The sequence below is a fragment of the Cryptomeria japonica genome, chromosome 7 (assembly GCF_030272615.1).
Source record: "Cryptomeria japonica chromosome 7, Sugi_1.0, whole genome shotgun sequence".
In the NCBI taxonomy this organism is placed as follows: domain Eukaryota; kingdom Viridiplantae; phylum Streptophyta; class Pinopsida; order Cupressales; family Cupressaceae; genus Cryptomeria; species Cryptomeria japonica.
The window spans coordinates 101,524,648-101,813,005 of NC_081411.1; the positions used below are offsets into that span (position 1 = coordinate 101,524,648).

Sequence of the window (288,358 nt, forward strand, 5' to 3'; positions counted from 1 at the left end):
AAACCTAGAAATTAGAAATAGAGAAATGCAGAAATGTTAAAACTTGGGAGAATTTGAGAATACAAATTTACAAGGCTTAAGGTTTGCATTGTGCATCATAGGCTGGACTAACAATAGCAAGTGATGGTTTTTTCTTATTCATAAAACGGAGTTGTTTCAAGTGATGCCAAATTCCAAACAGAAAAAACATAAAACCTTGAAATTAAGAGTAAAAGTAGAAAATTGTGCAATACATACTATGATTCTTTAGATTTTTGTGCTAGTTTTTATAGGGTGCTCCACTCTTAGCATGATGGAAGTCCAATATTCTTTAAACTATGGTAAGTCACTTGCAACTTTGTCAACAATCCATATTTAGAAGAGTGACTTGACATTAGTGTTTCACCCAATACCACATTCAAAGTTGTAAATGGTTTTATGAATTCTAGAAAGCTTTGGGGAGTTGTGTTCTTAGGAAGCAAGTCTAAATCAAACTTCATTTTTTCCTCCATGCTTTTTTTGTAAGCTTATTTTCCAATGAATTTATTTGATGGGTCAAAAAACTTTGGCAAACCAATATTAATCAAAGTGGTTGTCTTTCTTGCAGCTTCAATTTCATTTTGCCACCTTTTTCCATAATTTTTTATGTTTCCCTTAGTTTCTAGCATTTTTGAAGGATAGATGATGTCTTAACTGTGGCATCAATGCGGCTATTAATTCCCTTGGATGCCAAATAGATGTCACTAGTAATGTAGGCTATTTGCAAAATGTATTTTTCCATATCCTCTTTTGAATAACCATGTATGCTCTTCTCAATGTGCCCTTTGATCTTCCAATAAATTAATCTCAGACTTTTATTCAATTCAAACCATTCACACAACTTATCACTCCTCTGCATTATTTGCCTCCAAATGTTTTCTTGTATATACTTCGTTGTATTTTTCATATTATCTTTCAATCTATTCTTCGAAGTTTTAATTTTATCATTTGCATTCTGCAGGTCTTCTTTCATTTGTGCGCATTTTTTCTTTCTTCCTCTACTTCCTCTTCCAAATGTTTTTCTTTTTCCTTCTCATGATCTAATAGGTCCTGTATTTTTTTTTATTTTGGCAGCAACAAACTCATAACTTTTGTATAATTTTTGTGAACTGGCTCTTTCATCATCAATTTTTTTATTGCTTTTAGCTAGTTTTTCCCTTAGGTCCTTCAATTTTGCCTCCATATTTTCTTGCTTTGTAATTTCTACTATAGAGCCCCAATTTTTTATCCTTTTTTTTAAATCATTGCACTAGTTATCTATTACTTTCCTCTTTGATTTTTCATTTTCCAGGTTTGCCTATAACTTTTCTATTTGTTTCTCTAGCTTATTTTTTTCTCTCTCCACCTTTAGCAGTGAAGTGTAGACCAGTTCGTTAGTCTTTTTTGACACACTAATTTTGTCCATATTTTGTACTTTGTGTAGACACCTAAAAGTTTCATAATTAATTATGTGAATTTATTCATTTAATTATCCCTAATTCTTCCAATTAATTGAATTAAGATTTCATTAATATCCCTATTCTTCTAATTGAGAATTTAATAAAATTAAATATTTGATTAAATCTCTTTCTTCTAGCCTAACCTATTAATTAAACTAAGTTTTGATTAAGTGCTCTTAGCTATTTTATTGAATAAATCTCATTTATTTGATCAAAATTCTTTTTTCCCCTTTTGATTAGATTTAGATTTAATTGAAAATCCCTTTTGCAAATAAATAAATCATTATTTATTTGTGAATAGTCCCCCCACTTGCAAAATTCTACAAATGCAAGTTGCATCCCTTTTGGCTAAATTAAATCATTTTAATTTGCTAAAATAGATCTATTTTCCTCACCCACTTGCAAAATCTTACATTTTTCATTATCCCCCTAATCATCCTTCTAGAAAACTCCTAATCCCATCCTAATCATGTTTAATCTCCTAATCACATCCTTTCCCTAAATTTGGGGGCTCCAGTCACTTATCCAAATTTGGAAGAAAGTCTTCAAAAAGTATTTAAGACTTTATCTATTTCAACAAGTTAACTTGTTGAGTCTTCCAAACTTATAAGGCTCTTACATGAGACTCAAGGGTAATATACCCTCTAGCAAGTTAACCTCTAAAGTCTTCAAAAGGCATTTAATACCTCTTAAAAGCCCACACCTCTTAGCCATGATGGTTGTCCCTTTAACCATTTTCCTATGTTGCACAAGAGTGTACCTCTTGGGTAATAGCATGCCTCCCTATTTAATGACATTATCCAATGATGCCACTCGTTGAGGTTATCCCTAATTTCTTTCTTAGCATCTAATGCTTGTTTAGCATCCTCTCAAGCCCTCTCATGGTGACATTTGTCAACTTGGGATTGGATTGAATCTTTCCCATTGATTGATAAATTTCAATCCTAGCCCTTGTTGAGATTACTCAATCTCAACCATCCATTTAACTATTTTTCCTATAAATAGAGCTCATTTATTCAATTCAAGGATCCCAATCTTGTGCATCCAAATTATAGTCATTTTGCAGATTATCAAGGAGCTCATTTGTCATTTTCAAGCATCTAAGTCTTCTAGCTTTAACATCATAGTATTTAGCTTAATTACATTATGTTTAAGATCATTTAGCCTAAATTGCATATCAATTACATACTTTTTCATCTTCATCCATCTTAATTAGCTCATCATAATCTTCAATTTGGAATTAACTTAGCCTCATATCATCTCCACCATCTTGATCATAACTAGCTTTTCATCTTGCATTTCGTCCATATCATCATCTTAGCATTCACTAGGATCTTAGTTGCATTCATTTTGATCCTAGAATCACCATTTCATTCTTGTTCTCTAGGTTGACATCCAAGAGATCAAGTGCTCTTCCAAGTGAGGGCCACCTTGAATCTTAAGGAACTTTTAGGGATAGAGGAGCATGGAACGATTTTAAGTGTTTTTGGTTCACTAACATGTTTTTGTGATTACTAACTCTAATGCAATGTTTCATGTGTGTGTTTGAGGTGTTTTCTTACATTGAAGGATGATCCCAAAACTTCGAGCACACGTTTTTGGCTCCCACCATGGGGCTAGACCCCTAAAATTTCAAAAAATTTAATATTTCTCCACAAGATTCACACTCAGAAATTGCAACAGAAGTTTAGCGTATATAAACTTTGTTTTGGTACATATGTGTCTTCTTGTAATGCATCTGACAGTTCTTCTAGCAAAACTGATCACTCTTGAAGCATATTTGACAGTTATTTTAGTGCATTTTTAGGTTTCTTTAGTGCGTATGATCAATTGCGCAGCCCATTTGCTCTAGTTTTTAGCATATTTACTCTGTATTGTGGCACATATAGATTAGCGCATATGATCTTTGTTTTTGCATATCTGAGACAGAGGTAGAAAATTGTAACCTGGGTTTAGATTTAGGCTTGCATAAGCCCACCACAAGATTTTATTTTTCACTAACTCTTGTTTTTGCAAGTTTCCCTAATAGTTTCTTGTAGATTTGGAGGGGTTAGATTAGGAATTTTGGATTTCTTTCTCTCTTTTCAAGTTGGATTTAAAAATAATTCATCTTTCCTTTGGGTTAAAAAGAATCTCATCTTTCATTTGGGCTTAAAATCAGCTACATTTTTATTTGGTCCTTAATGAGAACTTCATTTGCAAGGTTAAAAAGAACCACAAATCAAACACTTTGTTTTCTTGGAAGATTAGGGAAAAACACTTCAAATTTGGTGCTCTTAAAAAGTACAAAACAAATTTTCAATTTTCTTGCAAAGAGTATAAAAAACAAGCCACAATTTCCACTTTTGCAAAGCGATTTACTTTCAAGCAACTTGCTTTCATCTCATTGACCAGGATTTCCATTTCCTATTTAGAAAACAGATTTCTATGTGGGACGAAAATAAACACCATGTTTGATTGGAACAACATCTCCAATTAGGATCTAGAAAATCATTTCTTTGAAGGTTAAAAAGAATTTTGTTTGCCTTGTCTTGAGTGGTAGGTATATGCTCTCCCCTTAATTGGGTGACAAAAAACCAAACCCAGTCTTTTTCATGCTTTCTTTACTTTCAAGCAAATTAAATCCTTTAGAGGTCATGTCTTCCTGAACGCCTTGAGGGGGATAGTGAGAAGAAAATGACCCAAGTGGGAAATATCTTTATCGCCAAGTTTTCCAACCCACTATAATCAAATGTGGAGGTTGATGAAAATCCCCTCCAACGGAAGTGTGTATTTGATAGCCTTCCCCTAGTATACTTGTGATGCGAAAATCATTTGTTCTAAAGGTTGGGAAGCCTCTTAATTTAGTTTATCATGTGTCACATTGAACGAAATCTTTACTATGAACCATAGAAGTAGAAGCTTTGAGGCGAGTCAGTTACCATACATTGGAAATATCATAGTGTAAGGGTGTGGAAGAATCCACCCCCAAGATTACTCACCATATATCTCCCAATATAATTACTCAATTAAGGAGCAATTGTCTTTGGGTTAATTTTTGGAAAAAGGAAAAAAATGGGCGCCCTCTAGGGGGTGATAAGGTTGTTTGAGCTAACAGAGTATTGAGACTAGTGGGCTATGATATTGTCAATGACCCTTGAATAAAGAGTCTACTTGGTGTGTCTTATTTGTATCCAAACTAGTGAAAACATTGGGGATTTGAACACATCCTCAAAGCAACATACACTCAATGTTTAGCATTAGGATGGCCATTGTCTTCATGCATGCTATGTATTCTTCTCATAAATAATAAAATATCTTGCAAAAATATCCCACAATAAAACTCAAAAAATAGTTCAAAAACAAGGAGGATCATAAGTGAAAGAAATTTTCAAGTCCAACAAAGCACCTTTGGAGGTGGTTATCAACATTTCAACTATATTAGGCAATATTCTCATCCAACCAATTTAGAGGAGTATCAAAACCAAGTGATTAAGAGTTATCATCCAAGCATCTCAACAAAAATACCTAGCTAGGTATTAAAGATAGTCAAATCAAGTTTCCATATCAGGAGACTTTATCCATGTCATTTTACATACTTTGTTATAGGGGCCTATCAAACAAACCCTCTATTCGACTTAGTAAGCTTGAGTATTCAAAATAAAGTATTCATATCAACCATCAACATCAACACTTTGTGATAATTTGTATGGCCACTCCTTGTATTTTGAGAAGAACTCTTCATCAAAACACTAAGTTGAAGAAGAGACAACCTAGTTCTAGGGCACTTATCTAGAGGAGAAAATTTCTCTACATCAATCATCAACTCTTTGTGTCAAATTGTATCTTCTTGTGTATTAATATGCAATTATAGCTTCAAGGAAAATCTAACAAATTTGAGGAAGAGCCTTTGAGAAGTAGGGCTTATACTCAAAAGGCAACATCTCAACAAAGGGGGAAAAATTAATTCTAATTTCTTTTCATAAATTTGCATCACCTACAACGAAGCTCGACTTGAGCCACCAACTCCACCAAGAACCCTGCTAGAAAAGGAGGAATTCACTATTGTAGAAATATATTGATGCCCGCTAGAATTCGATATCAAAAGGCAAAGAATTGGATCCACAACCAAAATCTAGCAGAGTCATAGGGAATCCAATCCTTTTGAAAAAATGCAAATATAGAAGAAGAGGAGATCATCAAGGAACTCATCCAAAAATGCCAACAAAGCACCGCCTTCCAAAAGCTCATGGAAAGGCTTATAGAAGCAGACAAACAAAAGTACCTCCTCATGCTAAATAGAAAAGGAGTCAGGATTCCTAAGGATTTTGAAATAGAAAATTCAAGGAATGCAAGAATCCCAAGAACAAGGCCAAGGGCCTACACATTCGCTCAAAATCAAGAATACTTAAGAGAAAATGACACTGAAGATAACACCCGCAACCAAGACAATACCTATGATCATGACGACATTACTGAATAAGGGGATGTTGAACATCGAAAGTCTAATGAAGGAAATGTGCCCCTAGCTATTATTACACAACAACTCCAAGCACTCCAATGAAAAATGCAAGATATACAACAAGGTTCTACGATGAGGTATTCTTTGGAGGACATTTGTCCTTACCCTTTTGATAAGAGGCTAAACATGATACCTTTCCTACCAAATTTGGATATACCAAAGTATGATAGATACAATGGTAAGAGTGATCCCTGTGAATACGTCAGGAGATTTTGTACTATGAGATTGGTGTTTTCTCATAATGATACATACATGATGAGGCTATTCCCAAGAAGTTTGGGAGGGAAAACAATGGTGTGGTTGTAAAAAATCACACCTCCCATCAGATCACTCTATGAATTGGTGAATAAATTCATTACACAATACTCCTACAATATCCAACATGAGATCACCATGCTTGACATATGCAATATGAAGCAAAAGAACAATGAAACATTCATGGTGTTCTTACAACGATGGAAATGTATGGTCTCAAGGTACCCACAAGATGTACCTGAAAAAGGAAAAAATGGAAATCTTCATAGACAATTTAAATGGTGAAATGAGTTATCAACTCAAACTACAATGTCTACCTACTTTTGCAAAGCTGATCAAGAAGGGAATCCAAGTAGAGGAAGACTCATTCAAGAAAGGGACCTTGAAGTTCTCCAAGGAAGGTGTTAGTTCATCAACAAATAACACCTATAGAAATAAATATAATAACAACTCAAACAAGTCTAGTTTTTGGACTAGAAACAAAAATGTTGTTAATGATGGTATAGTAGATGCCAACAATGTGAAGTATAAGAAACCAGTGCTGACTATATCATGTAACACACCATCCAACAATAATCAAAGTGCTAATCAGGGCACTACCAATTATCATAGCACTACCAACCAAGGGAACAACAACAACTACTGAGGGAACAACAACAACAATCAGGGGAACAATAATAATCAAGGGGGTAATGCTAACACTCCACCTCCCCCACATCGAAGAACATATACACCATTAGGACAAACCTTGGAATCTACATTTCAAGAACTATTGGCAAACAAGATCATCACATTGCTATTCATAAACAAATTTTAACCACAAGTCAAACCACCATGGCAGAATGACTCACATTATTGTAATTAACATTGAAACAAGGGGCATAGAAAAAATGATTGCATGAGGTTAAAAAACTTAGTTCAAGATATGATAGACAAGGGAGACATAACAGTCAATGGACATAAAACCAATGATTATCATGAGGCTTTCAAAAATACTCTTCCTAATTATGTTAAGGGAGGATCATCAATGTCAAACAACAACAAAGGAGCCTGCATCAACCACATATATTGAAACGTCATAAATCATATATCAACATGTGTCAATCAAGTAAATGTCATAAAAAATAAAAAATAAACAAGAACATGCACCGGTAAATGTGGCAATGAGGGCTCAAAAATATTTCTTGAATGGGAGTAAATCTAAAGCAACAACCCTCCCTAAGACTCAATATAACTTGGTTGACCAATTGCAAAGGACACCCACTCAAATATCCATACTAGAATTACTTAGGCTCTCACCAAAACACAAGGATATCTTGGAGAAAGCTCTTGTAGAAACAATGATTCCAAACAATCTAGATATCAATCAGTTCCAAGCCATGGTGGCGCCACATAACATATCTTTCTTAGAACACGATGACATCTCCTTGAGTCATCCACGCAACACCCCACTTCATATCGAAGTCCTAGTCTACAAACACCAGGTGAAAAGAGTACCAATAGATGGAGGAGTCAGTCTCAATATATGTACCTTAAAGCTTATTCATGCATTGGGCTTCTCTGAGCAAGCTATAGACCCTAAAAAGAAGATCACTATCAAAGCCAATGATGACAAAGAAAGGTCATCCAAAGGAACAGTGGTACTAGCCATTCAGGTAGGACCTATGCAAAGAGACACAATATGCCAAGTCTTAGACATAGACTTGACATACAACATACACTTGGATCATCCTTGGATCCCTGAAATGAAAGCGGTACCTTCCACATACCATCAATGTCTTAAGTTCCCCTACAATAGACAAGAGATCTCAATATCAGTAGACACTAATCCATTTCAATATTGCAATGCTATGGGGGCAATTCAAAATATCCTGGTTCCACACAACAAGGTGGCCCAAGCTTCCTCATCATCCAACCATCAAGAAAGAATCAAGTCTTTGTCCATATACTTTCAGCAAAAGATGAAGATAAAAGACCAAGGTATGGGGGAATACTCTTTTGAACCCCTATGTTTATCCAAGTTGCCAACATCACCAAGGTCTCATTGACAACCTTCCACATCGAGGAACCAAGTGGCACAACCCATCAAGAATTTTGATTGTAAATTTATCCAAATTGGCACACTGGCTGAAGAATGAAAAGATAAGGATATTCTCAACTGACTATACAAAGATGAGGAGGAAATAAGAGTTTTTTCCCTAGAAGTGGTCGTTCCCATAGAACAGTATGGAAATGGGTTCAAAATCATGCAACAAATGGGATACAAAGGAAAAGGACCTATTGGCAAGCATCAAGAGGTCATCATAGAACCCATACAACCTCATTCAAAACTTGCAAAAGACAAATCAGGACTTGGGTATGCCCAGCATATTCTACCTATGCAAAAGCAAGATCACCATCCAAAACCCTAAAGGAGAGAAAGGGTAGCACATAACGAGGACTCATGGCAAGATGTGATATACCAAGCAACCCAAAAGACAAGAAACAAAAAAGAGTATGAAGAAAATGAGAAGCGGAAAGAAGAGCTTACTATCCAAAGAGAGGAGGATTTGTATAAGCAAGTACATCATGTACAAGCACATAATCAAATCCAATTCAAGCCACAACATGAGGAGATTGCTACTCAAAGAAGGTAAACTATGTATGAGAAAATCCAAAGAGTACAAACAAGCACAGATGTTGAATCAACACAAGACACCCAACTTGTATCGATTATCAATAAGCTCTTTTCACCATACAAGATTACTGTTTGATTCAGTGGGGTAACCTTGGACAACAATTCTAAAACAGATTCCAATGAGTATGAATGGGATACTTGTTTTGATATCACTGAGGATATTGAGGTGGATACAATCCACACCTATATATCCATGTCTTATGAGGGAAAAGGCTCGAGATCTAGATCATTTGAATTTGGACCACAACATATCTATGAGGCTAGTGAAAACGAGCAAGATAAATACGAAAGAGACAATATCGACAAGAGTACCATTGAAAACCTTGAGACTATTATAGACCTCACCCATGCTACTAACAACTATGACAATATCTCTATCATGACTCTTATAGCGGTAGACCTCGAGCCACCAAATGATTCTCTATCTCTCACACATCCTAACCTTATAGACTAGAAAGAACCTGTTGGCATTCTACACTCTTATGAGAATAGTTGATTTTGTCATTGATGGCAACCAACTGGAAACCAACTAGCAATCAACTGAAAATAGGTTTCTTCATACACTGGCACTAGTATCCAGATTACATCAGCAACAAGTATACTGACACTCAAGTTGACATGGGAATGAACTTTTGTTTATTGTAATATAATTATCTTTTGTAAAGCTGACTTGGTATATTGTAAAAGACTCATATATGTATGAGATTTTATATGTCATTTTGTAATAAGTAACTAATGGTATGTATGCAAAAGTGATAGAAGAATTTTTGTATAAGATGATATAGTGTACAATGAAGGTTTTGGTTGATGATAGAGCTTAAACCATTACTGAACCTGGCATAGTAGATGTTGATTTGAGTAATACATTGTTTTGGATTTAACCATGCATTTTGTAAGTTAGTGAGACTTCCATTTTGTAATTGAGCAGTGAGCTCTAGGCTATTAGCCTCCCTGCATGTGCAGACCCCTATTGTAAGTAGTATTTATTCATTGGCAAGTGAGTAAATATTGTGGGTTACAAATCCCACCGAGGTTTTTCCCACAACGAGTTTCCTTGCCAAAATATCTTGTGTTATGGTGTGTTTCTATACTGTCTTTGCTATTTCTGTTTACTGCATTAATTTGGGTTTACCGGTACACTATTTTGAGTTGCAAAGTTATAAATAAGTTTAAATATTCTGCTAATCGGTTAGACACTGATTCCCCCCTCCCTCTCAATGTCTATGGGACTTTCATTGAATCTAACAATTGGTATCAGAGCCTGGTCCTCTATTTGCAAAAGCCTAACAGCTTGAGGAAGATTCTTAAACCGATATAGATGGAGAACTTAAGACAACAATTGGAAGGAGCTCTTGTAGACTATGATGCAAAGAAATTGAAGAATATCAAATTGGAAGATGGACTTAAAACTACTCGAGAATTCATTCAAGAACTTCAAGATAACCTGGTTATTGCAAAGAATAAGAGAAAAGAACTTCATATGCAATTGCAGAATCAAGATGATGAAGAAAAAGAAACTCTCAGAGATATTGCAAACAAATTAAAGGTAGAGAACAATAACATGAGGAATAAAATGTAACATTTAACCATGAGGTTATGTAAGGATATTGAAGATAGAAAGAAGAATGAAGAAGACTTGACTAGAAGACTTAATGATGCAGGAAATGAAAATCGGAGACTTTGTCATGAGAATGATATGCTAAAGACAGATCCGATTCACATGCAACATGACAAGGAGGAGTTTGCAAGACAAGTTGGAATTCTGGAAAATGAGTTGAACACTGCAAATAAATACAAAGACAAATTCATGAAAAGTTCTGAAAGGCTTGATGATATGCTAAAAAGTCAGAAACCTATGGAGATACAAATGGACTTGGATTTCAGATTGGAGAAAGTTCTGGCACTACAAATAATCATGATCACAATAAACCCGAAAGACAACCTAATCTTATAAATTCAATGGGAAATGTTTTAATTGCAACAAATTTGGTCATAGAGAAAATTGGTGCAGATTTAGAAATAATCAGAATACAAATGTACCCATCGGTTAATGTTTCAAATGCAACAAAGTTGGTCATAATTCAGAAAATTGCAGAATGAATATGAAATGCTATGTTTGTGGTTGATTTGGGCATTTATCTAATCAACGCAGAACATAAACCAGCATAGGATATGGAATGGCTATTCAGAGGAATAATGTAACTTTTTATGCATGTAAAAAGATTGGACATATTGCAAAATTTTGTAGAAGCAATACTTCACTGGCAAATAATAAAGGATCTAGTTTGAAAGAAAAAGAAAAGGTAGATGAAGTAAAGAAAGAATTTTCAAAACAATGGATTAAGAAGAGAGATCAAAGAGTTGATGAAACTGTCTCTACACGGGCAGAATAGAGTAATCCTCCACCGATAGGAGATTCTTCATCTAACTGAGTAATAATCCTTAGGGGGTATTGCAGCAAGTTGAAAATCATGCAGACTACCCTTGCTTCATGGTGAGAAGATACATTTCTTCTTTACCGGAAGATGTATTAAGTTTTCACTTAACCGACAAGCATTTAATGTGGTTCATGAAAGATATTTCATTATATAACACCAAGAATCCCTCATTTTTGACTCACCGAGCATTCAAACATTCAGAGAGCGTGAAACTGAGAAAGGGCATTCAAAGGCAAAGGTGCAAAGTGATTTTTTAGGCATTCAGAGTATTTTTAGCTAAAGAGGTATTTATCAAATGGCTTCTTCTTCTATTCCCAAGTTTATTGCAAACCCTACCATTGTTGAAAACATCCAACACCCTAGACATGTGTTTAAAATTATCCCAGAGATTGCAAAGCACGATAATTCTATAGGATCTCTTTCAAAAAATTCGAAGGGTGTTGTATTTGCTGAAGACCCTAGAATCTACATACATTGCAACATAGATGACCCAGGGACTAAGGATTTGAAGAAAATTTTTAATGAGGTTATTACCAATGAACAAGGTGTGATTAAACTTGATCATAAGATTGTGGAAGACTTAGGTTTTGTCGAAATTGTAGCATCCTAAAATTGTGACACTTGCAATTTCGACTGCATTTGGGTCTTCACGATGGCGATGCAACACTAAACCTGAATGGAGACCCTGAAACTTGTCCATGACACCAAAAACTGCATTTTTCAGTACCTTGGCCTGATCCTCCTTGCACCCTGCTGTCCCTCGAGGTGGGACCATGGCGCCCAGCGCCCTGGTCCTTCAAGACTAGGGCGCCCAGCACCCTGGTCCCCCAAGACCATGGCACCCAGCGCCCTGGTCCCCCAGGACCATGGCGCCAAGCGCCCTGGTCCCTAGCCCTATTTTTCGGCCCGATCTCTTTTGGGTCTCGGGTCTTTATGTTTGCAAATTGGAAAATAATCTTCCCAGGTCGGCCTAAGGTCAGAAAAATCAGTCTATCAACCCTAATTGGCAAGTATATAAACTACATTTCCTCTCCCATTTTGGTAGGATGGAAAAAAGGCGGAAACGATAATCAACAATTCAAGCATTCAAGCATTCTTTCAAGCAATTGATCATTCTAAGTCTCCATTCAAGGCTAAGTGTTGCATTCAAGACAAGGATTCAACCATTGGAGAGGAGATCACATACCACATACAACATACAACAACATTTACACCTTCGCATGTAAGAATACAAACATTCTTACAACAAGGTATTGGTACTTTATTACATTACAATCATTTACATTTACAGCATTTCTCATTTCTTGGTTAATTCCAAAACTGGGGTTTGACCTAAGGGCAAACCCCTAATCCCTAACCCCCCAATCATCCTCTCTTTTTTGTGTGTAGGTTGCAGGTACGCGGCTGTAATTGAAGATCTGAAATCCTTGTGCAGAGACAAACAGATCCCCCTTCGTTTCGCGGATTTTTCAGAGGACTGTGTGCACGCCGGGCGCCATCGTCCCGTCAACTTTCGCTCAAATTTGCAGGAAAGCACCGTCTCAACATTTTACTGCTAATTCCAGGTCCGCAGCTTCATCCTATATTCCTATCTCCATTTATAAGTGAATCTTTCTCACTTTTCATGCATTCCTAGCTTAATCCTTCTATCTACATTCTTTACAAAAGAGGGTAGCCTTGCTGTCTTAACCCTTGAAACTCATTTAGAATCCAATCTTGCATTGTGTGGGATTGGATCTTGTGGATTTCAACCCCTCTTTTGAATGTAAAGTCTCTCCTAAGTGAAAATCGTCAACCCTAGTGACCCCGTTTCTCTCTCCTTAGAGTGGTGGGGGAACACTTAGGGTTCGCTCACAATTTTCTGCTTTACATTTTGGTGAATCTGATGTGAACATCCTTTCTAATTATTCATGGCTAGATTTGAAAATTGGATGCCTTGATCACATTTCCATGTTTGATCTTTTGCAAATTTTAGAGGTTAATTGCATAAAAACCCTAAATTTTCTTTTTAGTAATTGAGCTTGCGAAATGTTTAATGGTTAATGCTTTTTTCAGATCTACCCTTCTATTACAAATTGTCAATTCACATTTGTGCTTTAATTCTAAAAATTAAGTGGTTAAGTGTCAAAACCCTAATTTTTAAAACCCTCTTGATTCAACCTTTGACTGATAATTTCACTGATCAAAACATCTCCAAATCAGCTGTAACTTTGGATTCCGCAACAAAATCATAATATCTTTCATCCCTGAAAATTTGGAAAAAAGTTGCGAGGACCGTGTGCACCCCGAGCGCCATCATCCCCGACATTTTTTCTAAAATTTCGGGAGCTACATCTTACTGTATTTTTCTACTAAAGTCCAGAATTTTGGCTGATTTTATCAATTCTAACACTTTCAAAATTAAAGTCAAAGTTGGTCTAAGGATTGCTTGGACTAAGGCTTCTAATCATTCAAAAATTGTTGAAATTGAAATTTTGTGTCAAAATTGTGCTTCTTACAATCCTAAATCTGAAAAGTGTGTTGGCATTCATTCGAAATTTCAGTGCTTTATTCAAATTCTTCCAATTTGTGACTTTTGAAATTAAGTGTTTAGTTACACCAACTTTGATTTCCACTTTCAAAATTGAATTTTGCGTGAAATTGAGTCAACTTTTAAATTTCAAAGCTTGCATTGCTTTTGGTATTCCCTCTAAAATCATAAAATTCAAAATTTCAGTTTCCCTCTCTTTTTCAAAATTCAAATTTTACATTTTTCAACAATCTTGGTAGGGTTCAATTTTGAGATTGCAACTTTAATTTGGCCTATCTACAGATCGTAAAATCACTCAATTTTTTTAGATTAGCTTTAAAATCATCATAACTTTCATCCTTGCAAATTTCAAAAAAAGTTGTGAGGACCGTGTGCACTCCGAGCGCCACGGTCCCTGACATTTTTTCCGAAATTTCAGGAGATTGTCGCGATTGCATTTAACATCTTAAATCTAGGAGATTGGCTGATTTTATTGAAATTTGCTACCTCTAAAATTCAAAATATTCTCTCTCTCTTTAGTGCATGAGTTTTACAATAATAAGCCCTACTTACACTATTCCCGTTAGACGAAGGCTTAGAATTAAGTCTTTCCAAGGTTTAATTACCGAGGAGATGGAACCTAATTTGAATGGCCTTTTTAATGAGGACACGGGTAATTCCTCTAATCCTCCTAATGATGAAGAAGCTCTCCATGAGGTTTCTGTAGAACAACTTTCGAAATTGGATAACCAATTTGATGATTTTCAGCAATGGATGTCTCAAGAGTATCCCGATAGTCAAGCTCTTTCATTAATTGAGGGTCTAAAACGTATGGTTCAAAGTGATAAGAATGGAATTGATATTTTGTGTGGTATTGCACACATTGTGGATTCGAATGTGATTCCTATGAAGAGTTGTGCTAAAACTTTAGGTTATACACAACCTCCTACTCAAGTCAATCATTCTATTGCTTTGACAACTTCTATTGCTAGCATACCTACCTTTACATCAAACATAATGGCTACTTCTATACAAGACATTCCACCTATGATCACCAGTCATGGGGGCAATCCTTCCTCTTCAATCAACCCTTTGCCTTCATTCAATCCGACTTCTTCATTCATTCCTTCAATGAGTGTTCCTATTACATCTCCACAAATGAACATGATGCAAGGGGGCAATTCATTCAACCATTCCATTCCTCCTTGTAGTGTTCCTTGTTTCCAATCATCTCCTATGACTAACTATCATAGTGTCCCACCACCGTACTCTCAATCAATACCTTCTTTCAATAACATAATACCTCCATCCCAATCTAACACGTCTAATATGAACTCTTCGACTGAAGCGACCATTAACAATCTTGCACAAACTGTCTCTTCTTTACAACAACAAATTGCCTCTATGAATCAATCTAAGTTTAGTGTGCCCACATTTGATGTTGCGAGCCCACTTTCTCTTAACATTGTTCGAGCTATTCCTCCTAAACATGTTGAAATCCCGCATTTGGAGCTTTATAATGGTAAAGGTGATCCTCTAACACATGTTAAGACTTTTCAAACAATATGTACCAATTTTGCTTATGACCAAAGGTTGCTTGCAAAACTGTTTACTATAACATTAAGAGATAAAGCCTTACAATGGTATTGCTCGTTGCCTTCTTATTCTATTACTTCTTTTGAACAACTTGCGAATGCTTTCATTCAACAATTTCAAAACAATATAAGTCCTAAAGTTACTTTGATTGATTTAATGCATTGTAAACAAGGTGTTAAAGAAAAAGTGACTGATTTCATTGGTAGATATAAGCATTTGTACGCTCAAATCTCTTTTCCAGTGCCTGACAATGATATTCAAAGAATTTTTATTTCTAATTTACAAAAAGATATTCGAGACAAACTTTGGATTTCTGAGTTTACTTCTTTCCAACAGTTGTGTGCAACTCTTCACAATTATCAACTGACTGTGAGTCAAATGGAACAAGTAAATCCCATGGCTCCGAGTGATAAGGGTGATAGTAGTCAACAACCATTTGGGAAGTCTAAACTGAACAGAGAGTCCATTAAATTCAATGAAAACACCATCAACAACAATGTGAATGCAGCATCAGGTGTGCCTCCTATTTCTAAATTTTTCAAGAAAGAAAGAAAGTTTACTCCTTTGAATGAATCATTGCATAGTATTATTAATAAGTTATTGGAACAAAATGTGCTTACTCTCCCTCCTATAAAGCAATTAGATCCTGCAAAGATTAATTCACCCTATTTTGATAACAAATCTTTTTGTCAATTCCATCGTCAACCTGGGCATGATACTGAAAAATGTTTTGCTTTAAAGGGTAAAATTCAAGATTTGATTGATAATAATACATCTCTGTTTTAGGAGTGAATGATAAAGGCAACACATCTGTAGCTCCTCCTAACCAAAATCTTAAGATTTTTACTGATCCATTACCTTCTCATACCTCTAATGTGATTGAGACTAATGATTCCTCTTTCTCATCTGATGGTCTTGTGTCTATGACTCCGAATGTGATTAACTTTGTAGAGCAGCAAGAAAACCCTAAAGAAACTTCCATCACATTTGATTGTAATGAAACTATCAGGGTACCTGATGGTCCTTTATACATAGTTGCAAAAGTCAAGAATACACCTTGCCGTGGAGTGCTTATTGATTCTTCTTGCATGGTTAATGTTATTACTGAAGAATTTCTCTTTACTTTACAATTGAATCAAGTGATCTATGACAAAATAGATGTGATTGTGAAATTATTTGATGCATTTTCTTCTCCTGCAATTGGTTCTATTACATTACCTATTGAGGTCCATAACAAATCCCTTGATGAGAACTTTGCTATTATTCCTTCATCTGAACAATTTCGTGTGAAGCTAGGCTATCCTTGGCTATTTTCCATGAAAGCTATTGCTTCTCCTATTCATAAATGTTTGAAATTTCCCCATAATGGTGAAGTTGTTACTGTCAATCATAGTCTCTTTAAACCAGCTGAAAGAACTTCTAGCGTTCCTATTGATTATTTTTGGCCTAAACAATTCCAATCTCTTCCTCCACGAAGTGATCATCTTTTCAAATCTTATCAAAAGTGGAAAACAGATATGATCCTATCTCTAAGTGAACCTAGAACACCCAAACTTGATATTCCTATCATTCTTGAGAAGGAAGTTCTTCCTTTGAAAGATAAAACTAATGTCTTTCCTCAAGAAGATTCCCAATCCATTCCTATGGATGTGACTATGTCTATGTCTAATAAACTTTCTAAAAGCAGACCTATACCTCCTCATCATTGTGGACTTGGTCTCCTTCCTAAACCAAATATTCCTCCTTTATACGGAGTAGTTCCTCCTCCTTCCTCTTATGGAGAGAAGAGACCTTCCTCTTCTCCTATTATCCAGCCTAAGAGACCACAACCTAAACACCCAAGTGATAAGGATGAGAACATTCCTCCTCCTCAATCTTCTCCACTTCCTACTAAGACTAGATGAAATTGTTCTGCACGTGAACGTCGATGAAAGCATCGTCTTAGAGCTCAGGCAGCTGCTTCTCAAACTTTGCAATCTCCAAAAACACCTTCAACAAGCATTATTCCATTTTCTCCAAAATCTCCTAAACATAACATGCATGATGGTTTTGATCCTGTGTGAGTTAAAGATCCTATTTTTATAAATCTTGATGATGATATAGATGAAAATGTTATTCATGATGAAAATGTTACTTCTCTTGCTTCTGATAGTGAATATGAATATGTTGATGTTGATAACCATCTATCTAACGAATTTTCTAAAGCACTTATCCTACCTCCTAGACAAGAACAACGTGGCTTGGAACATGAACATAGCCCTTGTTTGGATCTTGTGATAGCTCCATCTGCTGTGTTGGATGTTCCTTCTCTAGCGTGTTTCCTGCCTTCCCGAAATATTGATCAGCAAGATCGGGGGGTAGATGATGTGCTAGACTAGTTCATTAGCATAGCAGATTCTTTCCTCCTCCCTATTGTTACTTCATCTATGTGTTATTCTCATTCTTCTATTTGTTGTCCTTATTGTTGTCTACTTGAGGATGATGCAAAGCATTGAGGTCTCTTTTGGTCTCTCTCATGTTGACTCAAAAGACACATGTGTTCCCTTCTTCTAGGTGACCTTCCTTGATTGGGGAATGAAGAACAATTATGCATACATACATATGATATACATGAATTATCATACAGCATACTGACCCCAAGGAAAGCGAAGTCACCTCGTGCTTTGTGTTTTGTGTCTATTATCCTTGGGTTTATCTCACACTTGGGGGCTAAATCTTTGTGATAACGCACTCCTTTCCCTTCTCATTTCTTATGTGTATCACTACCTTAAAGCAATCATCCCCGTTGAGGCGTGTGCGATTGCTTTAATGTAGGGGGGCATACACCTCGTTCATATCTCTTCAGGATACTTGAAAATTTCTTGGCGAACTTAGCTTTGCCTTGAAAATTTTTGGTATTTTTCTTGCATGACTCATAGTGAGGGAACCTTACTACTGACAGTCATGGTTCTCCCTCGTGATCTTCCCTTTTACTTTGTCAATCGAAGTCGTAAGATCCTTAGTCCACTAGGGGCTTGGTGTATCTTGCCTCCTTGACATGGTGAAAGTCTTTCAATGTTGTTTCCTTGTACTTTACCGGATGTATGAGCGTACGCTTATACTCCCGCGAAAGTGGGGGATAAATGTAGCATCCTAAAATTGTGACACTTGTAATTTTGACTGCATTTGGGTCTTCATGATGGCGATGCAACACTGAACCTGAATGGAGACCCCGAAACTTGTCCATGACACCAAAAACTGCATTTTTCAGTACCCTGGCCTGATCCTCCTTGCACCCTGCTGTCCCTGGAGGTGGGACCATGGCGCTCAGTGCCCTGGTCCTTTAGGACTAGGGCACCCAGTGCCCTGGTCCTCCAGGACCAGGACGCCCAGCGCCCTGGTCCCTGGCCCTATTTTTGGGCCCGGTCTCTTTTGGGTCTCGGGTCTTTATGTTTGCAAATTGGAAAATAATCTTCCCAGGTCAGCCTAAGGTTGGAAAAATCAGTCTATCAACCCTAATTGGAAAGTATATAAACTACATTTCCTCTCCCATTTTGGTAGGATGGAAAAAAGGCGGAAATGATACTCAAGCATTCAAGCATTCAAGCATTACTTTAAGTAATTGATCATTCTAAGTCTCCATTCAAGGCTAAGTGTTGCATTCAAGACACGGATTCAACCATTGGAGAGGAGATCACATACCACATACAACATATAACATACAACAACATTTACACCTTCGCATGTAAGAATACAAACATTCTTACAACAATGTATTGGTACTTTATTACATTACAATCATTTACATTTACAGCATTTCTCATTTCTTGGTTAATTCCAAAACTGAGGTTTGACCTAAGGGCAAACCCCTAATCCCTAACCCCCCAATCATCCTCTCTTTTCTATGTGTAGGTTGCAGGTACGCGGTTGTAATTGAAGATCTGAAATCCTTGTGCAGAGACAAACAGATCCCCATTCGTTTCGCGGATTTTTCGGAGGACCGTGTGCACGCTGAGTGCCATCGTCTAGTCAACTTTCGCTCAAATTTGTAGGACAGCACCGTCTCAACATTTTACTACTAATTCCAGGTCCGCAGCTTCATCCTATATTCCTATCTCCATTTATAAGTGAATCTTTCTCACTTTTCATGCATTCCTAGCTTAATCCTTCTATCTACATTCTTTACAAAAGAGGGTAGCCTTGTTGTCTTAACCCTTGAAACTCATTTAGAATCCAATCTTGCATTGTGTGGGATTGGATCTTGTGGGTTTCAACCCCTCTTTTGAATGTAAAGTCTCTCCTAAGTGAAAACCGTCAACCCTAGTGACCTCCTTCCCCTCTCCTCAGAGTGGTGGGGGGAACACTTAGGGTTCGATCACGATTTTCCGCTTTACAGAAATACTGAACATCCTTGTATTTTTGAAGGAAGTGATAAGACTTGTGTTAAGAAGAGTCCATGGATAATTCATGTGGTTAGAGTTAGCTTGCATGATAACTAAGGAAGCAATTAAGGCAGTGACTGGCTTACCTTCAATCGGCAGCAGACCCCATAAAACCAAGAAAATCCCTAACAAAGGAGTCATGGAGTTAACCGGAGCCACATCTGATAGTAGATCACTTAGAGTCAATGATGTTAAGGATATAAATGTGAGATTTGTGAGTATGGTACTAGGATACAAAGCTACACATGCAAATAGACTGAGTTATATTTCTAGCCTCTGTATTCAGAGTGCATATGAAATTGTAAACAATAATGCTAAGATTGATGTTTGTGAATGGCTCAAAGATGAACTAATTGACAACTTGAAGAAGATTAAGAGAGATAAGAAAGGTACTTTCTATTTTGGAAACTTGTTAGTATGTCTGAAGTTATACTTTACCAAAGAGATACCCGACATAGGTCACAAGGATTTTGGTTATGACATCATGGTAGGAAAGCAGATTCAAGAAGCTTTCACCGGTATGGGCACTAACTATGAAAAGAACATTACAGAGTACTTTAAAACATTCAAGGCTAAGATGAGAGCAAGAGAAATACTACCGTAGAGCATAGTGGATAAGTATGACAAAGAAATATGTTTTGTCATTAAGCGAGATGAGACATGGATGGAAGCAATAATCCCTAGAACTATTTGGGTTATTGAGATGGGGTATGAGGTAGACCTAACTATTTTGGAAACATATGAAAAAGCCCTACTTTATGCACCAAGGGATCCATCTAAGAAATTATTTGGTAGTGCAGAAACAATTGAGAGTGATGTCAATTTGTTGAAGAAAAGAAAGAAAAGAGACAAATTTATTAGGGATGCATCTAAGAAGGTCAGTGAAATCAAAGAAAATGTCATGAATATGAGTGGTATATCAGCTAGTGAGCTTGAAGGACTACAACTAGAAGCACATGTTTCACTGGTTAGGACATCTTCTAATACTGATAATGGGAAGGTTGCTGAGTTTAAAAGAGTTGAAAGGAGGAAGAGAAAACCCTCACCGGTACCCTCTCCTTCACCCAAAAGGACTAGGACATTAGGGAAGAAACAAAAGGAAGTTAGGGAACCGCCAAAGAAACTTACTCCAAAGAAGAACCCTCTCATTGGATGATTTATTGAATGCGATAACACAGGAAGGAAATTTAGCTAATGTAAACAAACTGTATAATTCTTTTAAATATTCTGACAGAGAAACCATTGAAGAAAGCATTATTTTACATTTGGATATCTACAAGAAAGTTTTGATTGACATTGTGGATGATTTACCAAATGATCTTTATAGAAGACTTGAGGGTAAAAGGATAGTTGTGATGGAATTGGACAAGAAATTGAAAATTGAGGCACTTTTGGCTGTACATCCGATAAATTCCAAGGAAGAAATAGATGAGATTATATCTAAACAAAATTGGTTTGTATTTGTTAGTGGGCACTGACAAGTAAGCATGATGGCTGGAAGGGTTAAGGAAATTGCAGATGAGACTGCAGATCAATGGGACATATTTTTTGTTGAGAAAGAAAAGCAAGAGGAAAGAAATAGGCAGAAAGTGGAAAAGACATTCAAGGTATATCAGAAGGATAAAGGAAAAGATAAAGTAGGCGGTGTACCTTCTATAAAGATAATAGAAAACATCCCTCCATTGGCTCAGGACATCCCTCCATTAACTTCAAAATCATTGGTACATGAAGCCAATCCACCGGATATAGCTATTGAAGATATGACTCATGATAATACTAACCTAAAGTCAGAGATACTTTTCACAATGAATGTGGATGCACAAGATGTAAACATTGTAGTGGATAAAGAGACTATAGAGGTACAACCAGATAATGTTAAGGCAGATAATAAGGACATCAAGGAAACAGAGACCCTGGTACACACTATTGACTCTCAGGAAACTGAGAAACCGACACATGTTGAGCAACCAGAGATTGAGAAACAATCTGAGGTAGAGGTTCATGTTGAGTCTGAGCAACTAGTAGTAATACAGATTGAGAAACTATTGAAAGAAAAAGTACAGACACAGACAGATCCACCAAAAGGAAATGTAAGTAAAAAGGTAGCATCTATTGGAAATCAAGAGGATATAGTAAAGGAAATTGGTCAAAAATCTATTGAGAAACCAAGCACATCCACAGGTGAATTCAGACCTACAAACATAACAGAGGTTCTATTGGATTCCATTAAGAGGATAACTGACTATAATGCATTGGAAATTAAGGCAATTGATAACACTCTACCTATCTTGAAGATGATTGCACCTAATTTTCAAGTAGACCACATTAATGATTCTATAAGTAAATTGGACACATTGTCCAAATTCATTGTTGATAATGTTATAACTATAGAAAAGGTGAATGGGGATACTATTAAGGAAAGAGTTGATAAAGAGAAAAATGCATTCCTTGAGAACACTATAAAGAATTATACCGATCACTTGGATACATTATTATCGATACTCAATTTTACTATTCTGGAGTACAAGGAATTATATAGGGAAGCATGTAAACCTCACTGTTTGACAAAGGACAATGATAAGGAAATTGAACGAACACAAAAAGAGATTGATGATATTGTGGACAACATGATAGGTTCATCTGGACTTATATCAGTTTTTGAGCAGGAAATGACAGTTTTTGAGGAGAAGTTAGAGAAACTTGAGAAAGAGAAGGCAAGGATAGGTCCCAGGAGCTCAAAAGTAAACTTGGTCCAAAAGTGGACAGTCTAATTACTCAAAGGGCTAAATTATCTAAGGCAACAATACAAGGAGAATGATCACTGGAGCATCAAATGCACTATCTCACCGGTATGATCTAGTAGACTGAGGCAACTCTAACTGACAACAACAAGTTTATGCAAAGTCTGAATCTAGTTTTGGCAAACATTTTTCAGATTGTAACCAACTGGTTACAGACTTTGAGGTAGCATTTTTGTACTCTTTTGATTATTTATGACATCCTTTGTCATTGATGTCAAAGGGGGAGTAGTGGAAAGAAAAATGCATGTACAGAGGAGATCACTTGCTTAGAGGGAGCACATCTTTTTGAATTTCAGTTTTGGATAACAATTTTAATTTTTCCCATGAGTGTTGCCATCAATGCCAAAGAGGGAGATTGTTGGCATTCTACAGTCTTATGAGAATAGTTGATGTTGTCATTGATGGAAACCAACTAGCAACCAACTAGCAACCAAATGGCAATCAATCGGCAATAGGTTTCTTCATACATTGGCAGACACCGACATCGACAGGCACTTACACCAGCATCCAAATTACATCGGCAACAAGTATACCATCACTCAGGCTGACATGGGAATGAACTTTTGTTTATTGTAATATAATTATCTTTTGTAAAGCCGACTTGGTGTATTGTAAAAGACTCATATATGTATGAGATCTTATAGGTCATTTTGTAATAAGTAAGTAATGGTATGTATACGAAAGCGATAGAAGAATTTTTGTAGAAGGTGATATAGTGGATAGTGAAGGTTTTGGTTGATGAGAGAGCTTAAACTAGTACTGAACCTGGCATAGTAGATGCTGACTTGAGCAGTACATTGTATTGGATTTAACCATCTATTTTGTAAGTCAGTGAGACTTCCATTTTGTAATTGAGCAGTGAGCTCTAGGCTGTTAGCCTCCTTGCATGTGCAGACCCCTATTGTAAGTAGTATTTATTCATTGGCCAGTGAGTAAATATTATGGGTCACAAATCCCACCAAGGTTTTTCCCACACTGGGTTTCCTCACCAAAATATCTTGTGTTATGGTGTGTTTCTATGTTGTCTCTGCTATTTCTAGTTATTGCATTAATTTTGGTTTACCGGTACATTGTTTTGAGTTGCAAAGTTATAAATAAGTTTAATTATTCTGCTAACCGGTTAGACACTGATTCACCCCCCCTCTAAGTGTCTCTGGGAATGTCATTGAATCTAATAGAACCTGAACACAGTGATATAGGAATATTCCAAAATGATGAGGCCATTGTTCAATACCTTTGCTCAATCAACCCTAAAACATGCTCCACCAGTGAACTATATAACGATATCTACAATCAGGGGACTGCTAAGTCTCTTAGTCATAAAATGAACAAAATGAACAAAATGAACAAACGATCTAATGGTGAAAACCATTTAATGGCAGTATTAGATCACAAAAAATTAAAAACAAAGGATGCATTTGATGGTGAAAACCTTTTTGAGGCACCTGAGGATGAGAGACATGACACTCTTCCTGAACATTATCATGAAAGATCAATAATTTTGATTGAGCCAACTCAATCAATTAATATTGGCACTAAAGTAGCAATAAGAACCATACATCTCGCAGAATCATTGATAGAGCAAGAAAGGTTGGACTACATCTAGTTCTTCAAGGAAAAGTAAATCAACTTTCCTTGGTCTTATGCAGATATGCTAAGAGTTGATTTGGACCTCATTATGCATAATTTATCAATTTCTCTAGGAGCTAAGCCCGTTAAATAGAAACTCAGAAAAATAAATCCAAATGTAGCATTGCTAGTCAAAGCTGAATTAAAGAAGCTACTAGATGTCGATTTTGTCTAACCTATAGACTATGTAAAATGGATCTCCAACATTTTACCTGGTTTTTAAGTCAAACAAAAGCATCTGAATCTGTACCAACTTTAGGGATGTCAACAAGGCTTGTCCGAAAGATGATTTTTCTCTACCAAGAATCGATACAATTGTGCATCTCATAGTAGGGCATGTGATGCTATCACTCATGATGGTTTTTCAGGTTACAACCAAATCAAGATAGCTCCAGAGGATTAGGATAAAACTGCATTCACATGTCTATGGGGTACATATTACTGGAATGTCATGCCTTTTGGTTTGAAAAATGCTGGTGCAACATATCAAAGAGAAATGACAACAATATTCCATGACATGATGCATACTTTTATGGAGGATTAAGTAGATGAAATGCTAGGCAAATCACTTACAATAGTGGGACACCTGGACATTCTTGATAAAATCTTTGAGAGACTAGATCAATTCAATGTTAGATTAAACTCTAAAAAGTGTGTTTTCAGGGTCACATCCAGAAAACTCTTGGGATACATTGTATCAAAAAAAGGCATCAAGGTCGACCTCGCAAAGGTTAAGGCTATCATGAAAATTCCACCTCCAAAGAACATTAGTTAGCTATGATCTCTTCAAGGCAAGCTACAATCTATTAGAAGGTTCATCACTCAACTAACAAACAAATATATCCCATTCAACAACCTACTTCATAAAAATGTACCTTTCAGATGGGAGGAGAAGTGTGCAGAATCATTTCATCAGCTGAAGCAATATCTCATGAATCCACCTATTTTGGTGCCATCAATAGCTGGAAAGCCACTCATTCTCTTTATATCAGTAGTAGAAGAATCACTAGTTGCATTACTAGCACAAGAGGACTCAGCAAGAAAGGAAAGAGCCATTTATTACATTATCAAAAAGTTAAATGGCTATGAACTCAATTACACCTTCATCGACAAGGCTTTCTTAGCTATGGTGTTGGCTTTCCCAAAAGCTACAATACTATATGTTGTCTCATACTATCAAGCTAGTATCAAATATCAATCCATTAAAATAGTTACTCAATAAAGCCACTCTCACAAGGAGGTTAGCAAAATGGTTTATGATCTTAAGTGAGTTTGGCATTCAATACACAAAATGAAGGTCCATCAAAGGACAAGCAATAGAAGTTCACCTGGTAGAAGCACCCCAACCAGACAAATGCACACTACACATGAAATTTATAGATACAGATGCACTCACTATTGCACCCAAGAAATGGATCTTATACTTTGATGGATCCTATACACAACATGGATTAGGTGTCGGCATAGTATTCGTCACTCCAAAAGGACACACAATTCTGAGATCCTCCAGGTTGATGTTCCCATGCACCAATAACATTGTTGAGTATGAAGCTCTAGTGACAGGTATCAAAGTAGTTGTAGAATGGAGAATCATAGAGTTGAAAGTCTATGGGGACTCTCAATTAGTTATCAATCAGATCAATGATGACTACCAAATGAAAGATGATGAGTTGATGCCTTAAAAATGCATGGTAGATGATTTTAAAAATTACTTTGTACACATCACATTTGAGCAAATTCCAAGGCTAGACAATAGAGCTGTTGATGCAATGACAACCATTGCCTCACTCCTACAAATTCTAGATAAATAGAATTGATATGAATTCCTAGTAGAGCAATTGTTTTCCCTGACCTATGAAAATTCAAGATCCCAAGTCATCTGTGCCTTGAACGGTTTTGATTCTCCCTTATAATGGAAGATCTATGCCTATCTCAAAGACAATACCCTCCCACTAGACCTATCTCATAACCAAAAACATAGCTTTGTTCGACAAGAAACCCACTATACCTTAACCGTTGATACTCTTTATCATCAAAGTCTTGACATTACTCTTCTTCAATGCCTCAATCTAACAAATCTGAATCTACCTTATATGAGCTTCATGAAGGTATTTGTGGCACACATTCAAGTGGTCCTAATCTTGCTAAGAACTTGTAAGGATAGGATATTATTGGTCGACAATGGAGAAAGAGTCCTATCAGTTTTCTAGGAAATTCCCTAAGTGCCAAATTCATGACAATCTCATACATGCACCAACACAAGAGTTACAACCATTCACCACATCCTGGCCTTTCTATCAATGGGGACTTGACCTAGTAGGAAATATTCATCCTTCCTCATGAAATGGACACAAGGTTGTCATCATAGCCACTGAGTACTTCACAAAGTGCATTGAGGCAATCCCATTGACTACAATTACTGACAAGCAGATATTGTCCTTCATCTTGAACTACCTCATCTGTCAGTATGACATTCCTAGCTCTATTATCATAGATAATGGACAACTTTTCAAGAATCAGGATGTACAAGAGCTTTGTGAGCGATTCCATATCCAGTATCACTTTTCAACACCATATTATCCATAAGGGAATGGCCAAACAAAGGCCTCAAACAAAACAATCCTTAAGATCCTCAAGAAGATAGTGAATGATACTAGTAAATATTGACATGTCCATCTTAACCTTGCATTTTGAGCATACAGAAAAAGTATCCACACACCCACAAGAGATACACCATATTCATTGGTGTATGGATTGGAAGCTATTCTACCTATTGAGGTAGAAATTTCATCACTTAGGGTATCATTGAAAGGCCTCATTCTAGATGAAGAGTATTGAGTCAACAAGCTGCAAGAGAGAGTTGCTAGATGAACGTCGACAATGTGCCTTTGATCATCTCAAGGCATATCAACAATGAATGTGCCAAAGTTACAATCACAAGGTCATACCAAGGGCATTCAAAATTGGTGATATAGTCTTAAAAGAAAATCCCTGAAATCAATAAGATCGAGAAAATAAGGGGAAATTTGAACCTAACTGGTTAGGACCCTTTGTCATCATCTCATCTTATGGATCAGGAGCATATCAATTATCAACATCAGAAGGGGACATTTTTGATGAGCCAACCAACAACATCCATATGAAGAAATTCTACACTTGAGCTGTCCAATGCATGAATCAAACACAAAAAGCAAAAAAATTGAAAAAGTATCAATAATCATCACTAGGGTGAAAACCTGGCAAATAGACACCTTGTGACACAAAAAAAAACAAATCAAGAAAAATACCAAAAAAAGAAAAATAAATCAAAAGTGCAATAAAAACAAATGGTGAAAACTTGGAGACAAGTGCTATTTGTGGTGGAGTAGCTCCTCTATCTATCAACACTCGTATCATATATTTGGCTCCATCTGATCTAAGCCCATAGCCACCTCAAAACACTTATACATGCAACATTATCCAATACATACTTAGTGTAGTCAATGTCTTTGATTATTTGAATTAGTTATCTTGATCATATCCCACCATGGCTTGGTGATCACTGTAAATATCCATATCGAAGTAGTATCAACAACAAGGGGCAAAATCCTGACCTCACTGGGGGCATTTAGCCTTGAGGGTTTTAAACATCAGACCAAACACGTAGCAAGGCAACAAAGATCGGAACAACCAATAGTAACCACAACAATGCAAGAAGTCTAGACATCATGAACTTTAATTGATTTCAACTAGACAAAAGATCTATTTGCAAGATGTTTTATTTGACAAGAATACTTTTTTAGATGGCATGCATTCTTACTTATGGTTGTTGATTTTTTCTTATCATATCTCCCAAGCAACTTAAGAATGTCTCAAAGACTAGAGAAGCAAGGAAGGAATCTATTATTTTCTTTGTCTATTATTTGGGAGTGAAGCCTTCTACTATACAAATTTGTCTTACGACATGATCAAGCAACATATCACTGAAGACATTTCGGATTTGTATGGGACAAAGGTTAACTCTTATCTATTTTATGCAAGCAACACTCAAGTCATCTTGGTTCAATTATACCTCGATGCTTGTGTCATCTTGCAAAATCAAAATCCATGTAAGTTATACTCAGGTCTTTATGGGTTAATTATACCATGATGCTTGTATCAAATTTCAACAAATAAAGGCCCGATGATAAAAACAAAGGAAGCAATGGCACTTTGATCAAAACAGATGGAAACATTTGGGAACAAGAATACATTAGTATCATTTCATTAGCATTGTCATCTTAAAACCGCATTAGGTTTACATCATTATTATATTAATCATGCATGTAGGTGCATTCTCATTATCAATATCATTATCACTATCATATTAAGGTCGCATTAGGTTGCATATCATTATCATTAATGTTAGAGTTATCTTTTATTAGCTAATAATTATCTATTTAATTATTAGTCTATTATACTCTATGCTTAAGCTAAAAATAGGAATCTTATAATTCTTTAGGGTTTTCCCCTTTAGGGTTTCAAGTATCCTCTTATAATGATTCTCTCTTTGTATTGTTCATAACAACTCTAATTATTTAGTTGCATTCTTGTTGCACAATCAATATGACTCCTCTTTTTTGGATCTCTAAATTTTGGCCTCCATAATGTTTTTGCATGCAGGTGATCTTTGGGAGCTGTAGAGTTGATTTTTCCTCAACTCCAATATGGTATTAGAGCTCTAGAGCTCCATGCCCTTGTTCTCTTCATGAGAGATTTTGGGCCTTGTTTTTCAAATCTGTGTATTTGAGGGTTTGTGCAATTGATTTTTTTCCATTTCTAGGGTTAGCTTTTTTTTGGAACATTTTGGTGCCAAAAGGACATCTGAGTTGGATTTAGAAGGCTGATTCCATGAATTTTGATATATAATTTGCCTATTTTCGGTGATAGGGGCATCTGGGGCATGATTTTTTATTAGCACGTTTTTCTTGCATGAAAATCCATACAATTGTACCTGCAAATGCATCAAAAAAATTTCGTCAAAAAGAAAAAAAAATAAATATATATATATATATATTGCCCTCTTTATGCCCTACAAGAGGGGTTTTTCTTTCTTTTGGCCGTAACTTGGTCATACAGAGGCGCTTTTTCAAAAACCTTATATCGTCGGAATCTCTTTCCAAGCTCTATCCAAATCTAGAGGTTCTTTTTTGCACTCCTAGAGACATAACTTGAGCATCCGAACTTCATTTTTTAAAAATTTTATAATGTTGGAAATCTTGTTCAGTGTTCTTTCCATTCATATGATTTTTCTTTCCAGATTCTGCTCTAGGTATTTTTATTCAGTTTTTTTCTTTTCAGCTTTTTGGTGAATATCTTGGATGTTTAAGGTCCTAGGATCTCTTTCTTTGAGTAGGATGTCTTGTCTTTGGCTTTTCTTTCTATTTCCAGTCTTCAGTCTCTTCTGATCATTGTAGCATTTTATTTATGCAAACACACTGAGATAAAGTGCCATCATGCATTGTATACTCGGGATCTTGCACATCTTGTGTTGTATTGTACATGGACTACTTCTAAAGTGCCATGGGGGGGTTGATGTTTGCCTTTTGTTTGGCATCTACCTTTTTTAAGTGAGTGTTCCTTCCACAACATTAGCCTGATGATGTGTGTCAAGTGAGTGTTCCTTCCATGACACTATGTATTTTCTCTGCACCTTCGATGTTCCTAGTTCTTTGTCATGCAGTTCTTGTTGGTCGTTCTTTTTAGTGTACCTATCCCTCTCCCTTTTCAGCATTATGAGGAGGTTTATCCTATTGTTCTAATGCTTCCTTGGTTTGATTGATCAACTCTTTAAGATATGGTGTTTGATGCCATCTGTATCTTTGAGTTCAGTTGTTTACCTTTGTTTGCCATCTGATTTGAGTAGTGTCATTTAAGGGCCCTCATGCACATTACAGTCTTCTCTACCTGGTCATGTTATATTTTAGTGGAGGTTCTTCAGATCAGCAGTTACTCTTCAACAGTGTTTGCAACTATTTCATGTTTTAGTGGTGTTATTCATGCTTCCTTTTGGTTGCTATCTTCTAGAACACTCTTGTTTGGAGGCTTTTTAGTCCTTCACTTGAGCTTTCATCTCTTCTTGGAGAGGAGTTTTGTTCCCACAGTCTCCACTTTATAGATATTTTATTGTACTTAGGTACCTCATCAGGCCTAGTTGTCGAGACCCATTGTTGCTTTCATGTTTTTTTTACATGCTTTTTAGTCCTTAGTTGTTTTTTAGCTACTCCCTAAGTTCATCTTAAGGGGGGGTGTTAGAGTTATCTTTTATTAGCTAATAATTATTTATTTAATTATTAGTCTATTATACTCTATGCTTAAGCTCAACTTAGGAATCTTATCATTCTTTAGGGTTTTGAGTATGCTCTTATAAGGATTCTCTCTTTGTATTATTCATAATAGCTATAATTATTGAATTTAATTCTTGTTGCATAATCAATATGACTCCTCTTTTTTGAATCTTTGAATTCTAGCCTCCATAACATTTTTGCTTCTCTTCTTCTATGACAGCTTTGCATGCAGGTGATCTTGGGGAGCTGTGGAGTTGATTTTTCCTCAAATCCAATAATTATCATTATCATCATCATATCATTTTAAAATCTTGTATCTCACATCATACTTGTCATTTTCAAGATATATTTCATGTTTCAAATCATTATCACATTTTAAATCACTATCATAGTGCATATCATATCAAGAACATTTGGCATTATAGATTGAATTATCCAAACCAAATAAAATCACAAAAACATGTTAGAAATATTTGCATAATCATAAGAATCTGCAATCATCAAATCCAACCATCATAGGCATATCACCTTCCAAACATATAGTATCCATTAGACATGCATTGCAATCATCATAGAAGTATGTAGATCATAAAATTAAAAAACACACACATCACATCATCTGCATCATCATCCAAGAAAAATTCATATATATCAAAGGCATATCATATAGCTCATCGAAATCAAAGTAGTTGCATCCATAATATGTACAAGAATATCTACTTTCATATCATTATGCATATGTGTGACCACATGTTGATCCAAAGGAAAATCAATGATACAAGTCAAAGCCAATCATCAATGAAATAATAAAATGTCCAAATTCCTTGGATATCATATCAATAAAAATGTTCATCGAATGAAGCAACATCAATATCAAGGAACTCAATGAACAACAATAATCAATGAGATCATCACAACATTATATGAGAGAATCAATGAGTATCATATTAGCAAGATCAAAATACAACAATGTATCACATCAAGAGGTCATCAAAATACAATGATGTGTGTATATTATTGGCAATTTTTGTGCCAACCATAGTAGAGCTCAGATCCAAGATTTCAGTGTGGCTAACATTTCGTGAGAGTCAATACCAATAACATGTCATGTTATTGGTCTCAGCAAAGTTAGCTACTTCTTCATAGTTTTGCAAAATTATATAACATGAGGGTTATATGATGTGTCAATAACAGGTCATGTTATTGACCACTAAGGCATGGCTTTTTATTGACTCATGTGGTGGGCCCCCATCGACATCAAAGCAGCAACATGGAGACAAACCTTATCCTGTGGGATAAGGAAAAAAGAAACAATGGACCTTCCTTATCCCGCGAGCTTTGAAGGACCAAATTCTGACCACACATGATAAGAAATACAAGGCAACAATGGGTATTCACGAAGAAGGAAATTTTCCCTAGAGAAGTCTCTAGCCAATCCCCATAGGCCCTGGGATAATGTTACAAAGAAACAAGGAATGCTTTCCTTGTCTTAGGTGACTTTTCAAAGTCAAAGATTGTGCTCCGGGATAAGAGACTAAAAAGGAAAGGGTTATCCCGTGGGGTTCAAAGAAAAGGGAAATAAGAGCCTGGGATAAAAATATAAAGACCTTGGTACAAAGGAAAACACATTGAATCGGGTAGCAAAGTATTTTAAATGATCCTAGTAAACTTATAAAGCACTGAGAGGGTTGGGGGGTGAATCAGTGAAAGCAAAAATAGTAACACTTTAATTGCAGACTGGTAAAAACATTTAACTAGTTTACCAATGAATTTACATATAATCCAAAGTGTTATAAAAGTATTCACCACAAGAAAAACATTCACCATAACAAAAATATTTATACGTGGAAAACCCAACTAGCAAAAACCACGGTGAGATGAACTCACAAGTTAACTATCTACAATATAGATAACTGATCGGTTAAGGTCTATAAATGCTCTGTTAGGAGAAAATCTTGTTAGAGATCTCAAGCCCTGTTAGGAGCTATACCTGGTTAAAGGTAACCTTAGTGGAGGATTTAGATCCAAGTTAATGAATCACCTTGTTAGAGGCTTTATACAAAGAAAGTTGTTAGAGCTTACCCGATTAAGGGATTTTATTGTTGTAGTGGTTAGAGAACAACAATTGGATTGATCTAAGAATAGCACCTTCTGGTAGGTTTAGATCCTTCTATGTGCATACATTATTGTATCACAGCACACTCTGCAACTCCTTCAACAAATCGCATCTACTTCAACTCATATCATAACTTGGATCTTCTATATGAAATAACTCATCACAATGTCTTTTAATAGATATTAGATTTCATGTCGGCTCTTGAACCTTGACACAATTTCCTAGGTTCAATGAATCAAGAAAAGCTTGCTTAATATGACACAAATCACAACCATAGTGTCGATTGATGGTAACACATCACAGTCTGTGATAACTCATCACACAAACTAGGAAAATCAGCTAGAACACCGATATAGGTTTAGTGTTGACCACTTCACATTAAATATTAACTCACTGACCGATTCACTTTCAATCCATACTGGGTGATTGTCTCCATGCTCCTCCTTGACTTTATTTGCTGCATCTCAAAACTGGTAACTCTGGAACTAATCAAAACCAATTGACTTATCTACATAAACTTGTTATCTACATCTTCATACCGGTTAGAATTCCACTATACATATAATACTGATTAACAACAAAATGACTCAAACATACCAGTTTATCATAACTAAGATGACTATTACAATCGGAAATAGATGTGCCATCAATGACAACACCTGAAGTCATCAAGTACAAAAATCATCATCAAGCCAACATTCTCCCCCTTTGGAATTGATGGCAACACAGAGTAAATTTTGACAACTAAGTGTGCTTACAAAAATGTAGAGACTCTAAAGACTCTCCCTTAGCATAAGATTCTCCCTTTGACATCATGCATGATTACATACAAAATTTTCACATATATATTACTCCCCCTTTGACACTGATGACAAAGATATACAAAAACATGAATAGATATAGCATCATAATTACATTTGCATTAGTAAAACCATAGAGGAGTTAAATAGAAATGTCTACAACTGAGAACGCTTATCAAATATAGATTTAAAGTCTTTTTGCATAATAATAAAGTTAGTAGACCATCTGTTCAATAATGTGGCAGTAATTTCCAATTGAATCCTTATCTGAAATGCTAGTTCCTCCATTGCATTCAGAGTGCTCATCTCTGGTGTGGCTAGGATTGCATCACAATGCAGAAAGCTCCTTTGCAGTACCTATAATTTTGGCAATAAAACCATTTGAAGCTCATGTAAGGTTTTTTGACCTTTTTATCATTTCAGCCTCTATCTTTGCTAGCTAGTGCTAGTATGACTCAAGAGTCTATCCATAAGTGATAAATAAATCATAAGGAAGCTTAAAAGATTCTAGGTAACCTTTAAGTTCTGCTTCAATTTTCTCTCATGATTTTATTAAATTTGCATAAAACAAATCACTTAGGCATACTTTGCTCAAAATCTTGTGGCCATCAATCATGGCAATGGAGATTTTATCTCTGTTATGTACAAGACTCACCTGATCAGTGTCAATACAGTTGATCAACTCTACTAATTTCTTCTTCCTATATTCTTTCTCAGCATTCAGCTATGTTGTTTCCTCCAAAGTGTTGATATGTTGTTTCCTCCAAAGTGTTGACTTGATCAGTAACAAATGTACATAGAATATCAAGTTGCTTTATTGGGTTTGAAATATCTAAAATGTCAACATCTGGTAGGAGACTTGACAATACATCTAATTTGGTTTGGAGAACCTCCTTCCCCTTCTTGATCTTCATTTTCTCTACTTTATCCTGAAGTTCTATTGACAACTTCATCAACTCATCTGCATCATCAGGTATAGCAATGTTTGTAGGTGAATTGGGTTCAATTGCAACTTGCTTTTGATCCTCAATACTGGTTTTATCTCCTTTATTTGTCTCTTGATTTACCCATTCTTTAGATGTCATTACTAGTTCCTTATCCTTTTCATGGTCTTTCTCTTTTTCCATTTCCTTTACTTCCTCTATTCCCTTTCCTGGTTCTTGTTCTTTTTCCTTATCCGGTTCATTAACTGTACCAGTTGTATGTAAGTATCCTGAGTATCATCAACAAAGAATATGATTGGTGATGAATTAGTGTCATTCTTATCCTTGTTAGTGTAGATTTCATCTTGTAGAAATATTTCTTCAGTTTCCAGCTCTGGTGGAACTCCGGTTTTAGTCTGACCAAGTTTATTGTGATAATTCTTCAGTTGTTCATTCACTCTCATAATATTTTTGGCAGCATGATGAGCATCATCTTCTACTACCTAAATTCTTCTTTCCAATAGTCTAAGTCTCCTGACTCTTGAATGAAATTGTCCCTTGTGTTTAGAAAGAATTTCTAATAATTATTCATGAGACAATTCAGGAAAGTATTGAACAAAAATTATTTCTATAATCTCTTGATCTTGATTTATGATCAGCTTCCATTTTTTTCAAAAATTAAATTCAAAGAATAAAAAAATTCCTTTTGAATTTCATGTGGTAATCAGTTATATTGACATAGATAATTAATTACCTCTTGTACCACTTCTTATTTTTGAATATCATCAAAAGAATCAAAATAATCCTTTACATCATCAAATTGCTTTCTTTTTAAAGTTTTCATAGTCTTGTTTAAATGACTCATAGGCTTGAAAGAAGCAATATCAATAGGAATATTTTGTTTAGGGATTTCCCTTACTTGTTTCTAGGTTTCCTACCAGTTTCCTTCAGTTTCTTCTTATCTTCCTCGGACTCTGTTTCCTCGGATTCTTCTTGTAAGATAAGATGGTTTCCTCTCTTCCTAGTGGTAGTTGAATTCTTTGCATACACTTTTGGTTCTAGTTCTTTCTTGGTTTGAGCACTCCTTGTTACTCTTGTATCAATTGATAGTAAAACTACTTGATCATCTTTCTTCTTTTTCTCCTTTACATCACTGGGTTGTTCTTGTGCAATTCTTTCTTGATATGTACCCAGTCTCTTTTTCTTGGTGTCCTTAGGTGATGCCAGGAGGTTGTTGGCATAACCGGCCAACAAGTCATAATTGACTTCATAAATCATTTGCTCCATCTCTTCTTGTCTAGGTTCTACAGCCTCCATTAGATAGAAATCGGTGGTCACTATGAAACAAATGTCATTTTCAAAATGTTTGACCACTTTATTTGATAACCTCATTCCCATACTCATTTTCTTCTAAAATTCATTGAAATAATTGATCATAACAATTGGAAATGTATTCTTAACCACCTTTATACAATTTTTAATTTGAGCAGAAATAGGTGTATCATTTGACCATTGGATATCTCCAATACTAGGATTAAAGTTCTTAAAATAGAAAAACAAACCAATCAAAAGTTTCCCAAACTTGAACTTCTGATTGTTGTCCTTCTTGATTGATTCCAGATTCAACATTAACTGACTCCGCATTGCCTCACATAGATCATAATCTGCATTTTCCTTTATCATCTGGTAGGCAACATGTACGACAGCTGATGGCACACTGTTCATTTGGCTAGAATGAAATATCTGGTAACCGATAAACATTGTAGCATATTTTACTCCTTCATCTTCAATTTCATTGACACATATTGCATGACCATCACAAGTGGTCTTTGTCAATTGCATAACAATATTCTGTGAAATTTTTCTCAACTTGGGAACTTCGTCAGTTTGGCACAATTTGGTCACAACATGAATGGCCTCCTTGGTAATAGTATGTGACCTATCTAAATACATGTTTCCTCCATGAATGCAGCTGAAAATGATTCTGATGTGATCTTCCTCAAATTCCTCAAGAAAATAAACCGCACTGTGAAAACCTTTCTCATGAACCTTAATGTACTTGGGTTTAATCTTTTCGTTCTTGTTGCACATAGATTTCAGCTGGGAATAGATTGCCAATGAACCTAAATCTTCAATCTTGTAATCTATATAACTGGAAAAATCTCCTTTAACAAAAACTCTTTGGGGTACCTGCGATAATGCATTGTATGATTCTATCTTGTCCAACTCCATTGATTCAATGGCTTCAGCAGTGATGAAAATACTATTTGATGGTGTAGATGATGATGCCATTCCAAAAAAATTTGATTCGAGAGAGAGGAGATTGACCAAATTCCTTGTTTCCTTTGCGCTGCTAGGGTTTTTGCCAATTCATGTTTCTCCAGTTATTATAATTTCTTTTCCAATCATCAACATGTATTGTACTCATATGAGGTGCTGGGATGTTTGCTCCATACCTACATTCAACTAATCTATCCCATACATATTGCATGAATAATAGTAACCTTCAAATCTCCTAGACACATTTCTAGTGTTAGGTCTATAATCGGTATTTTCCTCAGATTTGCCTCTACACACATTTGCAATGTGTCCTTATTTATGACAATTAAAATAAATAAGTTTGTAAGATTTCTTACTATTAAGTTTCTAAACTTTAGGTACTAATTTATCTTCATGCAAGTTGACATTTGTACTGAAAGGTTCACCTTTTTCAAATGTAGAATAGCCCAACCCGGTTGTGTTTTTGTTCATCCTTTGAGATTGTATCTTCTCATTAAGAATTGAAGAATTCTTATTAAATTTTTCAAGCTTCTCATTATCCTTAGCAATTTCCTTTGTAAGATATTCATTCCTTTTCATTAGGGTCTCTCTAAGAGTCATAACCATATCTAGATCTTCTTGTATGCCTTCTTTTTCTTCCTTTTCCTCATGCAAATAAGCATGCAAGGTACCGACTTCCTGATTCAACTTGAAGATTTATTGCTCCTTATCTTTGATTTGGTCTTTAGCACTTCTCCTATTTTCCAACTCTTGACTCATTCTAATGGTTAAGCTTCTCATTCTTTTCTCAAATTTGACTTTTCTTTATTCAGTTTTTCTACTTCATGGGCCAATGCATCCACATTAGCTTCATTTGATGAACTATTTTTAGATATTTTCATTAGTTGCTCTACCAATTCTCTTATCTTTTCTTGTGAAGCCTTGTATTTCACCTTGAGCTCATCAAAGGCATGTTCAATCTCTGCAAGTCGGTGTGAGAGTTCTCTATAACTCATTTCCCCCATGATGGCTTTACAGTTTTCTTCCAAGAAGTTAATCCTCAAGGAAGTCTAGCTCTGATAATAATTGATAAATTTATAAAGCACCGAGACAGGGGAGGGGGGGGGGGGGTGAATCAGTGAAATAAAAAACAATAACACTTTAATTGCAGACTGGTAAAAACATTTAACCAATTTACCAATGAATTTTCATATAATCCAAAGTGTTATAAAATTATTTACCACAAGAAAAGCATTCACCATAACACAAAGATTTATACATGGAAAACCCAACTAGGAAAAATCACGGTGAGATGGAACTCACAAGTTAACTATCTACAATATAGATAACTGACCGATTAAGGTCTACAAATGCTCTGTTAGGAGCAACTCCTAGTAGAGATCTCAAGCCCTGTAAGGAGCTACACCTGGTTAAAGGTAACCTTAGTGGAGGATTTAGATTTTAATGAATCACCTTGTTAGAGGATTTATACAAAGAAGGTTGTTAGAGCTTACCCGATTAAGGGATTTTACTATTGTAGTGGTTAGAGAACAACAGTTGGATTGATCTAAGAATAGAACCTTCTGCTAGTTTAGATCCTTTTGTATGCATACATTAATATATCACCAACATACTCTGCAACTCATATCACAACTCGTATCTTCTATATGAAATAACTCATCACAATGTCTGTTTATAAATATTAGATTTCATGTTGGCTCTTGAACATTGGCATAATTTCCTAGGTTCAATGAATCAAGACAATCTTGTTTACCATGACACAAATCTCTGCCATAGTGTCGATCGATGGTTACACATCACAGTCAGTGATAACTCATCACATAAACTAGGAAAATTGGTTAGAACACGGATACTGGTTCAGTGTTGACCACTTCACATAAAATATTAACTCTCAGACTGATTTACTTTAAATCCATACTGGGTGATTGTCTCCACACTCCTCCTTGACTATATCTGCTACATCTCAAAATAGGTAACTGTGGAACTGATCAAAACCAATTGACTTATCTACATATACCAATTATCTACATCTTCATACAAGTTAGACTTCCACTATACATATAGTACTGGTTAACAACATAATGACTCAAATATACCAGTTTATCTTTACTAAGATGACTATGATAATAAAAAATATATGTGCCATCAATAACAACACTTGAAGTCATCAAATACAAAAATCATCATCAAGCCAACAGATCCTAGAATAATGGTAAAAAAGAATAATAAACAGAGAAAGCCTTATCCCTAAAGGCCGCAAACACTAAAAGCAAATGGCCTGGGATAAGGAAGCGAAGGAAATACAAAGGAAAGCTTGTCCTGAGGGTCTAAGAGGAGCCTCATTTGAGGCTCCGGGGTAAAAAGATCAAAGAAAAGAAAAGAAAAATGATTATCTTGCAGGAGGAAGCAAAGGCATCAAAGGCATCAAAGACCCCATGGGATAAGGAAACATGAGTAAATCAAAGAAACTCTTATCCCAGGAGAGGAAACAAAGACACAAGTGGTCTCGCGAGATAGAAAAAGCAAAGAAAATTTTTTATCCCACGAGGTTAAAAGGGACCCGTAGTGATGCCGCAAGGTAAAATACAAGGCTGATTGATGGTCGAACACAGTGAAGGAAGTGTGGACCCGAGCTGCCACGTTACCTACCCACAATCATTGGATCTTTATAAAGCCCGATCCAATGATGATGTTTTAATCTTTGATTGGGCTTTTGAGCACACTTACATGGTGAGATCTCGCACATCCATCTGCACGTGAGATCTCAAATCAATGGCCTATTTTAAAATTCACAATGGCCTTTAAGTTTTGAATACTCTATGTGGGGTGGTTGTCGATCCGATGATCGAAATAATTCTTCACTTAATCGGTGCCCAATTTTTTCCCTAACCTCACACCAACCACCTGATTTCGATGCCATAACTCTAGACATGACACTTGGAGCCAATTTTTTTACACCACCCATTCTTTTTGAACGCAGTTTAAAGACTTTTAGGCCTAGAGATGCCATCTAGTACACAAAGACGCATCCAGATGTAGTCTTTTCCCTGATTTGCGAGTATTTTATTTCTCCAAAGACAACGGACTAGCTTACAGAACCAACACAACATGCCATCAGATCTCAAATATGATCTCTCCCTCTCCTCTAATATGTTTTGTAACCTAACCTAGGTGAGGTTAGGGTTTTCTAAAATGTAATCATTTGAGTTATGTTTGAACTATAAAGACAATTTTGTAACATTTTGTTATGATTTCTCCCTTCTTTTCTCATGCATAATTCTTATCTCTCTCAACATCTGTAAATTTGCCTTGCCTTTTCATCAATGAAATTAGTCGTCTTGCCTCTATTCTCTTTCTTGTAATTTGTGTAAGTGGTTTACCTTCTTGCTTGAATGTTTTTTCTAATTTGTTTTTTTAGTTGTAGGTATCTGTGTTGTTTCCAACCTTTACTTTGCATCTTGGGTGAGTGATTAGGATAGAATATTCTGCATATCTAGAGTAGTATCATTAATGTTTTATGCAGCTATACAAAGGGGTGGATCATTATTTTAGTCTAGGTACAAACCCTTTTCCCTTCTTTCCTGCAAGCCTACTCTTTCTCCCTTTTCCCTGTCAAATCATAGGTTAGTTTTATTAGTGTTGGGTTGGTTCAACACTTGTTCTTATATTGAAGAGGAAGTAAGCCTTCTCTAAAGATTCAACCTCACACAATGCAAAATCTCACACTTGCGAGGTTGATTCAATGTTTCACAAGGTTGGTGGTCAAGCCTGATCACCAAGGGTGAAAACTTTTGTGATAACAGTTTTTGGCATGCCTGGTAAGATTGTTGGACTTTTAGTTCATAGATGGTCATTTGAGTACAAACTCTTAGTCATTGATCATATTTGTTTTTGCTAAGATTTTAGTGCTTCCCTTAGAAATCCAAGCACTTGGTGACTCGACACAGAACAAATCTACTGGTTAAGCAGTTCAGTGCTCTAATCACCTAAACACTTGGTGTTCTTTTTGGTACCTTTCCTTTGGAGGCAATCACATTAGCACCTAGTGACTCTAAGGATCAAATAAAGGCTCTTGTTCAGGGCCAACATTCATTTCACATCAAATAGTCAAACATGAGCTCCTTCTAGAGGTATTTTTCTCTGATAATATGAACTTTCAGATTCTAGAAGTAGAGGGAGTAGAATAAAATCATGGTTATCCCTAGAATGCATGCTTTTATCAACTTTAATGGTGGTAGCCCCTTAGCTCTAGCCCAAAAGAGCAACATCCATGTTGCAGCCTTTAAGGTTGTACCATTTTTTACTAGGGAGACCTCTATCACCCCAATTGAGCATATCCAAGATGTAGCAAGTAGCTGCTTTGTCTTTTACATCACATAGAATAACATAGTAGTGAGGCTTCTTGCCTCTTCTTTCAAGGGAAAAGCCCTACAGTGGTGTAGGGGTCTTCCCTCTAGTTCAATCCATAGCTGGGATGAGCCAGAGAAGAAATTGTGCAAGGAGTTTGAAGACAAAAGTGATCCCTTGTCACTAGTTGAACAACTAGCAACCATAAAGAAAGCCCCTTATGAATTTATGGTATATTTTAATTACAAGATCCAGAAGACTTGGGATAGGATCCCTGCTTTGGTTAGGCCATCTGCTAATTGTCTATTTTTATACTTCCTAAGGGATATAAATAGTGACATAGTTGTGATGATACAGTCATTAGGAGGGGATAACCTTCCAGAGGCTTATGATACTGCCATCAAGGAAGAAAGGTATTTAATTCAAGAAGGGAAGCTTCCTCCTAGTTCTTCAATGCCCTTACTCCCAATGGATCCTTTAGTTCAAGAACTTGTACCTGCACCTCCTCCACCTTTAGAGATTAAGGGGCATAACAATGAGTTGGTTTTAGTCACGAGGCAACAATCTCAAGATAACATGCCTTATCAACAACAAAGTCAAGGATATCAGTGTTAGAGCAATCTTGCTCAAGGGTAGAATTGGAGTAATCATGTTTCTCAAGCCACTTGCAAAAATGATAGTACCCCTCAAGCCTTATTTCCATAGAGATATTTTGTCTTTTCAAACTTGCAGGAGGATGGGGAAGAGGATGTTCCTACGAGGAGGCTGCCACATAAGTTTTAGCAAGCTAATGTTGAGGTGGCCATAAATAATTTTCCTTTTGCAACACATAACATGACAAAGGTTTCTTTCCAAGAGCCTAAGGTTGCTACAGTTTGTCACCAAGAAGAAGAAAGAATAGAAACAAAGAGACAATCTGAAGATTCTAAGTCTTCATGTGAAGTGCTTTATGAGCTTGAGATATGTGCTGATGAGCTAGATATCAGCACATGTGACTATGATGTATGTTGGTTCTCCCCTATCCCTGAATGTAATGATGTTGAATATGAAGCCTTCATCCAAGTTGAATATGTCTCTTTTATAATGAGGGATGAGGTGCCTCAGCTTGAGTGTTTCCCTTGGGACTAGCATAACAAGTTAGATAGTGTTGAGTAGCAACATGTTGATCATGCAGATAGTCTCTTGGTTGCTCAGCCTAACATTGTACCTAAGCTTCAAAGTTTCCAATTTGATATGCCTAAGGAGTCTCCTCATTTAGATCAAGAAAAATATATGGTACACTTATCATCATCATATGAGTTTGAGGCCTTTTCCTTGGGTTGCGACTCATACCAGGAGCAGGATAGTTGTGATAGCAATGACTCTCCCTTGTGTGAAGAGATTTCTTCTTCTTCTACCAGGGTTAATTCTTCTGATATTGGCCCCCTCCTTGAATCTTACCTTGATGGTGAGTGTGCATTTGATGTGCCTTCATGTGCTTTAGATGCTTATTTTATGTGGATTCCCTATAGCAGCAAGGTAAATGGTGAGTTTTTTTTTTCACTGCATCAGCAACATGTATGTTCTATTGTATGCATGCAAGATACGACAATTGTTGCAGTTGGCTGGTGACTGCAACCATTATGGAAGGGAGATCAACTCCTTCAAAAGGATCATTTTTTACAAAGGTAAAAGCTTTCATTCGCCTCTTATTATAACAATGTAAATATTAGTTAGATTTTCCTAGCTTTCCAAGAAGTGCACACATATAGGCTATTCTCCAGAATGGCAAAATTTTGACATTTTTGCAGGGGTGGAGATTTCTTTTGCTTTAGGTTTTGACTCTGGACCCAATGAACTTCATAAGGCTATTGATCAATGTGCCAAGCAGGCTTGCCACCCCCTCTGATTCACCATAAATGTTAGCAATTTTTGTGCCAACTATTGTCATGAAGGATTGCACCCATGATGCTAAGTGCAAAACCAAGCAATCCTATGAAACATGGAAACACCTTCGAGCCTATGGGTTGCTCAAAGTGAAAGTGAATCTCTGGGTTATGGGATGGCTTCCCTTGAATCCCTCCTAAAAACTAAATTAAGGATGTGGAAAAGATAGAAGAAATCTAAAAATAGTATAATATGAAAATAAACTAGGTGGTGATACACCAAAGATTATAATGATAACAACCTAAAAATCACAAAAATGTGACAGAACTTTGCCCACACAAAGTAATTTTATTCTTTAACCACATAAACATTTCTCAGGAAGGCTACGAAAATCATAGACTTGGCAGGAAAACTAGTTCCATGACCAAATCAACAATTACGTCTTCTACACAACGTAAAACCTATGATTATATTAAAAGAAAGGATCCATGCCCATGAAAGAAACTAAAATTTAAAGGTTTTTGGATCAAAACACAATAAATCTCTTTCAAATCTGCAAAATGAACATGCACAATTACGAAGGCAAACTCATGAAACTCTGTAATATCAAAGGAAATCTGCAATATAAAATTGAAAATAAATTGAAGTGTTGAGATACAATACTTTTCTGCAAAAATGAGTATGCAAAAACGAAAGAACTAGGGGGAAAAAGAAGGAGAATAGAAGAATATATAGATATCATGAAGAATATCTCCTCAGAAACCCTAAAAATGAAAAAATGCATGAAAAAAAGCTTTGAGTGAATTTGTCCAAAATAGCCTAAAATACTCATGCCTAATTCTGCCAAAAATAGCCTCATATGTTCAAAATAGGACCCCAACTGATGCTGCATGAAAAAGACCCCCTGTGCTAAAATAGAATTGTCAATCTGCTACCAAAAATAGATCCATTCAAAAAGAAAAACTCATTGTCCCAAAATCTGCACATTCACTAATAAAAATAGCTCTCGACTGAGAAGAAACCCTTTCTTATTGGAAATCCGCAAGTCATATGTGCCTGCTAATAATAGGTGATGGACTTAAAAAATCAGTCTCTCTACTAAAACTCCATGACAACTACCACCTCAGTTATTTTATTTGTGAAAATAGAAGTTATTTGAAATAAAGATTGAAATAATCTTTATATTTCCCTTCTCCCTTTTTACTTCTATAATTATAAATAAAATAAAAATAAAATTATTATTATAGTTAATATATTAATAATGGTATGTATGCTTTTATTTTATTAACTACCATTATTAATATACTAATTATAATAATAAAAATAACATGACACAAACTCTTAAAAGACTTTAGGGTTTTTTTAAGCCACCCACAACTATTACATTACATGCATGATTTTTCTTTTCATAAAACAAAATAAAGAAATAAAGCCATGTAGGGAGACATTAGAGAATAATTCACAGAAAGAGAGCTCAAATGAAAACCTAAATCATTATTTGCATTTTCTCTACCAGTGTGCATGCTCTATGCGGTTCGGACTAGGGAATGAGCAGGGCTCTTACTGCATGAATTTGAACTAGAACTAAGCATTACTAGCCCTCCTCTGCATGAACTAGCATAGGTATGGGCTTATTTCTCTATAAACTCTTCTTTTTCACACTTTCATTTAAGGTTTATGCATGAAATGTATGCATTAGGGTTTTTACTAGAAAGCTTTCGTACGTGCATTCTTCTAGGAAGAGTTTGGACTGTAGTTGGGAGTGAAGGTATCTTTGAGGATTTTTGCACAATCTCTACATGGTATGCATGATTTTCTGTCAGATATTTCACTTTGTACATGTTATTATCCTTATTTCACTATTATAATGTTGTTTTCGGAAGAAGAACACGTCTGTATTTTTGGGGGGTTTTTTGCAGAAAACTCTTCCATGCATTTTTCAAGTTTCTTACATGCATTTTCCGGAAAAGATTTTTCTCCTTGCTACTTTGTAGTAGTGGTGATTGTATTTTATGGCAGCTCTGAGCTTTTATGATTATTCTTGGTGCATACATTTCATCAACTATGAATATCTTGCATACCTAGGATTTTGCTTGATTGCAATATCTCCTTTTGAACAATGATCATATTATAGTGTATTATTTGGGGTTTCATCAAAACCCTAGGTATGCATGGTGTCATTAGTTCTTCGGATTGCTATAATACCTATATGGTTTGATGTTCATGATATGAAACATGAGAAAATGATGTTGGTGAATGGTTTTGATTGTAACTCCTTGCTATACATATAATCTTTGTATAATGTATCTATGAATGTACTATCCAATTTGACCTCTAGGGTTTTGTGTAGTCTTTATCTTCAGGACCTTTGACTATTCTATCAATAAAAACCCTCTGACTATAAAGTTATTTTGAGGTAAGGGTTTCTATGGATGGTTGATAGATATCTTTAATTTTTGTTCATAACTATGTATCACTGAAGAACTAGATTGCTACCATGCATATATGGTTCTTGTTGTTTGACAGTGATTCATCATCTATATTTATAGTGTTGCTATAACCTATTCTTTATACCTTCTGTGAGCTTCTCTTGAAGGCTCTTGAGCATAGCCAATGACTACACACTATTTTTTTTTTTTTTTGCCATGGTGAATATATTAGACTGAGACAGTCATGTTGTTTCTATCTTAGCTATTCTTAAGAAATTTAAACCGCATCCTCCACATGTCTATTTTGGACTATATCCAGGAATCTTTTTAACTATAATTGTATTGCTATCGTTCAGAAATAGTTATTGCTTTGTGTGGAGACAAAAATTTATCACAACCCTAATCCCTTTTACATAACTGTACTTAAATTTTATCATTGGTGGTGGTTACACTTGTGACTATTGCTCTGACAGTGTTCATTGCTTAATGATATGGTCAATTCTCTATTAGTGTTTGCTCTAAGATATCCTTTATGATATGAGTCACTGTCAAGTTTATCTTTTATCTTTGCAAGGATACCATGCCATTGTTTTGATATTGCTCTTTTAGGGTTTGTAATGATGCTACAACAGTATCACTATTTGTCAAGTATTCACTAGTTTTACTTGGCAAGCATATCTTAGTTGTCCTTTGAAATACTGACTCACTATATTTTATTTTTTTATTTTTTTGTGTGTTTATGGGCTTCTTTGTGGAAATTTGTGCTTTTGACAGTGATACTATATTCTTAGGTACTATTGATGAAGGTCTGCCACTGTTGCTCTTCTCCTTCTTAGGTCTATTAATTGCATAGTGTACTCCTTCATCCATCTTTTACTCCTTTGAACTCAACCTCAAACTGATGGATGATTTACTCAACTATTTCCCAATTCTCATAAACTTGATAGTAGTTAATCTTAGATGTATTTCAAAATTGTTATTATATATTGACCACTCTCCATTCATAGTTTAGTCCTTGTTTATGATGTACCCTTAAAGGTGGTTGGAGCTTGAGAATAACACGACTTTCTCATGAGTGAATTTATTTGTGTAGGGTCTTTAAAAATACTGCATTGAAGTCTTTTGTTGTCTTTGTATTTTCATCTTCTAGTGGCTATCTTCTTATGTTGCACTTACATAGGAAAATGTTCTTGAATTGCTCACATATTGGGCTAATGATTATTATAGTCACATGACTACCCAAATGATGAATCATGCCATTAAAATTGCCTCTTAAGGATTTTCCATGCTTTTCATTGTCATCGTTATTCCTCGAACACTGTATCATTGCTTGGTTTCTATCAATTCTTCTATGGCTGCAAATATATAAATGTTTGTATTTTATGCTTGGGATTTCATCATTGTTGTTCCAAGGTATCATAGAGTTGCTGTTCTAGTACTTCCTAATATTTGTCTTATGCATCACATACATCTAAAATTCTTTGGGATTCAACCTTGCATAACATAGGTTTCACAACCTGTCATTGTTGCTAGTGTTCAGAGTACTGGCACTGCATACATTATTGCATTTTTCTGCACTATAATTGTTTTTAAAATCTCTGTCTATGTATCATAATTGTCCTTATGAAGTATTGCCTTTTACTAGTACAAGGCTGCAAGGAACTAAAGATATTGTCATAGACTCTTACCAAGCTTCTGTTTATTAATGAATTCCTTCTGGTGACACTTGTCTCAAATGGTTTTTCTTTTTCCTTTAGTCTATTGCTATGACATGTAAAAATATAAAACTCCCTTGATTTATGATGCAAATATTTAATATCTCTTGCCTATGATGAATTATGATGCCTCTTTCAACTTTAAATTTATTATTCTTAAGCACATCACTATCTTTATCCTAAAGATCACTATTATGACCATCTTCAAGTGTATAGGTGCATTTACTACTTCCTATTCACTATTTTGTTTATATTGCCCTATTTTAGCAATCTTTGTACTTTGTTGGCATCCTAGTTGTTAAGAACCTTATGAGATTGATAAAACCTTACTATTTTTCCTCATGTCTCTAGTTTCTATTATTCCCTTTCCTATCTGTTATTCATAGGCTTAATCCTTGTTTTCATGATAATGATGATCACTATGATGACATGCAACTATGTCAATCATTGACTATGTACTTCCACACATATCTCTCAGTATTATGGGTTATCCATTGTCATTTGACATGCGTTGTGACTTTATTTGACATTTATCATTACGAATACACTTCACTCATAACTATGTAATATGTCACTATATTAGCCTGGCTCATCATTAAGTATCTAATAACAGTGATATGGTTTTGACTGCATCTTTTATATAAATAAGGTTTTCATAGACTCACTATTACTTATTGATGCACTGACTTCTATAGGTCTTTAATACACTTAAATTCTTGATTTGTATAATCAGTATTATATCCTTTGGGACTATGACATGTGCTCTATCTTTTCACTTTAATTGAGATGCAACATAACCCCTGTTCATAGCTTCTTTAACTATCTCTGAAGTGGACTTAAGACTGTATTATGCTATAGAATAGTATTCTCTATCATGTAAATCAGATACCAGTCAACTTGATAGCTTGTAAATGGTTAGTTGTTGAGGTTGCAATGCTGGCATAGGACAACCATCATATATTGTTTCCTTGAATTGTCTTATCCTTGCTCATTGATTGCTATTCTTTTCACTATTTATGGAGATTGACCTTAATCATTTCATGGCTGCTACAAGTTATGACGGTCTTGTTCCATGATGGACTACAACCCTTTTACTAATCTTTTGGTGTGCTATTATTTATGTTTGTCAAAGAATACTTTTGCTATTATCTATTCCTGTCAAATGCTAGCTGTGTATTTCGGAATGTGTATTTGAAAATAAGAACCTACTGTCACAACATTGTCTCATAGTTTGCTTCTTTTGTGTCATGTCTTTGATTTTCCTTCCAAATAATGTTGTCATTGTATTATTTTGTTCATGAATTAGTTCATGCATCCTTTGTCCCTTTGTAGCAATAAAGTCATGGAGACTTTTATGATTGTGTAGTCATAGTCCTTTCTATAGTTGATCCCTGATGAATGATTTTCTTTTTTGCTTATTGAACATGAACTCATAATTTTTGTTTTTTTTGAGACCTTTCATACTCTTTTTTTTTCACATAATGACTCTAATAATCTATTGAGCATGCAATGCAGTTCTATTCACTGTTGTATTTGTTGTTATTGAATGACAACTTTTACTATCATTGAGTGACAATACATGGGACTTTGGAGACAATTGTTTTCCTTTTTAGTAGTTGATTAGTATCACCCTATGAGTAGTGACATGTATACTGAGCTCAACCTCTTCGGGAGCTCATTTTAACCCACATACATGATATTTCTAAAATGAAAACATGTATCTGTACATGAAACAAACAAGTTAGATAAAACATGGTTCTCATTGATATCTCATGGCATCTTTTTGCATTGATCTACTATGTTCTAGATCTGATATAGCAATGTAGGCATACTAGGAGGAACATAGTGTAAGTAAGAGTGAAAGGAATAACCCGAAGCTCTAACCAAATCTTATCTTCCTCTCTATTTCAAGTCATCTCATGGAGCGGAAAGTGGGATGCTTGGACCAATGAAGCTGACCAAAAGAAATTCTTCAGAACTCATCAACCTATTCAGGAAATGATGGCTTCTTTCTTTCCCTTCTTCCTACATTCTTATGTTCCCTTTGTGTTTGCATTTCTATGATCAGCGTGATCTTTTCTCAGCTATTCCCACAACTTGTGTGGGATCTTGTAGACAGTTTGTTCTTTATAAATAAAAATCTATTGCATGCAGATGTTTTATCCATGTATATCTATCTTAATTTAAAAATTATATATTCGAATAAGATACTTGTATGGCATACATATTTATTTAATAAAGATAGGAAACTTTTGGAAAGATTTTGTGTACCTTTTTCTACAATACATAAGACCTGTTATAGGTCACCAAAAAATTTAGGTGTGATCAAATTTTGGTAGCCTTTTTGGCAACCTCTTAGGAGTGTTTCTCTGCTAAATAGTAGAATCCAATAGCCTAGCATACCCATTGGGCGTTGAGTCAATTCTTCCCTCTTCAAAATCTGAAACTGAATCTCAGCACACTAAACAAAACTAAAAAAGAAACTATAAAGGCTTTGCATATAGCTGAGCCTCCAAACTGTGCAATCTGCACTTATGGAAAAATGTAGCAAAACTAAACTAAAAGGAAAAATGAAAATAGCAATGTGTTGGTAGAACTTATTGAGCTGAAAACTTAAAATAAACACGCAAAAACTAGAAAACTGAAACTGTAGAGTGTTGGACAACACTTTTTGAAATCAAATTACTACAACTCGGCTTATAGCTAGGCCTGGCAAACAATTGAAAATAAAACTACAACTACTCTACTATGTACATATGCAAACTGTTAGAACTCAATAGCACAATTTGAGGTGAATCCCATTGACAGGGATTGGCAACACCTTCCCATCAAATTTAGCAAGCTGGAATGCATTATTCTCTTTGCATATAGTGATAACATATGGGCCATCACACATGGCATCAAACTTGGTAGACCTACTAGGTTTGTTCTTTAAATCATCCCACTTGAAAACAAGATCACCTTGATTAAATATACATGGTACAACTTTTCTATCAAAGGTTATCGTCATTTGAGCATGGTAAATTTCTAATTTTTTGTATGCTTCCTTGTGAGTTTCTTCTAACTCCATAAGTTGAGCAAGCCTAATCTGCATTGGTTGCTCTTCAAGTGATTCAAGCTCTCTTACATAATTTAAAGTTGGCAATTCAACTAAAATAGGTAACTTGACTTATTTGCCATAAGTTAAAACATAAGGAGTATTACCTGTTGATCTTTTTGGTGTAATCCTATCATCCCAAAGGGCTAACTTGAGCTTTTCATGCCAAGTTCTCTAACTCTCAACAATGGTCTTCTTAATGATGTTGATCAAGTTTTTATTAGTTGATTCGACCTGTCCATTACCTTGAGGGTAATAATTGGATGAAGTGTTCAAATAAATATTATTCTTACTTACCAATTTGAAACTCGAAGACCAATGAAAGCTAAAGCATTATAGAAAATGATTGATTGTGGGGTTCCAAACCTAGACACCAAGTCTTGATAAAAATTTAGGATAAAAGTTTCATTAGCTTCTTTCAATGGCACTGCTTCTGTCCACTATGTGAAATAATCAGTTGCTCTAAGAATCCACTTGTGACCTGCACTAGAAGGTGGATTAATAGGTCCTATAAATCAAGCCCCCACTTTGTAAAGGGTTGCTCAACTTCAATTGGTTGAAAAGGCAAGACTGCAAGCCTTTGTTTGCTTGAAAACAATGAACATTTTTCATACTTTCTCACCCATGAGTGAGCATACTTAAACAATTCAGGCCAATAACAACTAGCTCTCATAATTTTCAAAGCTGTCATTCTTGCTGCAAAGTGACCACCTATAGGTCCTTCATGAAATTCTTTCAGAACTCTTTCCATCTGATCTAGTTCTATTCATCTTAACAAAACACTATTATGTCTTGTAGCCTCAAATACCTTCATTTTGACCTATTTAAACCTTTTAGACAGACACCTGTTTGCAGATAATGAGCAATCTGCTGATTCCAAGTGGCTGGTACAACTAGGACAATGGGTTGTTCTTCATTATTTAGCACTATTTCAACTTGTAGATCCTCTTCTTTATTGTTATCTACATTTCCAACAAGTTTTTCACATAAACCCTTACCTCTAACTAGCTTGGTTACCTTGATTGAGATGTCATATTCCATTTCCTTAGTAATCCAACCTTCCCTTTTGTCATTTATGTCCTTGTTGAGCAAAAAATTCTTTACTATAGGATGAGAAACCATAAGCTCAATCTTATTGTTAGAGAGCATGTGCCTGAATTTCTTAAGGCTTCTTATTACTACTAACACATGCTTTTCTACGAATGAGTACCTATTCTCATAATCACGCAAAATCTGACTAAAGAAAACACTAGGTTGTTCTGAGCCTTTATCATTTTGTTGATATACCATTGCAGAAATGGTATCCTAACTCCCAAAAGCATATAGAATGAAATCTTTCTTAAAATTAGGATTAATGAGAGTAGGGGTTGCTGCAATTGCCTCTTTAATTTCTTCAAAACTACTCTTACCTTCCTTATACCACTAAGAAGGAATATTTTTCTTATGCATGGTTATAAGTGGCTTCATTAATGCTGCAATATATAAACCTTCTGATAAAGTTAATCCTATCTATGGAACTCTGGAGTCCCTTCTTATGTGTTGGTAATGGAAATGCAAGTATGGTTGTGATCCTCTCAGGGTCTAATGAAATCCCATGCTTTGAAATAATATATCCCAATAATTTGCCTTCATGAGCAACAAATATGCTCTTCTTGGGTTTCAATGAAACTCCATATTCCCTACATCTCTCAAATACCTACCTGAGATGGTCAAGATGTTTATTATCCTTTTTAGAAAAAATAGTTACATCATCTAGGTAAACCAAAACAAACTTGTTGATCAGGCCTTGAAATGCCATGTCCATTGCACACTGAAATGTTGCCCCTGCATTGGTCAGTCCAAATGGCATTTTATTATAAGCCATTGTACCCCTTGGTGGTAAATGTTGTTTTGTATTGATCTTCTTCTTTGACTAGAATTTGGTTATATCCTAAATAACCATCAAATAATGAGAATCTATCTGAACCTGATACAACCTACAAAATTTGCTCCATTGAGGGCAGTGGATAATGATCTTTCAAGGAGGCCCTGTTTAAGTCTCTAAAATCAACACACAGTCTCGGTTCACTATTCTTCTTCCTAACATGAACTATATTGGACACCTTGGATGTGTGTTTGATTGGAAATATAATATTTCCTTCAATCAACTTATTCAACTCTGTCTTCATAAAATGTTCTAATTTTGGATTAGGAAGCCTTTGTTTCTGCCTAACTAGTTTTACATTATCTACCAGCTCTATGGTATGCTGAGCTAAATGAGGATCAAATCCTTTCAAATATTCATGCCTCCATGCAAAAATGTCATTGAATTCTTGGTCAAGTAATACGAAAGCATGCTTTTCTTCAGGGGTACATACCTTACCAATTTTCAGTAGATTGTCCTTGAATATTTCAATGGGCTGATAATGTTCTTCTTTCACAAACATGTTGCCTTTTTCCTTTCTGACTTGATCATATGTATTAAAAATAGATTCAAGGGTTACCAAACCCTTAGGCATCTTGTTAGTTTTTAGTTGGAGAAATTGATTTTCATATTGTTCATTGAACTTACGCTGATTTTTGGTAGAAAATTCATCTTCTTCAATTAGGAAATTAGCAATCTACTCACGTGATTCAAAAACCTACCAATTAACAGTGTTATCGGGAAATGAGGGTATTACGAAAACTTTAACATATTGTTGTCTATCAATATTTTCTATCTCTTTTGGAATATCAAACTGAGCTCCTAAGGTAGCAAGCCTATCTGCTTCTTTATTTTGACTTCTAGGTATGGACATCAGATTAAATGCATCAAAATCTTCAATTAAATCCTAAATTCTATGCTTGTACATCTTCAAAACATCATTTTTGGTGACATGGATATTTCTAACTTGGTTAACAACTAGTTCACTATCACCAAAAACTTGTAAACACTTAACTTTTTCCTACCTAGCCCATTCTAAGTCATGTGCTAATGATTCATACTCTTTTGTATTATTTGTACAACTAAAAGAAAATATGAAAGCAGTGTAATATTTCATACCTTTGGGTGAAACTAGCATAACACCACCTCTAGAACCATTTTTACCTCTTAAACCATCAAAATAGAGCCGTCAAACCTAATTTTTCTACTGTTCTGACTGCTAGTCCAGCAGAATACCCTCTTTTTCAAGATTAGGAATAACAACATCCTCCTCATGAATCATATAAACCCCAAGAATCTATTTCATCCATATCGATGAAAGGATCTTCTGCAATATTTTGGGTTGTCCACTCATCCAAATTGACATTAGGTATGCCTTGAATAGGTGTATATGGATCTTGGATAGGTGGTAACTCCTCATGGTCTCTGATAGAAAGATCTACATTTATAAGACTTGGGGTGTATGGTTCTAAGTGGCAAGTAGCTTGAGGTTCCGATTTAATGGTCACCTTAGTACCATATTGGGTTCTGAAAAATAAGTGTGACCAATCAACAAAAAGGTATCCTCCTAATTTTTCTGTGAAATCTTTAGATAGGCAAATAGAAAAGTGTGGAGGTAAGTTAGCTATATACATGTCCTGAGGTATTACAAAATTAGGACAAGCATGCAAGGTCAAACAAAGATCTTTGACTAGTCCAACTAACTTAACTATTGTTCCATCTAACTGTACAACTCCTCTAGAAACATGCTCATAAAATAGACCAAGTTTATTTGCAAGGTCTTTGGGAATGATTGAACTACTGACTCCTGAGTCTATCAAGCAATTGTGGACTAGATGGTTACCAATTATCAATGTTACAAAAAATGGAGGAGGCTTTGGTGTTTGGATTGGCTGATTATTCTTAACTAGGATATCATTAGCTAATGTAACTCTGGGCTAATTTTTCTGAGGCTCATTAATCAAGGAAAGATTATCTAATTTGTCTCTCAACTGTTCCTTTTGTCCAAGAATTTGTAATGCATCAATCATTGTTATGGAAATAGTGGTTTTTGCCATAGATTCAACAATATTTAATGGAACACCACTAACCTTTTGCTATACTTTTGGAACAACAAGCTCTGGCTGAGTTGGCTTTGAATGAGATTGATCTTTCTATTGTTCTTTAAGTGCTACAGGTTGTCCTCTTGGTAAAATTTGCACATTCTGGATAGGTGGAGGTGTCCTAATAGCTTGCTGACTTGTAGAAACTTGTTGTTTTCCTTTATCTGGCTACTGTCTATTATTTACAACTTGTTGTTGATGATTTGGAGCTTGTTGTCCAATGTCAATAGAATGCTTCTTTTGACCTTGTATTAGTTGGAACAAGTGAAAAAGGTGTATTTTGTGCTTGTGAATGATTAACTCCGCAAAATTTCTCACCTTGCCAATTCATCATAGCCACCTCAGGACCTTTTGGTTCCTCTTTTGTACCTGCATTCTGATAAGACATGTTGTTCTAAACCATCAAGGCTTGTGATTGAGCATTCATTGCATTTTGGCATGATGCTTGATTATGAGGTTGTTGGCACAAAAAACACCACTCTTGTTCCATATTGTTCTGAGCAGGAACAATTTCTTTAGAAATGTTGGTAGTATTCTGATTATACTGTTGGTTTTGTCTGTTGTTGTAGTTCCTCATTTGATTTTGAGCATCAACCTCATAATGAGGCCTATCGGGTTGATAAGGAGATTGAGATGGGGGCTTGATACCTTTGATTTTGGTTCTGATTTTCCTTGAGATTCACTAATTCGTTGCCAAAATTCTGCATAGTCTACTGAATTTGATGAGTTTCCTCAACATTCTTTATAAATATCTTTTTAAACTCTTGTAATTGCTTTGACGAGTCTGCTACAACACTATTTTGAGCATAATTTTGAAAACCTAGTGCTGGAACAACATGTATTGCAGCTATAGGAGGTACTTGTAAAGGCATCAATGATTGAATATTAGGAAAAATAGGCATAGGAGGCCTAGGGGCAATTTTACTAGCTTTTATAAGGTTGTTTTCTACTCTAATAGCTACATCACAAGCTGTTGGTAATGTAACCCCACCCACAGACTGAATCATAGCAACAATATTGTTGTTTAAAGCTCTCAAATAGTACAAAAATGCATGTTCAAGAGAGGGCTTTACCGTTGTAGGAATTCTATTCCAAGTTCACTCAAAATGGTAATTGAAATTAGTCATCTACTCTTACAGTGCCCTTTTCATAGTGGTCATCTACTCAACTAATGACAGGCAATGTGACTTGTCTGCAAATTGCTTTGTCATCTTATCACCCAAATCATCCCAATCATTAACTGAATTAATTAGCAAACCCCTGAACCATTGAAGTGTTTTTCCTTTGAATGATGCTGCAAATAACTTGAGTGCTACGTTCTCTTGGGTTATATGGTGAACAACACACAAAGATGCAACATCCCTTATATGCTCAATGGGTGTGACATTGTCTTCACCAGTGAAAATAGGTAGACTTTTCAAAGCCGCTCCTAGTATAGGATCATGTTGGGTCAAATTCAAAGGGCTACCTCCATTGAAGGGTACAAAAACATGTGCTTTTGGTATGACTATTGGAAATACTGGTGGGTTTACTGGTGGATTCTGGGTAATGGATGGTTGAACCAGGGTTGTTGCAAAAAGAGGATTTATGTGGTGGGAAAATTAGATTGAGAATCAGACAGAAAATCCAAATTTGGAATTTCAATAAAAACTTCAACTAATGAATCTTTTGGAAACTCAACTACTGAATTTGTTGCTTTCTTTGTCTTTTTCATTGTCCTTCTCTATGATGGTGGTAGCTCAATATGCTCAACTAGATCCTCTCTCTATTTGGTTTGATACTTGCTCATATGCTATTAAAACCTGTTCTGCACAAAAAACTAGAAAATAGGGTCGCCGGGTACTTAGAAAAAATAACCTCAATAAACTATAATATTGTTGTCAATACGAAAATAGCAACAAAAATGGAGCTTTTTTGAGTTGTAACAGCTCAAAAGGATCCCACTGGGCGTGCCAAAAACTATTGTCACGAAGGATTGCACCCGTGATGCTAAGTGTAAAACCAAGCAATCCTGTGAAACATGGAAACACCTTTGAGCCTATGGGTTGCTCAAAGTGAAGGTGAATATTTGGGTTATGGGTCGGCTTCCCTTGAATCCCTCCTAATAACTAAATTACTAATGTGGAAAAGAGTGAGAATAAATCTAAAAATACTTAAATCTACAACTAAACTAGGAGGTGATATATCAAAAATTATAATGATAACAACCTAAAACTCACAAAAATACAATTGAAAATAAACTGAAGTACTGAGATATAATATTTTTTTACAAAAATGTGTATGGAAAAAAGAAAGACCCAGGGGGAAAAATAAGGAGAATAGAAGAATATATAGATATCATGAAGAATATCTCCTCCAAAACCCTATAAATAAAAAACTGCATGAGAAAAAGCTTTGGGCGAATTTGCCCAAAATAGCCTAAACAACTCATCCCTAATTCTACCAAAAATAGCCTCATAAGCTCAAAATAGGACCCCAACTGATGTTGCATGAAAAAACCCCCCTGCGCTAAAAATAGAACTATCAATCTACTACCGAAAATAGATCCACTGAAAAAGAAAAACTCACTGTCCCAAAATCTGCATGTTCACTGATAAAAATAGCTCTGGACTGAGAAGAAACCCTTTCTTACTAGAAATTCGCATGTCATATGTGTTGCTAAAAATAGGTGATGGACTGAAAAAATTAGTCTCTCTGCTAAAACTACATGACAACTACCACCTCAATTATTTTATTTGTGAAAATAGAAGTATTTGAAATCAAGATTGAAATAATCTTTATATTGCCCTTCTCTCTTTTTACTTCTATAATTATAAATTAAAAAAAAAAATTATTATTATAGTTAATATATTAATAATGGTATGTATGTTTTAATTTTATTAACTACCATTATTAATATACTAATAATAATAATAAAAATAACATGACACAGTCTATTTAAAGACATTATGGTTTTTTTAAGCCATGCACGACTATTACATTACATGCATGATTTTTCTTTTCATAAAACAAAATAAAGAAATAAAGCCATGTAGAGAGACATTAGGGCATAATTCACAAAAAGAGAGCTTGAATGAAAACCTAAATCATTATTTGCATTTTCTCTTCCAATATGCATGCTCTATGCGGCTCAAATGAGGGCATGAGTAGGGATTTGACTACATGAATTTGAACTGGAATTTAGATTTACTAACCCTCCTCTACATGAACTAGCATGGGTATGTGCTTATTTCTCTGTAAACTCTTCTTTTTCACACTTTCATTTAAGGTTTATGCATGAAATGTATGCATTAGGGTTTTTACTAGAAAGCTTTTGCATATGCACTCTTCTAGGAAAAGTTTGGACTGTAGTTAGGAGTGAAGGTATCTTTTAGAATTTATGCATGATCTCTCCACGGTATGCATGATTTTGTCTTAGATATTTCCCTTTCTATGTGTTATTATCCTTATTTCACTGTTATTCTATTGTTTTCAGAAGAATAACACATCTGTATTTTTGGGGGGTTTTTGCAGAAAACTCTTCCATGCATTTTCAGAGTTTCTTACATGCATTTTCTGAAAAAGATTTTTCTCCTCACTACTTTATGGTAGTGCTGACTATATTTTATGGCAACTCTAAGCTTGTATGGTTATTATTTGTGCATACATTTCATCAACTATGAATATCATGCATACCTAGGGTTTTTGCTTGATTGCAATATCTCCTTTTGAACAATGATCATATTATAGTGTATTATTTGGGGTTTCATCAAAACCCTAAGTATGGATGGTACCATTAGCTCTTTGGACTGCTATAATACCTATATGGTTTGATGTTTAGGCTTTGAAACATGAGAAGATGACGTTGGTCAATGGTTTTGATTGTAACTCCTTGCTATACATATAATCTTTGTATAATGTATCTATGAATGTACTGTCCAGTTTGACCTCTAGGGTTTTGTGTAGTCTTTATCTTCAAGACCTTTGACTATTCTATCAACAAAAACTCTTTGACTAAAAAGTTATTGTGAGGTAAGGGTTGCTATGGATGCTTTATAGCTATCTTTAATTTATGTTCATAACTATGTATCACTGAAGAACTAATTTGCTAGCTTGCAATTATGCTTCTTGTTGTTTCACAATGACTCATCATCTATCTTTACAGTGTTGCTATAACCTTTTCTTTATACCTTTTGTGAGATGCTCCTGAAGGCTCTTGAGCATAGCCAATGACTACACACTATTTGTTTTTGCCATGGTGAGTATATTAGACTAAGACAATCATGTTGTTGCTATCTTAGTTGTTCTTAAGAAATTTAAACTGCATCCTCCACATGTTTGTTTTGGACTATATCCAGGAATCTTTTTAACTGTAATTGTATTGATATCATTCATAAATAGTTATTACTCTGTGTGGAGACAAAAAATTATCACAACCCTACTCCCTTTTACATAAATATACTTAACATTTATCATTGGTTGTGGTTACACCTGTGACTATTGCTATGATAGTGTTCATTACTGAATGATATGGTGAATGCTCTATTAGTGTTTGCTCTGAGATATCCTTTATGATGTGAGTCACTATCAAGTTTATCTTTTATCTTTTGCAAGGATGCCACATCATTGTTTTGATATTGCTCTTTTAGGGTGTGTAATGATGCTACAACAATATCATTGTTTGTTGTATTCACTAGTCTTACTTGACAAGCATATCTTGGTTGTCCTTTGAAATACTGACTCATTGTTTTTTATTTATTTTTTTATTGTATTTATGGGCTTCTTTGTGGACATTTGTGCTTTTGATAGTGATATTGTATTCGTAGGTACTATTGATGAAGGTCTGCCACTATAGCTCTTCGCCCTCTTAGGTTTGTTAACTGCATAGTGTACTCCTTCATCCATCTTTTACTCCTTTGAACTCAAGCTCAAATTATTGCATGATTTACTCAATTGTTTTCCAATTCTCATAAACTTGATAGTTGTTAATCTTAGATGTATTTCAAGACTGTTATTATATATTGACTACTCTCCATTCATAGTTTAGTCCTTGTTTATGATCTACCCTTAAATGTGGTTGGAGCATGAGAATAACACAAATCTCTCATGAGTCAATTTATCTGTGCAGGGTCTTTACAAATACTACATTGAAGTCTTTTGTTGTCTTTGTATATTCACCTTCTAGCAGCTATCTTCTTATGTTGCGCTTGCATAGGAAAATGTTCTTGAATTTCTCACATATTGGGCTAATGATTATTATAGTCACATGATTGCCGAAATGATGAATCATGCCATTAAAATTGCCTCTTAAGGATTTTCCATGCTTGTCATTGTCATCTTTATTCCTCGAACATTGTATCATTTCTTGGTTTCTGTTCATTCTTCTATGGCTGCAAATATAAATGATTTATATTTTATGCTTGGTATTTCATCATTGTTGTTCCAAGATATCATGGAGCTGTTGTTCTAGTATTTCCCAATCATTGTCTTATGCATCACATACATCTAAAATTCTTTGGGATTTAGCCTTGCATAACACAGGTTTCACAACCTTTCATTGTTGCTAGTGTTGAGAGTACTGGCACTACATACGTTATTGCATTTTTCTGCACTATAACTATTTTTAAAGTCTCTATCTATGTATCATAATTATCCTTATGAAGCATTGTCTTTTACTATTACAAGGGTGTAAGGAAATTGTTAGAGTAATCGGGTCTTTACTTGATTAATTAAATGATATTTGTTTCATTAATTAAGTTCCCCTTTATCTATTATACACTTAAGCTAACATTAGGTGTATAATAATTAATTATTTTATTAATTATTATGTGCAAGCCGTCACCTGAGCTCTACCCACCACCCAGCCAATGCGCCACCTCCCTGCCACCAGCAGGGGGGCCCTTTTTTTCCTTGAAGTATTTTGACAACATATTGATTTTTTTGCCATAAATTGGGCAAACGGAGTCATTTTTTCAAAAACAAATAGGAGTAGGAAAGTTGGTTTCCAGCCAGACCTCATGGCATTGGAATTGTTTCCCAATTTTGTTGTTTGACTGTAGTTGTTTCTAGTCAAAGTGGGGTCACTTTTCTACACTTCTGAGGCCGCAGAATGAGCATCCGAACTTCATTTTTCAAAAACTTTATATTGTTGGAAAGCTTGTTCTGTTTACTTTCTAGTCATATGACTTTTCTTCCCAGATTCTTCTCCAAGTATATTTTATTCAGTTTTTTTCTTTTCAACACTCTGGTGAATATCTTGGATGTTTTAGATCCTGGGATCTCTTTCTCTGAGTAGGATGTCTTGTTTTTGGTTGTTCTTTCTATTTCCTGTCATCTTATCATTGTAGCATTTTATTTTTGCAAACACACTGAGATAAAGTGCCACCATGCATTGTATACTTGGGATCTTGCACATCTTGTGCCTTATTGTACATGCACTACTTATAAAGTGCCATGGGGGGTTGATGTTTGCCTTTGTTTTCCATCTACCTTTGTCACGTGAGTGTTCCTTCCATGACATTTGCCTCATGATATGTGTCAAGTGAGTGTTCCTTTTACGAAAATATGTACTTTCCCTGCACCTTTGATGTTCCTGGTTCTTCATCATGCAGTTCTTGTTGACCATCATTTTTCAGTGTACTTATCCCTCTCCCTTTTTCAGCATTATGGGGAGGTTTGTCTAGTCGTTTCTAATGCTTCCTTGGTTCGATTGATCAACTCTTCAGGCTTTGGTGTTTCATGCCATCTATATCTTCGAGTTTAGTTGTTTGCCTTTGTTTGCAATCCGATTCGAGTAGTGTCATTTGATGGCACTCATGTAGATTGTACAGTCTTCTCTACCTGGTCATGTTCTATTTCAGTGTAGGTTCTTTAGATCAGAAGTTACTCCTCGACAGTGTTTGCAGCTATTTCATGCTTTAGTAGTGTTCTTCTTTCTCCTCCTTTGTTCCTTTCTTCTGGAACACTCTTGTTTGGAGGCTTCTTAATCCTTCGCTTGACCTTTCATCTCTTTTTTGAGAGGAGTTTTGTTCCCACAGGGTTTTCTCCTTTTTCTCCGGTTCATAGAGATTTCATTATATTTGGGTCCCTGATTAGGCCTTGTTGTTTGGACCCATCTTTCATGCTTTCAATAGTTGTTCTAGGTTTTAGCTTCTCCCTAAGTCTAGCTTAAGGGGGGGTGTTAGAGTAATTGGGTCTTTACTTGATTAATTAAATATTTGCTTAATTAATTAAGTTCCCCTTTATCTCTATTACACTTAAGCTAACATTAGGTTCATAATAATTAATTCTTTTATTAATTATTATGTGCAAGCTTATGGTTTTCCTTTTTAGGGTTTTTGACCTATTAGAGGTTAACTTCTTTTCTTTTATATCATTATGCTATTACACTTTTTGGTGAATACAGAGCTCTCATCTTTTTGAGCATTTCCTGTGTATTTGGTTTTTTCTCTGTTGCTTCCTTGCTTCTCCTTGTAGTAGGTTTATTCAGCTTGCAGAGATAATTTGGGCTCCTATGGTGTTGTATTTCTCAACTCTCACATAAATAAAGATATTATCATAGACTCTTACCAAGATTTTGTTTATTAATGAATTCCTTCTGGTGACACTTGTCTCAAATGGTTGTTCTTTTTCCTTTAGTCTATTTCTATGACATGTAAAAATGTGAAACTCCCTTGATTTATGATGTAAATATTTAATATCTCTTGGCTATGATGAATTATGATGCCTCTTCCAACTTCAACTTTACTATTCTTAAGCACATCAATGTCTTTAGCTTGAAGATCACTATTATGAGCATCGTCAGGTGTACAGGTGAATTTACTACTGTCTATTCACTATTCTTTTTATATATTGCCCTATTTAAGAAATCTTTATACTTTGTTGGCATCCTAGTTTATAAAAACATTATGAGATTGATAAAACCATACTAGTTTTCCTCATGTCTCAGGTTTCTATTATGCCTTTTATTATTTGTTACTCATTCGCCTAATCCTTGTGTTCATGATAATGATGACCACTGTGATGACATGTAGCTATGTCAATGATTGACTGTGTACTTCCACACATATCTCTCAATTTTATGGGTTATCCATTGTCATTTCACATGCGCTGTGAATTTATTTGACATTTATCATTATGAATACACTTCACTCATAACTCTATAAGATGTCATTGTTTTGGCTTGTCTCATCATTGAGTATCTAATAACAATGATATGGTTTTGACTGCATCTTTTATATAAATAATGTCTTCATGAACTCACTATGCTTTATTGATGCAATGACTTCTACAGGTCTTTAATGCACTTAAATGCTTGATTTGTTTAATCAATATTATATCCTTTGGGACAATGACATGTGCTTTGTCTTCTCACTTTGATTGAGATGCAACATAACCCCTGTTCATAGCTGCTTTAACTATCTCTGAAGTGGACTAATGACTGTATTATGCTATAGAATAGTATTCTTTGTCATGTAAATCAGATACCAAACAACTTGATAGCTTGTAAATGGTTAATTGTTGAGGTTGCAATACTGACATAGGACAACCATCATATATTGTTTTCTTGAATTGTTTTATCCTTTCTCACTGAGTGCTATTATTTTTACGATTTATGGAGATTAACCCTAATCATTTCATGGATGCTACAAGTTATGACTGTCTTGCTCCATTATGGACTGCAACCCTTTTACTGATATTTTGGTGTTATATTATTTATGTTTGTCAAAGAATACTTTTTCTATTATCTATTCATATCGAAGGCTGACTGTGTATTTTGGAATGTGTATTTGAAAATAAGAATCTACTATCACAACATTGTCTCATAGGTTGCTTCTTCTATGTCATGTCTTTGATTGTCCTTCCATAAATGATGTTGCCATTGTATTATTTTGTTCATGAATTGGCTCATGCATCCTCTGTCCCTTTGTAGCAATAAAGTCATGGAGGCTTTTAAGATAGTGTAGTAATAGTCCTTTCTGTAGCTGATCCCTGATGAATGATCTTCCTTTTTGCTTATTGAACATGAACTCATAAAATTTGTTTTTTTGAGACCTTTCATACTATTTTTTTTCACATGATGGCTCTAATCATCTATTGAGCATTGGATGTTGTTCTATTCACTATTGTATGTGCTATTATTGAATGGTAGCTTTTAATTTCATTGAGTGATAATACATGGGACTTTGGATATAATTGTGTTCCTGTTTAGTAGTTGATTAGTGTCACCCTATGAGTAGTGACATGTATGCTGAGCTCAACCTCTTCGAGAGCCCATTTTAACCCACATACATGATATTTTTGAAATGAAAACCTGTATCTGCACATGAAACAAACAAGTTAGATAAAACATGGTTCTTATTGATATCTCATGGAATCTTTTTGCATTGATCTTCTCTATTCTGGATCTAATATAGCAATGTAGGCATACTAGGAGAAACATAGTGTATGTAGGAGTGAAAGGAATAACCCAGAGCTCAAACCAAAGCATTTCTTCCTCTATGTTTCAGTTCATCTCACGGAGCAGAAAGTGGGATGCTTGGACCAACAAACCTGACCAAAAGACCTTCTTCAAAACTCATCAACCTATTCAGGTAATAATGGGTTCTTTCTTTCCCTTCTTCCTACATTCTTTTATTCCTTTTGTGTTTGCATTTCTATGATCAGTGTGATCTTTTCTCAGCTATTCCCATGACTTGTGTGGGATCTTGTAGATAGTTCATTCTTTATAAATAAAAAATGTATTACATGCAGATGTTTTATTTGTGTATATCTTTCCTAATTTAAACATTGCATATTGGAATAACATACTTGTGTGGGATACATATTTATTTAATAGAGATAGCAAACTTTTGGAAAGATTTTGTATACTTTTTTCTGCCATACATAAGACATGTTATAGGTCACTAAAAATTTTAGGTGTGATAAAATTTTGGTAACAACAACCTTAGCAAAGCTCAGATCCAAGATTTCAATGTGGCTAACATTTCATGTTAGTCAATACTAATTATATGTCATGTTAATGGTCTCAACAGAGTTAGTTGCTTCTTAATAGTTTTGGAAAGTCGTATAACATGAGGGTTATATGGTATGTCAATAAAAAGTCATGTTATTGACCAGGTGATGTTATTGAACACTCATACATGGCATGTTATTGACTGGTATGGTGGGCCCTAGTCAACATCAAAGCAGAAACATGGAGACAAACCTTATCCCGTGGGATAAGAACAAAAGAAACCATAGACCTTCCTTATCCCATGAGCTTTTAAAGACCACATTCTGACTGCACAAGATAAGAAATACAAGGTGGCAATGGGTATTCACAAAGAAGGAAAGTTGCCTCAGGGAATTCTCTAGCTAGTCCCCACAGGCCCCAGTATAATTTTACAAAGGAATGAGTAATACTTTCCTTGCCCTGGGGGGCTTTTCAAAGTCAAAACTGTACTCTAGGATAAGAAAATACAAAGGAAAGGGTTATCCCGTGGGGTTCAAAGAAAAGGGAAAGAAGAGCCCGAGATAAAAATATAAAGCTATTGGTATGGAGGAAAATACCCTAGATCGGGAAGTGAAGTATTTTAAATGATCCTAGGATAATGGTAAAAAGGAATAATAAATAGATAAAGCTTTATCCCAGGAGGCTGCGAAGACTAAAAGCAAATGGCCCGTGATAAGGAAGTGAAGGAAATACAAAGGAAAGCTTGTCTTGAAGGGCTAAGGGGAGCATCATTTGAGGCTCTGGGGTAAAAATAACAAAGAAAAGCAAAGAAAAATGCTTATCCTGTAGGAGGAAGAAAAGGCATCAAAGGCCTTGCGAGATAAGGAAACAAGAGTAAATCAAACAAAATCTTATCCCGGGGGAGGAAACAAAGACACAAGTGGTCCCGCAGGATAACAAAAGAAAAAAATTCTTATCCCGAGAGGTTAAAAGGGATCCACAGTGATGTTGCGGGGTAAAATGCAAGACCGCTCGACGGTCAAAGATAGTGAAGGAAGCATGGACTTGGTGTGCCACGTGAGCTGCCCACAGCTGTTGGATCTTCATAAAGCCCAATCCAATGATGATGTTTTAATCTTCAATTTTCCTTTTGAGCGCTCTTACATGGAAAGATCTCACATGTCCATCTACATGCAAGATCTCAAATCAACGAGTGATTTTCAAATTCACAGTTTCTGTTGAGTTTTGAATGTTCTATGTAGGGTGGTTGTCAACCCGATGGTCAAGGTCTTTCTTCACTTAGTTGGTGCCCAATTTTGGCCCTAATTTCACACCAGCAACCTGATTTTGATGTCATAACTCCAGACATGACACCTGCAACCAATTTTTTTACACTAGCCATGCCTTTTCAATGCAGTTTGAAGACTTTTGTGCCTACAAATGCCATCTAGTACACAGAGACACATCTATATGAAGGGTTTTTCCTAATTTGCGGGTATTTTATTTCTCCAAAGGAAAAGGACCAGCTTGCAGAGCTGACACAACATGTCATCAAATCTTGGATCTGATCTCTCCCTCTCCTCTGATATTTTTTGTAACCTAACCTGGGTGGGGTTACCATTTTCTCAAATGTAATCATCTGAGTTATGCCAGAACTAAAAAGGTAATTTTTTAACATTTTGTTATGATCTTCTCCCTTCTTTTCTCATGCAAAATTCTTATCTCTCTGCACCTGTAAATTTTTCTTGCCTTTTTATCAATGAAATTAGTCTTCTTCCCTGTATTCTCTTTCTTGCAATTTGTGTAAGTGTTTTCCTTCTTGCTTGAATGTTTTTTCTTATTTATTTTCCTTAGCTGCAGGTGTCTGTGTTGTTTCCAACCTTCACTTTGCATCTTGGGTGACTGATTGGGAAAAAATACTGTGCATATCTAGAGTAGTTTCATTAATGTTTTGTGCAGCTATAGGCAAGGGTGGATCATTATTTCAGTCTGGGTGAAAACCATTTTCCATTCTTTCCTGCAACCCTTCTATTTCTCTCTTTTCCCTATCAAATCATTGGTTAGTTTTATTAGTGTTGGGTTGGTCCAACACTTGTTCTCAGATTGAACAGGAAGTCATCATTCTCTAAAGATTCAACCTCACATAGTGCAAAGTCCCACACTTGCGAGGTTGATTTAATGTTTCACAAGGTTGGTTGTCAAGCCTGATCACCAAGGGTGCAAACTTTTGTGATAACATATATATCAATAAAGTACATAAAAAATACAACATCATCATCATGATCAAGGGGCAGGATCAGTATGACCACCTCCAGTACCTGTCATCCAAGAGCTAGAGCTACCTACACCTATACTACTGCTAGGAGCATGTCTCTCCTCCGGCCCATAACCCCCTCACTGCCTCCATATCTATGTGAACCACCGTGTTATAAGCTAGCTGGAAAAATATGAGCCTACTATACTATAGGTACTTTTCTAATGTACAAACGTTTGTAGTAAGTATCCCGATTCGTCTGATATATGAAACTCCTAATGGCCTCTCTTGTAACCCCCTATGTAGACACCTGTTGCAAAGTCTGAACCATCTCCTTAGCCAATGCTCTATCTCAGTGTCCCATTCTATTGTAACCTATGTAACCTGAGCCCTAGTGGCATGTAGACCCTTTTGCATTGTATCTCTCTTAGCCCTAGCAATATCTCGCTCTAATGTCATAGTAGTAACCTACCTCTGTAACTGCAAAACCTGTGCATGATCCTGTGTGAGCTGACCTTGTAGCCTCTATAGGATGGCCTGTAATCTAGGTAGTTGTGCATGTTGCTGATGTAGAGGCACTATAACCTATGCCACCCATGGCTATGAAGGTTGCGGATCCTAAGCACCAACCTGTCAAGGGTCGGGATGGGGCATATCAATCCTCCTTCATCAAGCAAGTGGTTGAACATTGTCCTCATCCTCCTCCTCATCCACCGCCATCCCACCCAATCTAACTAGTCCACCCCCACTAGCCTTTGAAGACTCCAAGTCCTCATTAGTAGCCTCATATCATCTCCACCATCTTGATCATAACTAGCTTTTCATCCTGCATCCTTAGTTTTCATTCATATCATCATCTTAGCATTCACTAGGATCTTAGTTGCATTCATTTTGATCCTAGAATTATCAATTAAATCTTGTTCTCTAGGTTGACATCCAAGAGATCAAGTGCTCTTTCAAGTGAGAGATACCTTGAATCTTAAGGATCTTTAGGTTTGGACTCTCCTTTGCCTCCATCGCTACAACATCCTCGCCCTATACTGGCCCTCCTTGGCCCAACTGCTTCCTCCATCCTCCTCCACCCCCACCACCACCTAATCCTCTGCCATGGCTAATCATCCCACCTCTACCACCCCTCCCATCTCTCCCACCCCTCCTACCTCTCCCTCATCCTCACCTGCCACCTCGATGACCTCCACCTCTGCCCTGATCATCATCATCATCATCAACCTCCTTAAGTGCAGGAATAGGCTCTCCTGGACCTGTAATTAATGGGAACCTATGTTTCATCATATACTGAGCATACTCATCTGTCATGCCCACATCAGATACGTCCACCTACATGTTCCATGCAACATAGGGCAAGGAGTAGAACTCAACATGGGCTATGGAAAAATATAGTGTTGGCCCCTAATCGGTCCTCTCCTTGTGCACCCTAGCAAACATGGCCATCCCTTGCGGCATAGGCTACACATGACCAAACTATTGGCATACCCGAGAAAGAATGAACCACTCTATAACATAGGGGGTCCTCCCCAGCAAAAACCTGCTCAAAAACAAATACGGCACCTCTAATCCATCCTGGAGACAAGGCTCACAATGCTGATACAGCCTCCACACCACCATCTCCATATCATCTAGGGCTCACCTCAAATACTCCAACTTCCTGAGCATCACCTGGGAAGTAACCTATCTATACATTATCAAATACGAAGCTCCTGCTGGCTTGAATTTGTCCGCAATCAGGAGAGTCACTATTATATGCTGCCATGCCCATATCTGAAGCAATATACACCCAGAACCTAAACTAGCTGCCTCATCATACACAACCTGGTGGAGCCCATGATACAAGTGGGCGATTAGACATATCCCCCATGCAAACCATGTCTATAGTTGTACCATTCGTTGAAGCACCCTAACCCATCCAACCGACAATCCATGTGATTTCCTATGTGGAATCAAGAAACCACCAATCAAGCCTACCAATACCGAAGGGAGTGGGGCATAGCTATCTACCATGTCCTACCAAGCCCTTGATTAACCTGCAATATATGGATCGCCTAACACCTCCCATAGAGAATCTATCTCGCCAACCTCCTCCACATCATACACGACCAGCTCCCCTTGAATCAAAATCCAAAGAATCTGATAGACATCCTTGGGTGTCACTATGATCTCACCAGTGGGTAAATGAAAGGTGTTGTGCTCATTGTGCCACCTCTCAGCCAACATGGTGAGTAGATACCTATTCTTTCAGTAGGAAGGTATCTCTATTAGGTGAATTAAGCCACGGGGTGAACTCACAATACTGGTTCCCACTTTTTGACCAACTTTGACACTTAGATGAATATTTTGAAAAAAACCTTCACTTTCTGACACCTATGACTTTTAAACCATTAAGAATTTGAAGATGATATAAACTAGTGATTTTTAACATCTTTTTTGTAGATTCTAAATATATTGTTTGCAAATTTGTTTGAATAAAATTTTATTGATTTTTCCATCTCCCTCAAAAAGTAGTTGTTTACAGCAAACACCATTTTTTAAGAGTGATGTGTATCTTGAAATGCATAATTTTTTTTTATAAATGATTAAAACTTAATTCTTTTGAATTTTGGTTTGTAACATCAATACCTAGGGCATGCACTTGGTTTGATAGTGATATGTTGAATATTTTTATTTTATTAAGTTTTGAAGTTTGACTAATTATAATTTGGATATAGGTGTACGTTTGAAGACATAACTTGTTCTATATATATCAAAATTCAATTTTCTTTTTTTTGTTAGAAAGAAAACACCAATACCTAGTGCATAAATATTTTTCAGATTTTTTTTGAATTAGTTTACTATTTTTCCCAATGCATTGAACAAAGAAGTTCATGTTCGGTGAAAAACCTATATTCATAAGAAATAAAATAAAAATATATTAATGAAATTAAATAAATTAAAAGTTATACTATTTGGAAAGCTTATAATAAGGACTAAATACTTTAAAAAAAAATAAAAATTAAATGAATTAATTTGACCCCCCAAAATCTAATGTAAAATTGGTTTTTTATCAGCATTTGATAGATGCAAAGGAGACTCCATTGCAAGTATGATTTAGAAGTAGAGAGGTTCTATCCAATAAATTTTGATCTAAGAGTATTTTATTTTACTCTCTTCAATTAATTACTTCAAATGGGACCTCTTCAAGCTTAAATCATTATATTTTTTTAAAAATGTACGATTTCAGCAAAAATCAGGATGTACCAAAAAGTGGGAACCAGCTTTGTGAATTCACCCCACGTGCCTCTATAACTACTAAATCATCGGTAGTCAAACGATCTCTCATAGACAAGGTCTTCAGGTATTTCTCTCGAAGCTAAAAAATACCTCGATGGACCTATATCAACACATGGGTACTCTATCAATTTTATCTATTCTACCAATCGAGAATCAATAATCAACTAAACAGGGGCATATATCATGTGATGACAGTCACAACATCACACAAGGACTATCCTATCAACCAATCATGTATCATATCTAACACCAATAAATAGAATCATATCGAAATCAATGACCCATAATGAAATTAAAATTCATATCAATCACACAAGTATCATATCGAAGATCATTCAATCAATCGAGAATCATAATGAAATCAAGAAACATCAAAATAAAGCATCATAACATAGTCAAGACTCATATCGAAGATCAAAAACTCATATTGACTTTGACCCATATTGAAATTAGGACCCATATCGACAAGAGACCCATATCTAATCAGGACCCATATCAAAATTTGACTCATACTAACCAAGAACCATGTTGACTTTGACCCATATCGAAATTAGGACTCATATCACAAATTGACCTATATCTAAAAAACAATTGATTTGTATCAACAAATTAACCCATATCCACAAATTGACCCATATAAACACACATAAACAATTGACCCATATCGACAAGTGACCCATATTGACCTTGAAACATATTGACTTTAACTGACTAGAACCATATCGAACCTCTAAACCATACCGATAAGACTCATATCGACTAACGATAGACTTTTTCGACATATCAACATCATAACGACACAGTCAAACCATACTGACACATCGAAAGAGTGCAAAACCTCATCACGAACCCAAAAATCAAAATTACACATGTCAAAAATATCCACAAAATCAAAAAATGATATGTTGTTTCATATGCGCTAAAATAGTAATTGAATGTGCTACATCAAATGCACTATTTAATCAATCAAATATGCTAAAATTTTTCTCATGCATGCCATTTAATCTACCCTATGCGCTAAAACCCTAATCAAATGCCCTAACTAAACAATTGTATGCACTATGAGAATATTCATATCCACTAAAAGAAAATTTGGGTGCGTTAAAAGAAACATTGTATGCACTAAAAAATTAGAAAAATAAAAAGGCAGAAAAAAACAAACCCTAGCGCTAAAAATTTGGAAAATCTACCAAAATCTAGCCAAATCCAAGCTAAAAATTCATGAGAAGGGTCAGAAAATAAAACTCACCGATGGGCCTTATTCCGAAGGCCGCTGATATCATCGAACTCACTCAAATCAATGAAGATGGTAGGGGGTGCCATTTCTCCTCTCCAATCTAGAACTCCGATTCTCAATTGACAAGTGCACAAATGAGGTGGAAATGGGCCCTTGGAGGCTTATATAGCCCATGCTTACATAGGCAGTTGTGATGCCTCGGTGGACATGTGGGGCATATACACACTATCCCCACATAGTCCTGACCCCATTTTTTTATTAATATAATTTTTTTTAATAAAATCTATCGAGCGATTATATTTTTAAATTCTAAAAAAATAAAAAAAGTTTAAAAATAAAAATAAAATCAAAAATTTAAACATCGCTAAAAATTCAAAAATCGTTGTGCTTTGTGTTGCTTTCTTGAAAATCGCATTTTTCCTTAATTTATCACATGAGGGGGCATACCATCATTATCATATAGAATCTCCATATCAGTCTCATATTAGCTTTATATCGACAAAATAACATCAGCATATCATATCAAAATCAATTTTTCATATCCAAGGAATAATATTGAAAAATTTTGACGACAAATTGAGAGTTTTTCTTTGAATCAACATGTGGTCACAAGTTGACTCAAAGAGGGGCAAAATGTAGACACCTAAATGTTGGACAATGAATTAAGTGAATATTATTCATTTAATTATCCCTAATTCTTCCAATTAATTAAATTAAGATTTAATCAATATCCCTATTCTTCTAATTGACCTTTTAATCAAATTATATATTTTATTGAATATCCTTCTTCTAGCCTAACCTATTAATTAAACTAAGGTTTGATTAAGTACCCTTAGCCATTTGATTGAATAAATCTTATTTATTTGATTAAATCCCTTTTTCCCCCTTTTATTAAATTCACATTTAATTGAAAATCCCATTTGCAAATAAATCAATCATTATTTATTTGTGAATAGTCCCCCCACTTTCAGAATCCTACAAATGCAAGTTGCATCCCTTTTGGCTAAATTAAATCATTTTAATTTGCTAAAATATCTATTTTCCTCACCCACTTGCAAAATCCTACATTTTTCATTATCCCCCTAATCATCCTTCTAGAAACCTCTTAATCTCATCCTAATCATATCTAATCTCCTAATCATGTCATTTCCCTAAATTTGGGAGAGTCACTTCTTCAAATTTGGAAGAAAGTCTTCAAAAAGCATTTAAGACTATTTATTTCAACAAGCTAACTTGTTGAGTCTGCCAAACTTGTAAGGCTCTTACATGAGACTTGAGGGTTATCTACCCTCTAGCAAGTTAACCTCTAAAGTCTTCAAAAGGCATTTAATGACTCTTACAATCCCACATGCCTTAGCCATGATGGTTGTCCCTTTAACCATTTTCTCATGTTGCACAAGAGTTTACCTCTTGGGTAATAGCATGCCTCCCTAGTTAATGACATTATTCAATGATGTCACTCCTTGAGGTTATGACATTATCTAATGATGTCATTCCTTGAGGTTATCCCTAATTTATTTCTTAGCATCTAATTCTTGTTTAGAATCCTCTCAAGCCCTCTCAAGGTGAAATTTGTCAACTTGGAATTGGATTGAATCTCTCCCATGGATTGATAACTTTAAATCCTAACCCTTGTTGAGATTACTCAATCTCAACCATCCATTTCTCTATTTTGCCTATAAATAGAGCTCATTTCTTCAATTCAAGGATCCCAATCTTGTGCATCCAAATTATAGTCATTTTAGAGGTTATCAAGGAGCTCATTTGTCATCTTCAAGCATCTAATTCTTCTAGCATTAACAACATTGCATTTAGCTTAATTGCATTATGTTTTAGATCATTTAGCCTAAATTTCATATCAATTACATACTTTTCCATTTACATCTAGCTTAATTAGTTCATCATAATCTTCAATTTGGAATTAACTTAGCCTCATAACATCTATACCATCTTTATCATAAATAGCTTTTCATCTTGGATCCTTAGTTTTCATTCATATCATCATCTTTGCATTCACTAGTATCCTAGTTGCATTCATTTTGATCTTAGAATCACCATTTAAATCTTGTTCTCTAGTTTGACATCCAAGAGATCAAGTGCTCTTCCAAGTGAGGGCCACCTTGAATTTTAAGGATCTTTAGGGATAGATGACCATGGAATCATTTTAAGAGTTTTTGGTTCACTAACATGTTTTTGTGATTACTAACTCTAATTCGATGTTTCATGTCTATGTTTGAGGTGTTTTCTTCCATTGTAGAATGATCCCACATTTCTGAGCACACACTTTGGAAAAATCCATTTGGAGGGTGCTAACTACAAATTCAAAGGGATCTATCTGGCTGTGTCATCGATTTTTATCTTTATTTGGGGGCATAACTGATGAATAATGATGAATAGTAGATACCCCAATCGATACTGAGAGGGGAGGGGTGAATCAGTACAGGTAAAAACTCTCGTAACAACTTATCTAGCTAAAGTAAAACCATCTGGTTATCACCATTACTAAACTTAACCATGGCAATATCGGTTAGACACGATAAGACACCAGACACCATAAACTGATAAGTCTGAATACTTTAAATATGATTAGTATGCAACATCAACTTCACCCATAAATATATGCATGTGGTATGCTAGTAATACCATAACTTATTAACTCTACATGCATAATATTTCAACCAAATACTTCATAAAAATCACATGAAAAATGCATAACACATAACACACAAATTTTTCACATGGAAACCCAAATGGGAAAAACCATAGTGGGGATGAATACCCACAAGCTTGTTTTTGAACTCTTTTTAAGCTCGCCCTATTAGGAGCCTAGTCTAGTTAAAGACTTTACAATAAGGTTCTGTTAGGAGCCGATCATGTTAGAGATCACCCAGTTAAGGGATGGCTATATACCCTGTTAAAGGTTGAAACCCTATTAAAGGTTACCTCGCTAGAGAATTTAAAGAACTCAATGATCTTGAGTCACCTGGTTACAGGTTTTACAATAAGCCTGTTAAAGCTACCCGGTAAAGGGATTTTCCATCTATTGAAATGATTAGAAGACAATAGGAAAAACTACGATTTGATAACAACACTACATGCCAAGGCAGATCCTTTTTGTATCCTCTACTCTGCAGTCACAATCTGCAATTTCCTTCTTACTGGTCTGGCAAGTATCAAGTATCTCTTCACTCGAATACAAACACACAACATTTTCCAAGAACTTTACAATAACAAACATCAGCAACCTTATAGATAATAGATAGGTCGGTAACATTAACCCTAAACCCTAAGATGCTTAGGTTTACAACACAGGTGGTCTAATCCTAACCATCCAAACATATTTGCATAGAATATTATAATTTCAAATAGATCACAAGATAATCTGCATCGTTCATTCATCACCGCTCATGGGAATCAGTAACCCATTACACTCTCTTCTCATTCCCCTAAGAAGAATGATCATTCTCGAGGTAGACTTCAAACACAATCGATCTTCTCATGCCTCAATCCGTCATGCGCATAAGGCTAACGTGGCACCTCGATCACATCTCTTAGCTAACCCATCACAAAGTATTATCGGTTGCATTGCACAAGTTGTATCACAAAACTAATAACCATAGAGCCGAGACTACCAACCGGTAATCACACTTAGTGAAACCTCAAAACCGGTTCACTAAATCTCCTCATACCTCTTCATACTGGTTCACTTGAACTTATTGAAATCAATGACAACAAACATTATCATCATATCAACATGCCGGTTCATCATATGCTAATGATATCCAACAATAACAACCATGAACTCCATCATATCTTTGTGTGGGCCATATGTTAGAAATACTTTGTTCCTTGTATGTTGTTCCTCTAAAACTTCAGTCAAGGCAACCCACTGTAATGCTCTCTTTTTTTCTTTATTTGCATTTGTTGTGTGTTGAATTTTTTCTTAGTAATCATGAAATTGAAAATATGGGCTTGCCAAAGTAATTGAATGTTTGAAAGGTGAAATAGAAAAGGCTCTAGTTCCACCTATGCCTATGGTTTTAACTAATGCATTTGAGGAATACCAACAGTCATTCCTGATCCTGTCCCACTGTCACTTGCATGTGTAGTGTTTATATTCATTTGACGGGTCTGTTCTAAAGCCACAAATGATAGTTTTGTAGTGGTAGTGATACTTGATATAGGATTCTGAATAGTATAAGTATCTACCACTAGTGGCCTCTTGCGAGAGATTTTTTTTGTTCCACTTGTCCAACACCAAGACAACTAATATCAGTATTAGTACCCATGCCAATCCCACTAGACGTAATGGCACTTGACTAAGTACTAATAGGAATACTATCCCCAAATTCCCCACTAGTCACAGTGGCACTTGATTCACCACCGATAGGAATACCATGATGTGGTGGTGGTTGTGGATTTGAATCTCTAACAAATGCAAGTGGACCTGGAGGGTAATGAGTAGTACCTTTCCATGATGAATCTGACAAATCAAGTCCAATGACTTGTTTAACATGAGCTTTTGATTTTGAATCTGATGGAAGTTGTACCTCAAGTAGAAACAAAATGCTTTCTCATGTGGGACCTATACCACCACCTTCAAAACCATTTTTTTCCACAATGTTTGCCCCTTTGCTATATTTTTCTTTCATGGACTCATTGACTCTGCTAAATACTATAGGGATTGTAGTAGTTGTTTGAGTGGCCTCAACCTCATACTCATTTTCATCATCACTCCTGGAATATGTTGTTGTGTGATGCTCCATATTCCACATTTTTCTAAACTCTTCATCCTCATCAATGGAATCAAATTTTGCACTGGTCTTTGGTTCACCAAGATTCTTCCTTAGAGTCTAAAAAACATTTATTTTGGTTTGAGTCCAAAATTTGTCTTTACATTTTTGTTGAATTGTTTTGGGAATAGATTTGTTAGATGGATTAGCATATTTTTGGTAAAAATTGTAGGAACTCCTATTTAGGATGCCCTTCTCTGTTGTCCTCTATGTGTGCAATGCCATAATTTGTGATGACAATTATTCTGTTGAAATGTTATTATCAATGGCAATTTTTTGCATCACTTTTTTTACCTCATCCCAGTAGTCCATGTTTCTAAGCTTTTCTAGCAATGGTTTACTTTCATGTTGACATAACCTTTCAGAATTACCATTTTTCTTAAGCCTTGCTTGAACTACACCTATTGGATCATACTACCAGAGACCCTCTTCACCAAAGCTAAAAACTGTCAAAAAATCATGTGCCACATTGAATGCTTTTCTCTCAAATGCGAACCCTCCACATGGGAAAGGCAAGGAAGGAAATATGCTCTTCTGTTGATGACCATGAAATAGACTATTTGTGCTCTCCAATTGTTGTACATATTCCAATGGAAATACCCTCTCTATCACATGTATTGGAGGTTTGTAGGTTTTACTATTGTTCCATAGAACCTTAACACATTGCATTCTTCAATGAAGAACCAGTCAGCTAGTTTTATTTGACTTCTGAGTTGAATGAAATCTCTACAAGACCTAGGAAAACAAGGCATTAGAGTGCTTTTAATTTCTTGAAACATTGGTGCCAAAAAGAAGTCTACAAAATGGTTGTAGTTTTTTCTATTATCATCCATCCTTATCTTAGGTGTCCATTCATATATTGGACACTCTGTTCTGTTCTAAGTCTTCTCATCAGTCTTATACTTCACAATGTGAAGATTGTTGGTCTTGAATATTGCATGATACTTGGATAGAAGAACATAGCACAAGTAGGATGAGAACCTAAATGTCTTATAGGAACCTTTTTTGATCATTAGTAATTGCTTTTCCATGGATTGAACAATGTGCTCAACAAAATTATATCTTACTGGTTGACTTAGACAATGGATATTAAAAATCATTTCAAGAAGGCTAGCACCCACTTCCCTATCATTTTCCAATCCCAGGCAAAATGTCAGCAAGGACATAGTATCCTGAACCCATGGAACAAAAAAGTTATAATCATAAGGAGGCTTATGATTCTGATCCAATGGAGTACCACACACTATTAGAGCTATGATAAATGAATCTCTATGACTTGGATTGAGACTCTCATATTTCTCTACCATCTTTCCTAGGTCAATGTGGACGTTTGAGTTTTGTGCTTCAAACCCTAGGTTCAACAAATGAGCAAATTATCCTTTGATTATGGATAGAATTTCCTCTTTTGTATTTTTATTGATAATTGCTTTTTTATCTTCATCATAATTTTTGGCGCAAACCATGACAAATTCAGGGCAAGGGAATACTTTAGGTAACACCATGCTTCCCAATCTAGCATCACACGATGCAATTTTATTTGTACTTTGTTTTAATATTGTGTTGAAAACAATAAATTTTTCCCTATTTGGATCTCCCGCCTTATCAGACAATGCATATCTAATTTCTATGGTACACTTTTTCCTATGGATAGCAGGGTCATAAATATAATGGTATTCATCAGTGAAACCTAGTGTTTTAACCAGTTTGGTTAGGTATATTTTTTCATTCACTTAATTTTTGTTGAACTATTGCTTTCCGATTTCCCCATCGCTGTTATTGTTAATGATTCAAAATAATGCTAGATACAAGCCTAAAAATGCTAACCCTCAAATTGGACCATAAGATTCAAAAAAATAAAAAAATGCGGGATGTAGATGTTCTCTAGATTTTACCTGAAATTTCTATTTCACTAGATTAGTGCAGACAGACTCTATTGTATTCCTCAATCTAGTAGTTGTTTCTGAATCCCCCTGGATTTATTAGTTTCTCCAAGAAATAAAATACAATTATGAGTCACTTATTTTGAGCACAACTAGTGGGTCCCCTCCCTAGCATTTTCACTCCAATGAGGTGCAATGGTTTTTTATTAGGTGAGTAGAGAGAGGACTATAAACCTAAACATTAAGCAAAACAACACAAAATAATCACTAGCAACAATCAGGGGCAAAGACAACATAACTAACTAGCCTAATCAAAACAACAAGCAAAAAATAGGAACAACCATCTAATAGTACTCGCCATAGTCTTCTGATAATATCTAAAGTAGTTCAAACCATAAACATATGGCGTGCAAGCCATATTGTTCAATAGAGTATCATTAAACAAAAGCATAGTAAATAACATAACATCAAAAATAAAGGAGAAAATAATTTTCCTTGTTTCCAAGGATCTGCCAGTTGGTTTTCACAGCCTCCAAGTTGTTGGGCTAGTCTTTTGTTATCTCTAGGGAATACCTTGCTTCTCACCCCTTTTTGTTGTGTCTCTTACATGACATTAGCTTTCATCAACATTAAATTGTCCTCTTTAATTAAATGAATATTTTATTTATGTAATTAATTAACTAATCCTCTTCTAAGCCTTTTCCACATTTAAATAAATACTTTTGTTTCTTTAAATTATCTTGCTTCTAAATTAAATAAATATTTTATTTATTTATTTGATCCCACTTCCTCTATTAATTAAATAAATCTTTATTTATTTAATTAATTCATTATCTTTTTCCTTCAATGACACATGTGATTTCTCTCTTAACCTCTCTTACCTACCCCCCTTCATCATTTTATTATTTCTTCTACTTACCCTTTAATCCTAGTTGACCATTTATCCTCTTCACCTTTTAATCTTATACCTCCATTTCCTAAAGTGTCTTCTGTTAGGTCCCAGAGACAACTGAGAGGGGGGTGGGGTGAATCAGTTGTCTAATAAATTCAAACCAAAAACCAATTAACCAACTTAATGCTTAATATCGGTAAACCAGTTAAGTGTGTCGGTAGATAGTGTTACCAGTAAATTGCTATACCGGTAGAGATTAATGCATGAAACATAAACATAGAGTCATCCACAACACATAACACCAATATTTGTACGTGGAAACCCTATAAGGGGAAAAACCATGGTGGGAAACCTTACCCACAATCAGATGATACTACTACAGATAGTAAGTGTACATAAATGGGGTCTGCACATGCAGAAAGGCCAACTGCCTAGAGCTCATTGCTCAATCACAAAATGAGAGTCATATTGACTACAGTTGGATGGTTAAATCCAATAAGAATGTACTGCATAAAATAGCATCTTCATATGTTGGATTCAGTACTGGTGTAATGCTGATATGCTTCTACAAAAACCTAGCTTCGCCTTCAAATGATGTCTTTGGGTATTCCTCTGCTTAATCTTGCATATACCTTCACACAACTCTTTTTCACATTCCACATTCGATCTTACAAATAAGATCTTACATTTATACCATACCCTAAGACCAATTTTAGTAGGTCGGCTCTACAAGATATTACAATAAAAACATTTTACATACAATATAATATCTGATGCAATAACCAATTAAACATGTCAAATTAATGCATTTACAACAATAATAAATCATCTCCATAGTGTGCCATGCTGATCTGGAAAAGATAAACCTATCGGTTTAACCCTAGATAACCCTAGACCTATTTGCCGGTAAAAGAAAATATGCAAATATGAATATACTAATGATCAATTTTTCAAAACAAAGTGTCCATACGATGTCTTCGACATTATCATGTGTCTTCCATATCATTCTAGGTACTAGTGAACATTATATCCTGCCGGTGAACCATATACCAGTAATTGTGCAATAGTTAGTTGCTTGCCGGTGAATGTTGTTGGATCTCCAAAATGCTAGTGTTTTAGTAGGTGTTGACATCAATGACAAAACCATACCAAAATCCAAACATCTTCTATATACGAGGATACTTCCTTCATTATCAACCCTAATCAACTAATCATTCTTATACAATCAAGCTACTTCAACCACAATCCGTTCTTTGTTGAGATTTTATGAACACATTAAATTTGAGAGCAAATATAATAAATAAGATCAATGGAGATTGAAACCCTACTTGAAATATGAATGGTAATATTGTTCATTTGTTGATTTACATTCTATTAGGTATCTTCATTGGTGTATGGTGAATGTTTATTTGTAGAACTAGGGTTTTATTGTGGTTAGATCTTTATGGTTTTACAACAGTTTTCATCATCAGTTTTCACTGAATACATTGCTGATGTAGGATTTCACAGAGGTCAAAATTATTGCTTTATTCTGCCATCTCTTATGCCATGTGAACTGTTGTGGTAGAGATAGAATTTTCCCTATTTGTGAAATAGATTTTATTTTCGAGCATCATCGATAGATATTTGACAACCAGATTCTAGACATTATCAATTTCCAAAGATCGCTTGTCAAATGTCACACTAGTTAAGTCCATACAAACCTTGTTCTTGGCTAACTTTGGTTTGGGAATCTCACTAGAATCACTCATATTAGTAATGGCCTTTATCACATCCTTGGTTATGAGATGAGTTTGATCTAGCTAGAGAAACCCATTATGAAACCTTCTCATAGCTAACTTAACCCACTTTTCATCAAAGAAGAAATTGCAAAAATTATTCCATGTGTTCAAATATTTCTCAACTATGTAAGCAAATTCTAGTTTTACTTAGCCATGCTCATTAGATAACTTCTCGGTCCATAAATCTAGCATCTTCTTGTGATGAGAAAACTCTTCTAGCTTGAAATGGATATAGGACCTATCATCTTCTACTAGAATAACCCCAATTACTATGTTTGAAAAGGCTCCAACTAGATCAATCTCTATCACTATGCATGACGTCTTCAAGAATATAGTTTGAGGCTCAGAGGCAACATCAAGAATGGTGGGAGTGCCCATGATTACTAATTCTACAAATTGTTAACCCTAATCAAACCTTGTTGGAGAAACCCTAAGCTCATTAGTTGCCTTAATTTCTTTTACAACTCTTAACTACTTCTTTAATTCGAAGTGAATTGAAATTTATCAGGGCACTATCCTTATATTCCTTTGTTAAGGGCTTCACATTAAATGTGCATGAGTTGTCTTCCACATTCTTGACTTTCACAATAGATTGCTAGATCTTGTGATGATTTATGATATAGACAACTAGACTTCTTCATCCTCTATTCTGCCCAAATTGTGGCCTCTCACTACTTTGGCAGGGGATAAGAATATGCTTTAGATTAATCCCCTTGGGCCAAAGCCATGAAGTTTCTAATTTTTGAATGAGCTGCTTTCATCGAAGCTAGGTGCTAATGTATCCATATCTGCAATCTCCTTCTTTCTCCAAATCTTCTTCATTTCATCTTTTATATACCCTCCATGCTAACCTTCTATAGCATCATAAAATTGCAACCCTTGCAATTTTTTACTGCATTTGGGTCTTCGTATTAGTGGATGAACCCCTAAGCCTGATTGAAGAGTCAAAACATGCTCGAGATATCAAAAACTTGTATTTTCCATCACTCTACAATTCCTTTTACTATTGCATGTCCTAAATTAGGGTAGGACAGGGGTGTGGTGCCCCTATCCCCCCTAGCCCTAGGATAGGGGCATGGTGCTCTTGTCCTAGCCCTATTTTGGCCCCCCTCTAGTTTATCCTTTGGATTGGGCTTGTCAATAGCTGAGCAGGAAATTTTTTCCTATGTTGACCTAAGATGGGAAATTACTCAAACACCCCTAAGTGGCAAGTATGTAAGGAGCACTTCTCCTCCTATTCACATAAGTTGATCATATAACCATAAGTGGATCATAAAGCGACATTATCATCAAGCATCAAGCATTCAAGCATTCATTCAAGCATTGATAATTTCAAGTCTTCTTTTAAGGCTAGGTGTTGTATTCAAGTAAAGGATTCAACCATTGAAGAGGGATTCCTATCAACATTCAAGACATCATATTTCATATATCCATTCAAGAAAATTTATCTATCAAGGTATCAACATTTCAATTACATCCCCTTCTTGAGGTGGATTTTACTTTAGACATTTCCTTTCATTTACTTGCAAACTTTTTTAACCACTTGGTTAATTCCAAAATGGGGTTTGACCTAAAGGAAAACCCCCAATCCCAATAAAATTTTAGTCTCTTTTATGTGTGTAGGTTGTAGGTGTGTGACTGTAATTATAGGTTTTGGCTTCATTTTCAGAGACAGAAAAACTCTTTTCGGCACATAGATTGTTTTGAGGATCAAGCATAACTTACGCATGCTCCCTTCAACTTTTGCTCATATTTGTAGGGAAGCTTTGTCTTGACATTCTATTGCTAATTCTAGGTGCACAACTTCATCCCACATCTCTATCTCAATACATAATCGTTTCTTTGTCATTTATGTACTTAGTCTCAATTTTCCTAATTCAACTAGTCTATTACAAAAGAGGGTCAATTTACTTTCCTAATACCTTCCAAATTTGTTGCAATTCACTTAGCAGTCAATCTCTTACTATTAGAGATTGGATCTAGTGAATTCAACCCCTCTTTTGAATGTGATATGCATTCAAAATTGAAGGGAATCCTTTGTGAAACTTTCATCCCTCTTTTGAGGGGAGTAAAGATTTCCACTTGATCTCCCCTCATCATTTTTCACCATATTACATTTTGGTGAAACCGACGTCTTTCATGCTTTACATTGAAAATTATTGCATATGTTTCATTTACAAGTTTAATTTTCTTGCAATTTACACAAACTTAGTGGTTAATTCATTGAAAACCCTAGTTGTTAAAATTGAAATTGAACTTGTGTTTTGCAAAACTTGATATCTATTGTCTTAGATCTGAAAATTACATTGCTTATCAAATTCAATTCTTTCATTGTCTTGTTCAATGTGCAAATCAAATTTACAAAATTAAGTAGTTAATTGTCAAAACCCTAATTTGTAAACATCAACTTGAACTTGTGCAAAAATTGGATTTACATTTAATTTTCAGATTTGTGACTATTTTCAGACTTGTCTTCTTGTCTAAAATTAAAAAATTCAGTTGCCTTCCTTTTCCCAAAATTCAAAATTTCAAAATTCAGTGGTTAGGTCCTAAAATCCTAATTTTCAAATTTAATTGGATTTTGTGTAAATTTCAATCAATTTCAAACAATTTCAATTTTCTAAATATTATTTAAGGTGGCCCTATCCATTAGGTTTGACCTTTTTCAAAATTGTAATTCAATTTTTTATCTTTTCCAAAACCTTAATAGGGTCTTATTTTGACATTCAACCCTTAATTTCACCTACCTAGAGATAATAAAATCAATCAAATTTTTGGGGTTAGCTATAAAATCATCATAGATTTCATCCTTGAAAAGTTTTGAAAAAGTTGGGAGAACTGTGCATAACTTACGCAGGGTCCCTGGCTTTTTTCCTAAAATTTCAGGAGATTATTATGACTGTATTTAATTGTGTAAATCCATAAATTTGGCTGATTTTGTTGAAATTTGATCCCTCTAAAATTGAAAACACTTCCTAATTTCAACATTACAACTTTCAAGGAAACATTAAAAATTAAGTGGTTAATTATAATCTACCCTAATTTTAAGATCTTAATTTTATCAATTTTAAAATTTGAAATTAAGTGGTATCCCATTGGCCCTGATTTTAAGTTTTAGTCTCTTTTTATTAATTATATATCTTTCTTGGAGATTGTGTCATTTCTTCTTTCCACAAAGTTCAAATTGTATAATCATCATTTTCTTGAATTTTGCATTATTCAATTTTGCAAACTTTGTTCCCAAAATTCAAAATTCAAAATTCAAATTTAAATTTTAACTTTTCCCTCTAGTCCATGAGTTTTACAACTATTAGTCCTAGAGGTATACTATCCCTGTTAGACAAAGCATTAGAATTAAGGTTTCCGAAGGTTTAATTCCCAAAGCAATGGAGCCTAATTTGGGTGACTTCTATAATGAGGATATTAATAATTCTTCCCATCCTAATAACATCTCTACCTACCCAATTGATGATTCCCATGATGAAGAAGAAGCTTTGACTAGAGTTTCCATAGATCAACTTTCAAAATTGGACAATCAATTTGACAATTTCCAATAATGGATGTTGCAAGAATATCCTAATTATGAAGCTCTTCCATTAATTGAAGGTCTAAAATGTATGATTCAAAGTGATAAGAATGTAATTGATATATTGTGTGTTATTGATCACATTATTGATTTTAATGTTATACCTATTAAGAGTTGTACTGAGAACTTAGGCTATTCACAACCTCCTACGCAAATCAATCATTCCATTCCTTTGACAACTTCTATGGCTAGTATTCCTACCTTCACTTCAAACATCATGGCTACTTCAACTCAAAATGTCATACCTACAACCATTAGTCATGGGGGAATCCCTCTTCTTAATTCAATCATCCATCTTTATTTATGCTTTCAATGACTATTCCTATTGTCAATCAACCAATCAATGTGACATAAGGGGGAAATTCATTCAATCATTTTACTCTACATTTTAGCGTCCCATTTCCTACTCAATCACCACCTATGCCTAATTACCATAGTGTCCCACTACCTTATTCTCAATCAATCCCTTCTTTCAATAACATCACACCACCTTCTCAATCAAACATGTTTAACATAAATAATTCAACTGAAGAAACCATTAATAACCTTTCTCAAACTATGTATTCATTGCAACAACAAATCGCTTCTATGAGTCAATCCAAGTTTAGTGTGCCTAGAATTGATGTTGTGAGCCCACTTTCTCTTGATATTGTTAGAGTTGTCCCTCCTAAACATGTTGAAGTCCCTCAATTGGAACTCTATAATGGAAAAGGTGATCCTTTAATGCACATGTCAAAACATTCCAAACTTTGTGTATTGACTTTGCTCATGATCAAAGATTTCTTTCCAAATTGTTTACTAGAACAATAAGAGATAAGGCTTTACAATGGTATTGCTCTATGCCTTCTTATTCCATTACTTCTTTTCAAAAATTATCAAATGCTTTTATTCAACAATTACAAAATAACATAGGCCCTAAAATCACTTTAACTAATTTAATGCATTGTAAACAAGGTGTTAGAGAAAAAGTGATTGATTTCATTGGTAGATATAGGCATTTGTGTTCTCAAATCTCTTTTCCAGTGCCTGGTAATGATATTCAAAGAATTTTTATTTCTAATTTGCAAAAAGACATTAGGGAAAAACCTCTCTTTTTTGAGTTTACTTCCTTTCCGCAATTGTGCGCAACACTTCATAATTCTCAACTGACTGTGAATCAAATGGAGAAATCTCCACCTATGGCTCTAAGTGATAAGGGTGAGAGTTCTCAACAAATGTTTGTGAAGTTCAAATCAAACAAAGGCTTCATCAAATTCAATGACACCATCAACAAAAACAATGTGAATGCTACAACAGGTGTGCCTCCTATTTCTAAATTTTTAAAAAGAGAGAAATAATTTACTCCTTTGAATGAATCTTTGTATAGCATCATGTCTCAATTGTTACAAAAAAATGTTATCAAGCTTCCTCCAACAAAACCAGTTGACCTTTCTAAAGCAACTTCACCTAACTTTGATAGTAATTCTTATTGTCAATTTCATCGTCAACCTGGTCATGATACTGAAAAAATGTTTTGCATTAAAGTGTACGATTCTAGAATTGAAATTGATAATAATACTATATCTGTGGCAGGTGTGAATGATAAGGGAAATAAATCAGTGGCTCCTCCTAGTCAAAATCTTAAGATTTTCACTGATCCTTTACTCTCTCATACCTCTAATGTGAATGAGGCTGAACACACATCTTTTTCTCCTACCGATTTCATGTTAATAGCTCTGCATGTGGTTAATTTGGTAGAGAAACAAGAAACACCTAATGACCCATGTATCACATTTGATACTAGTGATACCATTAGGGAACTTAATGGCCCTTTATACATAGTTGTGAAGATCCAAGGCAAACCTTGTCATGGTGCTTATTGATCTCTCTTGCATGGTTAATATCATCACTAAAGAATATCTTTGTACTTTACATTTGCATCAACCAATCTATGATGGTACTAATGTGATCGTTAAGTTATTTGATGGATTTTCTTGTCCTACTACTGGTTCTATCACACTTCCTATTGAGGTTCATACTAAATCTATAGATGTCAAATTTGTTATCATCCCTTCATCTGAAAAATTCTTCCTGAAGTTAGGCTACCCTTGGCTATCTTCCATGAAGGCTATTGCTTCTCCAATCCTTAAGTGTTTTAAATTGACCCACAATGGAGAAATCATAACTACCAACCATAGCTTATTTCAACTAACTAAAAGAAGCCTAGGTGTTCCTATTGATTGCTTTTGGCCTTAACAATTTCAATCTCTTCCACCAAGAAGTGATGCTCTCTTTCAATCTTATTAGAAATAGAAGAAAGATATGATTTTATCCTTAAGCCAACCTAGGACTCCAACACTTGATATTCCCATTATTCTTGAAGATTAAGTTCTTCCCCTAATGGATATAACTAATCTTCCGCCTAAGGAAGATTCCCAACCTATTCCTATGGCTGAAACCATACCTTCTCCTAAGAAGAACAATAATATTCCTCCTAAGGTTAGACCTATACCTCCTCCTCATGATGGACCTGGTCTCCTTCCTAAACCAAATATTCCTCGTTTATATGGTGCAGTTCCACTTCCTTCTTCTTATAGAGAGAAGAGACTTTCCTCTCCTCTTGTCCAACCTAAAAGACCTCAGCCTAAACATCCAACTATCAAAGATCAGAACATTTCTCCTTCAACAAATATACCTCAATCTTCTCAGCCTTCAGCTAAGACTAGACGAAATTGTTGTGTGAGAGAACATCGATGAAAATGTGGTGCTAGAGCTCGTGAAGTTGTTTCTCAAATTATTCAATCTCCCAATACCCCAACAGTTGACATGATTCCATTTTTTCCTAAGCAAGATGTTGAACCTAAATCTCCAAATCATGTTATAAAAAACATGTGATGATTTTAATTTTATTTATGTTAGAGATCCTCTTTTTATAAATCTTGATGAACAAATAAATGAAAATGCTATTCATGATTGAAATATAGCTCCTGATGCTTCTGATAGTGAATATGAATATGTTGATGTTGACAAGAATTTATCTACAAAATTTTCAAAAGCCTTAATCTTAGCTCCTAGAAACGCACAAAGTGACTTAGCATATGAGCATAAACCTTGTTTGGATCTTGTGATAGCTCCATCCACTATTCTTGATGTCACTCCTCTAGCATTTTTCCCGCCTTCCTGAAATAATGATCAACAAGATCGGGAGGTGGATGTCATGCTAGACTAGCTGCATTAGTACCATAGATCCTTTACCTCTCTCCTTTCTTGCTCTTTTGTGACGATTCTTCTATATTTACCTCTATTCTTCTATTTGTTGTCCCTAGTGATGTCTACTTGAGAATGATGCAAAGCATTGAGATGTCTTTTGGTCTCTTTCATGTTAACTCAAAAGACACGTGTCCCTTTCTTCCAAGGTGGTTTCCTTTCTTTGGGGAATGTGGACTATTCTATGCACATATATACATGATATACATGAGTTATCATGCAACATATTGACCCCGAGGAAAGTGAATCCACCTCATTCTTTGTGTTTTATGTTCATTATCCTTGGGTTTATTCCTCAATTGGGGGATAAATCCTTGTGATAGCTTGCTCCCTCTCTTTATCTCTGTTAGATGTATCCTACCTTAAATAAATCACTCCCGATAAGGCATGCATGATTTCTTTAACGTGGGGGCATACACTCTACTCATATTTTCCTTCTTGATAATTGGAGTTACTTAGTGGACTTTGGCTTTGCTTTGTAATCTTTCATATTTTTCTTTTCATTACTCATAGTGAGGGGAACTTTCCAAATTGCAATCATGGTTATCCCTCTTGATCTTCCGTTTTACTTTGTCAATTGAAGTTGTAAGATCCTTAGTCCACTGGGGTCTTGGTGCATCTTGCCTCCTTGACATGGTTGAAGTCTTTCAATCTTGTTTCCTTGTACTTTATTCATAGTATTGGCATATGCTTATACTCCCGCTAAAGTGGGGGCTAAATGTAGCATCATAAAATTGTGACCCTTGTAATTTTCAACCACATTTGGGTCTTTGCATTAGCAGATGAATCCCTAAGTTTGATCAGAGAGCCGAAATATGCTTGAGACATCAAAAAGTTCCATTTCCATCACTCTGCAATGCCTTTTGTTGTTGTTTGTCCTAAATTAGGGAAGGGTAGGGGTGTGGCACCCTTGTCCTAGCCCTATTTTAGGACCCCTCTAGTTATCCTTTGCATTCAGCTTGTCAATAGTTAAGCGAGAATTTTTTTCCTATGTCAGCATAAGATGGGAAATTACTCAAACAACCCTAATTGGCAAGTATATGAGGAGCACTTCTCCTCCTATTTACATAAGTTGATCAAATAACGATAAGTGGATCATAAAGCAACATTATCATCAAGCATCAAGCATTCAAGCATTCATTCAAACATTGAGCATTTCAAGTCTCCTTTCAAGGCTAGGTGTTGTATTCAAGTCAAGAATACAACCCTTGAAGAGGAGATTCCTATTAACATTCAAGACATCCTATTTCACATATCCATTCAAGAAATTTTATCTATCAAGGTATCAACATTTCAATTACATCCCCTTCTTGAGGTGGATTTTACTTCAGATATTTCCATTCATTTACTTGCAACCTTTTTCAACCACTTGTTTAATTCCAAAATGAGATTTGGCTTGAAGGCAAACCCGCAATCCCAACAACATTCTCTTCTCTTTTCTATGTGTAGGTTGTAGGTGTGCAGCTGTAATTGCAAGTTTTGGCTTAATTTTCAGAGATGGAAAAACCCTTTTCGACGCATGGATTTTTCAGAGGACTATGCATAACTTATGCATGGTCCCTGCAAATTTTTCTCAGATATCTAGGGAAGCTTCATATCACCATCCTACTACTAATTCCAAGTGCACAACTTCATCCCACATCTCTATCTCAAGATATAATCATTTCTTTGTCATTTCTACACTTAGTCTCAATTTGCCCAATTCAACTAGTCTATTAAAAAAGAGGGTCAATTTAATTTCCTAATACCTTCCAAATTTATTGCAATTCACTTAGCAGTCAATATCTTCCCCTTAGGGATTGGATCTAGTGAATTCCACCCCTCTTTTGAATGTGATATTTGTGCAAAATTGAAGGCCACTTGATCTCCCCTCATCATTTTTCACCATATTACACCTTCTTTGTCGGTTTGGTTTGATTTTGGATCTCATTTCTTCTACACTTATTTGCCATGTGTCTAGATTTTTTGCAATTGTAACCCTTGATATTTTCCAGATTTTGTCTTGACCTACACTAGTTAGCTTTGTGTCCAAAAATATTGCATGTATAACATCTTCCTCTAAAGTAATTATGTCTATTTTGATTTATAATCGAATTCCTACACTAATTAACTTTATGACCATATCTATTGCATGTCTAACATCTACCAGAAAATGGGTTAGAAGTTTGATTTATACTGCTTCTATACTCTACTTCTTTATGTCCTACTCTATTACATCTATGACAAGAACCATTAAAGGAGTTGTTTTTCATACTTGCTTGTTGCTTGACTAGAGACTTACCTTTTTCTTCCTTGATGGTCATTTCTTTTACCAGAGGTGAATCTTCTTTGGCTTGATAACATCAACTAGATTCAGTCTTTGTTCCCTTCTTCGATATCTTTGTCTATTGATTCTTTGTTTTCTCAAGATATACTTTGAGAGATGTTACTTCTTCCTTTAACTTATCACATTCTTCTGATTTGCATTTCACCATTTTGTTCAGGTATTCCTTGGTATTCTCATTGTCCTAATTTTTTATTCTCATATCTGCAATAGTGTTGTTTTCTTGCTTGAGCTCCTCATTAACTTCTTTGTGCCTTATCTTAAACTTTTGGATCTGCTCTCTTAGCTTCTTGATGCATTCATTAGCTAGTTGGACATTCTCTTTTAGATCATCATTTTCAAATTCTACTACCTCAAGTTCTTCAAGAGCATTTCTCAAATCATCATTTAAATCCATAAGTTCTACTTTCCGAATCTCCTTTGAGTGGTTAAACTCTTCTAAAGGACTTGGTTGTGATACCAATTATTGAATATCTGAAATATTGAGAGGGAAGGGGTAAATCATTATTCCCTTGAACTTATTAAAACTTATAATTAACCAATAACATAATATAATTTAAATGCAGCAAATGAAATAGACACACAACACATAACACCAAATTTTATACGTGGAAAACCCAATATGGGAAAAACCACATAGAGATAGTTCTCTTAGGAATGATATAATATGTAACTAGTTACACAGTATAAGAGGGGGCTCACTATAGGTTTGACTCACTACCAAAGTAAAAATATGGCTTATAGCTGGATAATGGAGTACACAAGAATTTGAACTATTGTAGTTACAAATGACATATGCATAGGTTACAGTTCCTTTTAAGTACAAAAGTTGTCTCAAACATTCACAGTATTTAATTCGTACACCAATATTTATATCCACAAATTTTTCACATATACATATAGTAGATAGAATGGTTGTTTCTCAACAACCATGTCTCTAACACATAATATTGATGATAATATATACACACCAACCATATTGATAAGTCAGCTCAAGATGGAAGGGGTTATAATGGACTTATCCACATGCTAAAGCAATCAAAGTATTTTCATGCAATGTCAGCTTCCATAATAGATTCTTAAGTAGAAAACGCTTCTAGAAAATTTGGATAGGAAAGGATCTAAACCTTCTCAAGAAAAAATTATTTCATCGCATCTGGATGGGACCAAGCCCAATAGCAACTTCTGGTAAGAGCAAACACCATATCTCAAAGTTGTGCATACATACATTGCATAACAAAGAAATATTGCATTCATGAAGCAAACTTCTGGACTAAACCACATGCATACATGCCAAATAAAACATAACATCCATGACATCAATGACAATAATGACAATATTTCAACATACCCATTCAACAAAAGGTATATAACATATGTGAAAAAACCAAACAATGTATGCAAAATAGATAAAAATTTACTTTTCGTAAAAAAATATAAAAATTTTTAAACCAGAAAAAATTGACAAAATTTTGAAAGAGAATTACAATGTTGCCTTTGCCAGTTGGATGCTGATATGACCTGACCCACTCAGGTACATGTTGTCATGCTCCAATGCCTATCATTATGCTTAAACTGCTCATAGAATGCTTTGAAAATGCTCTAGATGCTCTCAACTCAAGGAATGCAAATGAACTAAATGAAACTTGAAAATTCCATTTATAAGCCAAAATTAGGGTTTTTCCATCCACAACAGTCGTGGTGACCTTGAACTTTGAAGCACTTGTAAGTAAGTTGAATGAGCTCAAAATTTCATGAAATTGAAAGCTATGACTCATGAGTATGCTATCGTTAAATTGGTCTCAATTTCATATTTTTTCAACCAATTTTTTGAGGGGGCATAATTACACCCTACAATCATCGGGGCATTATGTGGTAGAAAATTTTCAAAATTTTCTTTAAAATAGCATCATTCCGACATTGTCCCAAAGAGGGGAAAATGTAGACACATAAAAATGTCTCATCGCTAACACACTAATTATTCATCTTAATTAATTAAATAATTATTTAATTATTTAATCAAGCTAATTGTTATTCTTATAAACTAATTTAATAATCATCATTTCATGACTACTAATTATTCAATTTCCCCTTAATCAATTAATCATTTAACCTTCTTTTCTTTAAATTAATTAAATAATTTATTATTTAATTAATTTAAAATTAATACTTTTAATAAAATAATCTATTATTAAATTAAACTCGATATCTAATAATCAAATAATTTCTTTAAATCATTTAATTAACTATTTCATGCTTCTCAAATTAAAAAATTTGATTCCCCAAATTCTAATTTCATCTAGTTTCAATAAATGTGCATTTCATTTCATGAGTTTGAAAATGAAAATTTAAATAAATTTCAAATCAAATGTGCAATTTCAAGTCAATTTCCTACAACACATGTCAAAATCCTAACTGGCACTGACTTCCAATATGAATGTCAATCACCTTTTCTAATTGGGCAATCAATTCAGTCATCTAACCAATTAACTCAGTTAACTCTTCAATCACTTTTTTTAACTCCAAAATCAGCCTTTTGGAATATACTCATCAATTCGATTCACTGATAAATCTATCATGTCCATTGGTCAATTCATTCATTCAACTCATCAATCAAATGGGTTTAACATCCAATTAGTTATGTCTCAAATGATTTCAACTGTTGATCAGTTTTGTTCCAAAATGCATCTCAACCATTCAATTTCTTCATTAGAAATCTATAAATTGACCATCAATCTCCTATTTTCAATAATCATGATCTTTGAATTCATGTGTCACATTGAGAGCCAACATACCAGAAGACTCAGAAGAACAATGGAAGTGATTTTCATCCCTACAATAGGGAGTTTTTAATCAAATTCTTTTATGTAAGATTATTATTTTGATTGCATTCTTTCATTGATATTATAGATTTTGATTTCTTAGTTAGGGATTTTGTGATTTTCCTTCATCCTAATTATGCTTGATTTTCTTGTAATACACTAGCCACTCTAGATTGATATACTGCCATTTGATGAATCTTCGAACTACCTTCTATGTCATAGACCAATTTGGCATGGCACAAGAAATCTCAAATATGCTTCATATGATTTACCTAAAAGGAAAAATATTAAAAATTTTATCTCTTAGTTCTAGATATTTAACAAAGTGCAACCCTTCTTTGGGAAAATAATTTACTTTAGGAGATTTATTTCTAAATTTATAGAAAAGACATTTTATTTTATATATAGTCGAGAAGAGTGATTTATCATGTAAGGATAAGTATTCAACCTATTCTTTCATGAAGATAAAATATACACTCAAGAAAACTCTTGTATTAGTACCTCCCAACTACTCAAGGCATTTTTTACTATTTTTTTTTACTTTTAGACTATTATTGGATTTATTCTCAAAAAAAATGTTGATAGGTATTAGTGTGAGATTTTGCCAAGATCTAGAGGCAATGGAAATCACAAATAAGGGAGACAAAATAGATGATAGGAATAAACTGTATTCTATCAAGATGAAAATACTGATCAACTAGATCATCAAAAGTTGTTACATACAATGATTATGAGCCTACATATATAGGCAAGGCTATATGGATATATGAGCACACAAACATGACATGTGGCTCAATAAGAAACAAGGGTAGGCAGGAGAAACAATATAATATTCCACATGAGGTGGATCACCCACCGAAGGTGGAATTATCACTCCACAATAAGTGGATATGATAAAGTAGTAACAAGATCAACACCATAAAAGGTGGAAATTCTCCTAAACACACTATCCCAATGTGGCACAAACACCCAAGTGTCTCATACCCAAACTACTATGAAATTTATTTCCTATTTAAACTTAAGTAAGGTGTAATAATATCCAACATGAATAATTATTTACACCATCCCCCTTAAGTGCAACTTAGGGGAATGCACTTAAGTCTACAATGCAACTAAGCAATGCAAGATGGGTCCTAGCTACATGGCCATGTTAGGTACCCATGTACAAATGTAAATACATGCAAACCAATGCAATGAAATCTCTCACAAATCAGGGAAAGAGAGAAAAACCCAATGGGAAAAAACCCTCCCCCAAAAGAGAGATGCAAACTATACAAGAGAACTCTCATAGAATCATGTGAGGAACAAAATCCCATGTGAGGAAAAAGTCCCCCTCATATGAGAGAAGAAGAGAAGCTAGGAAGCCCCCCCTCAATGTCAAATCATCTGCAAGGATGGTCCAAGATGTTGACCAAAATACCTTCCCATTAGGAAGAAAGAGAGCCAATGCTGCACCAATTATGTCAAAGTTAGACAAAACCATGTACCAAGTCGATGTCGATGAATCACTTGCTGCAACAAAATGAAGATCAGGCATGGAGACAACCCGCTTTGAGCATAATCTCAATACTCGTAAACTATAGAAATATTGGTACAATCAAAGTCTCATGAGAGCCATGCACAAATGTGTACAATCTAAGTCTCAACTGGAGCCTATTAGGGACCGGAAGGGAAACTGAGAGGGGAGGGTGAATCGGTTGTGAGGTAGTTATATAAAATTTGCAATCCAATTATCAGATATAACAATTGTATAATAATTAAATAGATTTAGCAGTATCAATATAAATTAATGTGAAAGACAGAAAGAGAAACAAAATCCACAACACATAACACAAAGATTTTAATGTGAAAACCTGGTGAGGGAAAAACCACGGCGGAAAACCTTACCCACAATCAAATGAAAATACTACAGATAGTATGTGTATACAAATGGGGTCTACACATGCAGAAAGGCCAACCGCCTAGAGCTCACTACTTGATGACAAAATGGGAGGTCTCACTGACTTACAAGTGGTTAGTTAAATCCAAGATAATGTACTGCACAAAGTAGCATCAACAATGCTTGATTCAGTACCAGTTTAAGCTCATAACTTATTCATAACCTTTCCTTCAACCTTCAAATGATGTCTTCTTGATTCGCACAAGGATCTGCTCTTCAATATTTGCTCATACCATTTCCATATCCAAGTACATACATGATCATCAAATGATCTTAAATTTATACAAAGCCAAGGACCAAATGAGTGGGTCGGCTCATCAAAGATATTACAATGAAAAACAATTACAAATAAGATACAACATGTCAACTCAATACAATAACCAATCAATAAATAATTTCCATGACGTGCAATGTTGATCTGGACATGAAACATGTACCGGTCCATAACCAAGACCTATCTTTCGATAAAGGAAAATGTGTCAACCCAATTAGACCAATAAACAGAACACCAAATCCAAGCTTCCAATCAATGTCTTCGACATAGCAAAATGATAACAAGTCATCATCGCTACTGGTGAAAAAAATAACCTGTCAGTGAGTGCATAACAATATGCCGGTAAATGTATAACCAAAATACCAGAATATCAAACCATCAATGTAGATCTCCAGAATGAAAAGTGTTGACATCAATGACAAAACCAATGCAACACATGACAAAGACATCCATCATACCAACAATCTCCCCCTTTGGCATTGATGGCAACACTAGATAGAAAAACATCTAAGTGCCAAAAATAGAATGCCAAAATAAATCAAACAACCAACAATCTCCAAATACCAAGTTCTGTTGACAGAAAACAGAAACCAAGAAACCAAAGATACAATGTTTTTCTATAGATATCTCTCCCCTTTGACATAAATTGTCAAAGAAGTCAAGCTTCAAGAAATATAATACTTATCCAACTGCTCCTCCTGAGAAGTAGCTCTCCTTCATCAAAGCCGAAAAACACATTTTCTGATAATTTCTATCGGTTTGATACCAAACTCTATCATCTAAGTCTCTACTAGTGGGGAAATTACCCCAAGCTTCTCTCTGAGATATTCAAATGCCTCCTTAGCTAGAGGCTTTGTAAAGATATCTGTAATTTTCTCTTTAGTATTCACATAAACCAATTTTACTTCATTTGCTTCCACATCTCTTTCGGAAAATTATACTTAATAGAAACATGCTTTGTCTTAGAGTGAAATATTGGATTCTTTGATATATCAATTGATGTTGAATTATCACAATAGATGATTACCGGTTCTTTGCATTTTATCTTTATATCCTTCAACATTTTTTTTATCCATAATACCTGAGTACAATTAGTTGTTGCCGCCACATATTTTGATTTTGCAGTGGATAAAGAAGTACAAGTCTATTTTTTGCTTATCCAAGAAATTAGTCTACTACCAAGAAAGAATTCTCCTCTGGTACCTACCCAATTTTCATCAGTGTATGCACATAAATCAAAATTTTCATCCTTAGGATACCATAAACCAAGATTTGTTGTTCCTTGTAAGTACTGAAAAATCCTTTTAACTGTTGTTTCATGATTTTCTTTAGGATTGTCTTGAAATCTAGATACAATACATACTGCATTCATTATATCAGGCCTTTTTTGGGTCAAATACAATAATACACCAATCATAGATTTGTACCTTGTCACATTAACAGGAGCAGATTCATCCTTCAAAGTCATTTGATCAGTTGTAGTCATAGGAGTGCTTACCGTTTTGGAATTATCCATACCAAATTTCTTCAAAAGTTCCTTCAAGTATTTTGTTTGACTAATGAATATCCCTTTATCTGTCTGTGAAATCTGCAAACCTAAAAAGAATTTTATCTCTCCAATCATAGACATTTCAAATTCTTCCTGCATCTTGTTAGCAAAATCCTTACATAGACCTTCTTCACCTCCAAAAATGATATCATCCACAAATACTTCAATAACCAAAATGTCATCATTGGTAACCTTGTAATATAAGTTGCTGTCAACATTACCTTTTGTGTAGCCAAGCTTCAAAAGATATTTATCCAATCTAGCATACTAGGCTCTGGGTGCTTGCTTCAAGCCATATAAATCTTTCCTTAACCTACAAACAATATCATTATCTACCAAAGAAAATCCATTAGGTTGTTCAATGTAAACTTCTTCCTCAAGATCTCCATTCAAAAATGCACATTTAACATCCATTTGATAAACCTTGTAATTCTTGTAGGCTGTAAATGCTAGAAATAGTCCAACTACCTCAATTCTAGCTACTAGTGCAAAGGTTTCATTATAATCAATTCCTTTTTTCTATGAATATCCTTTACAAACTAATCTTGCTTTGTTTCTGATTACTTCACCATCTTCATTGATTTTGTTCCTATATACCCATTTAGTTCCAATTACATTTTTGTCTTTAGGCTAGGGAACCAATGTCCATGTATTATTCTTTTCAATTTGTTCTAATTCATCTTGTATTTCTTTAATCCAATGCACATCCTAACATGCTTGAATAAAAGATGCTGGTTCAATTTGAGAAATTAAACATACCTCTTCATTTGCCAGTCTTCCTCTAGTCATAACACCATGATTCTTATTTCCAATTATCTGATTCTTTGAATGATTCAATCTTACATACCTAGGTTTGTTCTGATTTATAATTACATGTTGTTGTTCTTCAGTCACAGTTGAGTATTTTGATGATGTCGGTGTGACTGAGTCTTCATTCTGTATTAGTGGGATCTATGTCGGTTCATTTATGATCATTTCAACTATTGGTTCTACAGATCTAGAATCTCCTCTAAAGTGCTCATCAATCTTCACATTAGTGCTCTCAATGATTTTATGCAATCTCTTATTATAACATCTATATGCCTTTCTTTTAGATGAGTAACCAAGAAATATTCCTTCATCACTTCTAGGATCAAATTTCCCAACGTATTCATCTCTTCTAATGTAACACTTGCTTCCAAAAATTCTGAAATATTTAAGAGTAGGAACATGACCAAACTATAACTCATAAGGAGTCTTATCGGTTTCACTTTTGATGTGAACTCTGTTGAAAGTGTAAACCACTATATTCACTACTTCTCTCCAATACATGTGAGGTAGATTTGCTTTCATTAACATAGTTCTTGCTGCATCCATAATAGTTTTGTTCTTCCTTTCCACAACTCCATTTTGCTGACGTGTCTGGTGTGCTGATAGTTGTCTTTTGATTCCATTCACTTCACAAAATGCATTAAATTCTCTAGATGTAAATTCACCTCCTTGATCTGATCTTAAGCATTTGATTATCTTACCGGTTTCATTTTCTACCATTGCTTTGAATATCTTGAATTTCCCAAAAGCTTCTAATTTCTCCTGAGAAAAGTAACCCAACACATTCTAGAATAATCATCAATGATTAGCATGAAATATCTATCTCCTTGTAAACTTCTTGTTCTTGCTAGACCACATAAATCAGTATGGATTAAATCAAGATTACTATTAGATTTCTCAGTAATGCTCTTAAATGATATTCTAACTTGCTTTCCCATTTGACATTCCTTACATACCGGATTATGAGGTTTCACAATCCTAGGTAAATCTCTTACTGCCTTAGTTGAACTGATTTTTACAATGCAATCAAAATTTACATGAAAAAGTCTCTTATGCCATAACCGACTTTCATCAATATGAGCAATCAAACATGTCTTATCTCCAGAATTCAAGTGAAAGATATTACCTTTAGTTTGATTACCGGTTGCAATCTCCAATCTAGTTCTATTTTTAATATTGCATTTCCCATTCTTGAACTATAATTGAAATCCTTTCTCAACTAGCTGACCAATACTCAAATGTATCTCCATATTGATCTTCCATATGCCATAGTTAGTACCATCAAGCTTTGGACTATCCTTCTTGAAAACATTAGATGCCATAGGATCTTCTCAAGCTATTAGGCTTATGCACAAAAAGGACTTATCTATGATACTAATTGTTAGGGATCAGAAGGACAACTGAGAGGGGGGGTGAATTAGTTGTGAACTAGTTATATAGAATTTGCAATCTAATTATCAGATATAACAATTTAAACCTTAATGTCGGTAAGCCAAACTTAAGTGCCGGTATAAGAATTAAATAGATTTAGCAGTACCAATATAACTTAATGTGAAAGACAGAAAGAGAAACAACATTCACAACACATAACACAGAGATTTTGATGTGGAAAACCAGTGAGGGAAAAACCATGGTGGGAAACCTTACCTACAATCAAATGATACTACTGCAGATAGTATGTGTATACAAATGGGGTCTACACATGCAGAAAGGCCAACCGCCTAGAGCTCACTTCTCAATGACAAAATGGGAAGTCTCACTAACTTACAAGTGGATGGTTAAATCCAAGATAATGTACTGCACAAAGTAGCATCAACAATGCTTGATTCAATACCGGTTTAAGCTCAGAACTTATTCATGACCTTTCCTTCAACCTTCGAATGATGTCTTCTTGATTTGCACAGGGATCTGCTCTTCAATATTCGCTCATACCATTTCCATATCCGAGTACATACATGATCATCAAATGATCTTATATTTATACAGACCCAAGGACCAAATGAGTAGGTTGGCTCATCAAAGATATTACAATGAAAAACAATTACAAATAAGATACAAGATGTTGTCTCAATACAATAACCAATCAATAAACAATTTCCATGACGTGCAATGCTGATCTGGACATGAAACATGTACCGGTCCATAACCAAGACCTATCTACTAGTAAAGGCAAATGTGTCAACTAGATTAGACCAATAACCAAAACACCAAATCCAAGCTTCCAATCAATGTCTTCGACATAGCCAAATGATCTCCAGATGATAAGAAGTCATCATCATTACCGGTGAACAAAATAACCTGTCGATGAGTGCATAATAGTTTGCCGGTAAATGTATAACCAGAATACCAAAATATCAAACCATCAATGTAGATCTCCAGAATGACAAGTGTTGACATCAATGACAAAACCAATGCAACACATGACAAAAGTCATCCATAATACCAACAGAGCCATGCACCAAGGCTCACAAGATATTCCTAATCTGCGTATACAATAGGATTACATTAAATATGTCAACAATGACAAGATAAAAAGAGGTGTGGCACTTTATGATAGTGCAAATACAACATTGCTCATAGAAGAGCATACAACATGATAGTGCAAATCTGGAAACATGAAAGAGATGCCACCAAGAAGCCTTGTAGAATACTGTAGAAAAAGGCACCTCTGATTGGGATGTGGCCAAGAGATATAAAGGAGCAAATCAACCCCCACCCCCCCCCATGACTGCCGGTTGGAAGCACTGCAAGACAGGTATGAAGTGACAAGAAAAAATTGTGTTCTCAATTTGACTTATTCCAAGATATTTTTGTTTTTAAAAGATTTTAAAAATCTAAATAAAAATAGTTTATTATAGCCCATAAAAAAACTTTATTAAAGAACAAATTAAAAAAGGTAGTCATTTTTTTTAAAAAAAATTTGAAATGAAAAAAAAACTTTAATAAAAATTTATTAAAGAGAAAAAAAAAGTTTATTTTTTATTATTTAAAAAAACATAAAAAAAATTAAGTTTTTAACCCCCCCTATGGGAAGGGGCCTGAAGAGCCCTACGGGGCCATCACAAATCCTGCGGGATCACCGCATGTACTCTGCAGTACCACCACAGAGCTTGTGGTATGTGCAGGTACTTTGTGGTGGTCACAGGGCCTACAGGTCGCAGGACTACAGGTCCCAGTACTGCGATGACCGCAGCCTACATCACTCGCAGTACTGCGGTGACCCCCCCCACCCCACAAAAAGTTAAAAAAAAAAATAATGAACCCCTCAATCCAATAAAATTTGGATTTAATTAATTTTTTGTTTAAAATTTTTCAAAAAAAATAATAAACAAAATTTACTTTTTATTTTTAAAATTTCATACATGTACCTGCAAGTCCGTATGGCAGGCCAGGAGGGGGAATTTTTTCAACTTGGGGTAAGGGAGGTTGATTTCAAGGAATTGACAGTCGATCTTGCGGTTTTCGGGCCTTCTGAGTGCAATGGCGATTATGGATTTGGCCAAAAATGCTCCAAAATTGCAGATTGTTGTTGGGACAAGTCATCACCATCCACCTTCAAATGGCTCTAGATTTGACCTCGGATGTTGGATTTGGATGAAACAAAAAGCAATTCTAACTTTCTCAAATCTCCTCAATCTAATGGTTACCTTAGATGTGACCCAACAAACTCCAATATGCAAAACCCCAAATTTCTCTCAATTGGCAAACCAATGGAACTCTAATGGCTTTGATTCCATATGAGATTTTACCAAGATCTAGAGGCAATGGAAAACACAAATAAGAGAGACAAAATAGATTATAGGAATAAACTGTATTCTATCAAGATCTAAAATTGATCTTCTAAGTGCAATGGCAATTATGGATTTGGCCAAAAATGCTCCAAAATTGCAAATCGTTGTTGGGACAAGTCATCACCATCCACCTTCAAACGGCTCTAGATTTGGCCTCGGAGGTTAGATTTGGATGAAACAAAAAGCAATTCTAACTTTCTCAAATCTCCTCAATCTAATGGTTACCCTAGATGTGACCCAACAAGCTCCAATATGAAAAACCCCAAATTTCTCTCAATTGGCAAACCAATGGAACTCTAATGGCTTTGATACCATGTGAGATTTTACCAAGATCTAGAGGCAATGGAAAACACAAATAAGAGAGATAAAATAGATTATAGGAATAAACTATATTCTATCAAGATGAAAATACTGATCAACTGAATCATCAAAAGTTGTTACATACAATGAATATGAGCCTACATATATAGGAAAGGGTATATGGATTTGTGAGCACACAAAAATGACATGTGGCTCAATAAGAAACAAGGGTAGGTAGGAAATAGGTGTGGTAGGTAGGAGAAACAATATAATATTCCACATGAGGTGGATCACCCACTGAAGGTGGAATTATCACTCCACAATAAGTGGATATAATAAAGTAGTAACAAGATCAACACCATAAAAGGTGGAAATTCTCCTACACACACTATCTCAATGTGGCACAAACAACCAAGTGTCTCATACCCAAAATACTATGAAATTCATTTCCTAAGTAAACTTAAGTAAGGTGTAATAATATCCAACATGAATAATTATTTACACCAACAATTAGGATACCATTTCCATTTTTACCAAAAAATTATAAAATGTTATGCTAAATTATTTTATCATTAAAAAGAAAGCATACGCTTTTGTTATAAGTATTAAAAAATTTAGATTCAATTTTATATGTATAGTAGAGGGGAAAAAGTGAACCACTCTAATAGGTGGGTGAACACCAGTCAAGGACTCACTATTCAACCTCTACACTCAGGATGTAGTACAAAGTGTCTAACTATCTAGTAGCCCTTAAATTTTATTGAATGTGTCATAGAGGTCTTCTGATACAAACCCTATAACACTTTGTCTAAGGATGCACACGCAGGTCTTAGATGACAATGTGATGGGCTAGTGTCCTGTATGGATAAAGTCACAAAGTCCATATAGAGGATAGATTGCAAAAAAAGCATTTCTAGATAATAAAACTATATAAAACACCAGAGTAGAAAGTGAAGTAAAACTAATTATGAAATAACACAAGATAAGAGAAAATAAACCTCACAACTAGTCCATGCTTAAAGCCTCCACCTAGCTCCACAAATCAACTCATTAACCTACACACAAAGTGAGCAAGGACAAAATGTCATGGGTGTGTTTTAAAGGCCTACCATAGTTAGACCCCTATTTTGGTGTTTCCACCTCCACAAATAGGAAAGATAAATAGAAATATAATAGAAAGTAAAAGATAAATATTATAAGAAAGATAACCGATAATATGCTATAGAGATAGTAATGGAAAGAGGTAGAAGAGAACTCCCCTTCCACACCCAAAGGAAAGACTTGTCGAATGAAGAAGAAGAAAGAGTTGATATTCCTCAAAGTACGATGGTGGTGGTTATGTGAGAGAGAAGAGTAGGTGTACCAAAGAGAGCTTCTAGGGGATCATGGATACAAGAAAGAAGTCGTAAGATCAAAATCACAACCCAAGAGATAGGATGAAAGACTAGAGAATTCAAATTCATGATAAGAGATCCCAAAAATGAGATGGAAGCTTGGAGAAGATATGCATGCAAGACAAAGGAAAATGTCAGTGGTCCCACGCAAAGATATTACGAGCATCTTCTAGGTTTAGGTGTAATTCTGATTCGCGAGATGCGAGTGCAGTGCGTGGATGTCTCTATGACATGCTAATGTCTATGAGTCAAATAGTCAATATGGTTAGGAAAAGGACAAGGTAGATATTGATGGGGCTAGTGAGATGGAGAAAAGGACAAAGTGGTCAAAGATTTCTTAAATCAACATAAAATAGAGGTTTTTATGTAGAATAGAATTACATGGGGTGTAATTTATGAAACTACATTTTGCCCCCACTTTAGTGAGCATATTATTATTATGAAAATGCGAGCTAAAGTAATAAAGTAAAAAAATTTCATATTCAAACGAGAAGAAAAATTCTCTACCCATGCAAATATGCCCCTAGGGAAGAGTCCTAAATCTTTGAAGAGATGATGTTGGGATATTCCATCAAAAATATGTTATCTGCAAACAAACATGTTAGATGAAAAAGCAAAAGAATTAATACGACAAGCACTGAGATAACAAGTCATGATAAAAATATGATTTTGTTGGTATGGGTAGCACATTGTGCTAGAAAGCCATATGATAGAACAATTTTAGATAGAGTGGATTGGCCCCCACAAAAGGAAATAAGATCTAGTGGCTTGGCCCCCACCAAGGCAAACAAGATGGTTTATAAATTTTGTTGGTATGGGTGGCAGGATATGCTAGATGGCCATACGATAGGGTGACCTTCCATCAAGTGGATTGGCCCCCATTAATAGGAAAACAAGGTTATTTAAAATGCAGATATGATAATTTGCAAAACAATGCAAAAATATGAAGACATGGGAGGCCCCTCCTTAGAATGGTATGTGTGGAACAAATGTCATTCTAAGGAGAAGAGATGTGTCATGTCAACATGATGAGATGTTTTTATGGAATGCCACCTTGCAACGGATGACACATAACACCTACCACATCAACAAAAACAAAAGGGAATAGGGGGATCTACTAATTTATCCTTAGAACCCATAACAATGAGAAAAATATTTAATATATAGTTACATATGGGTGTTTCATCATGGTATCAAACTTTACAGATCGTATAAAGAAGGCACATGAAGACAAAGAGAAAAATAAAAATCAAGTCAACATGGAAAGAGCCTGAATTCCCCCAATGCTTTGCATTGTCCCCAATGATGAAAACCAAGATACAAAAGATAGAAGAAGGCAATTAACTAACAAAAGAAAAGTACAATAAAAAACAAACTTGTTTCCAAGCACCTATAGAGTGACTTGGGTCCTTCATGAGAGCACGTAATATATAAAGACAAATAACCCCCTATTCCCAAGTATCAATGGGGCAACTTGGGTCCTCCGGAAGGGAACAAACATATAGAAAGAAAGTATCAGGGAACACAAGCAAACACACTCTAATCTACAAGATAAAGAGAGGGAGGCACCAACCTATAGGTCATCCCCCTATAGGTCACTATACTCCCAATATTTATTATATGTGGAGGGAGGTCGGAACCGAAGGGGATAACTGCAAGGGGAGCTCCTGGCATGGCACCAACAATAAGGGCTAGGAATGAAGCAAATTCCATATTTTCATCCAAAAGAACCTCGGAGGAGAGAGTCAATGAGTGTGTGAAGATCAGTGTTAATGTCGGGATATCCTCTAGGGATTCAAATAGACACCTCTCATTGGAAGAGCCAAGTAACATGGCTTGAGGTGGTGGAACAGGAGCTATGTTGCTAATCTCTGAAAGAGGGGCAATGACCAGTGATTTTTTTAGTGGCTAATATTCGCCAATTGGCTATTTTAATTAATTTGAAAAGGAAAATTTGGCTAATTATTCAAGTTTTAAGGTGACCTAACCCGCCAAATTTTTACAAAATTTTATTTTAGTCTTCTTTAAATCACTAGAGAGTTTATTTTATTAGATTTTTAAACTCAAAGATTTGACAAAATATTTGATACATGATTGGATCAGATTTGCCAAAATTTTATAACTTATTGTAAAAAGTTAAATTAATTTGCCTATAATACATAGTAGTTATTAGTTACTTTAGGGTTTTATCAACAATCTTTAGTTGCTACCATTGATTCAAAATATAATCTAATGATAGCCATTGCATTCCATTATGTAAATTGTACCTATAAGTTGTAATGTTCATGGGGGTTGAGTTACTTTTCAATTGTTGGCCTCAATGGAAATCAATGGTATAAAACAATTTATGGACCCATGAGTATTATAAATTTTAAGTACATTTTATCCGAAAAAATACAAAGAAGACTATTAGGTTAATTTAAATTAGTAGTAGTAACTAAATAAAGTAGTTTCTACCCTTTAAACTCATTAATGATTTCCACCTTAGGCCTCTACTTTTCTATAAGAAATTATTTTTTAAATGAAATTGTTTGCAATAGTAATTAATGCATACTCATATTATTTTCTAAGATTCACCAACATTTTCTACCAAAGAATTTTGATGTAAAAAAATTCGTCAATAAAATTAATATTTTCTTTTAAAAAATGAAAGATTCGCCAATAAAAATTATTATTATTATCCAAAATAAATTAAAAAATCGCCAAGATTTTATAGCTTTTTTTGAGGGAGGGTTTCTTAAAGTTATCACTGGCAAAGACAAACTCTGGAGAACACAGAACCTCCTCAAGAAAATAAATAGAGGTAGATAGAGAAACAGAAATATAAATAGGCAAAGACATGAAAATTCAAGGTGTCAGAGTCAAATTTCAGTGATGGAACTTAGGCATGGGGCCTTACTCAAACTTTCACTTTGGTTTCTGTGGAAGTGAAGACATCCAATCCATCATAGTAGGTTTAAGGACCCCAGGAAAACTCTAGTGTAGAGGCAACTGTGAAACAACCAAAGAATATAGGACTACACTGAGCACCACTTGAATGTGAAGCATGTTTACAAGCTAGAAGAAAGGAGGAACATCTGAAAAAGAAGTGATCAAGGTAGGCTCCAAGGAAGGAGGGACAAAAATTTGAACCCATTTAGGATGAGGCTCATTAGTAGTTCTTGGAGAAGATGACAATAGGACAGAAGATGAAGCAGGAGCAAGATAAGCAATCTTAGAAGTAGGCACGGAAATGGAAAGGATAGACACCATCAATTCACTCACAACACTCATAGCAGCTTCACACTCACAAGCCATCATGTGCTAATGAAACTTGTGCTTGTGTACTTGCTGATTACAACATAGATGGGGTCTAGGAGTGAAAGTCTAGGAAATCTCAACAACATTGTGTTCCATAGGAGAAGCCTTCAGAGCCAAAGCCAACAAAGGAGAAGGCCCAACTAATGAAGTAGGAGGTGCAACTAACACAGATCTCACATTCACAACCATAGGTGCACTTCCTCATTTTTCTCGAGGAGGAGTTGGAAGAATAAGGGAAACGTTGAAATGTTGTGATGTAGGAACCAATGGAGATGAACAAGTGCAAGGTGAATGTCTACCCTTATCATATCGTGTAGGATAAGGGATGTCAACAAGGATAGGAAGCTCAAAGGGAGGGATAATTATAGACCATTGTAGCACACATGCCTTTCCTTTGTCTATATTAGGTACAGACACAAGAACAAAAGACACCACTTGGGACTGCATGGTCCTAGTTGGACGAGGATGTCTACCCTAAGGATTAGGTTTAACCTCAACTTCTAATGAAGGAGGAGTGTAAGGTACTACCCGCTCAAACACAAGAATAGATGGGCCAATGAGAGGCATAGGAAGGCAAGGAAACTGCATGTTGAGCTGATGTAGATGCCAACTCTCCTTTCTTGCATTTATAATATACCTTATATACAAATCTCCATGAGGAGTCATAGGACCAACTGGAGTAGGCCAAAAATGGTCTAAGGTAAAACACCCACAGACAATCAGTGGCTGCAATCTAGTGTCTTGAACTATGTGCACTATGCCCTCATGAGGAAATTTCAAACATTTTTCAACTAGTGAAGGGATTGCTTCCATGGAGATTAGCTAGGGGATACCTAGCTTAGCTTGAAATGATTTCAATTCAAGAATAACAACAAAGTTGGTGGAAACTGCTTTGGGTCCTACAAGGACCATCAAAGTAGTTTTCTCAAGTAGTGGAACAAAAATTCCATGTGTTTGGACAAAGGCATGAGACTCATCGTACCTCGCCCTATGACAACCATAAATGATCAAGTCTTCGTCCATGATGACATCAACTCGTTATGTGGGATCCACCATCATACCTGCAATAGTTTAATTGTTGATCTTATCCAAGATGTATAACAGGATAGGTTCAATACTATAGGGAGCATCCAAAGGCATGAATGATATTTCCGTTTTTGCATCTTTTGGCTAGGGGGTGAGATGGGAGTGATAGTGACCATGTTGACATAGGGACCACAACTAGACTCAGAGTTTGATGATGTGGAGATAAAGTTAAATAAAAGAAATAGGAGATAAAGCTAATCTAAAGATATGCCAGGTAGTTTCATGGCAGGTTCACCAAAATGTAGAGGGAAAAAAGTGAACCACTCCAATAGGTGGTTGAACACCATTCGGGAACTCATGATTCTACCTCTCCACTCAGGATGTGATACAAAGTGTTTGACTATCTAGTACACCCTATATGCCACTGAAAGTGTGACAAAGGTCTTCAGACATAACCCTATGACACTCTACCTAAGAACACATGCGTAGGTCTTAAACAATAGTATGATGTGCTAGAATCCCCTACGAACAAAGTCATAGAGTCTGTAAAAGACACTTTGCAACAAAAACATGTCAAGATGATAAAACTGTATAAAATAATAGAGAAAAAAGTGAGATATGACTAATTATAAAATAACAAAAGAGAAGAGAAAATAAATCTCACAACTGGTCCACTCTTGAAGCCGGGTATGTGCAAAAAGATGGTGGTCAGAAAAGTGGACACCACCCCAAAAAAAAATGTAAAAACAAACAGCACGTACGTGGTTATAAAATTTGAAATCACTGCATATGCTCTTAGGTCTTTTGTTCCCAAGCCTAGAAAAGGTAGCTCATACATGTTTCTTTTAGGAAAGTGAGTGGGTACACGCTACATTTAGGAAAATGAGTGCATACACGCTACTTTTAGGAAAATGAATGTGTACACGCTAATAATCCCCAAAGGACAGCGTACGCAATACCTGTCAAAAAAAGATTTTAGAAAAAACTGGGTCTTATTTTCCCATGACAGCCATGTTTTTTTCCCCATTTTCTTCGTAAAACCATTAATGGGGTGCCTCATTTCTCTTCCAGACACTATGGATCAAGGTTAGTTTTTGTTAATTTTTATCTTTCTTTCTTGTTTGTTCAATTTGTTTTACGTTTTGAATTTAATTTCATTAATTTTGATTAGGTTTTTTTATTTTTTGTTTTAAAAACTAGATCTTGATAATCCATAACAAGTTCAACAAAATGCACCTCTTGAAAACCCACAAGATACACCCCCAATTCCTCCTTTTGATCACACACCTAAAACACAAGAGCAATTAATTAATTAGTTAGGTCAAAATACGTCTAAAATCAGTAGACTGATTGATAAATTGAAAACATCTGAACTTGAGCATCATAAATCCCTCGCCACTAGCCTAGAAACATTAGCTAGTGGTGCCACAACTATTTCCACACAAATTATAAAATGGAGAAACTTTAGCGATAGGTGTCATCAATACTATGCTGATGAGTTATCATACGAGTGAAAAACAAAAATATTAGTAAACAACAAATATGTGCCCTTTTTGTTGATCCTAAAACTGGTCGGTCATTACCTCTTAATGCAAAGAGGTTTCCCATACATTGGTGTACGAATGTGCAGATGAAGAATCTTTTTTGGTAGAGGTGGTGGATGGTCTTTGATGATACACCTTGTAATAATTATGAGGTGCCATTGTATTTTCTGAGAAAAGTATACTGTGAGTTTGTGCTCAATGTGCGACCAAACTATTTTGACATGAGAGAGTTCCATGGTAGAGGTGGAGAATCTTCCCAAGATAGACCTAGAGCCCATAGGCGATTAGCCCTGGAGAGTTGTCACCCTCTAGCACCAAAACTCAAGGTGCATTAGGTTGTCCCAATAGAGATAAAAGAGTCGATGGAGCTATAGACTCTTTAGGCGGCCACAACATTTACTGGTGCCATCATCCAGTGACTGGTGCCATCATCTAGCATGGGAAGTCGTTAGCAAACCCTATTGTACTAGATGATAAGCCATTAGTTGCTCCAAGTGGCAACAGAGAGCCCATTGAGCATATGTGTGTCAGTTGCTTGGGGATATGCTCAGGGATAGATGATGTGATTAGTGCAGATGGATCCACATCTCATCGTGCATGATTTGCGAGAGTAGATGTAAGGCCTGCATGATTGAGGATTTCCCGCTAATAGATGAGTTGATGGACATGGTGTTTGCCCATCAGTGATAGACACAGGTGTGTTGATTTGAATTCATAGCATTTTATTTATCAGTCACTTTAAATTTGTAATTACATAAATGAATTTTCATTTATACATCGATTTAAATTTAGACAAATATTATGCATTTCAAGATGTAGCAACGATATCCCATACTCCTCCCCTAGTTACTACAACTACAACTTCGATGCCTGAGGTATAAATTTTGTAACATGTTAAAATAGAATAGTACACTTTGAATTCAAAAATATTACAAGATATACTAACTATCTTTAATGCTTGGTCCAATTCTTGGTTTGTAGGTGTTGATAGGGGACCAAATGTCCCAGATTCATGACATCATGCTCTCAGTGATCGATTTTGGCCTACAAGGCCATACAGTATCATATTTTGTACAAACCTTTTTTATGTATTGTTTTGATGGAATTTGCAAGTCATTTCATTTTAGATTTTTTAAATTATGTTTAATATATTATCTATACAAATATCTCATGTTAATTTTGTTTTTCTAGGGTACCCTCTCTGCATCTAGGCCTCATCCTAAGAAAAAAAATTCCTCGAAGATGCCAAAATGTGGGAAGAAAGTAATTGGATACATTTTTAGTTGTACACTTGTTTGAAAATGTTGAAATCAAGTATTAGTTGGGGTTTGTAGATTTATTAGTGTTTTTTGTCTATTTTACATGTACAACGGCCATTGAGCTATGTGGATTTGTTGAATGCACCTAATTTTCCCTTGGATCAAGAGAGGGCAGAGGTATGTATCTCTACTTTATTTTCTTGATTTCATAATTATATGCATGGGTACAAGTGAACTTGTGATAAATTATAATCTTATAATTTTTTCATTCAGGAAATATCCATAGCTTCTTCATCAATGGTGAGCCCTCCTCCATGCACTGGAGAAGCATCTCAGGATCTGGTACACTTTTGTTTGATATATTACATTAATTTTTTTTAACCTACAATACTTATCATTATATTGATTGTATTTAATCTTTTATAATTTTTTGTATAGGTAATAGCGACAATTTCTCCATCAATGGTGAGCCATCCTCAGTCCATTAGAGAAGCATCTCAGGCACCGGTACGTCATTGTTCTCTATATTATAGCTTTTAAGTGTTTTTGATGTATTTATGTTAGTACATTGTATTAATTGTACATTTAATTTACAATAGACCCCTTCGCAGTTCCGCCATAACGTGGATCCTTTTAAGTTTGTCTTCAAGAAAACTCTTAAGAGTGACAAGGAGAGGAGACCGAAGACATTAGCTCTGAGATCAACCGATGAGGTAATCTACATTTCAATTGCAAAGGAATTATAGTTAAATGCATAGTTTTGTTGTTAATTATGAACTATTTTCTACAAAAGAATTCTAACTTGGCTTTTGAATTATGGTTTTGCAGCCATCTACAAAGCCGCATACTGCATCAAAGAGGCTTGATTTTGATGATCCACCACAAGTTTAGGATCATATAGTGTTAGTTGTGGTCATAAAATGACCAATACATGTGTATATATTCTACATTTTTATTATATATTGATTTGGACATGACATATGCCACATTTTTGTAATACTTGTATTGACTTGGCAGACATGGATTTTTTGATATATGTATAAATGTTCATGTTCGATTCAATAAATGTGTACCGAGTTAATTACTGTGTATTCATTATATTTCATGGTTGTCCTTTATAAATTGAAATGAATATTTGCCTATGTAATAAAAAATATGAATATAAACAACAAAAATCTATGATATAAAACATTGCAATCGTGGAATATGATTTGATAAAATTTCTTAAATATCGAATTAACCCTACAAAAATTCTAGTATTCAATTCATTATTGTGTATTTATTGTATTTGGTGGCTTCCCTTTTATAAATTTATTTGAATATTTGCCTATGTAATCAACAATATGAATATAAACAACAAAAATCTATGATATAAAACATTGCAATCATGGAATATGATTTGATAAATGTTCTAAAATGTCGAATTAACCCTACAAAACTCCTTGTATTTAGTTCATTATTGTGTATTGATTATATTTGGTGGCTGCCCTTTTATAAATTTAACTGAATATTTGCCTATGTAATCAACAATATGAATATAAACAACAAAAATTGACAATATGAATATAAACAACAATATGTGTGTGGTACGAGAGCACCCTCATGCTCGCAATGGTCAAATTTTGGTTCTCGTGTAAACAAACTGATGTCACAAGCACATTCAGGTGGGTAGGTTTATGCTAGGCATGCTCCCCTTGTGCATCCCAAAGTGCCAGGATGTCAAGAGTCATACCCTACTGATGCGATCACTCAAGTGCCCTGAGTCCAAAAAATTGTCAAACTTTGACAAATGATTTCCTCTAATCTAGGAAACATATGATTGATTTGTTTAAACCTGTGGGATTACGTGAGGCTCCTCTACAATGGCCTATCTCAGTTTTTGACGACTCTGAGCCATTTTCAATTGGGAGCATTTTTTCACCTGCTGCAAAAAATATTAGTTGCATGCAATGCAAAGTTGCAAGATAGGCTAGAATTGATTCTTTTTGTCTAGTGCACAAACCAACATCACAAGCGCATCAAGGCAGGAAGGTTTACGTTGGGCATGCTCCTCTTGTGCATCCCAAAGTGCCAGAACATTGAGAGTCATACCCTACTGACGCTATCTCTCAAGTGCCCTGAGTAAAAAAAAATGTCAAACTTTGATGGACCATTTCTTCCAATCCATGACACATATGATCAATCCATTTGAACTTTTAGGGTCACGTGAGGCTCATCTATAATGACCTATCTCAGTTTTTGACGACTCAAATCCATTTTCAATTGGGAGCATTTTTTCGCCTGCTGTAAAAACCATCAGTTGCATGCAATGCAAAGTTGCAAGATAGGCTAGAATTGATTTGGTTCATCCTGTGAACAAAGCGACATCAAGAGCACATCCAAGTGGGAAATTTTATGCTATGCATGCTCCTCTTGTGCATCTCAAAGCACTGAAACATCAAGAGTCATACCCTACCAACACAATCTACAAGTGCCCTGAGTCCAAAAAATTATCAAACTTTGACAGACTATTTCTTCCAATCCAAGACACATATGATCAATCTGTTTGAACCTGTGGGTTCATGTCAGGCTCCTCTACAATTCCCTATCTTAGTTTTTGATGACTCGAAGTGTTTCTTTGCATGCTGCAAAAACCGTCAGTTGCATACAATGCAAAGTTGCAGGATAGGCTAGAATTGATTCAGTTCATCTTGTGAACAAACCAATATCACGAGTATGTCTGGGTTGGCAAGTTTACGCTAGGCATGCTCCTCTCATGCATCCAAAAGTATCAGAATGCTGAGAGTCATACCCTACCAGCACGATCTCTCAAGTGCCCTGAGTCCAAAAAATTGTCAAACTTTGACAAACTATTTCTTTCAATCCAGGACATATATGATCAATCTTTTTGAACCTATGGGGTCATGTGAGGCTCCTCTACAATTCCCTATATCATTTTTTGATGACTTAGAGCCATTTTCAATTGGGAGCATTTTTTCGCCTGCTGCAAAATCTATCAGTTGCATGCAATGCAAAGTTGCAGGATAGGCTAGAATTGATTTGGTTTGTTGTGTGCACAAACCGACATCACGAGGGAATCTAGGTGGGAAGGTTTACACTAGGAATTCTCCTCTCACTCATCCCAAAGCATCGAAATGTCGAGAGTCATACCCTACCAATGCGATCTCTCAAGTGCCCTAAGTTGAAAAAATTATCAAACTTTGACGAACTATTTCTTCCAATCTAAGACACATATGATCAATCTGTTTGAACCTGTGGGGTCACATGAGGCTCCTCTACAATTTCCTATCTCATTTTTTTAGGACTCAGAGCCATTTTCAATTAGGAGCATTTTTTTGCCTACTGCAAAAACCCGTCATTTGCATGCAATGCAAAGTTGCAGGATAGGCTAGAATTGATTCGGTTCATCGTGTGCACAAACCGATATCATGAGCGCATCTAGGTGGGCTGGTTTATGCTAGGAATGCTCCTCTCATGCATCCCAAAGTGCCAAAATGTTAAGAGTTATACCCTACCAGTGCGATTTGCAAGTTGCTTGACAACTTTTTGACAATAATGACAATTTTTGCTCAAATTGTATCTATACTCAATCTATGACCCCTATGACCTGATAATGACTCAAATAATTCTCCATGATTATAAAAGAATCAAGAATTCTCATGATTGACCTTATCACATCACATAAACTCAAAACATAGTCACAAACACAGACACAAAAAATAGTCACAAAACATGTTCACATATTATTCAAAAATTTGCCTCTAAATATGGTCAAATCAACTCTTGGCTATTTGAATATGCAAAAAAATGTCTTACAAATAATCTCATGGGCTTTTATACAAAATTTGGCATTACAATATGTGCGATTCAGCTCATCGTCATTTTAATATATAAAATTTGGCATCTACATATGTACAAATCAACTCATTGCCATTTAAATATATAAAATTATGCCCCTAAACATGTAAAAATCAGCTCATGGGCATTTATATATACAAAAAATGAATATAGAACAATTTGTCGATGATATATACAAAATTCTCAAAATCATTCTACTCAGAACCATAGAATCAATCAATTGAGCCTTCAGGATTGACTCTAACCCATATTGTGTCAAGTATTGCCTCGTGGTTAGATTCACGAACTTTCCATGAAATCTTGTTATGAGGTCTACCACGATACTTCATCAAATGAATATTTTTTGCAACAATAAAGTTAGAGAAATGAAGAATATGTTTGTGTGTTTCAAAGTCCTCGAATAACCAAACATCAGAATTCATGATAGGGTATCTCCTAAGCCATGTTCCTATCATGACAATAGACCCTATTGGGTACTCAATACCCTCTCTATCAATGATTGTGGTTGTCAATTTTCTTTTTGGCTTAACACGATGACACAAATAGTAATTCGTTCCTTCTTCATTGTTCTCTTCTGCAACAATTGCATACACATGACCTACATTTTATAAAGTATTAATTAATACCAAAAATAAAGTATGATGTACAACAAAATGAACCAAAAAGAATACTTGCAAAAAAATTAACTCAAAAAGTCACCTGAATCCACTAGGTCAGATACATGGTCAAAATCCATTGATGTCTCCATCTAGCTCAATTGTACTACTTTGAGAATTTGATATGTATCAATGGGAACCAATGGTCTACAAGACCATTTGTCAACCCACTCTTGTGAAGGAGGGGAGGGAGAGGGGAGGGGGGAGGGAGGGAGGGAGCGAGAGAGGGAGAGAAGAAGGGGTATGGAGGAAGGGAGAAGGGGAGATAGATAGATAGAGAGAGAGAGGGGGGGGGGGATAGTAGGGGGAGTAGGGGGAGGGAGGGAGGGAGAGAAGAAGGGGTATGGAGGAAGGGAGAGAGGGAGAGAGAGAGAGATAGGGTGGGGGAGAGAACAGGTATCTTTGAAGTCACTTCCTCTCATCCTCTATCTCTCTATCTCACTCTCCCCTTCTCTCAGGTGTATCTCTCTCATTCTCTGCCTCTCTCCTCCCTCTCCCTCTCTCCCTTTCTCATTACCTCTCTTTCAAACTCTCTCCCTCTCTTCGCACCTCTCTCTCTAGTCTATTGTAGTCTCATTCCATCCCTTCCTCCCTCTCACTCAGACTCTCTCTATCTCACACCCTCTCTCTCCTTCCCTCCCTCAACCTCTTAGGGGTCTCTTTCTCTCCCCAACCCTCTATCCACCTCTTAGATCTCCCTATATCTCTCCTAGTCTCTCTCTCTCTCTCTCTCCCTCTCTCTCTCTCTCTCTCTCTCTCTCTCTCTCTCTCTCTCTCTCTCTCTCTCTCTCTCTCTCTCTCTCCCTTTCCCTTTCTCTATCTCTATCTCCCCCCTCTCTCTCTCTCCATCTCTCTTGTCTCTCCCTCTCAGTATCTATCTATCTATCTCACTCTCCTCCTCTCTTAGGTGTATCTCTCTCACATTCCATCTGTCTCCTCTCCGTCTCTCCCTCTCTAGGAGCATATGGTATTCTTAGGGGTCATATGGTATCCTAGGGATCCATGCATGTGTCCTAAGGGGTCATAGGACACCATATGACTCCTTAGGACACCATATGACCCATAACAACACATAAGAGGTCATATGGAGTCCTAAGGGGTCATAAGGTGTCCTAGGGGTCATAGGACACCATAAGACACATAACAACACCATATGGTGTTGTAAGGGGTCATAGGACACCATATGAACCTTAGAACACAATATGACCCCTAACAACATTTAAGGGGTGATAGGGTGTCCTAAGGGGTTATAGGACACTATATGATCCCTTAGCACACCATAGGACCTATAAAGACACCAAATAGTGTCCTAAGGGGTCATAGAACACCATATGACCCTTTAGGACACCATATGGTGTTGTTATGGGTTGTATGGTGTCCTAAGGGGTCATATGGCATCCTATGACCCCTTAGGATACCATATGGTGTTGTTATGGGTCGTATGGTGTCTTAAGGGGTCATATGGTGTCCTAAGGGGTCATAGGACACCATATGACATCTTAGGAAACAATATGACCTCTAATGACACCTAAGGGGTCATATGGTGGGATAATAAAATGATATATTATTTAAAGTTATGAATAGAATATCATACAATAGAACATCAGTAGTTTAGTTTTGATATAGCTAAGTTAGACCATTTTTAGCACAAGAGAGACTCCAAGCAAACAAACAACAAGGCTTCACTAAAAAGAAAGTGTAAGAGCTTGACCTAACCCTAAGAGTACTGCCTTTCTAAAACATATGATGCTCTTAAATTTGCAAAGCTATAGGACTGATCTCGATTGTGACTATAGGAATTACACACATGATTTCTTTCATGGGTATGTACCCTTCTAGGCCTTTTGACAAGTGATGATCATCATATACTACCACTTCTATGCTTAGAACAAACTTCAATTTCTTTAGATGACATGCATTGTGTAAGAGCATGGGAACTCTTGCATACCCATTAGTATCATTCTCTATGGCATCATCTGGTTTACTCTCCCTCTTTCTCTTCCTATTGGTTGTTTCCTTCTGAAAAAACATATTGTAGGTAGTCTGACTCATCATTTTTCTTTTTTTGACATTATTTTCCACATCTGCTCTGCTCATTAAAAACATATCCGAGAAGAATATTGTTGTAGGTTTCCTTGTTTGTCACGGTAATGCACTCATAGTTTAATTTTAGACCCTTCTTCCTCCTATTCAATATACACACACAAATCCATCAATCAATTTTCTTAGGAGAGCATACACAATAAAAATCAAAGAGGAAGTTGGAGAGAAGAAATAAATTCACTTACTTCTATATAAGTGCAGACACAGTTGCAGTGGGGTATGGAGGGAGGGACGGAGAGAAGAAGAGAGAGAGGGATGGGGTATGGAGGAAGGGAGAAGGGGAGAGAGGGGGAGACAATACACTTATTTGTGTGTATACATATACTTATAAATATATTATATATATATATATATGTATGTATATATATATGTGTATATATATATACATTATATATTATATGTATATACACATATTATGTATACAATATCTAATTATACACACCCAAAATTTAAACAAACATATCCGGTATGTACTTCTTACACCATAAGTACCTCGTATGTGCTTTTTATATCATAAGTACCCCGTACGCACTTTTGACTATTTAGGCTTGGAAATAGGCCAGGATGACAAAGCTATGGTTTGGAAGTTTGATTTCCCTCCATTTCCCTCCTTTTTGACGTGTTTTATTTTATCAACTTGGTTTCTTGACTTAGTCATCATCAGGTTTACACTTCATCAAGTGGGTATTTCTAAAATTGCAACCATATTTTCACCCATATTTTGAGCTTTTTAACCATATAATTATTTTAAAATGTGAACAACAATAACATATTATTATTGAATTTCTTTTACCAGTGTCTGCATAGTTCTCACAGACATAGCTACGCCATTTTTCTAATAACTTTTGATATACTTATCCAAATTTAAAAAACTTTCTATATTATTGTGGTGCACTTGAGTCTTTACAATTTTTTTTAAAAAAATTGTATTTCTAATTTGTTTAGTGCAACTTATGCTTTGTGCACGAACATGTACCTAATGTTCAGGATTTGCTCAATTGGAAAACTCATAAAAACAAAATATTCAACAAAAAATTACAAAAAAATACACATCTTCTAGTGCTCACTCTTAACTATCTTTCTACCAAAGGATTTGTCAAAATACTAAATCTAACTATGACTTTTTTTATGCGCACATCAAACACTATGTTATGTTTTTTAGAAAAAATCAAGGTCTGTTTTTCGTGCGTGAAGGATTTGACCCCCTTAATCTTATCCAATTTTGAAAACTTTTAGTAGTTTGAAAAATAGATTTAGAGAACTACAATATTTGTGCTTTGACTATCTTCATATCTTGAGTGGATGACTTTCAAATTTTGGCTCCAAGTTTAGGTTCACCTAATTTCAGAAAAAAAAAGTGTCCACTTATACCCTCCTTTTTGACCACCATCTTTGTGCACTTACCCAACCTCCAACTAGCTCCTCGAATCAACTCAACAACCTACACACAAAGTGAGGAAGGATAAAATATTGTGGCTATGTTTTATAGGCCTGCCACAATCAGATCCCTATTTTGGTGTTTCCACCTCCACAGACAACCAAGACATATAGAAAGATAATAGGAAGCAACATATAAATAATATAACAAAGATAGACGATAATATGCTATGGAGATAGTAATGTTAAAAGGAAGAAGAGAAATTCCCTTCCACACTCAAAGAGAAGACTTGTCGGATGATGAAGAAGAAAGAGCCAATCTTCCTCAAAGTATGATGGTGGTGGTAATGTGAGAGAGTCGAGTACGAAACAAAGAGAGCTTTTAGGCGATCGTGGATATAAGAAAAGAGTTGTAAGATCAAAATCATAACCCAAGAGATAGGGTGAAAGACTAAAGAGTTCAAATCCATGACCAGAGAACACAAAAATTAGCTTGAAGGGAGAAGATATATGCATGATAGACGAAGGTGTATGTTGATGGTCACATACAAAGATATTACAGGCATCTTCCAAGTGTAAGAATAATTCTCAAATGACCACCTTTAGGCTATTATATTCACAAGATGCAAGTGCGACACATAAACATCTTTGCAGTGCGCTAGTGTCTATGAGTCAGAAAATCAATATGGTCGAGGAAAGGACAAGGCAAAGGTTGATGGGGCTAGGGAGATGGATAAAAGGAAAAAGTGATCAAAGAGTTCTCCAATCAACGTAAAGAAAAGGCACTTATGCAGCGTAGAATCACATGGGGTGTAATTTATGACACTAAAAGTACAATAATTATTTTTTATGTGCTTCATATTGCTATTTGATATGTCTTTATTCATCAAGAAGCTTTAGGAAAGGGATGTGGATGGATTAAAATGGTCTAAGAGCATTACATAGAGGTTGAAATAATTAAATTGATCATCGACAAGGTAACTTCTTCCCTTTAAGAACTCCAATGAAACCTCACTTAGAATGCTTTGTATGTTTCCATTAATTCTCACTTTTATCTATTAAGTCCCCACTTTGCTACATAATAGACATGTTAACTATAGAAATATTGAATCCCTAAGTTAATGTTTAGGGACAAGGAGAAACGGTTTTTTTAAATATGAGATTGCCTTTTTCAGCCCCTTGTTTGGCATGTTTCAACTCCTTCAATAACACTATTTAATAAATTTTGATGCATTTGCAAGCTTATATTTTATGTGTAGTGTTGAGTGCAACAAATATTTTCACAAAAGGAATCCTTAGCTATGCTAATCTACCAGAAGTAGTATGATCTTGTCATGTGAGAAAAATGGGATGTGAATATAGTCACAAGTAAAGGATATAGTCTAGATACTTAATCTATGATGAGGGTTTTGGACAACATGAAAAAAAAAAAAGCATTTGTTTATGGCTTCCATGTTAGGAAAGAGAAAAACATACCAAAAGAGGATATGGAGAGAAAAAGTTTATAAAGGATTTGAACGAGTATGTCAAGCTCTTATATATCAAAGTATATATTAGTTTGAGCCATGTGTGTCAAGAACATGCTTGCTCTTTACTACAAGCTACAAAAAGCATGGAATATAAAAGAAGAATAGACATACAAATAATCTAATAGCCTAGATGAATTAGATCACAAAATGAATATGTAAATATAGGAGAAGGAAGTGTTTTTTAATGAAAAACAATGGTGAAGAGGCCTTAAAAATAAAGCATGTAACTCCCTCTTGACTAGCACACCTAACAAAGTATAACTACAATTGTAGTCACAATACATGTTGATAAATAATATCTTACATTAATATTTGGTCTCAAGAATAGCTTAGAATCCATGTCGATAAATAATATATTACATTAATATATCCCTCAAAAATATCTTAGGTAGGAAGAAAAAAATTGGGTCCTAACAACTAGGTTTAATGAGGTACTTAGATACAATGATATCTCCCATAAAGTGGATAAAAGGAGAAATTTCAGTGGGGAAAAACTTCCCCCCAAGATGATGCTGCTAACATATATTGTACCCTTATAAGAGATCATAGATGAATGAACTTGCTCTCAGTAAAAGGATTGTTAAAGATATTAGCAAGCCACTCTAAAGGCTAGTAAAAATAAAGACAATGATTTGATCATAAAGAAGCTCCCGAACAATATTCATGCGAATCTCTCTATATTTGGTCCATTATACTTGATCAAATTCCTATAATGGTTCTCTATTTGTCATGATAGAGGACTCTGAGCTACCTAAATAGAATACCAAGCTCTCTAAGAATGCATTTGGCTTAAATCACACATATTAAGCTTTAACTTCCAGACTTAAAAGTGTTAAACAATCAAAGTTTACTGACATTCTTCGGGCTTAATATGTTGCTTAGTGTATGTAATTTAAGACTGGCCCTGAGAATGTCTTAAGTAGAATAGTTTATTAGGGTTCATTACATGGGATTTTTAAAATGTTTGATATGCATAATCTTCATGAAAGTGGTTTTATCTTATTACATTATGATATCAACTTTTCTTTTGTTTCTGCCTACCATTCTCTCTCCCTTAAAAAGAGGAAATAGTAATTAAACTAACTAGGTAACAAAACCTGTCTTTGTTAATTATAAACTAGCAGATAAAACATATTTAAGAACTCCAAACAAAAAACTAAAACATAAAACAACATAAACACATAACACGAGTTTTAACGTGGTTCACCACTAAGTGGCTACGTCCACTTGAAACACATGGAATAATCTCTATTAATCAATAATGTAAATACAACACACCAAACATAGACTGTACTCATGTATTTATATAATCATATAGAGCCTCAAGCAAAGACTCTCCAAAAAACAAATAATCATGATTGTTGAGCTTCACATCCCAATAATCTCTTTCTTTATTCGTGATCAATTTCAATCAAGCCTTCACCACAACACTTATTTTAGTGTGAGATAATTTTGAATTTTATGTGGAATATCATTAAGTGGGATGGGATGGTCACCACCATCATTAGGTACAGTTGGACAGGATTCCATGCGGTTTTCGAGGCGAACCAGGTCCCCCCATTTTACGTGTTGTCCACTTTTGTCATTGTAACTTGCACGGCACTCCTCTGAGATGCTTCCGCGTTTTTTCCACACGGTTTTCTCACATCTGTCTTTATCACGACTCGCTCTCCTCTTACAAATTCTTAGCACTCACCTGCTCAATAACAAGCAATCCTTCATTCCAGTATATTATTTATTGTTTCTACCTTGCAAAGTTCAACTCGAGTACCATCACCATGGCGTCTACTACTCGAGGAAATAGTCCATCTTCATCTACTTCTGCTACACGCTCAGCGGGACTGAGATCCTGGTTTTCATCTTGCTGTAATTGCTACAATTGCTGTTCAGTTCAATCCAATTCAAGGGCATCTACATCAACCATTAGTACCCAGGTTACAAATCCTTCTCAAGAGATAGCACCATCTGCATCTGCTGCACATGCTTTTGAACAAGTCGCACCATCTACCTCTACTTCTGCTAGATCCACAAGGCCAGAGAGAAAGCTGCCATATGATGTATTTATTAATCATCGTGGCCCAGATGTCAAACACACTCTCGCAGCCAGTCTCTATAACACCCTCACTGGCATGGGATTGAGGGTTTTTCTTGATAAAGAAGAGCTTGAACTGGGGGATTTCTTGCCCACAGAAATAGAAGAAGCAATGCGTAGCGCTTCGCTTCATATAGCTATTTTTTCCAAGAATTATGCGCAATCTCCATGGTGTTTGGCAGAGCTTTCATTTATGCTCAAAACGGGCACCCAAATAATTCCTGTTTTCTACCATGTTCAGCCTGATCATGTCCGGTATGCAAAAGGAGTTTATGCTGATGCGTTTTCCCGGCATACGGAAAAGGGTAGATACACCTTAGCAAAGCTTGCAGAGTGGAAGAATGCACTTAATAATGTTTCATATAATGTCGGTGCCATCATTCATAATGAAGCGTGAGTACCAATTACCCTGTCTCCAGCATTTGTACTTTTCTTATTAATCATCTTCTGCATTTTGTGCATGTTTTTATGTTTTAATTTTTCGTTACACATCATGTTAAATAATGTTTGTTCTAATTTGTTTCTGTTGTATATGCTAGTGATGAGGGGAGCCTGCTCAAGAATATTGTTAATCGTGTATTGAAAGTAATAAAAAATGTGCCATTTGTGGTTGCCAAACATCCAATTGGTTTAGATGAAATTATTAAAGATTTTGAAAGGACGACACTTCAGTGTGCTGAAAGCCATTCCACAGTGCAAATTGTGGGAATTTGGGGTATGGGTGGCTCTGGCAAAACCACTCTCGCCAAACAATTATATAACAATAAATACACTACTATGGAAAAAGCTAGTTTTATATTAGATGTTAGAGATGCTGCTTCAAAACATCAACTGCATAACAAACAGAAAAAGCTCTTAGAAGATCTTGGTCTCAAAGGCCCATCTGTAGACAATATAGAAGAAGGAAAGGGGATTCTTGCCAACCGTTTGAGATCTATTCAGGTGCTTATCGTTCTAGATGATGTTGATAATATTGATCAATTAGATGCTCTTGTGCCTGAGAAAGATAGTCTTAGATGGGATAGTTTGATTATAGTTACTACAAGAAAACTTGAAGTGCTTCAATGTTGGGGAATCTCGTCCATTTATAAAATGAAGCCATTGAGTCCATCTCATGCCGTGCAACTCTTTTGTTGGCATGCCTTTTTAAAACCATGTCCACTTGAGGGATTTGAGAACCTTGTGGAAAAATTTATGAAGGTTTCCGATGGCTTACCATTGTCTCTCAAAGTATTTGGAGGACAGTTATATGGCAAATCCAACAAAGATTATTGGGGAAATCAATTACAAAAGATTGTTAGAATACTTCCCGATGATATCAAAAGCAAGCTAAAAGTAAGTTATGATGCCCTAGATTATGAAGAGAAAGAAGCATTTTTGGATGCAGCTTGTTTTTTCATTGGACAGGAAAAATCTTCAGCCATCGTAGCTTGGGATGGATCAGGATGGAGTGGTCTGTGCAGTTGGGAAAGTCTATTTAATAAGTGTCTTGTTGAACTTGATCGTGATGATTGTATAAGAATGCATGATCACTTAAGAGATTTGGGAAGAGAAATTGCAAATCCTCAATCACCCTACCGTCTGTGGTCGCCCCAGCAGATTATCAATGTTGATAATGAAATACAGGTAAGATTAATACTTTCATCGATTGTATGACTATACAATGGCTTAGAAATCTTGTTTGTCTACCTGTATTTGTTTGATTCTTGTTTCCACAAAATTAAATTATTTTATTTTATTTTATTTTTTGGTTTCCATATTTGAAAGGGAATTGCCATTCGAGGAATAATGGCCACAAGCGAGATTGAGGTGTTTCCTCAATATTCCCAGGGTGGAGGGCTCATTGTTAACACAAACAGAGGATCTCGCACTCTGGCACCCTCTTCGCTTGGATTAAAAATTTTTCATTTGAGAGGAAATTATTATAACCAAGTAATTGGTGATCTATCGAGAGAGCTAGTATGGCTTCGCTGGTTTGGTATTCAAGAGAGAAGTCTTCAGTCACTGAGTGCACTGAAAAATTTGAGGGTTTTAGAACTCTATGAAAGATGGGATGAAGAACATCACTTAGAAGAACTATGGGAGACTGAAAGCAATGTAAATATCTTTAATAAGCTGTTTTAAAGCTTTCTTTCAATAATTTTTACTATTGATCGTTTTTGGTCAATATCATTGGGAATTTCTTGCAGGCTCCTGCGCAGTTAAGAGAGCTGGTCATTTCTTCGTGCTCAGAATTTCAAAGATTTCCGAAGTCTATAGGATGTCTGAAGGAATTGAAAAAGATAGCCGTCATTGATGGGAGCAAGCTGAGGAGTCTGCCCGAAGAATTTTGCCTTCTTCAATCGTTGGAGCACCTTATGTTAAATTCGTGTGGAGAACTATCATCACTACCCAGCAGTTTTGCTGATTTGAGAAATCTTAGGCACCTAGATTTGTCAGGTTGCATGGAATTGAGGAGATTGCCAGTCTCTTTTAAGGAGCTCACTCTCCTGCAGCACCTGAACTTATACAGATGTTCTGAGCTCACCTTAGAATCAGACATTCTGGAAAACATGATAAAGATAGAGTATTTGAACCTCTCTAGTTGCAGGCAATTGGAAGAGTTGCCTCATCACATCACAAATCAGGCCTCCTTGAGAGAGCTCCTTTTACTTAATACAGAGAGGTTAAGGGAAATACCAGTGAACATTGGGCAACTGAGCAAGTTGCAAAAGATGAGGACCGGAAGTAGATCGTTGAGAAGCCTGCCAACATCTATTGGAGATTTGTCTTCCTTGATTTCTCTCGAAATTTATGATTGTCCCAAGCTGGAATGTTTACCTGATTCTCTGGGTCGTCTTAATCTCTTAGAGAGTTTAAGCATACGGAATTTAGGAGTGAAATCTTTACCAAAATCAGTTAGCCAACTAATTAATCTTCAACAGCTGGTAATATTATGGTGCCCAATTGGTGAATTAGATCTGGGCGCAGGACTGTTTACTTGTTTGGAGCAGATAAAGCTATGGTCAACTGAAGTGTCCAAGATCTCAATCCCTGAAGGCTGTTGTTGCGGCCTCAAGCGTCTGTCACTTCGTTATAATCGCCTTTTAACAGAGATAGAAGTCCTACCAACAACAATCACCAACATAGAATTGAATGACTGTGAAATCCTGAGGAATGTAAGGGGTATTGATCGTCTTGTAAAAATTCAAACACTAAGGATAAGTGAGTGCCCTGCATTGAATGAGCTTCCCTGTTTTGCACAATCAGATTTCCTCCGAGCATTTGAACTTAAAGGTTGCTATGGTGTTAAGAAAATACAAGGCCTTGAATATTGCAAAGCATTGGAGAAGGTGGCAGCAGATACCAGGTGGGAGGAGGCAGGTATAGAAAGTTTGGAGCGCATGGAAAGATTGAGGGAAGTGAAACTCAGAGCAATCAGCAAATCAGCTATTGAAGGTTGCATTCAAAGCATCAAGGTAATACTGTATTATAGGCATATAGAATTTTAATCATTTTCAATTGATTGTGCATAGACTAAATATATTGATTTGCAAAGAATTTGCAGAAATGGCCCGATGAAACCATAGTTTGCACGCGGGCGGTCCCTGATGCGGCCTCACTTGTAAACTCCTTTGCCTTTACCAATATCTCCATTGTTGACTCCTTCGCATACCAGAAAATGAACTCCTGCCCGTCCCTTAGAGTGCCCTCTAAAGATCTCTGCATATTGCTATGTTTTGTTGTGAATTGTGAATCTCCAAAAACTTTACTGGAGTTGACATATGGTACTTCAAGAACTAGATTAGATATCGGAGACTGTAGGATGCGGTTGGAGGAGGGTAGATGGGTATTGCTAGCTGTCTTCACACAACATTCCATGTTGCAAAAAGCAGACATTTCACGTTACCCACAATCCAAGATAAGAATGATGGTAGAAGGTCAAGTAGAAGGAGAAGTAGAGAAAGGATTGGCTGTTGCGGGAGGAAAGGAGAGAGTCGTGGAAGCTTTTAATGGTTTGTGGACATTTTTATCAAATTAATATTGTAAACAATATTTATATCCACCAGTTATATAGCAGCATAAATGTGCTTGTCATATAATGTTTAATTTTTTTTAAATATACGGTGGACGTATTATGAAAACATTAATACAACTATATTTAATGATTAATATAAATAATATTTTTAAAGCATAGTTAACTTAAAAAATAAAAATGATATTAGAAAAATCATTTGAAAAGGTTAAATAAACATGAATTATAAAAGATAAACACATTTTAAAAAATCAAAATTGTCATATTTCAAATTATCTTTTGAAGTATCATGTAAGATACTTTTTGTAATTTTATTTCTTTTTGCATAACATTCAATGAAATTATATTGATCTGATATGAGGACAATATTATAGTGATCTATTATCAAGATGATGAGAATGGAAGAAAGATTTTTATGATCTTAATAATGGATGAAGATCATATTCAACTATTTGAATATCAATCTAAAATAAACAAAAATGTCAAGTCCAAGAACATATTCTTATTCATTTTGAATGGAATGTTCATTGATGATTATATGCATCCTAATGCATTTGGCAAACTCCTTTAAAACATGTAATCTATTTGTGGAATCTTAAAAATTTAAATCTCATTTCTTTCTATGGTTAGATATCGTTCTTTTGTAATGGAAATTTTATTATCTATCTATTGTAGCCCCTCTAGCACATATCATAGCTCAATCAAATTCATTACTTCTTATTGGTCATGAACATGGATGGACAAGTGCCATTTTGGGATATGGAGTTAGTGTGCAATGAGAATTTGGTTGGTAGTTCTATGCAATTAATTTAGATCAAGCCACTCAACTAGAGAGTGTTTTCTATGAGCATATGTGGGTTATATGCCTTCGATGGGATATAGAAGAGCTTAGAGATAAGATGTAGAAATAGATTTATAGTCTCAATTTACAAGGAAGTGAGTCTTCATTATCAACTTACTATCTATAGGTTAACTTTCTTGAGCATGATATCGTACTAAAGGTAATTAGCCTCGATCAAACAAGGGAAGGGTCTTAGTGTAGTTAAAGATATGATTTGATAGGAATAATATTTTCCTAACCTCTTTATAGTTAGACCTCTCCCTATTGATATTAAGGGGAAATATCCCTCCCATTATAAAGAAATGAGGGCATTTAGAGCATGTGTATGGAATCCAATTTTTGAGGTTTCTTGGCAATGAACATAATTAGGTTATTTTATCAAGCATTTTTAATTGTTGAAAGTTTGGTATTGAATCATCAATTGAGTTTTTAATGTTTCTTATTCAATTATCTTCAACCTTACAAATTATGCACCAAGTATTTAAATGCTATATTTTGTACTAACTTTCACCTATAAGCCATATCCATGACATTATTATCTAATATTTTAGGATTAATATTACTTAAAGAAGAGTGTTTGTTAACTTTAGCTTATAAAATGTTGGTTGAAACTGAATTTTGACAGCTCGTCAAGATGTAAACTAGGTCAAGTGGGTGGGGATGGGGTCATAAGGGACTCAAGTGACAAAATGATTCTAGCCTACATGGCTAACCTTGGATTTCAAACCTCAAGAATTATGGAGGTGGTTGCAGCATATAATGGAATAGTGATTGTGAAGGGAAAAGGTTTTGAAAGAATCATCATTGAAGGTGATTCTAGATAATAACACCCTAATAATGCTTAAAAAGAAAGCTAGGCTAGATTAGAAATCAAGTTAACTCATATCCAAATGTCTTGATCTTTTTCATATGTTAATCTGCAACATAATTAATAACACATGGTAGGAAGATAATAAGTTGGCGAACTAGCTAGCCAATTTTGGCCCCTTTTCCAACCATATTTAAATATGGACAGATTTGCACAAATCTCCTAAAGATATTTATGCCACTATCCTAGCTAACATAAGTCTTAGTGATGCAAAATAAACTTGAGATCACCTTTTTACTTCTTGTCATAGCCACATTATCTACAAATCTTTTTTTGTATTAGTGGTGGTCCTTTAATATTGGTCTAAGTTACACACACCTCAATATCATCTTGTGTTGTCCCATACCTTTGGTTTTCAGGTTCCCTTCATGGTTTTTGCCTCTAGTTTCTAGGTGGTGACTTAATCCAAACTAAACTAGACAATTGTGATGACTTCAAGAATAATGGAGCTCGCTATGGTTAAAGGTGGTGAATGGTAATATTGTGGACTATGTCAAGGGAAGAAGAGTTTTGACCTTACCCTCTATAGAGCAATTTGGCTAATCATGGGGGAAAGGCAAAGTCTAAATTGGGAGTGTGGTCTTGATGATTTCTGCAGAGACCATTGTTATTGTTACTGGTTTATCCTTGGATGGTGTGACCTTCGTAAGAAGATTAAGGGATGTTATAAGGATAATTATAAGATATCCTTCAAACTGGGTGAAGGTGTCTTGAGGCTTAATAGTGGGTACAATAAAGTGGATCTTCCTGGGCTTGGAAAAAATTAGCGCTTCTGCTCATGAGGTATATCATGTTGGATGGGATGTTCAAATGCTTTTAAACCCAACTCTTTCTCATGTTGAACCATCTCAAGTATGGAGTTAAAATGAATTTCTCATTCTAGCTTTGCTCCTTATCTCAATTGGTTCTTTTGATTAGAGCTAAGAAAACTCTCCCTCTTCACTAGGGTTTAATTCTAAGACTTTATAAGTTTCATTTATCTTTGTGCCAATCTTGTTGGCTCTTATTATCTCCTTTAGTCCCATTTTTTATTCCAACTTGGCAGTGGAACTTTCTAGAACCCTTGTTACCAAGGTAAGCCCTAATATGGAATCCTCATCGAAGATTAAAAATCCCCACTTGGATCAACCCACTTCATGTGGCCAAATAGAAAAAATACCCTTGCTATCCCTTCCAAGGAAATTGATTTAGTGTACTTTGAGGAGGAAGAGGTATTTAGAGACTTTGATTCTTCCTTGTCCACTCTTTTGCATCGATCTCTGAAAATTTTCATAGACAAGGCACCCTTCATGCTTTAAGGCACCCCTTTGCTAGTCCTTGGTGATTCCATCCTTAAGTTTGAGTCCCCTACTCTCAAGGATAAAGTTAATAATTTGTTTGAGGCCTTCATCAAACAAGATGCTAAGATTTATTGGTTCCATTCCTAGTTGAATGTAGGTAACAAAAAGATCAATAGATTGGAAGTAATTATTGAGGTGGAGGTTGTTGGTGAAAGTTAAGCTATGTGATGCTAAGAATGGTGGGAGTCAAAGGTACAAAGCACCAATTTTTCTTAGATCACCAAAACACTCACAAACTTCCTTCAATGAAACATGGTTCTTCAAGGAAAAAAGACACCCAGATGGAATTAAGACCCAAATCACTTACTAAACCTTTAATACACCTTGTAAATCATGAACATGATAGGATTAATCCAAAAAAAAATTCCATACTTCCATCGCTCACCCCGAATAGGCCTAATCCCCTGTAGCCTCCTAACTGACAAATATGAACATAACTCTTGAACTATCTAACCTAATCTCCACAAAATAAATATAGTTTTGGATACCCTTTTGGGAGTTTTAAAACATATCTAAAATGATGATAGGGTTATTATGAAAAATTTTCCCTTATAATTGATTGGTAATTTTGATCGTAGGCCTAATTAGGTTTGTTTTTCAATCCAAGACAAGCAAACAATCATTGATTACTTTTTGAAGACACACAGTGAAGAAAATCACTTCAACAGAGTTATATATAACCTAGTTACAAAATTTTCTTGAAGTTTTCATAAAGATCCAACAGTTAAAAAAAATTATGGCATTTTTCCCAAGACTAGGTACCCTAGGCAAGGTTTAGACCCGTACTCACCAATATTGCAATATCTTGCACAAAACTTAATCAAATCAAATGAAACCAACTTTGTAAACAATTAGATTCAAATTAATTTCACATACAATCAATGAGGAGTGGAATCTTATCTATACATGGCCATACAATGGCTTGGAGTAGAGCAGAATGTTGGGAAAATGCAGAAAACTAAATGTATTTTAGTCAATAACTTATCAAAACTTTACATTCCCCTTTTACCCTACTCCTCATGACCTTAGATGAGGTTTTTGAACATATTTAAACTCATTCTCAACCATTGGTAACTATCCAACCAACTTCTATGTGACTTTTCAAATGATGACCTTTCAAATTCCTAATTTTTGTATTTTTGCAATTTTTACATTTTGACAATATTTGCAAGATTTCACAATTTGACAACTTGGCCCCACAATTACCTAGAAACCTAATCAAATGACTCAAATGAATTATACATGGTTCCAAATATGACCTAATTATAAACAAAGTTCAAAAACTACAAAGTTTCCTCATGGAGGCATGCAATCTCGATGGTTCCCTGCACCATACTCTCAGGCAAATTTTTTCCTCAAGTCCTCTTGAGGAAAGTGCTACACAATTGATTCTAGATTGTCCATATGATTCTTTGACCACCAAGTAATCTTTTCACTCATGAACAACTAAAACCTTGCATTTTCCTTTTGTCCTTAACTGGTTTTTTTATTATTGAATGTTGTCTTTCATTTGATTATTGATCCCTAACTTGTTCTTCCTTTGAAAATGGGGTTGAACCTGTTGTTCCATTATTTTAAATGGTTGCATCCTTCATGTTCTCTTCCTCATACATATACCCATCTCTCGCACTACTTCATCACATATTCTCTCATGACATACTATCCAGCTACCCAACAAAGATCCTAGAAGATGCTTCCATCTATCCAATCTCTCTCTCAGTGGAGGAACTCTTGCACCTTCTCTCCAGCTTTATCTTTGTTGGAGGATAGTGATCATAGACCCTCTATCATGTTTGTAGCAAACACACCTTCTCATAACTCTTTCTCTCATGCAAATTTAAGTTGGACCACAAGCACCTGTAACCAACACACTCCATAATCTACCAGATTAACCAGCTCTGATACCAATTGATGAAGAGAATGGTGGGTTTCAAAGGTACAAAGCATTGATTTTTTTTTAGATCACAAAAACACTCACAAACTTCATTCAATGAAACATGGTTCCCCAAGGCAAAAAGACACCACAAATGTAATTAAAACCCAAATAACTTACTCAACCCTTAATACACCCTTAAAAAATCTTGGACATCATGAACATGACATGATTAATCCAAAAAAAACTTCCATATTTCCATTGCTCACACCGAATAGGCCTAATCCCTTGTAGCCCTCCTAACTAACAAAATTGAACATAATTCTTGATTCAGTCCTAATCTCCAAAAAAATAAATATAGTTCTGGATACCCTTTTGGGAGTTATAAAACATATCTAAATTATGATAGGGTTATATTGGAACATCTGCCCTTATAATTGACTGGTAATTCTAATCCTAGGCCTAATTAGGTTTGTTTTTCAATCTAAGAGGCAAAAAGTCATCCATAAATTTTGCAAGAAAAATAATGAACAAAATTTCTTCAATGGAGTTGTAGATAACCTAGTTATAGGCTTGTCTTGAAGTTTTTATAAATATCCAATGGTTAAAATAAAATTATGGCATTTTTCCCAAGATTGGGTACCTTAGGCAGGGTTAAGACTTGCACTCACCAAAATTGCAATATCTTGCACAAAACCTAATCAATAGACAAGAAACTAACTTTGTAATAAATTATATTAAAATTAAATTCACATACAATCAATGAGGAGTGGACTCTTATCCGTACAGGTCCATACAATTGCTTGAAGTAGAGCAAAATGTTGGGAAAATGCATAAACCTAAATGTACTTTATTCAATAACCTCTCAAAACTTTACATTCCACTTTTACCCTACTCACGATATTACATGATATATTTGAACATATTTAAACTCATTACCAACCATTGGTAACTATCCAACCAACTTCCATATGAATTTTCAAACGACGATCTTTCATATTCCCAATTTTTGTATTCTTGCATTTTTTACATTTTGATAATATTTATAAGATTTCACAATATTTGACATCTTGACCCTGCAATTACCTAGAAACCTAATCAAATGATTCAAATGCATTAGAAATGGTCCCAAATATGACCTTATTATAAATAAAGTTCAAAAATTACAATGTTGCCTCATGGAGGAATGCAATCCGCATGGTGCCCTGCACCACAATGTAAGAAGAATATGTGAGGGTTTAGATTGCAGCTGACAACATGGCAAAGAAACATGAAAATTGGGAAATAGTGGAGGATTAACTCAAGGAGATGAATGCAAAGATCAAACTAAGGGATGAGAGGAAGGATATTCACCTAAGGAAAAAATATGAGCCCTTGAAAACCATGAGAACTTGAGAACAAACCAATCTGGATAGGTACAAAATACTTGATTCATTAGACTCATAAATACTGAAGGTGAATTCGTCAACCCGAATGGAACGACTATGAACTCTAGTGTCCATGACAGGTATGAAAGGCACTCCAATGAAGGTCAACCTCATGGATATGAAGTTGATGGTATCTCAAGTTAAGGTTAATCTTAGAGAACACCCTAGCTCCTTTCATCTGGTCGAAGAGGTCATCTATCCTTGGCAACAAATTCTAGTTCTTGATTTTCACTTTGTTCAACTACCAATAGTTTATACAAAGGTGAAGGGACCCATCCTTCTTCATAAATATGAGAGGTACTCCCCACGAGGAAATACTAGGATAAATAAAAACCTCGACCAATAATTCCCTTAACTACAACCATATTTCACTCAACTCTTGAGTGATCATCCAATATGAGGCTCTAGAAATAGGTTCTGCTCTAGGTAGAAGAACAATGTGGAAGTCAATGTCACACTTATGTGGCATTCTTAGAATATCACTAGGGAAAACATTTGGAAACTCTCAAAGAAGGATGACTATCGAGAGAAACCTCCCTACACTCAACCTCATCTAGATCATTCATTGAGACTGCAAATAACTGACAACCCTATCACATGCACCATTTCAAATGCATAACATAAATTATATTAAGGGATATGGGTCTCTAAACTCCCACTAGATCTACTCTCCTACCAACAACATCCAGACATTGCACTATCTTACACTAATAATCATTGCAATCCTAGTGAGTGGTCAACCAATCTATTCCCAAAACTACATGATAGAACCCTAAAGGAATGATACGGAGGTCCACTACAATGGTGAAGAGGCCTAAATCCAGCACACATCCATGTACAAAGGAATCCACAAACACCCTAAACTTGATATCCAACTCAACCTGCCATCTATCCATTTTCTTTGCTTATGCAAGCTGACATTTCTCCACAAGAGAGATAAATAAAGGAGTCTAAAGCACTTGAGTCAAACAATATGGAGATAGAGATACCACCTAACACACTAGATGTCTCAATCATTACACCCTAATGCTTTGTCTGTCAGTTGTCAACCATCGCAAATACTTTGTGAAGTATGCAAGCATCTCCCACTATGGGCTTTGAAGTAGCCAACCTCTATCTTAATACATGAGAAGTCCTCTGCAAACACTACATAGCTATGTGACCATGTTGGCCATAAGAAAAAAAATCCCCTCTACCAAAACCTCTGCTACTAGAATGAGCACTAGATTGGTGGAAGCTACTTTTACTAGATTGTTGTTGAGTACACTAAGCGAGTTGTTAAGACTAATTTCATTTGTTACGAAACCAATTGTGACCCTTTCCTACCTAAGAACCTCTACCACTAGCATTTTGATAACCCTAGGATTTCTTTCTGTTTCTGCTACTATTGTTGTTGACCACCCTAAGAGGGTCCATAATGGTTCCTAGAAGAACTTGTTGCTTGAGACTGATTCCCCCTAGCAACTAAAACTAAGGAAGGGGCACTCCCAATTTGGACACTTGTCTAACAACCCAAAGCCATAGCCAAATTCTCCTCAACTAAACAGGCCTTCTCCACTGCTATCTCCATAATCTTGGGTTTGAAGACACAAACTCCTCCATTGATATGGGCATTGAGACCGTATCAAAGTGTTGAACTAACAGGGCCTCATCATCACTAATACCTGCATACTTCTTAAGCTCAAAGAACATGTGTTCATACTTCTCAATAGTCATGGCCATCTGACGCGAGTCATGGAATTCATTGACATGCCTCTACCTCCAATGATCTAATGGGAAATATGCTGGAAAACTCTCTTAAAAAATCTCACAAGAAATAGAAGCTATATCCAAATGGAGGTTTTCCTCCTCCAAACACTACTAAGTAGAAGCAAAGCCTCTAAGGTGCATGCTGGCACACCTATCCTTCATGTTGCTACCATATGGGTGAATAGCAAAACACCTATCCAAGTCTATCAACCAAGTCTCTACCTCCAACCTACTACTAGAACCATTGAAGCTAGGAGGTCGAGACCTAATGAGATTATCATGTGACCAACTATAATGGTATCTCTATTGAATATTCTAACACACAAGACAACTAAGAGGGTGATGCAGGAGCATCCCCAGTCTATGAGAAAACTTGCATCAACCAAAAATATTTGCTTTTAGTTTTGTTCTTGTTGCATTTTCTATGTTACTTTCTATAGTCACATAAATTTGTCCATTTAATTAAATGAATATTTACTATTTATTTAATTATTTAACCACTAGCCAACAATTAATTAAAATCAACATTTTATTAATTCATCTCTAAACTCTTCTGCTATTAACTAAAAAAATTATCCAATTTATTTAAATTAATTCATTAAGTCACATTCTAAATCAATTAAATGAATAAAAGATATTTATTTAATTTAACCCCTTTCCTTTTTTAAATAAATAAATAAATATTTATTTAAATCACTAAACTACCCCCCACCCCCCCACTTGCATTCTCCTACAAATGCAAGTTTCACCTATTTTGTTGAAATTAAATAATTTATTTTAATTAAAATCCTATTTTTTCTCAGCCACCAAACCCACTAGACTCTTCTAAACCATTCTAGAATCTTCTAACCCATTCTAAAATCTTCTAATCCATTCTAAATTAGCACAATCCCATTCCTTAATCATTGCCACATTCCTAAGCAACTTGGAGTCACTTCTCAAAGCCTCCAAAGCCTTTGAAAAGCATTAAATGGCTTTTATTCTCCCACAAGTTAACCCCCATAGTCTCCGAAACCTTTAATGGTTCTTACACAACCATTTATGGCTCTTACATAACCATTAATGGTTAAACTCAACTCACCCACATGGTTAAAGACTTTCCCTCTAGCTCGATCCCCATTTAACTCATGTGTTTCCTCAAGCATTCATTGTTTTGACCATGGTTATCCTCACTAACTCTTGCACAAGGGTTTATCCATTGGATAAAGGCATTATTAATTGGATACAAGCTTTATTCGTTCAACCCAAACTAGACCTTAACTCCTAAGGTAACCCTCAAGTCATCTCAAGCATTTAATGCTTCTTCCATCTCCTCTCAAGCCATCTCATGTTGACATTTATCATCTTGGGACTGGGTTGAAATCCCTCACATGAATCACAAACCCATCAATCTCGACCCTTGTTGAGATTACTCAATCTCAACCATCCATTACTCTATTTTACCTATAAATAGAGCTCTCATTCCTCATTTTCAAATCCTCAAGCATCAAGCATCTAGAATTCATAAATCCAGAAATGTTGTATGCATCTAATCTATAGTGAAATTTGAGAGAGCATTATAGGAACATCTAATCTAAATTGTTATTTTGGTTAAAATCAATATAGATTAATTAGCTATTTTCTCATATCTTGTTTTCTTGCATTTGCATAGTCTTTTTTATCATTTTATAATCTTGAACCTCCATAAGACATCCATAAAATAGCAAAAAGCTGTTGAGAGCTACACTCATTTGGAACTTGGAGAGGAGAGGAACAAGGGAGGAGCAGCTATGAGCATTTGGGAGTGGTTGGTTTCAATCTTTCATTTTTGTATGCTTTCTATTATATGTTTAATAGCTCTCTTGATATGCATGCTTAGCATTGTAGTTTCTTATGTATTTCATTTATGATTTATTACTAACATCATTAACATTTGATATTATGTGTTTTCTTGTGTTTCCTAACAATCGTCTTTGCAGTGCATCATTTGGTGAACCTGACGTGAATCAAACAAGGAACTTTCTGATTCAAAACTACTAACTTTTTTGTGATTTTCCAAAATTGCCATACACAGGTCACAGTTTAGCGCTATTGAATGCATTTTGGTGCTATCAGAAGCTAGAGATTTAGCACCTTTGTCTTACATTTAGCGCTTTTATCTTCTAACTAGCACCTCTGTCTTTGTTTTAGCGTTATTGTTCTTTAAATAACGCTATTGTAATTAGTTTTGCGCTTTTGTGCTCTTTGTTTGACAGATTCTTTCAACTCTTTTGTCAATTTTATAGCGCCTTCAACATTCTTTTAGCGCTTTTGCCAGTCATTTAATGCATCTGTATTAAATAGCGCTTCTCTGTTTACACAGAGTAGCGCTATTGTAATAGAGAGTTGTAAAAAAATATTATGTAACCGAAAATCAAAATTTTAGGCTTGTAGAAGCCTACCAAAAACTTCATTTCACTAACTAATTGCTTTGCTTGTGCAGGATTTTTTTTCTAAATCCTTTTGTCATTAGAATTGGATAAAAAAGAATTCACTTTCTCTTTTGGATTAAAACTAAACTTCACTTTTCATTTTGGGTTTTAAAATCAACCAAATTTTTCAGTTTGGAGCTTTAAAGAGAACTTCATCTTGCAAGTTAAAAAGAACCACAAACTCACTCAAACAACTTTGTTTTTCTTGCAAGTTAGGAATGATCTTTCATTTTGGGCTTAAAACAAAACAAACAAATTTCCTTTTCTTGCAATGTCTAAAAATCACAATCAACTTTCATTTTTGCAAGTTGAAAAGAACAAACAACTTGTCAATTCATGTTTACAAATTGATTTCCCTTAAGCAAATGTGCTTCAATTTGGTTGACCAGAATTTTCATTTTCCTAGTTAGATAACATATTGCTTTGAGTTAAAAAGAACACCATGTTTGTTGGAGCAACATCTCCAAATAGCATTTAATTCACATTGCAATAAAATTAGTTAAAAAGAACAAGTGTTTTAAGTATTTGGCACACTTGTGCAAAAATCTGTAGAGTGTTCCCATTTCTAACACACACTATCCTCTCTCTTGGCTCTCGTGGTCCTAGGTGCAAGAGAAAAGTGTTAGTAATGCTCAAAATTTTTATTTTTTAAGAGAGGCCTGCCAAGAGACACATCACTCTTGGGAACGACCTTGCACGGTAAATCCTTCAAGCCGCTATAGAAATCAGGTGAGCAAAAGTTGTAGCCTTGGGTATAGTTGTTCCTATAGTGTAACTTCCTAAAAGGACATATGGGCCCCACCACAAGTTACATGGCTCTTAAGTGAGTCACTACAGAATGAACTTATGTCCAAAAACATCAAACATTACTAGACATCTCTTTATATAGAAGCCCAACCATTCTATTGATTGAGGATATTTGTGAAAAGTTCAATGCAAGAGCATACATGGTTTTTCTCCCAAGATACTCACCATACATATTTTCTTGAGTAAAAATAGGTCTTTTTGAAAGGCTACTTGTAGCTTGATAAAAGTGGTGACTCCCCTATCATAGGGATAATCTATCTGTTATGCTTGTGCAAGACTTAGTATATCACATCCTTACCTACCACGATGGGATTCATAAGGTATGTAGTACCAAAGTCAAAGAAATATCAAGATGTGGGCTAAAAACATCGCAACTGGCCAATGACCTTGGGGATAAAAAGTGCTTGACTTGTCTTCATACTATGTCAGACTAGTAAAAATTTTAGTTGACTTCAAGATTTGGGAAACATTTAAAATGCACTTGTAAAAAGGGTCAAAGTTCATTATTATGTTGATCTAGACCCACACCTATTGTGCCTTTCATAGGGAAAAGTTATTGTGCTCGTGTGCTTGCTGTGTTTTCTTGTCAAAGAAATTCAAAAAACCCAAGTATTCATCCAACAAATCTACCTCAACAAAGTGAAACAAAATCTCAGTTTGTATGACCATTACTCACATCTTGAGAAAATGAACTCTTCATCAAAAGACCAAATTGGTGAAGAGGCAACTTGGTCCATGAGATCTCAACAAAAGAAGGAAGTTTTTCTATATCAATAGACAACTTTTTCTTTCACATAGGCTATTCTTGTAGGTCCTGGAGACAACTAAGAGGGGGGGGGATGAATCAGTTGTCTAATAAATTCAAACCAAAAACTTATTAACCAACTTAATGCTTTATACCGGTAAATTAGTTAAGTATGCCGATAGATAGTGTTAACAGTAAATTGCTATACCGGTAAGAATTAATGCATGAAACATAAGCACAAAGTCATCCACAGCACATGACACCAATATTTGTACGTGGAAACCCTGTAAGCGAAAAACCATGGTGGGAAACCTTAACCACAATCAGATGATACTACTGTAGACAGTAAGTGTACAAGAGGGGTTTGCACATGCAAAAAGGCCAACGGCCTAGAGCTCACTACTCAATCACAAATGGGAGTTACACTGACTACAGTTGGATGGTTAAATCCAATAAGAATGTACTGCACAAAATTGCATCTACATATGCTGAATTCAGTACCGGTGTAATGCTGATATGCTTCTACAAAAACCTAACTTCACCTTCAAATGATGTCTTCATGTATGCCTTTGCTTTATCTCGCATATACTTTCACTTGAATCTTTTTTGCGTTCCACACTTTATCTTACAAATAAGATCTTACATTTATACCATACCCTAAGACCAATTTTAGTAGGTCGGCTCTACAAGATATTACAATAAAAACATTTTACAAACAATGCAATAACCGATTGAACATGTCGGCTTAATGCATTTACAACAATAATAAATCATCTTCATAGCATGCCATGCTGATCTGGAAAAGATAAACCTGTCGGTGTAACCCTAGATAACCTGGACCTATTTGCCGGTAAAAGCAAATATGCAATTAAGAATATACCAATGATTATTACTTCAAAATAAAGTGTCCACATGATGTCTTCGACATTACCAAGTGTCTTCCATGTCATTCCAGGTACCGATGAACATTATATCCTATCAGTTAATCATATACCGGTAACTGTTGCATAGTTTACTGTTTGCCGATGAATGTTGCTGGATCTCCAAAGTAGATGTATTTAGTAGGTGTTGACACCAATGACAAAACCATACCAAAATACCAACAATCTCCCCCTTTGGTATTGATGGTAACACAAGATGGAAAAACCATCAAAGTGCCAAAACAGAGATGCCAAGTGTAAAACCAACAATCTCCTTAAAGTGACAATCTCTCCTCCTGGAAGCAACATGAGTTATTTTATGTTATCCTGTACCAATTTTCACCATAGATATCTCTCCTCAATTGATAATGTGTTTTTCCATATATCTCTCCCCCTTTGACATCAAATGCCAAAGCTACAAAATTTAAGTCCATACAAAAATACCAACTACTCCCCCTGAGAAGTAGCTTCCTCATCAAATACCAAAATAAAAGATTTGTCCATTTAATTCTGCCAGTTGATGAAAATCATCAACTATCTAAGTCTCTACCAGTGGAGGTATGAATCTGAGCTGATCTCCAAGATACTCAAAAGTTTCGTTAGGCAAAGGTTTTGTGAAAATATCTACAAGTTGTTCTTTAGTATTCACATAAACCAATTTTATCTCCTTTTCTTCAACTTTTTCCCATAGAAAATTCAATTTGATAGAAACATGTTTTGTTTTAGAATGTAATACTGGATTCTTAGATATATCAGTTGCTGCAGTGTTATCACAATATATAGTAATAGGTTCCTTGCATTTTACCTTTATGTCTTTCAACATTTGCTTAAGCCAAAGTACCTATGTATAGTTTGTTGCTGCTGCAACATATTCTGATTCTGCTATTGATAAAGATTTACAACTCTATTTCTTACTTAACCAAGAAACTAATCTCTTTCCAAGAAAGAATGCTCCTCCAGTGGTGCTTTTTCTATCATCCACATCTCCTGCCCAATTTGCATCTGTGTATGCATATAGATCAAAATTTTCATCTTTAGGATACCATAATCCAAGATTTGTTGTTCCTTGTAAGTACAGGAAAATCCTTTTTATTTTTGATTCATGATTTTCCCTAGGATTACTCTGAAATCTAGAAACTATACATACTGCATTCATAATATCAAGTCTGGTTTGTGTCAAATATAGTAAACCTCCTATCATAGATTTGTATCTAGTTGGATTAACAGGTGTAGATTCGTCCCTTTGAGATAATTTGTCATTTGTAGTCATAGGTGTGCTTACCATTTTAGATTTCTCCATCCTAAATTTCTTAAGTAGTTCTTTCAAGTACTTAGATTGACTAAAAAATATGCCTTTATTAGTCTGTAAAATCTGCAATCCTAAAAAGAATTTTATTTCTCCAATCATAGACATTTAAAATTCTTGCTGCATTTCAGGAGAAAATTCTTTCCATAATTCATCTTCTCCTCCAAAGATTATATCATTAACAAATACTTCAATAATCAAGATGTCATCATTAGTTACTTTATAATATAAATTGCTATTTGCATTTCCTTTAGTAAAACCAATCTTTAAAAGATACTTATCCAATCTTGCATACCAAGCTCTTGGAGCTTGTTTTAATCCATACAGAGCTTTTCTTAATCTGCAAACTGTATCATTGTCATCTGTCAAGGAAAATCCATCAGGTTGTTCAATATAGACTTCCTCTTCAAGATCTCCATTCAAAAATGCACATTTAATATCCATTTGATAAACTTTGTAATCTTTATGAGCTGCAAAAGCCAAGAATAATCTAACTGCCTCAATTCTGGCTACCAGTGCAAAGGTTTCATTATAATCAACTCCTTCTTTCTGAGAATATCCCTTACACACTAGTCTTGCTTTATTTCTGACAACCTTACCATCTTCATTGAGTTTGTTTCTAAATACCCATTTGGTTCCAATTACATTTTTATTTATAGGCCTGAGATCTAATGTCCAAGTATTATTTTTCTCAATTTGTCCTAATTCTTCTTCCATAGCTTTAATCCAAAATTTATCTTCACATACCTCATTTATAGATAATGGTTCAATTTGAGAAATAAGACATACCTCTTCATTTGCCAATCTTCCTCTTGTCATGACTCCTTTAAGTTTGCTTCCAATTATCTGATCTTTAGAATGATTCAGTCTTACATACCGGGGTGTCTTAGTCTATTGTTGTTCTTCAATTATTGTGGAATCCTCTGATGATACTGGAGTAACTAGATCATCATTCTGTACCAGTGGATTTATTGTAGGTCCATTTGTCATAATTTTTGTTCCCGGTTCAAAGTCTATATATCTTGAACTTCCTCTGAATTGTTCATCAATCTTTACATTTGTACTCTCAACAATTTTCTGTAATCTTTTATTAAAACTGTAAAGCGAAAAATCACAATCGAACCCTAGTTGCTCTCCGCTCTTCCAACTCCGAGGAGAGAGAAGGGAGGTTCGCTAGGGTTGATAGTTTTCACTTAAGGGAGAGACTTTAGATTCAAAAGAGGGGTTGAAACTCACAAGATCCAATCCCACACAATGCAAGATTGGATGCTAAATGAGTTTCAAGGGTTAAGACAACAAGGCTACCCTCTTTTGTAAAGAATGTTGATAGGAAGATTAAGCTAGGAATGCATAGAAAGTGACAAAGATTCGCTTATAAACTGAGATAAGGTTATAGTATGAAGCTGCGGACCTGGAATTAGCAGTAGAATGTTGATACGGCGCTGTCTTGCAAATTTGAGCAAAAGTTGTCAGGACGATGGCGCCCAGCGCCACGGTCCTCCAAAAAATCCGCAAAACAAAGGGGGATCTGTTCATCTCTGCACAAGGATTCCAGATCTTCAATTTCAGCCGCATACCTGCAACCTACACACAGAAAAGCGAAGACGATTGGGGGGTTAGGGATTAGGGGTTTGCCTTTAGGTCAAACCTCAATTTTGGAATTAACCAAGAAATGAGAAATGTTGTAAATGTAAATGTCTGTAATGTAAAACAAGTACTAATACCTTGTTGTAAGGATGTTTGTATCCTTATGTGCGAAGGTATAGATGTTGTTGTTTGTTGTATGTTGTATGTTGTAGCATGTAGTAAGTGATCTCCTCTTCTATGGTTGAATCCTTGACTTGAATGCAACACTTAGCCTTGAATGGAGACTTAGAAGGAATGCTTGAATGCTTGAATGCTTGAATGTTTGAGTATAGTTTCCACGCTTGTACACATATCCTCTTCATGCCAAATGAGAGAGAAAAATGTAGTTTATATACTTGCCAATTAGGGTTAAAAGACTGATTTTCCCGACCTTAGGCCGACCAGGAAAGTTAATTTCCAATTTGCAAACAAAAAGACCCGATACCCCATAGGAGACCGGGCCCAAAATAGGCCTAGGGACTAGGGCACTGGGCGCCATGGTCCTGGGGGACCAGGGCGCTGGGCGCTCTAGTCCCACCTCCCGGGACAGCAGGGTGCAAGGAGGTTCAGGCCAGGGTGCTTGAAAAATGCAATTTTTAGTGTCGTAATCAGGTTTCGGGGTCTCCATTCAAGTTGCGTGTTGCGTCGCCATTGTGAAGACCGAAATGCAGTCAAAATTGCAAGTGTCGCAACTTTAGGACGCTACATTTAGTCACCACTTTAGCGGGAGTATGTATGCTCATACTTCCGGTAAAGTACAAGGAAACAACATTGAAAGACTTTCACCACGTCAAGGAGGCAAGATACACCAAGCCCCCAGTGGATTAAGGATCTTACGACTTCGATTGACAAAGTAAAAGGGAAGATCACGAGGGAGAACCATGACTGTCAGTAGTAAGGTTCCCTCACTATGAGTCATGCAAGAAAAATACCAAAAATTTTCAAGGCAAAGCTAAGTTCGCCAAGAAATTTTCAAGTATCTTGAAAGGATAGACAGGGTGTATGCCCCCCTACGTTAAAGCGATCGCACACGCCTCAATGGGGGTGATTGTTTTAACATAGTGATACACATAAGAAATGAGAAGGGAAAGGAGCACGTTATCGCAAGGATTTAGCCCCCAAGTGTGAGATAAACCCAAGGATAATAGACACAAAACACAAAGCATGAGGTGACTTCGCTTTCCTCAGGGTCAGTATGTTGCATGATAAGTCATGTATATATCATCTGTATGTATGCATAATTGTTCTTCATTCCCCAATCAAGGAAGGTCACCTAGAAGAAGGGAACACATGTGTCTTTTGAGTCAACATGAGAGAGACCAAAAGAGATCTCAATGCTTTGCATCGTCCTCAAGTAGACAACACTAAGGACGACAAATAGAAGAATGAGAATAAAATATAGAAGAAGTAACACAAGAGAGGAGGAGAGAATCTGCTATGCTAATGTAACTAGTCTAGCACGTCATCTACCCCCCGATCTTGCTGATCAATGTTTCGGGAAGGCAGGGAACACGCTAGAGGAGGAACATCCAACACAGCAGATGGAGCTATCACAAGATCCAAACAAGGGCTATGTTCATGTTCCAAGCCAGGTTGTTCTTGTCTAGGAGCTAGGATAAGTGATTTAGAAAATTCATTAGATAAATGGTTATCAATATCAACAAGTTTGTATTCACTATCAGAAGCAAGAGGAGTAACATGTTCATCATGAATAACATTTTCATCCACATCATCATCAAGATTTATAAAAATAGGATCTTTAACTCGCACAGGATCAAGACCATCATGTATCTTGTGTTTAGGAGATTTAGGCTCAATTTCCGGCTGAGGAGAAAATGCAATAATGCTTGTTGAAAGTGTTTTTGGAGATTGTAAAGTTTGAGAAGTGGCTGCTTGAGCCCTAAGATGACGCTTTCGTTGGCATTCACATGCAGAACGATTTCGTCGAGTCTTAGTAGGAAGTGGAGAAGATAGAGGAGGAGGAATGTTCTCATCCTTATCACGTGGGTGTTTAGGTTGTGGTCTCTTAGGCTGGATAATAGGAGAAGAAGAAGGTCTCTTTTCTCTATAAAAGGCAGGAGGAGGAACTGCTCCATATAAAGGAGGAATATTTGGTTTAGGAAGGAGACCAAGTCCATCATGACGAGGAGGTATAGGTCTAATTTTAGAAGGTTTATTAGGCATAGACATAGTCACATCCATAGGGACGGGTTGGGAATCTTCTTGAGGAAAGACATTAGTTTTATCTTTCAAAGGAAGAACTTCCTTCTCAAGAACGATAGGAATGTCAAGTTTGGGTGTTCTAGGTTCACTTAAAGATAGGATCATATCTGTTTTCCACTTTTGATAAGATTTGAAAAGATGATCACTTCGTGGAGGAAGAGATTGGAATTGTTTAGGCCAAAAGTAATCAATAGGAACACTAGAAGTTCTTTCAGCTGGTTTAAAGAGACTATGATTGACAGTAACAACTTCACCATTATGGAGAAATTTCAAACATTTATGAATAGGAGAAGCAATAGCTTTCATGGAAGATAGCCAAGGATAGCCAAGCTTCACACGAAATTGTTCGGATGAAGGGATAATAGCAAAGTTCACATCAAGGGATTTGTTATGGACCTCAATAGGCAATGTAATAGAACCAATTGCAGGAGAAGAAAATGCATCGAATAATTTCACAACCACATCTGTTTTGTCATAGATCACTTGATTCAATTGCAAAGTAAAAAGAAATTCTTCAGTAATAACATTAACCATGCACGAAGGATCAATAAGCACTCCACGGCAGGGTGTATTCTTGACTTTTGCAACTATGTATAAAGGACCATCAGGTGCTCTAATGGTTTCACTAGAATCAAATGTGATGGAAGGTTCTTTAGGGATTTCTTGCTGCTCTACAAAGTTAATCACATTCGGAGTCATAGACACAAGACCATCAGATGATAAAGAAGAATCATTAGTCTCAATCGCATTAGAGGTATGAGAAGGTAATGGATCAGTAAAAATCTAAAGATTTTGGTTAGGAGGAGCTACAGATGTATTGCCTTTATCATTCACTCCAGAAACAGAGATAGTATTATTATCAATCAAATCTTGAATTTTACCTTTTAAAGAAAAACATTTTTCATTATCATGCCCAGGTTGACGATGAAATTGACAAAAAGCTTTGTTATCAAAATAAGGTGAAGTAATCTTTGCAGGATCAATTTGTCTTATAGGAGGAAGAGTAAGCACATTTTGTTCCAATAACTTATTCATAATACTATGCAATGATTCATTCAAAGGAGTATACTTTCTTTCTTTCTTAAAAAACTTAGAAATAGGAGGCACACCTGATGCTGCATTCACATTGTTGTTGATGATGTTTTCATTGAATTTGATGGAATCTCTGTTTGGTTTAAACTTCCCAAATGGTTGTTGACTGCTATCACCCTTATCACTCGGAGCCATAGGATGTGATTGTTCCATTTGACTCACAGTCAATTGATAATTGTGAAGAGTGGCACACAACTATTGGAAAGAAGTAAACTCAGAAAATAGAAGTTTGTCTCGAATATCTTTTTGTAAATTAGAAATAAAGATTCTTTGAATATCATTGTCAGGCACTGGAAAAGAAATTTGAGCATACAAATGCTTATATCTACCAATGAAATCAGTCACTTTTTCTTTAACACCTTGTTTACAATGCATTAAATCAATCAAAGTAACTTTAGGACTTATATTGTTTTGAAATTGTTGAATGAAAGCATTTGCAAGTTGTTCGAAAGAAGTAATAGAATAAGAAGGCAACGAGCAATACCATTGTAGGGCTTTGTCTCTTAATGTTCTAGTAAATAGTTTTGCAAGCAACCTTTGGTCATAAGCAAAATCAGTACATATTGTTTGAAAAGTCTTAACATGTGTTAGAGGATCACCTTTACCATTATAAATCTCCAAATGCGGGATTTCAACATGTTTAGGAGGGATAGCTCGAACAATGTCAAGAGAAAGTGGGCTCGCAACATCAAATGTGGGCACACTAAACTTAGATTGATTCATAGAGGCAATTTGTTGCTGTAAAGAAGAGACAGTTTGTGCAAGATTGTTAATGGTCGCTTCAGTCGAAGAATTCATATTATATGTGTTAGATTGAGATGGAGGTGTTATGTTATTGAAAGAAGGCAAAGAGTAAGGTGGTGGGAACCTATGATAGTCAATCATAGGGGATGATTGGACAAGAGGAACACTACAAGGAGGAATGGAATGGTTAAATGAATTGCCCCCTTGCGTCATGTTCATTTGTGAAGATGTAATAGGAACACTCATTGAAGGAATGAATGAAGAAGTCGGATTGAATGAAGGAATAGGGTTAATTGAACAAGAGGGATTGCCCCCATGACTAGTGATCACGGGGGGAATATCTTGTATAGAAGTAGCCATTATGTTTGATGTAAAGGTAGGTATGCTAGCAATAGAAGTTGTCAAAGGAATAGAATGATTGACTTGTGTAGGAGGTTGTGTATAACCTAAAGTTTTAGCACAACTCTTTATAGGCATCACATTTGAATCCACAATGTGTGCAATACCACGCAAAATATCAATTCCATTCTTATCACTTTGAAGCATATGTTTTAGACCCTCAATTAAAGGAAGAGCTTGACTATCGGGATACTCATGAGACATCCATTGGTGAAAATCATCAAATTGGTTATCCAATTTCGAAAGTTGTTCTACAGAAACCTCATGGAGAGATTCTTCATCATTAGGAGGATTAGAGGAATTACCCATGTCCTCGTTAAAAAGGCTATTCAAATTAGGTTCCATCTCCTCGGTATTTAAACCTCGGAAAGACTTAATTCTATGGCTTCGTCTAACGGGAATAGTGTAAGTAGGGCTTGTTGTTGTAAAACTCATGCACTAGAGAGGAAGAGGAAATTTTGAATTTAGAGGTAGCAATTTTCAGTAAAAGCAGCCAATCTTCTAGATTTAAGCTGTTAAATACAATCACGACAGTCTCCCGAAATTTTGAAAAAAATGTCCGGGACCGTGGCGCTCAGAGTGCAACACGGTCCTTGCAACTTTTTTTGAAATTTGCAGGGATGAAAGGTATAATGATTTTAGAGCTAATCTGAAAAAATTGAGTGATTTTACGATCTGTAGATAGGCCAAACTAAAGTTGCAATCTCAAAATTGAACCCTACCCAGATTGTTGAAAAATGCAAAAATTTGAATTTTGAAAGAGAGAGGGAAACTGAAATTTTGAATTTTATGATTTTAGAGGGAATGTCAAAAGCAATGCAAGTTTTGAAATTTAAAAATTGACTCAATTTCATGCAAAATTCAATTTTGAAAGCGGAAATCAAAGTTGTTGTAATTAAGCACTTAATTTCAAAAGTCACAAATTGCAAAAATTTGAATAAAGCACTGAAATTTCGAATGAATGCAAACACACTTTTCAGATTTAGGACAGTAAGAACATAATTTTGACACAAAATTTCAATTTCAATGATTTTTGAATGATTAGGAGCCTTAAACCAAGCAATCACAAGACCAACTTTGACTGTAATTTTGAAAGTGTTAGGTTTGATAAAATCAGCCAAAATTCTGGATTTTAGCAGGAAAATACAGTAAGATCTTGCTCCCGAAATTTCAGAAAAAATGTCGGGGACGATGATGCTCGGAGTGCACACAGTCCTTGCAACTTTTTTCCAAATTTTCAGGGATGAAAGATATTGTGATTTTATTGCGGAATCCAAAGTTACAGCCGATTTGGAGATGTTTTTATCAGTGAAATTGTCGGACAAAGGTTGAATCAAGAGGGTTTCAAAAATTAGGGTTTTGACACTTAACCACTTAATTTTCAAAATTAAAGCACAAATATGAATTGATAATTTGTAATAGAAGGGCAGATCTGAAACAAACATTAACAATTAAGCATTTCACAGGTTCAATTTTTCAAAAAGAAAATTTAGGGTTTTTATGCAATTAACCTATAAATTTGTAAAAGATCAAACATGGAAATGTAATCAAGGAATCAATTTTCAGATCTAATCATGAATAATCAGAAGGATGTTCACGTCAGGTTCACCAAAATGTAAAGCGGAAAATCACAATCGAACCCTAGTTGCTCTCCCCTCTCCCAACTCCGAGGAGAGAGAAGGGAGGTACGCTAGGGTTGATGGTTTTCACTTAAGGGAGAGACTTTACATTCAAAAGAGGGGTTGAAACTCACAAGATCCAATCCCACATAATGCAAGATTGGATGCTAAATGAGTTTCAAGGGTTAAGACAACAAGGCTACCCTCTTTTGTAAAGAATGTTGATAGGAAGATTAAGCTAGGAATGCATAGAAAGTGACAAAGACTCGCTTATAAACTGAGATAAGGTTATAGTATGAAGCTGCGGACCTAGAATTAGTAGTAGAATGTCGATACGGCGCTGTCCTGCAAATTTGAGCAAAAGTTGTCGGGATGATGGCGCCCGACGCCACGGTCCTCCAAAAAATCCGCGAAATGAAGGGGGATCTGTTCGTCTCTGCACAAGGATTCCAGATCTTCAATTTCAGCCGCATACCTGCAACCTACACACAGAAAAGCGAAGACGATTGGGGGGTTAGGGATTAGGGGTTTGCCTTTAGGTCAAACCCCGGTTTTAGAATTAACCAAGAAATGAGAAATGTTGTAAATGTAAATGTCTGTAATGTAAAACAAGTACTAATACCTTGTTGTAAGGATGTTTGTATCCTTATGTGCGAAGGTATAGATGTTGTTGTTTGTTGTATGTTGTATGTTGTAGCATGTAGTAAGTGATCTCCTCTTCAATGGTTGAATCCTTGACTTGAATGCAACACTTAGCCTTGAATGGAGACTTAGAAGGAATGCTTGAATGCATGAATGCTTGAATGCTTGAATGTTTGAGTATAGTTTCCATGCTTGTACACATACCCTCTTCATGCCAAATGAGAGAGAAAAATGTAGTTTATATACTTGCCAATTAGGGTTAAAAGACTGATTTTCCCGACCTTAGGCCGACCAGGAAAGTTAATTTCCAATTTGCAAACAAAAAGACCTGATACCCCATAGGAGACCAGGCCCAAAATAGGCCCAGGGACCAAGGCGTTGGGCGCCATGGTCCTGGGGGACCAGGGCGCTGGGCGCTCTGGTCCCACCTCTCAGGACAGCAGGGTGCAAGGAGGTTCAGGCCAGGGTGCTTGAAAAATGCAGTTTTTAGTGTCGTAATCAGGTTTCGGGGTCTCCATTCAGGTTGTGTGTTGCGTCGCCATCGTGAAGACCGAAATGCAGTCAAAATTGCAAGTGTCACAATTTTAGGATGCTACAAAAACATCTATATGCTTTAATCTTAGATGAATAACCAAGAAATATTCCTTCACCACTTCTAGGATCAAACTTGCCAATATACTCATCACTTCTAATATAACATTTACTTCCAAAAATTCTGAAATACTTAAGAGTAGGAGTATTACCAAACCATAGTTCATGAGGGGTCTTACCGATTTCACCTTTGATGTGAACTTTGTTGAATGTATAGACAATAGTGTTTACTGCCTCTCTCTAGTACACATGTGAAAGATTTAGTTTTGATAACATACTTCTTGCTGCATCCAAAATAGTTCTATTTTTTCTTTCAACAACTTCATTCTGTTGTGGTGTCTGGGGTGCTGATAACTGTCTTTTGATTCCATTTACTTCATAGAATGTATTAAAATATTTAGATGTGAATTCTCCTCCTTGATCTGATCTTAAACATTTAATTTTCTTACCGGTTTCATTTTCAACCATTGCTTTGAATCGTTTGAACTTCCCAAGTGCTTCTGATTTTTCTTTGAGAAAAGTAACCCAACACATTCTAGAATAATCATCAATAATTAGCATGAAATATCTATCACCTTGTAAGCTTTTAGTTCTAGCTGGACCACATAAATCAGTGTGAATTAAATCAAGGGCATTATTGGAATTTTTTGGAATACTTTTGAAACTAGCTCTAACTTGTTTTCCAAATTGACATTCCTTGGAAATTGTATTCTGAGGTTTCACAATTTTAGGTAGATCTCTAACTACCTTAGAAGTACTAATTTTTACCATGCAATCAAAATTTACATGACATAGTCTTTTATGCCATAGCCAACTTTCATCTATATGTGCAATTAAGCATGCCTTTTCACTGTTATTCAAATGAAAGATATTACCTCTAGTCTGATTACTGGTTGCAATTTCCAAACCAGTTCTATTCATGATTTTGCATTTTCCATTTTTAAATTGTAACTGAAAACCGTTTTCAACTAATTGACCAACACTCAAAAGATTATGTTTTAATCCTTCAACATAGTAGACATTGTCAGTGTTATGTTTACCATCAAGAGATATTGAACCCTTACCTTTGATTGAACAGGCTTTGTCATCTCTGAATCTTGCTAAACCTCCATTGTATTCTTGAAAGTTCAAGAATTTACCTTTGTCTCTAGTCATGTGATGTGAGCATCCTGAGTCAATAATCCATTCATCCTTTGATTCAACTTTAGCTGCTAGGGCTTGTTCTACCGGTTGAGCAATAGGTACCAGTTGATCTTCTATTATGGCAACAAAAACCCATCCATTGTCTGTTGGATCCTCATCAGAATCATCAATCACACCTTCATCGGCAATGTAACAAGATTTATCTTTGTTTTTCTTAAATCTGTATCTCTGATATTCAAGATTAGGTTTGTATGTTCTAGCTTCTTCTCTTAGTCTAGCATGTCTATTAGGGCATCTTGAAGCCATATGACCAATCTTATTGCAGTTAAAACATTTAAAGGGTGCTTTACCTTCATACTTACTTCCAATTGGGCCTTTTGGCATTTTTCTTGCAAATAGTGCTTCAAGTTCTTCAAGCTCTTCATTCTCCTTCCTGGTTTCTTCAAGTTCTCTTGCATAAAAGGCTCTCCACTCTAATTTGTCAAAGGATGGAGCAGATGATGTTGATGCTTTGAAGGCCAAATCAGTTTTTATAGTAGTAACAGGACCAAATTCCTCAATTTCAAAAGCTGAAAGTTTTCCAATCAATGTATCCCTAGTTACTGATGTATTAGGCATTGTTCGCAACTCATTTATAGCAGTAACCTTCATTTTATATGCCGGTGGAAAACCTTTTAAGATTTTTGAAACAATCTCATCTTCACTCAAGGTTCCTCCACAACATTTGATACCCAAAACAATTTCATTTACTCTTTCCATAAAGGCAGAAATCCTTTCATCTTCTTCCATTTTCGAATGTTCATACCTGACTCGGAAGCTTTCAAGTTTTGCAATTTTGACTATGGAATCCCCTTCATTCAGTGTTTCCAAATGATCCCAAATAGCTTTTCCAGTGGACCTATCTAATAATCCCATGATTTGTTGATCTGATAATGCGCTCAAGAGTGTTTCTCTTGCTTTACAATCATTTTCTTCATCCTTAGCTAAAGTAGTGGGAGTAGTCTGGCCAACTACAACAGCAGTATAACCATTCTTAGTGACTTCCCAGATGTCTTTACCAATGCAATTTAGATGTGTCTCCATTCTGATTTTCCGTATCCCATAGTTGGTTCCATCAAGTTTAAGACTATCCTTTCTAAAATAATTAGTAGACATTGGATCTCCTCAAGTTGTTAAACATCTGCAAAAAGAGGACTAAGCTCTGATACCAATTTTAGGTCCTGGAGACAACTGAAAGGAGGGGGTGAATCAGTTGTCTAATAGATTCAAACAAAAAGCTTATTAACCAACTTAATGCTTAATACCGGTAAATCAGTTAAGTATGCCGGTAAATAGTGTTAATAGTAAATTGCTATATCGGTAAGAATTAATGCATGAAACATAAGCACAAAGTCATCCACAACACATGACACCAATATTTGTACATGGAAACCCTGTAAGGGAAAAACCACGGTGGGAAACCTTACCCACAATCAGATGATACTACTACAGATAGTAAGTGTACAAGAGGGGTCTGCACATGCAGAAAGGCCAACAGCCTAGAGCTCACTATTCAATCATAAATGGGAGTCACACTGACTACAGTTGGATGGTTATATCCAATAAGAATGTACTGCACAAAATTGCATCTACATATGTTGAATTCAGTGCCGGTGTAATGTTGATATGCTTCTACAAAAACCTAACTTCACCTTCAAATGATGTCTTCATGTATGCCTCTACTTTATCTCACATATACTTTCACTTGAATCTTTTTCGCATTCCACACTTGATCTTACAAATAAGATCTTACATTTATACCATACCCTACAACCAATTTTAGTAGGTCGGCTCTACAAGATATTACAATAAAAACATTTTACAAACAATGCAATAACCGATTGAACATGTCGGCTTAATGCATTTACAACAATAATAAATCATCTTCATAGTGTGCCACGCTGATCTGGAAAGGATAAACCTGCTGATGTAGCCCTAGATAACCTGGACCTATTTGCTAGTAAAAGAAAATATGCAAGTAAGAATATACCAATGATTATTACTTCAAAATAAAGTGTCCACATGTTGTCTTCAACATTACCAAGGATCTTCCATGTCATTCTAGGTATCGATGAACATTATATCTTGCCAATTAATCATATACCGGTAACTGTTGCACAGTTTACTGTTTGCTGATGAATGTTGCTAGATCTCCAAAGTAGGTGTATTTAGTAGGTGTTGACATCAATGACAAAACCATACCAAAATACCAACAATTCTTACTTCATATGCATTTGTATCATCAAGGTAAATCCAACGAATTTGATGAAGAGCCTTTGAGAAATAGAGATTTTATGCAATACAGAGCTTTTGGTTATCACAAAAATAAAGGGGGCAAGATCAACCCTTCTTTCTTTCCTCAAATCCGTATTACCTACAATGAAGCTCGAGGGGAACCACCAACCCCTAAAAGAGAGGAAGAAGTAGATACCTCCTTTATCACATAAAGCTTCTATTGAGATATACATTCTACCCATTTCCACTTTCACATTCAAAACACATCACAATCCATCTAAACTCTCAAAACACAAAAAAGTCTTGTCCTTATTTCTTTTTAGATATTGCTAAATCAAAACAACAAATCACTTTTAGAGTGTCTCTCATCTAGGATCAATCATGCTAAGAGTCATTTCTACGTAGGTTAAAACTAGTCTATGAGTGCATCCTCTGATTGATAGGTAGCTTGGTTTGTAACAGAGCTCAAAACTTGCTAGTACCTTATCACATCAAAATTATTGAAAATTAAAGAGCAATTCACAAAGAATTTTGTTGACATCCAACCTTCAGTGTTAGAGATTTATCATTCAAAACAAACATTTCACAAACCTTATCTTCCATCAAACACATCATCATCATCTCATAAATCATTTTCACAAAACATCAAAAACATGGCTTACATAAGATCAATGAGAAACCAACAACCAGAAATTGAAGATGATGACAAGAACCTTAACAATTTTCAGGAGGCCATTGGAGGAGATACTAATTTAGAGGAGATCCTAGAGATCATGTGAGAGAATTTCACTCGACCTGTTTAGAGGTGGCCTATGAGGACACCTATCTCATGCGCCTCTTTCCCCAAAGTTTGGGAGGCACCACTACACAATGGTTCTCACGCCTACCAAGTGGCATTAGAACATTCGAATAACTAGTACAAAAATTCATCACTCATTACTCACACAACATAGAACACGATGTAACCATGTCAGATCTATGCAACACCAAATAAAAACCCAGAGAGTTGTTTTCAACTTTCTTACAATGGTGGAGGCAATTATCTAGTAGGCATTCCCTTCATCTACCTGATCAAAAGCTAGTAGAAATTTTCATTTCAAAATTAACTGATGAGATGAAATTCTATTTAGACATGAAGGGTACAAAATCATTTGAAGATATGATCTCTCAGGGACTAAAATGTGAAAGAGCCCTTATCAAGAAGGGACTCATCAAGATTTATAACGAACCTAAAAATGGCCCTCATCCTTGTTATAATAGTGATAAACCCAACTTTTGGAACAAGAACAAGAACATTGTAAACAATGGGATAGTAGATGCAAGACTAGTTAAAATTGCACAACTTGTAGTCATATTTGTAGGACAAAATCCCCCTCCTAACAACACCATCATCAATAAACCACAAAATAAAGGTTGTAACATATAACAAGAGGAATCAAAACCAAAGCAAAAAATTTCAAACCAAAATGCACATATACACCCTTAGGGGAACCCATTGAAACAATCTTGCATCAATTGATATCCTCAAATTTGATAACCTTGTCGAAGACATCTAACTATGAGCCTCAAGTTAAGCCTTCATGGTGGCAAGACCATGAACATTGTGAATTTCATTAGGGATGAGGCCATAAGACAAGCAATTGCCATTGATTGAAAGATCTTGTTCAAAATCTTATTGACAGAGGAGAAATTGAAATCGAAGGACATGACCCTAAAAAGACCAATGATGATCATCTAATGTCTAAAAATCCACTCCCATCCTATGATCAAAGAGGTCCTTCCACTTCAGGGTGAAACACAGATACTACAACTAATTATACGCAAGCTGCATATAATTATAATGTGAATCACCTGTATGACGCAGATGAACAAATTGCAAACCTCACCATCAAAAATCAAAATCTTGAATGCAATGTTCTTACACGTCATAGGAAGATCACTATTAAAGTAGCTCCACAAGGAACATCACCTATCCCCAAGCAGTATAATCTTGTGGAGCAGTAAGATAAAATACCCACACTCATCTCCATCTTAGAGCTCTTACACTTATCTCCATTCCATAAAACAATCTTGGTGCAATCTCTCCAAGAAGAATCAGTCTGTGCCAACCTCAACACAGATCAATTTCAATCTATGGTTGGTAATTTGAGGTCATCACCATGTCTCACTTTTTCTGAAAGTGACAATGCATTTTTCCAACAACCTCATAATGCCTCACTCTATATTGAAGGATTTGTGAACCAACATAGGATCAAGCAAGTCTTGATTGACAATGGAGTTGGTCTAAACATATGCAAACCCCATCTCCCCTAGAACTCATGTCAAATCCTAGGGTTTTCTTCAACCACCATTGGCCAAAAGCACTTGCACATTGGCACAATTTACACCTGGTAAAAGTCAGGCGGAAGAAACCATAGATGAAGACATGGCAGAATGGATCTACAAAGACCTTGTCATCAAAGAAAACCCAAAGGCTAAGCTCCCCATTGACAAATATGGCAAAGGCCTTACTATCATGCAGAGAATGGGCTATGATAGCTAGAGTGCTTTGGGACCTTCTAAGAAAGGATGACATAAACCCTTACAACTAGAGTTAAAACCTAAGGACAAAAATGGAGTTGGTTTTCAAAAGGAATATCTTCCTAAACTCCAATTCAAGGGGAAGCCCAACACCCCTCTATATCAACCTCATACTCTAAAGAGGCCATCCTTGATTATATCTCTGACACAAAGAATCACACCACCTACCCCAACAAAACTAATAATTTCATCAGTATCATCAGCAGTATCCACAGCACCAAACATACAAATAACAATACATGCAGAACCCACAATCCCACCAGCAGTACCCATAATGCCCATAGCACCAATCGTAACGATAATCCTACCTACAACACTGATAATACTACTTGCAGCACCAATAATCCCATCAGCAGCATCGATTGCATCAATAACACCATTAATAGTATCAACAATACCCCTAGAAGTCTCAATAAAACTGATAAACCCATCAGTAGCATAAGTGGCATCTGCGGTACAAACAATTCCATCTCCAAAAGTACATCAACCAATCACAAATGTAGTATTCAACTCAAAAGACATCCTCGTTTGGTACAGTAATCAGATATTGGAAAGCGATTCAGGGACTGACTCACATGAGTGGGAATTTGATTCAGTACATCTAAATACTTTAGATGAGGAAGACACATCACCCCCTCCACCTTGAAAAGATATCCCTGTTTATGGAGAGGCATGGATTAAAACCTCTTGGGTTCCTAAACTGGAAGTACCTTCCACAGACCCTACGTTACATCCTATGCCTGAATTTGACAGGGAGAGTACCATAAATGATGTTCACAACACTATCTTAACCCTTACTGATGCCTCCCATAAACTTAACTTAATCGATGAGGTAATGCCCATTATCCATCCTGAACTCATCGAATGGAACCAACCCAATCCCCCATGCCTTGACCACCTCCAAAACAATGAAGAGCTCGTTGAATTTTTGGAACTATGGGATAACATACCAAGGGTGGATCACAAAGCTAGATTTTCTATCAAACTTAACAATACAACATACTTTGGGACATATGCCAAACCTTTCAGCTGCTAAAATATCACATTAAAACATGGATCTTCTAGTGAAAACCACATAGTGGCACTTATTGATCCCAAAAAAGTAAAATAAAGAGTTTATCCAATGGTGAAAACCTCTCTGAGGTGCCTAAGGATGAAAGGTTTGACATCCTTCCCTTTAATACAAATTAGGAGAGATAAAAAATCCTCATCGAGGAAACAAAAGAATTCAATGTGGGGACCCCTAAGATTCTTCACCAAATACATTTGGAATCTCTCTTAACTCTAGAAGAACAACCAAAATTTGTGGAATTATTCCAAGATCATCAGATCAACTTCACCTGGTCCTATGCAGACATGCCCGATCTCGATCCAGACTTGGTCATCCATCACCTTATTGTATCATAAGGAGCTAAACCTGTCAAACAGAAGCTCCGAAAGATGCACCCCCAGATTGCTATGCTTGTCAAAGCGGAACTTAAGAAGCTCTTAGATTTTGGTTTCATCAGACCAATTGATTATGCTAGGTGGATCTGTAATATAGTACCTGTTGGTAAACCAAATGGGGGCATTTGTATCTGTACAGGTTTCAAAGATCTAAACAAGGCATGTCCTAAGGATGACTTCCCCCTACCAAACATCGACATGATCATAGACCTAATAACAAGACAAGCCATGCTTTCTCTTATGGATGGTTTTTCAGAGTACAACAAGATTAAGATTGCTCCAAAGGATCAACATAGAATTGCTTTCACATGCCTATGGGAAACATACTATTGGAATGTGATGCCTTTTGGTCAGAAGAATGTAGGGGCAACATATCAAAGAGCTATGACTACCATCTTTCATGATATGATGTAGACCATAATGGAATATTGTGTTGATGATTTACTGGCTAAATCACTGACAAGAGAAGGTCATCTTCCCATACTAGATAAAATCTTTGACAGACTAGAACAATATCATGTTTGCCTCAATTCGAAGAAATGTGTCTTTGGAGTAACTTAAGCGAAGCTCTTAGGATACATTGTCTCAAGCAAAGGCATTGAGGTAGATCCTATAAAAGTCAAATAAATCATGGACATGCCACCTCTGAAGAACATCAGTCAGTTAAGGACACTACAAGTCCAGCTACAATCAATTTGGAGATTCATTGCATAATTGGCTGATAAGTGTCATCCCTTCACCCATCTACTACATAAGAATATCCGCTTTCAATGGGATGAAATATGCCAACAGACATTTCATATGCTCAAGGAATACCTAATAAACATATCATTGTTGAACCTACTGGATCCCAGTAGACCTCTCTTGCTATATATTTCAGCTACAAACACAACATAATGCAAAAGGGAAAGAGTATGCAGTATACTACATCTCCCGCACACTGGTCGGCTATGAACTTAATTACACACCTATTGAGTGAGCTTGCCTAGCAGTAATATTGGAAGCTACCAAATTGAGGCATTACATGTTAACACATAAGGTACAACTCATTGCCAAGATCAATCCACTAAAGCACCTACTCAGTAAGGCAGCATTGACAGGTCACTTGGCCAAATGGGTGATGATTCTGAGTGAATTTGACATTGAGTATGTGGACCATATGGCTATCAAGGGCCAAGTTATTGTAGATCAGTTGGCTGATGCATGACTCAAAGGAGACCATCCCCTTGTTTCTAACTTTCCAGATGAAGAGATCTTCATGATCACAACTACCCAACCCTGGAAGTTATATTTTGATGGATTGAATACACTAGACATGGCTCAAAGGTAGGTATTTTGTTTATCACACCTCAAGGTGACAACATCTTGAAGTCCTATAGGCTCACCTTTCCATGTACAAATAACATAGAAGAGTATGAGGCCTTGATCATAGGACTCAGACTAGCCATACAATGGAAACTGAAAGAGTTACAGGTATATGGAGATTCTCAGCTGGTTATACGACAGGTTACAGATGAATATCAGACCAAAGATGATAAGCTCATGCCATACAAATAAATGGTGGATACTTTCAAAGCACCATTTACCACTATCACCTCTGAGCAGGTACCCAAAGATTAGAATCGAGCTGCTGACGACATGGTTGCAATTGTATCTCTCCTAGATCTTCTACAAAACTCAACACGCTATGAGTTCTTGGTCGAACAACTTTGGATTCCCTCTTATGATATCCTTGAATCCAAGATGATATGTCACCTTACCAATTCTGAATCCCCATGGTATGGTGAGTTATTTACCTACCTACATGATCACACACTTCCTCCTAACCAATTGAATAACCAACTCAAAACCTTCATTCGCCAAACCGCTCGATACACCATCATTGTTGAAACCCTATACTGGCGTAGTCTTGATGGTAGTCTCCTTCAATTTTTGGAACAGGATGAGACAACAAAAGCCTTGGTAGAGGTACATGAAGGAATTTTTGGGGCTCATTCAAGTAGTCCTTCACTAGTCAAGAAAATCATGCAAGCAGGATAATACTAGCCATCCATGGAGAAATACTCCTACTGTTTTGTTAGAAAGTGCAAGAAATGCCAAGTTCATGGGGACCTAATACCCACGCCAACACAAGAATTGCAACCAATCATAACATGGCCTTTTTGTCAGTGGGTCCTTGACCTTGTGGGTAAAATCCATCCATCTTCATCCAATGGCCATAAGTTTATCATTACAACCACCAAATACTTCATAAAGTGGATCGAAGCTGTTCCACTTACCCAAGTCACCGACAGCCAGATTGTCGCCTTCATCCTTAATTAAATCATCTGTCGGTATGGTGTACCCATGTCCATCATCACAAATAACAAACTCCCTATAAAAAATCAAGATATCCATGAACTTTGTAAAAAATTTCATATACAACACCACTTCTCCACTCTATATTACCCACAAGGCAATGGTCACGCCGAAGTATCCAACAAGAATATATTGAGGATTCTTAAGAAAATAGTCAATGATGCTGGCCGTGATGGGCACATGCGTTTAAATCCAGCACTATGGGCATATCGAACTAGCATTCGAACCCCTACAGGAGCAACTCCCTATTCACTATTTTATGGAGCAGAAGCTATCTTGCCTATTGAGGTTGATATACCATCTCATAGATGATGAAGCATACAAAGTATCAAGTCTTCAAGACTTGGAAATGCTTGATGAAAGATGACAAGCTGCCTACAACCACCTCAAAGCATATCAACAATGCATGAGCCGAAGTGACAATCATCGAGTCAAGCCTCATGCATTTTAGGTAGGTGATCTTGTTCTAAGGGAGAATCCTTGCATTCAACCAAACTAAGAACACCAAGGCAAGTCTAAGTATAATTGGTTGAGTCCATATATCATCACTGTCGTGTTCGGGTCTCAGGCATATCAGTTAGCTACCTCAGAAGGAGAACCATTAGTAGATCTGATCAATAACATGCATGTTAAATGGTTTCATACATAAGTTGTGGAGAGCATCAGGCTCCTTTAATATCATAAAATAACAAAAACATTCAGAAAACAGTCCTGAATAGAATAAAAAATAAATAAATAAATAAAAATAAAAATAAAAAATCAAGAAAATAGTAAAGAAAAATCATTCATCCAAATGGTGAGAACAACTTCGGTGGTACCTTGGGTAAGTATGGTGGTGAAAACCTAGCAAACAGGTGCTACTCATAAAGGCTAGGGCTCCATTGTCTTTTAGGCTTGTTGATCACATCCATTGCATTCATTGGATACATCCATCCATCATTTATACCATGGCTTGTTATTGATGTGCAATTAGGGTTATTCCTCCACGTGTCTCACATCATGCTTTCATAGCACCACCTCACTAGGGGGCAAATGTTCTAAAATGCTACTGATGGGAGTGGATTATCCATTACTTTTGATTCATTAAGTTGTTCATTCGACAATGTCTTGAAAAACACCAAAAAACATTCACAACATTCAAAAAACCAAAAAACATAACAAAAACATCAAAATCAGTCAAAAAAATTGTAACGTATATTATCCCTTGTACATACACAGCGCAACAAATAGAAACAACATTTTGATCTACTCAAACAATGATCACCTATCAAATCAACCAAACCATCCAAACATCTACACAACCGTCTTCACAAGGATGCATCCTTCCTTTCAAGCAAGACATGGCCATAGTTTCTTTAACAAGAAAATTCAGTTTGGCTGATAAGTACTAGGTCATTTGTTATTTATTTATTTATTTATCTTAGGTTCTTACGCTACTCCAGGATATCCACAAGTGATTAGAGTAGCCGGAATGGCTCTTGATATCTCTTTCTTTGTTTTCTATTTGTAGATTGTTCCAACGAAGTTCTAGGGCATGTACTAATGGTGTCTACGTGGGAAGTTCACTAAGCTATGAGATCCTATGCAAAATACAATCATGGATCAATATGGCTTATTGACTACAACGTATACCTCAACCATTTGAACATGAACCAAAATGGAGGGTCCCTTTTTTTTGTCTGTGATGCTTTCTTATAGGTACAATGCTCAAACTTAGTTCCTACTACCTCATCCAAGATTAATAATACCATGCTCGATGATGATAAATAAAGCTCTATGGATTAGCATGCCATCTCATCTGTACTATATTGCATTCCATACATTCATAAATTCATATAGCTACATATCATTCATACATAGTAATGACAATGGATACTCTATTTTCCTCTTCTTCCATAGGAATGAGTCATAGGTCCTCCATATCTTCTATCTAACATTGAATTCCCCCTCACCCTCCCCATCTTGATAATCAGCATCACATACCCTACCTTGTATCCCATTAACCCAATCAAGCTAGTTACTCTGTCTACATAGGTACATCGACTCACACACACCTAGACTATCACCTGATACTTTGATCAAGTATCTTTGGGTCTCAATAGGTAATCAATCATGGTAATCCTAGACTACAACATACATTTATCACAATGACCTTAGTCTCAATGGGGCTTTTATGATTCACCATAAACAACATACAAGACACACACTATCAATTGATCAACTAATCAAACACAATCACAATGGACAATTACATCAATTGTCTAAGTCTCAATGAGTATTTTGCTGTAGATACCTTGACTTCATTGGGCATTTACATCAATTGTCTAAGTCTCATCAAGTCACTTTGATTCACTTACTCGGACTTTATCCTATCCAAGCGACTAACTGACATCAATTTTCATGCTTTGACTATGATGAATACTAAGAGGGGGGGTTAAATTAGTATACCAAAAATTCCTGTACTTAAACACTTTAACAGTCTAGCAGTAAACTAGTAAAACAGTTTAACAAACAAACCGGTTAGCACACACGCAAACTAGATAGCAAATAAGACATTCACCCACAGGAGAAATAACACCATAAAACAAGATATTTGACGTGGAAACCCAAATGGGAAAAACCATGGTGAGATGAAACTCACAAGTAACTATCTGCAGAATAGGAACCAAACCGGTTAAGGTCATACAATGTTCTTTACCAGAACAGATCCTGTTAGGAATCTCAATCTCTGTTAGGAGATATGTCAGATTAAAGACTACCTTGCTAGAGGATTTTAGATCCACAGATGTGAACCACCTTGTTAGAGGATTTTACAAAGGCTTCTTTGAGCCTACGCGGTTAAGGGTTTCAAACTTGTCAAAGATGTAAGTAATCAACAAGTGAATGATCTAGCAAATGGCATAGGTTGCTTGATTAGATCCACTATGGCTCATAACTAATGCATTTCAGCATTACTTCAGTCTTTTGTAACTCTCACTCTGTTATAGCTCCTAGACTTGATCTTCTCAATTAAGATAATTCTTACAAAAACTCATCAACCACCTTAAACCCTAGCAACAACCACACCGACACAAAAACCCTAGACATGATGTCCTTAAAAAGGAATCTGATTTCATGTCAGTCCAATAGGATTACAATACAATTTCCTAGGTTCAATGCATCTAGACACTTTTGGTAATACGACACAATATGCACCACCAAAGTGTCGGCACCGCTAAACAATCAGTGGATGGTAACTCATCACAAAGTATTACTGGTTCAAATAAAATACTGGTTAAAGCAAAATAGCGGTTGTCGGTTTGACAAAATGAAGATTGGGAAATATGAGTTGTTTTTCTTCGTTCCTTTGTACCACTTGAGATCCTTGAACCGCTTGGGGTCTTTATGGCACTTGAGACCGGTAAACACTTTCTGCAAAACCCCGATAGTCTAAAAACTATAATACATCATACCGGTTGGAAGAAATACCAGTTGAGCTTTAACTCATACAAACCAAAGGTGATCTCAGGGCAAGTGTGTGACCATCAATGACAATCACAACATCAAACATCAAAATTGCCAACAATCTCCCCCTTTGGCATTGATGGCAACACAGGAAAATTTTGACATCTAAGTGTTTTACAACAAACAATATGCCATAAGAAAAATTACTCCCCCTAAGCATATACACTATCCCTTTTTGCAAACAAAACAATGTATAACTATTTGCTTATAGAGATAGACATGAAGATATATAGAGCATACATCAAAATTTTAAACACCAGAATACTTTTCCTTTGCCAACAATGACAAAGTACAACTGAACAATCCCTGTTTTCATTTGGTATTAAAGTAATAAGAGTTTATGACAATAAAGAGTAAAACTTGTCAAAAACTGATTTAAAGTCCTGCAAAAATTGTTTCATAGATAAGGACCAAGACTCAAGTAGGGAGGTAGCCACTTCTTTCTCTATCTGCATCTGGGAGACCTGTTCTTCCATGGCATCTATTGTGCTCATCTCTTGAGTCACTGTTAAGGAATCCAGATTGAGATAACATTTTTGGAGAATTTGTAGCCTAGGTAGTAGGACAACTTGGAGTTCCTGCAAGTTCCTTGTCTGGTTGCTTATTTATGCCTCAATTCTTGTAGACCGGAGTTGAAGCCTGTGAACAGTTTGCCCATATGTGGAGAAGGAATCATATGGCATCTTGAAGGTGCTGATAAATGACTGCATATCTGATTGTAGTTTGTCCTTTTGGATTAGCACATCATCACAAAATAGATGAGGTTGACATATCTTGCTAAGAAGTAGATTGCCCTCATCCAAAGCACCCCTTATATCTTTTTGAGCTTTTTGCACATCGGACCGAAGCACATTTAGGTTCTTCACCAAGGCAATGTTCAGAGCCTTTTGATGCTCTTTCTTAGCAATTGCCTCTGCTACCTCTTCTGGGCTCTGCACCTGATCATCCACTACTGTGCATAGGAGCTTCAATTGTGCCAGTGATGAATCAGTATTGGGGAGGTTTGTGCTGTGTATCAAACTGGTAAGAGTGTCCACCGCAGCTTGGATCACATCTTCCTCCTTCTTCCTTATTACTTCAAGGCAATCTTGAGCAATCTTAATGCTCTGTAGCAGCTCCATTTTGCTTGCAGATTGGAGGTCAATAGGACTGGTGAGGTCAGCCGGGTTGGCTTGACTACCGGTTGCCTTTGGAGTCTCCATCTGAGTGCTATTTTCCACTTGTTATTTTTCTTCTTCCTTATTTTTCTTCTCCGCTTCTTTTCTCTTCTCCTCTTCCTTTTCTTTCTCTGCTTTCTTCTTCTCCTCTTCCTTATCCTCTTCTTCTTTCTTCTTCTTCTCATCTTCTTGTTTCTTTCTCTCTTCTTCCTCTTTTCTCTTTTCCTCCTCTTTCCTTTTCTTCTCCTCTTCATCCTTCTTCTTCTTCTCCTCTTGTTTTCTCATATCCTCTTCATCTTCTTGTCTCTTCTTTGCTACTTCTTATTGCTTCGTTTCTTCTCCTGTCTTCTTCTCCTATCCTGTTCCTTCGGATCATGCACCCTGAGTAACATTTTCACCATCTAAGGTGTCAACATCAATGGTTTCCATTTGCCCAATTACCTGTTCTCCTTCATTGTTGTATGGTTCATCCAGTTTAGTTATTGCTGGTTCTTTCTTAGCCTTCTTTTTGGCTTGAAGCACTTTATAAGTTTTTACAGTAGTCATCATGTGAAGATGAGTGTCTTTTTCAACATCATCAATTCTCCCTTCTAATAACCTGAGTCTTCTCCTTCTAGTGAAGAAGATTCCTTTGTTCTAGTTTATGACCTCAAACAACTAAGAATTAGACAGGTCAAGAAAGTATCAGGCAAATGCTTTCTCCCTTATTTCTTGTTCCTTCTCTATGGCAATGCGCCATTTGTTGTCTAGAGATTTATAGAAAGAATCCGGTGTCTCAGATCTAATTTCTGAAAGTGACCAGTCATTAACACATAAATACTTCATAATTTCCTGTTCAACTGCTTCCTTTTCATCATCATTGAAGTCATCAAAATAATCAATTAAATCATTTAGCAATTTTATTCTAATATTCTTTATGATTCTTTGACAATGTGTCAAAGGTTGGTAAGAAGAAATGTCAATATTTACTGGTACAGAAGTTGTTGGTTCATTCTTTGTCTTTTTCCTTGTCTGCCTAGTCTTTTTAGGCTTTTCTTTAGACACTATTTCTTCTGAGTCCGGTGAGTTGTTCCTTGTCTTCCTCTTCCTTTCAAAGACTTTGGCAGGTGTCACTTCCAGTTTCTTCTTTACCAGTGACCGCTTGGTCACTTTGGGACTAGCTGTAGTAACTGATGTTGATGTTGAAGGCACTGCCTTTCCTTTCTTTGCTAAGAGTTCTTCAACAGGTGTAACCCTTTCTAAATAAGTGTCAGTTCTCTTTGCCTTAGGATCAAGGGGCGAGGCAAGTAGGGTAGAAGCATACCCATCCAGCATATCATTCATTACCTCATAGCCCATAGGCTCCACTTCTTCCTCTCTTGGCTCAATGGCCTCCATTATGCATTCATCCACGTTGATGGTAAAGCAGCTATCCTCTTCATATTTCTTGACAATGTCACTGGATATTCTCATCCTTAGGCTCATCTTTCTTTTGAACTCATCAAAGTACTTGTTCAGAACTTCAGGGTAGCCAGTTCCAACCGCTTGTAGACTTGATTTGTTTTGTCATTGGTTGATTGGCAAACCATTGAATGTCTCCTACTCCTAGAAAGTAGCCTTAAAAGTAAAATAACAACCCTACCAGTAGTTGTCCAAACTTGAATCTCAGTGCATTGTCGTGTTTGATCGATTTAAGATTTAGCATAAGTTGTCTTTGCATACAGGTGCACAGATCAAACGATGCATCCTCCTTGATCATCCTATAGGCGGCATTTACCACTGCAGCAGAGATAGAATTAATTTTGCTGGCAGAGAATGTCCGATAGCCTATCACCATGTAGGCATACTTGACCAGATCATCCTTGATTGAGTTGACGATCATACCACGTGAGTCGCTCACTTAACTGGTGTGCTTGGACATTTCAGTCTTGCTTACCTTCCTTAGGGCTGGTACTTCCCCTGTATTGCAGAACCCAGTGACGACATGAATTGCTTGCGGTGTGATATCATGTGTTCTCTCATGATACATCTTGACACCATGAACTCTGCTCAGACTGATTCGAATTTGGTCATTTGGGAAATCCTCTAGGAAGTAAACTGCATTGTGAAGCTTCTTCTTCTCCAAGATTCTATACTCTAATTTGATCTTTTTATCCTTCCCACAGAATAGACCTAGCTGAGAATGGATTGCGACAGACCCTAGGTCTTCAATTTTGCAGTCTATGTAATCAGAAATCCCTTCTTCTACTATAACACCAGCCGGTACTTGAGTAGGGCATTGTATTTTGACTTTCTCTTAGTGAAGTCTATAGAATCAACAGTTGCACTAGAACTATCATGAGATGCGGAAGCCATGATAAAAAAAGAAAACTCGAGAAATACCTTTTGGAAATCTTGAATTTAGGGCTTGCTGATTCCACTTCGTCTCACACTTCATCAATTGCTGAATCACCACTTTGAGTTCGTCTTTTGATCGTTTGATATCTGCTTTTGAATCTTCTTCAGGGTTTCGAAATTTCTTTGAATCACAACACAAATCGCTTTTTTTTCTTTTCTCTGCACTTGAAAAACTTCTTTGCTTGAAAAATGATAGTGAGAAATGATTTGAAAATTCCTTTTAAACATATTCCTCACCTACCGTAATAAATGATCCATTATTAGGGCGTAAACCCTAATTTGCCTTTTACCATTTCCGATCTTCTGCTAAGTGACAGGTATCACACACCAGTTAAGGTCTTTTACCGGTGCCGACTGGGGGTTCGAAACATTTCACCATTTTATCCCCCTAAACTTTTTGTAGCTTAGTTTGTCGGTTCCAAAATTTCCACACTAGGTGTAGAAACCGATTCATCTTGAATTACTTCTTCTGGCTTCTTCTTCCAAGTTTTCTTCATACCTTCTTGAATAATTTCAACATTAATTTTCCCTTCCGAAGTGATCGTTATTTCATCCGATATGCTTTTTCTACTTCTGCAGAATCTGGCAATGTGACCCAGTTTGTTGCTGATGCCCTCCTAAATGGCACAAGATTAGTCCAAGATCAATCAACACAAAACACACAAAACATTAGTGTTAGTCAATCGAAAACTAATCTAAAAAGGCATACCAAAAGAGAGACTAAAAGCATGCAAGCATATTTAACTATCAAAGCAAACATGATGAGGCATCTCCAAATACCTCCTAACATACTCTTAGTTCCTTCTCCCTTGTTCCTCTCCTCTCCAAGTTCTAAAATAGTGTAGCTCTCAGCAGCTTTTTGCACTATGGATGCTTATGGAGGATTGAGATTGTAGAATAGCTCTAAACATGAAATGAAAAGCTATTTTAATGCTAAAATGATGTGTTTTAACCAAAAGACAATATTTAATTATGCTATGCTAAATGCTCTCTAAAATGGCTATATTCTAAATGCATACAAGTTTTCAGGATCTGGATTATGAAGGAATGAGCTCTATTTATAGGGAAAATGGAGCAATGGATGGCCAGGATTGAAAGGTTTAATCAAGGGTCAAGCTTGAAAGTTGGGGATCCATGTGCACAATTGGCACCAATAAAATAGTGACAAGTGTCAACACAGGATTGGGTTGAAAGAAAGGGGTTGGAGGCATTGAATGCCTGAGAAGACTTCATGGTTATCTAAAGGCTAAGGGTCAAGCCTAAGTTAGGATTACCCACTGGATTAGGAGTTAATCCAAGGATAAACCTTTGTGCAAATGATTAAGAGATAATCATGGTCAAAGCATTAAAGACCTGATGAGACCCTTGGGTTGGGTAGAGGTTGAGTCAAAACAAATGTTTTAACCATGTGGGAGAGTTGAATTAACCATTAATGGTTATTGGAGACTTTGGGGATTAAGTGGTTGAAAGTTGGAAGCCTTTAATGGTTTTCAAAGACTTTGGGGTTTTTGGTGGTTGAAGGTTGAAAACCTTCAATGGTTATCCAAGACTTTGGGCCATTTGAGAAGTGACTCCATTTTGCTTAGGAATGTGACAATAATTAGGGGATGGATTAGGCTAATTAGGAAGGGGTTAGAAGAATCTAGAAGGGGATTAGATTTTGCAAGTGGATTTGGTGGGTGAGGGAAAATAGGATTTTATTAAAATAAAAATTCATTTATTTCAATATGTGTGCAAGTTGCATTTGTAGGAAAATGCAAGTGGGGTGGAGATAATGATTTAAATAAATGTTTTATTTAATTTATTTAAAAGAGGAATAGGGGGATTTAATTAAATAAATAGATTTTATTTATTTAATTGATGGGAATTTGATTTAATGAATTAATTAAAATAAATTGAATAATTTATTTAATTAATAGAAGAATGTTTGGGGATGAATTAATTAAATATTAATTTAATTAATTGGTGGCTAGTGGATTTTTAATCAAATAAATATGAAATATTCGTTTAATTTAAAATGGACAGATTTATGTGACTACATTTGCCCCTCTTTGAGACGGTGCGGTTTATCGCATCGTTTCAAAGAAAGAAAAACTGGTGTGAAGAAATGCCCCATTAAAATGTTAATTTAATGGGTGGTATGCCCCCTCGAGAGATGGGCCGAAAAATTTTGAAAAATCGGGCGAGCTCTCGAAAAAGAATGAGAAGTGGAGGGGAGGTAGAATAGAAGAAATTAGCAACAACAATGAAAGAATGGAAGAAAAATAGAGTGAATACGGAGAAACAACAAGCCAGCGAGTACCCTGAGGTCATGCAAGAGATACATAGTAGATGTAGTGTGGGGTTTGGATTGATGCTATACAATTGATCAAAATTGGTTAGACAATCTGGTGCAATCGGTTTAATTGCCCCGGTCAAGTCAAAGCATGACAGTTGATGCCAGTTGTTTGCTTGGACAAGATAAAGTCTGAGTAAGTGAATCAAAGTGACCTGATGAGACTTAGGCAATTGATGCAATTGCCCGATGAAGTCAAGGTATATGAAGCAAAAATACTCGTTGAGACTTAGACAATTGATGTAATTGTCCGATGTGATTGTGTTTGATTGGTTGATCAATTGATGGTGTGTGCATGTGATGGATGGTTGTGGGGAATCATGGCAACCCCGTTGAGACTAGGTCATTATGATAAATGCCTGATGTAGTCTAGGATTACCATAATCGATTACCTGTTGAGACCCGAAGATACTTGATCAGAGTATCTGTTGATAGTCTAGGTGTGTGTGAGTCAATGTACCTGTGCAGACAGAGTAACTTGCTTGGCTTATTGGATGACTTAGGATAGGAAACACAATCCCTCCTATTTAGAGATGGATGGTGATGAACGTGGCTTGATTGGGTTGATTGAGAAACGATGTAGGGTATGTGATGCTGATTATTGAGATGGGAAGGGTGAGGGGGGGTGGGTTCGATGTTAGATAGAAGAAAGGGAAAACCTATGACTCATTCCTATGGAAGAAGAGGAAAATAGAGTATGCATTATTATGACTATGTATGCATGATATGCAACTATTATGAATGTATTGATGGGTGGAATGCAACGAAATGCAATATATACAGATGAGATGAGATGACGATCCATAGTGCTCTATTTTCATCATTGAGCTTTAAAATATTGGAAGAGAATACAAGCATCTTGACATAATGATTCAAGATGACCAGAGTATTTCTTACATGGATTTTCATATAGCAAGTTAATACAAGCAACTTGATATAATGGATCAAGTTGACCTGAGTATTGCTTGCGGAACAGACAAGGATTATCTCCTTTCGTGCATGACTTGGATCGTCCTCCTTGATCTTAGGCTTGATCAGATCCTGAGACAAGTTCATACCGTACTTAAGAAAATAAAACCTTTATCCAATTTGGAGGAAGAGGAACCAAAGAATGAGCATTGTACCTGCAACCAAACAGTATATATACATAAAGAATAAAGAATAAGGATCCTTGGTAATGTTTCATGTTCATATGGTCGAGGTATACGCTGTAGTCAGCAAGCCGTAGTGATCTATGATTGTATTTTTGCATAAGATCACGTAGCTTGGTGAACTTCCCACGTAGACACCATTAGCACATGCCCCAGAACTTCATCGGAAATGATGCGCAAACAAAACAAAACAATGCTGAAAAGATCCCGATACAGATAAACAAACGATTGTACTCACAAATCAACCAAGTATTTGATAGCCTAACATAATTTTCTTGTCAAAGAAAATGTCATCTTGTCTTTGTTTTGGTAAGGAAGGATGCATCCTTGGTTAAAGACAGGTTTGGATTGTTGATGTCGATTGGTTTGGTGTGATTGGTAAATGGTCATTTGTGTGAGTAGTTTGTCAATGTTTGTTTTGCATCTGATTGGATGAATATGTACAAGGTGTTGTCATGTTTGTGTGTGATTTTTAATGGGTTTTTCGATGTTTTTGGATTTTGTGAGTCATTTTTGAATGTTTTTGTATTTTGCGAGACATTTTTGAATGTTTTTGTATTTTCTTCAGGACATTTTCTGAATGTTTTTGTATTTTCTTGATGATTGCTTGAATGAAGAGCGTAATGATATATAAGACAATGTAGAATCCACTTCCATTACGAGGGTAAGGGTATTGCCCCCAGTTTGTAGACCTGACTATGAAAAGGTGAAATGCTAGATGTATGTGTGCATGAATGTGATCGCAACGAGCCTGAAAGATATTGGAGCCATTGCCTTTACGAGTGGCGCCTGTTTGCCAGGTTTTCACCATCGTACTTACCCAAGGTGCCACCGGAGTGGTTGTTCAACGTTTGGATGCATGATTTTTCTTTACTTTTTTGAATGTTTTTGTATTTTCTTCAGGACATTTTTCTGAATGTTTTTGGTATTTTTCTAATATGCGGGGGAGCCTGATGCTCTGTATACCTTAGGTATAAAACCGTTTGAGGTGCATGCTATTGATTGGATCTGCGAGCGGTTCTCCTTCTGGTGTAGCCAACTGATATGCCCCGGACCCGAACACAGCAGTGACAACATATGGGCCCAGCCAGTTTGATTCAAACTTACCTTGATGTTCTCTATTTGGTTGGTTGCGAGGATTTTCTCGAAGAACAAGATCACCTACCTCAAATGTACGAGATCTAACTCGGTGATTGTAACTTCTACTCATGCGCTGCTGATAGGCTTTTAGGTGATTGTATGCAGCTTGTCGCTTCTCATCTAGTAACTCTAAGTCTTGAAGGCGTGAGACTCTGTATGCTTCATCATCGATGAGATTATGCAAGGAAACTCGTAATGATGGTATCTCAACCTCAATAGGTAAGATAGCTTCAGCACCATAGACCAATGAGTAAGGAGTTGCACCTGTAGGGGTCCGAATGCTAGTGCGATATGCCCATAGCGCTGGATTCAATTGAACATGCCAATCACGACTGGCATCATTGACTGTCTTCTTTAGGATCCTCAATATGTTTTTATTGGATGCTTCGGCCTGACCATTGCCTTGTGGGTAATAGGGAGTGGAAAAGCGGTGTTGGATATGAAATTTCTCACAAAGCTCACGGACATCCTGATTTTTGAAAGGAAGACCGTTATCTGTGACAATGGACATGGGTACACCATACCGGCAGATGATGTAATTGAGGATGAATGAGGCGATCTGCTTGCCGGTGACTTGGGTAAGTGGAACAGCTTCGATCCACTTGGTGAAATATTCGGTGGCGGTAATAATGAATTTATGGCCGTTGGATGAAGATGGGTGAATCTTACCCACAAGGTCAAGGCCCCATTGACAAAAAGGCCATGGTGTTGTGATTGGTTGCAATTCTTGGGCCGGTGCATGTATCAGGTCGCCATGAACTTGACATTTCTTGCATTTCCTGACAAAATAGTAGGAATCCTTTTCCATAGATGGCCAATAGTATCCAGCTCGCATGATCTTCTTGGCTAGTGATGGACCACTTGAGTGAGTCCCACAAATTCCTTCATGTACCTCTTCCAAAGCCTTTGTTATCTCATCTTGTTCCAGACATCGAAGAAGAGTACCATCAAGACTACGTCGGTATAGGGTTTCGGCAATAATGGTATATCGAGCAGTTTGGCGAATGAAGGTTTTTCGTTGGTTATTTGATTGGTCGGGAGGAAGGGTGTGATCACGGAGATAGGTGTAGAACTCACCGTACCATGGGGATTCAGAACCAACAAGGCGACATATCATTTCAGATTCAGGGATATCATAAGCGGGGATCCAAAGCTGTTCTACCAAAAACTCGTAGCGTGTTGAATTCTGTGGAAGATCTAGGAGAGATGTGATAGTAGCCATAGCGTCAGCAGCTCGATTCTGATCTCTTGGTATCTGCTCAAAGGTGATAGAAGTAAATGATGTCTTTAGATTGTCCACCATTTGCTTGTATGGCATGAGTTTATCATCTTTGGTCTGATACTCATCTGTTGCTTGTCGAATGACTAGTTGGGAATCGCCATATACTTGCAATTCTTTTAATTTCCATTGTTTGGCTAATCTGAGTCCCGTGATCAAGGCCTCATACTCTGCTATGTTGTTTGTGCATGGAAATGTGAGCCTGTAAGACTTCGGGATGCTATCACCTTGAGGTGTGATAAATAGAATGCCTGCCCCTGAGCCGTGCCTAGTGTATGAACCATCAAAATATAGTTTCCATGGTTGTGCTATTGTGATCATGAATATCTCTTCATCTGGAAAATTGGAAATGAGAGGATGATCGCCTATGAGTGGTGCATCGACCAACTGATCTGCAATAACTTGACCTTTGATAGCTTTACGGTCCACATACTCGATGTCAAATTCACTTAGAATCATTACCCATTTGGCTAAGCGACCTGTCAATGCTTCTTTGCTGAGTAAGTACTTGAGTGGATCAATCTTTGCAATGAGTTGTACCTTGTGTGTTAATAGATAGTGCCGCAGTTTGGTGGCTGCCAAGATTACTGCTAGGCAAGCTCGCTCAATAGGTGTGTAATTGAGTTCATAGCCCACCAGTGTGCGAGAGATGTAGTAAATAGCACACTCTTTACCTTCTGCATTATGTTGTGCCAGTAGCACACCCAGTGCTGTACTTGTTGCTGAGATATAAAGTAACAACGGTCTACTTGGATCTGGTGGCATCAGCAATGGTGGATTCATGAGATAGTCTTTAAGCGCCTGAAATGCTTGCTGGCATCTGTCATCCCACTGAAAGCGGATGTTCTTGTGTAGCAGGTGTGTGAATGGGTGACACTTATCAGCCAATTGTGCAATGAATCTACGGATAGATTGAAGCCGTCCTTGTAGTGTCCTTAGCTGGCTGATATTCTTTGGAGGTGGCATGTCCATGATTGCTTTAACCTTTGCTGGATCGACCTCAATGCCTTTGCTTGAGACAATGTATCCTAGAAGTTTTCCGGAGGTCACTCCGAAGACACATTTCTTTGGGTTGAGTCGAACATGGTACTGTTCCAGTCTATCAAAGATTTTATCTAAGATGTGAAGATGTCCTTCTCTAGTAAGTGATTTTGCTAGTAAATCATCCACATAATCTTCCATTATAGTATGCATCATGTCATGGAAGATGGTGGTCATTGCTCTTTGATAGGTCGCTCCTGCATTCTTTAGACCAAAAGGCATTACATTCCAGCAGTATGTGCCCCATGGACATGTGAAGGCTGTCTTATGTTGGTCCTCTGGTGCGATCTTTATTTGATTGTATCCCGAAAAGCCATCCATGAGTGAAAGCATGGCATGTCCTGCTGTCAAATCTACTATGATGTCGATATTTGGTAGAGGGAAGTCATCCTTAGGACATGCCTTATTCAGATCTCTAAAGTCTGTACAAATGCGGATGCCCCCTTTTGGTTTGCCAACTGGTACAATGTTGGAGATCCATTCTGCATAATCAATTGGTCTAATGAAACCAACATCCAGGAGTTTCTTGAGTTCAGTTTTGACTAGCACGGCAATCTGAGGATGCATCTTACGAAGCTTTTTCTTGACAGGTTTGGCTCCTTTTGCTACTGTGAGATGATGCATGACTAAATCAGGATCAAGCCCAGGCATGTCTGCATATGACCATGCAAAGTTGATCTGACGCTGTTGGAAGAACTCTATAAATTGAGGCTGTTCCTCTGGAGTGAGCAGAGATGCCAGATGTATGATATGAGGGTTTTCAGGAGTCCCCACATTGTATTCTTTAGTCTCCTCAATGAGAATTGTCGATCGTTCCTGTTGTGTACTCGCAGGGAGAATGTCAAACCCTTCATCCTCAAGTGCCTCAAAGAGGTTTTCACCGTTGGATACGCTCTTTCTTTTTACTTTTGTCGGATCAAACAGTGCCACAGTGTGGTTTTCACTGGAAGATCCATGTTTTATTGTTATATTTTTGCAGCTGAAGGGTTTGGCATCCGCCCCGAAGTATGCTGCGCTATTAAGTTCAATGGCGAATCCAGCTTTGTGATCCCCGCTTGGTAGATTATCCCTTAATTCCAAAAAGTCAATGATAGCCTCATCGTTTTGGAAGAGGTCAAGACATGGGGGATTTGGTTGGTTCCATTCAATGAGTTCAGGGTGGATAATGGGCATTACTTCATCGATTAAGTTAAGTGCGGGAGATGTATCAGTGAGGGTTAAGACGGTGTGATGAAGGTCGTTGATAGTACTCTCCCTGTCAGAATCAGGCGTAGGATGAGACGTAGGGTCTGTGGAAGATGTTTCCAGCTCAGGTACCCAAGTGGTCTTTATCTGTGCTTCTCCGTAAACAGGGATGTCTTTGCGTGGTGGAGGTGGTGATGTGTCTTCCTCATCTGAAGTGTTAAGTTGCACTGAATCGAATTCCCACTCATGTGAGTCGGTCTCTGAATCACTTTCCAGCATCCGATTGCTATACCATACTGGGATGTCTTTGGAGTTAAATACTGCAGGCGTGATTGGTTTATGTACTTTTGTGGTGATCGATGCTGCAGGAACCGTGATGGGGTTTAAAGGATTTGTTACTGGAAGTATTGGTAATGGTGACTCAGTGGCTTCTGCTGGAACTACTGCCATAGATGTCGCTGCGGGTTCTGATACAGTTGCTGCTGCTATTGGTGTTATTGACGGGATTACTGGTTCGTTTGGTGGGATGATTGGTATTGTAGATGGTTGTGGTGGGGTTGTGAGCCTCGATGGGGCAGTGGGGATAGTGCTTGATGGTGCTTTGATTATGAAAGGTGTCCTCTTTGCAGTAGGCGGGCAAAATGGTTTGCTAGGTTTTCCTTTGAATCTGAGTTTAGGAAGGACTTCTTTTTCAAAGCCTAGGCCAGTATTACCTTTGGGCTTGAATTCTGGTAGCAGAGGTTCATGTCGTCCTTGTTTGCAGTATCCTAAAGCACTCTGACCATCATATCCCATTCTTTGCATAATGAGGAGGCCTTTGCCATATTGTTCCGTAGGAAGTGTAACTTGCGGTTTATCAGTGGTGATGGGATCTTTATAGATCCATTCCGCTAGGTCCTCATCTTGTGTCTCTTCCTCTTGACTCTTTCCAAGGATGAAAGGCGTCAAGGCACATGCAGGCGTGATTAGTGGTTGCTGGAGTAACTGTTGTGGTTTACCATGTGTTCTAGGAGAAGTGGGCATTTGTCCCACACAAAAGAGTTGACTCAAGTTGTATTCTCTAGGACCTTCCTCTGCGACCTTCATCTTAAGCTTTTCTTGCTTGGGTATAGGGGTGTTTGAACTGGCAAGAGAGGCGGGATTTACATATGATGTGGAGGAAATGGCTTCCCTATTATTAGGAACAGTAATCTCTGGTTGATGGCTGATATTATGGCAAAATGCAAAGGGATTTGCATCACCCAGGATTGTGATCTCTGCACCATTATGTGGGAACTTGATACATTGATGGTAGGTAGATGGAACGGCTTGCATGGCATGTATCCAAGGTCTTCCTAATAATAGATTATATGGCAGAGGAAGGTCCAGAACCTGACAAGTGATGTGCTTTACCACGGGGCCCACTCGGATTGGTAGTACCACAGCTCCTTTGGATGAACGCTCTGCATCATCATAGGCCTTGATGGTGATCTTCTTGCGAGGATCCACTGATTCTATTGCATATCCCAATGCTGTGACCAACTGTAGTGTGCAAATGTTTAGGCCTGCTCCATTATCTATCAAGACTCGCTTGATCCTGTGTTGGTTGACAAAGCCTTCAATGTGGAGCGAAGCATTATGAGGTTGTTGGAAAGAAGAGTTGTCACTTTCGGAAAAAGTGAGACAAGGTGATGACTTTAGATTTCCAACCATGGCTTGAAATTGGTCCGTGTTCAGGTTTGCAGGGACCGACGCCTCTTGGAGTGCTTGATCCAAGATTGTTTTATGAGAGGGTGACAAACGCAAAAGCTCCAAAATGGATATAAGCGCAGGGGTTTTGTCTAATTGTTCCACAAGATTGTACTGCTTTGGGATGGAGGTGGCGCCTTGTGGAGCTGCCTTGATGGTGACCTTGCCACGACGTGTAACAACATTGCAATTTGAGGTGGGATTTTTGAAGGTGATAGTTGCAATTTGTTCACTGGCATCATACAGGTGATTGATAGTGTAGTTATACGCAGCTTGCGTATAATTAGTGGTATCAGGACCTCGTCTGGAAGTGGAAGGACCCCTTTGATCTTGCGATGAAAGTGGATCCTTGAACATCTGATGATCATTATTGGTTGTTTTTGGGTCATGTCCTTCAATTCCAATTTCTCGTTGCCTTGACCGTGATCGAGTTTGAGCCATTTTGTTTACAAGTTTTGTGTTGAAGTTGATTGAAGATGATGATGAGTTGTTTGATGAAGGATTGATGATTTTAGTGGATTGGTGGTATGTAGATCTCTAGCACTTTAAGGTAGATGCAACCGAAATTCCTTCTTTGAATTGCTTGTTTGTTTGAGGAGTTTGGATGTGATAAGGTGTAGAGAAATCTGAGATGTGTTACAGATTTTGACTACCTAGCAATGAGAGGATTCACTCATGAACTAGTTTTAACCTGCGTAGATGTGTCTCTTAGGATGAGCTTATCCTAGATGTAGAAACAATCTAAAAAGTGATGGGATGTGTTTGATTTCAAGCAATATCTAAAAAGGAATCGTGGGACAAGAACCTCTTAATGCTTTGAGAATTTTGGGATGGATTGATGATGAAGTGATGATGTATGAATAAGATACTGGATGCTTTTGTTTTTCAACTTTCAATAAAAACTTTGTGTCACAAATGGGACAAACTCTACCTCTTCCCTTTCAGGCGTTGGTGGCACTTCTCGAGGTGTGTTGTAGGTGATACAGATGTTTGGGAAGAAATTGGATTTAATCTTTCCTCCTTGATTTTTGTGATAACTCAAAGCTCTATATTACATAAAAGCTCTGATGTTCAATGATTCTGAATCAAACTCGTTTGTTTTACCTTGAAGATAGAGACGCATGCGATGTAGAAAGACTCTATGTGAGACAAAGATTTGTCTATTGAGATAGAAAAATTTCCTCCTTTTGATCAAAGCCTTTGAGCTTAATGGTCTCCTTTTCAAGGTGATACTCTGATGACACTTCTTCTTTCGCAAGATGTGAAGAATGGTCATAAATTTTTTGACTCTTTGTTTGTTTGCACTTTGTTTTTGGTATTTTTGGTTGTGTTGACAGATGTTGGATGAGTACTTTGTTTTTGGGATTGATTTTCTGATTTTTTTCTTTGACAAGAAAACAAAGCAAGCACACAAACACAAGAATGTTGCCTCAAAAGGCACAAATGAGTATGGGTCTAGATCAACCCAATCCTTGGACTTGTTTTTGACCCTTCCTTTAGATTTATTTTAAGATGTATTTCCAAAGCCTGAAGTCGGCTCAATTTGCTCTAGGTCTGTAAAATGAACACACTTCAAACACTCTTTATCCCTATGGTCAAATGGCCAGTTGTGATAAATTTAGCCCACATCTTGATATTTCTTCGACTTTGGTACTACATACCTTATGAATCCCGCCGTGGCAGGTAAGGATGTGATATACTAAGTCTTGCACGAGCATAACAAATAGATGATCCCTATGATGGGGGAGTCACCACTTTTATCAAGCCACAAGTGACCTTTCAAAAAGCTATGTTTCTACTCAAGGAAATATGTATGGTGAGTATCTTGGGAGCAAAACCTTCTATGCTCTTGCACTAAATTGTATCTCAAATATCCTCAATCAATAGAACGGGTGAGCTACTACTTAAAGGTGTTTAGTCATGTTCGATGTTTTTGGACATAAGTTCATTCTGCAGTGACTCACTTAAGAGCCTTGTAACTGGTGGTGGGGCCCATTTGTCCTTTCGGCCAGTTACACTGTAGGAACAGCTATACCCAAGGCTACAGCTTTCGCTCTCACCTGATTTCTATAGCGGCTCGAAGGATTTACCGCTCGAGGTCGTTCCCAAGAGTATCGATCCCTTGGCAGGCCTCTCTTAAAAAGATAAAATTTTGAGCGTTACTAACACTTTTCTCTTGCACCTAGGACCACGAGAGCCAAGGGAGAGGATAGTGTGTGTTAGAAGTAGGACCACTCGACTGACTTTTTGTGCACAAGCGTGCCAAACACGTAAAACACTTGTTCCTTTTAATCCAGCATTTGCAAATGTGATCTAACTATTTGGAGATGTTGCTCCAACAGCCATGGTGTTCTTTTTAACTTCAAAGCAATATGTTTTGTAATCTAGAAGTTGAAAGTCCTGGTCAACTTAATGAAAAACACGATTGCATGAAGGAAAATTTGTTTTTGCCAAAATAAAGACAAGTGGATTGTTCTTTTTACTGCACCAAAAAAAATTTGAAGTGTGGATTGTGATTTTTAAGTCCCAATTGATGCAAGAAATAAAGTTTGTTTGGTTGATTTTAAGCACCAAAACAAAATGTATCCCTAACTAGAAAACAATGAAACTATTTTTTTTTTGTGTTTTTAAGTTCTTTTTAAGCACTAAATGAAAATTTTTTTGTGATTTTTGTTGTGTTGTTTTAACCTGCACAAAGAAAAGAAACAAGTTAATAAAATCGATGCTCAAAGGGGGGCTTCCACAAGCCTAATTTTTGATTTTTTTCGGTTACAAGTCCCTTTGGTCGACACTCTGTCGCAATAGCGCTATTCTGTGTTTTTTTACATAAGCGCTAATTAATACGAAAGCGCTAGTCTGCGTGAGCAGAAGCGCTAATTTACACAGTAGCGCTTAAATAAAAGAAAATCCCGAGAATACAAAAGCGCTAGAATGGAGTCAAAAGCGCTGAAACGGTGACAATAGCGCTGGAATGTTGTTAATAGCGCTGAAACATTTTCAATAGCGCTACTTTAGGGTCAATAGCGCTAAAAGAAATTTTTCAATAGCGCTAAAACGCGTTCAATAGCGCCGAAGCGCGACCTGTGTGGCAATTTCAACAAGAAAAATGTTAATTTCAAAAAAATCAATCAGAAGGTTGCGTGTTCGATTCACGTCGGGTTCACCAAATGATGCCCTCCTAAATGGCACAAGATTAGTCCAAGATCAATCAACACAAAACACACAAAACATTAGTGTTAGTCAATCGAAAACTAATCTAAAAAGGCATACCAAAAGAGAGACTAAAAGCATGCAAGCATATTTAACTATCAAAGCAAACATGATGAGGCATCTCCAAATACCTCCTAACATACTCTTAGTTCCTTCTCCCTTGTTCCTCTCCTCTCCAAGTTCTAAAATAGTGTAGCTCTCAGCAGCTTTTTGCACTATGGATGCTTATGGAGGATTGAGATTGTAGAATAGCTCTAAACATGAAATGAAAAGCTATTTTAATGCTAAAATGATGTGTTTTAACCAAAAGACAATATTTAATTATGCTATGCTAAATGCTCTCTAAAATGGCTATATTCTAAATGCATACAAGTTTTCAGGATCTGGATTATGAAGGAATGAGCTCTATTTATAGGGAAAATGGAGCAATGGATGGCCAGGATTGAAAGGTTTAATCAAGGGTCAAGCTTGAAAGTTGGGGATCCATGTGCACAATTGGCACCAATAAAATAGTGACAAGTGTCAACACAGGATTGGGTTGAAAGAAAGGGGTTGGAGGCATTGAATGCCTGAGAAGACTTCATGGTTATCTAAAGGCTAAGGGTCAAGCCTAAGTTAGGATTACCCACTGGATTAGGAGTTAATCCAAGGATAAACCTTTGTGCAAATGATTAAGAGATAATCATGGTCAAAGCATTAAAGACTTGATGAGACCCTTGGGTTGGGTAGAGGTTGAGTCAAAACAAATGTTTTAACCATGTGGGAGAGTTGAATTAACCATTAATGGTTATTGGAGACTTTGGGGATTAAGTGGTTGAAAGTTGGAAGCCTTTAATGGTTTTCAAAGACTTTGGGGTTTTTGGTGGTTGAAGGTTGAAAACCTTCAATGGTTATCCAAGACTTTGGGCCATTTGAGAAGTGACTCCATTTTGCTTAGGAATGTGACAATAATTAGGGGATGGATTAGGCTAATTAGGAAGGGGTTAGAAGAATCTAGAAGGGGATTAGATTTTGCAAGTGGATTTGGTGGGTGAGGGAAAATAGGATTTTATTAAAATAAAAATTCATTTATTTCAATATGTGTGCAAGTTGCATTTGTAGGAAAATGCAAGTGGGGTGGAGATAATGATTTAAATAAATGTTTTATTTAATTTATTTAAAAGAGGAATAGGGGGATTTAATTAAATAAATAGATTTTATTTATTTAATTGATGGGAATTTGATTTAATGAATTAATTAAAATAAATTGAATAATTTATTTAATTAATAGAAGAATGTTTGGGGATGAATTAATTAAATATTAATTTAATTAATTGGTGGCTAGTGGATTTTTAATCAAATAAATATGAAATATTCGTTTAATTTAAAATGGACAGATTTATGTGACTACAGTTGCAATGATAGCAAACCATTCCAAGTGCTCTCCAAGGTCCATTATTCATGTTTCCATTCTTCCTTCTGCATGCTGCAGTAGTGTGACCATGACCATGATAAATCCAATAGTTTTCTCTCCATCTAGTTGCCTCTTGATAGCCACCGCTACTTGACTGATGATTATAGGTATTAAACCGATTGGGATTCCAGTTCACAAAAGGTTTCAGACCAACTCCTTGAGTCCTCTAAGGATATCTTCCAGTGTTGTTCATAACAGACCTGCATTCAGATGCTCTATGCCCAAACTTGTTGCATGCATAACAATTACCATCGAACTTATTGGATCTAGGTACATTATTCATGAAGTAAGGAAAGTTATTGTAGGCTCTGCTTCTACACACATTAGCAGTATGTCCTTCTTTGAGATAGTTAAAGCAAACAAGTTTGAACTTTTGCTTACCTTTATCTTTGAATGTCAATTGCTTCTTTGATGCTTCAACATTTGCACTAGAGGTCTCACCTTCCTCATGACTAGAGAAACCAAGTTCATTGGTATTCTTTCCCGGTTTGGCCGATTCAAACTTTTGCTCTATCTAAACTATGCTCTTGTTGAACTTAGCAAGTATTTCCTTTGACTCGAAGAGTTCTATGGAAATAGCAGCATTTGTCTCCATCAAGTTTGCATTCTCAGAGATGGCTATGTTCAGTTCTCCTTGCATGTCTTCCTTTTCCACTTTGCTCGCATGGAGTTGAGTAGTTAGAGCATTGATCTCTTGCTTCAACTTGGAGATCTCATGATCTTTGTCCTTGACCAGATCTTTAGCCTTCCTCTGGTTCTCAAGCTCTTGACACATTCGGATAGTCAGTCCTTCCAACTCCTTTCTCAGGTTGGAGTTTGATTCATTCAGCTTTTCTATTGCTTGAATTAGGGCTTCCATATCCACTTCATGAGAAGAACTATTTTCAGATAGCTCCATCAGTTTTTTAGCATGTTCTCTCATTTTTGCCTGAGAGGCCTTATATTTTACCATAAGCTCATCATAGGCTTCCTCAGACTGAGTGAGTCGGTGAGTAAGTTCCCTCATAGTGTATTCCCCCATATCTCTTTCCAAGTGATTAGACTTATAGAAAGGTTTACTTTGATACCAATTGATGAATACTAAGAGGGGGGGGTGAATTAGTATACCAAAAATTCCTATACATAAACACTTTGACAGTCTAGCAGTAAATCAGTAAATAGTTTAACAAACAAAATGGTTAACACACATGCAAACTAGATAGCAAATAAGACATTCACCCACAGGAGCAATAACACCATAACATAAGATATTTGATGTGGAAATCTAAATGGGAAAAACCACGGTGAGATGAAACTCACAAGTAACTATCTGTTGAATAGGAACCAGACTGGTTAAGGTTAGACCGGTTAACATCATACAATGTTCTTTACCAGAGCAGATCTTGTTAGGAATCTCAATCTCTGTTAGGAGATAAGTCTGATTAAAGACTACCTTGCTAGAGGATTTTAGATCCATAGATGTGAACCACCTTGTTAGAGAATTTTACAAAGGCTTCTCTGAGCCTACTCGGTTAAGGGTTTCAAACTTGTCAAAGATGTAAGTAATCAACAAGTGAATGATCTAGCAAATGGCACAGGTTGCTTGATTAGATCCACTATGGCTCACAGCTAATGAATTTTAGCATTACTTCAGTCTTTTGTAACTCTCACTCTATTATAGCTCCTAGACTTGATCTTCTAAGTTAAGATCGTTCTTACAAAAAATCATCAACCACCTTAAACCCTGGCAACAACCACACTGACACAAAAACCCTAGACATGATGTCCTTAAAAAGGAATCTGATTTCATGTCGGTCCAATAGGATTACAATACAATTTCCTAGGTTCAATGCATCTGGACACTTTTGGTAACACGACACAATATGCACCGCCAAAGTGTCGGCACCGCTAAACAATCGGTGGATGGTAACTCATCACAAAGTATTACCAGTTCAAACAAAATACCGGTTAAAGCAAAATAGCGGTTGCCGGTTTGACAAAATGAAGACAGGGAAATATGAGTTGTTCCACTTCATTCCTTCATACCGCTTGAGATCCTCGAACCGCTTGGGGTCTTTATGGTGCTTGAGACCACTTTCTGCAAAACCCCGATAGTCTAAGACTATAATACATCATGCCTGTTGGAACAAATACCGGTTGAGCTTTAACTCATACAAACAAAAAGTGATCTCAAGGCAAGTGTGTGACCATCAATGACAATCACAACATCAAAGATCAAAATTGCCAACAGACTAAACCAGTGCAATTCAATAGATTGCACCAATATTGTCCAACCAATTTTGATCAATTGTATAGCATCAATCAAAAGAAAACATCACATTTACATTGCATCTCCTGGTTGACCTAAAGTACTCACTGGCTTGTCATTTCTTCGTATTAAGTCCATTTTCTCCCATTCTTTCACCATTATTTCCAAATTCTTCTATTCCACCTCCCCTCCATTTCTTTCTATTTTTTGAGAAATCGCCCGATTTTTTGAAACTTTTTTGGCCCATCTATCGAGGGGGCATACCACCCACTCAATTAACATTTATGGTGCATATTTTCTTCACACCTATCTTTCTTTGTTTGAAATGATGCGATAAACCACACCACCTCAAAGAGGGGCAAATGTAGTCACATAAATCTATCCATTTAATTAAATGAATATTTACTATTTATTTGATTATTTAACCACTAGCCAATAGTTAATTAAATTAAAATTTAATTAATTCATCTCTAAACTCTTCTGCTATTAACTAAATAAATTATCCAATTTATTTAAATTAATTCATTAATTCACATTCTAAATCAATTAAATGAATAAAACATATTTATTTAATTTAACCCCTTTCCTCTTTTAAATAAATAAATAAATATTTATTTAAATCACTAAACTAGGACCCCCCCCCACTTGCATTCTCGTACAAATGCAAATTGCACCTATTTTATTGAAATAAAGTAATTCATTTTAATTAAAAACCTATATTCTCTCACCCACCAACCCCATGAAACTCTTCTAAACCATTCTAGACTCTTCTAACCCATTCTAAAATCTTCTAATCCATTCTAAATTAGCATAATCTCATCCCTTAATTATTGTCACATTCCTAAGCAACTTGGAGTCACTTCTCAAAGCCTCCAAAGCCTTTGAAAAGCATCAAATGGCTTTTATTTCCCCACAAGCTAACCCCAAAAGTCTTCCAAACCCTTAATGGTTCTTACACAACCATTTATGGCTCTTACATAACCATTAATGGTTAAACTCAACTCACCCACATGGTTAGAGACTTTCCCTCTAACTCAACCCCCATTTAACTCATGTGTCTCCTCAAGCATTCATTTCTCTGACTATGGTTATCCTCACTAACTCTTGCACAAGAGTTTATCCATTGAATAAAGGCATTATTCATTGGATAAAAGCTTTATTCATTCAACCCAACCTAAAACTTAACTCCTATGGTAACCCTCAAGTCATCTCAAGCATTTAATGCTTATTCCATCTCCTCTCAAGCCATCTCATGTTGACATTTGTCATCCTGGGATTGGCTTGAAAGCCCTCACATGGATCACAAACCCATCAATCCTAACCCTTATTGAGATTACTCAATCTCAACCATCCATTACTCTATTTTACCTATAAATAGAGCTCTCATTCCTCATTTTCAAATCTTCAAGCATCTAGCATCTAGAATTCATAAATCCAAAAATCTTGTATGCATCTAATCTATAGTGAAATTTGAGAGAGCATTATAGGAACATTTAATCTAAATTGTTATTTTGGTTAAAATCAATATAGATTAATTAGCTATTTTCTCATATCTAGTTTGCTTGCATTTGTATAGTCTTTGTAATCATTTTATAATCTTTAACCTCCATAAGACATCCATAAAAGTGCAAAAAGATGCTGAGAGCTACACTCATTTGGAACTTTGAGTGGAGAGGAACAGGGGAGGAGCAGCTATGAGCATTCTAGAAGGCATTTGGGAGTGTTTGGTTTTATTCTTTCATTTTTGTATGCTTTCTATTAGATGTTTGATATCTCTCTTAATATGCATGCTTAGGATTGTAGTTTCTTATGTATTTCATTTCTGATTTATTACTAACATCATTAACATTTGATATTGTGTGTTTTCTTGTGTTTCTTAAGAATCCTTTTTGCAGTGCATCACTTTCAATATGTTTTGGTAGTTGTTCCTTTTTCATTGCGAACTAGATTTCTGGTTTCTTGGCATGTTCATGTTCCTTGTTCTAGATTTCTAGTTCATTTGGATTCTTTTCTGATAGGTTATTCCTTTTGGAGTATCTATTTCTTGGTTCTGGGGTGTCTATTTCTTGGTTTTAGAGTAGTTTTGAGCTTATTGTCTATGTTGGAGATTTCTTCTTGTGCAAAGAAATTTCTTGTCTTGTGGATCAATTTGGCACCACACACGATGTTCTTAGGCCCTTGGCTGACCCTCCTTTGTGGTCTTCACTTCATGTTTGTTCTTGGTGGATGAGATCTTCACGTTTTGGGGCCAACCTATTTTACATGTTTCATTTTTCTTCCTTGGTAAATGTAATCTTTTATGGCCGACTCGGATGTGTTCCAGATGGTATATATATATATTGTTGTATGTGATTCTTTGGTATATAAGAAGTAGTATGATGATCTAGATTCATAATTTATAATCCGGCTATTCTTAGAGGTCCGAATGAATTGTATTATGGGATTTAGTCTGTAATTGGGCATGTTAGCCTGCATGTGACCCAAATGTTACCAAATGTTCTGTGATGAATATATATGATTATGTGGATGTACGACCTTTTATTTTTTATGTTTTATTTTTTATGTTGTCACTTCCTTATTCTAGATTTCTAGTTCATTTGGTTTCTTTTCTGATAGGCTATTCCTTCCAAGGTGTTTATTTCTTGGTTTTAGAGCAGTTTTGAGCTTATTGTCTATGATGGAGATTTCTTCTCGTGTGGAGTGATTTCTTGGCTTGTGCATCAATTTGGCACCACACATGATGTTCTTAGGCCCTTGTTCGATCCTCCTTTGTGGTCCTCACTTCATGTTTGTTCTTAGCAAATGAGATCTTCACATTTTGGGGCTGACCTATTTTACACATTTCATTTTCCTTCCTTGGTAAATGTAATCTTTTATGGCCGACCCAGATGTGTTCCAGATGATATATATTGTTGTATTTGATTATTTGAGATATAGGAAGTAGTATGATGATCTAGATTCATTAATTGTAATTCAACTACTTCTTAGAGGTCCGAATGATTTGTGATCTAGAATGTAGTCTGTAATTGGGCATGTTAGCCTGCATGTAACCCAGATGTTACCAGATGTTCTATGATGAATATATGATGATGTGGATGTCTGACTTTCCATTTTCTATGTTTTGTGTTGTCACTTTCATTATGTTACTCTTGCTACATGATCTATATTGTTCTCTTTGAGAACCCTCTAGATCATGGCTATGTCAAATGGTATCAGAGCTATTTGTGAACCTTGAGGAATTCCTTTGGGTGAACAAATCACCAATTTGAGTGAGGCTGCAAGTGTTTTCAATAGATCACCAACGGAGAGGCAATTGAAACTCTATAGTTAAATCGCTGAGTTGAGGCAGTTGCATTGGAGCAAGGGAGGAGATGCCACCGAGAAGGATGAATCCTAGGCAGGTAGAGTAGATGATGAAGGATTTCAAGAATGAGATGAGGAATGAGATCTGAAACACATTGGTTGGTTTGTAGAGGAATCTAGAATCAAAGGATGAATATGAAGAGGCAGGAGAAGATCTTGAGGCCAAAGAGGTTGCAAGACTAACAAATGAGGGAGAAGAAATATTTCTTAGAGTAGTGACACAAGTAAGCAAAATTTATAAAGTTGAGGTTTCTAACTTTTTGGGTATTTTGAATCCGGAAGACCTGATAGATTGGATCAGAGAGTTGGAGGACTAATTTGAGTTTGAAGATGTTAAGGACTCACAAAGAGTTTGGTTAGCACACACTAAGTTGAAAGGGCATGCTCCTTTATGGTGGAAAGAGTTCAAGAGAGATAAAGTGGAGAATGGTGAGATGAAAATCACCTAGTGGAGGCAGATGGCCATGAGATTGAATGCTAAATTCATTCTGGGAGACTATGAGTTGGAGTTGTTCAAAAGGTTATAGAACTTGAAGTAGAAGAGAATGAGTGTGGAGGAGTATACTGAGGAATTATACAAGGTGATGATCAGATCCGATCATCAAGAGATGGATAGGGAGGTGACTAGATACATAAATGGACTCTGACTTAAAATCGAAGATGAGATGAGTATGCTGAAGATTTCTAGAGTTGAGGAGGCTTACCAATATGCTCTAAAGGCATAAGATAAGGTAAAAAAAAGATAATGGAATAACCTAAAGGAAGAGAGAGACATGCAACAAATAGATGGTAGATGAGTGGTAGTACGGAGAAGCAGACAATTGAAGAACCAAAATCTAAATGGAGTAAAGAACCGAATTAGAAGACACAAAGGAAAGGAGGTGGGAGGAAAGAGTTCTTGGGTACATGTTTCAAGTGTGGGAAAATCAGACATAGATCTTATGAGTGTCCTCAGGGTAACAAGGGAAAAGAAATGAATTTCATAGGACGTGAGGAACCAAATGCTAGAGTTACACATGAGAGCATGATAGCACCGGAGCAGGGAGAATCCCTTATTTTTAGAAGAGTCTTGATGAAGTAGAGCAAAGAAGAAACAAAATGTACTCTAAGAAAGAATCTATTCTGGATTGTTTGCAAATCGAAAGGTGGCTACTGTAAGGTTATTGTGGATATTGGAAATACTGATAATTTAGTATCAAAGGAAATGGTAGAGAAGCTTGGTTTGAAGAGGCTTGAGCATCCTAGGCCTTATAAGGTGAGTTGGCTACAACATGATCATAGGGTAGAGGTGCGAGAGTAGTGCTTGGTGAATTATAACATTGGACCTTTCAAAGATGAATTCTTGTGTGATATTGTGCCTATGAGTTCTTCTCATGTTTTGCTAGGTAGACCTTGGCAGTATGATAGAGGAGCTATCTATGATTAGAGGAGAAACCTGGTCACTATTGAGAAGGATGGACATAAGTTTGCTTTGGCTTCCTTAAAGGAAAAACAGAAGAAAGTGAATAATTTAAGTCTTGTGAAGAGTTGCAGTGCTGAGAAGAAGGTTACAGAGGTTATATTGGATGATGGTATGGATCTGAAGAAGGATCTTGTGGATGGATCTGTTAGCAAGATGGCACCAATCATGACAGGAAGGTTAGAATTATGGTATCAAGCAAGATGAATTTTGGTGGAAGAACTAAATGAAATTTGTGGAAGAAAGGGGGTGGTGGTAAGGGATAGAGTATTGGCGTGAAGCAAGTAGAAAGAGGAAAAGTGGAAAATAAGTTGGAGAATTTGTTTGAGTTACCAAAAGGGGTCAGGAGGAAGAAATTTGCAGATAAAGAGGACACTTGGATCTGAAATGAGCATGGGGGACGTATATCCCTAATCCTTTTCTATGTTCATGAGTTTCCTATCATGGAACATCTTTTCCTACCTAAGGTGTCTAATGCAAGAGAATCCTCGGTCTATGAGAAATCTTGCATCAACCAAAAATATTTTCTTTTAGTTTTGTTCTTGTTATAGTTTCTATGTTACTTTCAACATTTTCTAGTAGTTGTTCCTTTTTCGTTGCAAATCTGATTTCTGCTTGGCGTGTTTGTGTTTCGTATTCCATATTTCTAGTTCATTTGGATTCTTTTTTGACAAGTTATTCCTTCCGGAGTGTCTGGTTCTTGGTTCTAGAGTAGTTTTGAGCTTATCATCTATGTTGGAGATTTTTTCTTGTGCAGAATGATTTCCTGTCTTGCAGAACATTTTGGCACCACACATGATGTTCTTAGGCCCTTTGTAGACCCTCCTTTGTGGTTTGGACTTCATGTTTATTCTTGGTTGACGAAATCTTCACATTTCAGGGCTGACCTATTTTAAACATTTCATTTTCCTTCCTTGGTAAATGTAACCTTTTATGGCCAACCCAGATGTGTTCTAGATGGTATATATATTTTTGTATGTGATCCTTTGAGCTATAGGAAGTAGTATGATGATATAGATTCATAATTTATAATTTAGAAACTTCTTAGAGGTCCAGATGAATTGTGTTTTTGGATGTATTCTATAATTGGGCATGTTAGCCTACATGTAACCCAGATGTTACCGAATGTTCTATGATGAATATATATGATGATGCTGATGTTTGACTTTCCATTTTCTATGTTTTATGTTGTCGCTTCCATTGTGTTACACTTGCTTCATGATCTGGATTATTCTCTTTAAGGACCCTTTAGATCATGAATGTGTCAGAGGGGGGTGAATCAGCTGTATAAATACATCTTAAACCTATTCCCTTGAATCAAATCTATAACAACTTAACTTTAACACATAATCCATAGAAATATATGAACATGAAAACCAAAGCACACTATACATAATGAAACACATGATTTTACATGGGAAACCCTGTTAGGGGAAAACCCATAGAGAATGTTATTCTCAATATATGAACACTTGTTAGGGTGACATCAGTTAAGGTGATTTTTGTAAAGAAAGGCTTACTACCTAAGAGAAAGAAAGAAGCCGAAGTTCACAACAAAAATGAAGAAGAATAAAATAGAAATAATCCACCATTGTTGCACCTCTGCAACCATAAGATCTATAGGTACCTTCTAATTATAGCTTCTAGTAGCTAGCACATGAAATTTCACATTGTACAACACTTTTCACCAACTCAAACACCAGCCATCAAACAATCAAGGAGATAGATCCTCTTTCACACACCTTCATTGCATTTCACTTTATTTCACAACCCACATACATGATCCAAGGACACCTATCAAAGGTAGTCAAATGGGTACATATGAGCCAGAGTTTCCAGTGTAGAAACTTAGGCTCTAATACCACTTGTAACACCCCACTAAGGAACCCTAGAGGACAACAACCAATTAAACAATTAAACATAGCAATATATTTTTTGTAAATAATTCACATAACATTACTATCTTATCATGAAAATAAATATAACTTATGCACATGTGAAAGACAAAATTCTCCTAAGTCCTCTTGTAGGTTCCCTAACATTTATACTTAAGTAACAATTTAAACAAGATTACCAAATATAACATCAAATTAAATAACATACCATGACAAAATGCATGAATATAAATAACTATCTCAAGATTCATTTTAAACACCAACCCAGTGTTCCTACGATAACCTTTACATAAAATATAATGATACATTGCATCACATAAAGGTGGTCTATACCAACATCGCACCACTAAACACTAATCTAAAACTACACTCTTTCAATCACTACACATTACATTATGTTACATCAATCTCCCTAAGGGAGTGCCGAAATTATAATGATACTAAAAATATTACAACTATACAATAAAATTGATAATAAGATACGTATCATCCTCTAATACAATACTGAATCATTTGCATTAAGTACTGAGAGAAAAATGGAATGAAGACACAAGATCCATTCAATGCATGAACATGTCCACCAATCCCCAATGGAGGTAGGAAACAACCTCTTGACCATATGGAATCCATAGGTCCACCTCACCGTGCTTTGGAGATAGACACGAGGCCCCACACAACAACAAAAAAACTGGGTTGACAACCATCCAAGGAGACACAAAGCTACACATGGGAAATGTAGGACTTATCACAAGCTTTTACTAGAGGCTTCAACACCACCACATAGGATAGGGTACTAGTATACATAGAAGAAAGAGTCTCATCATCTAGTCTCAACATGGGTTACCCTGACAATCTTTGTATACCCTGACCCCCATTTGACAAGTCATGTGGAACTAAACAATCATTTCATGACGACATTGAAGTCCAATCATGTGAGATCAACGTACCCTAGACAAACATGCCTTCCCATATCCATCCTTAGTCTAAAAAAGTACTTGAGGCCATGAGTTGGGGCATCGTAATGCTTAATCTGAAGTTTTCTCCCTATTCATTTATTAGATTATCACTTGTTTAATACACCTCTCAATTAGTCATGCTAGTAGCCACTTAGGGCCCCAGCTCCCATTGAGAGCCAGTCCCCCTAAAATACACCTAGACACCACTAACCTAGGGTTTCATTCCAAGGAAGGATAGGCATCATCAAAATAGACCTTTCACATGAATTCATACATGAATCTAATTTAAAAGTTTAATTAGATTCACAACATATAGCCTTCCTAACTTTACCAATTAGATACATAAGTATAGATACTCCAAATGTAGAAATAACTGAACATAAATCCAACCAAGCATAGGAGAAACTCATACAAATACAAATGAATATAAATCAGGCCTTACTAACCCCTAAAAATAAATACAACAAAGATTAACTTGATGCCATGTCTCTAGGAAACACCCGAACACCCATATTGAGGAAACAAGCCCAAAACTCACAAAACCTAAATTCTTGCGCATATGGGCTAGAAAATGCACACTTGGGTCTATAAGATGTGTAATTGGGGCCTCATCTTGTGTAGTTGATGGCTCCTACTACACACTATAGAGTTGACCCTTGCAACTACACAATTGAGTGCAACCCTACGTTGTTGTAGAAGGGCCAATTAGGATACCAAATTAGAAAGCATGTAGGCCCTGAAACTAAAAACTAGTGAAGATCCATTTGAGAAGGGTCTATTTCCATTCCATAAATCCAACCAATTGGTTCCCAAGATTTAGATAGAGTGTTACAAGAAACTAAAATTTGAAAAGATCCCCTTAAAAGCTCCATTTGGAGAGGGCATATGAATTCAAATCCTACAATACATGAAAGAAAAATCCAATATGGACATCATCTAAGAGGATCATCCACATCATTTTACAGTGCCAAATCCGAAATAAAACTTTAATTAACAAGAAAACAATAGAACCCCAATTTATTTCTCATAGAGAGAGAGAGAGAGAGAGAGAGAGAGAGAGAGAGAGAGAGAGAGAGAGAGAAGCCTTTTTATCTAAAACCAATAATTAAAGTCTAGAAAATGTTTCACATTCCATACATCAATCAAAACATAAAATACATTCATTTTAGTTTCCAATCATGATAAAAACAAGAATCAACAATAGGGCTTTCAACCCTACCTCGACTCCTATGGAGAAACCATGATATGGATAAAGAAGAGGAAGATTCAATCACAAGAACAACACACACACAACCAACACTCCTCCCAATCAACAACCAATCAAATGTGATAACAAGTCAACTAGCAATCCTCGCCAAATAATCTCAAGAAAACTCTAACATGGAATCTCACACCAACAGCACAAGGATTTGGAAGCAAATTCGAACAAAATCCTCTCTTTACACCAGAAAGCCTCTCAAAATCCAACCAAAAAAAGCACCATTAGTGAAAAGCCCTGTCTCCTCAAAACAATACCTCAAATAATTAAAAATCCCCTCACAAAATTATGTATGGGAAACTCAGCCAATTCCCATAAAACAACAAGAAAATTAAAGCATAAACCAATATCAAACTGATGAAAACCAACTCCCCACCAATCAAAATCGATCAAATTATAGATCTAAATCATACTATATATATCATCCCACTTAAAAATATATTTACACAAATAAAGCTTTTTATCATTTATTAATCATCAACAAGAAGAACTCAAATAATCATAGTCTCATAAATAAATAATCTCATAATTAAATAGCGAGAATAAATATTTTAATATAAATACTAATAAATCATATCTGTAATTAAATAATAATATTAATAATAATTCTAACAATCATAAATAATTACATATAAAATATTATTATCAGCCCAATAAAATATTACACATAAATACTTGCATCATAACCAAGATAAAGTCAACATTCACCACATAATCACACAACTGACTTAGGCTAGCAAATATTGCCTTTAGGGCAAATTCAAACATGTAAACACATGATCAAAGATAGTAGTCCTAATATAGGGGAATGGTTAGGGTTATGTCAACATGGACCTCTATGCTATCTCAATTACCACCATTGGGGATTCTTAGGCACACTCAAACTTGTGAAGCCAAGTGGAGTCAATGTTTGGTACCTATATCCAACACAAAACACAAAACACATGCATACATCCACATCCGCACATATACATCTGGTAAATAGGATTAGTAATTATGGTAAATCCTCAAATATAATCTCAATACATAAGTTAGTACCTCATAACATGAAACATCAACTAACATAAAACCATCAAGATATCATAAACATGAAACCCTAATGTCATCATAAAGCATAATACACATAAGTATGTCCTAAAACATAGGAATATCAACAACATGAAACAAGTAAATATGTCCACATATATTGAACCAACATATAATCACCAAGAGTCCAAAAGTAGAAAGATAAATGTCAAACATGGAAGGGGTATTACATAGTGTTAAAATGGTTCATGGCCATCCACCTCCAACAATTTTCTAGTTATAGACACACAAAAATGTACACTAAATATTTTCAACACAACCCCAACCTAGTCTCCCTAAAACTATTGCTTCAATCTAATCACAATGAAAAAAAGAGAAGGCAATAATTTTGCACATAGCAATGAGAACAACAAAATCATAAGCAACACAAAGCATACTAGTGACCCAAATGTGATGGGCATTTAACTGTAAAGTGTCTTCTTAATACATATTAGGTTGAATTAGCATTTAATTTATTCCTTCGACATCATTTGTTTTTCTTGCATTCAAACCTTTTTAGGGAGCAAATGAATGTAACAATCTATAGAAAATGGGTCTTTCTATTGTTGCACTGGTCAACTTTGTAGAGATTACTTATATAAAATGTTTCTTAGAATGTGTCAATGTAATGATGCAAATTTAAGTTCAAAATATTAATTTTATTTTTGGGATGACTTGCATGTTGGAAGAGTTGTAGGTCTTGCATATCTTCTTGGTTATAAAGTTTATCCTTTTTCTCTATAGATTATTAAAGGTAACTCATTTCATGGGTCCAAAAGTTTAACAATTAAGATTGTGGTCCATGCTTATGGATTCTATTTAGTTTATATTTTCTTAGTTTAAGCATCATATGATAGCTGAGAGTTGTTTTGGAAGAGTTGAGCTAAAATTCCAATGTACTGTCTACTAGATTTTAATCTCTTTTGAAAGAAGAAGAATCTAATATAAAGAACATTTTCTATAATTTTACAGTTTCTTTTTATGCACGTGGTGTGGTATTTTAACTATTGACTTTTTATTTATATATTATTCATTATTCATTATTCATTGCTTGAGATTTAATGTTCTTGGATGAATTTTTTGAATTCCTTTATCATTTGTGCATGAAATATGGTAATTAAGAGTTATATACATGCTTTTTATTTTGTTAAATCACCATTAAAACTCACATTGCAAATATATGATATAGTGTTTGCAACAAATCTTATTATTTATATTTTATCTGATCTCTTTAGTGATTAATATATATCAAGGTAATAATTTAAGTATTTTGTTTTCATTCTTGCATTCCCATTTTTCTTTTTCTTTTTCATTAAATCCCCTCAATAGAATAAAATTTGATTTTTGATATCAATCCAGTTTGAGTGAATAACCAGCAAGATCATTTGATAGACAAACAACATTGACCACTCAAAAATACAACAAGATTTTAAGATGATCCTAAGACCTTGAAAGTTCTCTTATTCAAGGATTAGTTGTCCTCTTTAGAAGAGGTGAGGTAAATTTACCTCGCCTATGTTGCATGTGCCAATTTAGCCATCAATAGTAGGATTTAGCTCTCAATCACTCATAATCAAAAGGCGAGTTAACTCAATATAACTAAGATAGAAGCGACTTGGACTAAATAGAGGCTTGGCATCTAACTACAGTCAACTATGTGTTGATAAGGTATAGGTGTACCTTAAGTCAAGATTTACACCTGTCACTATTAAATATTTAGGTGAGAACAACTAAATATCCTAATTATCCTAACTAAACTTATTAAATTATAGGAACATTATCACACTTAAGATATAATGTATTCAAGGTGAAGATATTACTTTAACAATATCTCTTAAATTCTCTAGAATGTTTGTAATTATTCAATAGACATAATTCTTGATACTTTAAAATGAGTGAATGAATGTCTTTAAATACAACATAACACTCAAATAACACAAACATTTTCTAGGTTGGCTCATAATGACTAGAAAAGTGGCTACTAGTAACTAATTATGAAAAATCCTTAGCTATTTACCTTACCTCTTATAATAATTGATTTCATAAGGCTATAGAGATTTTCTGATAAGTAGGAAAGTATCACATACTTTCACATATATGGAGGCCAAAACGGTCTCATGTTTTATATGCAATGCCTCTACGGTGATGATGTAATAAGTGAGTTGCAATTAAGATGAATGGATAATGTAGATTCTTTTTCTTTAACATTTTAAGGTCCAAGGCACCTAGAGATGCAATTTGTTTAGCTAACTCAATCCTAGATTTCTATTAGCTAGAAATCATTACTAGACATGTCAAATAATACTAACAAAAGTTTGCATTCATGATAGAGAAATATGTAACCATTACATCCAAATATTCACATGTTAAAATCTCATATCATGCATCCACTTGTTGACGCACTTGTTGATCTCCACTATATTTAAACATTCACTAACAATTTTTAAATAAATATTAATGAAATAAAATTATAAATATGTTTTTATCAAAATATTTTAAAAATTGTGGAAGTTTCAATAATAGAAAAAATTCGTCAATCAATAAAAAATAAAAATATTTTTAATAAATCAATAAATATACTATTAATTATTAAACAAGGAATATTTATTAAAATGCCATTAATTTTAATTGAAAATTAATGACATATAATCAATTAATATACAGTTAATAATTAAATTTAATCAGATTAAGAATGTGTGAATTAAAAATTTTGTTACACAAACAACACCATTTGCTAATGGGCCTACCAATTGACCTCGTGTAGTCCCTAAATGTATGCAAAGAATAAACCAAAAGTTTTTGTAATTGAACAACCACATAGATCTTGGATGTACCTATTGCGTACCTAAATATGATTGCTAACAATTAAATCCTAATAGCAATATCATAATTTGACAAGTTGTGAAAAATATCTCCTACTTACCATTAATAATTTTCACATATTCCAATAGCTGCCAATTTTACCTCCAATAGTTAGCATTTTTGGACTCTAATTGACTCGTTTGTGCATAAGTATTGGCAATTTTAAGTTCATGGTTATTGGGGCATCTTTAAGTAGGTATTGGGTGACACTTTGAAATGACCACGTTTGACCCTTGCACATATAACATATCTCACAATGTGCATCATTACTACCCAAAAGCCAAACAAATAACTATTGGCAATTAAGACACATCCAGATACAACCAAAAAATTTGTCAAAATATGATGTACTATTTAGGATTTGTGGGTGTGTGAAGTTAGCTATAATGACTACTAATATGCTTTCCCTAGCCACAACTCCAAATTCAAATTATAAATAAATAAAAACCCATACTATATTTCTTAAAAAATTATTGCAAAAATCCAATAAAAGTCAGGTACCTATATGTTCATTATACTTTCTTCTAGAGCTGATTGCTTATATAAGAAAGGAAAGGAAAGGAAAGGAGAATTGATTACTTACATTTGAAAAAAATGAAAATATCTTTTATAATCCATGATGCCAGCAATCTTTATATGGATCTGTAAATGACTTACACTATGTGGACTATCACATACTCCTTGCAAGAGGCACCTAACTGTACTACAAATAAAACCTACATACTTATGATCTCTCTTAAAAACACAAACTCTCCCCCGTTTAAACCGACTGAAAAATTTTAAACTTCAAAATTATATTTTTTAGCTATTATATGACCAAAAACACCGATTAAATATTAATTGAATCGACAATACCTATATTTTTCTATCTTAGTGAAAAAGCTAGAGAAAGTTTTGGAGGGGCAGAAAGTGGAGTCTTATCAGGAAGTTTCCGTCGTCCATTTGTTACTCGTGACCATGCTTGTCAAGTCTTATCACTCTCCCAGTTTACACGTATTCAGAAGGATTTTTCTACTTTTACACGGTGGTCCTGGGGCCGTCTCTCCTAAGCTGCAGTTAATCAGTACATGCCAGTGGCCTGCAGCTATTGTCGCAGAGGGCTGCGTCTGTTCTGGTTTCAAAATGAATCATCCTACAATATGTTAGCAATTGTAATCATTAATTGCAAAATTGACGATGTAAAACAGACGTCTTAATCAATCTGTAATGTCATTTTGAAACCAGAATAGATGCATATTGTTTTTATGCAGTCTCTCCTTTTTGTTGATAAGACTTGTGCTTTCCACATAATGAGAAACATGAGCTGGATGAATACTGTTTTCATAAAACTTTTGCTTTACGTCAGTGCCGGCTTTCCCCAGTTTTTTGACTTCGATTATACACATTGACTCAATCTTCATCGTAAGATTTCTTCTGCAAAGTTCAGCCCTAATCTTTTTCAGATTTGACAGTGCGAAAATCTTTTATATGCAAAATGATTTTCTGTTTTTCTCCACTCAACCGTAAATTCTGAAAGAAGATGAATTCAAAGGGAAGCTTCGTCATCTTTATTTTTATTGAGCTGATAGGCTCTTAGTATGGGCTTCCATTTCCTAATAATTTTCCAAGCCACTGTTTCTGGGTCATTTGATTTTACGTGTTTTATTACTCATTACTCAACAGCTTTATTTTTTATTATCATTAGCCATCCCGTAACTATATTTCCGACCACCGTTTTCGGGTTGCTTGATTTTACATGGTTTATCATTAGTTAGTCAGCAGTGAAATTGTACTATGCCAGCTATTGATGGTGATATTAATGTTGATTTTTTTCGGCAGCGTGGGCATGAAGTTTAATCTGGAAGTATTTTCAATACTGCAAGCATTCGCGCAAACGGTATAGGGTGCTGCAATGGGACAAAGCAGACGAGCTTCAACCATCATATTCTTTAAGTAGCATTAGCAACCAGTCATCAAAATAGTGACAAATTTACTCTGTATTAAATGAATTTTTTTGTTGTTTAAAATTTTTTGCAAGGGTTTGAGATTTGTAGTGTTAATAACCTCTAATAGTTCTGGGTGTTAATGATCTTACGGTTGAGCTAGAAGAGGATCACGAGCCTCTTCTATCTGATGGTGAGATCCACTCTCTCTTAGATCTTCCCCCAGCAGATCAGATTCTTAATCTCTCAATGGGTAGCCCAATACCATCTATGTTTTCTCCCATTCCAGCTCCTCAAGACCTGGGCCTTTCTTTAGATCAAAATGCTAAGAAATTGCTGCAGGATCTAATGATCCAGGATGAAGACCCGGACTCGATTCTAGATACCCCTCTAGCAGTACTGTACTCTCAGGTCAAAGGAAAAAGAAAGTTAGGCCTTCATTAGATACATGAGGGTTTGGAAAAACCAGACTTTGGCTCCTCCCCTCCTAAGAAAGGCCGCAAATCTCTTATTGAAGACAGGACTCTAGATGGTACTGCTGAAAACCAATCAAAACTTCAAGACCTTTGGAAAGTAGGGAAGGGGAATCCCCTTCCTGAACAACAATGAAAAGCTTATCTTGGAATGTTAGGGGTCTCAATGCCCCTAACAAACAAAGGGTGATCAAAAGGAGGATTCTTTTGGTCAGTGCAGAAATCATTTTTTTACAAGAAACGAAGCTGGACAATATGCAAGTAGTTGCATTTGGTAGTGGAATTAGCCCCCATTTCATTACTTCCTCACAAGTGTCAGTGGATTCAGATGGAGCTTTAGGAGGCCTAATGATAATCTGGAAGCCTTCCCAAGTTAAAGTTGTTGGCATTGCTTCAAACAGGAATTGGATCCTGGCAAAAGTATCCCATCTCCAGTCCAATTCTCCTTTCCTTATTATTAATACTTATGGTCCAGTCTCCCCCATCAACAAAGGCCTTCTATGGTCCTCCTTAGATGTAGTCATGTCTTCTCATTCTAAGGAACAACTCTTTATAGGGGGTGACTTCAATGCTATCAGAAGAACTTCTGATAAAAGAGGAGGATTAATCCACTTAGGTGGATTTCAGCAGGACTTCAACAACTGGATTGATAGGAATGGTTAGATGGAAATAGACTCAGGTGATTTGTTCACTTGGACAAATAGAAGGAAAGGTTTTAACAATATTGCCGAAAAATTAGATAGATTTTTTTTGCAAGGAGACTTAAGGAGCTTCCCATTCACCCTTTCATGCTCGGTTATCCCCTGTTCAAGATTGGATCATTATCCCATATTGCTTTCCTTGCTTGACAATAAGTCAAATTGCAAAGCCCCATTCAAGTTCAAGAACATGTGGATGAAGGACCAAAACTTTCTCTCTTTGATAGAAAAATGGTGGCAGGAGGCGTCAGTGGTAGGATCAAAACTCTTCTGCTTTAGTGCTAAGTTGAAAATTGTTAAACACAAACTACTTCAATGGAACTCCCAGCACTTCAGAAACATCTTCTCAACAAAAAGTTTGATAGAAGGAAGATTGGCAACCCTAAATGACAAGATCATTCTGGAAGGTATGGATCTGGAATCCTTTCAACAAGAAAAGATGCTCCTACTAGAATATGAGGATATCTTGTCCAAAGAAGTGATTTTCTGGAAGCAGAAATCGAGGGAGAACTGGATTAGTATGGGAGACAAAAACACTAAGTTCTTTCATAATGTAACAAAGATTAGAAGGAGTTAAAACTGGATATCAAAACTAGAGTCCAAGGACAACCGAATCATAGATGATCTTGATGAAATCAAGAAGGAAATCACTTCTTTCTTTTTCAATCTCCTAAAGAACTTTGAAGGTTCTCAGTTATTAGACCAAGGAAAGATGTTGGATGTGATCCCCGAGATCATAATAGACAAGCAGAACCAAAATCTAAATGAGAGCCTAAAAATGGATGAAGTTTTTCAAGCCCTCAATCAACTGCCCTCGGGTAAAGCTCCTAGCCTGGATGGCTTCCCAGTGGATTTTTTCAAGAAGTGTTGGCACATCTTAGGTCAGGATCTTGTGGCAGCTCTAGACTGGTCAAGGAGATCAGGCAGGCTTCTTAAAGAATTTAACAACACATTCATTGTCCTCATCCCTAAGAAGGAGAATGTAGTAAAGCTGGGTGATTTCAAACCCATCTCACTTTGCAACACAGTTTATAAAATCCTTTCAAAAGTCATGATGAATAGAATGAAGCCCCTCATGGAATCAATCATATCAGAAGAACAAACTGGGTTTGTTGCAGGTTGTTCAATCCTTGATGGAGCCATAATAGCACACGAAGCAATCCATACTCTTCAAAGTACTAAAAGACTAGGTATGTTGATCAAAGTAGATATTTCAAAGGCTTATGATAGTGTAGACTAGCGCTTCCTCTGCAAGGTTATGCAAGCCTTTGGTTTTGCAAAGCAGTGGATTGACTGGGTCTTTGAATGCATCTCCACTCTGAAATTTTCAATCTTGGTAAATGGGAAACCAGAAGGCTTTTTTTCCTCTACAAGGGGAATTAGACAAGGAGATCCTATCTCTCCTTTTCTCTACATTATAATGGGGAAGGTTTTGGGCAGGACACTAAAGAGAAGCCACATGAACAATCTTTTAGAGGGAATCAAGGTAACCAAAAACTTTACAGTCACACACCAGTAGTTTGCAGATGATAATCTCCTCTTGGGGGCAACAAAAATCAAAGAGGCTTCCATCTAAAACAAATTCTAGACACCTTTGGGAAAGCCTCATGCCAAATAAGGAATAAGGACAAATCCAAGGTTTACTTATTTTCTACTTCTAGACTCTTGTAGTCTAAAATACTTTCAATTCTGGATTGCAGTGAAGGAGCCCTCCCTTGTATCCATTTGGGAATCCCAATTGATCATGGCACTGGGAATGCTAGATCGTGGGATCCTCTTAAACTAAAAATGGATCAGATCTCAAACTCCTGGAAAGGGAAATGGTTGTCTTGGGCTAGCAGACTTGTGATGATCCAAGCAGTATTAGTGGCCCTGCCCATCTATCTATTATCCATCCTATCTCTCACAACAAGTGCAAATGCCTTTCTTATTAAGAAAATGAGGAATTTCTTCTGGCAAAATTCAGAGGAGAAACATAGAATAGCTCTAATTGCATGGGAAAAAATAATCAAGCCTAAAGTCCTGGGGGGTTTAGGCCTAAAGGATCTCAAATTGCAAAATAAAGCTTTAAGGGCCAAACTAGTATGGAAGTTCATCAGGAATCCTAATATCACATGGGCTAGAATGCTAGCTACTAAATATTTACCAGATCAAGAACCAACCAATCTTCTATGACCAAACTCATTCCCCAAGGGCTCTAAAATGTGGAGTTTTTTAACCTCCTGTAGAAATCTGATATCAAAACAGACCTCATGGGATATCCGAGATGGAGCTTCAAGCCTCTTTTGGGATGACTCCTGGGGTGGCTACCATCCCATTGCTAATTCACTCAACATTCCAACAACAGAAAACTAGCTTAAGCACCACTGGGGTGTCAGAGTGAGAGATTATCTAAATTTTGATGGTTCACCCAGCTCATGAAAATCATTGGAAGGAGTTACAACTACTAGGAATGATATAGACCAACTCAAAGAAATCTTAAAAGCTAGAAATGTTAATCTGAGAAGAGGGAATGACTCTTTAATTTGGGCTCCTTCCAAAACAGGGCTCTACAATCCTAGAGATTGTTACAGAGTACTGGTTAACAATGCTGCTCAAGATCAACTAGATTTCCCCAAGAAGTTGTTTTGGAGCTCTAAAGTCATCCCTAAGGTAGGGATCTCTGCATGGTCAGCCTATCAAAGGAAGATCTTTACTACAGAAAAATTCACAAAAATGGGGTATGCAGGACCCTCTAGGTGCATCATGTGCAAAGCTTAATCAGAGACAATGGACCATCTACTACTTACCTGTTCCTTTGTGTTCAAATGTTGGTGATGGCTCTGTGCTAAACTTGGCCTGATCATAGCTCCTCCAAATGACATCAAATCCCTATTTCAAAGCTGACCTATCCCAACTAAGGAGTCCACCCTGAGCTTAATCATGGAATTGTCCCCCTCAAGTTTAGTCTGCGAAATTTGGAAGGAGAGGAATCGCAGGCTATTTGATAACAAATCCAGAAGATTAGAAACAATCTTGAACTCAATTTAATCGATTATTGTGGATTCAGTTAACTGCAAGTTAGCCTTCTCTTTGGGTCTGCCGAAAGTTTTCTCATCTTGGGATGAAAGCATAAGGAAAAACTGGCAGGGAATCAGGATTCCTCCCTCTTTTGGGAAAAAAGACAATAGGAGAAAGACTACTATCTGGTCTCCTCCAAAGCCTGGTTGGATAAAACTAAATTTTGATGGCGCTTCAAGAGGCAACCTAGGTCCTTCAGGCATAGGATATGTAATCAGAGATCACACAGGAGCAACCCTTGGGAAAATGGCAAAGTCGATCCCCCCTGACACAAACAACATAGCAGAGTTCAAAGCTTTGAAATTCGAACTAAGAGATTGGATTAACCATGGTTTTAATAACATCTTAGTGGAGGGTGACTCAGAGATAGCAATAAATGCCATCAAGAGGAAAAACACTCCAAATTGGAGACTGCAGGGAATTCAAGAAAGAATAGTCGCAAGCTTGGATAGGATCGACAACTATGAAGCCAAGCACATCTACAGAGAAGCAAACTCAGAGGCAAATGTTCTTTTGAAATTAGCCGCTCAAGGATCCTATCTCCATAGTTGGGATCAAGGGTATCTTCTCATTACTCATGCAGACCATTGCAATTGATAGGCTAGGTCCCAAAGGTTTATTCAGATGCGAGAATCCCTTTAGGATCATGTAGATGCTACTTAACATTTTGCTATATGGTTAACATTAAACTTAACCTTGGCGGCTAGGCTTAATGGTCATAACAATTCTAATTTAATCCTACCTTTCTTGGGGAGGGTGGGCCTGCAGTTAATCACATCATCTAAGCTGTAGTCATGACCTATGCTTTCTCTGATCCTCCTCTTGAGACAACTGACAAATTTTCAGATCTACTTATGGTCTGCGTTGCCTGAATGGGAGATTTGGCATGCCAAGGATAAACATCCCTCGCCACCTTTGCTAGCAAATTTATTACAAACCCGACCCTCATTACTCGGCGTTAAACAGTGTGCCAACCTTCTTCTTCGCATTCATTTTCTGCATTCCGTTTTCATTCCCATCTCTTCGCTTTTTTCTCATAGTCCAATTCCTCCTCTATTATTTAGCCTGCTTTGCCATCTATGGCGTCTGAGCCTCCTTCTAGTTTCATTATGAGTGTGTATCCCAGACCCACTTGTTGTTTTGGAGCACACACTCCAATCTCCCTCTCGGTGTTGACGCGTCAAGTCTCTTTTAGAAAAATTTCGGACTTGAGGCTCAAGTGCCTCCTCCTCTTCTTGGATTTCCCCCTCATTTTGGCAATCAAGATGATCCTGGGTAGCAGACACCTGAAGAGAGACAAGTATCCTCAGGACAACACCAACATTTCTTCAAGGTTCATCGCCTCTTTGCTAGACCTAAAACTCGCCAAGTAGGCAGTTTGGACTCTCACCAAGAAGATTTTTCTGGAGGAGGTCACCCAAGAGCTCCAAGAAATTCTAAACAAGGGAATTCATGACTCTGGGCCTCCTCGGCTAGTGGATAGAATCCTCTTCAATGCTCATGGAGAACTAATTAATTATTATCCTTTCTTGCTTGACCTGAAAGGGAAAAACCCAGATAGGCATCGAGTTTTTGCGGGCGTTGGTCTTGGCTATCTCAAATGGCAGTTCCTGGGAGAAAATTCAGATGACCTGGGCAGGGAGGAGGACCTAATTCAGTTTGCAAGACTCAATGGTATTCTGCCTCCGAAACCAGAAGATGAAAACTCTCATTTGGAACAGGCTCACAGGGGTCGTGCTTGCAGGGGTCGTCGTGGGTTTGGAATTGGCCGTGGTAGAGGTCGCCCACCGAGTAGAGGTCATGGATGCACGAGGAAGGAGCATCTGCCATCTGAAGCCCATAAGGAAAGTGCAAGCTATGCCCCCTTTAGCTACCTTAAGCTTTCTGTTATGTCTCTCGAGCGAGTTTTTTTGCTTTCATCAGTATAATCTCTGTTAATAGGGTAGTATGCTTCTGTCATTTAGACTTTAAATTTTTTGTCTTTAAAGGGTTTTCTCAGACTTACATATGTTTTTAAGGACTCCTTATGCCTTCTATAGAACACCTGGTAGTATTCCTTCCTTTCTACTAGAAGGAATTTTGATGCTTCTTTTTTGGATTCTGCTAAAAATTATTGCTCTGTAAATTGTATATAATCAACATAATTTGGCTCTACCTTTACTGATAAAAAAAAAAAGTTCTGGGTGTTGTCTGTAGCTTGGTTTCTTTAATGGTGGTGCATGTGAGACGTAGCATTGGCTAGGTCTACAAGTAAGCAATATTTGTCTTGAATGTGTTGTGAGGTAGAAAAATTGCATCTATCTGTGTTGTGATCGTCATCAAACTTAGCATTTTTGTATATTGGGTTGGTAAGGATCTCAACAAGAAATGGCAGTTTGTCTCCATTTCCGACACCCCATTTTTTTTGAAAACGAAAATTTGAACTGTCACTTTGTTTTCATTCTTGTAACCCTGATAATTTGGAGGTTGTATTTGAACTAAAGGTTTTTAACAAGAAATGGCAGTTTGTTTCCATTTTCGACAACCGATTAATTTGGGGTTTTCCTTGAAAACAAAAATTTTAAACTAAATGTGGGTTTTTCCTAAAAACAAAAAATTTAACTGGCAGTTTGTTTTCATGTTTCTAACCCAAGTCTTTCTCTGATGGTTACGGTTTCAAGGATTTGTGATCTCTAGGGTTTAAATTTTGGGCTTTGCATTGAAATTCCCAATGATCTATGATTTATATTCACTTCATTCCACTGTTTCATTGTAAATTGCTAAATCTTCATGTTAAAAATTAGTTAGAACCATGTTCAATTTTATTACTTTTAACCACATTATTATTCTTCAAAGCTTCCTCGAGCATTTTTGGTCTTTAACAGGGCATTGCCAACTCGTTCAGTTTCATTTTGCATCTGTCTGTGTTGTGCTGGAACTTAGCATTTTCTATGCTTCGCATTTTCTATACCTGAAGAAAGGGTAACTATTGAAAGAATGGTTGTTTGTTTCCATTCTCGACACCTTGATTAATATGGGTTTTATTTTCTAAAATGAAAAATATTGAGTTGGGTGTACAATGGTTTTAAAACCTAATTTGGCAGTTTGTGAGCATTTTTGAAACCCTGATTAATTTGGGGGTGTTTTGAGAAAACGAAAAAATTGTTTAGGTGGCTATACAAGGGTTTTAAGACCTAAATACGATTTTGACTATTATGTTCATTTTGTCTACAATTTTGAAACCGTGATTGAATTAGGGTTGTTTTTTGAAAATGATGAAGATGAGCTTCGCCTCTACCCTAGTAGTCGTTTAATATTTTTTTCAAAAGATTAGTGTGTAGTGATTGACCTAGCAGTCTGTAATATTTTTTTGAAAAATTAGAGAAGCCTTCAATATTGAATTCCTTCACAAGGGCCTATTATGATCTTTCCAATTGCTTATATATTTGTTTAGTTGTGGAGTGGCATCTGACTTATGATCTTGCAAATATGCATTAATTTTGTGTGTGACATATTGTTTATTAGTTTAAGGTAACCATGTACTAGGTTGTTGGTTCCAAACCAAAATGATAATCACCAGGTGACCTAGTTAAACTTCAATCATTTTCTATGTTTTATTCTTAATCTTTTCAATTGAAATTTGGAATTTTGGAGTAATGCTTTATTAGTTGCATGATTCCATTAGATTTTGAAATTTTGTCTTAAATGATGGTGTTATATTCTGGTTCTTTGCCTTAGAGAGAATAACCTCTGATATCTTCTTTGTAGAACAATTGGTAAAAAGACTACTTTCTATACAATGTTAAAAATATGATTGTTTTAGTATATACAATAGGGGCTATCTACAAGTCTTTTATGACAAGCCACTTATACAACTACACATATAGGTAAGCCTCAATATTTTGCATGGAATTGTTCATCTTGAGAGTTCTCTTTGACTATGTGCTTTCTTTTTCTTAAAAAATGTAAGGAATAGTTTATATTGAAATTCCACGCCTTAAATGTGTAATGCTGGAAAAAAGGTGAATGATGGAGATCTAGAGGAAAGCTTTTCTTCCCTCCAAAGAGAGATGAAAGTTTCACTTCATATTTTCCTTCAAATAATTTTCACACATTACATTAGAAGAGGGGGGAAAATGCACTAGATTCAACCTACAGAGAAAGAGATTGAATTATGAGTGATGGTAAGTTAATCCCCTCTTCTTGAATGAGATTTGAATTGATTGAATTGTGTAATTATGACCAAGTGAAAAAGCGACAAAAATCTAATTATAACTCAAGATAAAAGCATAGGATGAAGTTGTGCACTTAGATCTGACAATAATCTGCAAAATGAAAAGGGTTTTTTTGCCTCTGCAAATGGAGTCCAAATCTTAAAGTATAGCTACGTACCTACAACCTACACACTAAAAAGAGAGGAAAAGGGGTTGGGATTGGGGGTTTGCCTTTAGGTCAAACCCCAGTTTTGGAATTAACCAAATGATGAAAGAAAGTACTTGCAAGTAAATGTAAATGAAAGACTAAACTGTAAATCACCTCAAGGGAGGTTGTGATAGAAATGTTTATAGAATTTCTTGTATGAAGTTAAATGTTGGAATGAATCTCCTCTTCAATGGTTGATTCCTTGACTTGAATGCAACACCTAGCCTTGAAAGGGGACTTGAGAATGCTCAATGCTGGAAAAGAATGCTTGAATGCTCTTGAATTCTTGAATGTGTGATCTCATGTATCTGCGTTATGCCAAAATGGAAGGGGAAGTATGATTTATATACTTGTCAATTAGGGTTAATTGAATGATTTCCTATCATAGGCCATCACTAGGGGAGTTTTCCCGCTCAATGCACAACCTCCAAAGCATAATTTGAAGGGTCCTACCCCAAAATGGTGCAGGGGATAGCGCACCATGCCCCTGTCTTCCCCTTTTTTTCAAGACAAGATGTAGCTCAGGCAATGCGGAGGGTAAGCAAGATGCACTTTTAGGTGTCGAGCACACCTTCGATCTTTGAGTAGGCTTAGGGATTTGAATCATGTGCGTGAGGACCCTAATGTGGTCGAAAATTGCAAGGGTCACAATTTCATGACATTACATTTATCCCCCACTTTGGTGGGAGTATAAGTGTACACCAATACTATCGGTAAAGTACAAAGAAACAAGATTGAAAGACCTCTACCATGTCAAGGAGGCAAGATGCACCTAGCCCCCAGTGGAATTAGGATCTTATGACTTTGATTGACAAAGTAAAAGGGAAGATCAAGAAGGATAAAACCATGACTGCAAGTAGCAAGGTTCCCCTCACTATGAGTCAGGAAAAATATACCAAAATTATAAAGAAAAGTTGAGTTCACTAAATAATTCTAAGTACCGAAAAGGAAAATATGAGCGAAGTGTATGCCCCCATGTTAAAGTGATCGCGTGCACCTTATCAGGAGTGATTGCTTTAAGGTAGGATACACCCAAGAGAGAGAGAAGAGAGGCAGCACATTATCACAAAGATTTATCCCCCAAGTGAGAAATAAACCCAAGGATAATGAACACAAAACACAAGGTAGTTTCGCTTTCCTCAGGGTCAGTATGCTATATGATAACTTATGTATATCATATATGTATATGTTCATATAATAATCGTGATTCCCCAAGAAAGGGAAGACAAGATGTCTTTCAAGTCAACATGAAAGAGACCAAAAGAGATCTCAATGCTTTGTATCGTCCTCAAGTAGCCATTGAGGAAAAAATAAAAGAATAGGGATACACATAGAAGAATGGTCATAAAAGAGCAAGAAAGGAGAGAGAGAGAAGATCTGCAGTGCTAATTTTGCTAATCTAGAATGACATCCGCCTCCTGATCTTGTTGATCACTATTTCGGGAAGGTGAGCAACATGCTAGAGGAGCGACATCAAGGACAACTGATGGATATATCACAAGATCCAAACAAGGACTATACTCATGTGGTAAGCCACTTTGTTTGATTCTAAGAGCTAGGATTAGGGTTTGTGAAAATTCAGTTGATAAATGCTTATCCACATAAACATATTCATATTCACTATCAGAAGCATTATGAGTTGTATTGTCATCATGAATAACATTTTCACTCATTTCTTCATCAAGATTTAGAGAAAGAGGAGCAAGAACACAAATAGGAGTAAAACCATCACATGTTTTGTGCAACTTATAATTTGGAGATGTAGGTTGAACATCTTGCTCAGGAGAAAAGGGAATCATGTTAACTGTTGGAGTTTTAGGAGATGGAAGAGTTTAAGGGACAACTTCACGAGCTCGAACATGATGTCTTTGTCGGCGTTCTCTCGCACAACAATTCTGTCGAGTCTTAGTAGAAGGTTGAGAAGGAGGAGGAATATTTGAAAAAGTAGGAATGTTTTTCTCTTTGTTAGTTTAAGGTTGAGGTTGAGGTCTTTTAGGTTGGACAAGAGGATAAACATGCATCTTCTCTCTATAAGAGGAAGGAGGTGGAATTGTGCCATATAAAGGAGGAATGTTACATGTAGGAAGAAGACCAAGTCCATCATGAGGAGGAGGTACAATTCTAACCTTAGGAGGAATAATGTTTTTCTTCTTAGGATAAGGCATAGTCACATCCATAGGAATAGGTTGAGGATTTTTCTTAGGAGGAAGATTAGTCCTATCCATTAGGGGAACAATTTCATCTTCAAGAAGGATGGGAATGTCAATTGTTGGGGATCTAGGTTGACTTAAGGATAAGATCATATCTTTCTTCCATTTTTTATAAGATTGAAAAAGAGCATCACTCCTTGATGGAAGAGATTGAAATTGCTTAGGGCAAAAGAAATCAATAGGAACGCTAGGGCTTCTTTCAAATGGATGAAATAATCTATGGTTTGCGGTTATGATTTCACCATTGTGAGGAAATTTCAAATATTTATGGATTGGAGAAGCAATAGCCTTCATGGAAGATAGCGAAGGATGGCTCAACTTCACACGGAATTTCTCGAAAGAGGGTATGATAACAAAGTCAACATCCATAGATTTAGTATGAACTACAATAGGAAGGGTGATAGAGCCAATGGTAGGACAAGAGAATCCATCAAATAACTTCACAATTACATTAGATGCATCATATATTGGTTTATGCAATCGTAAAGTGAAAAGATATTCCTCAATGATAACATTAACCATGCAAGAAGGATCAACAAGAGCGCCATGACAAGGTATATCCTTAACCTTCGCAACTATGTATAAAGGCCCATCGAGTGCTCTAATGGTCTCATTAGGGTCAAATGTAATACAAGAATCCTTAGGCGTATTTTGTTTTTCTACGATATTTACCAAGTTTAGAGCCATAGAAGTGAATTCCTTAGAGAAGAAAGAAGTATACTTAGTCTCAATCACGTTAGAGGTATGAGAGGGAAAAGGATCAGTAAAAAAATTTAAAATTTTTGATTAGGAGGAGCTACTGATTTATATCCCTTATCATTCACACTTGCCACAAACATAGTATTGTTATCAATCAGATCTTGAATCTTACTTTTCAATGTGAAACATTTCTCAGTATCATGACCAGGCTGACAATGAAATTGACAAAAGAAATTGTTATCAAAATAAGGGGATGCAAGTTTAGAAGGGTCAACTTGTTTTATAGGAGGCAGTTTGATAACATTTCTTTGCAACAACTTAGATATAATGCTATGTAAAGATTAATTCAAAGGAGTAAATTGTCTTTCTCTTTTGAAAAATTTAGATATAGAAGGCACGCATGTTATAGAATTCATATTGTTGTTGTTGATTGTATCATTGAAATTGATGAAACTTTTTGTTGGTTTGAACTTCACAAATGATTATTGAGCACTCTCCCCCTTATCACTCGGAGCCATAGGAGTAGATTGCTCCGTTTGACACATAGCTAGTTGATAATTGTGGACTATTGCGCACAACTGTAGAAAGGAAGTAAACCCAGACAAAAGAAGCTTTTCCCTGATATATTTTTGCAAATTAGAAATAAAAATTCATTGAATATCATTATTAGGTACATGAAAATAAATTTGAGCACATGAATACTTATATCTACGAATGAAATCAGTCACTTTTTCTTTAACACCTTGTTTACAATGCATTAAATCAGTCAAAGTGATTTTAGGACTAAATTTATTTTGAAATTGTTGGATGAAAGCATTTGCTAGTTGTTGAAAAAGAGTGATAGAATAAGAAGGCAAAGAGAAATACCATTGTAAAGTCTTATCTCTTAATGTTCTTGTAGACAATTTTGCAAGCAATCTTTGATCATAAGCAAAATCAGTACACAATATTTGAAATATTTTAACGTGTAAGAGGATCACTTTTTCCATTTTAGAGTTCCAATTGAGGGACCTCACCACCATGCTCAGGTGTCATGACTTTATCAATATCAAGAGAAAGTGGGCTCGCAACATCAAATGTGGGCACACTAAACTTGGATTGACTCATGGAAGCAATTTGTTATTGTAAGGAAGACAAAATTTGAGCAAGATTGTTAATGGTTGCTTCAATAAAATAATTGATGTTAGACATGGTTGATTGAGAAGGTGTTGTGATGTTATTGAAGGAAGGCATGGATTGAGAATAAGGTGGTGGGACATTATTATAAGTAGGCATAGGTGATGATTGAGTAGGAAATGGGACACTTAGGAGGAATAAAATTGTGGAACCCCCTTGTGTCATGCTGATTGGTTGAGAGCTATTAGGAATACTTATGGAAGACATAGGTAAAGATGGAGGATTAAATGAAGAAGAGGGATTACTCCCATGACCAATGGCAGTAGGAATGATAGTCTGAGTTAATGTAGCCATGATGTTTGAAGTGAAAGTAGGAATACTAGCCATTGGAGTAGACAAATGAATAGAATGACTGATTTGATTCGAAGGTTGTGAATAACCTAAGTTATCAACACAACTCTTTATAGGAATGGCATTAGAATCAACAATATGAGCAATACCATGAAATATATCAATTCCATTCTTATCACTTTGAATCATGTGTTTAAGGCCTTCAATTAATGGAAGAGCTTCACTATTAGGGTACTCTTGGGACATCCATTGTTGAAAGTTATCAAATTGATTGTCCAATTTTGAAAGTTGATCTATGGAAACTCTAGTCAAAGCTTCTTCGTGTTCATCATGGGATTCATCAATTGGATAGATATGGACATGAGTAGGATATGAAGAATTAGCATTATCCTCATTAAAGACATCACCCAAATTATGCTCCATCTCCTCAGGAATTAAACCTTGGGAAGCCTTAATTCTAATGCTTTGTCTAACGGTGATGGTGTAGGTAGGACTAATAGTGGTGAAACTCATGCGCTAGAGGGAAAATTAAATTTTTTAATTTTGAACAAAGCTTACAAAATTGAGTAATGCAAAATTTAAGAAAATAATGATTAAAAATTTGAACTTTGTTGGAGGAAGATAATGACATAATTCCCAAAAATGAGTGCGATGATGAAAGGAAATTGGAATTTTAAAATTAGGGCCAAGGGGATACCACTTAATTTTAAAATTGATAGAAAAACATAATTTTTAAAATTCAGGGCAGATTATAATTAACCTCTTAATTATAATTTTTTTTTTTTGAAATTTAAAATGTTGAATTTTGGAGGTATTTTCAATGTTAGAGGGATAAAAAATCAACAAAATTAGCCAATCTTCTGGATTTAGGTTATTAAATGCAATCATAACAATCTCCCAAAATTTTGGGAAAAAAGTCAAGGACCGTGGCGGGAATGCACATGGTCTGACCAACTTTTTTTGAAATTTGCAGAGATGAATATTACGATGATTTTAAACATAACCCCCCAAAATTGGCAAATTTTATGATTTTGAGATAGGCAAATTTAAGGTTCAAATGTGAGAATAGGACCCTCATTAGGGTTTTGAAGAAAAAGAGGAATTGGATTGAAATTTTGGAAAGGGTCACACTTAAAGGGGAGGGACACCTTGGAGAATATTTTAGAAATCTGAATTTGAATGAAATTGATTGAAGTTTGCACAAAATCCAATGAAATTTGAAAATTAGGATTTTATGGGCTAACCACTTAATTTTTGAAATTTTGAATTTTGAAAAAGGAGGGAAATTAAAAATTTAGATTTTAGGACAGAAGATAAGTCTGAAAACAGTCACAAATATGAAAATTAAATGGAAATTCAATTTTTGCACAATTTCAAGATAATTTTTAAAAATTAGGGTTTTAACAATTAACCTCTTACTTTTGTGAATTTGATTTGCAAATTGAACAAGGCAATGAAGAAATTCAATTTGACAAACAAAACAATTTTTAGATCTAAGACAATAACAAGCAATTTTTATAAAACACAAGTTCAATTCAATTTTAAAAACTAGGGTTTTGAATGAATTAACCACTAAGTTTGCATAAAAGTTAAACTTGCAAATGAAAAATATGCAATGATTTTCAGAATAAAGCATGTAAGATGTCAAATTCATCGAAATGTAATGTTGGAAAAAAGGTGAATGATGGAGATCTAGAGGAAAGATTTTCTTCCCTCCGAGGAGAGATGAATATTTCACTTCAGATTTCTCTTCAAACACTTTTCACGCATTACATTAGAAGAGGGGGGAAAATGCACTAGATTCAACCTGCAGAGAAAGAGATTGAATTCTGAGTGATGGTAAGTTAATCCCCTCTTCTGGAATGAGATTTGAACTGATTGAATTGTGTACTTGTGACCAAGTGAAAAAGTGAAAAAGATTTGACTATAACTTGAGATAGAAGCATAGGATGAAGTTGTGCACTTGGATCTAGCAATAATCTGTTGAGATGAAGGCACCATGCAAATTTGAGAAAAAATTGACTGGACCATGGCGGGAGTGTACAAGGTCCTCCTAAAATTTCGTGAAATGAAAAGAGTTTTTCTGCCTCTGCAAATGGATTCCAAATCCAAAAGTATAGCTACGCACCTGCAACCTACACACAGAAAAGAGAGGAAAAGGGATTAAGATTGGGGGCTTGCCTTCAGGTCAAACCCTAGTTTTGGAATTAACCAAATGATGAAAGAAAGTACTTGCAAGTAAATGTAAATGAAAGACTAAACTATAAATCACCTCAAGGTAGGTTGTGATAGAAATGTTAATATAATTGCTTGTATGAAGTTGAATATTGGAATGAATCTCCTCTTCAATGGTTGAATCCTTGACTTGAATGCAACACCTAGCCTTCAAAGGAGACTTGAGAATGCTCAATGGTGGAAAAGAATTCTTGAATGCTCTTGAATGCTTGAATGTGTGATCTCATGTATCTGTGTTATGCCAAAATGGAAGGGGAAGTGCGACTTATATACTTGTCAATTAGGGCTAATTGACCGATTTCCCATTGCAAGATGACACTGGAGGAGTTTTCCCGCTCAATGCACAACTAGTAAAGCATAATTTGAATGGTCCTACCCCAAAATGGGTTAGGGGATAGGGGCGTCACACCCCTGTCTTTCCCTTTTTTCTAGGACAGGATGCAGTTCGAGCAATGTGGAGGGCAAGCAAGATACAGTTTCAAGTTTCGAGCAAGTCTGTAGTCTCCGATTAGGCCTAAGGATTCGAATCATGTGCGTGAGGACCCTAATATGGTCGACAATTGCAAGGGTCGCAATTTCGTGATACTACAAAATGATAAATGATTTCTAGGTTATATGATAGCTAATTTTGATATTTTCTTTCTTGTAGAAAGTAAGAATTTGTGTTTCGTTTAGGAAATTCTTAATTTTTTCCTCTTGATTTAATATCATCTAATAGTGTATTTGTTTGCATCTTAAACAAGAAAAATAGTTACATTAAACTTGAGAGTATTGAATTTCAGTTTTGTTTATGAATAACGGAAGTAACCTCTCTATGAATTATTGCCAAAAGAAAAGTCTTTCTTGATCACTTGATTTTACGTGTTTTATTATTCATTACTCAACAACCTTATTTTTTATTATCATTAAGTTAAAATATTATTTTAGTGTAAATTACGTAGAATATCATTGATATCCCACAAATAAGGATACTTGATCTTTTATCACTGAGTGGTGAATCTGTACGATGTCAACTGTCCTCTGGCCATTCTCGACGGCTTATTTTTGTGGCTGTTAATTATTATAATTTTCACTATAATAAACCCTTAAAGTTCCGTCCTGAAGTTGATTATGTCCAAAATAAGAAGAAGATTTAGGTTATTCTTAATCCGAGATCCTCAAATTTGAAAATCTCCAAAACATTTGAACATCATCAACGTCATTGAGGCAGGGTTCCATGTTTTTCTTGTCTAAATCTGTAAGATGGGAACTTTCATTGGGTTTTCATATTTTCAGTTTTTTTTTTTGCGTAGGTTAAAGAAAAATAGTAATCATAGATATAGAGGGCTCCTCTGTCTCGATGATTCCATTTTTTTCTTTTGTGGTTAGTTAGAATTGCATGCCTTATGAATGAAATAATAGGGGCTAATTTTTCTGAGAAATTAACAATTGGGAATTTTATGTTGATCTTTTGCTTTGGAAAACCTCCTCTTTTAAGTTGCTAATATTCACCAATCAGCTATTTTTTAAAATTTGGGAATCAAAATTTGACTAATAAATTCAGCTTCTAAGATCACCTGAATCACAACATTTTTACAAATTTTTATTTTGGTGTCATTCAAATCGCTAGAGAATTTATTTTATTAATTTTTTTAATTAAAATATTCACCACATTATTCAATACATGATTGGTTCAAATTTGCCAACTTTTAGTAATTTTTAATGTAAAAATCTAAATTAATTCACTAGTAATATATCATAATTATTAGTTACTTTAGGGTTATATCAACAATATTTATTTGCCACCATTGATTTAAAATATAATCTAATGACCTTCATTGTATTCCATGAGGTAAATTTTATCTACAAGATGTAATGCTTGTGGTGATTGAAATTGTTTTTGAATTGTTGACCTCAATGAAAATCAATCGTCCAAAATCATTTTTTGGTGCCATTAGCATTACAAATTGTTGGTACATTTTATCTCACAAAATACAAAGAGGGCTATGAGATTATTTTAAATTAATGGTAGAAACAAAATAAAGCAGAACCTATTATTGTTTAAACTCATTAATGATTTCCACCTTCAAGCCTCGACTTTTCTATTAAAAACTATTTTTAAATGAAAGTATTTCCAATAGTAATTAATTCATACTCTTATTATTTCCAATATTCATTAATATTTTCTACCCAAAAAAATGATATAAAAAAATTCGCCAATAAAATTAATATTTTTCATTAAAAAAAGGAAAGATGTGCCGATAAAAATTATTTTCTTTTTAAAAAATTAAATATTCTCCAAGTTTTTATATAATTTTTTGAGAGGGGTTTTCTTAAATTTTTCACTGATAATAAGTTTATAATACTTTAATTTTCTGTCTGAATTCTATAATGAACTTTGGGATAATGGCAGAGAGGATTTTCATATAGTCTATCTTGCAGAATTTCATTCCAAATTCTTTAAAAAATCAATAAAAAAATATCATATTCTTACTTAAGTCTAGCGATTTGTAGGTTATATGTGGCTAGAGATTAATCATTTTTCTCAATGTTTTCTACAAAATCTTTTCCAAAGCCATTGTATTTAAGCAATACAAATTTATTCCTCAAGTTTGACAACCTGATAAAACTAGTTTTATTAAATATATAATTTATTATAAATAATATCTTTGCAATTGGAGATAAATGGAATGAGCTTGTTGATCCCATCAATAAGTTGGTTTCATTATTTTATCTTGCAAAGATTATGACTACTTTTTCTATCTTTTATCTTGGAAATATTCCAGTTCTTCAAATTTGGTCCTTGAACTTATTCAATTGATTGTTATACATTTTTCTAAATGGTTCAAGTTGTCTCACTATTAATAGCCAAGAATATAGTATTTTGGTCCTTTTTAGATCTACTCACAAGGGCTACCTTTTGTTAGAGGAATGTTATTGTTTAATTTTATTTTTTTCTTCTACTTTATTTATTAAGCCACCTCTTATTGTGATGTGTCGCTTGAAGAGTTAGTTGAAATATTCAAAGATATGTAGTACTTATCATTTGCCACTCGGTCACTTGGTAGAGTATTCTTACTACCTTGAGTTGAGCTCTCCTATGGAAAACCAAACTCATGATTCTATATGTACAATCTTTCTTATCATAAATTTTATTCATTCTCTCTTTATTAATTAGTCTACTTATAAATTTCTTATATCATCATTTGTTTTCTTTATGTTTAACACTCACAAGGTCAATTCTTGCTTTTGTCTAGATCAATCCTCTCACACTAATACCCTAAGTCCTAGCTTTGTGTGTGATTTTAACTAAAGGTTTGTGATACCTCCTAGCTCATTAAATTTCCTAGAGGACAATTTACCTCATTTTTTAATGCAACTTGGTGATGAAATTTCTATTGATGAATATTTTCTCGCTCTTCTTTAAGAGGAAAATGATCTTAATTAGAGTATCTATTGCTTTGATGTATTTTGTAAAGCACTAAGCTTAGATATTCATTAGAAAACATCAATACTATAGATAGTTCTCTTACGCATACCTCCCTAGTTCAACAAGCTCTATTTGATAATGGATTTGACAATGACAAAAAAGTTCAATTGTTTCCATCTTTTTTCTTTTCAATATTCTTTAATCTCTATGAAATGAATTGTTCTTGTTAGAATTGAAAAGAAATTTTCTTCCTAGAATTGAGAAGAATTTGACTTATTAGATTACTAAACAATTACATTTGGTAGGAAAGTTTCAAATTTGAGTTACAACTCTTCTAACCACTCAACAATATTCTTTTATATGGACCTCCATAGAGAATCAGCAGGTTTTCATCAAGTTCCTTAGGAGTATTGTTGTTTATTTAATCACTCGACTAGTTTAGGTTTAATTTCCACCTAGTCCCAATGTCTATTTGTATGTGCCAAATGAATAATTGATGCATTCGACAATGTAGATGAAGGAAAAGCACTTCTTGCAAACCGTTTGACCTCACTTTGGGTGCTCATCATTTTGGATGACGTGGATCACATCGACCACCTGAATGCTCTATTGCCGAAAAAATGAATAAATGATGCATTCGACAATGTAGATGAAGGCAAAGCATTTCTTGCAAACCGTTTGACCTCACTTTGGGTACTCCTCATTTTGAATGACGTGGATCACATCGACCACCTGAATGCTCTATTGCCGAAAGAAAGAAAGACAATCTTGGATCCCAAAGTATCATTATTGTAACGACCCGAGAATTTTGTCTCCTTAAATCATGGGGCCTCTCCTGCATCTATAAAATGCCAGAACTTAACAGGTGACATGCGGAGCAGCTATTCTGCTGGCATGTTTTCTTGCAACCCACTCCACCCGCTGAATTTGAAATTCTTGGTTGAAAAGTTCAAACAAAGATTATTGACTAGCGACATCAAACAAAAGCTACATGTTAGCTACGATGCAATGACGAAGAAAAAAGAGGTGTTCTTGGATGTAGCTTGAGAGACAAACAAAAGCTAAAGTTAGCTAGGATGCACTGGATGACGAAGAAAAAAGAGATGTTCTTGGATGTAGCTTGCTTTCTCATTGGAGAAGACAAAAGAACGACTATAGCGGTGTAGGATGGGATGCATTGGAGTGGTCTGGATGGTTTAGAAACACTCTTGAAAAAGTTTCTTGTGGAGCTGGCTTGCGAGTCAGATTATAGGTACTGTAGGCATTAACATAGTCGCATGATAATGCAAATCTACGTATGATATTGAGCAAACTTATAAATCATTGATAAGTGAAAGTGTTAAAACAAAGGAATCTCTTTTTGTCTTCCTCTGCTTTCAGTGAGTTGATTAGAACACTTAGTATTTCTGGTTTCTTTCATTTAGAAAACAATGCTGATTCAAGGAATATGACCAGTGGATGCTTTTGTGGCATTCAAAGAATACATGTATCCGTTAGTGAGAACATCCGACGTCAACCAGAACATCCAAACGCCTTGGATTCTCAAATAGATTACAAATTCTTTCTGTGAAAGAGAAATGAGTTTACAGAAGAATTTGTATCATTATCAAAAGACCTAGTGTGGCTTCAGTGGGAAGGTTTTCCCCTAGGAAATCTTCCGACATGGCTGACTCTAAGACGTTTAAGTGTTTTAGAGCTTCATGGTGGTAATGAGCTGGAAGAATTGTGGAAGAAGAGTGCAGACTTCAAGTATTGAGTCTTTCCGCTCGAATTTGTAAACTTGTTGGGTTTCTCACCTTGAAAATTGTATTATTAATTTTAAATGTTGAAAATTGTATATTTAAAAAGTAGTTGTTGATAAAATAAAATTTAAAATTAACGACTATTTTTTGATAATATTTAATTATTTTTTTAATTATTAGAAATAAATTAAAAGAACTTAAATATTATTTTTATTTTTTTATTTTTTAATGTTTATGTTTGTGAATGTTATTTCTTATTTTTTTCCTTCATCATTAATTTGGTTAACAAAGGCTTTTAACCTAGGAAAAGTTGAGATGTTTTAAGTGTATTAAGTTAGCAAGTGTATAAATAGATTTAGATTTAGAAACAATTGAGATGAAGACAAAGATATTTTATGCACACATTCTATCAAAGTAGTTCAGGACAATTGAGATCAAACAGTAAGAGATAAACATACTTCAATTTCTAAGAAAGTAAAAAACTATAAGAAACAATTTAAACAAATACTTTTTATTGTAATAAATCATTTCAAAACATTGACTGCAATAGTTGCAGATTATGTGTAGAAACCCCAAAAACCCCAAAAATTGTGAAGCTAACGAATCTCCCCGAAAGCACATGAATACCTCAAATGGTTAGTTTCTTCCATAGCAACATGGAAAACAATAATCTTATCTTTGCTGGGTCAAAGAAATGAAAATGTTCTTGAGGTGGCATATAAATATCTAATAAATTAGACATTCAATACATTGTTTTCAAATTAATTTTATTATTTCTCATTTAACGTATGGAAATCTAAAACATGTGTACAATTGTGATATGATACATTTTAGAATGAATGATTAATTTTTTTTGGTTTTCATGGTATATAATTTTATGTCTATACAATTATACTTGCATTCACTTATGAGTTTACATGCTTTATATTTTGTTTATTATTTTTTATTAAAGATAATTTTCTAGACAATTGAAAAATTAATTTTAAATATATAATTCTTATTTATATTTTTTTTCATTATTTTATATTATTTTTTTTATAAATTAAAAGTTTTATACATTAATATATTAAAATCAAATTTAAATCAAATTTAAAGATAAGTTTTTATTTACATGTAGATACTTGAAACTATAATTTATATACTAAAAAAAGTATAAACTATTTTTTTTTACTTAATTTCAACAAATGATTAATTTTTGCATAGTTTTTTTGAATTGTAATAGTTGTATAGAAGATAAAAAAACAACAAGTGTACTCAACTCAAACTATCTTATAAGTTAATTGTCTTCAATTAAGTTGAATCTATTCATATTAGAATCTTTATGCATTTCATGATCAATTGAATTTTACTGTATATAATTATTCCTAAAAAAATAAAAAAATATTTTTTACAATTTTAGAAATTTTTATTTGTTACGATTTTTACTTTCCCTCTCATTAATTACTCATTAATTACCCAAGGTATATCTTAATATCAATATAACATTTGCACCTCCTTTTGATGCAAGTGCTAGTAGATAAAATAGAAAAGTTAATCTCCACGTTGTTTTTTGAATATGCTAACCAGGTAACAACTACGTGCCTTTGTATCAAGTCAGTAACAAAGGTTTTATTTATAGAACCAACACCCAAAAGAAATGAATCAGTCATTCCGGATGTATGTGACTCTGTAATTGTAGTGTACCGCATATATAATTTTCATACTATTTTTTCCTTGTGGCTTCTCTCAACTTTAATGTTGTTTTTTACTGTTGAAACCATATAATGTTGAGACAATTTTGAAAATAACATTAAAGTTGAGACAATTTTGAAACACAACATTTACTGTTGAAACCATGGGCAACATTTCATGTGACTAAAACCTTGAATAGATGGATCAAGATTACCATACTCTTCCCACTTTCCCTGTAAACCCATCTGAAACCCCACTAGACCATACTCTGAACTACAAAGCAAGAAATACATTAAAGTCTGAATGGTACTATCTTTAGCTGAAGTCAGATATGGCAAAATGGCTTCATTTACTTGATCATAATGTCCACTCATTAGAGGATAGGTATTTTTCTTTGTGAATTTTTTGAAGAATTTATAATATATATAATAATTGTTTATATAAATACTATTTCACAGATGTTGGCAACATCGGAATCTTCTTATTGTAATATTGTTTCAACATTTATTGTTAGCTTATGTATTTTGGATTGTTGTGTTTTTGTAAGTTCTAGGGATGTGGCAATAAAAGGCAACAAATTATTTGTCTTAAAAATAGAAACTATACAAGATAATTTATATGTCACATATTATGTTTTTAAAATTTAATTTTAAATTTCAGATTTTAGTTTTAGTAATGAATTGTACTATATAATTATTTTTTATCTAACACATATTTTAGTTTAAGTTTCACTTGTGTAGATAAATTTTAGTAATGCAAAAAATGTGTTTAGAAACAAAAGTTAAAGGAGTTTAATTTTTTATATCTTTTGTGTAATTTCCACATCTTAGTATGCCTTAATTTATTTGTTTTCAACATTTTATTTTTTACTATGTATCATGAGATGCATAGGTCATGCTTGTGTATATTGCATTAACAAGATCCTTGTGTGACCTTCAACTATCTTATTGTATTTTGTTTATATGCATTAAAATGTGAAAGTCCTTATGCACAAGTGTCATGAATGGCCTCTCGATTATGTTAATTATTTTGAGATGTATATTTATGCTTATCATAGTGGTTTATTCCATTTTTATCCTTATAAATATTTGGGTTATACATAGTTGTGATTATTAATGTTTGACATTTCAGTTGATTGTCAATTATTGAATCTCCATGTTTGTATGTGTATTAATATTGAGTGATTCTCCATGTGATAGTAATTTATACTTTGTGAAATATCTAATAATAATGATAATGAAGGACACCCATTCATATATTAAAACAAAGGAGTTCATTATTTTTTCCCTCCACATAGTTTCAAGTGCCCTAGTAGACTACTTATTGTTTGACTTACTATTCCTCTTTATAGTTTGATATCAATTGTGCAACTATGTATCCTTGTACAAGGATTGAAATACAATTGGAGCAAAACCTATCAATGAGGAAGATATGCAAATATTTAGAGGCCATCCTCTTTGAATGTTTAAATTGCATTTTTTTTGACATGTTTCAACAAAATTTCAAATGTAAACCATATGTTGAATTCCATAATGTTTAAAATTAAATTGTACATTTTGTACACATTTTTTTAAAATGCTATTAGTCATTAATAAGATTTACTAGTTTACATATACTGAAAATTCTAACATTTCAGTATTCCATTCCTTCACTCCAATGACCTAATTTTGCTAGTATATGAATGATCTCTATATTATAAATTCTTCAACTTGTTTAACTTATTAAAAACACAAGAATTATAATATTCCAATTTAACTTTTTTAGAAAGCAGTTATTCTCCTATTTCCCCTCTTTATTGTTTTTCCCAATGCTTCGTATCGGGCGTACCCATTGCACACCAAGATGCAATTGCTTGTAAATGACATATACCAATAGCCACTCATTTTATAGTATTTCTGAATCAATATTGGCCCATTTATGCACCTTTATTCTTACCCATAGCATGGGACTGCTCATGCATTTGTGCATAAATACACTTTGAAATGTATACTTTTATACTCTTACACATAACAGATACTTATGAAGAAGGTATCAATGTCCATGTGTTACTCATTACGTGTCGTGCTAGTTAGTGAAGTCTTATCACTCTACCACTTTACACGTATTAAGATTGATCTTCCACTTTTTCATGGTAGACCTATCGACGTCTCTCCTATGTTAAGCTAATGGTCATGTAGTGACCTGCAGCTTTTTTCGCTAAGAGGGGCCCACCTTTGTCATTACTCCTTCAAGTAGTGTCACTTTATGTCCTTTTGTTTACCATCGAAACAAGGTAACATCTATCTAGCACCCAAAATTTACTATTGACTGTATTTAATAATTAGTTGGAAAAAAAAATCCTTGTATTTTAATTTAAAAAACAGGATCAAATGGTAAATCTGGGTGCTAGATAGACAATGGCTCGAAACAATGGGCCAATAAGAGAGAATAGTTCACTTCTCTATGACCATCTAGCACCCTAAACCACTTGCCCGATGCATCACCATCAATAACGAGGGAATCCGATTATATGCAGTAATAAATACACGACATCGCTTTAACAAAGGTGATGAAAATGTCTAGATATTTACTAGGGGAAGAGCACCAATAGATAACATAGTTCCACTAATTGTCACCTTAGTGTCATGTTGACCCCCCAATTGCCATCATAGTGAAAACACCATTAATAAATTTATTTTGTACCAATAGCTGATCATTTTTTTAATTAATTGGCCCATTTGTGCACAACTATTGGAACATTTGTCCCATTTGTGTACCACTATTGGAACATTTGGGCACCACTATTGGGACTTTTGTCAACAAGTACTAGCAATTTTCATTTTAAATGTTGAAAATTGTATATTTAAAATGTAGTTATTCATAAAATAAATTTTAAAATTAACGACTACTTTTTGATAATGTTTAATGATTTTTTTATATATTAAAAATAAATTAAAAGAACTTAAATATTTTTTTTTAATTAATTTTCTTTTTAAATGTTAATGTTTGTGAATGTTATTTCTTAGTTTTTCTGATCATCATTAATTTCATTAAGAAAGGCTTTTAACCTAGGAAAAGTTGAGATGTTTTAAGTGTATTAAGTTAGCAAGTGTATAAATAAATTTAGATTTAGAAACAATTGAGGTGAAGACAAAGATATTTTATGCACATGAAGAGATAAATGTACTTCAATTTCTAAGAAAGTAAAAAACTATAAGAAACAATTTAAACAAATACTTTTTATTGTAATAAATCATTTCAAAACACTGACTGCAATGGTTGCAAAATATGTGCAGAATCACCAAAAATTGTGAAGCTAACGAATCTCCCCGAAAGCACATGAATACCTCCACTATCACTGGAACGTCAAATGGTTAGTTTCTTCCATAGCAACATGGAAAACAATAATCTTATCTTTGTTGGGTCAAGGAAATGAAAATGTTCCTGAGGTGGCATATAAACATCTAATAAATGACAATGAGGTGGGTACAGGGATTGAAATACAATTGGAGCAAAACCTATCAATGAGGAATATATGCAAATATTTAGAGGGCGTCCTCTTTGAATGTTTAAATTGCATTTTTTTTGACATGTTTCAACAAAATTTTAAATGTAAACCATATGTTGAATTCTATAATGTTTAAAATTAAATTGTACATTTTGTACACTTTTTTTTAAAACACTATTAGTTTTTAATAAGATTTACCAATTTACATATACTAAAAATTCTAACATTTCAGTATTCCATTCCTTCACTCCAATGACCTGAGGTGGCATATAAATATCTAATAAATGACAATGAGGTGGGTAAAGGGATTGTAATACAATTGGAGCAAAACCTATCAATGAGGAAGATATGCAAATATTTAGAGGGCATCCTCTTTGAATGTTTAAACTACATTTTTTTTACATGTTTCAAAAAAATTTCAAATGTAAACCATATGTTGAATTCTATAATGTTTAAAATTAAATTGTACATTTTGTACACATTTTTTTAAAAACACTATTAGTCTTTAATAAGATTTACCAATTTAAATATACTAAAAATTCTAACATTTTAGTATTCCATTCCTTCACTACAATGACCTGAGGTGGCATATAAATATCTAATAAATGACAATGAGGTGGGCACAGGGATTGAAATACAATTGGAGCAAAACCTATCAATGAGGAAGATATGAAAATATTTAGAGGTCGTCCTCTTTGAATGTTTAAATTGCATTTTTTTGACATGTTTCAACAAAATTTCAAATGTAAACCATATGTTGAATTCTATAATTTTTAAAATTAAATTGTACATTTTGTACTATCATTTTTTTAAAACACTATTAGTCTTTAATAAGATTTACCAATTTACATATACTAAAAATTCTAACATTTCAGTATTCCATTCATTCACTCCAATGACCTAATTTTGCTACTATATGAATGGTCTCTATATTATAAATTCTTCAACTTGTTTAACTTATTAAAAACACAAAAACTATAATATTCCAATTTATCTTTTTTAGAAAGCAGTTATTCTCCTATTTCCCCTATTTATTGTTTTTCCAATGCTTTGTATCTGGTGTACCCATTGCACACCTTGGTGCAATTGCTTGTAAATGACATATACCAATAGCGACTCATTTTATAGCATTTTTGAATCATTATTGAGCCATTTATGCACCTTTATTCTTACCCATAGCATGGGACTGCTCATGCAATTGTGCATAAATACACTTTGAAATGTTTACTCTTACACATAATAGATACTTATGAAAAAGGCATCGTCATCCATGTGTTACTCATTATGTGCCGTGCTAGTTAGTGAAGTCCTATCACTCTCCCAAAGTGGAAGGCCTGTCGACGTCTCTCCTATGTTAAGCCAATGGTCATATAGTGATCTGCAGCTTTTATCGCTAAGCAGGACCCACCTTTGTCATTACACCTTCAAGCAGTGTCGCTTAAATATTTCTATGTTAGTCAAAAAACCTAAAGAATTTTAAGAGGGGTGAAGTCTTATAAGGAGGGTTTCGTCATCCAAGTGTTACTCATTAGGTACCGTGCTAGTTGGTCAAGTCTTATCACTCTCCCACTTTACAAGTTTTCAAAATTTCAAACACGGATCTCCTGCTTTTTCACTGTAGGCCTGTCGACGTCTCTCCTACTTTAAGCCGAGGACGTACGTAGTAGCCTGCAACTTTTATCGCTGAGTGGGGTCCACCCTTGTTGTTTAGCCGTTAGTCACATCTCTTTTCCATCCTTTTGTTCACTATTGAAACCATGGGCCATCTGCCACAAGAGTGAAGTTCATTGCTTTATGACCATTTGCATGATGTGTCATTGTCCACATTTTTTGTAATGCGAATTCTTGGTAAGATTTCCAATTTTATGCAGCTTTTTTGTAAGGAAGTGTCTCTGTCCACATTTTTTGTGATGCGAGACACTTGATTAGACTTCTCCTTTCTATCACTTGCAGCTTTCCCCAAACTTTTTGACTCAGATATTGAATCTTCCCTCTAAGATTTCTTCTCCATGGTTCAACAATAGGGGACTAGTACTAGGAGAAGAGCACCAGTAGTTGTCATAGCTAATTTTGCGCACCTACAGATCCTAAACGGTACATCGGATTTTGATTTTTTTTTTTAATTATCTTCTTGTGCGACTTAACTGCTTATAGCTATTGATCTGGCTTCTGGGTAGTGTTGTCCTCGATTTCAACATGGCCAAAATCGTGAGGCAACCCTATGAAACTGGTCTATTTCATACCTTATGGTCTATGGGAGAGCTTAATCGACTTGGTCGGTTAGTTCATTTAGTTCTTTGCTTTTCATTTTTATTGTTTTCCTTATTTCTTAGGTTTGCAGTTTTACTTGCAGTTCGGACTTTAAAGTCTGAACTGCAGGGTTCCTTGTTACAAATACACTTTGGACTTTAAAGTCTGGTATGTATTTGTAGTTTGTTTAGTTTGCAGTTCAGATTTTAAAGTCCAAACTGCAGTTCGGACTTTAAAGTCCAAACTACAGGGGGTTTGTCCTGGCTTCCTGGCTTGCCGACATGCAACTTCGTGTTGTATTAATGCCGCATTAATTGCTATTAGGGTTTGTGAAAAAAGCTTTTTAAAAGTTAATTTTTGCGTTTTGGGTTTTCATTGTGGTTTGTCTTCTTCTCCGCGCGCCCTCCTCTACTTCTACTCATTGTGATTCGGATTTTCCTTGCTCCATTGTCAGATCTTTTTCCATCATCAGCGAAGCGAAAGAGGTAGGGTTTGTTTTTCTTTTTGTTTTTCTGGGTTTTTTCTTTGGGTTTGCATCTTGCTTGTTTTCATTTTTTCTTTTTTTTTTGTTTGTCTTTTTCGGATTTCTCTCCAAAGGGCAATCAAATTTTGAATTCCGATTGGCTCCTTTGTTCTAGAGGACAATCGAACTTCAAAACCCAATTGCCCTCTGGATCTCCCTTTCTAAAGCTCCATACCAAACATTAAAGTCTAGTGTGCAGCTAAAGATTAGTCCCCTCCGCATATCGGATTTTAAAGTCCGATATGCAGGATCTTAACCTCTGCATATTGAACTTTAAAATCTGATATGCGGAGGGGATTTGGTCGGCATATCGGGTTTTAAAACCCGACATGCCGACCAGTTGTCCTTCCCATTGTAAGCACATTGGACTTTAAAGTCTAATGTGCCTTTAATCATTAATAGATTAACACATCGGACTTTAAAGTTCGATGTGCTTGTCAATGTTTTCCCCAACACATCAGACTTTAAAGTCCAATGTGTTAATGTTTTTCCTTGGATTAACATATTGGACTTTAAAGTCTGATGTTTTAATAACTCATCCCAAATTGCACATTGGACTTTGCTAAGAAAGTTTTTTATAATTGCACTTCGGACTTTAAAGTCCAATGTGCAAATTTTGTCCTCAAAAGAGCAAGTCGGACTTTTTTCCTCGACTTGCTGTTTTTGGCAATTTTAATCCTAAGCCTATTTTGAGTCTTGTTTTCTGATCCATTTGAGAAAATTTGATTTTGATTATGATGAATAGCTAATCATCAGTGTTGAATGAAGTCATTGTGTACGAATGTCAAAGCTCTCTCACAACAAGCCCGAGCCTTCCTCAGGACAACCTTCTCCAAGTAAAGCATCATCAAAAAAGATGAAATACTAGTACGACAGGTACTTGAATATGTACCTAGAGAGTTTAGTAGACTCAAATATTAAGGAGATCAGGGACACCGAAATTAGGCATGTTTACATGCAAGAATTTGTTGACCGGTTTCAAAAGGCTCTTGCACGTCTAACCAATTTAATCAAATTTGAGCTGCATAAGTATGCATCTTTCCCAGTTGCGGCTCATGATCCTGAATTTGTATTGGCAATGGCTGATCACTTTAATCCAAGCACAAGGCAAGTAAAAGATGATGATCAGAATGTCATCATGACCCTAAATAGTGTATTCTTCAATAGTGTCTTCAAAGGCTCATCAGTTGAAGAAGTAGCTCATATTTCTCAAGAGAGTGCTCAAGAGTACTACGAGAAACATGAGGATAAATGCAAAATGGTGATCAATACTATTTATCTCTCTGCTGCAAGAAATTCCCTCACCTCACAATGGCCTAAATCCTTCCACAGGAGTGATTTTAACGAGAAATATAATGACATGGTTACCATGTTATCCAGAGTGAGAGGATTAAAAGGCTCTCATTATTTCTAAAGCTAGATAACTTACTATGTAAATATAATCAGAAAGGGAGCCGCAAGAATTGATTGGGGAGAATAGACCAGTGATGCACTTTGCGCTCAATTGAAGGAGGTCAAGGTGACGTTAAAGTTTTATATGACCTCGTACCTGGTTTACGCAATTACTTCAATGAGGCAATATCCAGGCTTGTCTACCAAGGGTGACAGAAGAGTGGTGCCCATTTGGGAGTACTATGACCAGTTGACAATCAAGAATCAAGGTATTCATTATAGAAGGGTTAATGATGCCTTCTTTGCTATATGGAAGTGCATTTTTGATAAAGGCCTATAGAAGAGAAGAATATTAGAGGCGACTTACAACAGGGTGTCTCATTTTGGGTGTGTATTTCTACAGTTTCCCACATTCACCTATATCCGAATTGGATGTTTCTCAGGTGAGCCCTTCATCCTTCCAAGGTTTCCTTCAGATAAAATCATCCTTATGGAGTTGTGCAGACAACTGATTAGTGTACATGAGAAACAATCACAAGCACATTTAAGACTGGGCTGAAATTCCCAGAGTCCATTGACAGGTATTCCATGCTAACCAATCCCAAAGCCAAAAATATGGAGGAGGAAATGCAGTGGAATACCATGAGAAGATTCAAGGCCTGAACTGATTTTGATTTTCAAGGTATAAAGAGAAAACTCAAAAGGACTTATACTCATGTTTATAGGTTTGAGGATGTTTGGGTGGATTGTTAGAATGAGGAGGATATAAGAAGGATGGATTTCAGCTGCCTTACTCTAGAACAATTTAAAATCTAGATTTAGCTAATGTAGACATATAAAAATGACCATATTCCTAAATGAATATTTTTATGTTCATTTCTCTGTTTAATAAAATCTAATTTAATTAAATTACCAGCATTCCTCTATTTAATTAAGTAAATTACTCAATTAAATTCACTATACCATTTAATAGGATAAATTCATTTTATTCAATTAAAGCCCCTGTCCACTTTTTAATTAAATTCAAATTTAATTAAAATAGTTATCCTAAATTAAATAAATCTAATTTATTTAATTGCAACCAAATTGAATTAAATTCAATTAAAACCTATTTTCCCTCACCCACTTGCAAAATCCTACACCTCCCACTTGCATCCTAACCCTCTTTCTAACCTCTTCTAGATTCTTCTAAATCTGATTAATTAACCCAAACCCATCCATTATCCCTTTTCCCTAAATTTGAGGAGGTCACTTCTCAAATTTGGAGTAAAGTCTTCAAAATGCATTAAAGCCTTTATCCATTCAACAAGCTAACTTGTTGAATACCCCCAAATTTGGAAGGACTCTTACAAATTTGTCCCCAAAGTCTTCATAACCATTAATGGTTAACTCAACCCTCTTACATGGTTAAAGAATTTCCATAAAATCAACCTCCATCTAACCCAAGGTCTCATCAAGCATTTATTGCTTTAACCATGGTTATCCTTAAACCTTTGCACAAGAGTTTATCCTTTGGGTAAAAGCTTTATCCAATGGATAACCCTAGCTTAACCTTAACCCTTAACCCCTAGGGTAACCATGAGGTCTTCTCAAGCATTTAATGCTTCTTACATTTCCTCTCAACCAACCTTATGTTGACAATTGTCACCATTTCATTAGTGCCAATTGTAAACATGGATTGATAATTTTCAAATTCAACCCTTGATTGCCTCTTTCAATCTTGGCCATCCATTGCCCTGTTTTTGCTATAAATAGAGCTTTCATTCTTCCATTTTTCAGATCATCCAAGTCTTTAGTATCACACTTATACTCAAATCCATTCAAGCTTTCATATTTCATATATGCTCATCATTTAGCCTCTCTTTAAAATAGGAATTAATCTAAATATGCAAATTTAGAGTAAGTTCTTATCATTTAGCTTAAATCATAAACTAATATAGTATGCTAGGATAGTCTTGTTTACTAACCTTGTCATCTTATAGCTAGTTTATTGCATTTGTAGCATCATGTATAGCTTAGGATGCATCTCATCTTAAAATCAATAAAAACATCCCTCGTTCTTGCATTTGTCATCACTAAACCATTTTGCTTAGTGATCTAGAGAGCAAAAACATTGGTTTGAGGGACCATGCAAGATAGAGAACCATGGAACCAACCTTGGGAAGCTGAGCCATACTTCATGACTCCATAGCTTGCACCAAGAAGTCTTGTGGGTGTGTGAGCAAGGCTCCCTAGAGCTCTGTTTTTCACATTTTGAGTTCTATTGACCCGCTTTTCCCGCATACATTTCTGGCACCCACCATGGGGCATTACCCCATATATCAAATTAGTTTTTAAATTTAACCACTTTTGCAGGTCCGCGGGAAACAGGAATCAGTGCATGGGAAACATTCCCCAACGCATTTGGTTAACAGCCTAGTGCATCTAGTTTACTGTTCAGCACGTTGGGTCCATCATCTAGCACGTGAAGTCTATTTATTAGCGCATCATAATACTAACCTTTTCCTATAGGTCTCGGCACAGGAGAAAAATAGAGCAGCGCTTCCAGAACACAGATTAGTGCATCCCAAAAATAGCATAGCGCATCACTAATTTCTTTTAGCGCATCACTGCTATTTTGTAATGCGTATAGTTTGTTCTATAGTGCATCATAGACAGACAGAAATCAGAAAATTAAAATCTGTAACTGAGGGTAAAAATTAGACTTCTTGAAGTCCACTAGTCATCTAACATTTTTTGCTTGTTCTTTTGCAGGATTCTAACAATTTTGTTGCAGATAGGAGCTTAGTCTTAAGATTAATGAGATAGTTATAATTTTCACTAACTTAGTTAAGTTAGTTTAAAAATCTGAACTTCTTTTATTCTTAAAATTGAACTCACTTATTTTGGGCTATAAAAAGAACCACAAATCAGAAAATTTCTTGCTTTCATAGGAGAAATTTTTTATTTTGGGCTTTAAAAGGAACAATACAAACCTTCCTTCTTTCAAAAGTAGCTTTAAAAAGAAACTCACCAACCTTTGGTGTATAAAAGGATTCATTTCAAATTTTTGCAAAGGAAAGAGCCACACTTAAGAAGTTTTTGTTACAATCAAAAGAGGGAAGTTATTCCCTTTTTGCCGGTTTCCCTTTATTATCCAAAAATCAAAGTTTTTCTTTGCTGACTCGATTCTTTTCCTAGATTAAATAATCACTGATTTGGGAAATAAAATAAACACCATGCTTTTTTGGAGCAACATCTCCAAATAGAAGTTAGCGAATCATTTGTCTTAAAGGCTAAAAAGAAAAATTATTTGCCTTGTCTCGAAAGTGGAAGGTATATGCTCTCCCCTTAACTGGGTGATCAAAAAGCCAAACCACTCTTAAGCTCTCTATACTTCCAAGCATTATACAACCTTTGGCAGGCCTGCCTTCCCAAGGAGTTGGAATCAACTCTTAAAGCTATTTATGGCCGGTGTGAAGGGAACGACCTAAGTGGGGAACGACTTTGACGCCAAGTATTCCAACCCACTCTAATCAAAAGTGGAAAGTGACGAAAGTCCTTTTCAATGGTTGCACGCAGTGATTATCCTTCCCCCAGTATCCTTTAGATACGTAAAGCCTTTGTTCTAAAGGTTGGGAAGCCTCCTGAGGGAGTTTATCACTGACGGTCGAATAGGAAGCCTGATTACGAACCATAGAAATAGAAGCCTTGAGCCAAGTCAGTAACCAGACATTTATAACATCATAGTGCAAGGGTGGGGAAGAATCCGCCCCCAAGATCACTCACCATATATCTCCCAAGATAACTACTCAATTGTGAAGCGATTCACTTTGAGTTAATTTCTGGCAAAAGGCAAAAAAATGGGCACCCTCTAGGGGGTGACACGGCTATTTGAGCTGACAGAGTATTGAGACTAGTGGGCTATGATGTTATTTATGACCTTTGAATAAAGAGTCTTCTTGAAGTGTATTATTTGTATCCAAACCTGTTAAAATATTGGGGATTTGAACACATCCTCGCAGAACATACACTTTTTGTTAGATTAGGCAAAATGGTTGTCCTTTTTGTGCTGTGCTTGCATTTACTACTTCAGAAAATCATCCATCAAGACTAAAAAACTCGTAACAAAAATCCAAAAATTGCAAAAACTAACCAAAAGAAAATATCAGACCAGTTTAGCGTGTAAGAGCAACTTCTTAGGGCGTGAGGTACATTTGTTAGCACATCAAAACATCAAGTTAGCGCATTCAGTTAAAACAGTAGCATTTATCCAAAATTTCAAGATAGTGTTAAATAGTTAGCACATCTAGAAAATAGCCTAGCACATTGAAGCATCATCTTAGCGCTTAGGAGTCAAACTTTTGCGTGTAGGAGTCAAACTTTAGTGCGTAGGGTTTAACAATTAGAGCATGGCAGACCCATACTAGCACATAACTTTTTAAGCCAGACAGAAAACAAATTTTAACAGTCAAAAACTTTAGCACGTGGTAGGGGGCAGCTTAGCACACGTGGTCCTTTATTTAGCACGTGAAGTAAATTTGGTAGCGCATCTTGTCTCTATTTTAGTGTGTGACTAAAACTAGAAAAACAGGAGGCAAAACAGTGAGGAATTTTGAAAATTTAGAAAACATCTTTAGAAAACTCTTTTCATCAGCATCACTTTTCATCAAAATAGAGTAGTGAAAAAACAGCTTTAAAACTATTTCTTGAGCAAAATTTGTGTCAAACAAACCTTGTAAAAATCCAAAACTGATCACACGGTAAAACATATCTATCCTATCAAAATCTGGAAACGTCATCACAAGTAACAAAGGGGTCCTTTATCATCTCACGGATTTCATCTCAAAAACACTTGTTTAAAACCTCAGGTTGTCAAATCAAGTTTCCATATCGGGAGACTTTATCCATATCATTTGACATGCTTGTCATGAAGGGGCATCTAAACCTTCACTTTGATAAAGTAAAACTTCAATTTTCAAAGCAAGATCAACTGAATCCAAAGCAAATCAAACGAAACCATTGATCACTTATGCATGACTAATCCCCATATTCTGAGAAGAAAGAATATTTATCGTAACACCACATTGAAGAAACAACAACCAAGTTTTTCCAAATTTATCAAAAGAAACAAGTTTTTATACATCAATCGTCAACTCTTCAAATCTCATCGAACATTCCTTCATCACGTTAAACTTTATATCTAAAATAGATCCAACGAATTTGACAAAGAGCCTTTGAAGACCAGGGCATATTGTCAAAAATATACGTTTAATCAAATCATAAACCATGGAGGAAAGATCAATCCAACATTCTTGCCCGATGAGTGCATCACTTACAACACACCCCGCCTTGAACCACCAACTCCCGAGTGACATATTGACAAGAACTTTGTCCCTTTCATCACAGAAAGTTTCTACTAAAATTCCTGTTACTCACTCTCAAAACAAACAAAGTGAGGCACAAGAAGAATCTAGTATGAATCGAAGGTTATCAAATCCTTTTGAAGGCCCACACCTAGAGGATACTAAAATTTCTGAAGAGCTTCTTCAGGAATTCCAAGAAAGTGTTTCATTCCAAAAACTTGTAGAAAGGCTCATGGAAAATGACAAGGAAAAATACTTGCTCATTCTCACAAGCAAAGGAGTCAAACTCCCTGAAGACCTTGACGCAGATGTGTTTAAAATGAGACCTCAACATTACGAATATCAAGAACGACAATGGGAAGGGGAAGCATGCAACCCTGAACAAGATATCCCTGAGCAAAACATACCAGAACAACATACACCAAGACAAAACATCCTAGAGCAAAACATACCATTCCATACATTGTTTCAACCTAGGATCAATGCAAGGGAAGAACTCTTCCCTCGGCAAAATAATACACCTTTGGTTGCCCTTACTCAATAAATGCAAATGCTACAAAGACAAATGCAAGATATGCAACAAGGGACGACAGTGCGGTACTCATTAAATGAAATCTATCCTTATCCTTTTGACAAAAGATTGCACATGATCCCTTTTCCTCCAAACTTAGACGTACCTAAATTTGACAAATACGATGGAAAAAGTGATCCTCGTGATCATGTCAGAGAATTCTGTACCATGAGTCTTGAATTTGCTCATGATGACACCTATCTGATGAGGTTATTCCCCAGAAGCTTGGGAGGACAAACAATGGAATGGTTATCCAAAATAACACCACCTATTAGATCATTTGATGAATTGGTTAACAAGTTCATAACACAATATTCCTATAACATTCAACATGCTATAACCATGCTAGACGTCTGCAACAACAAACAAAAGAATAATGAAACATTCATGATATTCCTTCAACGCTGGTGATGTATGGTGTCACGATATCCTCGAGACATTCCTGAAAAGGAGAAAATGGAAATTTTTATCGACAACTTGAATGGTGAGATGAGTTACAGGCTCAAACTCCAATGCATACCATCTTTCGCTAAATTGATTGAAAACAACATTCAAGTAGAAGAGGCATGTGTCAAAAAGGGAACGCTCAAATTCTTCAAAGAAGGAACAAATTCATCAAACTACAATAACCAAAACAATAGCAACTTAGACAAGTCTCAATTCTGGACTCGAAAAAAAAACGAAGGCAACAATGAATTGCATGATCCAAAATCTAAACAACCAGTGCTTGCATTATCTGGAAATCCTCAAGCTATGAAAATTCCTAAAGGTGCTAATCCAAACACTAACACATACACACCAAATATCAATTAAGGTCATCCCAATGCAAAAAACACCAATGATACTCAAAACAAAACCACGAATCAAGGACCTAATAACAATTCGCACGATAGCGCTAACAATTTCCAAAAACGTGTCTTCACCCCACTGGGACAATCACTAGAATCAGCATTTAGAGAGCTCCTGGCAAACAAGATTCTCTCTTTGCCTATAATCAGCAACTACGAACCCCAAATCAAACCACCTTGGTGGAATGATTCACACTATTGTGATTTTCATCATAACAAAGGTCATCAAACGAACGATTGCATGAGATTGAAAAACATTGTTCAAGATATGATTGATCAAGGTGATTTGACGGTAGATGGTCTCAAAACAAATGGTGTTCACGGAGCCTTTCAAAATCCTCTTCCAAACTACAACAAAGATGGAGCTTCAACCTCAAATGATACATGTGGATCTCGTATCAACCACATCTACAATAACACCATCAATCACATATCAGCTGACGACCATCATGTGAATGTCATAACAATTCGAGACCAGCATGATCATGAATCTGTCAATGTAACAACCCGATCTCAAAAATATGTCTTGAAGGGACATACATCGCCTACAACCACTACATTAAGAATCCAATATGATTTAGTCAGCCAACTACGCAAAACTCCTACTCAAATATCTATACTAGAATTGCTGAAACTATCGCCTAAACACAAAGACATATTGGAGCAAGCGCTATTGGAAACCAATGTACCTCAAGATCTGGATGCAAACAAATTTCAAGCCATGTTCACCCATATGATAGGGCCTCATAATCTCACCTTCTTAGAGAATGATAATGCTTCCTGAAGTCATCCACATAACACTCCTCTCCATATTGAAGTTATCATTTATAAACACCGAGTAAAAAGAGTATTGATAGATGGAGGAGATGGACTTAATATATATACCTTAAAACTTATCCATGCATTAGGATTCTCAGAAGAGTCTATTGATCCATGTAAAAAGATTACCATAAAGGCATATGATGATGAGGAAAGGTCATCTAAAGGAACCGTGATATTACCGATACAAGTTGGACCAGTGCAAAAGGATACTATGTGTCAGGTCTTAGACATAGACCTCACCTACAATATTTTATTAGGTCAACCTTGGATACATGAAATGCAAGCAATGCCTTCTACATATCACCAGTATGTCAAATTTCCCTATAATGGATAAGAGGTCTCTATATCTGCTAATCACAATCCATTTCAACATTTTAATGCAATGGGGGCAGCCCCGGACAATTTGGTTCCCCATAATAGGGAAAAATAGAGATCCTCAACATCAGATCTACAGAAGGCAAAGTCTAAATCATTACCTAGAGATTTCAAGCATAAAATGCAAATCAAAGAACAAGGTATGGGAGAATACTCTTTGGAACCCATGTGTTTGGCCAAATTACCAACATCACCCAGATCTCATGGATTGCCTACTCCATCAACACATCAGGTAACTCAGCCCATCACCAAATTTGATGGTACCTTCATCCAACTAGGCACTCTAGCAAATGAATCAGAAGATAAGGATATTCTTAGCTGGTTATACAAAGATGAGGAAGAAGATAATAGAATGATTGCTCTGGATATAGTTCTCCCAACACACCTATATGGAAAGGGCTACTTAATCATGCAGCAAATCGGATATGACGGTAAAGGACCTATTGGAAAATGCAAAGAAGGAGTCACTGAACCCATAGATCTTCCTTCACAGCCCAGTAGAGACAAAACAGGATTGGGTTGTAAACTCACTTTCTTATTAAGAAAGACACCACACATAACTCCAAAACCTCAATGCAAAGCAAAGAAGAAGTACAAAGAATAATCTTGGCAGGAAGCACTATTTGAGTTAGCAGAAACAATCCGCAAGGCATGTGAACGTCAAGAACAGAAGCAACATCAGGAAAAGCTTCTCAGTCACAAGAAGGCCATATCTACAGTAGTAGCTCATACTCAAACACCAAAATCTCAAAAACCAATAGAATCATCTCCTGATCCGTTATTCCTCCCCAAGGAGGAACAGTCTATGAATAAATACAAAAAGTAGAAGTAGGATCCGACACCGAATCAACAAAAACTATCAAACTGGTATCCATCATCAAAGATCTATTTTCACCATACAACATACTTGTTTACAACACTGATAGAATTTGGATGATACCTCAGAGACTGATTCAAATGAATATGAATGGGGTAGCTACTCAAATGCTACTAGAGATATCACTGATAATATTGGTTCCATATCCCTTTCTCGAGAAGAGCATAACACAGAAGATAGACCTCTTGAATTTGGACCGCAGAATATCTATGTGTAAAGCAGAAAATCATGAGCGAACCCTAAGTGTTTCACCCACCACTCTGAAGAGAGGGGAAGAAGGTCACTAGGGTTGATGGTTTTCACTTAGGGGAGACTTTACATTCAAAAGAGGGGTTGAAACCCACAAGATCCAATCCCACACAATGCAAGATTGGATTCTAAATGAGTTTCAAGGGTTAAGACAACAAGGCTACCCTCTTTTCTAAAGAATGTAGATAGAAGGATTAAGCTAGGAATGCATGAAAAGTGAGAAAGATTCACTTATAAACAGAGATAGGAATATAGGATGAAGCTGCGGACCTGGAATTAGCAGTAAAATGTTGAGACAGTGCTGTCCTGCAAATTTGAGCGAAAGTTGACGGGACGATGGCGCCTGATGTGCACACGGTCCTCCGAAAAATCCGTGAAACGAAGGGGGATCTGTTCATCTCTGCACAAGGATTCCAGATCTTCAATTACAGCCGCGTACCTGCAACCTGCACACAGAAAAGCGAGGATGATTAGGGGGTTAGGGATTAGGGGTTTTCCCTTAGGTCAAACATCGGTTTTGGAATTAACCAAGAAATGAGAATGCTGTAAATGTAAATGATTGTAATGTAAAACAAGTACTAGTACCTTGTTGTAAGAATGTTTGTATTCTTACATGCGAAGGTGTAATTGTTGTTGTATGTTGTATGTTGTATGTGATCTCCTCTTCAATGGTTGAATCCTTGTCTTGAATGCAACAATTAGCCTTGAATGGAGACTTAGAATGCTCACTTGCTTGAAGGAATGCTTGAATGCTTGAATGCTTGAATATCGCTTCCGCCTTTTGTACATATATGTCCTTCCTTTTCCCTCTTCTAAAATGGGAGAGGAAATGTAGTTTATATACTTGCCAATTAGGGTTGATAGACTGATTTTTTTGACCTTAGGCCGACCAGGAAAGATTATTTTCCAATTTGCAAACATAAAGACCTAAGACCCAAAAGAGACCGGGCCCAAAAATAGGGCTAGGGACCTGGGCATTGGGTGCCATGGTCCTAAGGTACCAGGGCACTGGGTGCCCTAGTCCTGAAGGACCAGGGCAGTGGGCGCCATGGTCCCACCTCCAGGGACAGCAGGGTGCAAGGAGGATCAGGCCAGGGTGTTGAAAAATGCAGTTTTTGATGTCATGAACAAGTTTCAGGGTCTCCATTCAGGTTCCGTGTTGCATCACCATCGTGAAGACCCAAATGCGGTCAAAATTGCAAGTGTCACAATTTTAGGACACTACATTTAGCCCCCACTTTAGCGGGAGTATAAGCGTATGCTCATACTTTCGGTAAAGTACAAGGAAACAACATTGAAAGACTTTCACCACATCAAGGAGGCAAGACACACCAAGCCCCCTGTGGACTAAGGATCTTATGAATTTGATTGACAAAGTAAAGGGAAGATCACGAGGGAGAACCATGACTGTCAGTAGTAAGGTTCCCTCACTATGAGTCATGCAAGAAAAATACCAAAAATTTTCAAGGCAAAGCTAAGTTCGCCAAGAAATTTTCAAGTATCCTGAAGGGATAGATGGGATGTATGGCCCCCTACATTAAAGTGATTGCACATGCCTCAATGGGGGTGATTGCTTTAAGGTAGTGATACATGAGAAGGGAAAGGAGCACGTTATCACAAAGATTTAGCCCCCAAGTGTGAGATAAACCCAAGGATAATAGACACAAAACACAAAGCACGAGGTGACTTCGCTTTCCTCGGGGTCAGTATGCTGTATGATAATTCATGTATATCATATGTATGTATGCATAATTGTTCTTCATTTCCCAATCAAGGAAGGTCACCTAAAACAAGGGAACACATGTGTCTTTTGAGTCAACATGAGAGAGACCAAAAGAGATCTCAATGCTTTGCATCATCCTCAAGTAGACAACACTAAGGACAACAAATAGATGAATGAGAATAACACGTAGAAGAAATAACAAAAGAGAGGAGGAGAGAATCTGCTATGCTCATGAAACTAGTCTAGCACGTCATCTACCCCCCAATCTTGTTGATCGATGTTTCGGGAAGGCAGGGAACACGCTAGAGGAGGAACATCCAACATAGTAGATGGAGCTATCACAAGATCCAAACAAGCGCTATGTTCATGTTCCAAGCCACGTTGTTCTTGTCTAGGAGCTAGGATAAGTGCTTTAGAAAATTTGTTAGATAAATGGTTATCAACATCAACATATTCATATTCACTATCAGAAGCAAGAGAAGTAGCATTTTCATCATGAATAACATTTTCATCTATCTCATCATCAAGATTTATAAAAATAGGATCTTTAACTCGCATAGGATCAAGACCATCATGCATCTTATGTTTAGGAGATTTTGGAGAAAATGGAATAATGCTTGTTGAAGGCGTTTTTGGAGATTGCAAAGTTTGAGAAGTAGCTACCTGAGCTCTAAGACGATGCTTTCGTCGGCGTTCACGTGCAGCACGATTTCGTCTAGTCTTAGTAGGAAGTGGAGAAGATTGAGGAGGAGGAATGTTCTCATCCTTATCACTTGGGTGTTTAGGTTGTGGTCTCTTAGGCTGGATAATAGGAGAAGAGGAAGGTCTCTTCTCTCTATAAAAGGAAGGAGGAGGAACTGCTCCATATAAAGGAGGAATATTTGGTTTAGGAAGGAGACCAAGTCCATCATGACGAGGAGGTATAGGTCTTCTTTTAGAAAGTTTATTAGACATAGACATAGTCACATCAATAGGAATGGGTTGGGAATCTTCTTGAGGAAAGACATTAGTTTTATCTTTGAAAGGAAGAACTTCCTTCTCAAGAACGATTGGAATATCAAGTTTGGGTGTTCTAGGTTCACTTAGAGATAGGATCATATCTGTTTTCCACTTTTGATAAGATTTGAAAAGATGATCACTTCGCGGAGGAAGAGATTGAAATTGTTTAGGCCAAAAATAATCAATAGGAATGCTAGAAGTTCTTTCAGCTGGTTTAAAGAGACTATGATTGACAGTAACAACTTCACCATTATGGGGAAATTTCAAACACTTGTGAATAGGAGAAGCAATAGCTTTCATGGAAGATAGCCAAGGATAGCCAAGCTTCACACGAAATTGTTCGGATGAAGGAATAATAGCAAAGTTCACATCAAGGGATTTGTTATGAACCTCAATAGATAATGTAATAGAACCAATTGTAGGAGAAGAAAATGCATCAAATAATTTCACAACCACATTTGTTTTGTCATAGATCACTTGATTCAATTGCAAAGTAAAAAGGAATTCTTCAGTAATAACATTAACCATGCATGAAGGATCAATAAGCACTCCACGGCAAGGTGTATTCTTGACTTTTGCAACTATGTATAAAGGACCATCAGGTGCCCTGATAGTTTCATTAGAATCAAATGTGATGGAAGGTTCTTTAGGGTTTTCTTGCTGCTCTACAAAGTTAATCACATTCGGAGTCATAGACACAAGACCATCAGATGAGAAAGAGGAATCATTAGTCTCAATCACATTAGAGGTATGAGAAGGTAATGGATCAATAAAAATCTTAAGATTTTGGTTAGGAGGAGCTACAAATGTGTTGCCTTTATCATTCACTCCAGAAACAGAGATAGTATTATTATCAATCAAATCTTGAATTTTACCCTTTAAAGCAAAACATTTTTCAATATCATGCCCAGGTTGACAATGAAATTGACAAAAAGATTTGTTATCAAAATAGGGTGAATTAATCTTTGTAGGATCGATTTGCTTTATAGGAGGGAGAGTAAGCACATTTTGTTCCAATAACTTATTCATAATACTATGCAATGATTCATTCAAAGGATTAAACTTTCTTTCTTTCTTGAAAAACTTAGAAATGGGAGGCACACCTGATGCTGCATTCACATTGCTATTGATGATGTTTTCATTGAATTTAATGGACTCTCTATTCGGTTTAAACTTCCCAAATGGTTGTTGACTACTATCACCCTTATCACTCAGAGCCATAGGATTTTCTTGTTCCATTTGACTCACAGTCAGTTGATAATTGTGAAGAGTTGCACACAACTGTTGGAAAGAAGTAAACTTAGAAAACAGGAGTTTGTCTCGAATATCTTTTTATAAATTAGAAATAAAGATTCTTTGAATATCATTGTCAGGCACTGGAAAAGAAATTTGAGCATGTAAATGCTTATATCTACCAATGAAATCAGTCACTTTTTCTTTAACACCTTGTTTACAATGCATTAAATCAATCAAAGTAACTTTAGGACTTATATTGTTTTGAAATTGTTGAATAAAAGCATTTGCAAGTTGTTCGAAAGAAGTAATAGAATAAGAAGGCAATGAGCAATACCATTGTAGGGCTTTATCTCTTAATGTCCTAGTAAATAGTTTTGCAAGCAACCTTTGGTCATAAGCAAAATCGGTACATATTGTTTGAAAAGTCTTAACATGTGTTAGAGGATCACCTTTACCATTATAAAGCTCCAAATGCAGGATTTCAACATGTTTAGGAGGGATAGCTTGAACAATGTCAAGAGAAAGTGGGCTCGCAACATCAAATGTGGGCACACTAAACTTAGATTGATTCATAGAGGCAATTTGTTGCTATAAAGAAGAGACAGTTTATGCAAGATTGTTAATGGTCGCTTCAGTCGAAGAGTTCATATTAGACGTGTTAGATTGTGATGGAGGTATTATGTTATTGAAAGAAGGTATTGATTGAGAGTAAGGTGGCGGGACACTATGATGGTTAGTCATAGGAGATGATTGGAAAAGAGGAGCACTACAAGGAGGAATGGAATGATTAAATGAATTGCCCCCTTGCGCCAGGTTCATTTGTGGAGATGTAATAGGGACACTCATTGAAGGAATGAATGAAGAAGTCAGATTGAATGAAGGAAGAGGGTTAATTGAAGAAGAAGGATTGCCCCCATGATTTGTGATCATAGGCAGAATGTCTTGTATAGAAGTAGCCATTATGTTTGATGTAAAGGTAGGTATGCTAGCAATAGAGGTTGTTAAAGGAACATAATGATTAACTTGAGTGGGAGGTTGTGTATAACCTAAAGTTTCAGCACAACTCTTCATAGGCATCACATTCGAATCCACAATGTGTGCAATACCACGCAAAATATCAATTCCATTCTTATCACTTTGGACCATACGTTTTAGACCCTCAATTAATGAAAGAGCTTCACTATCAGGGTATTCTTGAGACATCCATTGTCGAAAATCATCAAATTGGTTATCCAATTTTGAAAGTTGTTCTACAGAAACCTCATGGAGAGCTTCTTCATCATTAGGAGGATTAGAGGAATTACCCGTGTCCTCGTTAAAAAGGCTATTCAAATTAGGTTCCATCTCCTCGGTAATTAAACCTTGGAAAGACTTAATTCTACTGCTTCGTCTAACGGGAATAGTGTAAGTAGGGCTTATTGTTGTAAAACTCATGCACTAGAGAGGGAGAGAAGATTTTGAATTTAGAGGTAGCAAATTTCAATAAAATCAGCCAATCTCCTAGATTTAAGCTGTTAAATGCAATCATGACAATCTCCCAAAATTTCGAAAAAAATGTCAGGGACCGTGGCGCTCGGGGTGCACACGGTCCTCGCAACTTTTTTCGAAATTTTCAAGGATGAAAGTTATGATGATTTTAAAGCTAATCTGAAAAAATTGAGTGATTTTACGATCTGTAGATAGGCCAAATTAAAGTTGCAATCTCAAAATTGAACCCTACCCAGATTGTTGAAAAATGCAAAATTTGAATTTTGAAAAAGAGAGGGAAACTGAAATTTGAATTTTATGATTTTAGAGGGAATACCAAAAGCAATGCAAGTTTTGAAATTTAAAAGTTGACTCAATTTCATGCAAAATTCAATTTTGAAAGTGGAAATCAAAGTTGTTGCAATTAAACATTTAATTTCAAAAGTCACAAATTGCAAGAATTTGAATGAAGCACTGAAATTTTGAATGAATGCCGACACACTTTTCAGATTTAGGACAGTAAGAACACAATTTTGACACAAAATTTCAATTTCAACAATTTTTGGAAGATTAGAAGCCTTAATCCAAGCAATCACTAGACCAACTTTGACTGTAATTTTGAAAGTGTTATAATTGATAAAATCAGCCAAAATTCTAGATTTTAGTAGAAAAATACAATAAGATCTAGCTCCCGAAATTTCAGAAAAAATGTCAGGGATGATGGCGCTCGGGGTGCACACGGTCATCACAACTTTTTTCCAAATTTTCAGGGATGAAAGATATTATGATTTTATTGCGAAATCCAAAGTTACAGCTGATTTGGAGATGTTTTGATCAGTGAAATTATCAGTCAAAGGTTGAATCAAGAGGGTTTTAAAAAATTAGGGTTTTGACACTTAACCACTTAATTTTCAGAATTAAAGCACAAATATGAATTGATAATTTGCAATAGGAAGGTAGATCTGAAACAAGCATTAATAATTAGACATTTCACAAGCTTAATTACTAAAAAGAAAATTCAGGGTTTTTATGCAATTAACCTCTAAAATTTGCAAAAGATCAAACATGGAAATGTAATCAAGGCATCCAAATTTTAGATCTAACCATGAATAATCAGAAAGGATGTTCATGTCGGGTTCACCAAAATGTAAAGCAGAAAATCGCGAGCAAACCCTAAGTGTTTCCCCCACCACTCTGAAGAGAGGGGAAGGAGGTCACTAGGGTTGACAGTTTTCACTTAGGGGAGACTTTACATTCAAAAGAGCAGTTGAAACCCACAAGATCCAATCCCACACAATGCAAGATTGGATTCTAAATGAGTTTCAAGGGTTAAGATAGCAAGGCTACCCTCTTTTGTAAAGAATGTAGATAGAAGGATTAAGCTAGGAATGCATGAAAAGTGAGAAAGATTCACTTATAAACAGAGATAGGAATATAGGATGAAGCTGCGGACCTGGAATTAGCAGTAAAATGTCGAGACGGTGCTGTCCTGCAAATTTGAGTGAAAGTTTACAGGACGATGGCACCTGGCGTGCACACGGTCCTCCGAAAAATCCGCGAAACGAAGGGGGATTTGTTCGTCTCTGCACAAGGATTCTAGATCTTCAATTACAACCGCGTACCTACAACCTACACATAGAAAAGTGAGGACGATTGGGGGGTTAGGGATTAGGGGTTTGCCCTTAGGTCAAACCCCAGTTTTGGAATTAACCAAGAAATGAGAATGCTGTAAATGTAAATGATTGTAATGTAAAACAAGTACTAGTACCTTGTTGTAAGAATGTTTGTATTCTTACATGCGAAGGTGTAATTGTTGTTGTATGTTGTATGTTGTATGTTGTATGTGATCTCCTCTTCAATGGTTGAATCCCTGTCTTGAATGCAACACTTAGCCTTGAATGGAGACTTAGAATGCTCAATTGCTTGAAGGAATGCTTGAATGCTTGAATGCTTGAATATCGCTTCCGCCTTTTGTACACATATGTCATTCCTTTTCCCTCTTCTAAAATGGGAGAGGAAATGTAGTTTATATACTTGTGAATTAGGGTTGATAGACTGATTTTTTTGACCTTAGGCCGACCAGGAAAGATTATTTTCCAATTTCCAAACATAAAGACCCGAGACCCAAAAGAGACCGGGCCCAAAAATAGGGCACTGGGCGCCATGGTCCTGAGGGACCAGGGCACTGGGTGCCCTAGTCCTGAAGGACCAAGGCGCTGGGCACGATGGTCCCACCTCCAGGGATAGTAGGGTGCAAGGAGGATTAGGCTAGGGTGCTGAAAAATGCAGTTTTTGATGTCATAAACAAGTTTCGGGGTCTCCATTTAGGTTCCGTGTTGCATCGCCATCGTGAAGACCCAAATGCAATCAAAATTGCAAGTGTCACAATTTTAGGATGCTACATTTAGTCCCCACTTTAGCGGGAGTATAAGCGTATGCTCATACTTCTGGTAAAGTACAAGGAAACAACATTGAAAGACTTTCACCACATCAAGGAGGCAAGACACACCAAGCCCCCAGTGGACTAAGGATCTTACGACTTTGATTGACAAAGTAAAAGGGAAGATCATGAGGGAGAACCATGACTGTCAGTAGTAAGGTTCCCTCACTATGAGTCATGCAAGAAAAATACCAAAAATTTTCAAGGCAAAGCTAAGTTCGCCAAGAAATTTTCAAGTATCTTGAAGGGATAGACGGGATGTATGCCCCCCTACGTTAAAGTGATCGCACATGCCTCAACGGGGGTGATTGCTTTAAGGTAGTGATACATGAGAAGGGAAAGGAGCATGTTATCACAAAGATTAGCCCCCAAGTGTGAGATAAACCCAAGGATAATAGACACAAAACACAAAGCACGAGGTGACTTCGCTTTCCTCGGGGTCAGTATGCTGTATGATAATTCATGTATATCATATGTATGTATGCATAATTGTTCTTCATTCACTAATCAAGGAAGGTCACCTAGAAGAAGGGAACACATGTGTCTTTTGAGTCAACATGAGAGAGACCAAAAGAGATCTCAATGCTTTGCATCGTCCTCAAGTAGAAAACACTAAGGACAACAAATAGATGAATGAGAATAACACATAGAAGAAGTAACAAAAGAGAGGAGGAGAGAATCTACTATGCTAATGAAACTAGTCTAGCATGTCATCTACCCCCCAATCTAGCTGATCGATGTTTTCGGAAGGCAGGGAACACGCTAGAGGAGGAACATCCAACACAGCAGATGGAGCTATCACAAGATCCAAACAAGGGCTATGTTCATGTTCCAAGCCACGTTGTTCTTGTCTAGGAGCTAGGATAAGTGCTTTAGAAAATTTGTTAGATAAATGTTTATGAACATCAACATATTCATATTCACTATCAGAAGCAAGAGAAGTAGCATTTTCATCATGAATAACATTTTCATCTATCTCATCATCAAGATTTATAAAAAATAGGATCTTTAACTCGCACAGGATCAAGACCATCATGCATCTTATGTTTACGAGATTTTGGAGAAAATGGAATAATGCTTGTTGAAGGTGTTTTTGGAGATTGCAAAGTTTGAGAAGTAGCTGCTTGAGCTCTAAGACGATGCTTTCGTCATCGTTCACGTGCAGAACGATTTCATCTAGTCTTAGTAGGAAGTGGAGAAGATTGAGGAGGAGGAATGTTCTCATCCTTATCACTTGGGTGTTTAGGTTGTGGTCTCTTAGGCTGGATAATAGGAGAAGAGGAAGGTCTCTTCTCTCTATAAAAGGAAGGAGGAGGAACTGCTCCATATAAAGGAGGAATATTTGGTTTAGGAAGGAGACCAAGTCCATCATGACTAGGAGGTATAGGTATGCTTTTAGAAAGTTTATTAGACATAGACATAGTCACATCCATAGGAATGGGTTGGGAATCTTCTTGAGGAAAGACATTAATTTTATCTTTCAAAGGAAGAACTTCCTTCTCAAGAATGATAGGAATATCAAGTTTGGGTGTTCTAGGTTCACTTAGAGATAGGATCATATCTATTTTCCACTTTTGATAAGATTTGAAAAGATGATCACTTCGTGGAGGAAGAGATTGAAATTGTTTAGGCCAAAAATAATCAATAGGAATGCTAGAAGTTCTTTCAACTGATTTAAGGAGACTATGATTGGCAGTAACAACTTCACCATTATGGGGAAATTTCAAACACTTGTGAATAGGAGAAGTAATAGCTTTCATGGAAGATAGCGAAGGATAGCCAAGCTTCACACGAAATTGTTTGGATGAAGGAATAATAGCAAAGTTCACATCAAGGGATTTGTTATGAACCTCAATAGGTAATTAATAGAACCAATTGTAGGAGAAGAAAATGCATCAAATAATTTCACAACCACATTTGTTTTTTCATAGATCACTTGATTCAATTGCAAAGTAAAAAGGAATTCTTCAGTAATAACCAGGGCGCTGGGCGCCATGGTCCCACCTCCAGGGACAGCAAGGTGCAAGGAGGATTAGGCCAGGGTGCTGAAAAATGCAGTTTTTGATGTCATGAACAAGTTTCGGGGTCTCCATTCAGGTTCCGTGTTGCATCGCCATCGTGAAGACCCAAATGTGGTCAAAATTGCAAGTGTCGCAATTTTAGGACGCTACACTATGACGCCAAGGAAAGTGAATAGAAACATTATGAACAAGTCTATACGGAAGATAATACCATCGAAGACCTCGACAAAATCCTTGAATTCTTTGAAACCAAATCCAATCATGATGAAACCTCTATCTTGACACTTACAATAGCATAACTTGATCCACCGAACGATACCTTACCGCTTGTCTTTCCCGACCTCATTGACTGGGACGAACCCGAAATACATGATATACCAATATTCCTAGATGATGAATCTATTATCCACTACCTATGTACCATTACCCCAGAAATAGGCTCTATCAGTGAATGAAGTAATGATGTCTGCAAAGCAGGGAGTGCCAAGTCTCTCAGTCGCAAAAATGACCCAAATAAGGGATCTGATGCTGAAAACCAGTCAATGGTAGCTCTAGATCACAAAAAGGTAAAAATAAAGGATGCATCTGAGGGTGAAAAGCTTTTTAAGGCACCTAAGGATGGGAGACTTGACACTCTTCCAGAATAATTTTATGAGCGATCACCCATATTGATTGAGCCCACTCAATCAATCAACATTGGTAGCACAGAAGCAGTCAAAAACATACACCTAGCAGAATCTCTGACGGAGGAGGAAAGATTGACATTTCTCATCTTTTTTGTGAAAAGAAAATTAACTTTGCTTGGTCATATGCAGATATGCCTGGAATTGATCCACACTTAATCATGCATCACTTGTCCATCTCTCTAGGAGTTAAGCTAGTCAAGCAAAAACTACGAAAGATAAATCCACAGGTAGCACTCATGGTCAAGGCTAAACTGAAGAAACTATTAGATTGAGGATTCATCTGACCCATCAACTATGCAGAATGGATCTCCAACATAGTGCTAGTATCAAAACCAGATGGTAGTATCAGGATTTGCACTGATTTTAGAGATGTCAACAAAGCTTGTCCAAAGGACAACTTTCCTCTGCCCAGTATCGACATAATTGTAGACCTCACAGCGGGTCATGCAATGCTCTCACTCATGGATGGTTTTTCAAGCTATAATCAAATAAAAATAGCCCCAAAGGATCAAGATAAAACATCATTCACCTGTCCTTGGGGAATGTACTGTTGGAATGTTATGCCTTTTGGCTTAAAGAATGTAGGAGCTACTTATCAATGAGCAATGACAACAATCTTTCATGACATGATGCATACCTTCATGGAAGACTATGTGGATGATTTACTAGCTAAATCCTTCACCAGAGCAGAACACCTCAGCATCTTGACAAAGATCTTTGACCGATTGGAAAAATTCCAAGTCAAGCTCAACCTTAAGAAGTGTGTCTTTGGGGTTACATCAAGAAAATTACTGGGCTACATCGTCTGAGATAAAGGTATTGAAGTGGATCTTGCAAAGGTACAAGCCATTATGGAGATTCCACCACCAAAGAATATCAGTCAACTCAGATCTCTACAAGGACAACTCCAATCAATTAGGCGATTGATTGCTCAACTAGCTGATAAAAGTCTACCATTCAATCATTTGCTCCATAAGAATGTACCTTTCAGATGGGAAGCCAAATGTGCAGAATCTTTTTATCAAATCAAACAGTATCTGATGAACCCACCAATTCTAGTACCACCGGTAGTAGGAAATCCCCTTATTCTATATATTTCAACAACATATATATCACTGGGGGTACTATTGGCACAAGAAGATCAACAAGGAAAGGAACGAGCCATATACTACATCAGTAGGACATTGAATGTCTATGAACTCAACTATACATTCATTGAGAAGGCTTGTCTAATAGTAGTCTTCGCATCTCAAAAGTTCAGACATTATATGCTAGCACACACAATTAAGCTAGTGGCAAAAATTGATCCTCTCAAATATCTACTCAGCAAGGCAGCTCTTACCGGCTGGTTGGCTAAATGGGTCATGATTCTCAGTGAATTTGACATCCACTACATAGAACGAAGAGCTATCAAAGGGAAAGAAATTGCAGATCAACTAGCTAAAGCACCACTACCAGGAAAACAAACTATGGAGATTGAATTTCCAGACAAGGACATTCTTGCTATTTCTACCACACAATGGACCCTATACTTTGACGGATCCTACACACAACATGGTTCAAGTGCTGGCATTATATTCATCACTTCTGGAGGACACACTATACCAAGATCATATCGACTTATGTTCGCATGCACAAATAATATGGCTGAATATGAGGCATTGGTTATAGGCATCAAAATGATCATAGAATGGAAAATCACAGAGTTAATAGTCTATGGAGATTCACAATTAGTCATTAATCAAATCAACAATGACTATCAGACAAAGGATGACAAGATACTACCCTACAAGCTAATGGTGGATGACTTTAAACAGTATTTTGTACACATCACCTTTGAGCAAATACCAAGGTTGAACAACAAAGCAGTCGATGCCATGGCTACTATCGCTTCATTACAACAAATTCCAGACCAACAGAGTCGTTACGAGTTCCTGGTAGAGCAACAGTTCTCCCCAGCCTATGACCACTCTGAATCCCATGTTGTCTATGCCTTAACCGGTTTGAATTCTCCTTTGTATGGATCGATATATGATTATCTAAAGAACAACATCCTACCCATTGAATTATCTCATAACTAAAAATGTAATTTTATCCGACAAGCTGCTTGTTATACCCTTACTGCTGATACTTTGTACTGTCGAGGTCTAGATGGTACTCTTCTTCATTGCCTTGATCAGAATGAATCTGTTTCCGCTTTACATGAGCTTCACGAAGGTATTTGCAGCACACATTCAAGTGGGACTACTCTTGCTAAAAAGCTTCTAAGGATGGGATACTACTGGCCTACAATGGAGAAAGATTCTTACCACTTCGCCAAGAAGTGTCCCAAATGCCAAATCCATGGCAATCTGATACATGCACCAGCACAGAAACTGCAGCCATTTACCACATCCTGGCCCTTTTGCCAGTGGGGACTAGATTTGGTCGGCAAAATTCATCCTTCATCTTCAAATGGACACAAGTTCATTATAACTGCAATAGAATACTTTACCAAGTGGATAGAAGTAGTCCCCATGACCATAGTAACTAGAAAACAAATTGCATCTTTTATCTTGAACTATCTAATCTGTAGATATGGTATTCCAAGTTCCATCATCACTGATAATGGACAACCATTCAAAAAATAAGATGTTCGAGAACTATGTGAGCAATTCAAAATACAACATTGGTTCTCTACGCCATACTACCCCTAGGGGAATGGTCAAGTAGAAGCATCCAATAAAATGATACTGAAAATCCTCAAGGAAACAGTAAATGATGCAGGCAAAGATTGGCATATACAACTCAATCCAGCACTTTGGGCATACAGAACCAGCATCCGTACACCTACAGGAGCCACACCTTTCTCATTGGTCTATGGATGTGAAGCTATTTTACTAGTGGAGGTAGAAATTTCATCTCTCAGAGTTTCTCTAAAAGGCTTAATTCCGGATGAAGAGTATTGAGTCAACCGACTGCAAGAACTGGAACTATTAGATGAAAGATGTCAACATGCTTACACTCATCTCAAAGCGTATCAGCAATGCATGTGCAGAAGCTACAATCACAAGGTCATCCCTCACAACTTCAAAGTTGGTCACCTAGTCCTCAAAGAAAATCCAAGAAATCAGCAAGATTGAGAAAACAAAGGGAAATTTGAACCTAACTGGTTGGGTCCCTATGTCATCATATCCATCTATGGATCAGGTGCTTATCAGCTTACAACTTTAGAAGGAGATGTGCTCGATGAACCAACTAACAACATTCATCTGAAGAAATACTACACTTGAGTAGTTTAATACATGGAAAAAGCAAAAAAAAACCAAAAAAATCAAAAATCAAGAAAAAGAAAATAAAAAGGTACAATAAAAGCAAGTGGTGAAAACCTGGTAACAAGCGCCATTGTGAAAGAACAACTCCTTCATCTATATCTATACCCCTGCAGTAGAGCACTATTGGCCATCACCCGACACTTAGCAAATATCTAATCAGGACATACTTAGCATAGTCACTATCCTAGTTTATCCATATATCCTCTCACCACAATTTACCATGGCTTGGTAATCACTGTACACATCCGCATCAAGAGGCACACTCAACTAGGGACAATAATTGTCAAAACTTGCAGCATGTTCAAGACATCACGACTATTTGCAAAACTTTGAAAAATCACATCACATCCAACAAATTCACTCCATCATAGAGTAAAACATTGGATCGCTAAAACAAGAAACAACAAAAATACTAAGATGGATGATTTTCTGAAGTACTAAATGTTGCATTATTGCATAAAGTCTTGACTATTTTTGCATTCGAACATTTTAAAATTATTGGATTCTCTACATTTTCTCACTAAATGCTTCAAAGCTAGAGATCATGGGAAAAATCCAATATTTTCTTAGTCTTCTATCTATGAGGCGATCAATTGTACTATGTAAATACTTGTCTCAAGACATGATACATCAAATATCACTGAAGACATGATTCCACTTTATGCATACAAGTGGTTAAATCTTGTCTATTTCTATGCAATCCGCACTCTGGTCGTCCTGGTTCAATTATATCTTGACGCTTGTGCTATCTTGCAAAATCAAACATCATGTAAATTTTTCTCAGGTCATTATGGTTCAATTATACCATTATGCTTGTATAAATTTTCAACATATCCCAAACAAATCAAAGCTCAATGATGATACCTATATCGAAAGCAAATAACATATGGCTATCCAGGGATGACAAATGCAGAATGAGGACGCTCCAAAAACAAATAGTTGCATATCATTTTACAAATAGTTGCATATCATTTTACAAATAGTTTCATATCATTTTACAATTAGTTGCATCTCATTTTACAAATAGTTGCATACCATTTTAAAATCTTTCATTTAGTTGCACATCATTATCATTATCATACATCTCATTTTCAAAATACATCTCACATCATTATCATTATCATTATCATCAATCTCATTTTCAAGATACATCTCACATCATATCAAAGCATACATTTACATCATACATCATATCATCTATCTAAGCATTGCATCATCATAAAGTAAAGAAAGATCATATAGAACATGCATCCATAACACATCACATGATCAAAGAAAATGGTGTCATCTATATGTATATATCAAAAATGATCCAAATGCACAAAATCTGTCATGTCTGTGCCCAATAAAAAACAATGATCTAAAAATACAATAGAGACATCATCTCTCCAGTATGACTATCTCCTGAGGGGGATGGTCTCGTCACTGATGTCCTAACTCCTAGATCTCCAGGAGGATCCTATCTCAAGGGCCCCATCACCCCTTTGCTCTCTGACTGTGACCCAGTCTCTCAAGATCGACTCGATCTCGCCTCTATGAAGCTCTGCACTCTGCGCTCCCTGGGCACGACATCCTCATAATGGCACTAATAATACTCCACCTCCCTCACTCTCATGGACAACTCTCTCATGATGTCCCTCATCGGACCCCCTGCAGCCGCTCTCTGCATGCTAGCTACCAACTCCTCTGCCCAACTGCACCGTTGTATCTCCATATCACGCTCTAGGGTCAGCTGAGTAATCTGATGTTGTTGTGTCAATAGCTATGCCTCTAGCTGCTAAACTATCAACTGCAACGTCCTGATCTGAGCATCCTCCCCATGTGTCAGGACTCAGACCTATAGGGGCACCTTTGAAGGGGTACCCCCTATTCCTCTGCCTGTCCTAGGTGCTAGTGGAGGTAACTCATCAGTCCTCCTCCTCTATGCTAGCCACCTCCACTCATATGTCCCTCCCACCACTCCCATCACCTCTCCCACTATCCCCTCCTCCCCTGCTCCAATCGTCAACCCTCCTCTCCCTCTGTCCATCATAGCTCGTCGAACTACTCTCTCCACCCGACCTCCCCCATCTCTACTCCTATCTCCTCTCCTCCCCCGATATCCTCTCCCCCACCATCCTCCTCTGCCTCCATCATCTCCATCATCACCATCTCCCCCAACCTCCTTCTCATCATCATCAAAGGTAGGCCACATCTCCTCAGGATCTGATATCCTGGCCACAACACGAGCTGCAAACAAACCAACAAACTCATGGGTCATACCCGCATCTAGTATCTCGGGAGCATAGTCCCATATCTGACCTGCTAAGCTGGAGAACTCCTCTATAGCTACTCTGCTATTAATAGTAAGGCCCCAATCAGGTATGTCTTATCTTCGACGTGGATACAAGCAGGTCCCCTAAGGTATACCCTACTGCTGACCATACTACCGCAAAACCCTACCCACCTGGAATCTCTCAATCATAAAGGGTGTCTGCCCTATCAAAAACCAGCTCATGAACACATAGGGCATCTCTAGCCCATCCTCTGCCTAGACCTCACAATATGTATACGGTCGCCAGACTACCGTATCTATGTCATCCACCACCCTCCTCTAGTGCTCCAGTTTGCCCAACTTACACTGGACAACTAGACCCCTATAACCATAAGCATATGCTCGTCCAACAGGCCTGTCTCTATCCACCAATGGCCTCGTTGCTGGAATGTGCTCCTAGCACCATACCTGTAAAAGTGTCACGCCAGCTGACAAACTGTCATAACCCAGATACACAACCTCATGAAGGTCCCTATACAAGTGGGCTAACATGGCTAATCCCCAAGCAAACTTGTGACCCTGGGTCACCATCTCCTCAAGAACCAATCCCTTCAACCTACGATCAGGACAAAGGAATCTATCAATGAAACCTGCTAGTACTGATGAGAGAGGCGCATAGTCCAGATCTAGGAACTCCTGCCATGGGATCTCATACCCACACACTGTCTCATCATGAAAAATGTGCCACAACGCCTCAGTCCCACCCTCCTTAGTCTGCTCGTACAACAATAAAGCACCTGCTACGAGAATCTGCAAAATCCTATAACAATCCTTTGGAGTGACTGTCATCTCACCAGTAGCAAAGTGAAAAGTGTTCGTATCACTATGCCATCTCTCAACGAGTGCTGTAAGTAGACCCCGGTTCACAATGAATCGAGGCATGTCCAACAAAGAGGATAAGCTGCATCTCTCAATCACATCTAGGTCAGCCTGTGTCTACCGTGGTATCAATGCCCAAGGTCTAGGGAACCGCTCCCATGACTGCACCACTCCCAATCGCTCCTGTCAAAAAGCACAATGAGTCCAATATCAATTCCCACATCAAAACAAAGATATCAAAATCAAAATCACATCAAAAACATGAAACAATTTGCAAAATCTAATCAAGTTCCACATCATATCATTTCATATCAACTTGTAACACAACTCAAGTTTTCAAAAACCATATCAAAACTTGTAAAACAAATCAAGTCTCCACATCACATAAACTTGTAAAACAAATCAAGTTTCCCACCCATATTAGCTTGTAAAACAACTCAAGTTTCCAACCCATATCAGCTTGTAAAACAACTCAAGTTTCCAACCCATATCTGCTTGTAAAACAACTCAAGTTTCCAACCCATATCTGCTTGTAAAACAACTCAAGTTTCCAACCCATATCAGCTTGTAACACAAATTAGGCTCCACACATATGAACTTGAAACAGGTGCAATCAAATCATGGTTCGATCAAAACAACACATTAATATCTACATCAATAACTTGAACAATTGCAAATTAAATCAAGTTATATCAATACTCATCTTGGACAAATTATCAAAAAGATGACAAAAGACGCAGCAAATGGCAAAAATCTATCTCCCCAGGCAAAACCGACCTTTTCCTATGTAATTTTTCACATTCAAAAATCACTAAATCTTGCAAAACCTGATCCATGCACTAATTAAACTTGGCTATGCACTCAACTCTATCCATGTGCTACCCTATTTTCTCCATGCACTATTCTATCTACCCTATGAGCTAGACTAACTCTACATGCTATCCTTTTTTCTCCATGCGCCACCCAATCTACCCTAAGCGCTAAAACCTACCCATGCGCTAACCTATCCCATGCTTGCACTACCTATTTAACCCTATATGCTAGGTCTAGCCTATGCGCTACATCCCCCTACCCATGCGACCCCCTATGGACCCTATGCACTAGGTTTGACCTATGCGCTACCTTTTTTAGCTGATGTGCTACCCTATGTTCATCATGCGCTAAAATGAGACCATGCGCTAACCTATTCATTTTCAGATGCTACCTTATAAAGCTACCCTATGCACTACCTAATTTATCGTATGCGCTAAACTAAGACTTTTATGCACTAAAACGTTAAAACCGAATTTCTAAAATAAAAAATTGACTAAAAACAATCAAATTCAAAATCAAAAAGGGGTCAAAAGGGTTGACTTACCAGTGGTCCATACATGGCAAGCCTCCGATGCCTCTGAACGTGCTCGAATCGATGCGTAGAATAGGGAATAGGCATTTTGTCTTCTCTCCAAAAGTCTTTTTCTCCAAAGTCAACAAGCACAAATGAGACAAAACAAAGCACTTTTTCCCTTTTATAGGGTAAAATGAAATTAGGGTTAGGGAAATGAGCATGTAATTTGCTTGCGGTCTCCCTCATACCCTCGCACACGTCAATTATCGGGAGATGAATCAAATTCAACGTTTCACCTAGCCAAAATTTTGCATCGCAAACACAATTATCAAATCAAATCAATTTTTTTCAAAATTTTGATTCATCTCCTGAGGGGGCATTATCACCATCATTTATCGAATCTGGGGCATCACACATCAAATCTGGGGCACAACATGAAAATCCATAAAAATGACATTGATCATAAAATCGCAACGACACATCATTTTCTTTGAAATAACATGTGAACACACGTTACTTCAAAGAAGGGCAAAATGTAGACGTATAAAAATGACCATATTCCTAAATGAATATTTTTATGTTCATTTCTCTGTTTAATTAAATCCAATTTAATTAAATTACCAGCATTCCTCTATTTAATTAAGTAAATTACTCAATTAAATTCACTATACCATTTAATAGGATAAATTCATTTTATTCAATTAAAGCCCCTATCCACTTTTTAATTAAATTCAAATTTAATTAAAATAGTTATCCTAAATTAAATAAATCTAATTTATTTAATTGCAACCAAATTGAATTAAATTCAATTAAAACCTATTTTCCCTCACCCACTTGCAAAATCCTATACCTCCCACTTGCATCCTAACCCTCTTTCTAACCTCTTCTAGATTCTTCTAAATCTGATTAATTAACCCAAACCCATCCATTATCCCTTTTCCCTAAATTTGAGGAGGTCACTTCTCAAATTTGGAGTATAGTCTTCAAAATGCATTAAAGTCTTTATCCATTCAACAAGCTAACTTGTTGAACACCCCCAAATTTGGAAGGACTCTTACAAATTTGTCCCCAAAGTCTTCATAACCATTAATGGTTAACTCAACCCTCTTACATGGTTAAAGAATTTCCATAAACTCAACCTCCATCTAACCCAAGGGTCTCATCAAGAATTTATTTCTTTAACCATGGTTATCCTTAAACCTTTGCACAAGAGTTTATCCTTTTGGTAAAAGCTTTATCCAATGGATAACCCTAGCTTAACCTTAACCCTTAACCCCTAGGGTAACCATGAGGTCTTCTCAAGCATTTAATGCTTCTTACATCTCCTCTAAACCAACCTTATGTTGACAATTGTCACCATTTCATTGGTGTCAATTGCAAACATGGATTGATAATTTTCAAATTCAACCCTTGTTGCCTCTTTCAATCCTGGCCATCCATTGCCCTATTTTTGCTATAAATAGAGTTCTCATTCCTCCATTTTTTCAGATCATCTAAGTCTTTAGCATCACACTTATACTCAAATCCATTCAATCTTTCATATTTCATATATGCTCATCATTTAGCCTCTCTTTAAAATAGGAATTAATCTAAATTTGCAAATTTAGAGTAAGTTCTTATCATTTAGCTTAAATCATAGACTAATATAGTATGCTAGGATAGTCTTGTTTACTAACCTTGTCATCTTATAGCTATTTTATTGCATTTGTAGCATCATGTATAGCTTAGGATGCATCTCATCTTAAAATCAATAAAAACATCCCTCGTTCTTGCATTTGTCATCCCTAAACTATTTTGCTCAGTGATCTGAGAGCAAAAACATTGGTTTGAGGGACCGTGGAAGATAGAGAACCATGGAACCAACCTTGGGAAGCTGAGCCATACTTCATGACTCCATAGCTTGCACCAAGAAGGCCTGTGGGTGTGTGAGCAAGGTTCCCTAGAGCTCCATTTTTCACATTTTGAGTTCTATTGACCTGCTTTTCCCGCATACAGCTAAGATCCCAATGACTGTGGAAGACACATATGACATAGTCGACCCTATTTATTATGAGAAGAAGATTGTTGACTCCCCACTTCCACTTGTGCAATGGTCGAAGAAGAAAAGTAAATCTATTACACAAAGGATCTGATCCAGGAGGATCTTCAGGACCTAAAATTGAAGTATCCCCAAAACTCCAGCAATTAGCATCAGATTGAAGTCCTCAGAATTTTGGACCCAACGCAACTTGAACGGGCGAAAAAGGAGTCCGTATGCTCAAGTTATGGCTGGTCAAAGTTGGGTCAAACTAGATACGGAGGTCGCCAAAAAGGTGAAAATCCAAACTCCTCAAAATCAGTCAAAATTGGCATCATCGCGTAGAGCTCGTCGAGACGATTCCAACGATATGCTGTTTGTCAAAAACGGAGTTCGTATGCCCGACTTATAAGCAGTCAAAGTTCGGTCAACTCAAGTGCACAATGATGACATCAGCATCGTATGGGATGACGTCAGCATGCTGAGGTGGCAAAAATAAAAAATGGACCAATCCACAACTGACACGTGGCAGTATGCTGGCATATTGATTGGACGTGACGTGGACGTTGACTCGGAGTCTTCGACGAATCGTTGCGCGACACGAGGCTTCCTTTGCAAGCGACATATGGCCACCCTTTTCTTCTCACGGGTGCGGAGCAGTCTGTTTGTTTGGAAAAGAAAAAGTAATTCGGGGGGTTTAGAACCCCGAACCTCCCATATTCCGCTTAGCCCGCCGACCAACTCCCCTAGAAGTTAATCTATTCACCGGTTGCTTTTTTTATTTCTTCAGTTTAAAATGGCTTTCAAAAATAGACATCGCTGGGGTTTGAACCCGCAACTGCCGGCGGCATAAAATCGCACGCCACCGCTACTCTGTTGATAGCATTTACTATTTTTTGGTGCGGATTTTATCTAAAGTTTAACTGAACCGCCAACCTTAGTAAAATAAGGTTTTTTTGTTAATTTTTACCCCAAAATTGGTAAGAGCCAAATCTGTTAAAAATGGCTAAAGGGTTAATTCGAGAGGGGAATTAATTGAAGGGCTTATTTTTGTAAATGGTTGTTATAGCCTTATTTTGGCTAATTTCAAGTATAAAAGGGGGGCTAGGAGTCTTCTTCAAGCTATCTATTAGTTGATCATTCTCCATTTGTATCCCGTTCTCTTAGTCTTGGAGAGGCTTTTGTGAGAGAATATTTTAGAGGGATTTAGGAGAAAGTGAGAGTTTCTCTTATGAGAAGAATTCTTGTAGGAGAAGAATAAGATGTAATAATGCTCGATCGTTGTAGTAAAGCCTTTCAAGCAAAGTCTTTTCTTGCTCTTTTAGAAACCAGACTTGAGGCTTTGAGAGCTTGTATGCAAGGGGGTTCGAGTAAGGATTTTGTATGACGACTTTGTGGATGGACTACAAGATGTTGTAATCAACTTTTGGAGCATTATTAATTAACCGGTCACTCAGTTGAGCTAGACCCGGAGACGTAGTCCGTTCAACCGGACGAACTCCGAGATCAAACCGGTTCTCTCTCTCTTTCTCTATTTCATGTGTTTTAATGTGCTTTTTTAAGTTTTAATTAACTTTCTTTTGTATATTGCACTAGCACATCGGGGGTATTTCTGAATATTCAGTTCTTTGTAATTACCTTCCATCTGGTTCATGTCATTCTTAATGTTTAATGTATTTTCAGTTAAACATTAGACATTAAGCATCTGTACACTTATTCTGCAATTTTGTTTCACTTAGTATATCGTTGCCTTGGTCCTAATCAGATCAGGATCTCTCCTATCTTAGAAAACACCAATGCTTGGTTGCTAAAAATGAATCTCAGGATGAAATAGCTTCCCACTAGTTCAGGAGATGATGACAATAGTGATGGTCCATTGGGCAAGACAATGATAGCTAAAACAAGAACCAAGAGCAAGGCAGACTCACAAGCACTATCCTCAACTCCTACGGTACAATCAAAGGGTAAAGGGCCCAAAATCAAATTTACTATTAAAGGGTCAAAGAAGGGTGAATCATCATCCGCATCACAGGAAGCAATAACAAAGGAGTCAGAACAACTGCCTGCCAGTGAAGCTAGAAAGGGAAAGGAGGTCAAAGAAGGTGAAATTCCTCAATAAGAGGAAGTATAGGCAGAAGAAGTATCTCACCCAACTGAAGTTGACACCCCAATTATTTCACAATTAATCGTCCACTATATTGACTCTGACTCCGACTCTGACCAAGAGGATGAGGATTTTAAAGAAGATGGAGATCTAAGTATGGGCATGACACAATCAAAGACCGTTGGTCAATTTTTTACTATAACCAACTTCTCTAATTTAGATGATATCCCTTCATCTACTTTTGAATCCACCATGATGGATTTTAATGAAACCTTGCAAGATGCACTTGCAAAGCAGGTTTCGGTAGATTTACCCGCCACTACTACCACCATCACAACAATTCCTCCATTGGTAAGTGTTGAAGTTACACTCACAACACCCTCAACTCTCCCACCTGTCACTAAAGAGGTAGTAGCAACAAATGTTCTACTAGATGCTTCAATATCAGTACCATCAGTAACACTCACAACTGCTCCAAGTTCTAGTCAACCTGCTCCTGAATCTTCGACCCCAATGGTGAAGGACCACCCTTTGAAGCTCTCCCTCCTTCTTGTTTTGTTGGTGTTATGCTTCTTATGAAGCCATTGTACATAAAATAATGAGCCATGTGCTCATAGGTCCTAGTTAGGGTCCTAATTGAGGTCTTAGGGGTCATAAGTCAAGATTAAGATTTTCTTGAAAATGGAGGGTATGTGTGTCCTGGAGGTGTTTAAGGGTTCTTCATAGCATGGTGGTGTCCTTAGGTTGGCCCAATGTGGGTTTAGGAGTCATGATAAGCAAAATTGAGAAAGTTGCTCAAAAGTTGCATGACAACTTTTAAAAGTTGTCAAGCAACTTTTCCACTAGGAGGTCAAAATCCTTAGGTTGGCATGGAAAACCCTAATATGGGCACACAAACTAAGGCCAAGGTGGTATAAGTATTTGAAAACCCTAAATGAATGGGTTGGATGTCAGAGATTGTACGGCCCAAGCAAGAAGAGCTTGACTGTGACTGTTTGTTGGTTACCAGTCAGATTGAATGAAGTTACCGGGCAAGTAAATGGATTGAATTGCATGCAAAGCTATGTGAAATGTCTTCTATGGTGTAAATACTTTCATTGTGAGTGATTATTTTAGGTTTTTGTTTACCGGTTGAGTGTGTTTGTAAATAGTTTGTAATTTGCAGTCTCACTATCCAGTTTTGGACTGGTTTGTGCAAATGAAGTTCTAACTCCATTCCCCATTGTGGAATCACCATGAAACCATGGAGAATGAGAGTGAAGATCCTATACTATAGTCCCATGCAAGAAGGGTCCTTAAAAATATAGGAAGGCCAAGCAAAGACCCACTCCTAGGTGAGACTGGACAGTGCCCGGTTAGGAGAGGTCAAGTTGCAGAGGTCTTGGAGAGAAAGGTTGGTTAGAGGAGAGCACACCCTTTGGAGGAGGTGCAAAGGAGTGTGTGAAGCATCACTGGTGTGGAGGAGGAGCCTCCACCAATCCAAACAACGTGACTAAAACACAAAACCTTCACTGTGACCAAGGAAGACCCTAAAAACCCTCACAAAAACCCTTGAAAACCTTAAATTCCACCTAGGACAGTGTACAGACACTTGGAGGCCTAAAACCTAGAAAATCTTTGAGTCCTTGCCAAATGAATGGCAGTCCATTTTGGGAATTAGGGTTGTTTGTGCATCATTTGTGAGAGGGAGCCCTAAAAGACCGGGTAGGAGGCCTAATTGGTCCTAATCCTTGTAGCCCTATTTGAAGGCAAAAACACAAAATGGTGAAATTGGTAAGGGGTTGAAGGCTTGAAACCTCTTGGGGGCACATGAATGGGTGGAAATACCATGAAATAGACCTATTATAACCTTGCTAATATCTTGGAATGTGTGGAACAAGGCTAGCCCTTATTAGCCATAGTAAGGGGTTTTGAGTGTCATGAGTAGGTGAGACCTTAGGAGCAGCATAGCAACTCATTGGTGGGTGGATTGGGCAAGGTCAGGGGATTCCTCAAGCAAAGGAAGTCCTAGAGATCCTAGGGTGTGAGGAGAACACTAGGTGATCCAAGGAAATGATCCAAGAGCATAGACTAGGCTAGTCTATACCAAACCCCATCCCATCACCCAAGTCAGCAAGGAGCTACTACTCCATCATCCAATCTAGAACTACCCCCTTGGATGGAGGTAGTGGCCCCTAAGAGGAAAAAATATGTAATATCTCTTGATTAATTTGACTTTGAACTTTTAGTTCCTTCAAAGCCTAAGGGAATGAAAAAGCCAAAGATGGTATCTCAGGTGGTAGTAGACTCAACTTCCAAGAGAAAATACGCTGAAGTTATGGTGTCATCGTCAGACAAGGACAAAGGAAACATACAATTAGAAGATTATACCATGCGGGTTGTAGAGCTCAGGGTGGAAACACATGAAAGTGTGAAATTAGATTCTCAGATAGCACTTGATTCTTTGTTGAGAAGATTGGATCAGGAGAGGGATGAGAAAAATATCTTGAAGCAAAAGTGTGTTACTACTTACTTAGATTGCCATTAGTCATATGTTCAAAGTTATTCTATACATTCTAGTCGGTTACTTCTACCGAATCTTACTGTCGGTAAGAACAGTGCAGTCGGTTAAAGAAGCAAGTAGTCTCAGAGCGTAGTATACACCGAACACTCTACCGAGTAACACTCTATGTCTACCGAGCAGCAAGAATGATATACCGAGTGAACACACACCAAGTGAAACGTTTTACTACATTCACTGAACCTAGACATATATGGGAAATGTGTTACAAAGATCAAGGAACAAGTAACTGTTATCACATTGGAAATTGCACTTAAAGATTGTGTATGATTTTGAGGTCATCTAACCAATGAAATATTTTGCATGGTTATTCATTCAATAAATCATGTTTGTAAGATCGAAGCAATGAATCGGATCACCAACATAAGAGATCTATTTATACAGCATGGATTGAAATCAGATATATACATGTAGAGATAGAGTGAGAGACACAAAGGTGTATGAAGTAAGACATGTATGATACATAAGAAAGCACAAAGTGTTATGACTGTTATAGAGAAACTCAGAGGTCACCGAGAAGGATTTCAAAGAACAGTCAAGGAACAGAGTAAATAGAAGGGTTTACCGAGTTAATATATGGATTGCCGAGGTATGCTATAAGCAAGGTAATATCATTTTGAGCACATAGAATCTGCTATAACATTCCATATGTAAAGTTACAGATATTTGTAATGATTTATTGTTATATTTTGAAGTTGTAAGAGAAACCTTTAACAGGGTAGAAGACTCTAACTAAGTTTATAAATTGTAAAGCCTCTAACCAGGTGCAACATTTAGAATAAGTGTTGTAAAATCCTTTAGCAAGGTAGATCTAACAGATCTTGATACTCCTAACAGGGTAAGCTATCAGAAATAGCTAAACATGTAGCTCTAACTGAGAAACCTTTATTATTGCAGTAGTGAAGTTGTGGGTGCCATCCCCACCATAGTTTTTCTCTCTAACCAAGAGTTTTTGCATAACCAAAATATATGAGTTATGGAGTGAATCATGTATGATTGCTATCTATTTGTTTTAGCTTTATATTATGTTACTGCACTATTCAGTTTATGCATAACAGTAAAGTTATTGTTGAAAAAAAGTTTTGAAGTACTGATTCACCCCTCCCCTCTCAGTACATTAGCTTTCCATATTGGGCCTAACAATTGGTATCAGAGCTTCAATCTTGGAAAAGGGTTTAACTGCCTAAAGAGAAAGATCTTATCAATGGAAGGCTATAAACAATCTTGGAGAATTGTATATTTGCAAGAAGAGTTGGATCATGCTAATTGAGTGATTGCAGACATGCAAAGACAAATGCAAAAGTCTCTGAAAGTTAGAAGAAGGTTACCTGATGATTTGCAAGACTCTCAAGAGTTATTAGAACAAATTGAGACATCATCTGAGAATAGTATGTCTAAAGAGACCAAATAAATGATTGAAGTGTTGAAAGAAAAGAACAAAGCACCGACTGCTCAGCTAAAAGCAATGAAAAGAGGACATGAGCATTTCAACACTGATGGGATGGGGTTTGGGATAGACTAGCCTAGTCCATGCTCTTGGATCCTTCCTTAGATCACTTGGTGTTCTTCTCACAACCTAGGGTCTCTAGGACTTCCTTTTCTTGAGGAATCCCCTAACCTTACCCAATCCATGCACCAATGAGTTGCAATGCTGCTCCTAAGGTCTCACCTACTCATGAGATCAAAACCCCTTACTATGGCTAGTAAGGGCTAAGCTTGTTCCACACCTTCCAAGGTCTTAGCAAGGTTATATTAGGTCAACTTCATGGTTTTTCCACCAATTCATGTGCCCCCAAGAGGTTACAAGATTCCAACCCCTTACCGGTTTCACTATTTTGTGTTTTTGCTTTCAAATAGGGCTACAAAGATTAGGACCAATTAGGCCTGCTACCCGGTACTTTAGGGCTTCCTCTCAAAAATGATGCACAAACTACCCAAACTCCCAAATTAGACTACCATTCATTTGGCAAGGGCTCAAGGATTTATCTGGTTTTGGGCCCCCAAGTGGTCGTACAATGCCTTGGGCAAATTTTGGGGTTTTTAAGGGTTTTGTGAGGGCTTTTAGGGTCTACCTGGGTCACAGTGAAGGTTTTTTGTTTTAGCCACATTGTTTAGATTGGTGGAGACTCTTCCTTCACACTAGTGATTCTTTACTCACTCCTCTACACCTCCTCTAAAGGGTGCACTCTCCTCTAACCAACCTTGCTCTTCAAGACCTCTGGAACTTGACCTCTCCTAGCCGGGCACTATCCAGTCTCACCTAGGAGTGGGCCTTTTCTTGGCCTCCCTACATTTTCAAGGGCCCTTCTTTCATTGGACTATAGTACAGGGTCTTCACTTCCATTCCCCATGGTTTCATGGTGATTCCGCAATGGGGAATGGAGTTATGGCTTCATTTGCACAAACCAGTCCAAACTGGACAGTGACAATGCAATTTACAAACAATTTACAACACACTCAATCGACAAATAAAAACCTAATCTAATTTCTCACAATGGAATTATTTACACCTTAGAAGACATTCCACATAGGTTTTCATGCAAATCAATCCATTATCTTGCTCGGTAGCTTCATTCAAACTAACTGGTAACCACAAAAACAGTCACAGTCAATTCAGGCTTAGGCCGTACAATGTCTGACATCCAACCCATCCAATTAGGGTTTGAAAATAATTATACCACCTTTGCCTCAGTCTGTGTGCCAATACTAGGGCTCTCCACGCTTAATAAGGTTTTTTGACCTTTTGGGTGGAAAAGCTGCTTGACAACTTTTAAAAGTTGTCATGCAACTTTTGCATCTTTTGAGCAACTTTGCCATTATTGCTTTTCATGACTACAAGGCCTATTTTGGGCTATCCTAAGGACATCAACATGACAATAAGGCCTAACACACATCCAAGGCACACTCAACCTCTCCTGCACAAGAAATCACAAAAAACACTAAGGACCTACAACTAGGACCTAATGAAGAACAAATGAGCTCATGGCCCTTATTACATGTACACTGGCTTCAAAAGAAGCATAACACCAACAAAAAAGAAGGAGGGAGAGCTTGGAAGGGTTGTCCTACACCATACTCGCCCTCTGCACACAACTAAGAAATAGGAGAAGAGATGAGAGCCGGGTCTATGCCAAGCTACTTGAACTTGCTCTCCGCCACCCAAGTAGCTTTAGATACCGGTTGATCTACCCATTTGACTAAGTGCTCCATGTAGACCTCGTGTCTAGTATACTTCTTTACTTTGGATTCCAATATCTCCTCTACCATAGGCTTCTTCACTTGAGGTAAGGTATTCACATCCAGGTCTTGTAGTACCTTGGCTTGGTTCTCAGTCTGCCTTGCTATCTCTTCCTTGTACACTACTAGATCTGCAACATTAAAGACTGGTGAAATGGCTAAGTCTGAAGGTAAATCAACCTTATAGGTGTTCTCACCATAGTTTACCAAAATTTCAAAAGGTCCTACCCTCTTCATTTTCACTTTGGTAGGCTTACCACTTTGCATCCTAGCTTTGCTCAGATGGACCATCACATAGTCACCCACCTTGAACTAAACTTCTCTCCTTTTCTCATCCACTTTGGCTTTCAATTTTTGAGTGGATTCAAGTATGGCCTTCTTGACTTGCTCTTGAACTTCCTTGATGGTTTGAGTGAAGTCCTTTTCTTGCCCACTCTTCATCTCCAAAGTACTAAGGTCTCTCAACTCACATACTCCCCTTGGATGTCTGCCATATACAACCTCAAAAGGACTTCTATCAATGGTCCTATTCACACTGTCATTATATGCAAACTCTGCTTGAGGAATGATAAGGTCCCATGTCTATCCATACTCCTTAGTTAGACACCTCAACAAATTGCCTAACACTCTATTGGTGACTTCAGTTTGACCATCTGTTTGTGGATGGTAAGCTAATAGAAATGACAAGTTAGTTCCTAGTCTCCTCCATAATGTTTGCCAAAAATGACCCATGAACTTGTTGTCCCTATCTGAAACAATGCTTAAAGGGAGTCCATGAATCCTAACAATCTCTTTGAAGAAGAGATGTGCAACATAGCTAGCATCATGTGTAGTCTTACATGGAATGAAATGACTCATCTTGGAAAATCTATCTACTACCACATAGATGCTATCCATACCTATTTTATTCTTGGGAAGTCCTACTACAAATTCCATGCTTATACATTCCCAAGGTCTATTTGGGACTGGTAATGGTTGATAGAGACTAGCATTGCTTGATCCTCCTTTTGCTCTTTGGCATACACCACATTGCTCTACATACCTCTTTACATCTCTTGGCAACTTAGGCCAATAATAGTACCCCTGCACCAATCTAAGGTCTTATTGACTCCAAAGTGTCCACTTAAACTACCATTATGTTTTTCTTGGATGAGGTTCTCCCTCATGGATCCTCTTTGTACACATAACTGGTTACCTTTGAATATGAGACCATTTTGGAGAGTGTAATCTGCATACTCACCATGGAAATGGTTCTCAAACTCCTTGCAAACCTTGTAAGCTGATGAGAAGTCTTCATCTCCTTCATAGAGGTCTTTGAAACCTTCTATTCCTATGCTCTACAAATGTAGTTCTTGAACTGTCAACTACTTTTTCCTTAAGGCATCTGCCACCTTATTAAGTTTCCGCTTCTTATGCTTGATGGTGAAGGTGAAGGATTGGAGGTATTCCATCCATTTCAGATGTCTATTGCTAAGATTCTCTTGAGTATTAATGTAACTCAATGCCTGATTGTCTGTGAACACTACAAATTCCTTTGGGAGTAGGTAATGCCTCCATTATTTAAGACACTGCACTAATGCATACAACTCTAGGTCATAGGCTGAGTACTTCTTCTTTGCTTCATTAAGTTTCTCACTGAAAAATGCCACAGGTCTTCCCTCTTGACTCAATACACCACCTACTACAATTCCACTTGCATCACACTCCAAAGTGAATAGCTTATCAAATGTAGGTAGGAGAAGGATAGTTTTTGTGGCTACTTCTTGTTTCAACAATTGAAATGCTTTGTCAGCCTATTCAGTCCATTTAAACTTGGTTTTAAGGTCTCCTTTAATGGTGTCAAGGACTAGTGCACATATTCCATTGAAGTTCCTCACAAACTTCCTATAGAATTGAGCTAATCCATGGAAACTTCTAACTTCAGTCCTTGTTCTAGGTGTAGGCCAATTCAAGATTGCCTCCACTTTGCTTGGATCCATCTTCAAGTTTCCTTTAGACACCACAAATCCTAAGTAGACTAGCTCTTGCTTCAAGAAGTCACACTTCTCTAGGTTGATGAATAAGTTCTCCTCATGCAACCTCTCTAAGACTAACCTCGAATGCTCAAGATTCTCCTCTTTGGTTCTACTATAGATGAGAATGTCATCTAGGTACACTACCACAAATCTGCCTGTGAAGTCTTTTAACACCTCATTTAGCAACCTCATGAAGGTGCTTCGAGCATTGGTGAGTCCAAATGACATCACAAGCCATTCATACAATCCCTCTGTGGTTTTAAAAGCAGTCTTCCACTCATCACCCTCCTTAATTCTTATCTAGTGATAACCACTTTTAAGGTCTAGCTTGGTAAAATACATAGCCCCTCCTAAACAGTCCATCAAATCCTCTATTCTAGGAATAGGAAACCTATACCTTATGGTGATCCTATTGATTTCTCTTGAGTCAGTGCAAAGTCTCCACTTGCCTCCCTTCTTTGATGCTAGCACTACTGGGACTACACATGGGCTGATGCTCTTCTTAATCAGTCCTTGTTCCAATAACTCCTACACTTGCCTTGCTACCTCCTAGTTTTGATCAGGTGTGAGCTTATATGAAGCCTTGTTAGGTAAGGATGCACCAGGGACAAAGTCTATTTGATGGCTTATAGACCTTCTTGGTGGGAGTATTGCAGGTGCTCCATCACTCACTATGTCCTTATACTCTTGCAACATGTGCTTCACCTCCTTGGGTACTTCTACCTGCAACTTGTCTTCTTCCTCCTTTGGCTTCACAAAGATGGCACACTTCACTATCTCCTCCTCTTGTAGCAAGTTTAAAAAATCTTTACCCATAGCCAATAAAACACTAGGTGTTCTTGAAGTTCCCTCTTCATTCTCTATCAAAGATTGAATCTTGAAGGTCTTGTTGTCCTTCTTAAAGGAAATGGAGTTCTCCTCTCCATCATAGATCACCTTCCTATCAAATTGCTAGGGTCTTCCTAGCAATAGATGACAAGCATCCATAGGTAACACATCACAAAGGATCTTATCCTTGTATTCTCCAATGGAAAACTCCACCCAAGTCTGTTCATTGACTAGCACACTCTGTTCATGATTCAACCATGTCACCTTATATGGGTTAGTTTGGCGTATCTTGAGAGTTTCAACTTCTTAACTGCCTCTTCTGATATGATATTGTTAGTTGACCTTGAATAAACTATCACCTTGCAAACTTTACCAAGAATCTTGCATCTCACCCTAAACAATGCTCTCCAATGCTTAGGTTCATTCTTGACTGGCTGTCTTATCAAGACCATATTGAACATCAAATTTTTTCGAATCTCTGATTCAATATGGTCCACCTCAAGTGTTTTTCTACTTGAAGAGTCTTTATGTGTATAAGCAACCATCTTTGCACTACTTGATGATGTAGGCTTGTCAGGGCATCTATATGTCGGGTGTCCCAATTGTCCACAATTGTAACACTTCATTGTTGCAAAGTAGGAGTTACCTCTGTCAGTACCTCTACCCCTATTTGGACCACCTTGTGCTCCTCTTCCTCTAGAATGTCCTCCTCTAAGATTGGCTTCATTGCCATGCTCAATCAACTTGGCTTCTCCTTGGTTCCTTTGCTCATTTTCCTTTCTTTGATAACTACCTCATTGATTCACTTGATCTCCATGTTTGCATCTACCCCTGTTATTGGAGTCTCCTTTCCTTTTGTTCCTCTCTTCTACCTTGGCAGCAAGCTGATGACATATTTGAATAGTAGTAGGAGTCCATAGGCTTATCTCCTCTTGAATGTTTCACTTTGGGCCACTTAGATACCTAGCCACCTTAATAGACTCATCTTCTTGGACTTTGGACCTAAGACATATCTTTTGAAACTCTTCAGTGTAGGAGGTGTAAAGCAGAAAATCGATTGAACCCTAGTTGCTCTCCCCTCTTCCAACTCCAAGGAGAGAGAAGGGAGGTTACTAGGGTTGATGGTTTTCACTTAAGGAGACTTTACATTCAAAAGAGGGGTTGAAACCCACAAGATCCAATCCCACACAATGCAAGATTGGATGCTAAATGAGTTTCAAGGGTTAAGACAGCAAGGCTACCCTCTTTTGTAAAGAATGTTGATAAGAGAATTAAGCTAGGAATGCATAGAAAATGAGAAAGATTCGCTTATAAACTAAGATAGGGATATAGGATGAAGCTGCGGACCTAGAATTAGCAGTAAAATGTCGATATGGCGCTGTCCTGCAAATTTGAGTAAAAGTTGACGGGATGATGGCGCCCGGTGTGCACATGGTCCTTCGAAAAATCCACGAAACGAAGGGGGATCTGTTCGTCTCTGCACAAGGATTCTAGATCTTCAATTTCAGCCGCGTACCTGCAACCTACACACAAAAAAGCGAAGACGATTGGGGGGTTAGGGATTAGGGGTTTGCCTTTAGGTCAAACCCCGGTTTTGGAATTAACCAAGAAATGAGAAATGCTATAAATGTAAATGATTGTATTGCAAAACAAGTACTAATACCTTCTTTTAAGGATGTTTGTATCCTTATGTGCGAAGGTATAGATGTTGTTGTTTGTTGTATGTTGTATGTTGTATGTAGCATGTAGTAAGTGATCTCCTCTTCAATGGTTGAATCCTTGTCTTGAATGCAACACTTAGCCTTGAATGGAGACTTAGAATGATCAATTTCTTGAAGGAATGCTTGAATGCTTGAATGTTTGAATGCTTGAGTATCGTTTCCATTCTTTTACACATATGTCCTTCTTACCCAAATGGGAGAGGAAAATGTAGTTTATATACTTGCCATTTAGGGTTAAAAGACTGATTTTCCCGACCTTAGGCCGACCAGGAAAGATAATTTTCCAAATTGCAAACAAAAAGACCCGAAGTCCCAAAGGAGACCGGGCCCAAAATAGGGCCAGGGACCAGGGCACTGGGCACCATGGTCTTGGGGGACCAGGGCGCTGGGCACCATGGTCCTGAAGGACCAGGGCACTGGGCACTCTGGTCCCACCTCCCGGGACAGCAGGGTGCAAAGGAGGTTCAGGCCAGGGTGCAAGAAAAATGCATTTTTTGGTGTCGTGGACAAGTTTCAGGGTCTCCATTTAGGTTCCGTGTTGCGTCGCCATCGTGAAGACTGAAATGCAGTTGAAATTGCAAGTGTCACAATTTTAGGACGCTATAGGAGGTCACATCAAGATCCTTCTGCTTTAATCCTTGTCTCTTCTTATGAAGTTGGACTTCATAATCCTTTGGTAAGTAGTTCTCCTTGATCTTACTCACCATGGCCTTCCAATTGGCAATAGGTAGCTTCCACATACTAATTCTTTCTTCTTGTAGGTACTTCCACCATGTCAAAGTTGCTCCCCTTAATCTTGATTGGGCAACTTTAACCTTTTGAACCTCTATCATTCCTTCACACTCAAAGTGGTTTTCCATGCCCTCAATCCATTCCATAACAGTGTCAATATCCATTCTTCCACTAAAATGTGGCAATCCTTCAAAAGGTTTGGTGTTTAAAGCCTTAATAGCCTTTACAAAAGGTTCTTCATTGAACAAGGGATCTGTTTTAGGTATTATGTCATCTATGTCTATAGTCTTCTTGCCTTTACCCTTGGTGTCTTCATCCCAAGGTCCTTGTGTCCTCTGATCCACCACTTCCTGCAGTTTATCCCTTATCTCACTCATAGCTTCTTCAAGTAGTCTATTTTTCTCCTTCTACTCTTCTACCTCTCTAGCCAGCTCTACATTAGTGACCATTCTGCTCTCCCCTACTAATTCACTAGTATCTAGAAACATACACAATCCTCCAAGTCTTTTACTTGCTCTGATACCAATCTGATGGGATGGGGTTTGGGATAGACTAGCCTAGTCCATGCTCTTGGATCCTTCCTTGGATCACCTAGTGTTCTCCTCACACCCTAGGGTCTCTAGGACTTCCTTTGCTTGAGGAATCCCCTGACCTTGCCCAATCCACCCACCAATGAGTTACAATGCTGCTCCTAAGGTCTCACCTACTCATGAGACTCAAAACCCCTTACTACGGCTAATAAGGGCTAAGCTTGTTCCACACCTTCCAAGGTCTTAGCAAGGTTATATCAGGTCAACTTCATGGTTTTTCCACCCATTCATGTGCCCCCAAGAGGTTACAAGATTCCAACCCCTTACCGATTTCACTATTTTATGTTTTTGCTTTCAAATAGGGCTACAAGGATTAGGACCAATTAGGCCTACTACCCGATCCTTTAGGGCTTCCTCTCACAAATGATGCAAAAAATACCCAAACTCCCAAAATGAACTGCAATTCCTTTGGTAAGGGCTCAAGGATTTGCCTAGTTTTGGGCCCCCAAGTGGCCGTACAGTGCCTTGGGTGAATTTTGGGGTTTTTAAGGGTTTTGTGAGGGCTTTTAGGGTCTGCTTGGGTCACAATGAAGGTTTTGTGTTTTAGCCACTGATGAGATGGGGTTTGGGATTGACTAGCCTAGTCTATGCTCTTGGATCCTTTCCTTGGATCACCTAGTGTTCTGCTCACACCCTAGGGTCTCTAGGACTTCCTTTTCTTGAGGAATCCCCTGACCTTGCCCAATCCACCCACCAATGAGTTGCTATGCTGCTCCTAAGGTCTCACCTACTCATGAGACTCAAAACCACTTAGTATGGCTAATAAGGGCTAGGCTTGTTCCACAACTTCCAAGGTCTTAGCAAGCTTATAACAGGTCTATTTCATGGTCTTTTCCACCCATTCATGTGCCCCAAAGAGGTTTCAAGCCTTCAACCCCTTACCAATTTCACCATTTTGTGTTTTTTCCTACAAATAGCGCTACAAGGATTAGGACCAATTAGGCCTCCTTCCCGGTCTTTTAGGGCTCCCTCTCACAAATGATGCACAAACAACCCTAACTCCCAAAATGGATTGCCATTCATTTGGCAAGGACTCAAGGATTTTCTAGGTTTTAGGCCTCCAAGTGTTCGTACACTGTCCTAGGTGGATTTTAAGTTTTTCAAGGGTTTTTAGGGTCTGCTTGGGTCACAGTGAAGGTTTTGTGTTTTAGCCACCTTATTTGGATTGGTGGAGATTCCTCCTTCACACCAGTGATGCTTCACACACTCCTCTGTACCTCCTCCAAAGGATGCACTCTCCTCTGACCAACCTTGCTCTCCAAGACCTCTGCAACTTGACCTCTCCTAGCTGGGCACTGTTTAGTCTCACCTAGGAGTGAGTCTTTGCTTGGCATCCTTGCATTTTCAAGGGCCCTACTTGCATGGGACTATAGTACAGGGTCTTCACTTCCATTCCGCATGGTTTCATGGTGATTCCACAATGGGGAATGGAGTTATGACTTCATTTGCACAACCACTCTAAAACTGGACAGTGAGACTACAAATTACAAACTATTTAGAAACACACTCAACCGGTAAACAAAAACCTATACTAATCACTCAGAATGAAAGTATTTACATCTTAGAAGGCATTTCACATAGGTTTGCATTCAATTCAATCCATTTTCTTTCTCGGTAACTTCATTCAATCTGACTAGTAACCAACAAACAATCATAGTCAAGCTCTTCTTGCTTGGGCCATACAATCTCTAACATCCAACCCATTCATTTAGGGTTTTCAAATACTTATACCACCTTGGCCTTGGTCTGTGTGCCCATGTTAGGGTTTTCCATGCCAAACTAAGGATTTTGACCTCCTGGTGGAAAAGTTGCTTGACAACTTTTAAAAGTTGTCATGCAACTTTTGAGCAACTTTCTCAATGTTGCTTTTCATGACTCCTAAACCCACATTGGGCCAACTTAAGGACACCACCATGCTATGAAGGACCCCTAAACACCTCTAGGACACACATACCCTCCATTTTAAAGAAAATCTTAATCTTGATTTATGACCCCTAAGACCTCAATTAGGACCCTAACTAAGACCTATGAGCACATGGCTCATTATTTTTTATACAATGGCTTCATAAGAAGCATAATACCAACAAAACAAGAAGGAGGGAGAGCTTGGAAGGGTGCTTCTACACCTTAATCCCCCTCTACACATAACGAAGAAAAAGAAGAAGAAATGAGAGTAGGGTCTATTCCAAGTGACTTGAACCTACTCTCCTCCAACCATGTAGCTTCAGATACAAGTTGATCTGTCCATTTCGCTAAGTGCTCCATGTAGACTTGGTGTTTATTAGATTTCTTCACCCTTGATTCCAAGATCTCCTCTGCTTTAGGTTTCTTCACTTGAGGTAAGGCATTTACTTCCAAGTCTTGTAATACCTTGGCTTGGTTCTCAGTCTCCCCTACTATCTCTCCCTTGTACATTACTAGATCAGCAACATTGAAGTCTGGTGAAATGGCTAAGTCTGAAGGTAAATCAACTTTATAGGTGTTCTCACCATATTTTGCCAGAATTTGACAAGGTCCTACCCTCTTCATCTGCAGTTTGGTAGGCTTACCACTTTGCATCCTAGCCTTGCTCAAATGGACCATCACATAGTCACCCAGCTTGAACTGAACTTCTCTCCTTTTCTCATCCACTTTGGCTTTCAGTTTTTGAGTGGATTCAAGGATGGCCTTCTTAACTTTCTCTTGAACTTCCTTGATGGTTTGAGTGAAGTCCTCTGCTTGTCCACTCTTCATCTGCAAAGTACTAAGGTCTCTCAACTCACATACTCCCCTTGGATGTCTGCCATACACAACCTCAAAAGGACTTCTACCAGTGGTCCTATTCATACTGTCATTATATGCATACTCTGCTTGAGGAATGATTAGGTCCCATGTCAGACCATACTCCTTAGTTAGAAACCTTAACAAATTCCCTAACACCCTGTTGATGACTTCAGTTTGACCATCTATTTGTGGATGGTAAGCTAAGCTAAATGACAAGTTAGTTCCTAGTCTCCTCCATAATGTTTGCCAAAAATGACCCATGAACTTGTTGTACCTGTTTGAAATAATTCTGAAAGGGAGTCCATGAATCCTAACAATCTCTTTGAAGAAGAGATGTGCAACATAGCTAGCATCATGTGTAGTCCTACATGAAATGAAATGACTCATCTTGGAAAATCTATCTACTACCACATAGATGTTCTCCATACTTGTTTTAGTCTTGGGAAGTCCTACTACAAATTCCATGCTTATACATTCCCAAGGCCTATTTGGGACCGGTAATGGTTGATAGAGACCTGCATTGCTTGATCCTCCTTTTTCTCTTTGGCAAATACCACATTTCTCTACATACCTCTTTACATCTCTTAGCAACTTTGGCCAATAGTAGTACCCCTGTACTAAATCCAAGGTTTTGTTGACTCCAAAGTGTCCACTTAAACTACCATTATGTTTTTCTTGGATGAGGTTCACCCTCATGGATCCTCTTTGTACACACAACTGGTTACCTTTGAACATGAGACCATTTTGGAGAGTGTAATCTGCATACTCACCATGGAAATGGTTCTCAAACTCCTTGCAAACCTTGTAAGCTGATGAGAAGTCTTCATCTCCTTCATAGAGGTCTTTGAAACCTTCTATTCCTATGCTCTGCAACTGTAGTTCTTGAACTGTCAACAACTTTTTGCTTAAGGCATCTACCACCTTATTAAGTTTCCCCTTCTTATGCTTGATGGTGAAGGTGAAGGATTGGAGGTATTCCATCCATTTCAGATGTCTATTGCTAAGCTTCTCTTGAGTATTAATGTAACTCAATGCTTGATTGTCTGTGAACACTACAAATTCCTTTGGGAGTAGCTAATGCCTCCATTATTTAAGACACTGCACTAATGCATACAACTCTAGGTCATAGGCTGAGTACTTCTTCTTTGCTTCATTAAGTTTCTTACTGAAAAATGCTACAGGTCTTCCCTCTTGACTCAATACACCACCTACTAGAATTCCACTTGCATCACACTCCAAAGTGAATAGCTTATCAAATGTAGGTAGGAGAAGAATAGGTTTTGTGGCTACTTCCTGTTTCAACAATTGAAATGCTTTGTCAGCCTACTCTGTCCATTTAAACTTAGTTTTAAGGCCTCATTTAATGGTGTCAAGGACTGGTGCACATATACCACTGAAGTTCCTCACAAACTTCCTATAGAATTGAGCTAATCCATGGAAACTTCTAACTTCAGTCCCTATTTTAGGTGCAGGCCAATTCAAGATTACCTCCACTTTGCTTGGATCCATCTTCAAGGTTCCTTTAGACACCACAAATCCTAAGTAGACTAGCTCTTGCTTCAAGAAGTCACACTTCTCTAGGTTGATGGATAACTTCTGCTCATGCAACCTCTCTAAGACTAACCTCAAATGCTCAAGATGCTCCCCTTTGGTTCTTCTATAGATGAGTATGTCATCTAGGTACACTACCACAAATCTTCCTGTGAAGTCTTTCAACACCTCATTCATCAATCTCATGAAGGTTCTTGGAGAATTGGTCAGTCCAAATGGCATCACAAGCCATTCATACAATCCCTTTGTGGTTTTAAAAGTAGTCTTCCACTCATCACCCTCCTTAAATCTTATCTGGTGATAACCACTTTTAAGGTCTAGCTTGGTAAAATACATAGCCCCTCCTAAATAGTCCATTAGATCCTCTATCCTAGGAATAGGAAACCTATACCTTATGGTAATCCTATTGATTACTCTGGAGTCAGTGCAAAGTCTCCACTTACCTCCTTTTTGGGATTCTAGCACTACCGGGACTACACATGGGTTGATGCTCTTCTTAATCAATCCTTTTTCCAATAACTCCTACACTTGCCTTGCTACCTCCTTATTTTGATCAGGTGTGAGCTTATATGCAGCCTTGTTAGGTAAGGATGCATTGGGAACAAAGTCTATTTGATGACTTATTGACCTTCTTGGTGGGAGTGTTGCAGGTGCTCCATCACTCACTATGTCTTTATACTCTTGCAACATGTGCTTCACCTCCTTGGGTACTTCTGCCTGCATCTTGTCTTCTTCCTCCTTTGGTTTCACAAAGATCGTACACTTTAGTATCTCCTCCTCATGTAGCAAGTTTAAAAACTCTTACCGGTAGCCAATAAAACACTAGGTGTTCTTGAAGTTCCCTCTTCATTCTCTATCAAAGACTGAATCTTGAAGGTCTTGTTGTCCTTCTTAAAGGAAATGGAGTTCTCCTCTCCATCATAGATCACCTTCCTATCAAATTGCCAGGGTCTTCCTAGAAATAAGTGACATGCATCCATAGGTAACACATCACAAAGGATCTTATCCTTGTATCCTCCAATAGAAAACTCTACCCAAGTTTGCTCATTGACTAGCACACTCTGCTCATGATTCAACCATGTCACCTTGTATGGGTTAGTGTGGGGTATCCTTGTAAGTTTCAACTTCCTAACTGCCTCTTCTGATATGATATTGTTAGTTGAGCTTGAATCAACTATCACCTTGCAAACTTTACCAAGAATCTTGCACCTCACCCTAAACAATGCTCTCCTATGCTTAGGTTCATTCTTCCCTGGCTATCTTATCAACACCCTATTGAACATCAGATTTTCTCCACTCTCTGATTCAATCTGGTCCACCTCAGGTGTTTTGCTACTTGAAGAGTCTTCATGTGCATAAGCAACCATCTTTCCACTGCTTGATGATGTAGGCTTGTCAGGGCATCTATATGCCGGGTGTCTCAATTGTCCACAATTGTAACACTTCATTGTTGCAAAGTAGGAGTTACCTCTATCAGTACCTATAGCCCTATTTGGACCACCTTGTTCTCCTCTTCCTCTAGAATGTCCTCCTCTAAGATTGGCTTCACTGCCATGCTCGGTCAACTTGGCTTCTCCTTGGTTCCTCTTTTCATTTGTCTTGCTTTGGTAACCACCTCAGTGATTCACTTGTTCTCTACCTCTGCCTCTACCCCTGCTATTAGATTCTCCTTTCCTTTGGTTCCTCTCTTCTACCCTGACAGCAAGCTGATGACACTTTTGAACAACAGTAGGAGTCCATAGGCTTATCTCCTCTTGAATTTTCCACTTTAGGCCACTTAGATACCTAGCCACCTTAATGGATTCATCTTCTTGGACTTTGGACCTAAGACATAGCTTTTGAAATTCTTCAGTGTAGGAGGTTACATCAAGGTCTTTTCACTTCAATCCTTGTCTCTTCTTATGAAGTTGGACTTCATAATCCTCTAGTATGTATTTCTCCTTAATCTTACTCACCATGGCCTTCCAATTGGCAATAGGTAGCTTTTCCATACTAACTCTTTGTTCTTGCAGGTACTTCCACCATGTCAAAGTTGCTCCCCTTAATCTTGATTTAGAAACTTTAACCTTCTGAGCCTCTGTCACATACTCACACTCAAAGTGTTTTTCCATGCCCTCAATCCATTCTTTCACTGAAATGTGGCAATCCTTCAAAAGCTTTGGTGTTCAAATCTTTAATAGATTTTACAAATGGTTCTTCATTGAACAAGGGCTCTGGTTTAGGGATAATGTCATCTATGTCTATTGTCTTCTTTCCTTTACCCTTGGTGTCTTCATCCCAAGGTCCTTGTGTCCTCTGATCCACCACTTCTTGTAGTTTATCCCTTATCTCGCTCATAGCTTCTTCAAGGAGTCTATTTTTCTCCTTTTGCTCTTCTACCTCTCTAGCTAGCTCTGCATTAGTGACCATTCTACTCTCCCCTACTGATTTACCAATATATAGAGACAATGACAGTCCAACAAGTCTTTTACTCGCTCTGATACCAATCTGAGGGATGGGGTTTGGGATAGACTAGCCTAGTCTATGCTCTTGGATCCTTTCCTTGGATCACCTGGTGTTCTCCTCACACCCTAGGGTCTCTAGGACTTCCTTTGCTTGAGGAATCCCCTGAACTTGCCCAATCCACCCACCAATGAGTTGGTATGCTGCTCCTAAGGTCTCACCTACTCATGAGACTCAAAACCCCTTACTATGGCTAATAAGGGCTAGGCTTGTTCCACACCTTCCAAAGTCTTAGCAAGCTTATAACAGGTCTATTTCATGGTCTTTTCCACCCATTCATGTGCCCCCAAGAGGTTTCAAGCCTTCAACCCCTTACTGATTTCACCATTTTGTGTTTTTGCCTACAAATAGGGCTACAAGGATTAGGACCAATTAGGCCTCCTACCCAGTCTTTTAGGGCTCCCTCTCACAAATGATGCACAAAAAACCCTAACTCCCAAAATGGATTGCCATTCATTTGGCAAGGACTCAAGGATTTTCTAGGTTTTAGGCCTCCAAGTGTCCGTACATTGTCCTAGGTGGATTTTAAGGTTTCAAGGGTTTTTAGGGTCTGCCTGGGTCATAGTGAAGGTTTTGTGTTTTAGCCACCTTGTTTGGATTGGTGGAGGCTCCTCCTTCACACCAGTTATGCTTCACACACTCCTCTACACCTCCTCCAAAGGATGCACTCTCCTCTGACCAACCTTTCTCTCCAAGACCTCTTCAACTTGACCTCTCCTAGCTGGGCACTGTTTAGTCTCACCTAGGAGTGAGTCTTTGCTTGGCCTCCTTGTATTTTCAAGGGCCCTGATTGCATGGGACTATAGTACAAGGTCTTAACTTCCATTCCCCATGGTTTCATGGTGATTCCACAATGGGGAATGGAGTTATGACTTCATTTGCACAACCAATCTAAAACTAGACAGTGAGACTGGAAATTACAAACTATTTACAGACACACTCAATCGGTAAACAAAAAGCTAAACTAATCACTCACAATGAAAGTATTTACACGTTAGAGGACATTTAAAATAGCTTTGCATACAATTCAATCCATTTTCTTGCCCGGTAACTTCATTCAATCTGACTGGTAACCAACAAACAGTCATAGTCAAGCTCTTCTTGCTTGTGCTGTACAATCTCTAACATCCAACCCATTCATTTAGGGTTTGCAAATACTTATACCACCTTGGCCTTGGTCTGTGTACCCATGTTATGGTTTTCCATGCCAAACTAAGGATTTTGACCTCCTGGTGGAAAAGTTGCTTGACAACTTTTAAAAGTTGTCATGCAACTTTTGCAACTTTTGAGCAACTTTCTCAATATTGCTTTTCATGACTCATAAACCCACATTGGGCCAACCTAAGGACACCACCATGCTATGAAGGACCCCTAAACATCTCCAAGACACACATACCCTCCATGTTCAAGAAAATCTTAATCTTGACTTATGACCCCTAAGACCTCAATTAGGACCCTAACTAGGACCTATGAGCACATGGCTCATTATTTTATATACAATGGCTTCATAAGAAGCATAACATCAACAAAACAAGAAGGAGGGAGAGCTTGGAAGGGTACTCCTGCACCAGCCACCTTGTTTAGATTGGTGGAGACTCTTCCTTCACACTAGTGAGGCTTCACTCACTCCTTTGCACCTCCTCCAAAGGGTGCACTCTCCTCTGACCAACCTTTCTCTTCAAGACCTCTACAACTTGACCTCTCCTAGTCGGGCACTATCCAGTCTCACCCAGGAGTGGGTCTTTTCTTGACCACCCTGCATTTTCAAGGAGCCTACTTGCATTAGACTATAGTACAGGGTCTTCACTTCTATTCCCCATGGTTTCATGGTGATTCCACAATGGGGAATGGAGTTATGACTTCATTTGCACAAACAAGTCCAAACTGGACAGTGACAATGCAATTTACAAACAATTTACAACACACTCAACTGGTAAATAAAAACCTAATCTAATTGATCATAGTGGAAGTATTTACACCTTAGAAGACATGCCACATAGGTTTGCATGCAAATCAATCCATTAACTTGCTCAATAGCTCCATTCAAACTGACTGGTAACCACAAAAACAGTCACAGTCAATTCAGTTTGCTTAGGCCGTACAATGTCTGACATCCAACCCATCCAATTAGGGTTTGCAAATACTTATACCACCTTTTCCTTGGTCGGTGTGCCAAGATTAGGGCTCTCCACACTCAATAAGGGTTTTTGACCTTTTGGGTGGAAAAGTTGCTTGACAACTTTTAAAAGTTGTCTTGCAACTTTTGCATCTTTTGAGCAACTTTGCCATTGTTTCTTTTCATGACTCCAAGGCCTATTTTGGGCTATTCTAAGGACATCAACATGCCAATAAGGCCTAACACACATCCAAGGCACAGTCAACCTCTCCTGCACAAGAAATCACAAAAAACACTAAGGACCTACAACTAGGACCTAATGAAGAACAAATGAGCTCATGGCCCTTATTACATGTACACTGGCTTCAAAAGAAGCATAACACCAACAAACAAGAAGGAGGGAGAGCTTGGAAGGGTGCTCCTACACCAAGCACACAAATGACTGAAAATCTTGATGCATTGAGGACAACCGAGGATAAAGTAAGAGATCTAGAAAGAGAGAAACAACAACTTGAAGCATTAGTATCTGGAAAGAATGATGAAATCATAAGATTGACTAGGATTCAACAAAATCTGTCAGATCAACTAGGTTATGCACATCATGAAGCAAATCTGAAAGATAATGAAAATCAAGCATTGAAACTTGAAGTATTAAGGTTGACCGATGAACTTGAAATAGAAAAGAAATCCAAAGAAACACTAAAGAAGAGTTATGAAGCATCAAAGATGTTGGATGAGCAACTGAATACAAGAAGAGCCAAAAAAGATGCAAGACTTGGTTACAAAGGAAAAGACTCTACTTAAAATGGAATTCATACTACCGAGAGAGGAGAATCATCAAAGCAAGCTGGAAACAAGAAGAACATCAACTGTGGAAATCAAGGTCATACTGCCAACATGTGCCAAATCAGAAAACGTAAGCAACTGAATGTCACTAAATCCAACAATTATTGTTACAATTGCAATAAATATGGTCATACATTTAACCAATGTAGGACAAAGTCTGCTAGCAATTATAAGAAGGCAAAATTCAAAGGGTTTTGTAAAAACTGCAATAGATATGGACACAGTACCGAGAAGTGTTGGTTTAAGCAAAAGAACTATATGTGGTTTGCACACCGAGCAAATACTGGAAGCTACCAAACTCACAGAGAACTTAACTGACCATATGCTACAGTACCATGAGATTACAATACAAGGATATTGTGTGAATATTGTGGAAGATATGGACATATAAGTGCCAACTGCTTTATAAGGTTTGGAATGAACAACCGAAGATCATGGAGAAATCCGGGTATGGCATGTTTTCATTGTCACAAAGTTGGACACTTGGCTAGAGATTGCAGAGATCAACCTAGAGGAGACACTGAAGAAATAAAAGGCAAATTACAGATGATTTGGAAAAAGAAGGAAATTGTGTCAAATGAAGAAAGCACCTTACCTACCGAGTTAGGTGCACCTATTCCAAATTAATCGGTAAAGGTATGAAGGGACTGCACTCTCTCAAAGGTTAAATCTTAACAGTTCCTACTTTATTATGTACTTAATTCAAAATCTGCATAACTAAGATGTATTAGTAAGTTTGAAGTTCTATCAAAGTCTTTTGAAAGCACTATACAGGAAACCTATCAAGTCGGTAACTACAGGAAGCCTGTCTAGTTGGTAAATGAAGGAAATTTGGCTACTCGGTTAAAGCGGAAAAAGGCGAGTAAATCAGTTTAGTGGAACTGAGTGCATTTAATGTTTTAACCTAACCTACACGGAGCCTGATAAGGTATATTGTGTACTTAAAGCATTTACACGGTCATTTTTTCTCACCAAGTTTTCGAGAGAACAAAGCAAAGTGAATCTAAGGTGATCAAACCTCCTTCGAAGTGAAATTCAAGGTATTTACATCAATCTCAACACATTGTTAAGCTGGTTTACCGATCATATCTATTGAAGATTTCTGTTTCATATTTGCTAAGAGGAAAAGTGTCTGTCATTTGAAAGTTTTCAAACCCTAAGGATCTTTTCATAATTTCTATCTAAAATCTATAATGGCACTGAAGATCCAAGAACCCGTTGTTGTTAAGAATGTTGAAAAGCCCTCAATAAAATACTCTTTAACTCCCAAAGTAGCATCAGAACCGGATGACAAAACTGCATTTTCACTCATCCCGAATAGAGTTTTACTAGTTGAGGATGTTAGAATCTTCACCAAATGTCAAGTTGAAGAACTAGGTCATGTTGAAATCAAAGACACCTATGATGAATTGTGCACCGATGGAAAATTGGATAGCAAGTATGAGCACATTAAGATCAAGGGATTGATTAAAGCCCTAACCTATCCCCGTGTCTTCAAACCCCAGTGGGTCAGGTTTGTTCTGAGTAGAGTTCATGATGATTTCATGTGGTTAGAGGAGAAACCATTCAAAATCACCAAGGAAATCATTCATTTGATCACCGATTACCCTATTTATGATCATGCCCGAGCTCAGAAGATGATATCACAAAAGGAATTGATCACCTTAATCGGAGTGGAATCAGATTGCAGAGGATTGAAATTGAACAATGTCACTGATGCAGAACTAAAGTTTTCTATTAGAGTGTCAGGTTATTGTTTCTTCCAATAGGCAAGGGAAAATAATGTACCCTATGTAGCAGTCGACTTAGCATACAAAATTGTGAAAAAGGGAATGAAAATTGATCTTTGTGAAGTATTGCTAAAAAACTTGTTTGAGAATCTAAACACCATTAGGAAGCCAAAGAAGAACAACTCAGCTAATACACTAAAGTTTGGATCACTGTTATTATGCATGTCTTTCTATTTTGAAAAATTCTTTCCAACAGTCGGTAAAGTTGTTTGGGAGTTACACTGACTAGTCACCCATCAAATCAATAACTTTATCAAATGTCTAGGTGACAACTTCAATGATATTATGAATGATTATTTCAGCAAGTTTCAAGAGAAGATGCATGATAGGTATAGAATTCCACCCCAGCTAGTGGAAAAATACAAAGATGACATATGTTTTGAAGTAGACATTGATTATTGTTATGTGAATGTTATGGAACCAAGAACTCAATCTTTTCCACCTATGGGTTATGAGGTTGACTTTGACATCACACAACAGTAGATAGATGCCTTTCTTACACTACCAAGGCATGCTACCGAGCTGAGGTATGGAACATATGAAGAAGTGAAGGAGAAAGTAAAGATGAGCATTGTAGTACCAAAAGCTACAAGAAAAGCAACAAAGATGATCAAGGCACTATCAAAGAAATTTGGAGAAGGTTCTTCCTCCACACCTATCAAGGGCACACTAGTAATCACCGAAGAAGAATCAAATGCCCAAGAGGTTGCTATTACACTAAGCACCAAGTTGCCTAAAGGGAAAGTTCTGAAGAGAAAGAAACAGGACACATCAAAGGCATCACCGACTCCCTCAGTAAAGCGCCCAAACACAAGAGCATCTGCAGTGTCATTGAGTAAGAAACCAAAGATTGTTGTTGTTCCTAAGGTAACAAAGACCTATAAGAAATCTACTCGGAGACTCATTTTGGCAAAAGAGTCTAGTGACACCGAATCTGAAGATGCAAGTAAATTTCAGATTGTTAAGAGCAAGAAGGTAAATGTACATACTGTTGAAAATTTATGTGCTAATCTGAAAGAATATGGTGGATTTGGATCATTCAGATATATAAAATATGAATCCAGATTTGATGATGAAAAGAGACAAATAGAAGAAGCTGTCATCTGCAGACTTCTAAAATTCCGATTGGCTCCATTGGAATTATCTAAGTCACTTCCAAATGAATTATATTTGCATATTGATAACAGGTGGAAATATGCAATGGACTCGAAAAAATAGATTAGAGCAAGAAGTTTGGTACATCTCTTTCCAGACATGTCGGTAGTTGAAATAAAAGAACATTTGACAACCTACAACACAAAGTTCCTCATCAAACAAAGAGCCTTAAAACTGATGAATGGTTTGTATATTGAAGTGGAAAATGAGACAAAAGAAAAGTGGCAGGAAATCTTTAGAATCAAGGATGCTGGTGAGCAAGCTACAGTTGAAATTGTTGATGGCACCGAGCAAGATCTTGATGTCACCGAGCAAGACCCTACTGACACCATACAAATTGATGAAGAAATCATGGACACCAAGGCACCTAAACATGAAATGGTAGAAGGCAATGCCTATGCAAAACTAGTATCCAGTGAGTCAGTTTTGGAACAAGTTCAGCCTTATCCTCCGGTCACTCATTCTGCTGCAACTGAGGCCCCTAAGGATACTGAACAAGGTGAAGAGGTTCACAAGTCTACAGAAGGAGAAGCTACTCCTCAGGCCAGCAGGGAACAGACCTCTTAGGATCCTCCTAACACTGAAAATGTTGCAACTGAGACCCCAAGCACCAAACCATCGAAGGACTCAGCAAAGGCTAAAGAAACTGACAAAAGTGTTACCTCCACCGAGCAACCTACTGAGGATCCACAAGCCTCCCAAGCTATTGTATTGGTTCAACCAACCAAATCTAAAGAAAAGAAGATGAAAAAGCATAGTTTCAAGGTGGATATATCAAAACCAATAGTGTTCCCCAATGTAGACATATCAAAATTGAAAGGGTAGGCACTCATTGAATTCGGTGAACTATGCAAAGCAAAGGCTAAATAGGAAAAACAAATGGCCATACAAAAGAAAAATAAAGTACTTCAGAAGGTAAAGACACTATTATTAGATATGCTACCCGCAGCTACAGTGTCAATAGATACAGCCATCCATATTCAACTAGATGAACTCCTCAATCAGATAGAAACATCTGGAGTAGATGCATTTGAATATTTGAGCAAGTTAAAGGACAAAGAGCTCACTGCAAAAATCATTGAAGAGGTACAGAAAGCTATTGCTCTTGGCAAAGTTAAACTTGTCAAATTTATTGCTGAGTTGTCCCCTCAACTCAAGCACATTCTTTATTTATTTCAGATACTCTGTACATTCTCTTTATTCATTAAAGATATCAAAAATAACACAGAAGCAATTGAGAAAGAGATCATCGATCTCTCAAATAAGTTGACCACCGAGCCCAATTTTGTTCAGAATTTTTATACAAAGTTACAACAACTCATGGCTCAACAATTGGAACTCAGGAATGAAGAGCACAAAATAAGGATGGACATTATGACTCTTCAAACCTTATTCATTCCACACTTGTCCTCCGTTCAAGAACAGATCAATCAAGCCACTTACCTATCTACTACACAAGAGGGAAGCACATTAGATGGCTTAATTTCTCTATTGGCTGACATTCAAGCACAGAATTCTTTAATGGACAATGTCAAGGATGCACTCTCTGTCACCCTCACCGAAGCAAGGACAAAGTATAAATCCATTTTTGACTAGTTGCCTCCACCAAATGGTAACTAAATTTTGATGTTTGTCAAAAAGGGGGAGTGAGTATCATATCAAAGTATACAAGGGAATGTAGTATACAGGGGGAGTATATCAAGCAGTGAACATAACAGTAAGCAAATAACAAGAGCAGCACACAGATCATTGATCACCGAGCATGCAAAATCAAAGTTATGTATAGTATATTGATAAGGGAAGTATATCTGAATATACTATTTCATTGACAAATGTATATATTGTCAGTTTAGTCAAATTTTGTAGTATATAGATTTTTGAGTTGTAACTTTGAAAGTAGTTTTTTGTCAAACATCTCAACTAATGTCAAAAGGGGAGATTGTTACTACTTACTAAGATTGCCATTAGTCTTATGTTTAAAGTTATTCTATACATTCTAGTCGGTTACTCCTACCGAATCTTACAATTGGTAAGCACAGTGCAGTCGGTTAAAGAAGCAAGTAGTCTCAGAGCATAGTATACACCGAACACTCTACCGAGTAACACTCTATGTCTACCAAGCAACAAGAATGATATACGGAGTGAACACACACCGAGTAAAATGTGTTACTAGATTCACTGAACCTAGACATATATGGGAAATGTGTTACAAAGATCGAGGAACAAGTAACCGTTATCACATTGGAAATTGCACTTAAATATTGTGTATGATTTTGAGGTCATCTAACCAATGAAATATTTTGCATGGTTATTCATTTGATAAATCATGTTTGTAAGATCGAAGCAATGAATCGAATCACCGATATAAGAGATCTATTTATACAGCATGGATTGAGATCATATATATACATGTAGAGACAGAGTGAGAGACACAGAGGTGTATGAAGTAAGACATGTGTGATACATAAGAAAGCACAAAGTGTTATGACTATTAGAGAGAAACTCAGAGGTCATCGAGAAGGATTTCAGAGAACAGCCAAGGAACAGAGTAAAGAGAAGGGTTTACCAAGTTAATAAATGGATTACCGAGGTATTCTATAAGCAAGGTAATATCATTTTGAGCACATCAAATCTGCTATAACATTCCAGATGTAAAGTTGCAAATATTTGTAATGATTTATTGTTATATTTTGAAGTTGTAAGAGAAACCTTTAACGGGGTAAAAGACTCTAACTAAGTCTATAAATTGTAAAGCCTCTAACCAGGTGCAACATTTAGAATAAGTGTTGTAAAATCCTTTAGCAAGGTAGATCTAATAGATCTTGATACTCCTAATAGGGTAAGCTATCAGAAATAGCTAAACATGTAGCTCTAACCGAGCAACCTTTATTATTGCAGTAGTGAAGTTGTGGGTGCCATCCCCACTACAGTTTTTCTCTCTAACCAAGAGTTTTTGCGTAACCAAAATATATGAGTTATGGAGTGAATCATGTATGATTGTTATCTATTTGTTTTAGCTTTATATTATGTTACTGCACTATTCGGTTTATGCATAACAGTAAAGTTATTGTTGAAGAAAAGTTTTGAAGTATTGATTCACCCCTCCCCTCTCAGTATATTAGCTTTCCATATTGGGCCTAACAAAGTGTGAACAACTAACCAACATTCTCTTAAAGGTAACACAATCTTCTCAAGAGGTTGAACCTATAGGATCATCAATATACACTAAAGATCTCAAAAATATTGAACAGGTAGGAGCTAAAGGTCGAGTGATGGATAGATGGATCTCGCGGCTAAGGTCAGAAGGTTCTCATCTTCTGAGCTCAATAGTGGAACTATTGTTTGATTATGAAGTGATCCAAAGTCGGATGCAAAGACTCAAAACCTCTTTATCACAGGAAATTGAGGAAGTTGTGAAAAACACTACCTTGTGGAGCAAAATGGAGGACTTCAGGATAGATGTCCTGGTTGAGAATAAGGTGATTTCCACAAGGGAGAAGTATATTCAGATCTTGTCATTATTGTCTCATAAACAAGAGACAATGAAGTTAATGATTGAAGAGATGGACCGAGAAAAGAAAGAAGGTGATGACGAGGTTGATCTTATTTTTGCTAGAGTTGGTGATCTCCCTTACTATTTGTATGATGGCGATCAAAATCTCATCACTGTTGAAGTCGTCACACAGGAATTTCTTTCCTTGATGGACCCATGCATGGGACAAGACTTCTCGCTTGATACATTTGATAAACTGTTAGAAATTCAGGTCAGCTTTGAAGTCCTCGCATCCATGCTGAAAGATGTTAAAAAGAAATAGGTGAAGATTCAAGATGCAATGTCCCATGTCCAAATCATCACAAGTTCTACCTTGATGCCAAATGAAGCATAGGTCAAAGCCGTCATCGCTAAATTTGAAGGTTTTTAGAAATCCAATGAAGAAGAGAATCAAGAATGAAGTTTCCCCTTTGGCACTCTTTCTTCATGCAACTGCATTGATAGATGTTGTTAGTTTTCATGCAGCTACACATTTTCTTTATGTAGTAGTTGTAGTAAAATGGGATTGTGCAGTTGAATAAGTCAACTGTACCCACCTTTTCTCAACTTCTTTTCCTATATAAGGAGGACCTTTTTGTAAATATTTTATCTTTTTCATGCTTAGCAAAACTCTGCTGGATTTTTATCCCAATTAAGACTTTGGGCTTTTGTGGTGAAAATTCAATCAAACAAATAAAGAAAATAATTTTGTTGATTGCAAACTTTGTGTTGTATCAAGAAAGTTGTTTATATTATTTAATGTTCCTATGTCCATTGAATACATATTATCTTTACTTCTTTGATCTTTAAGATATTGCTACATGGTTAGAGAGCTCTCAAATCTTGCCAATGGACTTTGTGCTTTTAGCATACTTGAAAAATTTGCTGATAAATTAAGTAACTTGTAGTAAGCTTTGTATTGTTGCAGTTATTAGTAGTTTAATGGATTAGAAATCTATACTTGAAGACTTTGGGCTTCATGTTGAGTTTCTAATTGTTTAATTTGTAATGATCAGTGTGAGTTAGTGTTACCCTAAAGGAGACTTTGTCCTACTTAATAGTAACTCTTGGTGTAGTTTGTTAGATTAATAGTTCTTTTCTTTAAATATCTGAAGAGGTAGAGAAACTGTAACTAGGTGAAGGGAGAATACATAAACTCTAAAAAAAGAGAGTTATATGTCCAACAGCAACCCACAAATTTAATTTCTTATTAGTTAGAAGAGAAATTTCATAGGGAACTTCTCCTTGATGAGAGGAGAGATTAGTTTCTTAGCATAGCATTGTGTGAATTATATATTTTGTCATTAGTATGCTGGTGATAAAATATTCACCCAACAGGTAGTAACGATTCACGTTGTGGAATCAGTTATGCACACAAAGGTCAAAAAGTACACATTTCAAAGTGTCGCCTGATACCTAACTAAAGATGTTCCAGTAACCATCAACTCAAAATCGCTAGTACTTGTTGACAAATGTCCCAATAATGGTGCACAAATGTTCCAATAGTGGTACACAAATGGGACAAATGTTCCAATAGTTGTGCACAAATGGGCCAATTAATTACAAAAAGTGATCGGCTATTGGTACAAAACAAATTTATTAATGGTGTTTTCACTATTATAGCTATTGGGGGGTCAACATGACAATAAGGTGACGGTTATTGGAACTATGTTATCTATTGGTGCTCTTCCCCTAGTTACCTTTCTTGTTCCAATAGAAGTACTCCTTGCACATCAAATTCCATAATTACAAACTTTTAAAAAACTAAAAAACAAATAACTAGAAGTTCATTAATAAATTTTACATACATCAAAAGTAGCTCATTTTTAGTTTTTTTGGATCACAATTGATCCATTTGTGTACCTTTATTGGTACCTAGAGCAGACAACTACTCGATCATTTGAGCATAAGTATTTGTGATTTTAAGTGCATAGTTATTGGGGCATCTTTAAGCAGGTATCAGATGACACTTAAGTGTACTTTTTGACCCTTGCACACATAACGGAACCCACAATGTGTATCATTACTACCCAAAAGCCAAAAAAATAGCTATAAGCAGTTAATTTGTATGCAGAGACAATAAAAAAAATTATCAAAATCTGATGTACCATTTAGAATCTGTGGGTGCACGAATTTAGCTATAATGACTACTGATATGCTTCCCCTATTCTTTTTTAATTGACACTGTACTAAGATCTTTTTCATGCAAAAAGATTTTTTTTTTCGCTCCGCTTAATGGTTTTGACATCTTTGTTCATCTTTTTAATAGCCAATGTTGTTGCCTTTCTTGGTAATTTATCTAGCTTTCTTCAATTTAAACAAAATTTGAAAGAAGATGAAATCAAAGGGAAGCTTCATCATCTTAGTTTTATTAGTGCCATCTATCTATCAACAAAGACTAATGTTTTCATCTCACTCAATTAATTTGCTTTCAAAATTATGTCAAAAATTTTATTCTATGTTTTATCTTTATTTTTTATTAAAATCCTTTTTCTGTCCATTTT

At 36.4% G+C, this 288,358-nt stretch overlaps 1 protein-coding gene across 3 annotated transcripts; it reads left to right on the forward strand.

The window, feature by feature from the left end:
* Positions 1-120,485: 120,485 nt before the first annotated feature.
* Positions 120,486-125,028, forward strand: LOC131064248 (disease resistance protein RPV1). Of its 3 annotated transcripts, none has more exons than XM_057998340.2 (5): positions 120,486-121,373; positions 121,520-122,606; positions 122,748-123,077; positions 123,170-124,438; positions 124,519-125,028. In XM_057998340.2, exons 1-5 carry the CDS (start codon positions 120,667-120,669, stop codon positions 124,999-125,001), a joined length of 3,876 nt encoding a protein of 1,291 aa, XP_057854323.2. In that variant the 5' UTR covers positions 120,486-120,666; the 3' UTR covers positions 125,002-125,028. The 3 variants fall into 3 exon arrangements, with proteins under 3 accessions (XP_057854323.2, XP_057854322.2, XP_059063982.1); XM_057998339.2 differs by having other exon boundaries at positions 120,487-121,373; positions 124,528-125,028; XM_059207999.1 differs by lacking the exon at positions 122,748-123,077 and having other exon boundaries at positions 120,488-121,373.
* The last annotated feature ends 163,330 nt before the right edge of the window (positions 125,029-288,358 follow it).

What these genes read in the sequence shown, in the direction of transcription:
- LOC131064248 (XM_057998340.2), top strand. Translation starts at nt 120,667, where the DNA reads ATGGCGTCTACTACTCGAGGAAATAGTCCATCTTCATCTACTTCTGCT. An exon ending in ATGTTGATAATGAAATACAG is followed by an intron (nt 122,607 to 122,747) that starts GTAAGATTAATA and finishes CATATTTGAAAG; the next exon opens with GGAATTGCCATTCGAGGAAT. An exon ending in GTTGCATTCAAAGCATCAAG is followed by an intron (nt 124,439 to 124,518) that starts GTAATACTGTAT and finishes TGATTTGCAAAG; the next exon opens with AATTTGCAGAAATGGCCCGA.